Raw genomic sequence first — 288,358 nt, 5'->3', positions numbered from 1 at the left:
GACATTACGAGAAACGTGTATAATAAGTGTTTTATCGTTTCACAAGAACCAAATGGCAAAAAACGCAAAAACTCTTATATATGGATAAGTTTCTTAGATACCAAAATGCTGAAACTCATGAAAACATTCTCTTAATTGAGAAACAGAACAACCTTACTAAATGCGTGTATTTTGAGAGCTTTTCACATTCTTAGTTTCCAAAACCCCAAATTGCACGGGAAACCAGATTTACGTGGGAAAGAATGACATTACCAGATAATTGTCTTTTGAGTGTTTTTGAGCGTGATAGGATATAAAGCACTATAAGTCAGGGGAATCACATTAAATTCGAATAAAACCAATTTTTACCAAGAACTTGCCTTTAAGTGTTTTTCTTCTCCTTATATACAAAAAAGCTAAAACGCCTGCAAAACACACTTTATGGAGAAACAGAATAATATTACCAAAAAACATGTATTTTAAGTGTTTTTGATCATGTTATCTATAAAAACGCTTAAATACAAAAAAGAACCTTACATTACGAGAAACGTGTATTATGAGTGTTTTTAAGTTCCTTAAGTACCAAAAAGCTAAAACCCCACAAATAAAACTTTTTATTTAGAAAAAAAATAAATAAATAAAATAAATAAAAAATGGAATTTTTTTTTTTTCCATTCTTTATAGGTACCGAGATGACAATATTCTGGGAAAAATCAGGGCAATTATATGATAAAATAATATTATCGTAAAAGTTGATTTTAGCTTTTTTTCAGACTGTTATGTACCAAACTCTAAATAGCATGCAAAGCCTCCTATATAAGGAAATTGAATGACTTTACCAGAAATCTGTCTTTTGAGTGCTTTTCATCATGTTAGGCACCAAAACGATAAATAATGATAAACTCAATATGGGAATCCAAAACAAAGTTACTTAAAACGAGTCTTCTCAGTATTTTACATAGAAAAACGCTAAAACGGATGCAAACCAACCAATATCAAGAAACAGAAAAAATATTACCAAAAAGGTACATTTTGAGTGTTTTTTAGCTTGTTACCTACAAAAAAAAAAAAAAACGCGAAAATTCATGCAAAGCACTCAATATTGGGAAAGAAAGGGACATTGCGAGAAAAGTGTATAGTAAGTGTTTTATAGTTCAAAAGAACCACAAGGCAAAAATTGCAAAAACTCGTGTATATGGAGAAGTTTCCTAGATACCAAAAATGCTGAAACTCATGAATAACACTCTTAATTGAGAAACAGAACAATCTTACTAAATGTGTGTATTTTGAGTGCTTTTCATATTCTTGTTTACCGAAAAACCAAATTGATTGTAAAACCAGCTTTATGTGGTAAAAAAAAAAAAATGACATTTACGGAAAAGTGTCTTTTGAGTGTTTTTCAGCGTGACAGGCAGTAAAGCACTAAAAAGAAGGGCAATCACATGACATGAGAATAAAACCAATGTTTATCAAGAACTTGCCTTTAAGTGTTTTTGAGCTCCTTATATACCAAAACGCTAAAACGCATACAAAACACACTTTATGGAGAAACAGAATAACATTACCAAAAACATGTATTTTGAATGTTTTTTTATCGTTACCAATAAAACGCTTAAATACATGTTAAGAACCCTATTTGTGGGAAACCAAAGGACATTACGAGAAACGTGTATTATGTATGTTTTTAAATTCATTAAGTACCAAAAAGCTAAAAGCCATAAATAACTCTCTATTGAGAAAAAAATAAATGAATAAATACGATTTTTTTTTTCTTTCTTATTCATCTTCACAGGTACCGATATGCCAAAATTCGGGCAAAATTAATGAAATTTTGTGAAATAAGAACATTATCAAAAAAGTTAATTTTACCTTCTTTTTTTTCGACTGTAACAAACCCTAAAGTGCATGCAAAACCACATATATGGGGAAATCAAACGTCTTTGCCAGAAAACTGTCTTATGAGTGTTTTTCAGCATGTTAGTCACAAAAACGATATATAACATGGAAGTCACTCTATATGAGAATCCAAAACAAAATTACTGAAAACGTGTCTTTTCGGTGTTTTACGTAGAAAAACGCTAAAACGGATGCAAACCAACCAATATGAAAAAAAAATAGAATAACTTTACCAAAAAGCTATATTTTGAGTGTTTTTGAGCTTGTTATCTATCAAAAAGTTGAAAATGAATGCAAAGCACTCCCTTTTGGGAAACAAAAGGACATTACGAGAAACGTGTATAATGAGTGCCTTATTATTTTCGAGCAAAAGAACTTGTGGTTCTCAAGAACCACAAGGCAAAAAACGCAAAAACTCGTGTATATAAAGAAGTTTCTTAGATACCAAAATGCTGAAACTCATGAGTAACAATCTTAATTGAGAAACAGAACAACCTTACCAAAAGCGTGTATTTTCAGTGTTTTTCACATTCTTAGCAAAATCCCACATAGCATGCGAAACTAACTTTATGTGGGAAAAAAATGACATTTCCAGAAGTGTCTTTTGAGTGTTTTTGAGCGTGTTAGGCAATAAAGCACTAAAATGCAGGGCAATCACATTACATGGGAATAAAACAAACTTTGACCAAGAACTTGCCATTATGTGTTTTTGGGCTGCTTACATACCAAAAACGCTAAAACGCATGCAAAACACTCCTTTATGGAGAAGCAGAAAAACATTATAAAAAACATGTGTTTTAAGTGTTTTTGATCATGTTACCTATAAAAACGCTTAAATACATGCAAAGTACCCTATCTTAGGGAAACGAAAGGACATTATGACTGATTTAAAGTTCCTTAAGTACCAAAACGTTAAAACCCACAAATAACACTTTTTAAAGAGAAAAAAAAATAAATAAAAAATAGCATTTTTTTTTTTATTGATTTTCATAATCACCGAGATGCTAAAATTCTGCCAAAATTCAGGGAAATTATTTGGAAAAAAGAACATTATGAAAAAAGTTAATTATAGCTTTCTTTCGGATTGTTATTTACCAAACTCTAAATTGCAAGCAAAGCCACCTATATGAGGAAATTAAACAACTTTACCAGAAACCTGTTTTTTCAGTGTTTTTCAGCATGTTAGGCACCAAACCGATAAATAATATGGAAGTCAGTCAATATGTGAATCCAAAACAAAGTTACTGAAAACGTGTCTTTTCAGTGTTTTACGTAGAAAAAACGCTAAAACGGATGCAAAGCAACGAATATGAAGAAATAGAATAACATTACCAAAAGTGTTTTTCAGCTTTTTACCTACAAAAAACGCGAAAATGGATGTAAAAGCACTCTATATTGGGAAGCAAATGGACATTTAGAGAAACGTGTATAATGATTGTTTTATAGTTTCACAAGAAACAAAAAACGCAAAAACTCGTGAATATAGAGAAGTTTCTTACATACCAAAATGCGAAAACTCAGGATTAACACTTTTAATTGAGAAACAGAACTACCTTTCCAAATGTGTGTATTTTGAGTCTTTTTCACATTCTTAGTTACGAAAATCCCAAATTACATGCGAAACTAGCTTTATGTGGGAAAAAAAATCACATTATCAGAAGTGTCTTTTGATTATTTTTGAGCGTGATATGCAACAAAGCACTAAAAAGCAGAATAATCACATTACATAGGAATAAAACCAACTTTTACGAACTTGCCTTTAAGTGTTTTTAACTCCTTACATACCAAAACGCTCAAACGCATGCAAAACACCCTTTATGGAGAAACAGAATAACATTACAAAAAACATGTATTTTGACTGTTTTTGATCAAGTTCCTTATAAAAACGCTTAATAAAAACGCAAAAATGGATGCAAAGCACTGTATATTAGTAAAAAAAAAAAAAGGTTATAATGAGAAACGTGTATAATGAGTGTTTTATAGTTTCACTAGAATCACAAGGCAAAAAACGCAAAAACTTGTCTGTGTGAAGAAATTTGTAAAATACCAAAATGCTAAAACTCATAAATAACACTCTTAATCAAGAAATAGAGAAACCTTACTAAATGCGTGTATTTTGACTGTTTTTTTTTTTACATTCTTAGTTATCAAAAGCCCAAATTCTATGCGAAACTAGCTTTATGTGGGAAAAAAATGACATTACGAGAAAAGTGTCTTTCAGTGTTCTTGAGCGTGTTAGGCAATAAAGCACTAAAAATCAGGGCCATCACATTACATGGGAATAAAACCAAATTTTACGAAGAACTTGCCTTTTAGAGTTTTTGACACGCATTTAGTATGGCTGTTTTGTTTCTCAATTAAGAGTGTTATTCATGAGTTTCAGCATTTTGGTATTTAGGAAACTTCTCCATATACACGAGTTTTTGCGTTTTTTGCCTTGTGTTTTTTTTCAACAATAAAACATTTATTACACACTTTTCTCGCAATGTCGCTTTGTTTCCCAATATAGAGTGCTTTGTATCAATTTTTGCGTTTTTTTGTAGGTATCAAGCTCAAAAATACTCAAAATATACGTTTTTGATAATCCAAAAGAAAATTATTGAAAAGGTGCCTTCTCAGTGTTTTACGTAGAAAAACTCTAAAACTCATGCAAACCAACCTATGTTGGTTTGCATCAGTTTTAGAATTTTTCTACGTAAAACACTGAGAAGGCACCTTTTCAGTAATTTTCTTTTGGATTACCAAAAACGTATATTTTGAGTGTTTTTGAGCTTGATACCTACAAAAAAACGCAAAAATTGATACAAAGCACTCTATATTGGGAAACAAAGCGACATTGCGAGAAAAGTGTATAATGAAACGCTAAAACTGATGCAAACCAACCTATGTTGGTTTGCATCAGTTTTAGCGTTTTTCTACGTAAAACACTGAGAAGGCACCTTTACAGTAATTTTCTTTTGGATCCCCACATAGAGAGAGTTCCTTATTATTTATCGTTTTGGTGCCTAACATGCTGAAAAACACTCAAAAGACAGATTTCTGGTAAGGTCTTTAATTCCCTCATATGCAAGGCCTTGCATGTCTTTTGTCTTTTGAGTGTTTTTGTGCGTGTTACGCAATAAAGCACTAAAAGGAAGGGCAATCACATTACATGTGAAAAAAACTAAATTTTACCAAGAACTTGCCTTTAAGTGTTTTTGAGCTCTTCACATACCAAAACGCTAAAACGCATGCAAAATACATTTTATGGAAAAACAGAATAATATTACCAAATACATGTATTTTGAGTATTTTTGATCATGTTATTTATAAAAACGCTTAAATACATGCAAAGAACCTTATGTTTGGGAAACGAAAGCACATTACGAGAAACGTGTATTATGAGTGTTTTTTAAGTTCCTTTAGTACCTAAAATCTAAAACCCACAAATAACACTCTTTATTTAGAAAAAAAAAATAAAATAAAAAAAAAATAAAAAAATGGGAATTTTTTTTTTTTGTTATTCATCCTTATAGGTACCGAGATGCCAAAATTCTGCCAAAATTCAGGGACATTATGTAGAAAAAAGAACATTACCAAAAAAGTTAATTATAGCTTTTTTTCGGATTATTATGTACCAAACCTTAAAGTGCATGCAAAGCCACCTATATAGGGAAGTTAAACGACTTTACCAGAAACCTGTCTTTTCAGTGTTTTTCAGGATATTAAGCACCAAAACGATAAATAATATGGACGTCAGTCAATATGTGAATCCAAAACAAAATTACTGAAAACGTGTCTTTTCAGTGTTTTACGTAGAAAAACGCTAAAGCGGATGTAAACCAACCTATGTGAAGAAATAGAATATTATTACCAAAAATATATATTTTAAGTGTTTTTGAGCTTGTTACCTACAAAAAAATGCAAAAATGCATGTAAAGCACTCTATATTAGGAAACAAAAGGACATTACGAGAAACGTGTATAATGAGTGTTTTATTGTTTTAAAAGAACCACAAGGTAATAAACGCAAAAACTCGTGTAAATAGAGAAATTTCCTACATACCAAAATGATAAAATGCATGAATAACATTTTTAATCGGTAAACAGAACTACCTTACCAAATTGTGTATTTTGAGTGTTTTTCACATTCTTAGTTACGAAAATGCCAAATTACATGCGAAACTACCTTCATGTGGGAAAAAAAATGACATTAGCAAAAAATTGTCTTTTTAGTGTTTTTGAGCGTGAAATGCAACAAAGCACTAAAAAGCAGAAAAATCACACTACATGTGAATAAAACCAACTTCTACGAAGAACTTGCCTTTAAATGTTTTTTAACTCCTTACATACCAAATTGCTAAAACGCATGGAAAACACCCTTTATGGAGAAACAGAATAACATTACCAAAAAGATGTATTTTCAGTGTTTCTGATCATATAACCTATAAAATCGCTTAAATACATGAAAAGAACTCTATATTTGTATAACAAAAGGACATTTCGAAAAATCCGGTATTATGAGTGTTTTTAAGTTCCTTAAGTACCAAAAAGCTAAAACCCACAAATAACACTCTTTATAGAGAGAAATTTTTCTTTTTTTATTATTCATCTTCATAGGTACCAAAATGCCAAAATTCTGGCAAAATTCATGGAAATTTTGTAAAAAAAATTATAAAAAATAATTTTAGCATTTTCCGGAGTTATGTACAAACCCTGAAGTGCATGCAAATCCACATAAATGGGGAAATTACAAGACTTTACCAGAAACCTGTCTTTTGAGTGTTTTTCAGCAATTTCAGCAATATTACTGAAAACGTGTCTCTTCAGTGATTTACGTAGAAAAACGCTAAAAAGGATGTAAACCAACCAATATTAAGAAATAGAATAACATTAACAAAAAGATATATTTTGATGTGTTCTTGAGCTTGTTACCTACAAAAAATGCAAAAATGGATGGAAAGCGCTTGATATTGGCAAAGAAAAGGACATTACGAGAAACGTGTATGAGTGTTTTATAGTTTGACAAGAACCACAAGGTAAAAAACTCAAAAACTCGTGTACATAAAGAAGTTTCTTACATACCAAAAAGCTGATACTCATGAATAACACTTTTAATTTTGAAACAGAAATACCTTACCAAATGTGTGTATTAGAAAAGTTTCTTACATACCAAAATGCTGAAACTCATGAATAACACTTTTAATTATGAAATAGAACAATCTTACTAAATGCCTGTGTTTTGAGTTTTTCACAGTCTTAGTTATCAAAACCCGAAATTCCATGAAAAACTAGTTTTATGTGGGGAAAAAAAAATGATATTACCAGAAAAGTGTCTTCTGAGTATCTTTGAGCGTGTTAGGCAATAAAGCACTAAAAAGAAAGGCAATCACATTACATGGGAATAAAAGCAACTTTTACGAAGAACTTGCCTTTAAGTGCTTTTAAGGTCATTACATACCAAAACGCTAAAAAGCTTGGAAAACACCTTTTAGGGAGAAACAAACCAAAAACATATTTTGGGTGTTTTTCATAATGTTATCTAAAAAAAACGCTTAAATACATGAAAAGAACCTTGTGTTTGTGAAACGAAAGAACATTACGAGAAATGTGTATTATAAGTGTTTTTTAAGTTCCTTAAATACCAAAAAGCTGAAACCCACAAATAACACTCTTTATTTAGAAAAAAAAATTAGATAACAAAAAAATAGGATTTTTTTTTGTTATTCAATATTTCTTTTTTTTGTTATTCATCTTCATAGGTACCGAGATTCCAAAATTCTGGGAAAATTCAGGGCTATTATATGATAAAAGAAAATTATCAAAAGAGTTAATTTTAGCTTTTTTTTCGGACTGTTATGTACCAAACCCTAAAGTGCATGCAAAGCCACCTATATTAAGAAATTAAACGACCTTACCAGAAATCTGCTTTTTGAGTGTTTTTCAGCATGTTAGGCACCAAAAACGATAAATAATAAGGAACTCACTCTATATGAGAATCCAAAACAAAATTGCTGAAAACGTGTTTTTTTTTCTGTTTTACGTAGGAAAACGCTAAAACGGATGCAAACCAACCAATATCAAGAAATGGATAAATATTACAAAAAAAGGAATATTTTGAGTGTTTTTGAGCTTGTTACCTACAAAAAGCGCAAAAATTGATGCAAAGCACTCTATATTAGAAAACAAAAGGACTTTGCAAGAAGAGTGTATAATGAGTTTTTTATAGTTCAAAAGAACCAAAAGGCAAAAAACACAAAAACTCGTGTATATGGAGAATGTTCCTAGATACCAAAATGCTGAAACTCATGAATAACACTCTTAATTGAGAAACAGAACAACCTTACTAAAAGCGTGTATTTTGAGTGCTTCTTAGTTACCAAAACCCTAAATTGCATGCAAAACTAGCTTCATGTTTGTAAGAAATTACATTTCCGGAAAAGTGACTTTAAGTGTTTTTGAGCGGGTTTGGCAATAAAGCACTAAAAAGCAGGGAAATAACATTACATGGGAATGAAACCAACTTTTACCAAGAACTTGTCTTCAAGTTTTTTGAGCTCCTTACATACCAAAACGCTAAAACGAATAAAAAAAAAAACCCTTTATGGAGAATTAGAATAACATTACCAAAAACATGTATTTTTAATCTTTTTGATCATGCTACCTATAAAAACGTGAAAATTCATGCAAAGAACCCTATGTTTGGGAAACGAAAGGACATTACGAGAAACGTGTATTATAAGTGTTTTTAAGATCCTTAAGAACCAAAAAACTAAAACCCACAAATAATTCTCTTTATTTAGAAATAAATAAATAAATATATAAAAAAAATTTTTTTTGTTATTCATCTTCTTAGGTACAGAGATAACAAAATTCTGGGAAAATTCTGGGCAATTATGTGATAAAAGAATATTATCAAAAAAGTTAATTTTAGCTTTTTTTTCGGAATGTTATGTACTAAACTCTAAAGTAAATGCAAAGCCACCTACATGAGGAAATTAAAGGACTTCACGAGAAACCTTACTTTTGAGTGTTTTCAGTATGTTAGGCACCAAAACGATAATAACATGGAATTCACTCAATATGGAAATCCAAAACAAAATTACTTAAAACGTGTCTTTTCAGTTTTTTACGTAGAAAAACGCTAAAAATGATGCAAACCAACCAATATGAAGAAATAGAATAACCACCAAAAATGTATATTTCGAATGTTTTTGAGCTTGTTACCTAAAAAAAAATACAAAAAATAGATGCAAAGTATTTCAAAACAAAAGGACATTCTGAGAAATGAGTATAATGACTTTTTTTTTATAGTTCCACAAGAACCATAAGGCAAAAAACGCAAAAACTCGTGTACCTAGAGAAGTTTCTTAGATACAAAAATGATGAAACTCATGAATAACACTTTTAATTGAGAAACAAAATTACCTTACAAAATATGTGTATTTTGAGTGTTGTTCACATTCTTAGTTACGAAAATCCCAAATTACATGTGAAACTAGCTTTATGTGGGAAATAAATGACATTACCAGAAAAGTGTCTTTTGAGTGTTTTTGAGCGTTATATGCAACAAAGCACTAAAAAGCAGAACAATCACATTACATTGGAATAAAACCAAATTTTACGAAGAATAAAAAAAAAAGAATAAGCTTACCAAATGAGTGTATTTTGGGTGTTTTTCACATTCTTAGTTACCAAAACCCCAAATTGCATGCGAAATATTGTGGGATAAAAATGTGGGAAAAAAATGACATTAACATAAAAAAGTTTTTTTGAGTGTTTTTGAATATGTTAAGAAATAAATCACTAAAAGGCAGGGCAATCACATTACATAGGGATAAAACCAATTTCTTACCAAGAACTTCCCTTTAAGATTTTTTGAGCTCCTTACATACAAAAAACGTTAAAACGCATGGAAAACACCCTTTATGGAGAAACAGAATAACATTACCAAAAACACGTATTTTGAGTGTTTTTGATCATGTTACTTATAAAAACACTTAAATTCATGTTTGGGAAAAGAGAAAAAAACATTACGAGAAACGTGTATTATGATTGTTTTTAAGTTTCTTAAGTACCAAATAACACTCTTTAAAGAGAAAAAAAAATAAAAATAAATAAATAAATAAAAAAATAATTTTTTTTTTTTTTTTGTCATTCATATTCATAGGTACTGAGATGTCGAAAGTCTGGCAAAATTCAGGGAACTTATGTGGAGAAAAGAATATTATCAAAAAAGTTAATTTTAGCTTTTTTTTTTTGGACTATTATGTACCAAACACTAAAGTGCATCCAAAGCCACCTATGTGAGGAAATTACACGACTTTACCAGAAACCTCTCTTTTGAGTGTTTTCTTTTTTAGCATGTTAGGCATCAAAAGGATAAATAATATGGAAGTCACTCAATATGAGAATGGAAAACAAAATTACTGAAAACGTGTCTTTTCCGTGTTTTACGTAGAAAAACGCTCAAACGGATGCAAACCAACCAATATGAAGAAATAGAATAACATTACCAAAAAGATATATTTTGAGTGTTTTTGAGCCTGTTAACCACAAAAAACGCGAAAATGGAAGCAAGGACTCTATATTGGGAAACAAAAGCACATTACGAGAAACGTGTATAATGAGTGTTTTATAGTTTCACAAAAACCACAAGGGAAAAAAACGCAAAAACTCGTGTATATAGAGAAGTTTCTTACATACCAAAACGCTAAAACTCATGAATAACACTTTTAATTGAAAAACAGAACTACCTTACCAAATGTATGTATTTTGAATATTTTCCACATTCTTAGTTAGGAAAATCCCAAATTACATGGGAAACTAGCTTTATGTGGGAAAAAAAAATGACATTACCAGAAAAGTGTCTTTTCAGTGTTTTTGAGCGTTATATGCAACAAAAGACTAAAAAGCAGAACAATCACATTACATTGGAATAAAACCAAATTTTACGAAGAACTTGCCTTTAAGGGTTTTTTAACTCCTTACATACCAAAACGCTAAACGCATGCAAAACAACCTTTATGGAGAAACAGAATAACATTACCAAAAACATGTATTTTGAGTGTTTTTGATCATGTTACCTATAAAATCACTTAAATACATGCAAAGAACCCTATGTTTGTGAAACGAAAGGACATTACGAAAATCGTGTATTATGAGTATTTTTAAGTTCCTTAAGTACCAAAAATCTAAAACCCACAAATAACACTCTTTATAGAGAAAAAATAATAAAAAAATAGATTTTTTTGTTATTCATCTTCATAGGTACCGAGATGCGAAAATTCTGAGAAAATTCAGGGAAATTATGTGAAAAAAACATAAAAAAATATTTTAGCTTTTTCTGGAGTTATGTACGAAACCCGGAAGTGCATGCAAAGCCACCTATATGGGGAAATTACACGACTTTACAAGACAAGTGTCTTTGGGTGTTTTTAGCAATTTCAACAATATTACTGAAAACGTGTCTTTTCAGTATTAGCGTAGAACGCTAAAACGGATGCAAACCAACCAATATGAAGAAATAGGATAACATTACAAAAATGTTGAGTGTTTTTGAGCTTGTTACCTAAAAAAAAACGTAAAAATGAAAGCAAAGCAGTCTATATTGGGAAACAAAAGGATATTACAAGAAAATTGTATAATGAATGTTTTAATAGTTTTGAAGAAGGCAAAAAACGCAAAAACTTGTATATATGGAGAAGTTTCTTACATACCAAAATGCTTAAACTCATGAATAACACTCTTAATTGAGAAACAGAACAATCTTAGGAACTGAGAGTATTTTGAGTGTTTTTTTCACATTCTTAGTGATCCAACACCAAATTACATGCGAAACTGTGGAAAAAAATGTATTTATAAGAAAAGTGTCTTTTTAGTGTTTTTAAGCGTGTTAGGCAATAAAGCACTAAAAAGCAGGGCAATCACATTACATGGGAATATAACCAACTTTTACCAAGAACATGCCTTTAAGTTTTTTTGAGCTCCTTACATACCAAAACGCTAAAACCCATGAAAAACACCCTTTATGGAAAAACAGAATAACATTATCAAACACATGTATTTTGAGTGTTTTTGAGCTTGTTACCAATAAAAACGCTTAAATATATGCAAAGAACCCTATCTTTGGGAATGAAAGGACATTACGAGGAATGTATATTATGAGTATTTATAAGTTCCTTATGTACCAAAAAAAAAAAAAAAACACCCATTATATAGAGAAAAAATAAATAAATGAATAAAAAAATTGCACTTTTTTTTATTGATCTTCATAGGTACCAAGATGCCAAAAATCTGGCAAAATTCAGGAAAATTACGTGAAAAAAGAATATTATGAAAAAGGTTAATTTTAGCTTTTTTCGGACTGTTATGTACCAAACTCTAAAGTGTATGCAAAGACACCTATATGGAGAAATTAAACGACTTGACAAGAAACTTGTGTTTTGAGTGTTTTTCAGCATCTTAGGCATCAAAAGGATAAATAATATGGAAGTCACTCAATATGGGAATGCAAAACAAAAATACTGAAAACGTGTCTTTTCCGTGTTTTACGTAGAAAAACGCTAAAACGGATGCAAACCAACCAATATGAACAAATAGAATAACATTACCAAAAAGGTATATTTTGAGTGTTTTTGAGCTTGTTAACCACAAAAAATGCGAAAATGGATGCAAAGCACTCTATATTGGGAAACAAAAGGACATTACGAGAAACGTGTATAATAAGTGTTTTATGGTTTCACAAGAACCAAATGGCAAAAAACGGAAAAATTCGTATATATGGATAAGTTTCTTAGATACCAAAATGCTGAAACTCATAACACTCTTAATTGAGAAACAGAACAACCTTACTAAATGCGTGTATTTTGAGAGCTTTTCACATTCTTAGTTTCCAAAACCCCAAATTGCACGGGAAACAAGATTTACGTGGGAAAGAATGACATTACCAGATAAGTGTCTTTTGAGTGTTTTTGAGCGTGATAGGATATAAAGCACTAAAATGCAGGGGAATCACATTAAATTCGAATAAATCCAATTTTTACCAAGAACTTGCCTTTAAGTGTTTTTCTTCTCCTTATATATAAAAACGCTAAAACGCCTGCAAAACATACTTTATGGAGAAACAGAATAATATTACCAAAAAACATGTGTTTTAAGTGATTTTGATCATGTTATCTATAAAAACGCTTAAATACAAAAAAAGAACCTTACATTACGAGAAACGTGTATTATGAGTGTTTTTTAAGTTCCTTAAGTACCAAAAAGCTAAAACCCCATAAATAACACTTTTTATTTAGAAAAAAATAAAATAAATAAAATAAATAAAAAATAGAATTTTTTTTCCATTCTTTATAGGTACCGAGATGACAATATTCTGGGAAAAATCAGGGCAATTATATGATAAAATAATATTATCGTAAAAGTTGATTTTAGCTTTTTTTTTTTCAGACTGTTATGTACCAAACTCTAAATAGCATGCAAAGCCTCCTATATGAGGAAATTGAATGACTTTACCAGAAATCTGTCTTTTGAGTGCTTTTCATCATGTTAGGCACCAAAACGATAAATAATAATAAACTCACTCAATATGGGAATCCAAAACAAAATTACTTAAAACGAGTCTTATCAGTATTTTACGTACAAAAACGCTAAAACGGATGCAAACCAACCAATATCAAGAAACAGAAAAAATATTACCAAAAAGGTACATTTTGAGTGTTTTTTAGCTTGTTACCTACAAAAAAAAAAACGCGAAAATTGATGCAAAGCACTCAATATTGGGAAAGAAAGGGACATTGCGAGAAAAGTGTATAATAACTGTTTTATAGTTCAAAAGAACCACAAGGCAAAAATTGCAAAAACTCGTGTATATGGAGAAGTTTCCTAGATACCAAAAATGCTGAAACTCATGAATGACACTCTTAATTGAGAAACAGAACAATCTTACTAAATGCGTGTATTTTGAGTGTTTTTCACATTCTTGTTTACCGAAAAACCAAATTGATTGCAAAACCAGCTTTATGTGGTAAAAAAAAAAAAAGACATTTTCGGAAAAGTGTCTTTTGAGTGTTTTTGAGCGTGACAGGCAGTAAAGCACTAAAAAGAAGGGCAATCACATTACATGGGAATAAAACCAATGTTTATCAAGAACTTGCCTTTAAGTGTTTTTGAGCTCCTTATATACCAAAACGCTAAAACGCATACAAAACACACTTTATGGAGAAACAGAATAACATTACCAAAAACATGTATTTTGAGTGTTTTTTATCGTTACCAATAAAACGCTTAAATACATGTTAAGAACCCTATTTGTGGGAAACGAAAGGACATTACGAGAAACCTGTATTATGTATGTTTTTAAATTCATTAAGTACCAAAAAGCTAAAAGCCATAAATAACTCTCTATTGAGAAAAAAAAAAAAATAAATACGATATTTTTTTTTCTTTCTTATTCATCTTCACAGGTACCAATATCCCAAAATTCGGGCAAAATTAATGAAATTTTGTGAAATAAGAACAATATCAAAAAAGTTAATTTTACCTTCTTTTTTTCGACTGTTATGTAACAAACCCTAAAGTGCATGCAAAACCACATATATGAGGAAATCAAACGTTTTTGCCAGAAAACTCTCTTATGAGTGTTTTTCAGCATGTTAGTCACAAAAACGATATGGAAGTCACTCTATATGAGAATCCAAAACAAAATTACTGAAAACGTGTCTTTTTGGTGTTTTACGTAGAAAAACGCTAAAACGGATGCAAACCAACCAATATGAAAAAAAAAAATAGAATAACATTACAAAAAAGCTATATTTTGAGTGTTTTTGAGCTTGTTATCTATCAATAAGTTGAAAATGGATGCAAACCACTCCCTTTTGGGAAACAAAAGGACATTACGAGAAACGTGTATAATGAGTGCCTTATTATTTTCGAGAAAAAGAACTTGTGGTTCTCAAGAACCACAAGGTAAAAAACGAAAACACTCGTGTATATAAAGAAGTTTAGAAGTTTAGAAGTTTAGATAGATGTATATAAAGAAGCTTAGATACCAAAATGATGAAACTCATGAGTAACAATCTTAATTGAGAAACAGAACAACCTTTCCAAAAGCGTGTATTTTCAGTGTTTTTCAAATTCTTAGCAAAATCCCAAATAGCATGCGAAACTAGCTTTATGTGGGAAAAAAATGACATTTCCAGAAGTGTCTTTTGAGTGTTTTTGAGCGTGTTAGGCAATAAAGCACTAAAAAGCAGGGCAATCACATTACATGGGAATAAAACCAACTTTGACCAAGAACTTGCCATTATGTGTTTTTGGGCTCCTTACATACCAAAAACGCTAAAACGCATGCAAAACACTCCTTTATGGAGAAGCAGAAAAATATTATAAAAAACATGTGTTTTAAGTGTTTTTGATCATGTTATCTATAAAAACGCTTAAATACATGCAAAGAACCCTATCTTAGGGAAACGAAAGGACATTATGACTGATTTAAAGTTCCTTAAGTACCAAAACGTTAAAACCCACAAATAACACTCTTTAAAGAGAAAAAAATAAAAATAAAAAATAAATTTTTTTTTTCATTATCACCGATTAGATTTTCATAATCACCGAGATGCTAAAATTCTGCCAAAATTCAGGGAAATTATTTGGAAAAAAGAACATTATGAAAAAAAGTTAATTATAGCTTTCTTTCGGATTGTTATTTACCAAACCCTAAATTGCAAGCAAAGCCACCTATATGAGGAAATTAAACAACTTTACCAGAAACCTGTTTTTTCAGTGTTTTTTCAGCATGTTAGGAACCAAACCGATAAATAATATGGAAGTCAGTCAATATGTGAATCCAAAACAAAATTACTGAAAACGTGTCTTTTCAGTGTTTTACGTAGAAAAAACGCTAAAACGGATGCAAAGCAACGAATATGAAGAAATAGAATAACATTACCAAAAAGTGTTTTTCAGCTTTTTACCTACAAAAAACGCGAAAATGGATGTAAAAGCATTCTATATTGGGAAGCAAATGGACATTTAGAGAAACGTGTATAATGATTGTTTTATAGTTTCACAAGAACCAGAAGACAAAAAACGCAAAAACTCGTGGATATAGAGAAGTTTCTTACATACCAAAATGCGAAAACTCATGAATAACACTTTTAATTGAGAAACAGAACTACCTTTCCAAATGTGTGTATTTTGAGTGATTTTCACATTCTTAGTTACGAAAATCCCAAATTACATGCGAAACTAGCTTTATGTGGGAAAAAAAATGACGTTATCAGAAGTGTCTTTTGATTATTTTTGAGCGTGATATGCAACAAAGCATTATAAAGCAGAATAATCACATTATATAGGAATAAAACCAACTTTTACGAAGAACTTGCCTTTAAGTGATTTTAACTCCTTACATACCAAAACGCTCAAACGCATGCAAAACACCCTTTATGGAGAAACAGAATAACATTACAAAAAACATGTATTTTGACTGTTTTTGATCAAGTTACCTATAAAAACGCTTAATAAAAACGCAAAAATGGATGCAAAGCACTGTATATTAGGAAAAAAAAAAGATTATAACGAGAAACGTGTAAAATGAGTGTTTTATAGTTTCACTAGAATCACAAGGCAAAAAACGCAAAAACTTGTCTGTGTGGAGAAATTTGTAATATACCAAAATGCTAAAACTCATAAATAACACTCTTAATCAAGAAACAGAGGAACCTTACTAAATGCGTGTATTTTGACTGTTTTTTTTTTTACATTCTTAGTTATCAAAAGCCCAAATTCTTATGTGGGAAAAAAATGACATTACGAGAAAAGTGTCTTTCAGTGTTTTTGAGCGTGTTAGACAATAAAGCACTAAAAATCAGGGCAATCACATTACATGGGAATAAAACCAAATTTTACGAAGAACTTGCCTTTTAGAGTTTTTGACACGCATTTAGTAACGCTGTTTTGTTTCTCAATTAAGAGTGTTATTCATGAGTTTCAGCATTTTGGTATCTAGGAAACTTCTCCATATACACGAGTTTTTGCGTTTTTTGCCTTGTGTTTTTTTTCAACTATAAAACATTCATTATACACTTTTCTCGCAATGTCGCTTTGTTTCCCAATATAGAGTGCTTTGTATCAATTTTTGCGTTTTTTTTTTGTAGGTATCAAGCTCAAAAACACTCAATATATACGTTTTTGGTAATGTTTTTCTGCTTCTTGATATTGGTTGGTTTGCATCAGTTTTAGCGTTTTTCTACGTAAAACACTGAGAAGGCACCTTTTCAGTAATTTTCTTTTGGATCCCCACATAGAGAGAGTTCCTTATTATTTATCGTTTTGGTGCCTAACATGCTGAAAAACACTCAAAAGACAGATTTCTGGTAAGGTCTTTAATTTCCTCATATGCAAGGCCTTGCATGTCTTTTGTCTTTTGAGTGTTTTTGAGCATGTTACGCAATAAAGCACTAAAAGGAAGGGCAATCACATTACATGGGAATAAAACTAAATTTTACCAAGAACTTGCCTTTAAGTGTTTTTGAGCTCCTCACATACCAAAACGCTAAAACGCATGCAAAATACATTTTATGGAGAAACAGAATAATATTACCAAATACATGTATTTTGAGTGTTTTTGATCATGTTATTTATAAAAACGCTTAAATACATGCAAAAAACCTTATGTTTGGGAAACGAAAGCACATTACCAGAAACGTGTATTATGAGTGTTTTTTAAGTTCCTTCAGTACCTAAAATCTAAAACCCACAAATAACACTCTTTACGAGTATTTAGGAAAAAAAAAATAATAAACAAAAAAATAAAGAAATGGGAATTTTTTTTTTTTTGTTATTCATCCTTATAGGTACCGAGATGCCAAAATTCTGCCAAAATTCAGGGACATTATGTAGAAAAAAGAACATTACCAAAAAAGTTAATTATAGCTTTTTTTCGGATTGTTATGTACCAAACCTTACTTAAAGTGCATACAAAGCCACCTATATAAGGAAGTTAAACGACTTTACCAGAAACCTGTCTTTTCAGTGTTTTTCAGAATGTTAGGCACCAAAACGATAAATAATATGGAAGTCAGTCAATATGTGAATCCAAAACAAAATTACTGAAAACGTGTCTTTTCAGTGTTTAATGTAGAAAAACGCTAAAGCGGATGCAAACCAACCTATATCAAGAAATAGAATAATATTACCAAAAAGATATATTTTGAGTGTTTTTGAGCTTGTTACCTACAAAAAAATGCAAAAATGCATGTAAAGCACTCTATATTAGGAAACAAAAGGACATTACTAGAAACGTGTATAGTGAGTGTTTTATAGTTTTAAAAGAACCACAAGGCAATAAACGCAAAAACTCGTGTATATAGAGAAATTTCCTACATACCAAAATGATAAAATGCATGAATAACATTTTTAATCGGTAAACAGAACTACCTTACCAAATTGTGTATTTTGAGTGTTTTTCACATTCTTAGTTACGAAAATGCCAAATTATATGCGAAACTGCCTTCATGTGGGAAAAAAAATGACATTAGCAAAAAATTGTCTTTTTAGTGTTTTTGAGCGTGAAATGCAACAAAGCACTAAAAAGCAGAAAAATCACATTACATGGAAATAAAACCAACTTTTACGAAGAACTTGCCTTTAAGTGTTTTTTAACTCCTTACATACCAAATCGCTAAAACGCATGGAAAACACCCTTTATGGAGAAACAGAATAACATTACCAAAAAGATGTATTTTCAGTGTTTCTGATCATATAACCTATAAAATCGCTTAAATACATGTAAAGAACTCTATGTTTGTATAACAAAAGGACATTTCGATAAATCTTGTATTATGAGTGTTTTTAAGTTCCTTAAGTACCAAAAAGCTAAAAGCCACAAATAACACTCTTTATAGAGAGAAATTTTTTTTTTTTGTTATTCATCTTCATAGGTACCAAGATACCAAAATTCTGGCAAAATTCATGGAAATTTTGTAAAAAAAAAATTATAAAAAATAATTTTAGCATTTTCCGGAGTTATGTACAAACCCTGAAGTGCATGCAAATCCACATATATGGGGAAATTACAAGACTTTACCAGAAACCTGTCTTTTGAGTGTTTTTCAGCAAATTCAGCAATATTACTGAAAACGTGTCTCTTCAGTGATTTACGTAGAAAAACGCTAAAAAGGATGTAAACCAACCAATATTAAGAAATAGAATAACATTAACAAAAAGATATATTTTGATGTGTTCTTGAGCTTGTTACCTACAAAAAAATGCAAAAATGGATGGAAAGCGCTTGATATTGGCAAAGAAAAGGACATTACGAGAAACGTGTATGAGTGTTTTATAGTTTGACAAGAACCACAAGGTAAAAAACTCAAAAACTCGTGTACATAAAGAAGTTTCTTACATACCAAAAAGCTGAAACTCATGAATAACACTTTTAATTTTGAAACAGAAATACCTTACCACAAGTGTGTGTTAGAAAAGTTTCTTAGAACACCTTTAATTTTGAAACAGAAATACCTTAACAAATGTGTGTATTAGAAAAGTTTCATACCAAAATGCTGAAACTCATGAATAACACTTTTAATTATGAAATAGAACAATCTTACTAAATGCCTGTTTTGAGTTTTTCACAGTCTTAGTTACCAAAACACCAAATTCCATGAAAAACTAGCTTTATGTGGGAAAAAAAAAATGAAATTACCAGAAAAGTGTCTTCTGAGTATCTTTGAGCGTGTTAGGCAATAAAGCACTAAAAAGAAAGGCAATCACATTACTTGGGAATAAAATTAACTTTTACGAAGAACTTGCGTTTAAGTGCTTTTAAGCTCTTTACATACCAAAACGCTAAAAAGCATGGAAAACATCTTTTAGGGAGAAACAATAAAATTACTAAAAACATATTTTGGGTGTTTTTGATAATGTTATCTTAAAAAAAACGCTTAAATACATGAAAAGAACCTTGTGTTTGCGAAACGAAAGGATATTACGAGAAATGTGTATTATAAGTGTTTTTAAGTTCCTTAAATACCAAAAAGCTGAAACCCACAAATAACACTCTTTATTTAGAAAAAAAAATTAGGAAAACAAAAAAAATTGGATTTTTTTTTTGTTATTCAATATTTCTTTTTTTTTGTTATTCATCTTCATAGGTACCAAGATGCCAAAATTCTGGGAAAATTCAGGGCTATTATATGATAAAAGAAAATTATCAAAAGAGTTAATTTTAGCTTTTTTTTCAGACTGTTATGTACCAAACCCTAAAGTGCATGCAAAGCCACCTATATTAGGAAATAGAACGACCTTAACAGAAATCTGCTTTTTGAGTGTTTTTCACCATGTTAGGCACCAAAAACGATAAATAATAAGGAACTCACTCTATATGAGAATCCAAAACAAAATTGCTGAAAACGTGTTTTTTTTTTCTGTTTTACGTAGGAAAACGCTAAAACGGATGCAAACCAATCAATATCAAGAAATAGATAAATATTACCAAAAAGGAATATTTTGAGTGTTTTTGAGCTTGTTATCTACAAAAAGCGCAAAAATTGATGCAAAGCACTCTATATTAGAAAACAAAAGTACTTTGCAAGAAGAGTGTATAATGAGTTTTTTATAGTTCAAAAGAACCAAAAGGCAAAAAACACAAAAACTCGTGTATATGGAGAAGGTTCCTAGATACCAAAATGTTCCTGAAACTCATGAATAACACTCTTAATTGAGAAACAGAACAACCTTACTAAAAGCGTGTATTTTGAGTGCTTTTCACATTCTTAGTTACCAAAACCCTAAATTGCATGCAAAACTAGCTTCATGTTGGTAAGAAATTACATTTCTGGAAAAGTGACTTTGGGTGTTTTTGAGCGGGTTACGCAATAAAGCACTAAAAAGCAGGGAAACAACATTACATGGGAATGAAACCAACTTTTACCAAGAACTTGTCTTCAAGTTTTTTAAGCTCCTTACATACCAAAATGCTAAAACGAATGCAAAACACCCTTTATGGAGAATTAGAATAACATTGCCAAAAACATGTATTTTGAGTGTTTTTGATCATGCTACCTATAAAAACGCGAAAATTCATGCAAAGAACCCTATGTTTGGGAAACGAAAGGACATTACGAGAAACGTGTATTATGAGTGTTTTTAAGATCCTTAAGAACCAAAAAACTAAAACCCACAAATAATACTCTTTATATACAAATAAATAAATAAATATATAAAAAAAAAAAAATTCTTATTCAAAATTCTGGGAAAATTCTGGGCAATTATGTGATAAAAGAATATTATCAAAAAAGTTAATTTTAGCTTTTTTTTCGGAATGTTATGTACCAAACTCTAAAGTAAATGCAAAGCCACCTACATGAGGAAATTAAACGACTTTACGAGAAACCTTACTTTTGAGTGTTTTTCAGTATGTTAGGCACCAAAACGATAATAACATGGAATTCACTCAATATGGAAATCCAAAACAAAATTACTTAAAACGTGTCTTTTCAATTTTTTACGTAGAAAACGCTAAAAAGGATGCAAACCAACCAATATGAAGAAATTGAATAACTACCAAAAATGTATATTTTGAATGTTTTTGAGCTTGTTACCTAAAAAAAAATGCAAAAATAGATGCAAAGTATTTCAAAAGAAAAGGACATTCTGAGAAACGAGTATAATTACTTTTTTTTTATAGCTCCACAAGAACCATAAGGCAAAAAACGCAAAAACTCGTGTACCTAGAGAAGTTTCTTAGATACCAAAATGATGAAACTCATGAATAACACTTTTAATTCAGAAACAAAATTACCTTACAAAATATGTGTATTTTGAGTGTTTTTCACATTCTTAGTTACGAAAATCCCAAATTACATGTGAAACTAGCTTTATGTGGGAAATAAATGACATTACCAGAAAAGTGTCTTTTGAGTGTTTTTGAGCGTTATATGCAACAAAGCACTAAAAAGCAGAACAATCACATTACATTGGAATAAAACCAAATTTTACGAAGAATAAAAAAAAGAATAAGCTTACCAAATGAGTGTATTTTGGGTGTTTTTCACATTCTTAGTTACCAAAACCCCAAATTGCATGCGAAATATTGTGGGATAAAAATGTGGGAAAAAAACGACATTAACATAAAAAAAATTTTTGTGTTTTTGAGTGTGTTAAGAAATAAATCACTAAAAGGCAGGGCAATCACATTACATAGGGATAAAACCAATTTTTTACCAAGAACTTCCCTTTAAGATTTTTGAACTCCTAACATACAAAAAACGTTAAAACGCATGGAAAACACCTTTTATGGAGAAACAGAATAACATTACCAAAAACACGTATTTTGAGTGTTTTTGATCATGTTACTTATAAAAACACTTAAATTCATGTTTGGGAAATGAAAAAAAAAAAAAAACATTACGAGAAACGTGTATTATGAGTGTTTTTAAGTTTCTTAAGTACCAAAAAGCTAAAAGTCACAAAAAACACTCTTTAAAGAGAAAAAATTAAAGATAAATAAATAAATAAAAAAAAAAAATTTTTCGTCATTCATATTCATAGGTACTGAGATGTCGAAACTCTGGCAAAATTCAGGGAACTTATGTGGAAAAAAGAACATTATCAAAAAAGTTAATTTTAGCTTTTTTTTTTTGACTGTTATGTACCAAACACTAAAGTGCATCCAAAGCCACCTATGTGAGGAAATTACACGACTTTACCAGAAACCTCTCTTTTGAGTGTTTTCTTTTTTAGCATGTTAGGCATCAAAAGGATAAATAATATGGAAGTCACTCAATATGAGAATGGAAAACAAAATTACTGAAAACGTGTCTTTTCCGTGTTTTACGTAGAAAAACGCTCAAACGGATGCAAACCAACCAATATGAAGAAATAAAATAACATTACCAAAAAGATATATTTTGAGTGTTTTTGAGCCTGTTAACCACAAAAAACGCGAAAATGGAAGCAAGGAAACAAAAGGACATTACGAGAAACGTGTATAATGACTTTTTTATGGTTTCACAAGAACCACAAGGCAAAAAACGCAAAAGCTCCTATATATGGATAAGTTTCTTAGATACCAAAATGCTGAAACTCATGAATAACACTCTTAATTGAGAAACAGAACAACCTTACTAAATGCGTGTATTTTGACAGCTTTTCACATTCTTAGTTACCAAAACCCCAAATTACATCCGAAACCTGATTTATATGGGAAAAAATGACATTACTAGAAAAGTATCTTTTGAGTGTTTTTGAGTGTGATAGGATATAAAGCACTAAAAAACAAGGGAATCACATTAAATTCGAATAAAAGCAGTTTTTACTAAGAACTTGTCTTCAAGTGTTTTTCACATCCTTATATACCAAAACGCTAAAACGCATGCAAAACACACTTTATGGAGAAACAGAATAACATTACCAAAAACATATATTTTGAGTTTTGATCATGTTGTCTATAAAACCGTTAAATACATAGAAAGAACCTTATGTTTGGGAAACGAAAGGACATTACGAGAAAAATGTATTATGAGTGTTTTTAAGTTCCTTAAGAACCAAAAAGCTAAAACCCACAAATAACACTCTTTATTTAGAAAAAAATTAAAAAATAAATAAAAAATAGAATTTTTTTTTTTGTCATTCATCTTCATAGGTACCGAGATGACAAAATTCTGGGAAAATTCAGGGCAATTATAAGATAAAAGAATATTATCAAAAAAAAGTTGATTTAAGCTTTTTTTTCGGAAGTTATGTACGAAACCCTAAGGAGTATGCAAAGCCTCCTATATGAGGAAATTGAATGAATTTACCAGAAATCTGTCTTTTGAGTGTTTTTCAGCATGTTAGGCACCAAAACGATAAATAATAATGAACTCACTGAATATAGGAATCCAAAACATAATTACTTAAAACGTGTCTTCTCAGTATTTTACGTAGAAAAACGTTAAAACGGATGCAAACCAACCAATATCAAGAAATAGAAAAATATTACCAAAAAGGTACATTTTGAGTGTTTTTGAGCTTGTTACCTACAAAAAAAAAACGCGAAAATTGATGCAAATCACTCTATTTTGGGAAACAAAGAAACATTAAGAGAATAGTGTATAATGAGTGTTTTATAGTTCAAAAGAACCACAAGGCAAAAAATGCAAAAACTCGTGTATACTCGTATGGAGAAGTTTCCTAGATACCAAAATGCTGAAACTCATGAATAACAATTTTAATTGAGAAACAGAAATGCCTTACTAAATGCGTTTATTTTGAGTGCTTTTCATATTCTTAGTTACCCAAAACCCAAATTGATTGCGAAACCAGCTTGATGTGGTAAAAAAAAAAAAAAGATTTTTTTCAGAGAAGTGTCTATTGAGTGTTTTTGAGCATGATAGGCAGTAAAGCACTAAAAAGAAGGGCAATCACATTACATGGGAATAAAACCAATATTTACCAAGAATTTGCCTTAAAATATTTTTGAGCTCCTTATATACCAAAACGCTAAAACGCATGCAAAACATACTTTATGGAGAAACAGAGTAACATTACCAAAAAACATGTATTTTGAGTGTTTTTGATCATGTTACCAATAAAAAGATTAAATACATACTAAGAACCCTCTTTGTGTGAAACGAAAGGACATTACGAGAAACGTGTATTAGGAGTGTTTTTAACTTCCTTAAGTACCAAAACGTTAAAACCCACAAATAACACTCTTTAAAGAGAAAAAAAAAATAAATAAAAAAGCATATTCTTTTTGTATTGATTGAAGTACCCAAAAGCTAAAAGCCACAAATAACTCTTTATTGAGAAAAAAAATAAAAAAATACAATATATTTTTTCTTTCTTATTCATCTTCACAGGTACCAAGATGCCCAAATTCGGGCAAAATTCATGAAATTTTGTGAAATAAGAACATTATCAAAAAAGATAATTTTAGCTTTTTTTTACGACTGTTATGTAGCAAACACTAAAGTGCATGCAAAACCACCTATATAGGGAAATCAAACGTCTTTGCCAGCAAACTATCTTATTAGTGTTTTTCAGCATGTTAGGTACCAAAACGATAAATAACATGTAAGTCACTCTATATGTGAATCCAAAACAAAATTACTGAAAACGTGTATTTTCGGTGTTTTAATTAGAAAAACGCTAAAAAAAAAAACTAGAATAACATTACCAAAAAGCTATATTTTGAGTATTTTTGAGCTTGTTACCTACAAAAAAGTTGAAAATGGATGCAAAGCACTCCCTATTGGGAAACAAAAGGACATTACGAGAAACGTGTATAATGAGTGTCTTATTATTTTCGAGCAAAAGAACTTGTGGTTCACAAGAACCACAAGGCAAAAAACGGAAAAACTCGTGTATATAAAGAAATTTCTTAGATACCAAAATGCAGAAACTCATGAATAACAATCTTAATTGAGAAACAGAACAACCTTACCAAAAACGTGTATTTTCAGTGTTTTTCACATTCTTAGCAAAATCCTAAATAGCATGCGAAAAGGGCTTTATGTGGGAAAAAAAAATGACATTACCAAAAGTGTCTTTGAGTGTTTTTGAGCGTCTTAGGCAATAAAGCACTAAAAAGCAAGGCAATCACATTACATGGGAATAAAACCAACTTTGACCATGAACTTGCCATTATGTGTTTTTGAGCTCCTTACATACCAAAACGCTAAAACGTATGCAAAACACTCCTTTATGGAGAAGCAGAAAAACATTACAAAAAACATGTGTTTTAAGTGTTTTTGATCATGTTACCTATAAAAACGCTTAAATACATGCAAAGAACCCTATCTTTGGGAAACGAAAGGACATAACGAGAAACGTGTATTATGACTGTTTTTAAGTACCAAAACGCTAAAACCCACAAATAACACACTTTAAAAAAAAAAATAAATAAATAAAAGAATAGCATTTTTTTTGTATTAATTTTTATAAGTACGGAGATGCCAAAATTCTGCCAAAATTCAGGGAAATTATGTGGAAAAAATAACATTATCAAAAAAGATAAGAATAGGTTTTTTTTTGGATTGTTATTTACCAAACCCTAAAGTGCATGCAAAGTCACCTATATGAGGAAATTAAACGACTTTACCAGAAACCTGTCTTTTCAGTGTTTTTCAGCATGTTAGGCACCAAACCGATAAATAATATGGAGGTCAGTGAAAATGTGAATCCAAAACAAAATTACTGAAAACGTGTCTTTTCAGTGTTTTAAGTAGAAAAAACGCTAAAACGGATGCAAAGCAACGAATATGAAGAAATAGAATAACATTACCAAAAAGTGTTTTTGAGCTTTTTACCCACAAAAAACGCAAAAAAGGATGTAAAAGCAATATATATTAGGAAGCAAATGGACATTTAGAGAGACATGTATAATGATTGTTTTATAGTTTCAGAAGAACCAGAAGACAAAAAACGCAAAAACTCGTGAATATAGAGAAGTTTCTTACATACCAAAATGCTGAAATGCATGAAAAACACTTTTAATTGAGAAACAGATCTACCTTACCAAATGTGTATATTTTAAGTGTTTTTCACATTCTTAGTTACGAAAATCATAAATTACATGCGAAACTAGCGTTAAGTGTGAAAAAAAATGACATTATTAGAAAAGTGTCTTTTGAGTGTTTTTGAGCTTGATATGCAACAAAGCACTAAAAAGTAGAATAATCACATTATATAGGAATAAAACCAACTTTTACAAAGAACTTGCCTTTAAGTGTTTTTAACTCCTTACATAATAAAAACGCTAAAACGCATGCAAACACCCTTTATGGAGAAAAGAATAACATTACCAAAAACATGTATTTTGAGTGTTTTTGATCATGTTACGTATAAAAACGCTTAAAAACATGTAAAGAACCCTACGTCTGTGAAACAAAAGGACATTACGAAAATCGTGTATTATGATTGTTTTTAAGTTCCTTAAGTACCAAAAAAATAAAACCCACAAATAGAGAAAAAATAAATAACTAAAAAAATTGATTTTTTTTTTGTTATTCATCTACATAGGTATGAAGATGCCAAAATTCAGGCAAAATTTTGGGAAATTATATAAAAAAAAACATTATAAAAAATTTTTTTAGCTTTTTTCCGGAATTATGTACCAAACACAGAAGTGTATGCAAAGCCACCTATAAGTGGAAATTACACGACTTTACCAGAAATCTATTTTTTGAGTGTTTTTCAGCAATTTCAACAATATTACAGAAAACGTGTCTTTTCTGTGATTTACGAAGAAAAACACTAAATCGGATGCAAACCAACCAATATGAAGAAATAGAATAACATTACCAAAAAGACATATTTTGAGTGTTTTTCAGCTTGTTACCTTCAAAAAAAATGCGAAAATGGATGGAAAGCAATTTATATTGGGAAACAAAGAACATTACGAGAAACGTGTATAATGAGTGTTTTATAGTTTCACACGAACCACAAGGCAAAAAACGCAAAAACTCATGTATATAGAGAAGTTTCTTACATACCAAAATGCTGAAATGCATGAATAACACTTTTAATTGAGAAACAGAACTACCTTACGAAATGTGTGTATTTTGAGTGTTTTTCACATTCTTAGTTACGAAAACGCCAAATTACATGCGAAACTACCTTCATGTGGGAAAAAAAATGACATTTCCAAAAAAGTGTCTTTTTAGTGTTTTTGAGTGTGATATGCAACAAAGCTCTAAAAAGCAGAACAATCATATTACATGGGAATAAAACCAACTTTTACGAAGAACTTGCATTTAAGTGTTTTTTAACTCCTTACATACCAAATCGCTAAAATGCATGCAAAACACCCTTTAAGGAGAGGAGAATAACATTACCAAAAACATGTATTTTGAGTGTTTTTGATCATATAACGCTTAAATACATGTAAAGAACAGTATGTTTGTATCACAAATGGACATTACGAAAATCGTGTATTATGAGTGTATTATGAGTTCCTTAAGCATCAAAAAGCAAAAACACACATAACACTCTTTATAGAGAGAAAAAAAATGTTTTGTTATTCATCTTCATAGGTACCGAGATGCCAAAATTCTGGCAAAATTCATGGAAATTTTGTAAAAAAAAAATTATTATAAAAAAATTTTTTAGTTATGTACAAACCCTGAAGTGCATGCAAATCCACCTATATAGGGAAATTACACGACTTTTGAGTGTTTTTCAGCAATTTCAACAATATTACTGAAAACGTGTCTCTTCAGTTATTTATGTCGAAAAACGCTAAAGCGGATGTAAACCAACCATTAGGAAAAAATAGAATAACATTACCAAAAAGATATATTTTGATGTGTTCTTGAGCTTTTTACCTACAGAAAATGCAAAAATGGATGGAAAGCACTTTATATTGGCAAAGAAAAGGACATTACGAGAAACGTGTATGAGTGTTTTATAGTTTGACAAGAACCACAAGGTAAAAAACTCAAAAACTCGTGTACATAAAGAAGTTTCTTACATACCAAAAAGCTAAAACTCATGAATAACACTTTTAATTTTAAAACAGAAATACCTTACCAAATGTGTGTATTAGAAAAGTTTCTTATGTACCAAAATGCTGAAACTCATGAATAACACTTTTAATTAAGTAACAGAACAATGTTACTAAATGCCTGTGTTTTGAGTTTTTTCACATTCTTAGTTTACAAAACACCAAATTCCATGCAAAACTAGCTTTATGTGGAAAAAAAATGATATTACCAGAAAAGTGTCTTTTGAGTGTTTTTGAGCGTGTTAGGCAATAAAGCACTAAAAAAAAGGGCAATCACATTGCATGGGAATAAAAACAACTTTTACCAAGAACTTGCCTTTAAGTGCTTTTGAGCTCATTACATACCAAAACGCTAAAAAGCATGCAAAACACCTTTTATGGAAAAACATAATAAAATTACCAAAAACATATATTTTGGGTGTTTTTGACCATGTTATCTATAAAAACTCTTAAATGCATGCAAAGAACCTTATTTTTGCGAAACGAAAGGATATTACGAGAAATGTGTATTATAAGTGTTTTTAAGTTCCAAAAAGCTTAAACCCACAAATAATTAATTAGAAAAAATGTAAGAAAATAAAAAAATAGGAACTTTTTTTGTTATTCATTTTTTCAATTGAGAAACAGAACAACATTACTAAATGCGTGTATGAGTGCTTTTCACATTCTTAGTTACCAAAACCCCAAATTGCGCATGCAAAACTAGCTTTATGTTCGTAAGAAATACATTTCCAGAAAAGTGTGTTTTTGAGCGTGTTAGGTAATAAAGCACTAAAAATCAGGGCAATAACATTACATGGGAATGAAACCAACTTTTACCAAGAACTTGCCTTCAATTTTTTTGAGCTCCTCACATACCAAAACGCTAAAACGAATGCAAGACACCCTTTATGGAGAATTAGAAAAACACTTCCAAAAACATGTATTTTGAGTGTTTTTGATCATGTTACCTATAAAAACGCGAAAATACATGCAAAGAACCCTATGTTTGGGAAACGAAAGGACATTACGAGAAACGTGTATTATGAGTGTTTTTAAGTTCCTTAAGAACTAAAAAACTAAAACCCACAAATAACACTCTTTATATAGAAAAAATAAATAAATATATAAAAAAACGGCATTTTTTTTTTGTTATTCATCTTCATAAGTACAGAGATGCCAAAATTCTGGGAAAATTCTGGGCAATTATGTGATAAAAGAATATTATGAAAAAAGTTAATTTTAGCTTTTTTTTCGGAATGTTATGTACCAAACTCTAAAATGAATGCAAAGCCACCTACATGAGGAAATTAAAAGACTTTACGAGAAACCTTACTTCTGAGTGTTTTTCAGTATGTTAGGCACCAAAACGATAATAACATGGAATTCACTCAATATGGGAATCCAAAACAAAATTACTGAAAACGTGTCTTTTCAGTCTTTTACGTAGAAAAACACTAAAAAGGATGCAAACCAACCAATATGAAGAAATAGAATAACATTACCAAAAATGTATAATTTGAATGTTTTTGAGCTTGTTACCTAAAAAAATGCAAAAATGGATGCAAATATTGCAAAACAAAAGGACATTATGAGAAACGTGTATAATGAGTGTTTTATAGTTCCACAAGAACCAAAAGGCAAAAAACGCAAAAACTCGTGTACCTAGAGAAGTTTCTTAGATACCAAAATGATGAAACTCATGAATAACACTTTTAATTGAGAAACAGAATTACCATACAAAATGTGTGTATTTTGAGTGTTTTTTACTTTCTTAGTTACGAAAATCCCAAATTACATGCGAAAGTAGCTTTATGTAGGAAATAAATGACATTACCAGAAAAGTGTCTTTTGAGTGTTTTTCAGCGTTATATGCAACAAAGCACTAAAAAGCAAAACAATCACATTACATTGGAATAAAAACAAATTTTACGAAGAATAAAAAAAAAAAAGAATAAGCTTACCAAATGAATGTATTTTGGGTGTTTTTTTTTATATTCTTAGTCACCAAAACTCCAAATTGCATGCGAAATATTGTCGGATAAAAATGTGGGAAAAAAATGACTAATATAAAAAATGTTTTTTTTTTATTGTTTTTGAGCGTGTTAGAAAATAAATCACTAAAAAGCATAGGGATAAAACCAATTTTTACCAAGAACTTCCCTTTAAGATTTTTGGAGCTCCTTACATACAAAAACGCTAAAACGTATGCAAAACACCCTTTATAGAGAAACAGAATAACATTAGCAAAAACACGTATTTTGAGTGTTTTTGATCATGTTACCTATAAAAACACTTAAATACATGTTTGGGAAACGAAAAAAAAACATTACGAGAAACGTATATTATGAGTGTTTTTAAGTTTCTTAAGTAGCAAAGAGCTAAAAGCCACAAATAACAATCTTTATAGAGAAAAAAAAATAAATAAATAATTTTTTTTTTGTTATTCATATTCATAGGTACTGAGATACCGAAAGTCTGGCAAAATTCAGGGAAATTATGTGGAGAAAAGAACATTATGAAAAAAGTTAATTTTAGCTTTTTTTTCGGACTGTTATGTACCAAACCCTAAAAAGCATCCAAATCCACCTATAAAAGGAAATTACACGACATTACAAGAAACCTCTCTTTTGAGTGTTTTCCTTTTTAGCATGTTAGACATCAAAAGGATAAATAATATGGAAGTCACTCAATACAGGAACGAAAAACAAAATTACTGAAAACGTGTCTTTTCCGTGTTTTACGTAGAAAAACGCTAAAACGGATGCAAACCAACCAATATGAAGAAATAGAATAACATTACAAAAAAGATATATTTTGAGTGTTTTTCAGCCTGTTAACCGCAAAAAAACGCGAAAATGGAAGCAAAGCACTCTATATTGGGAAACAAAAGTACATTACGAGAAACGTGTTTTATGATTTCACAAGAACCACAAGGCAAGAAAACGCAAAAACTCTTATATATGGATAAGTTTCTTAGATACCAAAATGCTGAAACCCATGAATAACACTCTAAATTGAGAAACAGAACAACCTTACTAAATGCGTATATTTTTTGAGCTTTTCACATTCTTAGTTACCAAAACCCCAAATTGCATGCAAAAGCAAATTTATGTGGGAAAAATATGACATTACCAGAAAAAGTGTCTTTTGAGTGTTTTTGAGCGTGATAGGATATAAAGCACTAAAAAGTAAGGGAATCACATTAAATTCAAATAAAACCAATTTTTACCAAGAACTTGCCTTTAAGTGTTTTTGAGCTCCTTATTATACCAAAACGCTAAAACGCCTGCAAAACACACTTTATGGAGAAACAGAATAACATTACCAAAAACATGTATTTTGAGGGTTTTTGATCATGTTATTTATAAAAACGCTAAATACATAGAAAGAACCTTATGTTTGGGAAACGAAAGGACATTACGAGAAAAATGTATTATGAGTGTTTTTAAGTTCCTTAAAAACCAAAATGATAAAACCCACAAATAACACTCTTTATTTAGAAAAAAAATAAATAAAAAAAAAAATAATAAATTTTTTTTTTTTTTTGTCATTCATCTTCATAGGTACCGAGATGACAAAATTCTGGGGAAAATTTAGGGCAATTATATAATAAAAGAATATTATCAAAAAAATTGATTATAGATTTTTTTTTTCGGACTGTTATATACGAAACCCTAAAGAGCATGCAAAGCCACCTATATAAGGAAATTAAATTACTTCACCAGAAATCTGTCTTTGAGGGTTTTGTTCTGCATATTAGGCACCAAAACGATAAATAATAATGGACTCACTCAATATGGGAATCCAAGACAAAATTACTTAAAACGTGTCTTCTCAGTATTTTACGTAGAAAAACGCTAAAACGGATGCAAAACCAACCAATATCAAGAAATAGAAAAAATATTACCAAAAAGGTACATTTTGAGTGTTTTTGAGCTTGTTACCTACAAAAAAACGCGAAAAATGATGCAAAGCACTCTATATTGGGAAAGAAAGGGACATTGCGAGAAAAGTGTATAATGAGTGTTTTATAGTTCAAAAGAACTACAATGCAAAAAAACGCAAAAACTCGTGTATATGGAGAAGTTTCCTAGATACCAAAATGCTGAAACTCATGAATAACACTCTTAATTGAGAAACAGAACAACCTTACTAAATGCGTCTATTTTGAGTGCTTTTCACATTCTTAGTTACACAAAACCCAAATTCATTGCAAAACCAGCTTTATGTGGTAAAAAAAAAAAATGACATTTTCAGAAAAGTGTATATTTAGTGTTTTTGAGCGTCATAGGCAGTAAAGCACTAAAAAGAAGGGCAGTTACATTACATGGGAATAAAACCAATGTTTACCAAGAACTTGCCTTTAAGTGTTTTTTAGCTCCTTATATACCAAAACGATAAAACGCATGAAAAACACTCTTTATGGAGAAACAGAATAACATTACCAAAAACATGTATTTTGAATTTTTTGATCATGTTACCAATGAAACGCTTAAATACATGCTAAGAACACTATTTGTCGGAAACGAAAAGACATTACGAGAAACGTGTATTATGAGTGTTTTTAAATTCATTAAGTACCAAAAAGCTAAAAGCCACAAATAACTTTCTATTGAGAAAAAAAATAAAAATAAATAAATAAAAAAAATACAATATTTTTTTTTTTCTTATTCATCTTTACAGGTACCGAGATGCCAAAGTTCGGGCAAAATTCATGAAATTTTTTTAAACAATTAATTTTATTTATTTTTTTCATTTTTTTCGACTGTTATGTAGCAAACTCTAAAGTGCATGCAAAACCATCTATATGGGGAAATCAAACGCCTTTGCCAGAAAACTGTCTTATTTTCTGAAAAACTGTCTGTTTTTCAGCATGTTAGGCAGGAAAACGATAAATAACATGGACGTTACTCTATATGAGAATCCAAAACAAAATTATGGAAAACGTGTCTTTTCGGTGTTTTACGTAGAAAAACGCTAAAACGGATGCAAACCAACCAATATGAAAAAGAATAGAATAACATTATCAAAAAGCTCTATTTCGAATGTTTTTGAGCTTGTTACCTACAAAAAAGGTGAGAATGGATGCAAAGCTCTACCCATTGGGAAACAAAAGGACATTACGAGAAACGTGTGTAATGAGTGTCTTATTATTTTCGAGCAAAAGAACTTTTGGTTCACAAGAACCACAAGGCAAAAAACGCAAAAACTCGTGTATATAAAAAAGTTTCTTAGATACCAAAATGCTGAAACTCATGAATAACAATCTCAATTGAGAAACAGAACAACCTTACCAAAAGCGTGTATTTTCAGTGTTTTTCACATTCTTAGCAAAATCCCAAATAGCTTGCGAAACTAGCTTTATGTGGGAAATGAATGACATTACCAGAAGTGTCTTTTGAGTGCTTTTGAGCGTGTTAGGCAATAAAGCACTAAAAAGCAGGGCAATCACTTTACATGGGAATAAAACCAACTTTCACCAAGAACTTGCCATTATGTGTTTTTGAGCCCCTTACATACCAAAACGCTACAACGCATGCAAAACACTCCTTTTTGGAGAAGCAGAAAAACATTACAAAAAACGTGTTTTAAGTGTTTTTGATCATATTACCCATAAAAACGCTTAAATACATGCAAAGAACCCTCTCTTTGGGAAACGAAAGGACATTACGAGTAACGTGTATTATGACTGTTTTTAAGTTCCTTAAGTACCAAAACGTTAAAAAAAACACAAATAACACTCTTTAAAGAGAAAAAAAATAAAAATAAATAAATGAAAAATAGCATATTTTTTTGTATTGATTTTCATAAGTACCGAGATGCCAAAATTCTACCAAAAATTCAGGGAATTTATGTGGAAAAAATAACATTATCAAAAAAGTTAATTATAGCTTTTTTTTCGGATTGTTATTTACCAAACCCTAACGTGCATGGAAAGTCACCTATATGAGGAAATTAAACGACTTTACTAGAAACCTCTGTTTTCAGTGTTTTTTAGCATGTCAGGCACCAAACCGATAAATAATATGGAAGTCAGTCAATATGTTAATCCAAAACAAAATTTCTGAAAACGTGCCTTTTCAGTGTTTTACGAAGAAAAAAACGCTAAAACGTATGCAAAGCAACGAATATGAAGAAATAGAAAAACATTACCAAAAAGTGGTTTTGAGCTTTTTACGTACAAAAAACGCGTAAATAGATTTAAAAGCACTCTATATTGGGAAGCAAAAGGACATTTAGAGAAACGTTTATAAGGATTGTTTTATAGTTTCACAAGAACCACAAGACAAAAAAAGAAAAAACTCGTGTATATTGAGAAATTTCTGACATACCAAAAGGCTAAAACTCATGAATAACACTTTCAATTCAGAAACAGAAATACCTTACTAAATGTGTGTGTATTTTGATTGTTTTTCGCATTCTTAGTTACGAAAATCCCAAATTACATGCGAAACTAGCTTTATGTGAGAAAAAACGACATTATAAGAAAAGTGTCTTTTAAGTGTTTTTGAGCGTGATATGCAACAAAGCACTAAAAAGCAGAATAATCACATTATAAAGGAATAAAACCAACTTTTACGAAGAACTTGACGTTAATTGTTTTTAACTCCTTACATACCAAAACGCTAAAACGCATGCAAAACACCCTTTATGGAGAAACAGAATAACATTACCAAAAACATGTATTTTGAGTGTTTTTGATCATGTTACCTATAAAAACGCTTAAATACATGCAAAGAACCCTATGTCTGTGAAACGAAAGAACATTACGAAAATCGTGTATTATGATTATTTTTAAGATCCTTAAGTACTGAAAAACTAAAACCCACAAATAGTGAAAAAAATAAATAAATAAAAAATAGATTTTTTTTTATTCATCTACATAGGTATGAAGATGCCAAAATTCACGCAAAATTCAGGGAAATTTTGTAAAAAAAAAAATTATAAAAAAAAATTTAGTTTTTTTTTCGGATTTATGTACCAAACTCAGAAGTGCATGCAAAGACACCTATAAGTGGAAATTACACGACTTTACCAGAACTCTGTCTTTTGAGTGTTTTTTTTTAGCAATTTTAACAATATTACTGAAAACGTGTCTTTTCAGTGATTTACGAAGAAAAACGCTAAAACAAATGCAAACCAACCATTATGAAGAAATAGAATAACATTACCAAAAATATATATTTTGAGTTTTTTTCAGCTTGTTACAAAAAAATGCTAAAATGGATGGAAAGCAATCTATATTGGGAAACAAAAGAACATTACGAAAAACGTGCATAAAGAGTGTTTTATAGTTTCACACGAACCACAAGGCAAAAAACGCAAAAACTCGTGTATATAGAAAAGTTTCTTACATACAAAAATGCTGAAATGCATGAATAACACTTTTAATTCAGAAACAGAACTACCTTAGCAAATGTGTGTATTTTGAGTGTTTTTCACATTCTTAGTTAGGAAAATCCCAAGTTACATGCGAAAATAGCTTTATGTGGGAAAAAAAAAAAGATATTACCAGAAAAGTGACTTTTGAGTGTTTTTGAGCGTGATATGCAACAAAGCACTAAAAAGCAGAACAATCACATTACATGGGAATAAAACCACCTTTTACGAAGAACTTGTCTTTGTGTTTTTTTTTTTTAACTCCTTACCTACCAAAACACTAAAACGCATGCAAAACACCCTTTATATAGAAACAGAGTAACATTACCAAAAACATGTATTTTGAGTGTTTTGGATCATATTTATAAAAACGCTTAAGCTTAAATACATGCAAAGAACCTTATATTTGGGAAACGAAAGGACATTACGAGAAACGTGCATTATGAGTGTTTTTAAGTTCCTTAAGTACGAAAAAAGCTAAAACCCACAAATAACACTCTTTATAGAGAAAAAAAAAAATAAATAAAATATATATATATTTTTTTTTTGTTATTCATCTTCATAGGTACTAAGATGCCAAAATTCTGGCAATATTCTTTGGGAATCGAAAGTAAAATTACTGTAAACGTGTCTTTTCGGAGTTTTACGTAGAAGAACGCTAAAACGGACGCAAACCAAATAATATAAAGAAATACAACAACATTACCAAAAAGGTTGAGTGTTTTTGAGCTTGTTACCTAAAAAAACACGAAAATGGATGCAAAGCACTCCCTACTAGAAAAGAAAAGGACATTACGAAAAACGTGTATAATGAGTGTCTTATTATTTTAGGGAAAAAGAACTTGTGGTTCACAAGAACCACAAGGCAAAAAACGCAAAAACTCGTGTATATAAAGAAGTTTCTCAGATACCAAAATCCTGAAACTCATGAATAACAATCTTAATTCAGAACAAGAACAACATTAAAAAATGCGTGTATTTTGAGTTTTTTTTTCACATTCTTAGTTAGCAAAAACCCTAAATAACATGCGAAAATAGCTTTATGTGGGAAAAAAATGACATTACCAGATGTGTCTTTTGAGTGTTTTTGAGCGTGTTAGGCAATAAAGCACTAAAAAGCAGGGCAATTATATTACATTGGAATAAAACCAACTTTTACCAAGAAATTGCCTTGAAGTGTTTTTTCAGCTCCTTACATACCAAATCGCTAAAACGCATGGAAAACACTCCTTTATGGAGAAGCAGAATAACATTTACAAGTACAAGTGTTTTTCAATGTTTTTATCATGTTACCTATAAAAAAGCTGAAATATATACAAAGATCCATATATTTGGGAAACGAAAGGACATTACAAGAAACGTGTATTATGACTGTTTTTAAGTTCCTTAAGTACCAAAACTTTAAAACCTACAAATAACACTCTTTAGAGACAAAAAAAATAAATAAAATAAAAAAATAGCATTTTTATTTTTTTTGTTATTGATGTTCATAGGTACCTAGATGCCAAAATTCTGCCAAAATTCAGGGAAATTATTTGGAAAAAAGAACATCATCGAAAAAGTTAATTTTACTTTTTTCTCGGAGTTATGTACCAAACCATAAAGTGTATGCAGACCCACCTATTTGGAAAAATTTAACGACTTTACAAGAAACCTGTCATTTAAGTGTTTTTTTTCCGCATGTTAGGAACCAAAACGATAGATAATATGAAAATAACTCTATATGGAAATCCAAAACAAATTTACTGAAAAAGTGTCTTTTAAAAGATATACGTAGAAAAACGCTAAAACGGATGCAAACCAACCAATATGACAAAATAGAATAACATTACCAGAAAAGTATATTTTGTGCGTTTTTGAGCTTGTTACATGAAAAAAAGCAAAAATGGATGGAAAGCACTGTATATTAGGAAAATGAAGGACATAACGAGAAAAGTGTATAATGAGTGTTTTATAGTTTCACCAGAATCACATGGCAAAAAACGCAAAAACTCGTCTGTGTGGAGAAGTTTCTAAGATACCAAAATGCTGAAACTCATGAATAACACTTTTAATCAAGAAACAGAGCAACCTTACTAAATGCGTGTATTTAGAGTGTTTTTTTTTACATTCTTAGTTACCAAAACCCCAAATTCTATGCGAAACTAGCTTTATGTGGGAAAAAAATGACATTACCAGAAAAGTGTCTTTAAGTGTTTTTGAGCATGTTAGGCAATAAAGAACTAAAAATCAGGGCAATCACATTACATGGGAATAAAACCAACTTTTACGAAGAACTTGTTTTTGACACGCATATAGTAAGGTTGTTCTGTTTCTCAATTAAGAGTGTTATTCATGAGTTTCAGCATTTTGGTATCTAGGAAACTTCTCCATATACACGAGTTTTTTTAGTTTTTTGCCTTGTGTTTTTTTTTTTTAACTATAAAACATTCATTATACAGTTTTCTCGCAATGTCCCTTTCTTTCCCAATATAGAGTGCTTTGTATCAATTTTCACCTTTTTTTTTGTAGGTAACAAGCACGAAAACACTCAAAATATACATTTTTGGTAATGTTTTTCTGCTTCTTGATAATGCTTGCTTTGCATCAGTTTTAGCGTTTTTCTATGTAAAACACTGAGAAGACACGTTTTCAGGAATTTTCTTTTGGATTCCCACGTAGAGTGAGTTCCTTATTATTTATCGTTTTGGTGCCTAACATGCTGAAAAACACTCAAAAGACAGATCTCTGGTAAGGTCTTTCTTTAATTTCCTCATATGCGAGGCCTTGCATGTCTTTTGAGTGTTTTTGAGCGTGTTACGCAATAAAGCACTAAAAGGAAGGGCAATCACATTACATGGGAATAAAACCAAATTTTACCAAATTTTACCTTTAAGTGTTTTTGATCTCCTTACATACCAAAACGCTAAAACGCATGCAAAATACATTTTATTGAGAAACACAATAATATTACCAAAAAAAAATGTATTTTAAGTGTTTTTGATCATGTTATCTATAAAAACGCTTAAATACATGCAAAGAACCTTATGTTTGGGAAACGAAAGGACATTACGAGAAACGTGTATTATGAGTGTTTTTGAAGTTCATTTAGTACCTAAAAGCTAAAACCCACAAATAACACTCTTTATTTAGAAAAAAAAAATAATAAACATAAAAATAAAGAAATGGGAATTTTTTTTTGTTATTCATCATTATAAGTACCGACATGCCAAAATTCTGCCAAAATTCCAGGAAATTATGTGGAAAAAAGAACATTACCAGAAAAGTTAATTATAGCTTTTTTTTCGGACTGTTAAGTACCAAACCCTAAAGGGCATGCAAAGCTACCTATATAGAGAAGTTAAACGACTTTACCAGAAACCTGTCTTTTCAGTGTTTTTCAGCATGTTAGGCACCAAAACGATAAACAATATGGAAGTCAGTTAATATGTGAATCCAATGCAAAATTAATGAAAACGTGTCTTTTCTGTGTTTTACGTAGAAAAACGCTAAAGCGGATGCAAACCAACCTATATGAAGAAATAGAATAATATTATTACCAAAGAGATATATTTTGAGTGTTTTTGAACTTGTTACCTAGAAAAAAGTGCAAAAATACATGTAAAGCACTCTATATTAGGAAACAAAAGGACATTACGAGAAACGTGTATAATGAGTGTTTTGTAGTTTTAAAATAACCACAAGGCAATAAACGCAAAAACTCATGTATATAGAGAAATTTCTTACATACCAAAATGAGGAAATGCATGAATAACACTTTTAATCGATAAACAGAACTACCTTACCAAATTCTGTATTTTGAGTGTTTTTCACATTCTTAGTTACGAAAATGCCAAATTACATGCAAAACTACCTTCATGTGGGGAAAAAAATGACATTACCAAAAAAGTGTCTTCTTAGTGTTTTTGAGCGTGATATCCAACAAAGCACTAAAAAGGAGAACAATCACTTTACATGGAAATAAAACCAACTTTTACAAAGAACTTGCCTTTAAGTGTTTTTTAACTCCTTACATACCAGATCGCTAAAACGCATGCAAAACACCATTTATGGAGAAACAGAATAACACTACCAAAAACATGTATTTTGAGTGTTTTTGATCATGTAACCTATAAAAACGCTTGAATACATGTAAAGAACCCTATGTTTGTATAACAAAAGGACTTTACGAAAATCGTGTATTACGATTGTTTTTAAGTTCCTTAAGTACCAAAAAGCTAAAACCCACAAAAAACACTTTTTGTAGAGAGAACATTTTTTTTTTTTTTGTTATTCACCTTCATAGGTACCAAGATGCCAAAATTCTGGCAAAATTCATGGAAATTTTGTAAAGAAAAATCATTATGAAAAAAAAAATTAGCTTTTTCCGGAGTTATGTACAAACCCTGAAGTGAATGCAAATTCACCTATATGGGAAAATTACACGACTTTACCAGAAATCTGTCTTTTGAGTGTTTTTCAGCAATTTCAACAATATTATTGAAAACGTGTCTTTTCAGTGATTTACGTAGAAAAACGCTAAAACGGATGTAAACCAACCAATATGAAGAAATAGAATAACATTACCAAAAAGATATATTTTGATGTGTTCTTGAGCTTGTTACCTACAAAAAATGCAAAAATGAATGGAAAGCACTTAATATTAGCAGAGAAAAGAACATTAAGAGAAACATGTATGAGTGTTTTATAGTTTCACAAAAACCACAAGGTAAAAAACTAAAAAAAACTCGTGTACATAAAGAAGTTTCTTACATATCAAAAAGCTGAAACTCATGAATAACACTTTTAATTTTGAAACCTTACCAAATGTGTGTATTAGAAAAGTTTCTTACATACCAAAATGCTGAAACTCATGAATAACACTTTTAATTAAGAAATAGAACAACTTTACTAAATACCTGTGTTTTTTTTTTTTCACATTCTTAGTTACCAAAACCCCAAATTCCATGCAAAACTAGCTTAATGTGGGAAAAAAAAATGATATTACCAGAAAAGTGTCTTTTGAGTGTTTTTGAGCATGTTAGGCAATAAAGCACTAAAAAGCAGGGCAATCACATAACATGGGAATAAAAACAACTTTTACCAAGAACTTTCCTTTAAGTGTTTTTGAGCTCATTATATACCAAAACGCTAAAACGCATCCAAAACACATTTTATGGAGAAACATAATGAAATTACCAAAAACATATATTTTGAGTGTTTTTGATCATGTTATCTATAAAAACGCTTAAATACATGAAAAGAACCTTATGTTTTCGAAACAAAAGGACATTACGAGAAATATGTATTATAAGTGTTTTTAAGTTCCTTAAATACCAAAAAGCTAAAACCTACAAATAACACTCTTTATTTAGAAAAAAAAGTAAGAAAATAAAAAAATTGGGTTTTTTTTTTTTGTTATATCATCTTCATAGGTACCGAGATGCCAAAATTCTGGGAAAATTCAGGAATATTATAAGATAAAAGAAAATTATCAAAAAACTTAATTTTAGCTTTTTTTTCGGACTGTTATGTACCGAACCCTAAAGTGCATCCAAAGCCACCTATATGAGGAAATTAAACGACCTTACCAGAAATATGTTTTTTGAGTGTTTTTCAGCATGTTAGGCACCAAAACGATAAATAATAAGGAACTCACTCTATATGAGAATCCAAAACAAAATTGCTGAAAACGTGTATTTTCTGTTTTACGTATAAAAACGCTAAAACGGATGCAAACCAACCAATATCAAGAAATAGAAAAACATTACCAAAAAGGTATATTTTGAGTGTTTTTCATTTTGTTTCCTAAAAAAAAAAAACGCGAAAATTGAGGCAAACCACTCTATATTAGAAAACAAAAGGACTTCGCTAGAAAACTGCAAAATAAGTTTTTTATAGTTCAAAAGAACCAAAAGGTAAAAAACACAAAAACTCGTGTATACTGAGAAGTTTCCTAGATACCAAAATGCTGAAACTCATGAATAATACTCTTAATTGAGAAGCAGAACAACCTTACTAAATGCGTGTATTTTGAGTGCTTTTCACATTCTTAGTTACGAAAACCCCAAATTGCATGCGAAACCACCTTTATGTGAGAAAAAAATGACATTACCAGAAAAGTGTATTTTAAGTGTTTTTGAGCGTGATAGGCAATAAAGCACTAAAAAGCAGGGCAATCATATTACATTGGAATAACACCAATTTATACAAAAAACTTTTTACCGAGAACTTGCCTTTAGGTGCTTTTGAGCTCCTTATATACCAAACCGCTAAAACATATGCAAAACAAACTTTATGGAGAAAGAGAATAACATTACCAAAAAACATTTATTTTGAGTGTTTTTGATCATGTTATCTATAAAAACGCTTAAATACATGCAAAGAACATTATGTTTGGGAAACAAAAGGACATTACGAGAAACGTGTATTATGCGTGTTTTTAAGTTCCTTAAGTACCAAAAAGGTAAATCCCACAAATAACACTTTATTGAGAAAAAAATAAATAAATAAATAAAAAATTAAAAAATAGTTTTTTATATTCATCTTCATAGGGACAGAGATGCCAAAATTTTGGGAAAATTCAGGGCAATTATATAATAAAAAATTATTATCAAAAAAGTTAATTTTAGCTTTTTTTTCGGACTATGTACCAAACCCTAAAGTGCATGCAAAGCCTCCTATATGAGGAAATTAAACGAACTTATCAGAAATCTCTCTTTTGAGTGTTGTTCAGCATTTTAAGCACCAAAACAATAAATAATAAGGAACTCACTCTATATGGGAATTCAAAACAAAATTACTGAAAACGTGTCTTCTTAGTGTTTTACGCAGAAAAACGCTAAAACAGATACAAACAAACCAATATAAAGAAATAGAAAAACATTACCAAAAAGGTATTTTTTGAGTGTTTTTGAGCTTGTTACCTATAAAAAACACGAAAATTAATGCAAAGCACTCTATAATGTTAAAGAAAAGGACATTGCAAGAAAATGTATAATGAGTATTTTATAGTTCAAAAGAACAAGGCAAAAAACACAAAAACTAGAGTATAAGAAGAAGTTTTGTAGATACCAGAATGCTGAAACTCATAGACAACACTCTTAATTTAGAAACACAACAATCTTAGTAAATGTGTGTATTTTGAGTGCTTTTCACATTCATAGTTACCAAAACCTCAAATTGCATGCGAAACCAGCTTTATGTGGGAAAAAATGACATTACCAAAAAAAATGTCTTTTGAGTATTTTTGAAAGTGATATGCAGCAAAGCACTAAAAAGCAGAACAATCACATTACTTGGGAATAAAACCAACTTTTACGAAGAACTTGCCTTTAAGTGTTTTTTAACTCCTTACTTACCAAAACGGTAAAACGCATGTAAAACACCCTTTATGGAGAAACAGAATAATATTACCAAAAATATGTATTTTGAGTGTTTTTGATCATGTTATCTATAAAAACGCTTAAATACTCGTACATGTGAAGAACTCTATGTTTGTATAAGAAAAGGACATTACGAAAATCGTTTATTATGAGTGTTTTTAAGTTCCTTTAGTACCAAAAAGCTAAAACTCACAAATAAAACTTTATAAAGAAAAAAAAAATTTTTTCTTCATTTTCATAAGTACCGAGATACCAAAATTCTGGAAAATTTCAGGGAAATTTTGTAAAAAAAAAATCATAAAAAAAAATAATTTTAGCTTTTTTCCGGAGTTATGTACCAAACCCTGAAGTGCATGCAAAGCCACCTACATGGAGAAATTACTCGACTTTACCAAAAACCTGTCTTTTTAGTATTTTTTCAACAATTTCAACAATATTACTGAAAACGTGTCTTTTCAGTAATTTACGTAGAAAAACGCTAAATCGGACGCAAACCAACCAATATCAAGAAATAGAATAACATTACCAAAAAGATATATTTTAATGTTTTTGAGCTTGTTACCTACAAAAAAATGCGAAAATGGATGAAACGCATTCTATATTAGGAAAGAAAAGGACATTACGAGAAACGTGTATAATGAGTGTTTTATAGTTTCACAAGAACCACAAGGCAAAAAACTGAAAAACTCGTGTACATAAAGACATACCAAAATGCAGAAACTCATGAATAACAGAACTACCTTACCAAATGTGTGTGTTAGAGAAGTTTCTTACATACCAAAATGCTGAAATTCATGAATGACACTTTTAATTAAGAAACAGAAAAACCTTACTAAATGCCTGTATTTTGAGTGTTTTTCACATTCTTAGTTACCAAAACCCCAAATTCCATGCGAAACTAGCTTTACGTGGGAAAAAAATAATAGTACCAGAAAATGTCTTTCGAGTGTTTTTGACCGTGTTTGGCAATAAACCACTAAAAAGCAGGACAATCACATTATATGGGGAAAAAAAAAACGCATGCAAAACACCTTTTATGGACAAACAGAATAACATTACCAAAAACATGTATTTTGAGTGTTTTTGATCATGTTATATATAAAATCGCTTAAATACATAGAAAGAACCTTATGTTTGGGAAAGGAAAGGACATTACGAGAAATATGTATTATGAGTGTTTTTTAGTTTCTTAAGTACCAAAGAGCTAAAACCCACAAATAACACTCTTTATTCAGAAAAATAAATAAATAAAAAATAAAAAAATAGGATTTATTTTTTTGTTATTCAATTTCATAGGTACCGACATGCCAAAATTCTGGGAAAATTCAGGTCTATTATATGATAAAAGGAAATTATCAAAAAAGTTAATTTTAGCTTTTTTTTTTGGACTGTTATATACCAAACCCTAAAGAGCATGTAAAGCCTTCTATATGAGGAAATTAAATGACCTTAAAAGAAATCTGTCTTTTGAGTGTTTTTCAGAATGTTAGGCACCAAAACGATAAATTAATAAGGAACTCACTCTATATGGGAATCCAAAACAAAACTACGGAAAAAGTGTCTTCTCATTGTTTTATATAGAAAAACGCTAAAACTGATACATACCAACCAATATAAAAAAAATTGAAAAAACATTACCAAAAAGGTATATTTTAAAGTGTTTTTGAGCTTGTTACCTACAAAAAACGCGAAAATTGATGTAAAGCACTCTATATTAGGAAATAAAAGGACATTGCAAGAAAAGTGTATAATGAGTGTTTTATAGCTCAAAGGAACCAAAAGGCAAAAACTGCAAAAACTTGTGGATATGGAGAAGTTTCCTACATACCAAAATACTGAAATTCATGAATAACATTCCTAATTGAGAAACAGAACAACCTTACTAAATGCGTGTATTTTGAGTGCTTTTCACATTCTTAGTTACCAAAATTCCAAATTGCATGCGAAACCAACTTTATGTAAGAAAAAAAATTACATTACCAGAAAAACGTCTTCTGAGTGTTTTTGAGCCTGATAGGCAATAAAGCACTAAAAAGCAGGGCAATCACATTACATTTGAATAAAACCAATTTTTATCAAGAACTTGTCTTCAAGTGTTTTTGAGTTCCTTATATACTAAACCGCTAAAACGCATGCAAAACAAACTTTATGGAGAAACAGAATAAAATTACCAAAAACATGTATTTTGAGTGTTTTTGATAATGTTATGTATAAAAACGCTTAAATACATGAAAAGAACCTTATGTTTGGGAAATAAAAGTACATTACGACAAACGTATAATATGGGTGATTTTAAGTGTGTTAAGTACTAAAAACCTAAAACCCATTCTTTATTTAGAAAAAAAAATAAATAAATAAAAAAAAAATATTGTTAACTGTTATATACTATAACTGTTATATACTAAACCTTTATGTGCATGCAAAGCCTCTTATATGAGGAAATTAAACGACCTTACCAGAAATCTGTCTTTTGAGTGTTTTTCAGCATGTTAGGCACAAAAACGATAAATAATAAGGAACTCACTCTATATAGGAATCCAAAACAAAATTACTGAAAATGTATCTTCTCAGTGTTTTACGTAGAAAAACGCTAAAACTCGTGTATATAAAGAAGTTTCTTAGATACAAAAATGCTGAAACTCATGAATAACAATCTTAATTGAGAAACAGAACAACCTTAGCAAATGCCTGTATTTTGAGTGTTTTTCATATTCCTAGTTAGCAATACCCAAAAAAGCATGCGAAACTAGCTTTATGAGGGAAAAAAATGACATTACCAGATAATTCTTTTAATTGTTTTTGAGCGTGTTAGGCAATGTAATACTAAAAAGCAGGCCAATCATAAAACCAACCAACCAATCATAAAACCAACTTTTACCAAGAACTTGCCAATATGTGTTTTTAAGCTCCTGTCATACCAAACCGCTAAAACGCATGGAAAACAAACTTCATGGAGAAAATGAATAACATTACCAAAAACATGTATTTTGAGTGTTTTTGATAATGTTATCTATAAAAACGCTTAAATACATGCAAAGAACCTTATGTTTAGGAAACGTAAGGACATTACGAGAAACGTGTATTATGCGTGTTTTGAAGTTCCTTAACTACCAAAAAGCTAAAACCCACAAATAACACAAGTTATTTAGAAAAAAAATAAATAAAATAAAATAAATAAATAAAAGGATTTTTTTTTTTTTTTTTTGTTATTCACCTTCATAGGTACCGAGATGCCAAAATTCTGGGAAAAATTGGGGTAATTATATGATGAGAGAATATTATAAAAAAAGTTTATATTAGCTTTTTTTCAGACTGTTATGTACCAAACACTAAAGTGCATGCAAAGCCTCCCATATGAGGAAATTACCTTGAAATTACCTTACCAGAAATCTGTGTTTTGAGTGTTTTTCAGCATGTTAGGCACCAAAACGATAAAGAATAAGGAACTCACTCTATATGGCAAACCAAAACAAAATTACTGAAAACGTGTCTTCTCAGTGTTTTACGTAGAAAAACGCTAAAACGGATGCAAACCAACCAATATCAAGAAGTAGAGAAACATTACCAAAAAGGTATATTTTGAGTGTTTTTGAGATTGTTACCTACAAAAAAAAAAAAAACGCGAAAATTGATAGAAAGCACTCTATATTGGGAAACAAAGGGACATTGCGAGAAAAGTGAATGTTTTATAGTCCAAAAGAACCAAAAGGCCAAAAACGCAAAAACTCGTGCATATAGAGAAGTTTCCTAGATACCAAAATGCTAAAACTCATGAATAACACTCTTAATTGAGAATCAGATCAACTTTACTAAATGCGTGTATTTTGAGTGCTTTTCACATTCTTAGTTACCAAAATTCCAAATTGCATGCGAAACCAGCATTATGTGGGAAAAAAAATGACATTACCAGAAAAGTCTCTTTTCAGTGTTTTTGAGCTTGATAGGCAATAAAGCACTAAAAAGCAAAGGAATCACTTTACATGGCAATAAAATCAATTTTTACTAAGAACTTGCCTTTAAGTGTTTTTAGCTCTTTATATACCAAACCGCTAAAACGCATGGAAAACACACTTAATGGAGAAAGAGAATAACATTACCAAAAACATATATTTTGAGTGTTTTTGATAATGTTACCAATAAAAAAGCTTAAATACATGCAAAGAACCGTATTTTTGGTAAACGAAAGGACATTACGAGAAACGTGTATTATGAGTGTTTTTAAGTTCATTATTTACCAAAAAGCTAAAAGCCATAAATAACACTCTTTATTGAGAAAAAATAAATAAATAAATAAAAAAAACGATAATTTTTTCTTTCTTTTCATCTTCACAGGTCCCGAGATGCCAATATTTAGGCAAAATTCAGGAAATTATGAGTCAATTATCAAAAAAGTTAATTTTAGCTTTTTTTTTTTTTCGTACTGTTATGTACTAAACCAATATCATGCAAAGCCACGTATATGGGGAAATTAAACGTCTTTGCCAGAAAACTGTCTTTTGAATTTTTTTTCAGCTTGTTAGGCACCATAACGGTAAATAACATTAAAATCACTCTATATGGGAATCTAAAACAAAATTACTGAAAACGTGTCTTTTCGGTGTTTTACGTAGAAAAACGTTGAAACGGATGCAAACCAACCAATAAGAAGAAATAAAATAACATTACCAAAAAAGTACATTTTGAGTGTTTTTGAGCTTATTACCTACAAAAAACGCGAAAATGGACGCAAAGCACTCCCTATTGGGAAACAAAAGGACGTTACGAGAAACATGTATAATGATTGTCTTATTATTTTTGAGCAAAAGAATTTGTGGTTCACAAGAACCACAAGGCAAAAAACGCAAAAACTCGTGTATATAAAGAAGTTTTTTAGATACCAAAATGCTGAAACTCATGAATAACAATATTAATTGAGAAAAAAAAAACAACCTTACCAAATGCGTGTATTTTGGGTGTTTTTCACATTCTTAGTTAGCAAAACCCCAAATAGCACGCGAAACTATGTTGGAAAAAAAATTGACATTACCAAAAGTGTCTTTTGGGTGTTTTTGAGCGTGTTAGGCAACAAATCACAAAAAAAAACAGTGATATCACATTACATTGGAATAAAACCAACTTTTACCAAGAACTTGCCTTGAAGTGTTTTTGACCTCCTTACAAACCAAAACGCTAAAACGCATGCAAAAAACTCCTTTATGGAGAAGCAGAATAACATTACTAAAAACATGTGTTTTAAGTGTTTTTTATCATGTTACCTATAAAAACGATTAAATACATGCAAGGAAAGCTATGTTTGGGAAACGAAAGGACATTACGAGAAACGTGTATTAGGACCGTTTTTAAATTCCTTAAGTACCAAAACGTTAAAACCCAAAAATAACACTATAAAGAAAAAAATTAATAAATAAAAAAAATGGCTTTTTTTTATATCGATTTTCTTAGGTACCAAGATGCCAAAATTCTGCCAAAATTCAGGGAATTTATGTGGAAAAAAAGAACATTATCAAAAAAGTTAATTATAGGTCTTTTTCGGATTTTTACGTACCAAAATCTAAAGTGCATGCCACTTTAGATTTTACCATGCGACTTTACCAGAAACCTGTCTTTTCAGCGTTTTTCAGTATGTTAGGCACCAAAACGATAAATAATATGGAAGTCAGTCATGTGAATCCAAAACAAAATTACTGAAAATGTGTCTTTTCAGTGTTTTACGTAGAAAAACGCTAAAATGGATTCAAACCAACAAATATGAAGAAATAGAATAACATTACCAAAAAGTGTTTTTGAGCTTTTAGCTACAAAAAACGCGCAAATGGATAAAAAGCCCTCTATATTGGGAAGCAAAAGGACATTATGAGAGACGTGTATAATGAGTGTTTTATAGTTTCACAAAAAAACACAAGGGAAAAAACGCAAAAACTCGTGTATATAGAGAAGTTTCTTACATACCAAAACGCTAAAATTCATGAATAACACTTTTAATTGAAAAACAGAACTACCTTACCAAATGTGTTTATTTTGAGTGTTTTTCACATTCTTAGTTACGAAAATCCCAAATTACATGCAAAACTAGCTTTATGTGGGAAAAAAATGACATTACCAGAAGAGTGTCTTTTGAGTGTTTTTGAGCGTTATATGCAACAAAAGAATAAAAAGCAGAACAATCACATTACATTGGAATAAAACCAAATTTTACGAAGAACTTGCCTTTAAGAGTTTTTTTAACTCCTTACATACCAAAACGCTAAGCGCATGCAAAACAACCTTTATGAAGAAACAGAATGACATTACCAAAAACGTGTATTTTGAGTGTTTTGATCATGTTACCTCTAAAATCGTTTAAATACATGCAAAGAACCCTATGTTTGTGAAACTAAAGGACATTACGAAAATCGTGTATTATGAGTATTTTTAAGTTCCTTAAGTACCAAAAATCTAAAACCCACAAATGTGTTAACACTCTTTATAGAGAAAAAAAAAAATATTTTTCTTATTCATCTTCATAGGTACCGAGATGCGAAAATTCTGAGAAAATTCAGGGAAATTATGTGAAAAAAAACATAAAATTTTTTTTTTAGCTTTTTCTGGAGTTATGTACGAAACCCGGAAGTGCATGCAAACCCACCTATATGGGGAAATTATACGACTTTACAAGAAACGTGTCTTTGGGTGTTTTTAGCAATTTCAACAATATTACTGAAAATGTGTCTTTTCAGTTTTAGCGTAGAACGCTAAAACGGATGCAAACCAACCAATATGAAGAAATAAAATAACATTACAAAAATGTTGAGTGTTTTTGAGCTTGTTACCTACAAAAAACGCAAAAAATGAATGCAAAGCAGTCTATATTGGGATATAATAAAAATTGGGATATTACAAGAAAATTGTATAATGAATGTTTTAATAGTTTTCAAGAAGGCAAAAAAACACAAAAACTCATATATATAGAGAAGTTTCTTAGATACCAAAATGCTTAAACTCATGAATTGAGAAACAGACCAATCTTAGGAAATGAGTGTATTTTGATAGTTTTTTCACATTCTTAATGGTCCAACGCCAAATTACATGCGAAACTGTGGAAAAAAAGAAGAAATTACTAGAAAAGTCTATTTTTAGTGTTTTTCAGCGTGTTAGGCAATAAAGCACTAAAAAGCAGGGCAATCAAATTACATGGGAATATATCCAACTTTTACCAAGAACTTGCCTTTAAGTTTTTTTGAGCTCCTTACATACCAAAACGCTAAAACCCATGCAAAACACATTTTATGGAAAAACAGAATAACATTATCAAACATATGTATTTTGAGTGTTTTTGAGCTTGTTACGAATAAAAACGCTTAAATACATGCAAAGAACCCTAAGTTTGGGAGTGAAAGGACATTACGAGTAATGTGTATTATGAGTGTTTATAAGTTCCTTATGTACCAAAAAGCTAAAACCCACAAATAACACTCTTTATAGAAAAAAAATAAATAAATAAATAGTATTTTTTTTTATTGATCTTCATATGTACCGAGATGCCAAAAATCTGGCAAAATTCATGAAAATTACGTGAAAAAAGAATATTATGAAAAAGATTAATTTTAGTTTTTTTTTTTCGGACTGTTATGTACCAAACCCTAAAGTGTATGCAAAGGCACCTACAGGGGGAAATTAAACGACTTGACAAGAAACTTGTGTTTTGAGTGTTTTTCAGCATGTTAGGCATCAAAACGATAAATAACATGGAAGTCACTCTATATGGGAATCCAAAACCAAATTACTGAAAACGTGTCTTTTCTGTGTTTTACGTAGAAAAACGCTAAAACGGATGGAAACCAACCAATATGAAGAAATAGAATAACATTAACAAAAAGGAATATTTTGAGTGTTTTTGATCATGTTACCTATAAAAACGCTTAAAAATATGCAAAGAACCTTATCTTTAGGAAAGAAAAGTACGAGTATTATGAGTGTTTTTACGTTCCTTAAGTACCAAAAAGCTTAAACCCTCAAATAACACTCTTTATAGAGAAAAAAATAAATAAATAAATGAAAAATAGCATTTTATTTTTGTCATTGATCTTCATAGGTACCGAGATGCCAAAATTCTAGCAAAAAAAAGGGAAATTATGTGAAAAAAGAATATCAAAAAAGTTAATTTTAGCCCTAAATTTTAAACCCTAAAGTGAATTTCGCCACCTATATGGCGAAATTAAACGACTTTACCTGAAACCTGCCTTTTGCCTGTTTTTCAGTATGTTAGGCACCAAAACAATAAATAATATGGAAGTCATTCTGTAAGGGAATCCAAAACAAAATTACTAAAAACGTGTCTTTTCGGTGTTTTACGTAGAAAAACGCTAAAACGAATGCAAATCAACCAATATCATGAAATAGAATAATATTACCAAAAAGGTATTTTTTGTGTTTTTTGAGCGAAAAAGGATGGAAATCTCTCTATATTGGAAAACAAAAGGACATTACGAGAAACATTTATAATGCGTGTTTTATAGTTTCACAAGAACCACAAGGCAAAACAAGCAAAAACTCGTGTATATGGAGATGTTTCTTAGATACCAAAATGCTGAAATTCATGAATAACACTTTTAATTGAGAAACAGAACAACCTTACCAAATGCGTGTATTTTGAGTGTTTTTCACATTTTTAGTTACCAAAACCCGAAATTACATGCAAAACTAGCTTTATGTGGGAAATAAATAACATTATCAGAAAAAAAAGTGTCTTTTGAGTGTTTTTGAGCGTGTTAGGCAATAAAGCACAAAAAAGCAGGGCAATGACATTACATGGGAATAAGACCAACATTTACCAAGAACTTGTCTTTAAGTGTTTTTCAGCTCCTTACATACCAAAACGCTAAAATGCATGCAAAACACCCTTTATGGAGAAACAAAAAAACATTACGAAAAACATGAATTTTCAGTGTTTTTGATCTGTTACGTATAAAAACGCTCAAATACATGCAAAGAACCCTATGTTTGGGAAACGAAAGGACATTACAAGAAACGTGTATTATGAGTGTTTTTAAGTTCCATAAGTACGAAAAGAGTTAAAACCCACAAATAACACTCTCTATAGAGAAAATAAATAAATAAATAAAAACAAGGATTTTTTTTTTTTTATCTTTATAGGTACCGAGATGTCAAAATTCTGGCAAAATTCAGGGAAATTATGTGAAAAAATAATATTATGAAAAAAGTTAATTTCAGCTTTTTTTTCGGACTGTTATGTATCAAACCCTAAAGCCACCTACATGAGGAAATCAAACGACTTTGCCAGATACATGTCTTTTGAGTGTTTTTCAGCAAGTTAGGCACCAAAACGATTAATAATATGGAAGTCACTCTATACGGGAATCCAAAACAAAATTATTGAAAACGTGTCTTTTTAGTGTTTTACTTAGAAAAACATTAAAACGGATGCAAACCAGCCAATATGAAGAAATAGAATAATATTACTAAAAAGTTATATTTTGAGTGTTTTTGAGCTTGTTACCTACAGAAAACGCGAAAATAGTTGCAACTCACTCTATATTGGGAAAGAAAAGGACATTACGAGAAACGTGTATAATGAGTGTTTTATAGTTTCAAAAGAACCACAAGGCAAAACACGCAAAAACTCGTGTATATGGAGAAGTTTCTTAGATACCAAAATGCTGAAATTCATGAATAACACTCTTAATTGAGAAACAGAACAACCTTACAAAATGGGTGTATTTTGAATCTTTTTAACATTCTTACTTACCAAAACCCCAAATTGCATGCGAAACTAGCTTTATGTGTGAAAAAAAAATATTACCAGAAAAGTGTCTTTTGAGATTTTTTGAGCGTGTTAGGCAATGAAGCACTAAAAAGCAGGGCAATCACATTACATGGGAATAAAACCAACTTTTACCAATAACTTGCCTTTAAGTGTTTTTAAGCTCCTTACATACGAAAACGCTAAAACGCATACAAAACAAGTATTTTGAGTTCTTTTGTAACATTGTTACGTAAAAAAACGCCTAAATGAATCAGAAATAACCTATATGGGAAAAATTAAAAGACAGTACGAGAAACGTGTATTATGAGTGTTTTTGATTTTCTTAGTATCAAAAGGGTAAAACGCGTGAAAAACACTCTATATGGAGAAACAGAAGAATACTGCCAAAAAAAAAAAAACGTGCATTTTGAGTGTTATGACATTGTTAGTTACCAAAAAGCCAAAATTCTCGCAAACACCCATATATAAATATATGAAACTTTAAAAACGTATGAAAATACCATATTTAGAGAAACAAAATACATTAACCAAAAACGTGTATTTTTTTTTTTTTTTGAGCTTATGTACAAAATCGCCTGTCATCAAGCAAATCACCCTGCATATGGAAATAAAAAGGACATTACGAAAAATGTGTTTTTTTTTATTACTTTCTTAAGTACCAAATCAGTACTTCAATAGTGCTCTGAAGAAAAAGAACAAACTTACCAAAAACGGTATTTTTTTACATTAATAATTACCAAAACGCCAACATGCATGTAAAGCAACCTATGTGAAGAAACGAAACGGAATCACTAGAAACTTGTCTTTTGTTATTTTTTGAGCGTGTTGGGCACCAAATCAGTAAGAACCCCTTAGGGGAATATAATACAACTTTACTAAAACGTGTCTTTAGAGTGTTTTTTTAGGTTCTTACGAACTAAAATGTCAAAATACATGCAAACACCCTGTTAGGTACCAAAGCACCAAAAACAGCCTATATGAGGAAACGAAAGGACATGACAAAAAACGTATATTATGATTTTTTTTTTTTAGCTTCTCAGGTACCAAAAGGCAAAAATGGAGAAAGAAAAAACATTACCAAAATCGTTCAATTTGAATGCTTTCACATTATCAGGTAGCAAAACACCATAATGCTTGCTCGCTATACGAGAAAATTAAACAACAATGTAAGAAATGTGTTTTTATGTGTTTTTTCAGCGTGTTAGGCACGAAAACGCTAAATAGCATGGAAAGCACATTATATAGAAATACAAAATAATAAGCATGTCTTTTAAGTGTTTTCAACTTTTTACGTTCCAAAACGCTAAAACACGTGCAACAAACACGAATAATCTTACCAAATAGAAAGAAAAAAAAACTTACCAAAAACGTGTATTTTTTTTTAAATGCATGTAAAGCACCCTGTATGAGGAAACGATAGGACATTACGAGAAACGTGCATTATCAGAGTTTTGAGTCTCTTAGGTACCAAACACTAAACCGCCTGAATGAAAATTATATATATTTTATATCTCTTAAAACAGAACATCACCAAAAACGTGTTTTTGAGTGTTTTTTTTTCCTTTTTATAAACCAAAACGTCAAAATACATACGAAGTATCCTATATGGGGAAATGGAAAGTCATTTGGAGAAACAAGTTTTATTTGTGTTTTTGAGCTTCCTGAGTAAGCTTCCTAAGTACCAACACGCTAAAAAGGATGAATAGCACCCTATATATATATATAAAAAATAAAAAAAAAACATTGCCTAAAATCTTTATTTTGAGCGTTTTTCACATTATGTAGCAAAACATCATAATGCATGCAGATCCCTATATAAAGAAGCAAAACGATATTACAGGAAACGTGTCTTTTGAGTGTTTACTTGAGTGTTAGGAATCAAAATCCTAAAAAGCATTGAAAGCACCCTATTTGGCAATATAAAATAACATTACCAAGAAAGTATCTCTAGAGTGTTTTTCACCTTCTTACATCCGAAATCGCTGAAAATCATGCAAAACAACCTTTACGGAGAAACAAATTAACATTACCAAAAACTTGTATTTTGATTGTTTTTCTGCTTGTTAAGTATAAAAGCGCCAAATTACACGCAAAGTATCCTGCATGGAGAAAAGAAAGGACATTACGAGAAAAGTGTATTATGAGAGATTTTGAGCTTTTTACGTACCCCGACTGAAAAATACATGATTAGAACTTTATATGGGAAAATAGCTCTACCGAACTTTTACTTAAACTTTTTTTCATATTGTTAAGTACCAAAAGACAAAATACATTGGAAGCCCCCTTTATCGGGAAGCGAAACGACATTATCATCAACGTGTCTTTTGAGTGTTTTTCAACGTGTTAGACACCAAAACGCTGAAAAGCATGGAAAGGGCTACATAAAGGAATACAAAATAACATTACTAAAAATGTGTTTTAAAGGTTATGTATAGAAACGCTAAAACTCAGGCAAAACACCATTTATAGAGAAGCGAAATAAATATTTCGTTGATAAATTACATTCATAACAGTTAGGGAATATCCCTTACAGAAGAATAAGATAGCAGAAGAATGATGCTAAATGGATGACTGAGGTTAAAACATTACATAGGGCGAAAGAGAAGTATATATGAGATTAAAGACAGGGGAAGTGGTTTTAAGGCCATAATATAATGAATTAGAAAAGTCAGGAGTTTAACAAGGAAAGCTAAAAATAGTTATGAATTAAAGGTAGCCAAGGACCCCAAGGGATTTTATCAGGCATATAAGACGAAGAATAGAGAACCAATAGTTCCTTAAAGACAGCAGAATGGGACCTGCTTAGTTGTTGGGAGGAGATTAGTAAAATTGTGAACGAGTATTTTTTAACTGTCTTTGCCCAGGAAAACATGCAGGATTTGCCGAATAGTGACAAGATATTTAGAGTAGAAGAAAATTAGAAGCTGACAAATATTACCATAACTAAAGTGATAGTGGAACAGGAGATAGATAAGCTGAAAAGTTCAAGTCACCAGGACCAGATGAAATATATTCCAGATTATTTAAGGAATGAAAAAAGGTTATAAATAAATTGTTAGTTTCTGTCCTTAAGAAATCACTTTAGTCATGTGAGATATCGGTAATATGGAGGCAGACAAATATAGTACCTACCTTTAAGAAAGGAGAAAAAAAAAAATTAACGTCTAATTATAGACCTATCAGCTTAACTTCTGTTGAATGTAAAATAATGGAGTCAATAATAGCGAAGAACATTTAAGAGCATTTAGACAAACATAACTTGATAAATCAGTTACAGCATGGCTTTACGAAGGGGGAGTCTTACCAGACAAACCTGGTAAGTTTATACAGTAAGGTTTACCAGGCGGAAGATAATGGTGATAGTTATGGCATCCTATATCAGGACTTTAGTAAAGCGTTTGACAAGGTACCCCATCAGAGGCTACTGAGAAAGGTTAGGGCGCACGAGAGAGATGAGGTGTTTAGATTGGATAAGGTCATGGCTAAGCGGCAGACGACAGAGTGTTGTAATAAACGGCTCGAAATCTAAATCTAAATCTAATCTAAATAAACGGCTCTAAATGACTTAGATAGTGGAATTAGTAGTGTTGTTAGTAAATTTGCGTATGACACGAGAATATGTAGATTAATTAGGTCAAAATCGCATACCATCGCCTTGCAGGCAGATTTGGATAGGATGAACGAATGGACAGACAGATGGCAAATGCAGTTTAATATCAACAAATGCAAAGCACTCAGCGTAAGTAGAAGAAACCCACACATTAGCTACACAATGAACAACCAAGTTCTGGTAGGTTCAGGGTAAGAAAAAGATTTGAGATTCAAAGTTAGCTCTGAACTCCGTCTAAGAAAGCCATGCAAAGTGGCCAGAAACAAAGCAAATAGTGTATTATGATTCATTTTCAGGAATGCTAAAAGTAGAACATCCGAAGTAATATTAAAGTTACATTTGGCGCTAGTCAGACTTCATCTAGACTACGCTGTCCAATTCTGGTCACCAAATCACAGGAAGGATAAAGGTCTATTAGAATCAGTACAAAGGAGAATGACTAAAAGGATACAGGGGATGAGGAGTATTCCTTACAAAGCGAGATTCAAGCTGTTAAATTTACATTCTTTAGAGAGACGTAGGTTAAGAGTTGGAGCTGATAGAAGTCTTTAAGTGGTTCATGGGTTATAACAAGGGGATCATAAGGAAAATTCTTAGAATCTGTAACCATGATAAAACAAGAAAAACGGGTTCAAGCCTGAAAACTTGATGTTCAAAAAGGAGACAGGAAGGAATTGGTTCTCAAATAGAGTAGTAGATGATTGGAACTGACGTATTAATCAAGTTGTTAGTGCTGAGGCATTTGGGAACTGTAAAAAAAAATTACACATTTATGGATGGGGATGATAGGTGGAAATAGGAAGGCATATTTCATTCAAGTACTGCCACATGTAGGCCTGATGCCTTCTTGTAGATTTACTTATTTCTTATGTTCTTATTACCAAAAGCGTGTATTTTCAGTGTTTTTTTTCAGCTATTACGTGAAGAAAATGCCAAAATGCATGCAAAGCACCCCATATGAGGAAAAAAAGGGACATTACGAGAAACGTGCATTATGAGTTTTTTGAGATTCTTAGATACCAAAAACGCTAAAACTAATGAATAACACTCTTCATTGAGAAACAGAAAAACTTTACCAAATGCGTGTATTTCGATTTTTTTTTCACATTCTTGGTTATAAAAAACCCAAATTTCATGCGAAATTAGCTCTATATGGGAAAAAAAATGACATTACCATAAAAGTGTCTTTTGAGTGTTTTTGAGCGTGTTAGACAATAAAGCACTAAAAAGAAGGGCAATCACATTACATGTGAATAAAACCAACTTTTACCAAGAACTTGCCTTTAAATGTTTTCGAGCTCCTTACATACCAAAACGCTAAAACGCATGTAAAACATCCTTTATGGAGAAACAGAAAAACATTACCAAAAACATGTATTTTGAGTGTTTTTGATTATGTTACCTATAAAAACGCTTAAATACATGCAAATAACCCTATGTTTGGGAAATGAAAAGACATTGCGAGAAACGTGTATTATGAGTGTTTTTAAGTTCCTTAAGTACCAAAAAGCTAAAACCCACAAATAACACTCTTTATAAAGAAACCCCCCCCAAAAAAAAGTAAAATAAAGAAAAAATAGCAATATTTTTTTTTTTATCTTCATAGGTACCGAGATGTCAAAATTCTGTTAAAATTTAGTGAAATTATGTGGAAGAAAGAACATTATCGAAAAAAGTTAATTTTAGCTTTTTTTTCGGACTGTTATATACCAAACCCTAAAGTGCATGTAAAGCCATCTATATGAGGAAATTAAACGACTTTCCAAGAAAACTGTCTTTTAAGTGTTTTTCAGCATGTTAGGCACCAAAACGATAAATAATATGGAAGTCTCTCTATATGGGAATGTAAACGAAAATTACTGAAAACGTGTCTTTTCAGTGTTTTACGTAGAAAAACGCTAAAACGGATGCAAACCAAACAATATCAAGAAATAGAAAAACATTACCAAAAAGGTATATTTTGAGTGTTTTTTAGCTTGTTACCTACAAAAAACACGAAAATGGATGCTAAGCACTCTATATTAGGCAACAAAAGGATATTACAAGAAACGTGTATAATGAGTGTTTTATAGTTTCACAAGAACCATAAGGCAAAAAACGCAAAAAACTCGTGTGTATGGAGAAGTTTCTTAGATACCAAAGTGCTGAAACTCATGAATACCACTCTTAATTGAGAAACAGAACAACCTTACTATATGCGTGTATTTTGAGTGTTTTTCACATTCTTAGTTACCAAAACCCAAAATTGCATGCGAAACTAGCTTTATTTGAAAAAAAAAAATGACATTACCAGAAAAGTGTCTTTTGAGTGTTTTTGAGCGTGTTAGGCAATAAAGCACTAAAAAGCAGGGCAATTACATTACATGGAAATAAAACCAACTTTTACCAAGAACTTGACTTTAGGTGTTTTTGATCTCCTTACATACCAAAACACTAAAACGCATGCAAAACACCCTGTATGGAAAAACAGGATAACATTACAAAAGCATATATTTTGAGTGTTTTTGATCATGTTATTCATAAAAACGCTTAAATACCTGCAAAGAGCCTTATGTTTGGGAAAGGAAAGGACATTACGAGAAACGTGTATTATGAGTGTTTTTTAAGTTCCTTAAGTACCAAAAAGCTAAAACCCACAAATAACACTTTTTATTTTGAAATAAATAAATAAATAAATAAAAAATATAGGATTTTCTTTTTTTTTTGTTATTTATCTTCATAGGTACCGAGATGCCAAAATTCTGGCAAAATTCATGGAAATTATGTGATAAAAGAACATTATCCAAAAAGTTAATTTTAGCTTTTTTTTCGGACTGTTATGTACCAAACCCTAAAGTGCATACAAAGCCACCTACATGGGAAAATTAAACGACTTTATCAGAAACCTGTGTTTTGAGTGTTTTTCAGCATGTTAAGAAACAAAACGATAAATAATATGGAAATAAATCTATATGGGAATAAAAAACAAAATTACTGAGAACGTGTCTTTTCAGTGTTTTACGTAGAAAAATGCTAAAACGGATGGATGGAAACCAACCAATATGATGAAATAGAATAATATTACCAAAAATATGTATTTTGAGTGTTTTTGATCATGTTACTTATAAAAACGCTTAAATACATGCAAAGAACCCTATGTTTAGAAAAGGAAAGGACATTACGAGAAACGTGTATTATGAGTGATTTTAAGTTCCTTAAGTACCAAAAAGTTAAAACCCAAAAATAACACTCTTTATAGAAGAAAAATAAATAAATAAAAAATATAATTTTTTTTATTAATTTTCATAGGTACGAAGGTGCCAAAATTCTGGCAAAATTCAGGGAAATTATGTGAAAAAAGAACATCATGAAAAAAGTTAATTTTAGCATTGAAAGCCACCTATATGGGGAAATTAAATGACTATCAGAAACCTGTCTTTTGAGTGTTTTTCAGCATGTTAGGCACCAAAACGATAAATAATATGGAAGTATCTCTATATGGGAATCCAAAACAAAATTACTGAAAACGTTTTTTTTTTCAGTGTTTTACGTAGAAAAACGCTAAAACGTATGGAAACCAACCAATATGAAGAAATAGAATAACATTACCAAAAAGGTATATTTTGAGTGTTTTTGAGCTTGTTACCTACAAAAAACGCGAAAATGGATGGAAAGCACTCTATATTGAGAAACAAAAGGACATTACGAGAAAAGTGTATAATGAGTGTTTTATAGTTACACAAGAACCACAAGGCAAAACACGCAAAAACTCGTGTATATGGAGAAGTTTCTTAGATACCAAAATGCTGAAACTCATGAATAACACTCTTGATTGAGAAACAGAACAACCTTACCAAATGCGTGTATTTTGAGTGCTTTTCATATTCTTAGTTACAAAAACCCCAAATTGCATGCGAAACTAGCTTCATGTGGGAAAAAAATGACATTACCAGAAAAGTGTCTTTTGAGTGTTTTTGATCGTGATAGGTAATAAAGCACTAAAAAGCTGGGCAATCACATTACATGGGAATAAAACCAACTGTTACCGAGAACTTGCCTTTAAGTGTTTTAAAGGTCCTCACATACCAAAACGCTAAAACGCATACAAAACGCCCTTTATTGAGAAACAGAAAAAAACATTACCAAAAACGTGTGCTTTGAGTGTTTTCCAGCTTGTTATATTTAAAATTTTCAAAATATATGTAAAGGACCCTATTTCGGGTAACGAAACGACATTCCCGGAAATATGTAGTTTTATTAATTTTAAGCTTAGTAGGCACCTAACGCTAGAAAAAAAAAAAAATATGGAAAATACTCTATATAGGAAAACAAAACAACTTCATGAAAAAAAAACTTTTTTGTGTGTTTTGAGCTTATTATTTACCGAAACTCTAAAATGCGTCGAAACCACCCATTATTACAGAAACAGAAGAACGTTAGCAAAAAGGTGTGTTTTGATTTTTTTCTTGAGCTTATTAGGTAATAAAACGCCAAAATTCATGCAAAATACCATATATAGGGAAACGAAATGATATTAACAATATTCCGAATATCAGGTACCAAAACGAGAAAATGCATGCAAAGAACCCTAAATGAAGAAACAGAACAACATTACCAATATCTTGTGTTATGAAAATTTTGGAGCTTGTTAGGTACTAAAACGAGAAAGTGCAAGCAAAGCACCCTGTATGGGAAAATAGAATACATTTTTTTTATTCTATTTCTTATGTACAAACACGTTAAAACACATACAAAATAACGTGTAATGGAGAAACAGGACAACATTGCCAAAAACGTGTATTTTGAGTGTTTTTGAGCTTCATAAGTACCAAAATGCCAAAATACATGCAAAGAACCCTCGTTACAGTAACGAAACTATATTACCAGAAAATTGTCATATGGGTTGTTTTGGGGGTATGTTAAGCACCATATCGCTGAAAAAAAAAAAAAAAAAAAAAAAAAAAATATATATATATATATATATATATATATATATATATATATATATATATATATATATATATATATATATATATATATATATATATATATATATATATATATATATATATATATATATATATATATATATATATATATATATATATTTTTTTTTTTTGTTTCTTGCGTACCAAAACACTCAAACGCGTGGAAAAATAAATTTTTATGGAGAAACAACATTTGTATTGAATGTTTCTCAGCTTTTTTAGATCGGAAAACACCAAAATGCATGCATATTACCCGATATTAGGAAACGAAACGATATTAACAGAGAAGTGCATTATGAGATTTTGTGCAAAACTCAAAAATATATGAATAACACTCTATATAAAGAAACAGAACAATGTTACGAAAAACGTGTATTACAAGTTTTTTTTTTCGCAATGTTAGATAATAAAACTCCAAAATGCATACAAATCACCCTATCGAAGAAACAGAACATTACCAAACACGTGTATTATGAGTGTTTTTCCCTGTGTTAGGTACTAAAACGCCAAAATGCATACAAAGTAGCCAATATGAAGAAACAGAACAAATTTATTAGAAAAAAAATATAATGAGTGTTTTTGTGCTTGTTAGGTACCAAAACGCTTAAGTGCATGCAAAGCACACTGTATGGGAAAAATAAAGAACATTCTTTTAATTGTTTTTTTTTTTTTCTGCTTACGTACTAAAACGTTAAAATGCATGCAAAACGCCATTCAGGGGCAAGTAGAACAACATTACGAACTTGTGTGTTTTAAGCGTTTTCCATCTTGTTAGGTACAAAGACGACAAAATGCATGCAAAATATCCAATTTGTGGTAATAAAACGATTTTATCAGAAAAGTGTCATTTTGGTGTTTTTTTTTTTTTTACATCAAAACGCTGATAAGAATGGAAGACACTATACATGGGAAAATAAAACATTATCAAAAACGTGTCTTTTGCGTGTTTTTGAGCTTATTACGTACCAAATCGCTAAAACGCTCCAAAACAATCTTTATGGAGGAACAGAACATTACCAAAAACGGGTGTTTTCAGTGTTTTTGAGCTTGAAAGGTACCAAAACGCCAAAATGCATGCAAATTACCCGATATTTTAAAATAAAACGATATTAACAGAAAAAATCTATTAAGAGTGGTTTTTTTTTTTGAACTTGTTATTTACCAAAACTATAATGTGCATGCAAAGAACTCTATTTGAGAAAAGCAAACAACATTGCAAAAAAAAAAAACTTTTCTTTTAACAACGCGTGCAAAACACCTCTTATTGAGAAACCTAACAACATTACTGAAAACGTGTGTGTTGAATATTTTCCAGCTGGTTAGATACTAGAACGACATTAACAGAAAACGTGCCATTTGGATGTTTTTGAGCATATTAAGCACCAAAACTCTAAAACACATGAAAAAATACTTTACATGGGAAAATAAAATAACATTATCATCGTGTGTATTTTGAGGGTTTATCTTCTTATGTACCAAAACGCTAAAACGTGCGAATATTTGTATATATGGAGAAACAGAATAACATTACCAAAAACCTACTGTGAGTGTTTTTCTTTGTGTTTAGGTACCAAAACTCCAAAATGCATACAAAGCACTCATATAGATTGCTTTATATGCATTTTGGATACAAAAACGTGCGTTATGTCTTTTTTTTTTTTTTTAAGCTCGTAACATACCAAAATGTTCAAACATGCGAAACGCTCCTTATGGAGAAACAGAGCAACGTTGCCAAAAACGTGTTTTGGGTTTTTTTTTTTTCCAGCATGCTGGGTACCAAAATAACAAAACACATGCAAAGCATCCTATTTGAGTTAACGAAACGGCATTCACAGATGTGTGTCATTTCTGTGTTTTTTTTAGCATATTAGCCACAATAAAACCTATAAAAACATTGAAAACACTCTATATGGAAAATAAAACATTGTCAAAACACGTCTTTTGAGTGTTTTTGAGCTTCTTCCGTACCAAAAGTCTAAAACAGTGTAACACTGTTTATAGAGAAATAGAACAACATTACCAAAAAATGTGTTTCTTCATTGTTTTTGAGCTTGTAAGGTAACAAAACACCAAAGTCCATGATAATCACCCGATATGGGGAAACGAAACGATATTAACAGAAACGTGTGTTAGAATTGTTTTTAACTTCTGTACCAAAACGCTAAAAACACGTGAATATCACTATATTTTGAGAAACAGAACAGCATCATCAAAAACTTGTATTATGAGTGCTTTTCTCAATGTTAGGCACCAAAATGCTAAAATGCATATAAAGCACCCTATAAGAAGAAACAGAATGATATTACAAAAACATGTATTATAAGTATTTTTATCAAAACGCTAAAGTGCATGCAAACTCCCAATAAGGCTAAAACAAATAACAATAACAAAAACGTGTCTTTTGAACGTTTTTCAGCTTCTTAGTACCAAAACGCGGAAACGCATACAAAACTTTGTTCATGGAGAAACAAGTACATAACCGAGAATTTGTCTTTTCATTGTTTTCCAACTTGTTGGGTACCGAAACGTGAAAATGCATGTAAAGCACCCTATTTGGGTAGCGAATCGGCATCACCAGAAACGTGTAATTTGTGTGATTTGAGCATATTAGGCACGAAAACGCTAGAAAGCAAAGGGAAACAAAGCAACATTATCAACAACGTGTCTTTTAAGAAATCTTAAGCTTCTTACGTACCAAAACGCTGAAATATATGTAAAACACCCTTTAAGGTGAAACAAAACTATATTAAGAAAAACGTGTGTTTTGAGTGTTTTTGAGCTATTTAGGTAACAAACGCCAAAATGCATCCAAAGTATCCGTTACTGGGAAACGAAACGATATTAACAGAAACGTGTGTTATAAGTGTTTTTCAACATTATTGATACCAAAACACTAAATTACGTGAATCGCTCTCTATATGGAAAAATAGAACAACATTACCAAAAACGTGTATTATGAGTGTTTTCGCCATGTTACCTACTAAAACATCAAATGCAGACAAGCACCCTATATGACAAAAAAAAAAAAAAAAGATTACTAAAATGGTGTATTATGAGTGTTATTAAGATTGTTAGGTACCAAAACGCCAAAATGCACACAAATTACCCTATATGTGAATAGCAAACAACAATACCAAAAGCATCTTTTCAGTAGTTCCAGCTTATTATGTAACAACCTTCCAAAATATATACAAATCACCCTATCCGGGGTTAGAAGACGACATTCTTAGAAAGGATGTTTTTTTTTTTTAGGATATTAGGCACCAAACGTTAAAAAGGAAGAAAAACATTCACTACAAAATATCAAAACTGTGTATTTTGTGTGTTTTTTTTTTAAGTTTGTTACGTACCAAAACGCTAAAACACGTGTTAAATACGCTTTAGATAGAAAATGAACAACATTACCAAAAACGTATGATTTGTGTGTTTTCCAGATTGTTAGGTTTAGGTATTAAAACGCCAAAATGAATGATTTGATATGTCTAAAGGAAACGATATTAACAGAAACGTGTATTATGAACGTTTTTTTTTTTTTTTTTTAGCTTCTTATGTACCAAAACGCTAAACACATTAATAGGAATCTATACAGTAGATAATGGTGATAGTTATGATATCTTATATCTGGACTTTAGTAAAGCATTCGACAAGGTGCCCCATCAAAGGCTCCTGAGAAAGGTTAGGGCGCACGGGATAGATGGGAAGGTGTTAGGTTGGATAGGATCATGGCTTGGTAACAGGCGACAGAGAGTGCTAATAAACGGCTCGAAATCCGAGTGGGGTCATGTCATTAGTGGGGTGCCACAGGGATCAGTATTAGGGCCATTATTATTTCTAATATATATCAATGACTTGGATAGTGGAATTAGTAGCGATGTTAGTAAATTTGCGGATGACACAAAGATAGGTAGATTAATTAGGTCAGAAGCGGATGCCATCGCCTTGCAGACAGACTTAGATAGAATGAATGAATGGACGGATAGATGGCAAATGCAATTTAATATCAATAAATGCAAAGTGCTTAGCGTAGGTAGAGGAAACCCACACAATAGGTACACATTAAACACCCAAACTCTGGTAGGTACAGGGTACGAGAAAGATTTAGGAGTTATAGTTAGCTCTGAACTCCGTCTAGGGAAACAATGCATAGAAGCCAGAAACAAGGCAAATAGGGTACTAGGATTCATTTTTAGGAGTGTTAAAAGTAGAAGGCCGGAAGTAATATTAAAGTTATACTTGGCGCTGGTCAGACCTCATCTAGACTACGCTGTGCAGTTCTGGTCCCCACATTACAGGAAAGATATAGGTCTATTAGAATCAGTACAGAGGAGAATGACTAAAAGGATTCAGGGGATGAGGAGTATTCCTTACGAAGCGAGGTTGAAGCGGTTAAATTTACATTCTCTAGAGAGACGTAGGTTAAGAGGGGACCTGATATAAGTCTTTAAGTGGTATAGGGGTTATAACAAGGGAGATGTAAGCAAAATTCTTAGGATCAGCAACCAAGGTAGAACAAGAAATAACGGGTTCAAGCTTGAAAAATTTAGGTTTAGGAAGGAGATAGGAAAAAATTGGTTCTCAAATAGAGTGGTAGATGAGTGGAACGGACTCAGTAATCATGTAGTTAGTGCCAGGACACTAGAGAGCTTTAAGAGAAGATTAGACAAGTTTATGGATGGGGATAACAGATGGAAATAGGTAGGAGTGTTTCATACAGGGACTGCCACGTGTAAGCCTGGTCGCTTCTTGCAGCTTCCCTTATTTCTTATGTTCTTATGTTCTTATGTTCTTATATGGAGAAACAAAACAACATTATAACTATGTTAAGTGCCAAAACGCCAAAATGCATACAAAACACCCTACATAGAGAAATCAGAACATTATCTAAAACGTGTATTATAAGTGTTTTGAGCTTGTTATTTACCATAACGCTAAAAGTGCATACAAAAAATCCTTCATGGAGAAAGAAAAAAAATGCAAAAAAAAAAGACCATATTGAGTGTTGTTGAGCTTCTTAGCTATCAAAACTGCAAAATGAATGAAATCACAATTTTAGTAGCCGAACGAGATTACCAAAAACAACTCTTTTTGAGTGTTTTTGAAAATCTTATGTATAAAAACGCTCTATATTGGAAAAGCAAACAATATAACAAAAAACATGTATTTTTAGTGTTTTTCAGCTTCTTCCTTTATAGAGAAACAAAAAAACATTCTATAAAACGTGTTTATTGAGTGTTTTTGAGCTTCTTATCTACCAAAACTGCAAAATGCATGCAAAGCACGGAGTGACATTACCAGAGAGATATTTTTTGAGTGTTTTTGATCTTCTTATGTACCAAACGCTAAACCGCGTGGAAAACACGTTTTATGGGGATACATTACAAAAAAAAAGTGTGATTTGAGCGTTTTCCAGCTTGTTAGAAACCAAAACGTGAGATTCAATGGAAATATCACGGTATTGGATAATAAAGGATATTTAAAGAGTATTATGAGTATTTTCAGCTTCTTAGGTTAAAAAAAAAAACGCTAAAAAAACGTCACTATATCTATGAACAGAACAACATTACCAAAAACGTCTTTTATATGTTTTTGAGCTTCTTAGGTGCTAAATCACCAAAGTGCATGCAAAGCACCCTGTATGTAAAAAAAAAAAAAAAATATATATATATATATATATATATATATATATATATATATATATATATATATATATATATATATATATATATATATATATATATATATATATATATATATATATATATATATATATATATATATATATATATATATATATATATATATATATATATATATATATATATATATATATATATATATATATATATATATATATATATATATATATATTAAAAAAAATGTGTCGAGTGTTTTTCATCTTACGTACTAAAACGGTAAAACACTGCTTGTGGAGAAAAAAAAAGAAACAATAATGTGTATTTTGGGTTATCAGCGTAATAAGTAGTAAAACGCCAAAATGCATGCAGAGCGCCTATATGAAGTAACGAAACGACATTTCCAAAAACGTGTCATTTAGGGTTTTTTTTTTTTTTAGGGTATTAGGCACCAAAACGCAAAAAAAAAAAAAAAAAACGGAAAATACCCTATATAGGGAAATGAAACAACTTCAACAAAATCGTGTCCTTTGTGTGCTTTTGAGCTTCTTACGTAACAAAACGATAACTAAACTAAACAAAAACTTGTGTTTGAGTGTTTTTGAGCTTGTTAGATAACTAATCGCCAAAATGCATGCGAAGTTTCAGATATGGGGAAAAGAAAAGATATTAACGCTGTTTTTCAGCTTCTTATGTAACGAAACGCTAAAACACGTAAATACCATTCTATATGAAGAAACAGAACATCATTACGAAAAACGTGTATTATGGGTGCTTTTCCCCATGTTAGGGACCAAAACGCCAAAATACTCGTACATATAAAGCACCCTATATGAAGAAACAGAACGACATGATCACAAACATGTATTATGAATATTTTTGAGTTTGTTTGTTATCAAAACGCCAAAGTACATGCAAAGCACCCTATAGAAGAAGAAAAAAAAAATATTACCAAAAACATATCTTTTGAGTGTTTTTCAGCTTCGTACGTACCGTAACTCTAAAAGGGATTGAAAACGCACTTTACTGAGAAATAGAACATTAAAAAAAACGTGTGTTTTAAGTGTTTTTAAGTAAGGTATCAAAACGACAGAATGCCTGTAGAATATCTAGTCTGGAGTAACTAAAAGATAGTACCTGCAACGTGCCATTTGGAAATTTTCGAGCAAATTAGGCAACAAAAAGCTAAAAAGCATGGAAATAGCTCTATATGAGAAAAGAAAACAACATTGTCAAAAACGTTTCTTTTTAGTGTTTTTTGAGAGTACAAAACACTAAAATGTGAGCAAAGAAACATTTATGGGAAACTTTAGCAAAAAATTCTTATCTCAGTCTTTTAACTTGTTGGGTACCCATATTGCCCCATAAACCCCATATTGCATGGAAAGGTTCCTATTTGAGGAAACGAAACGATATTAACAGAAACGTGTATTATGAGTGTTTTTATTTTTTTTATGTAACAAAACACTAAAACACGTGAATATTACTCTATATGAGGGAAAAAAAAAAAAACATTAACAAAACCAGTAGCAAAACATCACTAGAAACTTGTCATTTAGGTGTTTTGAGCATATTAGGCAGCAAAACGCTTAAAAAGCAAGGAAAACACCCTATATGGGAAAACGAGATAACCTTAACAAAATCGAGTGTTTTTGAACTTCTTACGTACCAAAACGATAAAAGATGTCCGAAACAATATTAGCAAAAACATATGTTCTGAGATTTTTTAGCTTGTTAGGTAACAAAACGCCAAAATGTATGCAAATTACCCTATATAGATAAATGAAACTATATTAACATAAAGGTGTATTATGTCTTTTTCAGCTTCATAGATACCAAAAGTCTAAAACACGTAAATAATACTATATTTGCATAAACAAAACAACATTACCAAAAGCGTACTTTATGAGTTTTTCCCCATGATAGGTACCAAAACGCGTAAAAGCATAGTGAACACCATACATAAAGAAACAGACCAACATTACGAAAAACTTGTATGCTGAGTGTTTTTGAGCTTGTTAGATACAAAAACACCAAAGTGCATGCAAGACAACTTGTATAGGAAAAGCAATCAATATTAACAAAAACTTGTCTTTTGAATGTTTTTCAGTTTTTTATGTACTAAAACTCTAAAACGCATGAAAAACACCCTTTATGGAGAAAGAGGACATTACTATAAATGCATTTTTTGAGAGTTTTCCCGATCATTAGCTACCAAAACGCCAAAATGCAGACAGCACACTATTTGATGTAAAGAAATTATATTACCGGAAACGTGTCATTTCAGTGTTTTCAGCATATTAAAAACCAACCCCCTCCAAAAAAAAAAAAAAAAAAAAAAAAAAAAAAAATATATATATATATATATATATATATATATATATATATATATATATATATATATATATATATATATATATATATATATATATATATATATATATATATATATATATATATATATATATATATATATAACATCGAAAACGTGTCTTTTGAATGTTTTTGAGCTTCTTACGTACCAAATTTCTAAAATGCGTGCAAAACATCCTTTATGGTGAACTAGAACATTACCAAAAATGTGTGTTTTGAGAGTTTTTGAGCTTGTTGGGTACGAAAACGCCAAAATACACACAAATTAACGGACATTGACAAACTAAAAGTTATTAAGAAAAAAATATTATTATGAGTGTTTTTTTAACAACTTATGTACGAAAACACTAAAACACGTGAATATCACTCTATATGGAGAAAAAAGCATTAACCAAAAAAATGGGTGTTTTCCTCATGTTACTTACGACAATCTATACAGAATACCATATATGAAAAACAGAAAAACATTACCAAAAACGTATATTATAAGTGTTTTTGAGCTTCTTAAATAATAAAATACTGAAACACGTGATTAGTACATATATTTAGGCGTTTTGGTTCCTAAAAAGCTGGAAAACGCTTAAATCGTACGTTTTTGGTAATGTCTCCTGAGAAAGGCTATTTATCGTTTTAGCATTTTGGAACGTAAGAAGCTCAAAAACACTCAAAAGACACCATTTTGATAATGTTGTTTTGATTTCTATATAGAGTGTCTTCCATGCTCTTTAGAGTTTTGGTGCTAACGTTGAAAAGCACCGAAATAAAATGAAATGGATGAATTTTTGCGTATTGGTACGTAATAAGCTTAAAAACATACAAAATACACGTTTTTGGCAATAATATTTTGTTCCTCCATGAAGTTTCTTTTCCATGCATTTTAGTGTTTTGGTACGTAAACAGCTGAAAACATTTAAAAGACACGTTTTTGTTTGTTTCTCCCGTATAGCTTACTTTGCATGCACTTTGGCATTTTCGAAAACACTACTAATACATGTTTTTGTACCCTATTTGAGGAAAGGAAACGCGATTTCCAGAAAAGTGCCTTTTGAATGTTTATTGGCGTGCTAGGCACCAAAACGCTAAAAAGCATGGAAAGCACCCTATAAAGGAAAACGTGTGTTTTCATTATTTTTTTACTTTCTTACGTACCGAAACACTAAATCGCATGAAAAAAAAAACATAGAGAAATAATATCAAAAACAAATATTTCGAGTGTTTCTGAGTTAGTTAAGTAGAAAAACGCCAAAATGCATATATAATATCTTAAATGGGAAAATGAAAAGACGTTACTAAAATGTGTACTATTGGTGTTTTTTTTTTTTTTAACTTATTAGGTACGAAGTCGCTAAAATGCATGAATAACACTCTATATGAAATAACATTACCAAAAACATATATTTTCAGTGTTTTCACATTGTTATGAATGAAAACGCCATAATGCATGTAAAGCCCCCTGTTTGGGGAAAGGAAACGAGATTTCAGAAACGTGACTAAAATGTGTTCTTCAGCGTGTTAGGCACAAAAATGCTAAAAAGCATACAAATCACCTGATATAGGAATACAAAACAACATTAAGAAAACGTTTCTTTTGAGTGTCCTACGTACCAAAACGATAAAAAAAAAAAAACAGAAAACATCCTTTATGGAGAAACAGAATAACATTACCAAAAACAAGTATTTTTACTCTTTTATAAGATTGTTACGTAAAAAAACGCCTAAATGAATCGAAAATACCCTATATGGGAAAAATCAAAAGACATTACGAGAAACGTGTATTATGAGAGTTTTTGACCTTGTTAGTATCAAAAGGGTAAAACGCATGAATAACGCTCTATATGGAGAAAAAGAACAATATTGCCAAAAAAAAAACGTGCATTTTGAGTGTTATGACATTGTTAGTTACCAAAAAGCCAAAATGCATGCAAAGACCCATATATAGATATATGAAACGACATTAAAAACGCATGAAAATACCCTATATGGAGAAACAGAATACATTTACCAAAAACGTGTATTTTGAGTGTCTTTGAACTTATTATGTACCAAATCGCCTATCATCAAACAAAACACCCTGCATATGGAAATGAAAGGACATTACGAGAAACGTTTGTTATGTTTTTTTTATTACTTTCTTAAGTACCAAATCAGTAAAAAGCTTCAATAGTGCTCTGAAGAAAAAGAACAAACTTACCAAAAACGTGTTTTTTTTACATTGATAATTACAAAAATGCCAACATGCATGTAAAGCAACCTATATGAAGAAATGAAACGAAATCACTAGAAACTTGTCTTTTGTTATTTTTTTGAGCGTGTTAGGCACCAAATCAGTAAGAAGCAACGAAATCACCCTATAGGGGAATACAAAACTACTAAAACGTCTCTTTAGAGTGTTTTTTTAGGTTCTTACGAACTAAAATGTCAAAATACATGCAAACACCCTGTTAGGTACCAAAGCACCAAAAAGAGCCTATATGAGGAAATGAAAGGACATGACAAAAAATGTGTATTATGAGTTTTTTTCAGCTTCTTAGGTACCAAAACGCTAAAATAAATGAGAAGAACACTGTATGGAGAAAGAGAAAAACATTACCAAAATCGTGTAATTTGAATGTTTTTTTTTTTTTTTTCACATTGTCAGGTAGCAAAACACCGTAATACTTGCTCGCTATACGAGAAAATTAAACAACAATGTAAGAAAAGTGTTTTTATGTGTTTTTCAGCGTGTTAGGCACGAAAACGCTAAATAGCATGGAAAGCGTTTTGGTACCTAAGAAGATGAAAAAAAATCATAATACACATTTTTTGTCATATAGAAATGCAAAATAACATTACTAAAAGCATGTCTTTTAAGTGTTTTAAATTTTTTACGTTCCAAAACGCTAAAACACGTGCAACAAACACGAATAACCTTATCAAATAGAAAAACCTTACCAAAAACGTGTATTTTGAGTCTTTTTCAGTCTGTTACGTACATCAACTTAAAAATGCATGTAAAGCACCCTGTATGTGGAAACGATAGGACATTACGAGAAACGTGCATTATCAGTGTTTTGAGTGTCTTAGGTACCAAACACTAAACCGCCTGAATGAAAATTAAATATATCCTTTATCTCTAAATGGAGAAACAGAACATCACCAAAAATGTGTTTTTTTAGTGTTTTTTTTTTTTTTACCTTGTTATGTACCAAAACGTCAAAAAACATACGAAGCATCCTATATGGGGAAATAGAAAGACATTAGGAGAAACAAGTTTTGTTAGTGTTTTTGAGCTTCCTAAATACCAAAACGCTAAAATGGATGAATAGCACCCTATATAGAGAAAAGGAACATTAGCTAAAACCTTTATTTTGAGCGTTTTTCACATTATGTAGCAAAACATCATAATGCATGCAGATCCCTATATGAAGAAGCAAAACTATATTACAGGAAACGTGTCTTTTGAGTGTTTACTTGAGTGTTAGGAATCAAAATGCTAAAAAGCATTGAAAGCACCCTATTTGGCAATATAAAATAACATTACCAAGAAAGTATCTTTAGAGTGTTTTTGACCTTCTTACGTCCAAAATCGCTGAAACGCATGCAAAACAACCTTTATGGAGAAACAGAATAACATTACCAAAAACTTGTATTTTGATTGTTTTTCTGCTTGTTAAGTATAAAAATGCCAAATTACACGCAAAGCATCCTACATGGAGAAAACAAAGGACATTACGAGAAAAGTGTATTATGAGAGATTTTGAGCTTTTTAGGTACCAAGACTCAAAAACACATGATTAGCACTTTATATGGAAAAACAACTCTACCGAAAACTTTTACTTAAACTCTTTTTCATATTGTTAAATACCAAAAGACAAAATGCATTGGAAGCCCCCTTTATCGGGAAACGAAACGACATTATCATCAACGTGCATTTTGAGTGTTTTTCAACGTGTTAGACACCAGAACGCTAAAAGGCATGGAAAGCACTCTATAAAGGAATACAAAACAACATTACTAAAAACGTGTTTTATAGGTTCTTATGTACAAAAAACGCTAAAACCCATGCAAAACACCCTTTATGGAGAAGCGAAATAAATATATCGTTGATAAATTACATTCAGGACAGTTAGGGAACATCCCTTACAGAAGAAAAAGATCGCAGGAGAATGATCCTAAATGGATGACTGAGGTTAAAACACTACATAGGGCGAAGGAGAAGTATATATGAGATTAAAGACAGGGGAAGTGGTTTTAAGGCCATAATATAATGAATTAGAAAAGTCAGGAGTTTAACAAGGAAAGCTAAAAATAGTTATGAATTAAAGGTAGCCTGCCAAGCGAAGATGGACCTCAAGGGATTTTATCAGGCATATAAGACGAAGAATAGAGAAATAATAGTTCCTTAAAGAAAGCAGAATGGAACCTGATTAGTTGTTGAGAGGAGATTAGTAAAATTGTGAGCGAGTATTTTTTGTCTTTGCCCAGGAAAACATGCAGGATTTGCCGAATAGTGAGAAGATATTTAGAGTAGAAGAGGATGAGAAGCTGACAGATATTACCATAACTAAAAGAGATAGTGGAACAGGAGATAGATAAGTTGAAAAGTTCAAGTCACCAGGACCAAATGAAATATATTCCACAGTATTTAAGGAAAGGAAAAAGGTTATAAGTAATCTGTTAGTTTCTGTCCTTAGGAAATCACTTTAGTCATGTGAGGTATCTGTAATTTGGAGGCAGGCGAATATAGTACCTACCTTTAAGAAAGGAGATAAAACTTTAACGTCTAACCTGTCAGCTTAACTTCTGTTGAATGTAAAATAATGGAGTCAATAATAGCGAAGAACATTTAAGAGCATTTAGACAAACATAACATGATAACTCAGTTACAGCACGGCTTCTGGAATGGGGAGTCTTACCTGAGAAACTTGGTAAGTTTATACAGTAAGGTTTACAAGGCGGCAGATAATGGTGATAGTTATGGCATCCTATATCAGGACTTTAGTAAAGCGTTTGACAAGGTACCCCATCAGAGGCTACTGAGAAATGTTAGGGCGCACGAGAGAGATGAGGTGTTTAGATTGGATAAGGTCATGGCTAACCGTCAGGCGAGAGTGTTGTAATAAACGGCTCTAAATCCGAGTGGGGTCAAGTATTTAGTGGGGTGACAAAGGGATTATTATTATTAGGGCCGATGTTGTTTGTAATATATGTCAATGGCTTGGATAGTGGAATTAGTAGAGTTGTTAGTAAATTTGCGGATAGCGTAAGTAGAAGAAATCTACACAGTAGTTACACAATAAACAACCAAGTTCTGGTAGGTTCAGGGTAAGTAAAAGATTTGAGATTTAAGGTTATATCTAAACTCCGTCTAAGAAAGGAATGGAAAAAGGCCAGAAACAAAGCAAATAGTGTATTATGATTCATTTTCAGGAGTGCTAAAAGTAGAACTCCCGAAGTAATATCAAAGTTACATTTGGCGCTGGTCAGACTTCATCTAGACTACGCTGTCCAATTCTGGTCACCACATCACAGGAAAGATAAAGGTCTATTAGAATCAGTACAAAGGAAAATGACTAAAAGGATACAGGGGATGAAGAGTATTTCTTACGAAGCGATATTCAAGCTGTTAAATTTACATTCTTTAAAGAGACGTAGGTTAAGAGTGGACCTAATAGAAGTCTTTTAGTGGTATATGGGTTATAATAAAGGGAACATAAGGAAAATTCTTAGAATCTGTAAATATAATAGAACAGGAAAAACGGGTTCAAGCCTGAAAACTTCATGATCAAAAAGGAGACAGGAAGGAATTGGTTCTCAAATAGAGTAGTAGATGATTGGAACGGACGTAGTAATCAAGCTGTTAGTGCTGAGGCATTTGGGAACAGTAAGAGAAAATTACACATTTATGGATGGGGATGATAGGTGGAAACGCCTAAATGAATCGAAAATACCCTATATGGGAAAAATGAAGTCATTACGAGTGTTTTTGACCTTCTTAGTATCAAAAGGGTAAAACGTATGAATAACACCCTATATGGAGAAATAGATATATAAAACGACATTAAAAACGCATGAAAATACCATATATAGAAAAACAGAATACACTTACCAAAAACATGTATTTTAAGTGTCTTTGAGCGTATTTTGTACAAATTCGCCTATCATCAAACAAAACACCCTGCTTATGAAAATGAAAGGACATTACGAGAAACGTTTGTCATATTAATTTTTTTTATTACTTTCTTAAGTACCAAATCAGTAAAAAGCTTCAATAGTCCTCTGAAGAAAAAAAAAACAACCTTACCAAAAACGTGTATTTTTTTTACATTGATAATTACCAAAACGCCAACATGCATGTAAAGCAACCTATATGAAGAAACGAAATTAAATCACTAGAAACTTGTCTTTTGTTATTTTTTGAGCGTGTTAGGCACCAAATCAGTAAGAAGCAACGAAATCACCCCATAGGGGAATACAAAACAACTTTACTAAAACGTGTCTTTAGAGTGTTTTCTTTAAGGTTCTTACGAACTAAAATGTCAAAATACATGCAAACACCCTGTTAGGTACCAAAGCACCAAAAAGACCCTATATGAGGAAATGAAAGGACATAACAAAAAACGTGTATTTTGAGTTTTTTTTTTCTAGCTTCGTAGATACCAAAACGCTAAAATAAATGAGTACCACACTGTATGAAGAAAGAGAAACAAATTACCAAAATCGTGTAATTTGAATGTTTTTCACATTGTCAGGTAGCAAAACTCCATAATGCTTGCTCGCTATACGAGAAAATTTAACAATAATGTAAGAAATGTGTTTTTGTGTTTTTCACATAAATGCTAAATAGCATGGAAAGCACCTTATATAGAAATGCAAAATAATAACCATGTCTTTTAAGTGTTTTAAACTTTTTACGTACCAAAACGCTAAAACACGTGCAACAAACACGAATAACCTTACCAAATAGAAAAACCTTACCAAAAACGTGTATTTTGAGTCTTTTTGAGGCTGTTACGTACATCATATTAAAAATGCATGTAAAGCACCCTGTATGGGGAAACGATAGAACATTACGAGAAATGTGCATTGTCAGTGTTTTGAGTCTCTTAGGTACCAAACACTAAACCGCTTGAATGAAAATTAAATATATCCTATATTTCTTAATAGAGAAACAGAACATCACCAAAAACGTGTTTTTATTTATTTATTTATTTTTTTACCTTGTTATGTACCAAAACGTCAAAATACATACCAAGCATCCTATATGGGGGAAACAAAGACATTAGGAGAAAAAGTTTTATTAGTGTTTTTGAGCTTCCTAAGTACCAAAACGCTAAAACGCATGAATAGCACCCTATATAGAGAAAAAGAACAACATTACCTGAAACCTTTATTTTGAGCGTTTCTCATATTATGTAGCAAAACATCATAATGCATGCAGATCCCTATATGAAGAAGCAAAACTATATTACAGGAAACTTGTCTTTTGAGTGTTTACTTGAGTGTTAGGAATCAAAATGCTAAAAAGCATTGAAAGCACCCTATTTTGCAATATAAAATAAAATTACCAAGAAAGTATCTTTAGAGTGTTTTTGACCTTCTTACGTCCGAAATCGCTGAAACGCATGCAAAACAACCTTTACGGAGAATCAGAATAACATTACCAAAAACTTGTATTTTGATTGTTTTTGTGCTTGTTAAGAATAAAAATGCCAAATTACACGCAAAGCATCCTACATGGAGAAAAGAAAGGACATTACGAGAAAAGTGTATTATGAGAGATTTTGAGCTTTTTAGGTACCGAAAATAAAAAAAAAAAAACACGTGATTAGCACTTTATATGGAAAAACAACTCTACCAAAAACTTTTACTTAAACTATTTTTCATATTGTTAAGTACCAAAAGACAAAATGCATTGGAAGCCCCCTTTATCGAGAAACGAAACGACATTATCATCAACGTGTCTTTTCAGTGTTTTTTTTTAACGTGTTAGACACCAAAATGCAAAAAAAAAAAAAAAAAACATGGAAAGTGCTCTATAAAGTAATAAAAAACAACATTACTAAAAACGTGTTTTATACGTTAAGTACAGAAACGCTAAAACCCAAGCAAAACACCCTTTTTGGAGAAGCGAAATATATATTTCGTTGATAAATTACATTCAGGACAGTTAGGGAACATCCCTTACAGAAGAATAAGATCACAGAAAAATGGTCCTAAATGGTGACTGAGGTTAAAACACTACATAGGGAGAAAGAGAAGTATATATGAGATTAAAGACAGGGGAAGTGGTTTTAAGGCCATAATATAATGAATTAGAAAAGTCAGGAGTTTAACAAGGAAAGCTAAAAATAGTTATGAATTAAAGGTAGCCAAGGACCCCAAGGGATTTTATCAGGCATATAAGACGAAGAATAGAGAACCAATAGTTCCTTAAAGACAGCAGAATGGGACCTGCTTAGTTGTTGGGAGGAGATTAGTAAAATTGTGAACGAGTATTTTTTAACTGTCTTTGCCCAGGAAAACATGCAGGATTTGCCGAATAGTGACAAGATATTTAGAGTAGAAGAAAATTAGAAGCTGACAAATATTACCATAACTAAAGAGATAGTGGAACAGGAGATAGATAAGCTGAAAAGTTCAAGTCACCAGGACCAGATGAAATATATTCCAGATTATTTAAGGAATGAAAAAAGGTTATAAATAAATTGTTAGTTTCTGTCCTTAAGAAATCACTTTAGTCATGTGAGATATCGGTAATATGGAGGCAGACAAATATAGTACCTACCTTTAAGAAAGGAGAAAAAAAAAAAAATTAACGTCTAATTATAGACCTATCAGCTTAACTTCTGTTGAATGTAAAATAATGGAGTCAATAATAGCGAAGAACATTTAAGAGCATTTAGACAAACATAACTTGATAAATCAGTTACAGCATGGCTTTACGAAGGGGGAGTCTTACCAGACAAACTTGGTAAGTTTATACAGTAAGGTTTACCAGGCGGAAGATAATGGTGATAGTTATGGCATCCTATATCAGGACTTTAGTAAAGCGTTTGACAAGGTACCCCATCAGAGGCTACTGAGAAAGGTTAGGGCGCACGAGAGAGATGAGGTGTTTAGATTGGATAAGGTCATGGCTAAGCGGCAGACGACAGAGTGTTGTAATAAACGGCTCGAAATCTAAATCTAAATCTAATCTAAATAAACGGCTCTAAATGACTTAGATAGTGGAATTAGTAGTGTTGTTAGTAAATTTGCGTATGACACGAGAATATGTAGATTAATTAGGTCAAAATCGCATACCATCGCCTTGCAGGCAGATTTGGATAGGATGAACGAATGGACAGACAGATGGCAAATGCAGTTTAATATCAACAAATGCAAAGCACTCAGCGTAAGTAGAAGAAACCCACACATTAGCTACACAATGAACAACCAAGTTCTGGTAGGTTCAGGGTAAGAAAAAGATTTGAGATTCAAAGTTAGCTCTGAACTCCGTCTAAGAAAGCCATGCAAAGTGGCCAGAAACAAAGCAAATAGTGTATTATGATTCATTTTCAGGAATGCTAAAAGTAGAACATCCGAAGTAATATTAAAGTTACATTTGGCGCTAGTCAGACTTCATCTAGACTACGCTGTCCAATTCTGGTCACCAAATCACAGGAAGGATAAAGGTCTATTAGAATCAGTACAAAGGAGAATGACTAAAAGGATACAGGGGATGAGGAGTATTCCTTACAAAGCGAGATTCAAGCTGTTAAATTTACATTCTTTAGAGAGACGTAGGTTAAGAGTTGGAGCTGACAGAAGTCTTTAAGTGGTTCATGGGTTATAACAAGGGGATCATAAGGAAAATTCTTAGAATCTGTAACCATGATAAAACAAGAAAAACGGGTTCAAGCCTGAAAACTTGATGTTCAAAAAGGAGACAGGAAGGAATTGGTTCTCAAATAGAGTAGTAGATGATTGGAACTGACGTATTAATCAAGTTGTTAGTGCTGAGGCATTTGGGAACTGTAAAAAAAAATTACACATTTATGGATGGGGATGATAGGTGGAAATAGGAAGGCATATTTCATTCAAGTACTGCCACATGTAGGCCTGATGCCTTCTTGTAGATTTACTTATTTCTTATGTTCTTATTACCAAAAGCGTGTATTTTCAGTGTTTTTTTTCAGCTATTACGTGAAGAAAATGCCAAAATGCATGCAAAGCACCCCATATGAGGAAAAAAAGGGACATTACGAGAAACGTGCATTATGAGTTTTTTGAGATTCTTAGATACCAAAAACGCTAAAACTAATGAATAACACTCTTCATTGAGAAACAGAAAAACTTTACCAAATGCGTGTATTTCGATTTTTTTTCACATTCTTGGTTATAAAAACCCCAAATTTCATGCGAAATTAGCTCTACTCGTATATGGGAAAAAAAATGACATTACCATAAAAGTGTCTTTTGAGTGTTTTTGAGCGTGTTAGACAATAAAGCACTAAAAAGAAGGGCAATCACATTACATGTGAATAAAACCAACTTTTACCAAGAACTTGCCTTTAAATGTTTTCGAGCTCCTTACATACCAAAACGCTAAAACGCATGTAAAACATCCTTTATGGAGAAACAGAAAAACATTACCAAAAACATGTATTTTGAGGGTTTTTGATTATGTTACCTATAAAAACGCTTAAATACATGCAAATAACCCTATGTTTGGGAAATGAAAAGACATTGCGAGAAACGTGTAAAGCTAAAAATAGTTATGAATTAAAGGTAGCCAGCCAAGCGAAGATGGACCCCAAAAATTTTAGCGTTTTGGTATCTAATGAGCTCAAAAACACCTAAAGGCAAGTTCTTGGTAAAAGTTAGTTTTATTCCCATGTAATGTGATTGCCCTGCTTTTTAGTGGTTTATTGCCTAACACTCTCAAAAACACTCGAAAGACATTTTCTGGTAATATTATTTTTTTCCCACATAAAGCTAGTTTCGCATGGAATTTGGGGTTTGGTAACTAAGAATGTGAAAAACACTCAAAATACAGGAATTTAGTAAGTTTGTTCTGTTTCTTAATTAAAAGTGTTATTCATGAGCTTCAGCATTTTGGTATGTAATAAACTTCTCTAATACACACATTTGGTAAGGTAGTTCTGTTTCTGAATTAAAAGTGTTATTCATGAGTTTCAGCATTTTGGTATGCAAGAAACTTCTTTATGTACACGAGTTTTTTAGTTTTTTGCCTTGTGGTTCTTGTGAAACTATAAAACACTCATTATACACGTTTATTGTAATGTCCTTTTCTTTCCTAATATAGAGTGCGTTTCATCTATTTTCGCTTTTTTTTGTAGGTAACAAGCTCAAAAACACATCAAAATATATCTTTTTGGTAATGTTATTCTATTTCTTCATATTGGTTGGTTTGCATCCCTTTTAGCGTTTATCTACGTAAATCACTGAAAAGACACGTTTTCAGTAATATTGTTGAAACTGCTGAAAAAAAAAACACTCAAAAGACAGGTTTCTGGTAAAGTCGAGTAATTTCTCCATATAGGTGGCTTTGCATGCACTTCAGGGTTTGGTACATAACTCCGGAAAAAAGCCATTATTTTTTTCATAATGATTTTTTTTACAAAATTTCCCTGCATTTTTCCAGAATTTAGGTATCTCGGTACCTATAAAGGTGAATAACAATTTTTTTTTCTTTTATAAAGTGTTATTTGTGAGTTTTAGCTTTTTGGTACTTAAGGAACTTAAAAACACTCATAATACACGATTTTCGTAATGTCCTTTTCTTATACAAACATAGGGTTCTTTACATGTATTTAAGCGTTTTTATAGGTAACATGATCAAAAACACTCAAAATACATATTTTTTGGTAATGTTACTCTGTTTCTCCATAAAGGGTGTTTTACCTGCGTTTTAGCGTTTTGGTATATAAGGAGTTAAAAAAACACTTAAAAGCAAGTTCTTAGTAAAAGTTGGTTTTATTCCCAAGTAATGTGATTGTTCTGCTTTTTAGTGCTTTGTTGCATATCACGCTCAAAAACACTTAAAAGACATTTTTCTGGTAATGTAATTTTTTTTTCCCACATAAAGCTAGTTTCGCATGTAATTTGGCAATTTCGTAACTATGAATGTGAAAAACACTCAAAATACACAATTTGGTAGGGTAGTTCTCTTTCTCGATTAAAAGTGTTATTCATGCATTTCATCATTTTTGTATGTAAGAAACTTCTCTATATACACGAGCTTTTCCGTTTATTGCCTTGTGGTTCTTGTGAAACTATAAAACACTCATTATACACGGTTCTCGTAATGTTCTTTTGTTTCCTAATATAGTGTGTTTTCCATGCATTTTTTTCTTTTTTTGTAGGTAACAAGCTTAAAAACACTCAAAATATATATTTTTGGTAATGATATTCTATTTCTACACATTGGTTGGTTTGCATCCGTTTTAGCTTATTTCTTCGTAAACCTCTGAAAAGACTCGTTTTCAGTAATATTGTTAAAATTAATTCTGGTACAGGTTTCTGGTAAAGTCGTGTAATTTTCCCATATAGGTGGCTTTGTATGCACTTTAGGGTTTGGTACATAACTCCGAAAAAAACCTAAAATTATTTTTTTTTTTTTTTTTTCTTTACCTAATTTCCCTGAATTTTGCCTGAATTTTGGCATCTCGGTACCTATGAAGATGAATAACAAAAAAAAAAAAAAATCTGTATTCATTTATTTTTATTTATTTATTTTTTTCTCTATAAAGACTGTTATTTGTGTGTTTTAGCTTTTTGGTACTTAAGGAGCCTAAAAAATCTCATAATACACAATTTTCGAAATATCCTTTCGTTTCACAAACATAGGGTTCTTTGCATGTATTTAAGCGTTTTTATAGGTAACATGATCAAAAACACTTAAAATTCATGCTTTTGGTAATGTTATTTTGTTTCCCTATAAAGGGTGTTTTGCACTTAAACACTTAAAGGCATGATTTTGCTAAAAGTTGGTTGCTAAAAGTTGATTTTGCTAAAAGTTGGTTCCACTTAAACACTTAAAGGCATGATTTTGCTAAAAGTTGGTTTTATTCCCACGTAATGTGATTGTTCTGCTTTTTAGTGCTTTGTTGCATATCACGCTCTAAAACACTCACAAGACACTTTTCTGGTAATGTCATTTTTTCCCACATAAAACTAATTTCACTTGTAATTTCGGATTTTCGTAACTAAGAATGTGAAAAACACTCAAAATACTCACATTTGGTAAGATAGTTCTGTTTCTCAATTAAAAATCTTATTCATGAGTTTCAGCATTTTGGAATGTAAGAAACTTCTTTATATACACGAGTTTTTGCGTTTTTTGCCTTGTGGTTCTTGTGAAACTATAAAACACTCATTATACACGTTTTTCGTAATGTCCTTTTGTTTACCAATATAGAGTGCTTTCCATCCATTTTCGCCTTTAGTGTAGGTAACAATTTCAAAAACTCTCAAAATATACCTTTTTTGGTAATGTTTCTATTTCTTCATTTTGGTTGGTTTGCATCCGATTTAGAGTTATTGTACGTAAAACACCGAAAAGACACGTTTTCAGTAATTGTGTATTGGATTCCCATATAGATTGACTTCCTTGGGTTTTATCGTGTTGGTTCCTAACATGCTGAAAAACACTTATAAGACAGTTTTCTGGGAAAGATTTTTAATTTCCCCATATAGGTGGCTTTGCATGCACTTTAGGGGTTTGGTACATAACAGTCCGAAAAAAAAGCTAAATTTAACTTTTTTGATAATGTTCTTATTTCATATAATTTCCTGAACTTTGACCGAATTTTGGCACCTCGTTACCTAAGAATATGAATAAGAATGAAAAAAAATGTCGTATTTTTTATTTTTATTTATTTTTTCTCAGTAAAGAGTGTAATTTGTGGGTTTTAGCTTTTTCATACTTAATGAACTTAAAAACACTCATAATACACGTTTCTCGTAATGTCCTTTCGTTTCCCAAAAATAGGGGTCTTTGCATGTATTTAAGCGTTTTTATTGGTAACATGATCAAAAACACTCAAAATACATGTTTTTGGTAATGTTATTCTGTTTCACCATAAGGTGTATTTTGCATGCGTTTTAGTGTTTTGGTATATAAGGAGCTCAAAAACACTTAAAGGCAAGTTCTTATTAGAAATTGGTTTTATTCCAATGTAATGTTATTGCCCTGCTTTTTAGTGCTTTATTGCCTAACACGCTCAAAAAAACTCAAAAAACATTTTTCTGGTAATGTTATTTTTTTCCCACATAAAGCTGGTTTCGCATGGAATTTGGGGTTTTGGTAACTAAGAATGTGAAAAGCACTCAAAATACACACATATAGTAAGATTGTTCTCTTTCTCAATTAAGAGTGTTGTTCATGAGTTTCAGCATTTTGGTATCTACGAAACTTCTTCATATACACTAGTTTTTGCATTTTTTGCCTTGTGGTTCTTTTGAACTATAAAACACTCATTATACACTTTTCTTGCAATTTTCTTTTCTTTCCCATTATAGAGTGCTTTGCATCAATTTTCGTGTTTTTTATAGGTAACAAGCTCAAAAACACTCAAAATATACCTTTTTGGTAATGTTTTTCTATTTCTTTATATTGGTTTGTTTGCATCCGTTTTAGCGTTTTTCTACCTAAAACACTGAGAAGACACGTTTTTTAGTAATTTTGTTTTGAATTCCCATACAGAGTGAGTTCCTTATTATTTATTGTTTTGGTGCCTAACATGCTGAACAACACTCAAAAGAAACATTTCTGATAAGGTCGTTTAATTTCCTCATATAGGAGGCTTTGCATGCACTTTAGGGTCTGGTACGTAACAGTCCGAAAAAAAGCTAAAATTAACTTTTTTGATAATATTCTTTCATCATATAATTGCCCTGAATTTTTACCAGAATTTTGGCATCTCGGTATCTATGAAGATAATTTTTTTTTTTTATTTAATTTTTTTTTTCTGAATGAAGAGTGTTATTTGTGGGATTTACCTTTTTGATACTTAAGAACCTTAAAAACACTCATAATACACGTTTCTCGTAATGTCCTTTCGTTTCCCAAACAAAAGGTTCTCTTCATATATTTAAGCGTTTGTATAGACAACATTATCAAAAACACTCAAAATACAAGGTTTTGGTAATGTTATTCTGTTCCTCCATAAAGTGTGTTTTGCATGCGTTTTAGGAGTTTTGAAACTCAAAAACACTTATGGCAAGTTCTTGGTAAAAAATGGTTTTATTCCAATGTAATGTGATTGCCGTGGTTTTGAGTGGTTTATTACCTATCATGATGAAAAACACTCAAAAGACACTTTTCTGGGAAATTCTTTTTTTTTTTCCCACAAAGCTATTTTCGCATGTAATTTGGGGTTTTTGGTAACTAAGAATGTGAAAAGCACTCAAAATCCACGCATTTAGTAAGGTTGTTCTGTTTGTCAATTAAGAGTGTTATTCATGAGTTTCAGCATTTTGGTATCTAGGGAATCTCTCCATATACACGAATTTTTGCGTTGTTTGCTTTGTGGTTCTTTTGAACTATAAAACACTCATTATACACTTTTCTTGCAATGTCGTTTTGTTTCCCAATATAGAGTGTTTTCCATCAATTTTCGCGTTTTTTCTTTTGGTAAAAAGCTCAAAAACACTCAAAATATACTTTTTTGGTAACGATTTTCTATTTCTTGATATTGGTTGGTTTGCATCCGTTTTAACGTTTTTTTTACGTAAAACACTGAGAAGACACGTTTTCAGTAACTTTGTTTTGGATTCCCATATAGAGTGAGTTCATTATTATTTATCGTTTCGGTGCCTAATATGCTAAAAAACACACAATAAGCAGATTTCTGGTAAGGTCGTTTAATTTCCTTATATTCGAGGCTTTGCGTTCACTTTAGGGTTTGGTACATGTCCGAATAAAAAAAGCTGAAATTAACTTTTTTGATAATATTCTTTTATAACATAATTACCCTAAATTTTCCCAGAATTTTTGCATCTTGGTACCTATAAAAATGAATAACCAAAAAAAAAAAAATCCTATTTATTTTATTTTTTTTATTTTTTGTTTTCTAAATAAAGAGTGTTATTTGTGGGTTTTAGCTTTTTGGTACTTAAGGAACTTATAAAAACACTCATAATACACGTTTCTCGTAATGTCCTTTTGTTTCCCAAACATAATGTTCTTTGCATGTACTTAATCATTTTTATAGATAACATGATCAAAAACACTCAAAATACATGCTATTGGTAATGTTATTCTGTTTTTCCATAAAGTTTATTTTGCATGCGTTTTAGCGGTTTGGTATATAAGGGGTTAAAAAACACTTAAAGGCAAATTCTTCGTAAAAGTTGGTTTTATTCCCATGTAATGTGATTGCCCTGCTTTTTAATGCTTTATTGCCTAACACGCTCAAAAACACTCAAAGACACTTTTCTGGTAATGTCATTTTTTTCCCATGTAAAGCTAGTTTCGCATGGAATTTGGGATTCCGGTAACTAAGAATGTAAAAAAATCACTCAAAATACACGCATTTAGTAAGCTTGCTCTGTTTCTTGATTAAGAAAGTTATTCATGAGTTTCAGCAGTTTGGTATTTTGGAAACTTCCCCACACATACGAGTTTTTACGTTTTTTGCCTTGTGATTCTGGTGAAACTATAAAACACTCATTATACACGTTTCTCGTTATGTCCTTTTTTTCCCTAATATACAGTGCTTTGCATCCATTTTAGCGCTTTTTTTTATGTAATAAGCTCAATAACACACAAAATATACTTTTTTGGTAATATTATTCTATTTTTTCATATTAGTTGGTTTCCATCCGTTTTAGCGTTTTTGTACGTAAATCTTTTAAAAGACACATTTTCAGTAATTTTGTTTTGGATTTCCATATAGAGTGACTTTTATATTATCTATCGTTTTGGTGCCAAACATGCGAAAAAACAATCAAAAGACAGGTTTCTTGGAAAGTCGTTAAATTTTCCCAAATAGGTGGCTTTGCATACACTTTATGGTTTGGTACATAACTCCGAAAAAAGGTAAAATTAACTTTTTCGATAATGTTCTTTTTTCCACATAATTTCCCTGAATTTTGGCAAAATTTTGGCATCTTGGTACCTATGAACATCAATAACAAAAAAATAAAAACACTATTTTTTTATTTATTTATTTTTTCTCTATAAAGAGTGTTATTTGTAGGTTTTAACGTTTTGGTACTTAAGGAACTTAAAAACATTCATAGTACACATTTCTCGTAATGTCCTTTCGTTTCCGAAATATAGGGATCTTTGCATGTATTTAAGTGTTTTTATAGGTAACATGATAAAAAACAGTCAAAAAATACTTGTTTTTGGTAATATTATTCTGCTTCTCCATAAAGGAAAGTTTTGCATGCGTTTTAGCGATTTCTTATGTAAGGAGCTGAAAAACACTTCAAGGCAAGTTCTTGGTAAAAGTTGGTTTTATTCCAATGTAATATGATTGCCCTGCTTTTTAGTGCTTTATTGCCTAACACGTTCAAAAACACTCATAAGATACTTTTGGTGATGTCATTTTTTCCCCACATAAAGCTAGTTTCGCATGCTATTTGGGGTTTTGCTAACTAAGAATGTGAAAAAACACTGAAAATACACGCATTTGGTAATGTTCTGTTTCTCAATTAAGAGTTTCAGTATTTTGGTATCTAAGAAACTTCTTTATATACATGAGTTTTTGCGTTTTTTGCCTTGTGGTTCTTGTTAACCACATGTTCTTTTGCCGGAAAATAATAAGACACTCATTATACACGTTTTTCGTAATGTCCTTTTCTTTCCCAATAGGGATTGCTTTGCATCCAGTTCCCGTTTTTTGTAGGTAACAAGCTCAAAAACACTCAAAATATAACTTTTTGGTAATGTTATTCTATTTCATTATATTGGTTGGTTTCCTTCCGTTTTAGCGTTTTTCTACGTAAAACACCGAAAAGACACGTTTTCAGTAATTTTGTTTTCGATTCCCAAAGAATATTGCCAGAATTTTGGCATCTTAGTACCTATGAAGATGAATAACAAAAAAAAAAAAAAAAAATTATTATTTTTTTTCTCTATAAAGAGTGTTATTTGTGGGTTTTAGCTTTTTTGGTACTTAAGGAACTTAAAAACACTCATAATACACGTTTCTCGTAATGTCCTTTCGTTTCCTAAACAAAAGGTTCTTTGCATGTATTTAAGCGTTTTTATAGATAACATGATCAAAAACTCTCAAAATACATGTTTTTGGTAATGTTTCTCCATAAAGGGTGTTTTGCATGCGTTTTAACGTTTTGGTATGTAAGGAGTTAAAAAAACACTTAAAGGCAAATTCTTCGTAAAAGTTGGATTTATTCCCATGTCATGTGATTGTTTTGCTTTTTAGTGCTTTGTTGCACATCACACTCAAAAACGCTCAAAAGACACTTTTCTGGTAATATCATTTTTTTTTCCCACATAAAGCTAGTTTCGCATGTAATTTGGGATTTTCGTAAGTAAGAATGTGAAAAACACTCAAAATACACACATTTGGTAAGATAGTCCTGTTTCTCAATTAAAAGTGTTATTCATGCATTTTAGCATTTTGGTATGTAAGAAACTTCTCTATATACACGAGTTTTTGCGTTTTTTTCCTTGTGGTTCCTGTGAAACTATAAAACACTCATTATACACGTTTCTCGTAATGTTCTTTTGTTTCCCAATATAGAGTGCTTTCCATCCATTTTCGCATTTTTTGTAGGTAACAAGCTGAAAAACACTCAAAATATATCTTTTTGGTAATATTCTATTTCTTCATATTGGTTGGTTTGCATCCGTTTTAGCGTTTTTCTTCGTAAATCACTGAAAAGACACGTTTTTAGTAATATTTTTGAAATTGCTGAAAAACACTCTTAAGGAACACTACTTAAACACTACTTAAGGAACTTAAAAACAATCATAATACACGAATTTTGTAATGTCCTTTCGTTTCACAGACATACGGTTCTTTGCATGTATTTAAGCGTTTTTATAGGTATCATGATCAAAAACACTCAACATACATGTTTTTGGTAATGTTATTCTGTTTCTCCATAAAGGGTGTTTTGCATGCGTTTTAGCGTTTTGGTATGTAAGGAGTTAAAAACACTTAAAGGCAAGTTCTTCGTAAAAGTTGGTTTTATGTAATGTGATTATTCTGCTTTTTAGTGCTTTGTTGCATATCACGCTCAAAAACACTCAAAAGACACTTTACAGATAATGTCATTTTTTTTCCCACATAAAGCTAGTTTCGCATGTAATTTGGGATTTTCGTAAGTAAGAATGTGAAAAACACTCAAAATACACACATTTGGTAAGATAGTCCTGTTTCTCAATTAAAAGTGTTATTCATGCATTTTAGCATTTTGGTATGTAAGAAACTTCTCTATATACACGAGTTTTTGCGTTTTTTTCCTTGTGGTTCCTGTGAAACTATAAAACACTCATTATACACGTTTCTCGTAATGTTCTTTTGTTTCCCAATATAGAGTGCTTTCCATCCATTTTCGCATTTTTTGTAGGTAACAAGCTGAAAAACACTCAAAATATATCTTTTTGGTAATATTCTATTTCTTCATATTGGTTGGTTTGCATCCGTTTTAGCGTTTTTCTTCGTAAATCACTGAAAAGACACGTTTTTAGTAATATTTTTGAAATTGCTGAAAAACACTCTTAAGGAACACTACTTAAACACTACTTAAGGAACTTAAAAACAATCATAATACACGAATTTTGTAATGTCCTTTCGTTTCACAGACATACGGTTCTTTGCATGTATTTAAGCGTTTTTATAGGTATCATGATCAAAAACACTCAACATACATGTTTTTGGTAATGTTATTCTGTTTCTCCATAAAGGGTGTTTTGCATGCGTTTTAGCGTTTTGGTATGTAAGGAGTTAAAAACACTTAAAGGCAAGTTCTTCGTAAAAGTTGGTTTTATATAATGTGATTATTCTGCTTTTTAGTGCTTTGTTGCATATCACGCTCAAAAACACTCAAAAGACACTTTACAGATAATGTCATTTTTTTTTTCCCACATAAAGCTAGTTTCGCATGTGATTTTGGATTTTCATAACTAAGAATGTGAAAAACACTCAAAATACACACATTTGGTAAGGTAGTTCTGTTTCTCAATTAAAAGTGTTATTCATGAGTTTTAGCATTTTGGTATGTAAGAAACTTCTCTATATACACGAGTTTTTGCGTTTTTTGTCTTGTGGTTCTTGTGAAACTATAAAACAATCATTATACACATTTTTCTAAATGTCCTTTTGCTTCCCAATATAGAGTGCTTTCCATCCATTTGCGCATTTTTTGTAGGGAAAAAGCTCAAGAACACCTTTTTGGTAATGATATTCTATTTCTTCATATTTGTTGGATTGCATTCGTTTTATTGTTTTTCTACGTAAAACACTGAAAAGACACGTTTTCAGTAATTTTGTTTTGGATTCACATATTGACTGACTTCCATATTATTTATCGTTTTGGTGCCTAACATGCTGAAAAACACTGAAAAGACAGGCTTCTGGTAAAGTCGTTTAACTTCCTTATATAGGTGGCATGCACGTTAGAGTTTGGTACATAAAAATCCGAAAAAGAGTTATAATTAACTTTTTTGATAATGTTCTTTTTTCCACATAAATTCCCTGAATTTTGGCAGAATTTTGGCGCCTTGGTACCTATGAAAATCAATATAAAAAAAAACTATTTTTATTTATTTATTTTTTTTCTCTATAAAGACTTATTTGTGGGTTTTAACCTTTTGGTACTTTAGGAACTTAAAAACAGTCCGAATACACGTTTCTTGTAATATCCTTTCGTTTCCCAAACATAGGGTTCTTTGCATGTATTTAAGCGTTTTTGTAGGTAACATTATCAAAAACACTTAAAACACATGTTTTTAGTAATGTTATTCTGCATCTCCATAAAAGATTTTTTGTATGCGTTTTAGCGTTTTGGTTTGTAAGGTCAAAAACACTTCAAGGCAAGTTCTTGGTAAAAACTTGGTTTTATTCTCATGTAATGTGATTGCCCTGTTTTTTTGTGATTTATTGTCTAACACGCTGAAAAACACTCAAAAGACATTCTGGTAATGTCATTTTTTTTCCAACATAGTTTCTCGTGATATTTGGGGTTTTGCTAACTATGAATGTGAAAAACACTCGAAATACACGCATTTCGTAAGTTTGTTCTGTTTCTCAATTAATATTGTTATTCAAGAGTTTCAGCATTTTGGTATCTAAGAAACTTCTTTATATACATTAGTTTATGCGTTTTTTACCTTGTGAACCACAAGTTCTTTTGCTCAAAAATAATAAGACACTCATTATATACGTTTCTCGTAATATCCTTTTGTTTCCCAATAGGGAGTGCTTTGCATCCATTTTCGAGTTTTTTGTAGGTAACAAGCTCAAAAACACTCAAAATGTACCTTTTTGGTAATGTTATTTTATTTCTTCTTATTGGTTGGTTTGCATCCGTTTTAGCGGTTTTCTACGTAAAACACCGAAAAGACACGTTTTCAGTAATTTTGTTTTAGATTTCCATTTAGAGTGACTTGCATATTATTTACCGTTATGGTGCCTAACAAGGTGAAAAACACTCATAAGACAGTTTTCTGGCAAAGACGTTTAATTTCCCCATATAGGTGGCTTTGCATGCACTTTAGGGTTTGGTACATAACAGTATGAAAAAAAAAGCTTAAATTAACTTTTTTGATAATTGACTCATAATTCCCTGAATTTTGCCCAAATTTTGCCATCTCGGTACCTGTGAAGATGAAAAAGAAAAAAAATATCGTATTTTTTTATTTATTTATTAATTTTTCTCAATAAAGAGTGTTATTTGTGGCTTTTAGCAATTTTGTAAATAATGATCTTAAAAACACTCGTTATACACGTTTCTCGCAATGTCCTTTCATTTCTCAAAAATAGGGTTCTTTGCATGTATTTAAGCGTTTTTATTGGTAACATGATGAAAAACACTCAAAATATATGTTTTTGGTAATGCTATTCTCTTTCTCCAAAAAGTGTGTTTTGCATTCGTTTTAGCGTTTTGGTATATAAGGAGCTCAAAACACTTAAAGGCAAGTTCTTCGTAAAAATTTATTTTATTGCTATGTAAAGTGTTTCCTCTGCTTTTTAGTGCTTTATTGCCTATCACGCTCAAAAACACTCAAAAGACACTTTTCTGGTAATGTCATATTTTTCCCACATAAAGCTGGTTTCGCATGCAATTTGGGATTTTGGTAACTAAGAATGTGAAAAGCAGTCAAAATGCACGCATTTAGTAAAGTTGTTCTGTTTCTCAATTAAGAGTGTTATTCATGAGTTTCAGCATTTTGGTATCTAGGAAACTTCTCCATATACACGAGTTTTTGCGTTTTTTGCCTTGTGGTTCTTTTGAACTATAAAACATTCAATATACACTTTTCTCGCATTGTCCCTTTGTTTCTTAATATAGAGTGCTTTGTATCAATTTTCGCGTTTTTTTGTAAGTAACAAGCTCAAAAACACTCAAAATATACCTTTTTGGTAATGTTTTTCTACTTCTTGATATTGATTGGTTTGCATCCATTTTAGCGTTTTTCTACGTAAAACACTGAGAAGACACGTTTTCAGTAATTTTGTTTTGGTTTGCCATATTTATTGTTTTGGTGCCTAACATGCTGAAAAACACTCAAAACACAGATTTCTGGTAAGGTCGTTTAATTTCCTCATATGGGAGGCTTTGGTACATAACAGTCCGAAAAAAGCTAATATCAACTTTTTTTGATAATATTCATATAATTGCCCAAATTTTTCCCAGAATTCTGGCATCTCGGTACATATGAAGGTGAATAATAAAAAAAAAAAAAAAAATTTATTTATTTATTTTTATTTTTTTTCTAAATAACGAGTGTTATTTGTGGGTTTTAGCTTTTTGGTAGTCAAGGAACTTACAAACACTCATAATTCACGTTTCTCGTAATGTCCTTGTTTCCCAAACATAAGTGTCTTTGCATGTATTTAAGCGTTTTTATAGATAACATTATCAAAAACACTCAAAATACATGTTTTTGGTAATGTTATTCTGTTTCTCCATAAAGTTTGTTTTCCATGCGTTTTAGCGGTTTGATATGTGAGGAGTTCAAAAACACATAATGGCAAGTTCTTGGTAAAAGTTGGTTTTATTCCTATGTAATGTGATTGCCCTGCTTTTTAGTACTTCATTGCCTAACACGCTCAAAAACAATTAAAAGACACTTCTGGTAATGTCATTTTTTTCCCTCATAAAGCTAGTTTTGCAACTATTTTGGGTATTGCTAACTAGGAATATGAAAAACACTCAAAATACAGGTATTTACTAAGGTTGTTCCGTTTCTCAATTAAGATTGTTATTCATGAATTTCAGCATTTTGGTATCTAAGAAACTTCTTTATATACACGAATTTTTGCGTTTTTCTACGTAAAACACTGAGAAGATACATTTTCAGTAATTTTGTTTTGGATTCCCATATAAAGTGAAATCCTTATTATTTATCGTTTTTATGCCTAACATGCTGAAAAACACTCAAAAGACAGATTTCTGGTAAGGTCGTTTATTTTCCTCATATAGGAGGCTTTGCATGCACTTTAAGGTTTGGTACATAACAGTCCGAAAAAATTAACTTTTTTGAAATTAACTTTTTTGATAATATTCTATTCATAAAATTTTCCTGAATTTTCCCAGAATTTTGGCATCTCGGTACCTATGAAGATGAAAATAAAAAAATCGTATTTTTTTTTCTAAATAAAGAGTGTTATTTGTGGGTTTTAGCTTTTTGGTACTTAAGGAACTTATAAAAACAACCATAATACACGTTTCTCGTAATGTCCTTTTGTTTCCCAAACATAATTTTCTTTGCATGTATTTAAGCGTTTTTTTAGATAACATGATAAAAAACACCCAAATGACATGTTTTTGGTAATGTTGTTCTGTTTCTCCATAAAGTTTGTTTTGCATGCGTTTTAGCGGTTTGGTGTATAAGGAGTTCAAAAACATTTAAAGGCAAGTTCTTGGTAAAAATTGGTTTTATTCCAATGAAAAGTGATTGCCCTGCTTTTTAGTGCTTTATTGCCTATCACACTCAAAAACACTCAAAATACATTTTTCTAGAAATGTCATGTTTTCCCATATAAATCTAGTTTCGCATGAAATTTGCGTTTTTGGTAACTAAGAATATGAAAAACACTCAAAATACGAGTACACGAATTTGGTATTTGTTCACGAATTTGTTCTCTTTCTCAATTAAGAGTGTTATTCATGTGTTTCAGCATTTTGGTATCTAGGAAACTTTTCCATATACACGTGTTTTTGCGTTTTTTGCCTTATTGTTCTTTTGAACTATAATACACTCATTATACACTTTTCTTGCAATGTCTCTCTGTTTTCCAATATAGAGTGCTTTGTATCAATTTTAGCATTTTTTTGTAGGTAACAAGCCCAAAAACACTCAAAATATACCTTTTTTGTAATATTTTTTTTCTATATCTTGATATTGGTTGGTTTGCATCCATTTTAGCGTTTTTCTACGTAAAACACTGGGAAGACACATTTTCAGTAATTTTGATTTGGATTTCCATATAAAGTGAGTTCCTTATTTATTTATCTTTTTGATGCCTAACATTCTGAAAAACACTCAAAAGACAGATTTCTTTTAAGGTCGTTTAATTTCCTCATATAGGAGGCTTTGCATGCACTTTAGGGTTTGGTATATAACAGTCCCAAAAAAAAATTAAATTAACTTTTTTGATAATTTTCTTTTATCATATAATAGCCCGGAATTTTCCCAGAATTTTGGCATCTCGGTACCTATGAAGATGAATAACAAAAAAAAAATATAAATAAAATGTATTTTTTTATTTTTTATTTATTTATTTTTCTAAATAGAGTGTTATTTGTGGGTTTTAGCTTTTTGGTACTTAAGGAACTTAAAAACACTCATAATACATATTTCTCGTAATATCCTTTTGTTTCCCAAACATAAGGTTCTTTGCATGTATTTAAGCGTTTTTATAGATAACATGATCAAAAACACTCAAAATACATGTTTTTGGTAATGTTATTCTGTTTGTCCATAAAAGGTGTTTTGCATGCATTTTAGCGTTTTGGTATCTAATGAGCTCAAAAACACCTAAAGGCAAGTTCTTGGTAAAAGTTAGTTTTATTCCCATGTAATGTGATTGCCCTGCTTTTTAGTGGTTTATTGCCTAACACTCTCAAAGACACTCGAAAGACATTTTCTGGTAATATTATTTTTTTCCCACATAAAGCTAGTTTCGCATGGAATTTGGGGTTTGGTAACTAAGAATGTGAAAAACACTCAAAATACAGGAATTTAGTAAGTTTGTTCTGTTTCTTAATTAAAAGTGTTATTCATGAGCTTCAGCATTTTGGTATGTAATAAACTTCCCTAATACACACATTTGGTAAGGTAGTTCTGTTTCTCAATTAAAAGTGTTATTCATGAGTTTCAGCATTTTGGTATGCAAGAAACTTCTTTATGTACACGAGTATTTTAGTTTTTTGCCTTGTGGTTCTTGTGAAACTATAAAACACTCATTATACACGTTTCTTGTAATGTCCTTTTCTTTCCTAATATAGAGTGCGTTTCATCTATTTTCGTTTTTTTTTTGTAGGTAACAAGCTCAAAAACACATCAAAATATATCTTTTTGGTAATGTTATTCTATTTCTTCATATAGGTTGGTTTGCATCCCTTTTAGCGTTTATCTACGTAAATCACTGAAAAGACACGTTTTCAGTAATATTGTTGAAATTGCTGAAAAAAAACACTCAAAAGACAGGTTTCTGGTAAAGTCGAGTAATTTCTCCATATAGGTGGCTTTGCATGCACTTCAGGGTTTGGTACATAACTCCGGAAAAAAGCCATTATTTTTTTCATAATGATTTTTTTTACAAAATTTCCCTGCATTTTTCCAGAATTTAGGTATCTCGGTACCATAAAGGTGAATAACAATTTTTTTTTCTTTATAAAGTGTTATTTGTGAGTTTTAGCTTTTTGGTACTTAAGGAACTTAAAAACACTCATAATACACGATTTTCGTAATGTCCTTTTCTTATACAAACATAGGGTTCTTTACATGTATTTAAGCGTTTTTATAGGTAACATGATCAAAAACACTCAAAATACATATTTTTTGGTAATGTTACTCTGTTTCTCCATAAAGGGTGTTTTACCTGCGTTTTAGCGTTTTTGGTATATAAGGAGTTAAAAAAAACACTTAAAAGCAAGTTCTTAGTAAAAGTTGGTTTTATTCCCAAGTAATGTGATTGTTCTGCTTTGTAGTGCTTTGTTGCATATCACGCTCAAAAACACTTAAAAGACATTTTTCTGGTAATGTCATTTTTTTTCCCACATAAAGCTAGTTTCGCATGTAATTTGGCAATTTCGTAACTATGAATGTGAAAAACACTCAAAATACACAATTTGGTAGGGTAGTTCTCTTTCTCGATTAAAAGTGTTATTCATGCATTTCATCATTTTTGTATGTAAGAAACTTCTCTATATACACGAGCTTTTCCGTTTATTGCCTTGTGGTTCTTGTGAAACTATAAAACACTCATTATACACGTTTCTCGTAATGTTCTTTTGTTTCCTAATATAGTGTGTTTTCCATGCATTTTTTTCTTTTTTTGTAGGTAACAAGCTTAAAAACACTCAAAATATATATTTTTGGTAATGATATTCTATTTCTACACATTGGTTGGTTTGCATACGTTTTAGCTTATTTCTTCGTAAACCTCTGAAAAGACTCGTTTTCAGTAATATTGTTAAAATTAATTCTGGTACAGGTTTCTGGTAAAGTCGTGTAATTTTCCCATATAGGTGGCTTTGTATGCACTTTAGGATTTGGTACATAACTCCGAAAAAAACCTAAAACTATTTTTTTTTCATAATTTTTTTTCTTTACCTAATTTCCCTGAATTTTGCCAGAATTTTGGCATCTCGGTACCTATGAAGATGAATAACAAAAAAAAAAAAAAATCTGTATTCATTTATTTTTATTTATTTTTTTTTCTCTATTAAGACTGTTATTTGTGTGTTTTAGCTTTTTGGTACTTAAGGAGCCTAAAAAATCTCATAATACACAATTTTCGAAATATCCTTTCGTTTCACAAACATAGGGTTCTTTGCATGTATTTAAGCGTTTTTATAGGTAACATGATGAAAAACATTAAAAATTCATGCTTTTGGTAATGTTATTTTGTTTCCCTATAAAGGGTGTTTTGCACTTAAACACTTAAAATCATGATTTTGCTAAAAGTTGGTTGCTAAAAGTTGATTTTGCTAAAAGTTGGTTGCACTTAAACACTTAAAGGCATGATTTTGCTAAAAGTTGGTTTTATTCCCACGTAATGTGATTGTTCTGCTTTTTAGTGCTTTGTTGCATATCACGCTCTAAAACACTCACAAGACACTTTTCTGGTAATGTCATTTTTCCCACATAAAACTAATTTCACTTGTAATTTCGGATTTTCGTAACTAAGAATGTGAAAAACACTCAAAATACTCACATTTGGTAAGATAGTTCTGTTTCTCAATTAAAAATCTTATTCATGAGTTTCAGCATTTTGGAATGTAAGAAACTTCTTTATATACACGAGTTTTTGCGTTTTTTGCCTTGTGGTTCTGGTGAAACTATAAAACACTCATTATACACGTTTTTCGTAATGTCCTTTTGTTTACCAATATAGAGTGCTTTCCATCCATTTTCGCCTTTAGTGTAGGTAACAATTTCAAAAACTCTCAAAATATACCTTTTTTGGTAATGTTTCTATTTCTTCATTTTGGTTGGTTTGCATCCGATTTAGAGTTATTGTACGTAAAACACCGAAAAGACACGTTTTCAGTAATTGTGTATTGGATTCCCATATAGATTGACTTCCTTGGGTTTTATCGTGTTGGTTCCTAACATGCTGAAAAACACTTATAAGACAGTTTTCTGGGAAAGATTTTTAATTTCCCCATATAGGTGGCTTTGCATGCACTTTAGGGGTTTGGTACATAACAGTCCGAAAAAAAAGCTAAATTTAACTTTTTTGATAATGTTCTTATTTCATATAATTTCCTGAACTTTGACCGAATTTTGGCACCTCGTTACCTAAGAATATGAATAAGAATGAAAAAAAATGTCGTATTTTTTATTTTTATTTATTTTTTCTCAGTAAAGAGTGTAATTTGTGGGTTTTAGCTTTTTCATACTTAATGAACTTAAAAACACTCATAATACACGTTTCTCGTAATGTCCTTTCGTTTCCCAAAAATAGGGGTCTTTGCATGTATTTAAGCGTTTTTATTGGTAACATGATCAAAAACACTCAAAATACATGTTTTTGGTAATGTTATTCTGTTTCACCATAAGGTGTATTTTGCATGAGTTTTAGTGTTTTGGTATATAAGGAGCTCAAAAACACTTAAAGGCAAGTTCTTATTAAATTAAAAATTGGTTTTATTCCAATGTAATGTTATTGCCCTGCTTTTTAGTGCTTTATTGCCTAACACGCTCAAAAAAACTCAAAAAACATTTTTCTGGTAATGTTATTTTTTTCCCACATAAAGCTGGTTTCGCATGGAATTTGGGGTTTTGGTAACTAAGAATGTGAAAAGCACTCAAAATACACACATATAGTAAGATTGTTCTGTTTCTCAATTAAGAGTGTTGTTCATGAGTTTCAGCATTTTGGTATCTACGAAACTTCTTCATATACACTAGTTTTTGCATTTTTTGCCTTGTGGTTCTTTTGAACTATAAAACACTCATTATACACTTTTCTTGCAATTTTCTTTTCTTTCCCATTATAGAGTGCTTTGCATCAATTTTCGTGTTTTTTATAGGTAACAAGCTCAAAAACACTCAAAATATACCTTTTTGGTAATGTTTTTCTATTTCTTTATATTGGTTTGTTTGCATCCGTTTTAGCGTTTTTCTACCTAAAACACTGAGAAGACACGTTTTTTAGTAATTTTGTTTTGAATTCCCATACAGAGTGAGTTCCTTATTATTTATTGTTTTGGTGCCTAACATGCTGAACAACACTCAAAAGAAACATTTCTGATAAGGTCGTTTAATTTCCTCATATAGGAGGCTTTGCATGCACTTTAGGGTCTGGTACGTAACAGTCCGAAAAAAAGCTAAAATTAACTTTTTTGATAATATTCTTTCATCATATAATTGCCCTGAATTTTTACCAGAATTTTGGCATCTCGGTATCTATGAAGATAATTTTTTTTTTTTATTTAATTTTTTTTTTTCTGAATGAAGAGTGTTATTTGTGGGATTTACCTTTTTGATACTTAAGAACCTTAAAAACACTCATAATACACGTTTCTCGTAATGTCCTTTCGTTTCCCAAACAAAAGGTTCTCTTCATATATTTAAGCGTTTGTATAGACAACATTATCAAAAACACTCAAAATACAAGGTTTTGGTAATGTTATTCTGTTTCTCCATAAAGTGTGTTTTGCATGCGTTTTAGGAGTTTTGAAACTCAAAAACACTTATGGCAAGTTCTTGGTAAAAAATGGTTTTATTCCAATGTAATGTGATTGCCCTGGTTTTGAGTGGTTTATTACCTATCATGATGAAAAACACTCAAAAGACACTTTTCTGGGAAATTCATTTTATTTTTCCCACAAAGCTATTTTCGCATGTAATTTGGGGTTTTTGGTAACTAAGAATGTGAAAAGCACTCAAAATCCACGCATTTAGTAAGGTTGTTCTGTTTGTCAATTAAGAGTGTTATTCATGAGTTTCAGCATTTTGGTATCTAGGGAATCTCTCCATATACACGAATTTTTGCGTTGTTTGCTTTGTGGTTCTTTTGAACTATAAAACACTCATTATACACTTTTCTTGCAATGTCGTTTTGTTTCCCAATATAGAGTGTTTTCCATCAATTTTCGCGTTTTTTCTTTTGGTAAAAAGCTCAAAAACACTCAAAATATACTTTTTTGGTAACGATTTTCTATTTCTTGATATTGGTTGGTTTGCATCCGTTTTAACGTTTTTTTACGTAAAACACTGAGAAGACACGTTTTCAGTAACTTTGTTTTGGATTCCCATATAGAGTGAGTTCATTATTATTTATTGTTTCGGTGCCTAACATGCTAAAAAACACACAATAAGCAGATTTCTGGTAAGGTCGTTTAATTTCCTTATATTCGAGGCTTTGCGTTCACTTTAGGGTTTGGTACATGTCCGAATAAAAAAAGCTGAAATTAACTTTTTTGATAATATTCTTTTATAACATAATTACCCTAAATTTTCCCAGAATTTTTGCATCTTGGTACCTATAAAAATGAATAACCAAAAAAAAAAAAAAAATCCTATTTATTTTATTTTTTTTATTTTTTGTTTTCTAAATAAAGAGTGTTATTTGTGGGTTTTAGCTTTTTGGTACTTAAGGAACTTATAAAAACACTCATAATACACGTTTCTCGTAATGTCCTTTTGTTTCCCAAACATAATGTTCTTTGCATGTACTTAAGCATTTTTATAGATAACATGATCAAAAACACTCAAAATACATGCTATTGGTAATGTTATTCTGTTTTTCCATAAAGTTTATTTTGCATGCGTTTTAGCGGTTTGGTATATAAGGGGTTAAAAAACACTTAAAGGCAAATTCTTCGTAAAAGTTGGTTTTATTCCCATGTAATGTGATTGCCCTGCTTTTTAGCGCTTTATTGCCTAACACGCTCAAAAACACTCAAAGACACTTTTCTGGTAATGTCATTTTTTTCCCATGTAAAGCTAGTTTCGCATGGAATTTGGGATTCCGGTAACTAAGAATGTAAAAAAATCACTCAAAATACACGCATTTAGTAAGCTTGCTCTGTTTCTTGATTAAGAAAGTTATTCATGAGTTTCAGCATTTTGGTATTTTGGAAACTTCCCCACACATACGAGTTTTTACGTTTTTTGCCTTGTGATTCTGGTGAAACTATAAAACACTCATTATACACGTTTCTCGTTATGTCCTTTTTTTCCCTAATATACAGTGCTTTGCATCCATTTTAGCGTTTTTTTTTATGTAATAAGCTCAATAACACACAAAATATACTTTTTTGGTAATATTATTCTATTTTTTCATATTAGTTGGTTTCCATCCGTTTTAGCGTTTTTGTACGTAAATCTTTTAAAAGACACGTTTTCAGTAATTTTGTTTTGGATTTCCATATAGAGTGACTTTTATATTATCTATCGTTTTGGTGCCAAACATGCGAAAAAACAATCAAAAGACAGGTTTCTTGTAAAGTCGTTAAATTTTCCCAAATATTTGGCTTTGCATACACTTTATGGTTTGGTACATAACTCCGAAAAAAGGTAAAATTAACTTTTTCGATAATGTTCTTTTTTCCACATAATTTCCCTGAATTTTGGCAAAATTTTGGCATCTTGGTACCTATGAACATCAATAACAAAAAAATAAAAATACTATTTTTTTATTTATTTATTTTTTCTCTATAAAGAGTGTTATTTGTAGGTTTTAACGTTTTGGTACTTAAGGAACTTAAAATCATTTATAGTACACATTTCTCGTAATGTCCTTTCGTTTCCGAAATATAGGGATCTTTGCATGTATTTAAGTGTTTTTATAGGTAACATGATAAAAAACAGTCAAAAAATACTTGTTTTTGGTAATATTATTCTGCTTCTCCATAAAGGAAAGTTTTGCATGCGTTTTAGCGATTTCTTATGTAAGGAGCTGAAAAACACTTCAAGGCAAGTTCTTGGTAAAAGTTGGTTTTATTCCAATGTAATATGATTGCCCTGCTTTTTAGTGCTTTATTGCCTAACACGTTCAAAAACACTCAAAAGATACTTTTGGTGATGTCATTTTTTCCCCACATAAAGCTAGTTTCGCATGCTATAGGGGGTTTTGCTAACTAAGAATGTGAAAAAACACTGAAAATACACGCATTTGGTAATGTTCTGTTTCTCAATTAAGAGTTTCAGTATTTTGGTATCTAAGAAACTTCTTTATATACACGAGTTTTTGCGTTTTTTGCCTTGTGATTCTTGTTAACCACATGTTCTTTTGCCGGAAAATAATAAGACACTCATTATACACGTTTTTCGTAATGTCCTTTTCTTTCCCAATAGGGAGTGCTTTGCATCCAATTCCCGTTTTTTGTAGGTAACAAGCTCAAAAACACTCAAAATATAACTTTTTGGTAATATTATTCTATTTCTTCATATTGGTTGGTTTCCATCCGTTTTAGCGTTTTTCTACGTAAAACACCGAAAAGACACGTTTTCAGTAATTTTGTTTTCGATTTCCAAAGAATATTGCCAGAATTTTGGCATCTTAGTACCTATGAAGATGAATAACAAAAAAAAAAAAGTTTTATTATTTTTTTTCTCTATAAAGAGTGTTATTTGTGGGTTTTAGTTTTTTTGGTACTTAAGGAACTTAAAAACACTCATAATACACGTTTCTCGTAATGTCCTTTCGTTTCCTAAACAAAAGGTTCTTTGCATGTATTTAAGCGTTTTTATAGATAACATGATCAAAAACTCTCAAAATACATGTTTTTGGTAATGTTTCTCCATAAAGGGTGTTTTGCATGCGTTTTAGCGTTTTGGTATGTAAGAAGTTAAAAAAAACACTTAAAGGCAAATTCTTCGTAAAAGTTGGATTTATTCCCATGTCATGTGATTGTTTTGCTTTTTAGTGCTTTGTTGCACATCACGCTCAAAAACGATCAAAAGACACTTTTCTGGTAATATCATTTTTTTTTCCCACATAAAGCTAGTTTCGCATGTAATTTGGGATTTTCGTAAGTAAGAATGTGAAAAACACTCAAAATACACACATTTGGTAAGGTAGTCCTGTTTCTCAATTAAAAGTGTTATTCATGCATTTTAGCATTTTGGTATGTAAGAAACTTCTCTATATACACGAGTTTTTGCGTTTTTTGCCTTGTGGTTCCTGTGAAACTATAAAACACTCATTATACACGTTTCTCGTAATGTTCTTTTGTTTCCCAATATAGAGTGCTTTCCATCCATTTTCGCATTTTTTGTAGGTAACAAGCTGAAAAACACTCAAAATATATCTTTTTTTGTAATATTCTATTTCTTCATATTGGTTGGTTTGCATCCGTTTTAGCGTTTTTCTTCGTAAATCACTGAAAAGACACGTTTTTAGTAATATTTTTGAAATTGCTGAAAAACACTCAAAAGTCAGATTTCTGGTAAAGTCGTGTAATTTCCCCATATAGGTGGCTTTGCATGCACTTTTGGGTTTGGTACATAATTCCGGAAAAAAGCTAAATTTTTTTTATATTGTTTTTTTTTTTACATAATTTCGCTGAATTTTGCCTGAATTTTGGCATCTATACATATGTAGATGAAAAAAAAAAAAAAAAAAAAAAAATTTTTTTTTAGTTGTTTATTTTTTCTCTATTTGTGAGTTTTAGTTTTTTGATACTTAAGGAACTTAAAAACAATCATAATACACGATTTTTGTAATGTCCTTTCGTTTCACAGACATACGGTTCTTTGCATTTAAGTGTTTTTATAGGTATCGTGATCAAAAACACTCAACATACATGTTTTTGGTAATGTTATTCTGTTTCTCCATAAAGGGTTTTTTGCATGTGTTTTAGCGTTTTGGTATGTAAGGAGTTAAAAACACTTAAAGACAAGTTCTTCGTAAAAGTTGGTTTTATTCCTATATAATGTGATTATTCTGCTTTTTAGTGCTTTGTTGCATATCACGCTCAAAAACACTCAAAAGACACTTTTCAGATAATGTCATTTTTTTTTGCCCACATAAAGCTAGTTTCGCATGTAATTTTGTATTTTCATAACTAAGAATGTGAAAAACACTCAAAATACACACATTTGGTAAGGTAGTTCTGTTTCTCAATTAAAAGTGTTATTCATGAGTTTTAGCATTTTGGTATGTAAGAAACTTCTCTATATACACGAGTTTTTGCGTTTTTTGTCTTGTGGTTCTTGTGAAACTATAAAACAATCATTATACACATTTTTCTAAATGTCCTTTTGCTTCCCAATATAGAGTGCTTTCCATCCATTTGCGCATTTTTTGTAGGGAAAAAGCTCAAGAACACTTTTTGGTAATGATATTCTATTTCTTCATATTTGTTGGATTGCATCCGTTTTATCGTTTTTCTACGTAAAACACTGAAAAGACACGTTTTCAGTAATTTTGTTTTGGATTCACATATTGACTGACTTCCATATTATTTATCGTTTTGGTGCCTAACATGCTGAAAAACACTGAAAAGACAGGTTTCTGGTAAAGTCGTTTAACTTCCTTATATAGGTGGCATGCACGTTAGAGTTTGGTACATAAAAATCCGAAAAAGAGTTATAATTAACTTTTTTGATAATGTTCTTTTTTCCACATAAATTCCCTGAATTTTGGCAGAATTTTGGCGCCTTGGTACCTATGAAAATCAATATAAAAAAAGCTATTTTTAATTTTTTTTTTTTTTTTTCTCTATAAAGACTGTTATTTGTGGGTTTTAACCTTTTGGTACTTTAGGAACTTAAAAACAGTCCGAATACACGTTTCTTGTAATATCCTTTCGTTTCCCAAACATAGGGTTCTTTGCATGTATTTAAGCGTTTTTGTAGGTAACATTATCAAAAACACATAAAACACATGTTTTTAGTAATGTTATTCTGCATCTCCATAAAAGATTTTTTGTATGCGTTTTAGCGTTTTGGTTTGTAAGGAGGTCGAAAACACTTCAAGGCAAGTTCTTGGTAAAAAGTTGGTTTTATTCTCATGTAATGTGATTGCCCTGTTTTTTTGTGATTTATTGTCTAACACGCTGAAAAACACTCAAAAGACATTCTGGTAATGTCATTTTTTTTCCAACATAGTTTCTCGTGATATTTGGGGTTTTGCTAACTATGAATGTGAAAAACACTCGAAATACACGCATTTCGTAAGTTTGTTCTGTTTCTCAATTAATATTGTTATTCAAGAGTTTCAGCATTTTGGTATCTAAGAAACTTCTTTATATACATTAGTTTATGCGTTTTTTACCTTGTGGTTCTTGTGAACCACAAGTTCTTTTGCTCAAAAATAATAAGACACTCATTATATACGTTTCTCGTAATATCCTTTTGTTTCCCAATAGGGAGTGCTTTGCATCCATTTTCGAGTTTTTTGTAGGTAACAAGCTCAAAAACACTCAAAATGTACCTTTTTGGTAATGTTATTTTATTTCTTCTTATTGGTTGGTTTGCATCCGTTTTAGCGGTTTTCTACGTAAAACACCGAAAAGACACGTTTTCAGTAATTTTGTTTTAGATTTCCATTTAGAGTGACTTGCATGTTATTTACCGTTATGGTGCCTAACAAGCTGAAAAACACTCATAAGACAGTTTTCTGACAAAGACGTTTAATTTCCCCATATAGGTGGCTTTGCATGCACTTTAGGGTTTGGTACATAACAGTATGAAAAAAAAAAGCTTAAATTAACTTTTTTGATAATTGACTCATAATTCCCTGAATTTTGCCCAAATTTTGCCATCTCGGTACCTGTGAAGATGAAAAAGAAAAAAAAAAATCTTATTTTTTTATTTATTTATTTATTTTTTTCTCAATAAAGAGTGTTATTTGTGGCTTTTAGCATTTTTGTAAATAATAATCTTAAAAACACTCGTAATACACGTTTCTCGCAATGTCCTTTCATTTCTCAAAAATAGGGTTCTTTGCATGTATTTAAGCGTTTTTATTGGTAACATGATGAAAAACACTCAAAATATATGTTTTTGGTAATGCTATTCTCTTTCTCGAAAAAGTGTGATTTGCATTCGTTTTAGCGTTTTGGTATATAAGGAGCTCAAAACACTTAAAGGCAAGTTCTTGGTAAAAATTGATTTTATTGCCATGTAAAGTGTTTCCTCTGCTTTTTAGTGCTTTATTGCCTATCACGCTCAAAAACACTCAAAAGACACTTTTCTGGTAATGTCATATTTTTCCCACATAAAGCTGGTTTCGCATGCAATTTGGGATTTTGGTAACTAAGAATGTGAAAAGCAGTCAAAATACACGCATTTAATAAAGTTGTTCTGTTTCTCAATTAAGAGTGTTATTCATGAGTTTCAGCATTTTGGTATCTAGGAAACTTCTCCATATACACGAGTTTTTGCGTTTTTTGCCTTGTGGTTCTTTTGAACTATAAAACATTCATTATACACTTTTCTCGCAATGTCCCTTTGTTTCCTAATATAGAGTGCTTTGTATCAATTTTCGCGTTTTTTTGTAAGTAACAAGCTCAAAAACACTCAAAATATACCTTTTTGGTAATGTTTTTCTACTTCTTGATATTGATTGGTTTGCATCCATTTTAGCGTTTTTCTACGTAAAACACTGAGAAGACACGTTTTCAGTAATTTTGTTTTGGTTTGCCATATTTATTGTTTTGGTGCCTAACATGCTGAAAAACACTCAAAAGACAGATTTCTGGTAAGGTCGTTTATTTTCCTCATATAGGAGTTTTTGCATGCACTTTAAGGTTTGGTACATAACAGTCCCCCCAAAAAATTAAATTAACTTTTTTGATAATATTCATATAATTGCCCTAATTTTTCCCAGAATTTTGGCATCTCGGTACATATGAAGGTGAATAACAAAAAAAAATATTTATTTATTTATTTTTATTTTTTTTCTAAATAAAGAGTGTTATTTGTGGGTTTTAGCTTTTTGGTACTTAAGGAACTTAAAAACACTCATAATTCACGTTTCTCGTAATATCCTTTTGTTTCCCAAACATAAGGGTCTTTGCATGTATTTAAGCGTTTTTATAGATAACATGATCAAAAACACTCAAAATACATGTTTTTGGTAATGTTATTCTGTTTCTCCATAAAGTTTGTTTTCCATGCGTTTTAGCGTTTTGGTATCTAATGAGCTCAAAAACACCTAAAGGCAAGTTCTTGGTAAAAGTTAGTTTTATTCCCATGTAATGTGATTGCCCTGCTTTTTAGTGGTTTATTGCCTAACACTCTCAAAAACACTCGAAAGACATTTTCTGGTAATATTATTTTTTCCCACATAAAGCTAGTTTCGCATGGAATTTGGGGTTTGGTAACTAAGAATGTGAAAAACACTCAAAATACAGGGATTTAGTAAGTTTGTTCTGTTTCTTAATTAAAAGTGTTATTCATGAGCTTCAGCATTTTGGTATGTAATAAACTTCTCTAATACACACATTTGGTAAGGTAGTTCTGTTTCTCAATTAAAAGTGTTATTCATGAGTTTCAGCATTTTGGTATGCAAGAAACTTCTTTATGTACACGAGTTTTTTAGTTTTTTGCCTTGTGGTTCTTGTGAAACTATAAAACACTCATTATACACGTTTCTTGTAATGTCCTTTTCTTTCCTAATATAGAGTGCGTTTCATCCATTTTCGCTTTTTTTTTGTAGGTAACAAGCTCAAAAACACATCAAAATATATCTTTTTGGTAATGTTATTCTATTTCTTCATATTGGTTGGTTTGCATCCCTTTGAGCGTTTATCTACGTAAATCACTGAAAAGACACGTTTTCAGTAATATTGTTGAAATTGCTGAAAAAAAACACTCAAAAGACAGGTTTCTGGTAAAGTCGAGTAATTTCTCCATATAGGTGGCTTTGCATGCACTTCAGGGTTTGGTACATAACTCCGGAAAAAAGCCATTATTTTTTTCATAATGATTTTTTTTACAAAATTTCCCTGCATTTTTCCAGAATTTAGGTATCTCGGTACCTATAAAGGTGAATAGCAATTTTTTTTTCTTTATAAAGTGTTATTTGTGAGTTTTAGCTTTTTGGTACTTAAGGAACTTAAAAACACTCATAATACACGATTTTCGTAATGTCCTTTTCTTATACAAACATAGGGTTCTTTACATGTATTTAAGCGTTTTTATAGGTAACATGATCAAAAACACTCAAAATACATATTTTTTGGTAATGTTACTCTGTTTCTCCATAAAGGGTGTTTTACCTGCGTTTTAGCGTTTTGGTATGTAAGGAGTTAAAAAAAAACACTTAAAAGCAAGTTCTTAGTAAAAGTTGGTTTTATTCCCAAGTAATGTGATTGTTCTGCTTTTTAGTGCTTTGTTGCATATCACGCTCAAAAACACTTAAAAGACATTTTTCTGGTAATGTCATTTTTTTTCCCACATAAAGCTAGTTTCGCATGTAATTTGGCAATTTCGTAACTATGAATGTGAAAAACACTCAAAATACACAATTTGGTAGGGTAGTTCTCTTTCTCGATTAAAAGTGTTATTCATGCATTTCATCATTTTTGTATGTAAGAAACTTCTCTATATACACGAGCTTTTCCGTTTATTGCCTTGTGGTTCTTGTGAAACTATAAAACACTCATTATACACGTTTCTCGTAATGTTCTTTTGTTTCCTAATATAGTGTGTTTTCCATGCATTTTTTTCATTTTTTGTAGGTAACAAGCTTAAAAACACTCAAAATATATATTTTTGGTAATGATATTCTATTTCTACACATTGGTTGGTTTGCATCCGTTTTAGCTTATTTCTTCGTAAACCTCTGAAAAGACTCGTTTTCAGTAATATTGTTAAAATTAATTCTGGTACAGGTTTCTGGTAAAGTCGTGTAATTTTCCCATATAGGTGGCTTTGCATGCACTTTAGGGTTTGGTACATAACTCCGAAAAAAACCTAAAATTATTTTTTTTTATAATTTTTTTTCTTTACCTAATTTCCCTGAATTTTGCCAGAATTTTGGCATCTCGGTACCTATGAAGATGAATAACAAAAAAAAAAAAAATCTGTATTCATTTATTTTTATTTATATTTTTTTCTCTATAAAGACTGTTATTTGTGTGTTTTAGCTTTTTGGTACTTAAGGAGCCTAAAAAATCTCATAATACACAATTTTCGAAATATCCTTTCGTTTCACAAACATAGGGATTTACCTTTTTGATACTTAAGAACCTTAAAAACACTCATAATACACGTTTCTCGTAATGTCCTTTCGTTTCCCAAACAAAAGGTTCTCTTCATGTATTTAAGCGTTTTTATAGACAACATTATCAAAAACACTCAAAATACAAGGTTTTGGTAATGTTATTCTGTTTCTCCATAAAGTGTGTTTTGCATGCGTTTTAGGAGTTTTGAAACTCAAAAACACTTATGGCAAGTTCTTGGTAAAAAATGGTTTTATTCCAATGTAATGTGATTGCCCTGGTTTTGAGTGGTTTATTACCTATCATGATGAAAAACACTCAAAAGACACTTTTCTGGGAAATTCATTTTTTTTTCCCACAAAGCTATTTTCGCATGTAATTTGGGGTTTTTGGTAACTAAGAATGTGAAAAGCATTCAAAATCCACGCATTTAGTAAGGTTGTTCTGTTTGTCAATTAAGAGTGTTATTCATGAGTTTCAGCATTTTGGTATCTAGGGAATCTCTCCATATACACGAATTTTTGCGTTGTTTGCTTTGTGGTTCTTTTGAACTATAAAACACTCATTATACACTTTTCTTGCAATGTCGTTTTGTTTCCCAATATAGAGTGTTTTCCATCAATTTTCGCGTTTTTTCTTTTGGTAAAAAGCTCAAAAACACTCAAAATATACTTTTTTGGTAACGATTTTCTATTTCTTGATATTGGTTGGTTTGCATCCGTTTTAACGTTTTTTTACGTAAAACACTGAGAAGACACGTTTTCAGTAACTTTGTTTTGGATTCCCATATAGAGTGAGTTCATTATTATTTATCGTTTCGGTGCCTAACATGCTAAAAAACACACAATAAGCAGATTTCTGGTAAGGTCGTTTAATTTCCTTATATTCGAGGCTTTGCGTTCACTTTAGGGTTTGGTACATGTCCGAATAAAAAAAGCTGAAATTAACTTTTTTGATAATATTCTTTTATAACATAATTACCCTAAATTTTCCCAGAATTTTTGCATCTTGGTACCTATAAAAATGAATAACCAAAAAAAAAAAAATCCTATTTATTTTATTTTTTTTATTTTTTGTTTTCTAAATAAAGAGTGTTATTTGTGGGTTTTAGCTTTTTGGTACTTAAGGAACTTATAAAAACACTCATAATACACGTTTCTCGTAATGTCCTTTTGTTTCCCAAACATAATGTTCTTTGCATGTACTTAAGCATTTTTATAGATAACATGATCAAAAACACTCAAAATACATGCTATTGGTAATGTTATTCTGTTTTTCCATAAAGTTTATTTTGCATGCGTTTTAGCGGTTTGGTATATAAGGGGTTAAAAAACACTTAAAGGCAAATTCTTCGTAAAAGTTGGTTTTATTCCCATGTAATGTGATTGCCCTGCTTTTTAGTGCTTTATTGCCTAACACGCTCAAAAACACTCAAAGACACTTTTCTGGTAATGTCATTTTTTTCCCATGTAAAGCTAGTTTCGCATGGAATTTGGGATTCCGGTAACTAAGAATGTAAAAAAATCACTCAAAATACACGCATTTAGTAAGCTTGCTCTGTTTCTTGATTAAGAAAGTTATTCATGAGTTTCAGCATTTTGGTATTTTGGAAACTTCTCCACACATACGAGTTTTTACGTTTTTTGCCTTGTGATTCTGGTGAAACTATAAAACACTCATTATACACGTTTCTCGTTATGTCCTTTTTTTCCCTAATATACAGTGCTTTGCATCCATTTTAGCGTTTTTTTTTTATGTAATAAGCTCAATAACACACAAAATATACTTTTTTGGTAATATTATTCTATTTTTTCATATTAGTTGGTTTCCATCCGTTTTAGCGTTTTTGTACGTAAATCTTTTAAAAGACACGTTTTCAGTAATTTTGTTTTGGATTTCCATATAGAGTGACTTTCATATTATCTATCGTTTTGGTGCCAAACATGCGAAAAAACAATCAAAAGACAGGTTTCTTGTAAAGTCGTTAAATTTTCCCAAATAGGTGGCTTTGCATACACTTTATGGTTTGGTACATAACTCCGAAAAAAGGTAAAATTAACTTTTTCGATAATGTTCTTTTTTCCACATAATTTCCCTGAATTTTGGCAAAATTTTGGCATCTTGGTACCTATGAACATCAATAACAAAAAAATAAAAATACTATTTTTTTATTTATTTATTTTTTCTCTATAAAGAGTGTTATTTGTAGGTTTTAACGTTTTGGTACTTAAGGAACTTAAAAACATTCATAGTACACATTTCTCGTAATGTCCTTTCGTTTCCGAAATATAGGGATCTTTGCATGTATTTAAGTGTTTTTATAGGTAACATGATAAAAAACAGTCAAAAAATACTTGTTTTTGGTAATATTATTCTGCTTCTCCATAAAGGAAAGTTTTGCATGCGTTTTAGCGATTTCTTATGTAAGGAGCTGAAAAACACTTCAAGGCAAGTTCTTGGTAAAAGTTGGTTTTATTCCAATGTAATATGATTGCCCTGCTTTTTAGTGCTTTATTGCCTAACACGTTCAAAAACACTCAAAAGATACTTTTGGTGATGTCATTTTTTCCCCACATAAAGCTAGTTTCGCATGCTATTTGGGGTTTTGCTAACTAAGAATGTGAAAAAACACTGAAAATACACGCATTTGGTAATGTTCTGTTTCTCAATTAAGAGTTTCAGTATTTTGGTATCTAAGAAACTTCTTTATATACACGAGTTTTTGCGTTTTTTGCCTTGTGGTTCTTGTTAACCACATGTTCTTTTGCCGGAAAATAATAAGACACTCATTATACACGTTTCTCGTAATGTCCTTTTCTTTCCCAATAGGGAGTGCTTTGCATCCAATTCCCGTTTTTTGTAGGTAACAAGCTCAAAAACACTCAAAATATAACTTTTTGGTAATGTTATTCTATTTCTTCATATTGGTTGGTTTCCATCCGTTTTAGCGTTTTTCTACGTAAAACACCGAAAAGACACGTTTTCAGTAATTTTGTTTTCGATTCCCAAAGAATATTGCCAGAATTTTGGCATCTTAGTACCTATGAAGATGAATAACAAAAAAAAAAAAAATTTATTATTTTTTTTCTCTATAAAGAGTGTTATTTGTGGGTTTTAGCTTTTTTGGTACTTAAGGAACTTAAAAACACTCATAATACACGTTTCTCGTAATGTCCTTTCGTTTCCTAAACAAAAGGTTCTTTGCATGTATTTAAGCGTTTTTATAGATAACATGATCAAAAACTCTCAAAATACATGTTTTTGGTAATGTTTCTCCATAAAGGGTGTTTTGCATGCGTTTTAGCGTTTTGGTATGTAAGGAGTTAAAAAAAACACTTAAAGGCAAATTCTTCGTAAAAGTTGGTTTTATTCCCATGTCATGTGATTGTTTTGCTTTTTAGTGCTTTGTTGCACATCACGCTCAAAAACGCTCAAAAGACACTTTTCTGGTAATATCATTTTTTTTCCCACATAAAGCTAGTTTCGCATGTAATTTGGGATTTTCGTAAGTAAGAATGTGAAAAACACTCAAAATACACACATTTGGTAAGGTAGTCCTGTTTCTCAATTAAAAGTGTTATTCATGCATTTTAGCATTTTGGTATGTAAGAAACTTCTCTATATACACGAGTTTTTGCGTTTTTTGCCTTGTGGTTCCTGTGAAACTATAAAACACTCATTATACACGTTTCTCGTAATGTTCTTTTGTTTCCCAATATAGAGTGCTTTCCATCCATTTTCGCATTTTTTGTAGGTAACAAGCTGAAAAACACTCAAAATATATCTTTTTTGGTAATATTCTATTTCTTCATATTGGTTGGTTTGCATCCGTTTTAGCGTTTTTCTTCGTAAATCACTGAAAAGACACGTTTTTAGTAATATTTTTGAAATTGCTGAAAAACACTCAAAAGACAGATTTCTGGTAAAGTCGTGTAATTTCCCCATATAGGTGGCTTTGCATGCACTTTTGGGTTTGGTACATAATTCCGGAAAAAAGCTAAATTTTTTTTATATTGTTTTTTTTTTTACATAATTTCGCTGAATTTTGCCTGAATTTTGGCATCTATACCTATGTAGATGAATAACAAAAAAAAAAAAAAAAAAAAATTTTTTTTAGTTGTTTATTTTTTCTCTATTTGTGAGTTTTAGTTTTTTGGTACTTAAGGAACTTAAAAACAATCATAATACACGATTTTTGTAATGTCCTTTCGTTTCACAGACATACGGTTCTTTGCATGTATTTAAGCGTTTTTATAGGTATCATGATCAAAAACACTCAACATACATGTTTTTGGTAATGTTATTCTGTTTCTCCATAAAGGGTGTTTTGCATGCGTTTTAGCGTTTTGGTATGTAAGGAGTTAAAAACACTTAAAGGCAAGTTCTTCGTAAAAGTTGGTTTTATTCCTATATAATGTGATTATTCTGCTTTTTAGTGCTTTGTTGCATATCACGCTCAAAAACACTCAAAAGACACTTTTCAGATAATGTCATTTTTTTTTCCCACATAAAGCTAGTTTCGCATGTAATTTTGGATTTTCATAACTAAGAATGTGAAAAACACTCAAAATACACACATTTGGTAAGGTAGTTCTGTTTCTCAATTAAAAGTGTTATTCATGAGTTTTAGCATTTTGGTATGTAAGAAACTTCTCTATATACACGAGTTTTTGCGTTTTTTGTCTTGTGGTTCTTGTGAAACTATAAAACAATCATTATACACATTTTTCTAAATGTCCTTTTGCTTCCCAATATAGAGTGCTTTCCATCCATTTGCGCATTTTTTGTAGGGAAAAAGCTCAAGAACACTTTTTTGGTAATGATATTCTATTTCTTCATATTTGTTGGATTGCATCCGTTTTATCGTTTTTCTACGTAAAACACTGAAAAGACACGTTTTCAGTAATTTTGTTTTGGATTCACATATTGACTGACTTCCATATTATTTATCGTTTTGGTGCCTAACATGCTGAAAAACACTGAAAAGACAGGTTTCTGGTAAAGTCGTTTAATTTCCTTATATAGGTGGCATGCACGTTAGAGTTTGGTACATAAAAATCCGAAAAAGAGTTATAATTAACTTTTTTGATAATGTTCTTTTTTCCACATAAATTCCCTGAATTTTGGCAGAATTTTGGCGCCTTGGTACCTATGAAAATCAATATAAAAAAAAGCTATTTTTATTTATTTATTTTTTTTCTCTATAAAGACTGTTATTTGTGGGTTTTAACCTTTTGGTACTTTAGGAACTTAAAAACAGTCCGAATACACGTTTCTTGTAATATCCTTTCGTTTCCCAAACATAGGGTTCTTTGCATGTATTTAAGCGTTTTTGTAGGTAACATTATCAAAAACACTTAAAACACATGTTTTTAGTAATGTTATTCTGCATCTCCATAAAAGATTTTTTGTATGCGTTTTAGCGTTTTGGTTTGTAAGGAGGTCAAAAACACTTCAAGGCAAGTTCTTGGTAAAAAGTTGGTTTTATTCTCATGTAATGTGATTGCCCTGTTTTTTTGTGATTTATTGTCTAACACGCTGAAAAACACTCAAAAGACATTCTGGTAATGTCATTTTTTTTCCAACATAGTTTCTCGTGCTATTTGGGGTTTTGCTAACTATGAATGTGAAAAACACTCGAAATACACGCATTTCGTAAGTTTGTTCTGTTTCTCAATTAATATTGTTATTCAAGAGTTTCAGCATTTTGGTATCTAAGAAACTTCTTTATATACATTAGTTTATGCGTTTTTTACCTTGTGGTTCTTGTGAACCACAAGTTCTTTTGCTCAAAAATAATAAGACACTCATTATATACGTTTCTCGTAATATCCTTTTGTTTCCCAATAGGGAGTGCTTTGCATCCATTTTCGAGTTTTTTGTAGGTAACAAGCTCAAAAACACTCAAAATGTACCTTTTTGGTAATGTTATTTTATTTCTTCTTATTGGTTGGTTTGCATCCGTTTTAGCGGTTTTCTACGTAAAACACCGAAAAGACACGTTTTCAGTAATTTTGTTTTAGATTTCCATTTAGAGTGACTTGCATGTTATTTACCGTTATGGTGCCTAACAAGCTGAAAAACACTCATAAGACAGTTTTCTGGCAAAGACGTTTAATTTCCCCATATAGGTGGCTTTGCATGCACTTTAGGGTTTGGTACATAACAGTATGAAAAAAAAAGCTTAAATTAACTTTTTTGATAATTGACTCATAATTCCCTGAATTTTGCCCAAATTTTGCCATCTCGGTACCTGTGAAGATGAAAAAGAAAAAAAAATATCGTATTTTTTTATTTATTTATTTATTTTTTCTCAATAAAGAGTGTTATTTGTGGCTTTTAGCATTTTTGTAAATAATGATCTTAAAAACACTCGTAATACACGTTTCTCGCAATGTCCTTTCATTTCTCAAAAATAGGGTTCTTTGCATGTATTTAAGCGTTTTTATTGGTAACATGATGAAAAACACTCAAAATATATGTTTTTGGTAATGCTATTCTCTTTCTCCAAAAAGTGTGTTTTGCATTCGTTTTAGCGTTTTGGTATATAAGGAGCTCAAAACACTTAAAGGCAAGTTCTTGGTAAAAATTGATTTTATTGCCATGTAAAGTGTTTCCTCTGCTTTTTAGTGCTTTATTGCCTATCACGCTCAAAAACACTCAAAAGACACTTTTCTGGTAATGTCATATTTTTCCCACATAAAGCTGGTTTCGCATGCAATTTGGGATTTTGGTAACTAAGAATGTGAAAAGCAGTCAAAATACACGCATTTAGTAAAGTTGTTCTGTTTCTCAATTAAGAGTGTTATTCATGAGTTTCAGCATTTTGGTATCTAGGAAACTTCTCCATATACACGAGTTTTTGCGTTTTTTGCCTTGTGGTTCTTTTGAACTATAAAACATTCATTATACACTTTTCTCGCAATGTCCCTTTGTTTCCTAATATAGAGTGCTTTGTATCAATTTTCGCGTTTTTTTGTAACAAGCTCAAAAACACTCAAAATATACCTTTTTGGTAATGTTTTTCTACTTCTTGATATTGATTGGTTTGCATCCATTTTAGCGTTTTTCTACGTAAAACACTGAGAAGACACGTTTTCAGTAATTTTGTTTTGGTTTGCCATATTTATTGTTTTGGTGCCTAACATGCTGAAAAACACTCAAAACACAGATTTCTGGTAAGGTCGTTTAATTTCCTCATATGGGAGGCTTTGGTACATAACAGTCCGAAAAAAGCTAATATCAACTTTTTTTGATAATATTCATATAATTGCCCTAATTTTTCCCAGAATTCTGGCATCTCGGTACATATGAAGGTGAATAACAAAAAAAAAATTATTTATTTATTTATTTTTATTTTTTTTCTAAATAACGAGTGTTATTTGTGGGTTTTAGCTTTTTGGTAGTCAAGGAACTTACAAACACTCATAATTCACGTTTCTCGTAATGTCCTTGTTTCCCAAACATAAGGGTCTTTGCATGTATTTAAGCGTTTTTATAGATAACATTATCAAAAACACTCAAAATACATGTTTTTGGTAATGTTATTCTGTTTCTCCATAAAGTTTGTTTTCCATGCGATTTAGCGGTTTGGTATGTAAGGAGCTCAAAAACACATATTGGCAAAATTTTGGTAAAAGTTGGTTTTATTCCCATGTAATGTGATTGCCCTGCTTTTTAGTACTTCATTGCCTAACACGCTCAAAAACAATTAAAAGACACTTCTGGTAATGTCATTTTTTTCCTTCATAAAGCTAGTTTCGCATGCTATTTTGGGTATTGCTAATTAGGAATATGAAAAACACTCAAAATACAGGCATTTGCTTATATTGTTCTGTTTCTCAATTAAGATTGTTATTCATAAGTTTCAGCATTTTGGTAACTAAGAAACTTCTCTATATACACGAGTTTTTGCGTTTTTCTACGTAAAACACTGAGAAGATACATTTTCAGTAATTTTGTTTTGGATTCCCATATAGAGTGAGTTCCTTATTATTTATCGTTTTGGTGCCTAACATGCTAAAAAACACTCAATAGACAGATATCTGGTAAGGTCGTTTAATTTCCTCATATAGGATGTTTTGCATGCACTGTAGGGTTTGGTACATAACAGTCCGAAAAAAAAAGCTAAAATTAACTTTTTTGATAATATTCTTTTTTTCATATAATTTTCCTGAATTTTCCCATAATTTTGGCATATCGGTACCTATGAAAATGGAAAAAAAAAATTCCTATGTTTTTTTTCTATATAAAGAGTGTTATTTGTGGGTTTTAGCTTTTTGGCACTTAAGGAACTTAAAAAAACACTCATAATACACGTTTCTCGTAATGTCCTTTTGTTTCCCAAACATAATGTTCTTTCCATGTATTTAAGCATTTTTATAGATAACATGATAAAAAACACCCAAATTACATGTTTTTGGTAATGTTATTCTGTTTCTCCATAAAGTTTGTTTTGCATGCGTTTTAGCGGTTTGGTATATAAGGAGCTCAAAAACATTTAAAGGCAAGTTCTTGGTAAAAATTGGTTTTATTCCAATGAAAAGTGATTGTCCTGCTTTTTTAGTGCTTTATTGCCTATCACGCTCAAAAACACTCAAAAGACATTTTTCTGGAAATGTCATGTTTTCCCACATAAATCTGGTTTCGCATGAAATTTGGGTTTTTGGTTACTAAGAATATGAAAAACATTTAAAATACACGAATTTGGTAAGGTTGTTCTGTTTCTCAATTAAGAGTGTTATTCATGAGTTTCAGCATTTTGGTATCTAGGAAACTTCTTCATTTACACGAGTTTTTGCGTTTTTTTCTCGCAATGTCCTTTTTTTTCCCAATATAGAGTGCTTTGTATCAATTTTAGCGTTTTTTTTATAGGTAACAAGCTCAAAAACACTCAAAATATACCTTTTTGGTAATGTTTTTTTTTCTATTTCTTGATATTGGTTGGTTTGCACCCATTTTAGCGTTTTTCTACGTAAAACACTGAGAAGACACGTTTTCAATAATTTTGTTTTGGATTCCCATATAAAGTGAGTTCCTTATTATTTATCATTTTGGTGCCTAACATGCTGAAAAACACTCAAAAGACAGATTTCTGTTAATGTCGTTTAATTTCCTTATATAAAAGGCTTTGCATGCAGTTTAGGGTTTGGTACATAAGTCTAAGCTAAAATGAACTTTTTTGATAATATTCTCTTATCATATAATTGTCTTGAATTTTTCCAGAATTTTGGCATTTCGGTACCTATGAAGATGAATAACAAAAAAAAAAAAAATTCCTATTTTTTTTTTTTTCTAAGTAAAGAGTAGGTTTTAGGTTTTTGGTACTTAACAAACTTAAAAACACTCATAATATACGTTTCTTGTAATGTCCTTTTGTTTCCCAAACATAAGGTTCTTTTCATGTATTTAAGCGTTTTTATAGATAACATGATCAAAAACACTCAAAATATATGTTTTTGGTAATTTCATTCTGTTTCTCCATAAAGTTTCTTTTGCCTGCGTTTTAGCGGTTTAGTATATAAGGAGCTCAAAAACACTTAAAGGCAAGTTCTTGATAAAAATTGATTTTATTCAAATGTAATGTGATTGCCCTGCTTTTTAGTGCTTTATTGCCTATCAGGCTCAAAAACACTCAAAAGACAATTTTCTGGTAATGTAATTTTTTTCTTACATAAAGCTGGTTTCGCATGCAATTTGGGGTTTTGGTAACTAAAAATGTAAAAAGCTCTCAAAATACACGCATTTAGTAAGGTTGTTCTGTTTCTCAATTAGGAATGTTATTCATGAGTTTCAGCATTTTGGTATATAGGAAACTTCTCCATATCCACAAGTTTTTGCGTTTTTTGCCTTTTGGTTCTTTTGAACTATAAAACACTCATTATACACTTTTATTGCAATGTCCTTTTAATTTCCTAATATAGAGTGCTTTGCATCAATTTTCGCGTTTTTTGTAGGTAACAAGCTCAAAAACACTCAAAATATACCTTTATGGTAATGTTTTTCTATTTTTTTTATATTGGTTGGTTTGCATCCGTTTTAGCGTTTTTCTACGTAAAACACTGATAAGACACGTTTTCAGTAGTTTTGTTTTGGATTCCCATATAAAGTGAGTTACTTACTTATTTATCGTTTTGGTGCCTAACATTCTGAAAAACACTCAAAAGACAGATTTCTTTTAAGGTCGTTTAACTTCCTCATATAGGAGGCTTTGCATGCACTTTAGGGTTTGGTACATAACAGTTTGAAAAAAAAAATGCTGAAATAAACTTTTTTGATAATATTCTTTTATCATATAATTGCCCTGAATTTTCCCAGAATTTTGGCATCTCGGTACCTATGAATATGAATTACAAAAAAAAAAACCCTATTTATTTTATTTTTTTATTTTTTTTATTTTTTAAATAAAGAGTGTTATTTGTGGGTTTTAGCTTTTTGTTACTTAAGGAACTTAAAAAAACACTCATAATACACGTTTCTCGTAACGTTCTATTGCTTCCCAAACATAATGTTCTTTGCATGTACTTTAGCGTTTTTATAGATAACATTATCAAAAACACTCAAAATACATGTTTTTGGTAATATTATTCTGTTTCTCCATAAAGTTAGTTTTGCATGCGTTTTAGCGGTTTGGTATATAAAGGGTTAAAAAACACTTAAAGGCAAATTCTTCGTAAAAGTTGGTTTTATTCCCATGTAATGTGATCGTTCTGCTTTTTAGTGCTTTGTTGCATATCACGCTGAAAAACATTCAAAAGACACTTTTCTGGTAATGTCATTTTTATTCCCAAATGATGGTAGTTTCGCATGTAATTTGGCATTTTCGTAACTAAGAATGTGAAAAACACTCAAAATACACAATTTGGTAAGATTGTTCTGTTTATCGATTGAAAGTGTTATTCATGCATTTATTCATTTTGATATGTAAGAAATTTCTCTATATACACGAGTTTTTGCGTTTATTGCCTTGTGGTTCTTTTAAAACTATAAAACACTCATTATAAACGTTTCTAGTAATGTCCTTTTGTTTCCTAATATAGAGTGCTTTACATCCATTTTTTGCATTTTTTGTAGGTATCTAGCTCAAAAACATTGAAAATATATCTTTTTGGTAATGTTATTCTATTTCTTCATATAGGAGGGTTTGTATCCGCTTTAGCGTTTTTGTACGTAAAACACTGAAAAGACAAGTTTTCAGTAATTTGCTTTTGGATTCACATATTGACTGACTTCCATATTATTTATCGTTTTGGTGCCTAACATGCTGAAAAACACTGAAAAGACAGGTTTCTGGTAAAGTCCTTTAACTTCCTTATATAGGTGGCTTTGCATGCATTTTAGGGTTTGGTACATAACAATCCGAAAAAAAAGCTATAATTAACTTCTATGATAATATTCTTTTTTGCACATAAATTCCGTGAATTTTGGCAGAACTTTAGCATCTCGGTACCTATGAAGATGAACAACCATAAAAAAAAAAGAAAATCCCATTTTTTTTTATTTATTTATTTTTCTAAAGAGTGTTATTTGTGGGTTTTAGCTTTTTGGTACTGAAGGAACTTAAAAATCACTCATAATACACGTTTTTCGTAATGTTCTTTCGTTTCCCAAACATAAGGTTCTTTGCATGTATTTAAGCGTTTTTATAGATAACATGATCAAAAACACTCAAAGTACATGTATTTGGTAATGATATTCTGTTTTTCCATAAAATGTATTTTGCATGCGTTTTAGCGTTTTGGTATGTAACGAGCTCAAAAACACTTAAAGGTAAGTTCTTGGTAAAATTTGGCTTTATTCCCATGTAATGTGATTGCCCTGGATCTTAGGGCTTTATTGCGTAACACGCTCACAAACACTGAAAAGACATGCAAAGCCTCCCATATGAAGAAATTAAAGACCTTACCAGAAATCTGTCTTTTGAGTGTTTTTCAGCATGTTAGGCACCAAAACGATAAATAATAAGGAACTCACTCTATGTGGGAATCCAAAAGAAAATTACTGAAAACGTGTCTTTTTAGTGTTTTACGTAAAAAACGCTAAAACTGATACAAACCAACCAGTATCAAGAAACAGAAAAACATTACCAAAAATGTATATTTTGAGTGTTTTTGAGCTTGTTACCTACAAAAAAAAAAACGCGAAAATTGATTCAAAGCACTCTATATTGGAAAAGAAAGGGACATTGCGAGAAAAGTGTATAATGAATGTTTTATAATAAAAAAAAAACACAAGGCAAAAAACAAAAACTCGTGTATATGGAGAAGTTTCCTATATACCAAAATGCTGAAACTCATGAATAACACTCTTAATTGAGAAACAGAGCAACCTTACTAAATGCGTGTCAAAACCATGTAATGTATTCCCATGTAATGTGATTGCTCTGCTTTTTAGTGCTTTATTGCCTAACACGCTCAAAAACACTCAAAGACACTTCTCTGGTAATGTCATTTTTTTCCCACATAATCCTAGTTTCACATGGAATTTGGGATTTTGGTAACTAAGAATGTAAAAAAAACACTCAAAATACACGCATTTAGTAAGGTTGTTCTGTTTCTTGAACCACAAGTTCTTTTGCCGGAAAATAATAAGACACTCATTATACACGTTTCTCGTAATGTACTTTTCTTTCCCAATAGGGAGTGCTTTGCATCCATTTTCGCGTTTTTTGTAGGTAACAAGCTCAAAAACACTTCAAATATACCTTTTTGCTAATGTTATTTTATTTCTTCATATTGGTTGGTTTGCATCCGTTTTAGCGTTTTTCTACGTAAAACAACGAAAAGACACGTTTTCAGTAATTTAGTTTTCGATTTCCAAAGAATATTCCCAGAATTTTGGCATCTTAGTACCTATGAAGATGAATAAAAAAAAATATTTTATTTATTTTTTTTCTATAAAAAGTATTATTTTAGTGTTTTAGCTTTTTTGGTACTTAAGGAACTTAAAAACACTCATAATACACGTTTCTCGTAATGTCCTTTTGTTTCCCAAACATAAGGTTCTTTGCATGTATTTAAGCGTTTTTATAAATAACATGATCAAAAACACTCAAAATACATGTTTTTGGTAATGTTTCTCCATAAAGGGTGTTTTGCATGCGTTTTAGCGTTTTGGTATGTAAGGAGGTAAGAAAACACTTAAAGGCATGTTCTTCGTAAAAGTTGGTTTTATTCACATGTAATGTGATTATTCTGCTTTTTAGTGCTTTCTTACATATCACGCTCAAAAACACTCAAAAGACACTTTTCAGATAATGTCATTTTTTTTCCCACATAAAGCTAGTTTCACATGTAATTTGGGATTTTCGTAACTAAGAATGTGAAAAACACTCAAAATACACACATTTGGTAAGGTAGTTCTGTTTCTCAATTAAAAGTGTTATTCATGAGTTTTAGCATTTTGGTATGTAAGAAACTTCTCTATATACACGAGTTTTTGCGTTTTTTGTCTTGTGGTTCTTGTGAAACTATAAAACAGTCATTATACACGTTTTTCTAAATGTCATTTTGCTTCGCAATATAGAGTGCTTTCCATCCATTTGCGCGTTTTTTTAGGTAAAAAGCTCAAAAAAACTTTTTGATAATGTTATTCTATTTTTTCATATTTGTTGGTTTGCATCCGTTTTATCGTTTTTCTACGTAAAACACTGAAAAGACACGTTTTCAGTAATTTTGTTTTGGATTCACATATTGACTGACTTCCATATTATTTATCGTTTTGGTGCCTAACATGCTGAAAAACACTGAAAAGACAAGTTTCTGGTAAAGTCGTTTAACTTCCTTATATAGGTGGCATACACTTTAGAGTTTGGTACATAAAAATCCGAAAAAAGCTATAATTAACTTTTTTTGATAGTGTTTTTTTTCCAGATAAATTCCCTGAATTTTGGCAGAATATTGGCATCTTGGTACCTATGAAAATCAATATAAAAAAAAGCTATTTTTATTTATTTATTTATTTTTCTCTATAAAGAGTGTTATTTGTGGGTTTTAACGTTTTGGTACTTAAGGAACTTAAAAACGGTCCTAATAAACGTTTCTCGTAATGTCCTTTCGTTTCCCAAACATAGGGTTCTTTGCATGTATTTAAGCGTTTTTGTAGGTAACATGATCAAAAACACTTAAAACACATGTTTTTAGTAATGTTATTCTGCATCTCCATAAAGGAGTTTTTTGCATGCGTTTTAGCGTTTTGGTTTGTAAGGAGGTCAAAAACACTTCAAGGCAAGTTCTTGGTAAAAGTTGGTTTTATTCCCATGTAAGGTGATTGCCCTGTTTTTTTTTGTGATTTATTGTCTAACACGCTCAAAAACACTCAAAAGACACTTCTGGTAATGTCATTTTTCTTCCAACATAGTTTCGCGTGCTCTTTGGGGTTTTGCTAACTATGAATGTGAAAAACACTCAAAATACACGCATTTGGTAAGGTTGTTCTGTTTCTCAATTAATATTGTTATTCAAGAGTTTCACCATTTTGGTATCTAAGAAACTTCTTTATATACACGAGTTTTTGCGTTTTTTGCCTTGTGGTTCTTGTGAACCACAAGTTCTTTTGCTCAAAAATAATAAGACACTCATTATACACGTTTCTCGTAATGTCCTTTTCTTTTGCAATAGGGAGTGCTTTCCATCCATTTTCGCGTTTTTTTTAGGTAACAAGCTCAAAAACACTCAAAATGTACCTTTTTGGTAATGTTATTTTATTTCTTCTTATTGGTTGGTTTGCATCCGTTTTAGCGTTTTTCTACGTAAAACATCGAAAAGACACGTTTTCAGTATTTTTGTTTTAGATTCCCATATAGAGTGTGAAAAGCTATCAAAATACACGCATTTAGTAAGGTTGTTTTGTTTCTGAATTAGGAATGTTATTTCATGAGTTTTAGCATTTTGGTATGTAAGAAACTTCTATATATACACGAGTTTTTGCGTTTTTTGTCTTGTGGTTCTTGTGAAACTATAAAACAATCATTATGCACGTTTCTCTAAATGTCCTTTTGCTTCCCAATATAGAGTGCTTTTACATCCATTTTCGCGTTTTTTGTAGGTAAAAAGTTGAAAAACACTTTTTGGTAATGTTATTCTATTTTTTTTCATATTCGTTGCTTTGCATCCGTTTTAGCGTTTTTCTACGTAAAACACTGAGAAGACACGTTTTTAGTAATTTTGTTTTAGATTCACATATTGACTGACTTCCATATTATTTATCGGTTTGGTGCCTAACATGATGAAAAACACTGAAAAGACAGGTTTCTGGTAAAGTCGCTTAATTTCCTCATATAGGTGGCTTTGCATGCACTTTAAAGTTTGGTAAATAACAATCCGAAAAAAGCTATAATTAACTTTTTTTATAATGTTCTTTTTTCCACATAAATTCCCTGAATTTTGGCAGAATTTTGGCGTCTCGGTATTTATGAAAATCAATAAAAAAAATGCTATTTTTATATTTATTTATTTTTTTTCTCTTTAAAGAGTGTTATTTGTGGGTTTTAATGTTTTAATACTTAAGGAACTTAAAAACAGTCATAATACACGTTTCTCGTAATGTCCTTTCGTTTCCCAAAGATAGGGTTCTTTGCATGTATTTAAGCGTTTTTATACGTAACAGATCAAAAACACAGAAAATTCTTTTTTTTTTGTAATGTTATTTTGTTTCTCCATAAAGGGTGTTTTGCATGCATTTTAGCGTTTTGGTATGTAAGGAGCTGAAAAACACAAAAAAGACAAGTTCTTGGTAAATGTTGGTTTTATTCTCATGTAATGTAATTGCCCTGCTTTTTTGTGCTTTATTGCCTAACACGCTCAAAAAACACTCAAAAGACACTTTTTTTCTGGTAATGTCATTTATTTCCCATATAAAGCTAGTTTCGCCTGTAATTTCGGGTTTTGGTAACTAAGAATGTGAAAAACACTCAAAATACACGCATTTGGTAAGGTTGTTCTGTTTCTCAATTAAGAGTGTTATACATGAATTTCAGCATTTTGGTATCTAAGAAACATCTCCATATTCACGAGTTTTTGCTTGTTTTGCCTTGTGGTTCTTTTGAAACTATAAAACACGCATTATAAACGTTTCTCGTAATGTCCTTTTGTTTCCCAATATGGAGAGATTTGCATCCATTTTCGCTCAAAAACACAAAAAATACCTTTTTGGTAATATTATTCTATTTCATGATATTGCTTAGTTTGCATTCGTTTTAGCGTTTTTCTACGTAAAACACTGAAAAGACACGTTTTTAGTAATTTTGTTTTGGATTCCCATACAGAGTGTCTTCCATATTATTTATTGTTTTGTTGCCTAACATACTGAAAAACAGGCAAAAGACACGTTTCAGGTAAAGTCGTTTAATTTCCCCCTATAGGTGGCTCTACATGCACTTTAGGGTTAGGTATATAACGGTCTGAAAAACAGCTAAAATGAACTTTTTTGATATTCTTTTTTCACATAATTTCCCTGAATTTTGCCAGTATTTTGGCATCTCGGTTGCTATGAAGATCAATAACAAAAAAAAAATGCTATTTTTTCATTTATTTTTTTTTTCTCTATAAAGAGTGTTATTTGTGGGTTTAAGCTTTTTGGTACTTAAGGAACGTAAAAACACTCATAATGCTCCTTTCTCGTAATGTCCTTTGCATGTATTTAAGCGTTTTTATAGGTAACATGATCAAAAACACTCATAATATACCTTTTTGGTAATGTTATTCTATTTCTTCATATTGGTTGGTTTCCATCTGCTTTAGCGTTTTTCTACGTAAAACACAGAAAAGACACGTTTTCTGTAATTTTGTTTTGGATTCCCATATAGAGTGACTTCCATGTTATTTATCGTTTTGATGCCTAACATGCTGAAAAACACTCAAAAGACAGGTTTCTTGTAAAGTCGATTAATTTCCCCATATAGGTAGCTTTGCATACACTTTAGGGTTTGGTACATAACAGTCCGAAAAAAAGCTAAAATTAACCTTTTTCATAATATTCTTTTTTCACGTATTTTTTTCTGAATTTTGCCAGAATTTTGGCATCTCGGTACCTATGAAGATCAATAAAAAAAATGTTATTTTTTTATTTTTTATTTTTTTTATTTTTCTTTTCTTTTTCTTTTTGTTATTTCTGTGTTTTAGCTTTTTGGTACTTAAGGAACTTATAAACACTCATAATACACATTCCTCGTAATGTCCTTTGATTCCCAAACATAGGGTTCTTTGCATGTATTTAAGCGTTTTTATTGGTAATAAGCTCAAAAACACTCAAAATACATGTTTTTGATAATGTTATTCTGTTTTTCCATAAAGGGTGTTTTGCATGGGTTTTAGCGTTTTAGTAAGTAAGGAGCTCAAAAAAAACTTAAAGGCAAGTTCTTGGTAAAAGTTGGTAATATTTCCATGTAATGTGATTGCCATGCTTTTTAGTGCTCTATTGCCTAACACGCTGAAAAACACTAAAAAGACACTTTTCTAATAATTTCATTTTTTTTCCACAGTTTCGCATGTAATTTGGGGTTGGACCACTAAGAATGTGAAAAAAAAACACTCAAAATACACTCATCTCCTAAGATTATTCTGTTTCTCAATTAAGAGTGTTATTCATGAGTTTCAGCATTTTGGTATCTAAGAAACTTCTCCATATATACGAGTTTTTGCGTTTTTTGCCTTATGGTTCTTGATAACTATTAAAACATTCACTATACAATTTTCTTATAATATCCTTTTGTTTCCCAATATAGACTGCTTTGCATTCATTTTTGCTTTTTTTGTAGGTAACAAGCTGAAAAACACTCAACTTTTTTGTAATGTTATTCTATTTCTTCATATTGGTTGGTTTGCATCCGTTTTAGCGTTCTACGCTAAAACTGAAAAGACACGTTTTCAGTAATATTATTGAAATTGCTGAAAACACCCAAAGACACGGTTCTTGTAAAGTCGTGTAATTTCCCCATTTAGGTGGCTTTGCATGCACTTCCGGGTTTCGTACATAACTCCGGAAAAAGCTAAAATTATTATTTTTTTTTTCACATAATTTCCCTGAATTTTCTCAGAATTTTGGCATCTCGGTACCTATGAAGATGAATAACAAAAAAAATTTCTTTTTAAATTTTTTTTCTCTATAAAGAGTGTTATTTGTGGGTTTTAGATTTTTGGTACTTAAGGAACTTAAAAATACTCATAATACACGATTTTAGGAATGTCCTTTCGTTTCACAAACATAGGGTTCTTTGCATGTATTTAAGCGATTTTATAGGAAACATGGTCAAAAACACTCAAAATACATGTTTTTGGTAATGTTATTCTGTTTCTGCATAAAGGTTGTTTTGCATGCGTTTAGCGTTTTGGTATGTAAGGAGTTAAAAAAAAAACACTTAAAGGCAAGTTCTTCGTAAAATTTGGTTTTATTCCAATGTAATGTGATTGTTCTGCTTTTTAGTGTTTTGTTGCATATAACGCTCAAAAACACTCAAAATATACATCTTTGGTAATGTTATTGTATTTCTTCATATTGGTTGGTTTTCATCTGTTTTAGCGTTTTTCTACGTAAAACACCGAAAAGACACGTTTTCAGTAATTTTGTTTTCGATTCCCAAGGAATATTGCCAGAATTTTAGGATCTTAGTACCTATGAAGATGAATAACAAAAAAAAATTTTTTTTTTCTTTTTTTTTCTCTATAAAGAGTGTTATTTATGGGTTTTAGCTTTTTTGGTACTTAAGGAACTTAAAAACACTTATAATACACGTTTCTCGTAATGTCCTTTCGTTTCCCAAAAACAGTGTTCTTTGCATGTATTTAAGCGTTTTTATTTGTAACATGATCAAAAACACTCAAAATACATGTTTTTGGTAATGTTCTTCTGTTTCACCATAAAGTGTATTTTGCATGCGTTTTAGTGTTTTGGTATATAAGGAGCTCAAAAACACTTAAAGGCAAGTTCTTGTTAACAATTTATTTTATTCCAATGTAATGTGTTTGTCCTGCTTTTTAGTGCTTTATTGCCTAACACGCTCAAAAATACTCAAAAGACATTTTTCTGGTAATGTCATTTTTTTCCCACATAAAGCTGGTTTCGCATGCAATTTGGGGTTTTGGTAACTAAGAATGTGAAAAACACTCAAAATTAACGCATTTAGTAAGATTGTTCTGTTTCTGAATTAAGAGTGTTGTTCCAGAGTTTCAGCATTTTAGAATGTAAGAAACTTCTCTATATACACGAGTTTTTGCGTTTTTTGCCTTGTAGTTCTTATGAAACTATAAAACAGTCATTATACACGTTTTTCGTAATGTCCTTTTCCTTCCCAATATAGTGTGCTTTCCATCCATTTTCGCGTTTTTTGTAGGTAACAATTTCAAAAACACTCAAAATATACCTTTTTGGTAATGTTATTTTACTTCTTCATATTGGTTGGTTTGCATCCGTTTTAGCGTTTTTTCTACGTAAAACCCCGAAAAGACACGTTTTCAGTAATTTTGTTTTGGATTCCCATATAGATTGACTTCCTTGGGTTTTATCGTGTTGGTTCCTAACATGCTGAAAAACACTCACAAGACAGTTTTCTGGCAGAGACGTTTAATTTCCCCTTATAGGCGGTTTTGCATGCACTTTAAGGGTTTTGTACATAACAGTCCGAAAAAAAAGCTAAATTTAACTTTTTTGATAATGTTCTTATTTCACATAATTTCCTGAATTTTGCCCGAATTTTAGCATATCGGTACCTGTGAAGAAAGAAAAAAAAAATGTCGTATCTTTTTTTATTTATTTATTGTTTCTTAATAAAGAGTGTTATTTGTGGCTTTTAGCTTTTTGGTAATTAATGAACTTAAACACACTCATAATACACGTTTCTCGTAATGTCCCTTCGTTTCCCAAAAATAGGGTTCTTTACATGTATTTAAGCGTTTTTATTGGTAACATGATCAAAAAACACTCAAAATACATGTGTTTGGTAATGTTATTCTGTTTCACCATTTAGTGTATTTTTCATGCATTTTATTGTTTTGGTATATAAGGAGCTCAAATACACTTAAAGGCAAGTTCTGTTTCAAAATTGGTTTTATTCCAATGTAATGTGATTGCCCTGCTTTTTGGTGATTTATTGCCTAACACGCTCAAAAACACTCAAAAGACATTTTTCTGGTAATGTCAATTTTTTTCCCACATAAAGCTGGTTTCGCATGCAATTTGGGGTTTTGGTAACTAAGGATGTGAAAAGCACTCAAAATACACGCATTTAGTAAGATTATTCTGTTTCTCAATTAAGAGTGTTGTTGCAGAGTTTCAGCATTTTGGAATGTAAGAAACTTCTCTATATACACGAGTTTTTGCGTTTTTTGCCTTGTAGTTCTTGTGAAAATATAAAACACTCATTATACACGTTTCTCGTAATGTCCTTTTGCTTCCCAATATAGAGTGCTTTCCATCGATTTTCGCAATTTTTGTAGGTAACAATTTCAAAAACACTCAAAATATACCTTTTTGGTAATGTTATTTTATTTCTTCATATTGGTTGGTTTGCATCCGTTTTAGCGTTTTTTCTACGTAAAACACCGGAAAGACACGTTTTTAGTAATTTTGTCTTGGATTCCCATATAGATTGACTTCCATGTTATTTATCGTGTTGGTTCCTAAGATGCTGAAAAACACTCATAAGACCGTTTTCTGGAAAAGAAGTTTAATTTCCTTATATAGGTGGCTTTGCATGCACTTTAGGAGTTTGGTACATAACAGTCCGAAAAAAAAATAAATTTAACTTTTTTGATAATGTTCTTATTTCACATAATTTCCTGAATTTTGCCCGAATTTTGGCATCTTGGTACCTGTGAAGATGAATAAGAAAGAAAAAAAATATTTGTTTTATTTATTTATTGTTTTTCAAAAAAGTGTTATTTGTGGCATTTAGCTTTTTGGTAATTAATAAGCTTAAAAACTCTCATAATACACGTTTTTCGTAATCTCTTTTCGTTTCCCTAAAATAGTGTTCTTTGCATGTGTTTATGCGTTTTTATTGGTAACATGATCAAAAACACTCAAAATACATGTTTTCTGGTAATATTATTCTGTTTCACCATAAAGAGTGTTTTGCATGCGTTTTAGTGTTTTGGTATATAGGGAGCTCTAAAACACTTAAAAGCAAGTTCTTGGTAAAAATTCGTTTTCCTCCAATGTAATGTGATTGCCCTCCTTTTTAGTGCTTTATTGCCTATCACGCTCAAAAACACTCAAAAGACACTTTTCTGGTAAAGTCTTTTTTTTCCCACAAATCTATTTTCACATGCAATTTGGGGTTTTGGTAACTAAGAATGTGAAAAGCTCTCAAAATACACGAATTTATTAAGGTTGTTCTGTTTCTCAATTAGGAGTGTTATACATGAGTTTTAGCATTTTTGTATCTAGGAAACCTCTCCATATACACGAGATTTTGCGTTTTTTGCCTTGTGGTTCTTTTAAACTATAAAACGCTCATTATACAATTTTCTTGCAATGTCCTTTTGTTTCCCAATATAGAGTGCTTTGCATCAATTTTCGCGTTTTTTGTAGGTAATAAGCTCAAAAACACTCAAAATATACCTTTTTAGTAACGTTTTTCTATTTCTTGATATTGGTTGCTTTGCATCCGTTTTAGCGTTTTTCTACGTAAAACACTGAGAAGACACGTTTTCAGTAACTTTGTTTTCGATTCCCATATAGAGGTGAGTTCCTTATTGTTTATCGTTTTGGTGCCTAACATGCTAAAAAACACTCAAAACACAGATTTCTGGTAAGGTCGTTTAATTTCTTCATATAGGAGGCTTTGTATGCACTTTAGGGTTTGGTACATAACAGTCCGAAAAAAAGCGGAAATTAACTTTTTTGATAATATTCTTTTATCATACGATTGCCCTGAATTTTCCCAGAATTTTGGCATCTCGGTACTATGAAGATGAATAACAAAAAAAAAAAAAAATCCTATTCTTTATATTTCTTTTTTTATTTTCTAAATAAAGAGTGTTATTTGTGGGTTTTAGCTTTTTGGTACTTAAGGAACTTAAAAAACACTCATAATACACGTTTCTCGTAATGTCCTTTTGTTTCCCAAACATAATGTTCTTTGCATGTATTATGGCGTTTTTATAGATAACATAATCAAAAAACGCTCAAAATATATGTTTTTGGTAATGTTATTTTGTTTCTCCATAAAGTTTGTTTTTCATGCATTTTAGCGGTTTGTTATATAAGGAGCTCAAAAACATATAAAGGCAAGTTTTTCGTATAAATTGGTGTTATTCCAATGTAATATGATTGCCTTGCTTTTTATTGCTTTATTGCCTATCACGCTCAAAAACACTTAAAAGACACTTTTCTGGTAATGTCATTTTTTTTCTCACATAAAGGTGGTTTTGCATGCAATTTGGGGTTTTGGTAAATAAGAATGTGAAAACCACGCAAAATACACGCATTTAGTAAGGTTCTTCTGTTTCTCAATTAAGAGTGTTGTTCCAGAGTTTCAGCATTTTGGTATCTAGGAACCTTCTCCATATACACGAGTTTTTGTGTTTTTTTCTTTTGGTTCGTTTGAACTATAAAAAAAAACTCATTATACACTTTTCTTGCAAAGTCCTTTTGTTTTCTTATATAGAGTGTTTTGCATCAATTTTTCCGTTTTTTTTGTAGGTAACAAGCTCAAATCACTCAAAATATACCTTTTTGGTAATGTTTTTTCTATTTCTTGATATTGGTTGGTTTGCATCCGTTTTAGCGTTTTTCTACGTAAAACACTGAAAAGACACGTTTTGTGCAATTTTGTTTTGGATTCTCATATAGAGTGAGTTCCTTATTATTTATCGTTTTGATGCCTAACATGCTGAAAAAAACACTCAAAAAACAGATTTCTGGTAAGGTCGTTTAATTTCCTTATATAGGAATCTTTGGATGCACTTTAGGGTTTCGTATATAACAGTCCGAAAAAAAAGCTAAAATTAATTTTTTTGATAATTTTCTTTTATCATATAATAGGCCAGAATTTTGGAATCTCGGTACCTATGAAGATGAATAACAAAAAATAAAAATCCTATTTTTTTTTCTTACATTTTTTTCTAAATAAAGAGTGTTATTTGTGGGTTTTAACTTTTTGGTACTTAAGGAACTTAAAAACACTTATAATACACATTTCTCGTAAAGTCCTTTCGTTTCGCAAAAATAAGGTTCTTTGTATGTATTTAAGCGTTTTTATACATAACATGATCAAAACCCTCAAAATATATGTTTTTGGCAATTTTATTCTGTTTCTCCATAAAAGGTGTTTTGCATGCGTTTTAGCGTTTTGGTATGTAATGAGCTCAAAAAACACTTAAAGGCAAGTTCTTAGTTATTTTTTTTTATTCCCATGTAATGTTATTACCCTGCTTTTTAGTGCTTTATTGCCTAACACGCTCAAAAACACTCAAAACACACTTTTCTTGTAATATCTTTTTTTTCCCACATAAAGCTAGTTTTGCATGGAATTTGGGGTTTTGGTAACTAAGAATGTGAAAAAAACTCAAAACACAGGCATTTAGTAAGGTTGTTCTATTTCTTAATTAAAAATATTATTCATGAGTTCCAGCATTTTGTTATGTAAGAAACTTTTCTAATACACACATTTGGTAAGGTATTTCTGTTTCAAAATTAAAAGTGTTATTCATTAGTTTCAGCTTTTTCGTATGTAAGAAAATTCTTTATTTTACACGAGTTTTTGAGTTTTTTACCTTGTGGTTCTTGTTAAACAATAAAACACTCATACACGTTTCTCGTAATGTTCTTTTCTTTGCCAATATCAAGTGCTTTTAATCCATTTTTGCATTTTTTGTAGGTATAAAGCTCAAAAACACATCAAAATATATCTTTTTGGTAATGTTATTCTATTTCTTCATATTGGTTGGTTTACATCCGTTTTAGCGTTTTTCGACGTAAATCACTGAAAAGACACGTTTTCAGTAATATTGTAGATATTGTTGAAAAACACTGAAAAGACAGGTTTCTGGTAAAGTCGTGTAATTTCCCCATATAAGTGGATTTGCATACACTTCAGGGTTTGTACATAACTCCTGAAAAAAAGCTAAAATTATTTTTTTATAATGTTTTTTTTTTTTTTATTTCCATGAATTTTCCCAGAATTTTGGCATCTCGGTACCTATGAAAATGAATAACAAAAAAAAAAAAATCTCTCTTTAAAGAGTGTTATTTATGGGTTTTAGCTTTTTGGTACTTGAGTAACTTAAAAACACTCGTAATACACGATTTTCGTAATGTCCTTTTGTTATACAAACATAGGGTTCTTTACATGTATTTAAACATTTTTATAGGTTACATGATCAAAAACATTCAAAATACATGTTTTTGGTAATGTTATACTGTTTCTCCATAAATGGTGTTTTGCATGAGTTTTAGAGATTTTGTATATAAGGAGTTAAAAAACACTTAAAGGCAAGTTCTTCGTAAAAGTTGGTTTTATTCCCATGTAATGTGATTGTTCTGTTTTTAGTGCTTTGTTGCATATCACGCTCAAAAACACTAAAAAGACAATTTTTTTGGTAATGTCATTTTTTTTTTCCCACATGAAGGTAGTTTCGCATGTAATTTGGCATTTTCGTAACTAAGAATGTGAAAAACACTCAAAATACACAATTTGGTAAGGTAGTTCTGTTTATCTATTAAAAGTGTTATTCATGCATTTCATCATTTCGGTATGGTAGAAATTTCTCTATATACACGAGTTTTTGCGTTTATTGCCTTGTGGTTCTTTTAAAACTATAAAACACTCATTATACTCCTTTCTCGTAATGTCCTTTTGTTTCCTAATATAGAGTGCTTTACATCCATTTTTGCATTTTTTGTAGGTAACAAGCGCAAAAACACTCAACATATATCTTTTTGGTAATGTTATTCTATTTCTTCATATAGGATGGTTTGCATCCGCTTTAGCGTTTTTCTACGTAAAACACTGAAAAGACACGTTTTCAGTAATTTTGTTTTGGATTCACATATTGACTGATTTTCATATTATTTATCGTATTGCTGCCTAACATGCTGAAAACACTGAAAAGACAGGTTTCTGGTAAAGTCGCTTAAATTCCCTATATTGGTGGCTTTGCATGCACTTTAGGTTTTGGTACATAACAATTAGAAAAAAAAAAACTATAATTAACTTTTATGATAATGTTCTTTTTTCCACATAAATTCCCTGAATTTTGGCAGAATTTTGGCATCTCGGTACCTATGAAGATGAAAAACAAAAAAAAAATAATAATTCCCATTTTTTTTTTTATTTATTATTTTTTTTTTCTAAAAAGTGTTATTTGTGTGTTTTAGCTTTTTGGTACTAAAGGAACTTATAAAAAACACTCATAATACACGTTTCTCGTAATGTCCTTTTGTTTCCCAAACAAAAGGTTCTTTGCATGTATTTAAGCGTTTTTATATATAACATGATCAAAAACACTCAAAATACATGTATTTGGTAATGTTATTCTGTTTCTCCATAAAATGTATTTTGCATGCGTTTTAGCGTTTTGGTATGTAAGGACCTCAAAAACACTTAAAGGCAAGTTCTTGGTAAAATTTGATTTTATTCCCATGTAATGTGACGGCCCTGGCTTTTAGTGCTTTATTGCGTAACACGCTCAAAAACACTGAAAAGACATGCAAAGCCTCCCATATGAGGAAATTAAAGACCTTACCAGAAATCTGTCTTTTGAGTGTTTTTCAGCATGTTAGGCACCAAAACGATAAATAATAAGGAACTCACTCTATGTGGGAATCCAAAACAAAATTACTGAAAACGTGTCTTCTCATTGTTTTATGTAGAAAAACGCTAAAACTGATATAAACCAACCAATATCAAGAAGCAGAAAAACACTACCAAAAATGTATATTTTGAGTGTTTTTGAGCTCGTTACCTACAAAAAAAAAACGCGAAAATGGATACAAAGCACTGTATATTGGGAAACAAAGGGACATTGCGAGAAAAGTGTATGATGAATGTTTTATAGTTCAAAAAAACCACAAGGCAGAAAACGCACAAACTCGTATATATGCTGAAACTCATGAATAACACTCTTAATTGAGAAACAGAGCAACCTTACTAAATGCGTGTCAAAAACACTAAAAGGCAAGTTTTTCGTAAAAGTTGGTTTTATTCCTATGTAAGTTGATTGCCCTGCTTTTTAGTGCTTTATTGCCTAACACGCTCAAAAACACTCAAAGACACTTTTCTGGTAATGTCATTTTTTTCCCACATAAAGCTAGTTTCGCATGGAATTTATTGTTTTGGTAACTAAGAATGTAAAAAAACACTCAAAATACACGCATTTTGTTCTGGTTGTTCTATTTCTTGTTTAAGAGTGTTATTCATGAGTTTCAGTATTTTGGGTATCTTAGAAACTTCTCCATACATTCGAGTTTTTGCGTTTTTTGCCTTGTGATTCTGGTAAAACTATAAAACACTCATTTTACACGTTTCTCGTTATGTCCTTTTTTCCTTATATAGAGTGCTTTGGATCCATTTTCGCGTTTTTTTTTTCATGTAACAAGATAAAAAACACACAAAATATACTTTTTTGGCAATGTTATTCTTTTTCTTCATATTGGTTGGTTTGCATCCATTTTAACGTTTTTCTACGTAAATCTTTTAAAAGACACGTTTCCAGTAATTTTGTTTTGGATTTCCATATAGAGTGACTTTCATATTATTTATCGTTTTGGTGCCTAACATGCTTTTTGGTGCCTTTTGCTTCGCAATATAGAGTGCTTTCCATCCATTTTCGCGTTTTTTTAGGTAACAATTTCAAACTCAAAATATACTTTTTTGGTAATGTTACTCTATTTCTTCATTTTGGTTGGTTTGCATCTGTTTTAGCGTTTTCTACGTAAAACACCGAAATGACACGTTTTCAGTAATTTTGTTTTGGATTCCCATATAGATTGACTTCCTTGGGTTTTATCGTGTTGGTTCCTAACATGCCGAAAAACACCCAGAAAACAGTTTTCTGGCAAAGACGTTTAATTTCCCCATATAGGTGCCTTTGCATGCAATTTAGGGGTTTGGTACATAACAGTCCGAAAAAAAAGCTAAATTTAACTTTTTTGATAATATTGTTATTTCATATAATTTCCTGAACTTTGCCTGAATTTTGGCACCTCGTTACCTGTGAAGATAAATATGAATGAAAAAAAAAATATCGTATTTTTTTTTTTCTCAATAAAGAGTGTAATTTGTGGCTTTTATCTTTTTCGTACTTAATGAACTTAAAAACACTCATAATACACGTTTCTCGTAATGTTCTTTCGTTTCCCAAAAATAGGGTTCTTTGCATGTATTTAAGCGTTTTTATTGGTAACATGATCAAAAACACTCAAAATATATGTTTTTGGTAATGTTATTCTGTTTCACCATGAAGAGTATTTTGCATGCATTTTAGTGTTTTGGTATATAAGGAGCTCAAATACACTTAAAGGCAAGTTCTTGTTACAAATTGGTTTTATTTCAATGTAATATGATTGCCCTGCTTTTTAGTGCTTTATTGCCTAACACGCTTTGGAAGTTTTTAAATTTATAATGTATCAAAACGATAAAACATGCAAAACTCCTTTCTTGCAGAAATATAAAAACATTACCAAAAACGAGCATTTTGGGCGGTTTTTCAGCTTGTTATGTACAAAAGCGTCAAAATGCATATAAAATACTCTATATAAGAAAGCGAAAAGACATTAAGAGAAACCAGTATTATGAGTTTTTTTTTTTTTTAGCTTATTAGGTACCGAAACGATGAAACGCACGATTTGCCTTCTGTTTGGAGAAAACGTGCATTTTAAGTGTATTTAGCTTTGTTAGGTATCAAAACGCCAAAATGCATGCAAAGCACCCGATATTGGGAGAGTAAACGACATTTCCAGAAACATGTCTTTTGAGAGTTTATGAGTGTGTTAGGCACAAAAAGCTCTTAAAAAGCATGGAAAGTGTCGTAAAAGGGAAAACATTAAGTGTTTTGAGGTACTTACATACCAAACCGCTAAAACGGTTGCAAAACACTCTTTATGGAGAAACTCAACAGCTTTACCAAAAACATGCAATTTGAGAGATTTTGCGCCTGTTACGTACAAAAACGATAAAATACATGCAAATAACCCTAAAAGGGGAAAAGAAAACATTAAAAGAAACGTATATTTTCAGTGGTATTGAGCTTCATAGGTACCAGAACACTAAAACGTATGAATAATACTCTATACGGAAAAACGGAACAAGATTAATCAACCCTTGTGTTTTAAGGCTTTTTTTCACGTTATTAGGTACCGCAACGCGAAAATGCATGCAAAGCATACTATATGGGGAGAGTAAACATTTCCAAAAACATGTCCTTTCATTGTTTATGAGCATGTTAGGTGCCAAGAAGCTAAAAACCAAGGAAAGCACCATATAGGAGAAAACAAAAGATTACAAAAACTTTAAATTTCAGTGCTTATGAGCTACTTACATACAAAAACACTTAAACGCATCCAAAACGCCTTGAAAAAAATTAATAACATTACCAAAAAAGCGTGTATTTTCAATGTTTTGAGCTTGTTACGCAAAAAAAAATGTATTCAACGACATTATGAGAAACTTATATAAAGAGCGTTTTTGAGCTTCTCAGGTACCAAAACGCGAAAATGCATAAATAATACTCTCTTTAGAGAAACACAACAATATTAGATACCAAAACGCTAAAAACCAACGAAAGCTCCCTATTTGGAAAAGCGAAACATTACCAAAAGCGTGTCTTTTTAAAGTTTTTACAGCTACTTACGTACCAAAACGCTAAAATGCATGCAAAGCACATTTTATGGAGAAACAGAATAACATTACCAGAAATGTGCATTTTGAGTTTTTTTTATCTTACGTATAAAAAAAAAAAAATGCATGCAAAGTATCCTAAATGGCGATACGAAAAGAAATAAAGACACTTCATTTATCAGTGTTTTTGAGATTCTTAGGTAGCAAAATGCACAAACGCATGTATAACATTTTATATGAAGAAACAGAAGAACATTACCGAAAACGTATATTTTGAGTGTTTTTTTCACATTGTTACGTAACAAAAACGCCAAAATGCATGGAAATCACCCAATATGGATAAAATAAAGGACATTACGAGAAAGATGCCATTAGTGTTTTTGAGCGTCTTAGGTACCAAACGTGAAAACTATTTAGTACCACTGTATATGAAGAAACAGAACATTACCAAAAACGTTTATTTTGTGTTTTTCACAATTTTATGTACCAAAACGTCAAAATGACTCCAGAGCACCATCTATGAAGAGATGAAACGATATTTCCAGAAACATGTCTTTTGAGTGTCGACTGTTGTTGTTAGGTACCAAAGTTATAAAAAGCATGGAAAGGTACCTATATGAAAGAACAAGTCAACCAAAAATTTATCTTTTGTGTATTTTCAGCTACTTACGTACCATAACGCTGAGCTGTATGCAAAACACCCTTTATTACCATAAACAATTTTTTTTTCTTTTTACATATAAAAAGAAACATAAATGCATGCAAAATACTTTGCATGAAGAAACGAAAAGACTTTAGAAGAAACTTTTATAATAAGTGTTTTTTTTTTTATTTCTTAGGTACCAAGACCTATTTGACGCATTGAAGAACAGTCTATATGGATAAAAGAACAAGATTACCAAAAATGTGCTTTTTGAGTGTTTTTCACATTGTTAGGTACGAAAACACTCTATAAAGAGTGTTATTTGTAGGTTTTAGCTTTCTCATACTTAACGAACTTAAAAACAAAACTCATAATACACGTTTCTCGTAACGTCCTTTCATTTTCGAAACATAGGGTTCTTTCCATGTATTTTAGCTTTTTTTTATAGGTAACATGATGAAAAACACTCAAAATACATGTTTTTTGGTGATATTATTCTGTTTCTCCATAAAGGGTATTTTGCATGCGTTTTAGCGTTTTGGTATGTAAGGAGCTCAAAAACACTTAAAGGCAAATTCTTGGTAAAAGTTCATTTTATTCCCATATAATGTGATTCCCGTGCTTTTTACTGCTTTATTGCCTATCACGCTCAAAAACTTTTTGGTAATGTCATTTTTTTCCCACATAAAGCTAGTTTCGCATGCAATTTGGGGTTTTGGTGACTAAGAATGTGAAAAGCACTCAAAATACACGCATTTGGTAAAGTTGTTCTGTATTCTCATTTAAGAGTGTTATTCATGAGTTTCAGCATTTTAGTATCTAAGAAAATTCTTTATATACACGAGTTTTTGCGTGTTTTGCCTTGTGGTTCTTGTGAAACTATAAAACACTCATTATACACATTTCTCGTAATGTCCTTTTGTATCTAAATATAGAGTGCTTTCCATCCATTTTAGCATATTTTTTAAGGTAAGAAGCTCAAAAACATTAAAAATATACCTTTTTGGTAATATTATTCTATTTCTTCATATTCGTTGGTTTGCATCCTGTTTAGCGTTTTTCTACGTAAAACACTTACAAGACACTTTTTTTCAGCAATTTTGTGATGGATTCCCATTTTGAGTGACTTCCATGTTATTTATCGTTTTGGTGCTTAACATACTAAAAAACACTCAAAACACTGGTAAAATCGTTTAATTTCCCAATATAGGAGGCTTTGGATGCACTTTAGGGTTTGGTACATAACAATCCGAAAAAAATATAAAATTAACTTTTTTTTCATAATGTTCTTTTTTCACATAATTTTCCTGAATTTTTAGAGAATTCTGGTATCTCGGTACCTATAAAGATGAATAACAAAAAAAAAATTCCTATTTTTTTTATTTATTTATTTTTTACTCTATAAAGAGTGTTATTTTAGGGTTTTAGCTTTTTGGTACTTAAGGAACTTAAAAACACTCATTATACACGTCTCTCGAAATGTTCTTTCGTTTCTCAAACATAAGGTTCTTTGCATGTACTTAAGCGCTTTTATAGGTAACATGATCAAAAACACTCAAAATACATGTTTTTGGTAATTTCTCCATATAGAGTGTTTTGCATGCTTTTTTTTAGCGTTTTGGTATATAAGGAGCTCAAAAACACTTAAAAGCAAGTTCTTGCTAAAAGTTGGTTTTATTCTTATGTAATGTCATTACCCTGCTTTTTATTGCTTTATTGCCTATCATGCTAAAAAAAAAAAACACTTAAAAGACACTTTTCTGGTAATGTCATTTTTTTTCCCACATAAAGCTACTTTCACATGCAATTTGGGGTTTTGGTAACTAAGAATGTGAAAAACATTCAAAATACACGTATTTGGTAAGGTTGTTCTGTTTCTCAATTAAGAGTGTTATTCAGGAGTTTCAGCATTTTGGTATCTAAGAAACTTCTTCAAATATACGAGTTTTTTGCGTTTTTTGCCTTGTGGTTCTTCAGAATATATAAAACACTCATTATACACATTTCTCGTAATGTCCTTTTGTTAACCATTATAGAGAGCTTTGCATCCATTTTCGCGTTTTTTGTAAGTAAAGAGCTCAAAAACACTCAAAATGTACCTTTTTGGTAATGTTATTCTATATCTTCATATTGGTTGGTTTGCATCCGTTTTAGCGTTTTTCTACGTAAAACACAGAAAGACAAGTTTTCAGTAATTTTGTTTTGGATTCCCACTTAGAATGACTTCCATATTATTTATTGTTTTCGTGACTAACATGCTGAAAAACACTCACAACACAGGTATCTCGTAAAGTCGTTTAATTTCCTCATATAGTTAGCTTTGCATGTACTTTAGGGTTTGGTACATAACAGTCCGAAAAAAAAAGCTGAAATTAACTTTTTTCATAATGTTCTTTTTTCACATAATTTCCCTGAATTTTGCCAGAATTTTAGCATCTCGGTACCTATGAAGAAGAATAACAAAAAAAAAATCCTATTTTTTTATTCATTTATTTATTTTTTTTTCTCTCTCTATAAAGAGGTTTTAGCACGAGTTTTTTTTGCGTTTTTTGCCTTGTGGTTCTTTTGAACTATAAAATATTCATTATACAATTTTCTCGCAATGTCCCTTTCTTTCCCAATATAGAGTGTTTTGCATCAATTTTCGCGTTTTTTTTGTAGGTAACAAGCTCAAAAACACTCAAAATATACCTTTTTGTTAATGTTTTTCTACTTCTTGATATTGGTTGGTTTGCATTCGTTTTAGCGTTTTTCTACGTAAAACACTGAGAAGACACGTTTTCAGTAATTTTGTTTTGGTTTGCCATATAGAGTGAGTTCCTTATTATTTATCAGCCTAACATGCTGAAAACACTCAAAACAAAGATTTCTGGTAAGGTCGTTTAATTTCCCCATATGGTAGGCTTTGCATGCACTTTAGTGTTTGGTATATAACAGTCCGAAATAAAAGCTAATATCAACCTTTTTGATAATATTCTCTTATCATATAATTGCCCTAATATTTCCCAGAATTTTGGCATTTCGGTACCTATGAAGGAGAATAAAAAAAAAAACTTTTATTTATTTTTTTTTTCTCCGTAACGAGTGTTATTTGTGGGTTTTAGCTTTTTGGTAGTTAAGGAACTTAAAAACACTCATAATACACGTTTCTCGTAATGTCCTTATGTTTCCTTAACATAAGGTTCTTTGCATGTATTTAAGCATATTTATAGATAACATGATCAAAAACACTCAAAATACATGTTTTTGGTAATTTTATTCTGTTTTTCCATAAAGTTTGTTTTACATGCGTTTTAGCGGTTTAGTATATAAGGAGCTCAAAAACACTTAAAGGCAAGTTCTTGATAAAAATTGGGTTTATTCAAATGTAATGTGATTGCCTTGCTTTTTAGTGCTTTATTCCCTATCAGGCTCAAAAACACTCAAAAGACATTTTTCTGGTAATGTCATTTTTTCTCACATAAAGCTGCTTTCGCATGCAATTTGGGGTTTTGGTAACCAAGAATGTGAAAAGCTCTAAAAATAAACGCATTTAGTAAGGTTGTTATGTTTCTAAATTATTAATGTTATTCATGAGTTTCAGCATTTTGGTATCTAGAAAACTTCTCCATATCCACAAGTTTTTGCGTTTTTTGCCTTTTGGTTCTTTTGAACTATAAAACACTCATTATACACTTTTCTTGTAATGTCCTTTTATTTCCTAATATAGAGTGCTTTGCATCAATTTTCGCGTTTTTTGTAGGTAACAAGCTCAAAAACACTCAAAATATACCTTTTTGGTAATGTTTTTCTATTTTTTTATATTGGTTGGTTTGCATCCGTTTTTACGTTTTTCTACGTAAAACACTGAGAAAACACGTTTTCAGTAGCTTTGTTTTGGATTCCCATATAGAGTGAGTTCCTTATTTATTTATCGTTTTGGTGTCTAACATTCTGAAAAACACTGTGTAAAAACTCTGTGTGAAAAACGTGTAATTTCCTCATATAGGAGGCTTTGCATGCACTTTAGGGTTTGGTATATAACAGTCCGAAAAAAAAGCTAAAATTAACTTTTTTGATAATTTTCTTTTATCATATAATAGCCCGGAATTTTCCCAGAATTTTGGCATCTCGGTACCTGTGAAGATGAATAACAAAAAAATAAATAAATAAAATAAAATAAATCGTATTTTTTATTTTTTAATTATTTATTTTTCTAAATAAAGAGTGTTATTTGTGGGTTTTAGCTTTTTGGTACTTAAGGAACTAAAAAAACACTTATAATATATATTTCTCGTAATGTCCTTTCGTTTCCCAAACATAAGGTTCTTTGCATGTATTTAAGCGTTTTTATAGATAACATGATCAAAAACACTTAATATACATGTTTTTGGTAATGTTATTCTGTTTGTCCATAAAAGGTGTTTTGCATGCATTTTAGCGTTTTGGTATGTAATGAGCTCAAAAACACCTAAAGGCAAGTTTTTGGTAAAAGTTGGTTTTATTCCTATGTAATGTGATTGCCCTGCTTTTTAGTGGTTTATTGCCTAACACGCTCAAAAACACTCGAAACACATTTTCTGGTAATATTATTTTTTTCCCATATAAAGCTAGTTTCGGATAGAATTTGGGGTTTTGGTAACTAAAAATGTGAAAATTACTCAAAATACAGGCATTTAGTAAGGTTGTTCTGTTTCTTAATTAAAAGTGTTATTCATGAATTTCAGCATTTTGGTATGTAAGAAAATTCTTTATGTACATGACCTTTGAGTTTTTTGCCTTGTGGTTCTTGTGAAACTATAAAACACTCATTATACACTTTTCTCGTAATGTCCATTTTCGCATTTTTTTTTTGTAGGTAACAAGCTCAAAAACACATCAAAATATATCTTTTTGGTAATGTTATTCTATTTTTTCATATTGGTTAATTTGCATTCGTTTTAGCGTTTTTCTACATAAATCACTGAAAAGACACGTTTTCAGTAAAATTATTGAATTTCCTGAAAACACACTCAAAAGACAGGTTTCTGGTAAAGTCGAGTAATTTCTCCATATAGGTGGCTTTGCATGCACTTCAGGGTTTGGTACATAACTCCGGAAAAAAGCTAAAATTATTTTTTTATAATAATTTTTTTTTTACAAAATTTCCCTGAATTTTTTCCAGAATTTTGGTATTTCTGGTACCTATAAAGATGAATAACAATTTTTTTTTCTCTCTATAAAGTGTTATTTGTGAGTTTTAGCTTTTTGGTACTTAAGGAACTTAAAAATACTCATAATACACGATTTTCGTAATGTCCTTTTCTTATTGAAACATAGGGTTCTTTACACGTTTTTATAGGTAACATGGTCAAAAACACTCAAAATACATATTTTTGGTAATGTTATTCTGTTTCTCCATAAAGGGTGTTTTACATGCGTTTTAGCGTTTTGGTATGTAAGGAGTTAAAAAACACTTAAAGGCAAGTTCTTCGTAAAAGTTGGTTTTATTTCCAAGTAATGTGATTGTTCTGCTTTTTAGTGCTTTGTTGTATATCACGCTCAAAAAAACTCAAAAGACATTTTTCTGGTAATGTCATTTTTTTTTCCAACATAAAGCTAGTTTCGCATGTAATTTGGCAATTTCGTAACTATGAATGTGAAAAACACTCAAAATACACAATTTGGAAGGGTAGTTCTGTTTCTCGATTAAAAGTGTTATTCATGCATTTCTTCAATCTGGTATGTAAGAAACTTTTCTATATACACGAGTTTTTGCGTTTATTGTCTTGTGTTTTTTGTGAAACTATAAAACACTCATTATACATGTTTCTCGTAATATTCTTTTGTTTCCTAATATAGAGTGTTTTCCATCCATTTTTGCATTTTTTGTAGATAACAAGCTTAAAAACACTCAAAATATGTCTTTTTGGTAATGTTATTCTATTTCTTCATATTGGTTGGTTTGCATCCGTTTTAGCGTTTTTCTTCGTAAATCTCTGAAAAGACTCGTTTTCAGTAATATTGTTGAAATTGCATCTGGTACAGGTTTCTGGTAAACTCATGTAATTTTCCCATATAGGTGGCTTTGCATGCACTTCAGGGTTTGGTACATAACTCCGGAAAAAAGATAAAATTATTTTTTTTTATATAATTTTTTTTCTCTACCTAACTTCCCTGAATTTTGCTGGAATTTTAGCATCTCGGTACCTATAAAGATGAGTAACAAAAAAAGAAAAAAAATTTGTTGTATTTATTTATTTATTTTTTTTTATCTATAAAGAATGTTGTGTGTTTTAGCTTTTTGGTACTAAAGGAACCTAAAAACTCTCATAATACACAATTTTCGTAATATCTTTTCGTTTTACAAACATAGGGTTCTTTGCATGTATTTAAGTGTTTTTATAGGTAACATGACCAAAAACACTTAAAATTCATGTTTTTGGTAATGTTATTTTGTTTCTCCATAAAGGATGTTTTGTATGCGTTTTAGCGTTTTGTTATGTATGGAGTTAAAAACACATAAAGGCATGTTTTTGGTAAAAGTTGGTTTTATTCCCATGTGATGTGATTGTTCTGCTTTTTAGTGCTTTGTTGCATATCACGCTCTAAAACACTCAAAAGACACTTTTCTGGTAATGTCATTTTTTCCCACATAAAACTAGTTTTGCTTGTAATTTCGGATTTTCGTAACTAAGAATGTGAAAAACACTCAAAATACTCACATTTAGTAAGATAGTTCTGTTTCTCAATTAAAAGTCTTATTCATGAGTTTCAGCATTTTGGAATATAAGAAACTTCTTTATATACACGAATTTTCGCGTTTTTTGCCTTATGGTTCTTGGGAAACTATAAAACACTCATTATACAAGTTTCTCGTAATATCATTTTGCTTCCCAATATAGAGTGCTTTCCATCCATTTTCGCGTTTTTTTAAAGGTAACAATTTCAAAAACACTCAAAATATACCTTTTTGGTAATGTTATTCTATTTCTTCATTTTGGTTGGTTTGCATTCGTTTTAGCGTTTTTGTAAGTAAAACACCGAAAAGACAAGTTTTCAGTAACTGTGTTTTGGATTCCCATATAGATTGACTTCCTTGGGTTTTATCGTATTGGTTCCTAACATGCTGAAAAACACTCATAAGCCAGTTTTCTAGCAAAGAGGTTTAATTTCCCCATATAGGTGGCTTTGCATGCACTTTAGGGGTTTGGTACATAACAGTCCGAAAAAAAAGCTAAATTTAACTTTTTTGATAATGTTCTTATTTCATATAATTTCCTGAACTTTGCAGAAATTTTGGCATCTCGTTACCTGTGAATATGAATAAGAATGAAAAAAAAAATATCGTATTTTTTTATTTATTTATTTATTTTTTCTCAATAAAGAGTGTAATATGTGGCTTTTAGCTTTTCGTACTTAATGAACTTAAAAACACTCATAATACACGTTTCTCGTAATGTCCTTTCGTTTCCCAAAAATCGGGTTCTTTGCATGTATTTAAGCGGTTTTATTGGTAACATGATCAAAAACACTCAAAATACATGTTTTTGGTAATGTTCTTCTGTTTCACCATAAAGTGTATTTTGCATGCGTTTCAGTGTTTTGGTATATAAGGAGCTCAAAAACACTTAAAGGCAAGTTCTTGTTAAAAATTGGTTTTATTCCAATGTAAAGTGTTTGCCCTGCCTTTTAGTGCTTTACTGCCTAACACGCTCAAAAACACTCAAAAGACATTTTTCAGGTAATGTAATTTTTTTCCCACATAAAGCTGGTTTTGCATGCAATTTGGGGTTTTGGTAACTAAGAGTGTGAAAAGCACTCAGAATACACGCATTTAGTAGGATTGTTCTGTTTCTCAATTAAGAGTGTCGTTCCAGAGTTTCAGCATTTTAGAAGGTAAGAAACTTCTCTATATACACGTAGTTTTAGTTCTTGTGAAACTATAAAACACTCATTATACACGTTTCTCGTAATGTCCTTTTCCTTCCCAATATAGATTGCTTTCCATCCATTTTCGCGTTTTTTGTAGGTAACAATTTCAAAAACACTCAAAATATACCTTATTGGTAATGTTATTTTATTTCTTCATATTGGTTGGTTTACATCCGTTTTAACGTTTTTCTACGTAAAACACCTAATAGACACGTTTGGTACATAAAAATCCGAAAAAGAGCTATAATTAACTTTTTCGATAATGTTTTTTCCACATAATTTGCTTGAATTTTGGCAGAATTTTGGCATCTTGGTACCTATGAACATCAATAACAAAAAAATAAAAATGCTATTTTTTTATTTTTTTTATTTTTTCTCTATAAAGAGTGTTATTTGTAGGTTTTAACGTTTTGGTACTTGAGGAACTTAAAAATATTCATAATACACATTTTTCGTAATGTCCTTTCGTTTCCCAAATATGGGGATCTTTGCATGTATTTAAGAGTTTTTATAGGTAACATGATAATAACACCCAAAACACTTGTTTTTGGTAATGTTATTCTGCTTCTCCAAAAAGGAGTTTTTTTGCATGCGTTTTAGCGATTTGGTATGTAAGGAGCAGAAAAACACTTCAAGGCAAGTTCTTGGTAAAAGTTGTTTTTTTTCCAATGTAATGTGAATGCCCTGCTTTTTAGTGCTTTATTGCCTAACACGCTCAAAAACACTGAAAAGATCATTCTGGTAATGTCATTTTTGTCCCACATAAAGCTAGTTTCGCATGCTATTTAGGGTTTTGCGAAGAATGTGAAAAAAACACTCAAAATACACGCATTTGGTAATGTTGTTCTTTTTCTAAAATTAAGATTGTTATTCATGATTTTCAGCATTTTGGTATCTAAGAAACTTCTTTATATACACGAGTTTTTCCATTTTTTGCCTTGTAGTTCTTGTGAACCACACGTTCTTTTGCCCGAAAATAATAAGACACTCATTATACATGTTTCTCGTAATGTCCTTTTATTTCCCAATAAGAAGTGCTTTGCATCCATTTTCACGTTTTTTGTAGGTAACAAGCTCAAAAACACTAAAAATATACCTCTTTGGTAATATTATTCTATTTCTTCATATTGGTTGGTTTTCATCTGTTTTATCGTTTTTCTACGTAAAACACCGAAAAGACACGTTTTCAGTAATTTTGTTTTCGATTCCCAAAGAATATTGCCAGAATTTTGGCATCTTAGTACCTATGAAGATGAATAACAAAAATAAAAATAAAAATATATACTTTATTTTCTTTTTTTTTTTCTCTCTATAAAGAGTGGGTTTGTGGGTTTAAATTTTTTGGTACTTAAGGAACTTAAAAACACTCATAATACACGTTTCTCGTAATGTCCTTTCGTTTCCCAAAAATAGGGTTCTTTGCATGTATTTAAGCGTTTTTATTGGTAACATGATCAAAAACACTCAAAATACATGTTTTTTGGTAATGTTATTCTGTTTCACCATAAAGTGTTTTTTTGCATGCATTTTAGTGTTTAGATATATAAGGAGCTCAAATACACTTAAAGGCAAGTTCTTGTTAAAAATTGGTTTTATTCCAATGTAATGTGATTCTCCTACTTTTTAGACCTTTATTGCCTAACACGATCAAAAACACTCAAAAGACATTTTTCTGGTAATGTCATTTTTTTTCCCACATAAAGCTGGTTTCGCATGCAATTTGGGTTTTGGTAACTAAGGATGTGAAAAGCACTCAAAATACACGCATTTAGTAAGATTGTTCTGTTTCTCAATTAAGAGTGTTGTTCCAGAGTTTCAGCATTTTGGAATGTAAAAAAATTTCTCTCTATACACGAGTTTTCCGTTTTTTGCCTTGTAGTTCTTGTGAAACTATAAAACACTCATTATACACGTTTCTCGTAATGTCCTTTTTCTTCCCAATATAGAGTGCTTTCCATTCATTTTCGCGTTTTTTGTAGGTAACAATTTCAATAACACTTAAAATAATCCTTTTTGGTAATGTTATTTTATTTCTTCATATTGGTTGGTTTGCATCCGTTTTAGCGTTTTTCTACTTAAAACACCGAAAAGACACGTTTTTAGTAATTTTTGTTTTGAATTCGCATATAGATTGACTTTCATGTTATTTATCGTGTTGGTTCCTAACATGCTGAAAAACACTTATAAGACCGTTTTCTGGCAAAGACGTTAAATTTCCCCATATAGGTCGCTTTGCATGCACTTTAGGAGTTTGGTAAATAACAGTTCGAAAAATAGCTAAATTTAACTTTTTTGATAATGTCCTTATTTCACATAATTTCCTGAATTTTGGCCGAATTTTGGCATCTCGGTATTTCTGAAGATGAATAAGAAAGAAAAAATAAATATTGTATTTTTTTTTTTTTATTTATTGTTTCTCAATAAAGAGTGTTATTTGTGGCTTTTAGCTTTTTGGTAATTAATGAACTTAAAAACACTGATAATACACGTTTCTCGTAATCTCCTTTTGTTTCCAAAAAATACTGTTCTTTGCATGTATATAAGCGTTTTCATTGGTAACATGATCAGAAACACTCAAAATACATGTTTTTAGTAAAATTATTCTGTTTCACCATAAAGAGTGTTTTGCATACGTTTTAGTGTTTTGGTATATAAGGAGCTCAAAATCACTTAAAGGCAAGTTCTTGGTAAAAATTCGTTTCCCTCCAATGTAATGTGATTGCCCTCCTTTTTAGTGCTTTATGGCCTATCACGCTCAAAAACACTCAAAAGACACTTTTCTGATAAAGTCTTTTTTTTTTCCCACAAATCTATTTTCGCATGCAATGTGGGGTTTTGGTAACTAAGAATGTGAAAAGCACTCAAAATACACGCATTTATTAAGGTTGTTTTGTTTCTCAATTAGGAGTGTTATACATGAGTTTTAGCATTTTTGTATCTAGGAAACCTCTCCATATACACGAGATTTTGCGTTTTTTGCCTTGTGGTTCTTTTGAACAATAAAACACTCATTATAAACTTTTTTTGCAATGTCCTTTTGTTTCCAAATATAGAGTGCTTTGCATCAACTTCCGCGTTTTTTGTAGGTAAAAAGCTCAAAAAACTCAAAATATATCTTTTTAGTAACGTTTTTCTTTTTCTTGATATTGGTTGCTTTGCATCCGTTTTAGCGTTTTTCTACGTAAAACACTGAGAAGACACGTTTTCAGTAACTTTGTTTTGGATTCCCATATAGATTGAGTTCCTTATTATTTATCGTTTTGGTGCCTAACATGCTAAATAAACACTCAAAATACAGATTTCTGGTAAGGTCGTTTAATTTCCTCATATAAGAGGCTTTGCATGCACTTTAGGGTTTGGTACATAACAGTCAAAAAAAAAAAAAAGCTGAAATTAACTTTTTTGATAATATTCTTTTATCATATGATTGCCCTGAATTTTCCCAGAATTTTTGCATCTCGGTACCTATGAAGATGAATAACAAAAAAAAAAAAAAAATCCTAAATTTTTATTTTTTTTCTATTTTCTAAATAGTGTTATTTTTGGGTTTTAGGTTTTTGGTACCTAAGGACCTTAAAAAAAACACTCATAATAAACGTTTCTCATAATGTCCTTTTGTTTCCCAAACATAATGTTCTTTGCATGTATTTAAGCGTTTTTATAGATAACATGATCAAAAACACTCAAAATACATGTTTTTCGTAATGTTATTCTGTTTCTCCATAAAGTTTGTTTTGCATGCGTTTTAGCGGTTTGGTATATAAGGAGCTCAAAAACACTTAAAGGCAAGGTTTTGGTATAAATTGGTGTTATTTCAATGTAATATGATTGCCCTGCTTTTTAGTGCTTTATTGCCTATCACGCTCAAAAACACTCAAAAGACACTTTTCTGGTAAAGTCTTTTTTTTTCCCACAAATCTATTTTCTCATGCAATTTGTGGTTTTGCTATTTAACAATGTGAAAAGCACTCAAAATACACGCATTTAGTAAGGCTGTTCTGTTTGTCAATTAAGAGTGTTATTCATGAGTTTCAGCATTTTTGTATCTAGGAACCTTTTCCATATACACGAGTTTTTGTGTTTTTTGCCTTTTGGTTCTTTTGAACTATAAAAAAAAACTCATTATACACTTTTCTTACAAAGTCCTTTTGTTTTTTAATATAGAGTGCTTTGCATCAATTTTCGGGTTTTTTTGTAGGTAACAAGCTCAAAAACACTCAAAATATACCTTTTTGGTAATGTTTTTCTATTTCTTGATATTGGTTGGTTTGCATCCGTTTTAGCGTTTTTCTACGTAAAATACATAAAAAACACGTTTTCAGCAACTTTGTTTTGGATTCTCATATAGAGTGAGTTCCTTATTATTTATCATTTTGGTGCCTAACATGCTGAAAAACACTCAAAAAACAGATTTCTGGTAAGGTCGTTTAATTTCCTCATATAGGAGTCTTTGGATGCACTTTAGGGTTTGGTACATAAGAGTCCGAAAAAAAAGCTAAAATTAACTTTTTTGATAATTTTCTTTGATCATATAATAGCCCTGAATTTTCCCACAATTTTGGCATCTCGGTACCTATGAAGATGAATAACAAAAAAAAAAACCCTATTTTTTTATTTTCTTACTTTTTTTTTCTAAATAAAGAGTGTTATTTGTGGGTTTTAACTTTTTGGTATTTAAGGAACTTGAAAACACTTATAATAAACATTTCTCGTATTGTCCTTTCGTTTCGCGAACATGAGGTTTTTGTGTGTATTTAAGCGTTTTTTATAGATAACATGATCAAAAACACTCAAAATATATGTTTTTTCGTAATTTTATTCAGTTTCTCCATAAAAGGTGTTTTGTATGCGTTTTAGCGTTTTGGTATGTAATGAGCTCAAAAACACTTAAAGGCAAGTTCTTGGTAAAAGTTGTTTTTATTCCCATGTAATGTGATTGCCCTGCTTTTTATTGCTTTATTGCCTAACACGCTCAAAACACTCAAAAGACACTTTTCTTGTAATATTTTTTTTTTCCCCACATAAAGCTAGTTTTGCATGGAATTTGGGGTTTTGCTACCTAAGAATGTGAAAAACACTCAAAATACAGGCATTTAGTAAGGTTGTTCTGTTTCTTAATTAAAAGTGTTATTCATGAGTTTCAGCATTTTGGTATGTAAGAAACTTTCTAATACACACATTTGGTAAGGTATTTCTGTTTCAAAATTAAAAGTGTTATTCATGAGTTTCATCTTTTTGGTATGTAAGAAACTTCTTTATGTACACGAGTTTTTGAGTTTTTTACCTTGTGGTTCTTGTCAAACTATAAAACACTCATACACGTTTTTCGTAATGTCCTTTTCTTTGCCAATATAAAGTGCTTTCCATCCATTTTTGCATTTTTTTGTAGGTAACAAGCTCAAAAGCACATCAAAATATATCTGTTTGGTAATGTTATTCTATTTCTTCATATTGGTTGGTTTACATCCGTTTTAGCGTTTTTTTTTAAGTAAATCACTGAAAAGACACGTTTTCAGTAATATTGTTGAAATTGATGAAAAGCACTCAAAAGACAGGTTTCTGGTAAAGTCGTGTAATTTCCCCATATAGGTGGATTTGCATGCACTTCAAAGTTTGTACATAACTCCAGAAAAAAGCTAAAATTATTTTTGTTTATACTGATTTTTTTTTACAATATTTCCATGAATTTTGCCAGAATTTTGGCATCTCGGTACCTATGAAGATAAATAAGAAGAAAAAATGTTTTTTTTTTCTCTCTATAAAGTGTTATTTGTGGGTTTTAGCTTTTTGGTACATAAGGAACTTAAAAACACTCATAATACACGATTTTCGTAATGTCCTTTTGTTATACAAACATAGGGTCCTTTAAATGTATTTAAGCGTTTTTATAGGCTTCATGATCAAAAACACTCAAAATACATGTTTTTGGTAATGTTATTCTGTTTCTCTATAAAGGATGTTTTGCATGCGTTTTACCGATTTGGTATGTAAGGAGTTAAAAAACACTTAAATGCAAGTTCTTCGTAAAAGTTGGTTTTATTCCCATGTAATGTGATTGTTCTGCTTTTAAGTGCTTTGTTGCATATCACGCTCAAAAACACTAAAAAGAGACTTTTTTTGTAATGTCATTTTTTTTCCCACATGAAGGTAGTTTCGCATGTAATTTGGCATTTTCGTAATTATGAATGTGAAAAACACTCAAAATACACAATGTGGTAAATTAGTTCTGTTTATCGATTAAAAGTGTTATTCATGCATTTCATCATTTTGGTATGTAAGAAATTTCTCTATATACACGAGTTTTTGCGTTTATTGCCTTGTGATTCTTTTAAAACTATAAAACACTCATTATACACGTTTCTCGTAGTGTTCTTTTGTTTCCTAATATAGAGTGCTTTACATGCATTTTTGCATTTTTTGTAGGTAACAAGCTCAAAAACACTCAAAATATATCTTTTTGGTAATGTTTTTCTATTTCTTCATATAGGTTGGTTTGCATCTGCTTTAGCGTTTTTCTACGTAAAACACTGAAAAGACACGTTTTCAGTAATTTTGTTTTGGATTCACATATTGACTGACTTCCATATTATTTATCGTTTTGGTGCCTAGCATGCTAAAAAACACTGAAAAGACAGGTTTCTGGTAAAGTCGTTTAACTTCCCTATATAGGTGGCTTTGCATGTACTTAAGGGTTTGGTACATAACAATCCGAAAAAAAAAGCTATAATTAACTTTTTTGGTAATGTTTTTTTTTTCCACATAAATTCCCTGAATTTTGGCAGAATTTTGGCATATCGGTACCTATAAGGATGAATAACAAAAAAAAAAATCCCATTTTTTAATTTTTTTTGTTTATTATTTTTTTTCTAAATAAAAAGTGTTATTTGTGGTTTTTAGCTTTTAGGTACTGAAGGAACTCAAAAAACACTCATAATACACGTTTTTCGTAATGTTCTTTCGTTTCCCAAACATAAAGTTCTTTGCATGTATTTAAGCTTTTTTATAGATAACATGATCAAAAACACTCAAAATACATATATTTCGTAATAATAATCTGTTTCTCCATAAAATATATTTTGCATGCGTTTTAGCGTTTTGGTATGTAAGGAGCTCAAAAATACTTAAAGGCAAGTTCTTTGTAAAATTTGGTTTTATTCCCATGTAATGTGATTGCCCTTCCTTTTTAGTGCTTTATTGCGTAACACGCTCAAAAACACTCAAAAGACATGCAAGGCCTCGCATATGAGGAAATTAAAGACCTTACCAGAAATCTGTCTTTTGAGTGTTTTTCAGCATGTTAGGCACCAAAACGATAAATAATAAGGAACTCACTCTATGTGGGAATCCAAAAGAAAATTACTGAAAACGTGTATTCTCAGTGTTGTACGTAGAAAAACGCTAAAACTGATGCAAACCAACCAATATCAAGAAGCAGAAAAACATTACCAAAAATGTATATTTTGAGTGTTTTTGAGCTTGTTACCTACAAAAAAAACGCAAAAATTGATACAAAGCACTCTATATTGGGAAACAAAGGGACATTGCGAGAAAAGTGTATAATGAATGTTTTATAATTCAAAAAAAATCACAAGGCAAAAAACGCAAAAACTCATGTATATAGAGAAGTTTCCTAGATACCAAAATTCTGAAACTCATGAATAACACTCTTAATTGAGAAACAGATCAACCTTACTAAATGCGTGTCAAAAACACTAAAAGGTAAGTTCTTCGTAAAAGATGGTTTTATTCCCATGTAATGTGATTGCTCTGCTTTTTAGTGCCTTATTGCCTAACATGCTCAAAAACACTCAAAGACACTTTTCTGGTAATGTCATTTTTTTCCTACATAAAGCTAGTTTCGCAAGGAATTTGGGATTTTGGTAACTAAGAATGTAAGAAAACACTCAAAATACACGCATTTAGTAAGGTTGCTCTGTTTCTTGATTAAGAGTGTTATTCATGAGTTTCAGCATTTTGGTATCTTAGAAACTTCTCCACACAGACGAGTTTTTGCGTTTTTTGCCTTGTGATTCTGGTGAAACTATAAAACACTCATTATACACGTTTCTCGTTATGTCCTTTTTTGTCCTAATGTATAGTGCATTGCATCCATTTTTGCGTTTTTTTTTATGTAACAAGCTCAAAAACACACAAAATATACTTTTCTGGTAATGTTATTCTATTTTTTTCATATTCGTTGGTTTGCATCCGTTTTAGCGTTTTTCTACGTAAATCGTTTAAAATACACGTTTTCAGTAATTTTGTTTTGGATCTCTATATAGAGTGACTTTCATATTATCTATCGTTTTGGTGCCTAACATGAGGAAAACCACTCAAACGACAGGTTTCTTGTAAAGTCGTTAAATTTTCCCAAATAAGTGGCTTTGCATACACTTTATGGTTTGGTACATAACTCCGAAAAAAAAGGTAAACTTTACTTTTTCGATAATATTCTTTTTTTCACATAATTTCCCTGAATTTTGGCAGAATTTTGGCATCTTGGTACCTTTGAACATCAATAATAAAAAAATAAAAATATTATTTTTTTTTCTCTCTATAAAGAGTGTTATTTGTAGGTTTTAACGTTTTGGTACTTAAGGAATTTAAAAACAGTCATAATAAACGTTTCTCGTTATGTCCTTTCGTTTCCCAAATATATGGATCTTTGCATATATTTAAGCGCTTTAATAGGTAACATGATAAAAAAACACTCAAAACACTTGTTTTTGGTAATGTTATTCTTCTTCTCCATAGAGGAGTGTTTTGCATGCGTTTTAGCAATTTCGTATGTAAGGAGCTGAAAAACACTTCAAGGCAAGTTCTTGGTAAAAGATGGTTTTATTTCAATGTAATGTGATTGCCCTGCTTTTTAATGGTATATTTCCTAACACGCTCATAAACACTGAAAAGACACTTCTGGTAATGTCATTTTTTTCCCACATAAAGCTAGTTTCGCATGCTATTTGGGGGTTTTGCTAAGAATGTGAAAAAACTCTCAAAATACACGCATTTAGTAATATTGTTCTGTCTCTCAATTAAGATTGTTATTCATGAGTTTCAGCATTTTGGTATATAAGAAACGTCTTTATATTTACGAGTTTTTGCGTTTTTTGCCTTGTGGTTCTTGTGAACCACAAGTTCTTTTGCCCGAAAATAATAAGACACTCATTATACACGTTTCTTGTAATGTCCTTTTCTTTTCCAATAGGGAGTGCTTTGCATCCATTTTAGCCTTTTTTTGTAGGTAACAAGCTCAAAAACACTCAAAATATACCTTTTTTTAATGTTATTCTATTTCTTCATATTGGTTGGTTTGCATCCGTTTTAGCGTTTTTCTACGTAAAACACCGAAAAGACACGTTTTCAGTAATTTTGTTTTTAGATTCCCAAAGAATATTGCCAGAATTTTGGCATCTTAATACCTATGAAGATCAATAACAAAAAAAAATGTATTTTATTTTATTTATTTATTTTTTTCTCTACAAAGAGTGTTATTTGTGGGTTTTAGCTTTATTGGTACTTAAGGAACTTAAAAACACTCATAATACACGTTTCTCGTAATATCCTTTCGTTTCCCAAACATATGGTTCTTTGCATGTATTTAAGCGTTTTTATAAATAACATGATCAAAAACACTCAAAATACATGTTTTTGGAAATGTTACTCTGTTTCTACATAAAGGGTGTTTTGCATGCGTTTTAGCGTTTTGGTATGTAAGGAGTAAAAAAAAACACTTAAAGGCAAGTTCTTCGTAAAAGTTGGTTTTATTCCCATGTAATGTGATTGTTCTGCTTTTTAGTGCTTTATTGCATATCACGCTCAAAAACACTCAAAACACACTTTTCTGGTAATTTATATTTTTTTCCCACATAAAGCTAGTTTCGCATGTAATTTGGGATATTCGTAAGTAAGAATGTGAAAAACACTCAAAATACACACATTTGGTAAGGTAGTTCTGTTTCTCAATTAAAAGTGTTATTCATGAGTTTTGGCATTTTGGTATGTAAAAAACTTCTCTATATACACGAGTTTTTGCGTTTTTTGTCTTGTGGTGCTTGTGAAAGTATATGTCCTTTTTTTCTTCCCAATATAGAGTGCTTTTACATCCATTTTCGCGTTTTTTGTAGGTAAAAAGCTCAAAAAGACTTTTTGGTAATGTTATTCTATTTCTTCATATTCGTTGCTTTGGAACCGTTTTAGCGTTTTTTCTACGTAAAACACTGAAAAGACACGTTTTCAGTAATTTTGTTTTGGATTCACATATTGACTGACTTCCATATTATTTATCGGTTTGGTGCCTAAAATGCTGAAAAACACTGAAAAGACAGGTTTCTGGTAAAGTCGTTTAATTTCCCTCATATAGGTGGCTTTGCATGCACTTTAGGGTTTGGTAAATAACAATCCGAAAAAAGCTATAATTAACTTTTTTGTTAATTTTCTTTTCTCCACATAAATTCCCTGAATTTTATCAGAATTTTTTTTTCTCTTTAAAGAGTGTTATTTGTGGGTTTTAACGTTTTGGTACTTAAGGAACTTAAAAAAACAGTCATAATACACGTTTCTCGTAATGTCCTTTCGTTTCCCAAAGATAGGGTTCTTTGCATGTATTTAAGCGTTTTTATAGATAACATGATCAAAAACACTTAAAAAACATGTTTTTTGTAATGTTTTTCTGCTTCTCCATAAAGGAGTGTTTTGCATGCGTTTTAGCGCTTTGGTATGTAAGGAGGTCAAAAAAACATAATGGCAAGTTCTTGGTCAAAGTTGATTTTATTCCCATTTAATGCGATTGCCCTGATTTCTAGTGCTTTATTGCCTAACACGCTCAAAAACACTCAAAAGACACTTCTGGTAATGTCATTTTTTTCCCACATAAAGCTAGTTTCGCATGCTATTTGGGATTTTGCTAAGAATGTGATAAAACACTGAAAATACACGCTTTTGGTAAGATTGTTATGTTTCTCAATTAAGATTGTTATTCATGAGTTTCAGCATTTTGGTATCTAAGAAACTTCTTTATATACACGAGTTTTTGCGCTTTTTGCCTTGTGGTTCTTGTGAACCACAAGTTCTTTTGCTCGAAAATAATAAGACACTCATTATACACTCTTCTCGTAATGTCCTTTTGTTTCCCAATAGGGAGTGCTTTGCATCCATTTTCACCTTTTTTGTAGGTAACAAGCTCAAAAACACTCAAAATGTAGCTTTTTTGTAATGTTATTCTTTTTTTTCATATTGGTTGGTTTGCATCCTTTTTAGCGTTTTTCTACGTAAAACACCGAAAAGACACGTTTTCACTAATTTTGTTTTGGATTCCCATATAGAGTGACTTCCATGTTATTTATCGTTTTGGTGCCTAACATGATGAAAAAACACTCATAAGACAGTTTTCTGGCAAAAACGTTTGATTTCCCCATATAGGTGGTTTGGATGCACTTTAGGGTTTGCTACATAACAGTCGAGAAAAAAAAAAGCTAAAATTAACTTTTTTGATAATGTTCTTATTTCACAAAATTTCATGAATTTTGCTCGAATTTTGGCATCTCGGTACCTGTGAAGATGAATAAGAAAGAAAAAAAAAATATCGTATTTTTTTTATTTATTTATTTATTTTTTTCTCAATAGAGGGTTATTTGTGGCTTTTAGCTTTTTGGTACTTAATGAATTTAAAAACACTCATAATACACGTTTCTCGTAAAGTCCTTTCGTTTCCCACAAATAGGGTTCTTAGCATGTATTTAAGCGTTTTATTGGTAACATGATCAAAAACATTCAAAATACATGTTTTTGGTAATGTTATTCTGTTTCTCCATAAAGTGTGTTTTGCATGCGTTTTAGTGTTTTGGTATATAAGGAGCTCAAAAACACTTATAGGCAAGTTCTTGGTAAACATTGGTTTTATTCCCATGTAATGTGATTGCCCTTCTTTTTAGTGCTTTACTGTCTATCACTTTCAAAAACACTCAATAGACACTTTTCTGAAAATGTCGTTTATTTTTTAACACATAAAGCTGGTTTCGCAATCATTTTGGGTTTTGGGTAACTAAAAACGTGAAAAGCACTCAAAATACACGCATTTAGTAAGGTTGTTCTGTTTCTCAATTAAGAGTGTTATTCATGAGTTTCAGCATTTTGGTATCTAGGAAACTAGCTAGTTTCGCATGTAATTTGGGATTTTCGTAACTGAGAATGTGAAAAACACTCAGAATACACACATTTTGTAAGGTAATTCTGTTTCTTAATTAAAAGTGTTATTCGTGAATTTCATCATTTTGGTATCTAAGAAACTTCTCTAGGTACACGAGTTTTTGCGTTTTTTGCCTTTTGATTCTTGTGGAACTATAAAACACTCATTATACACGTTTCTCAGAATGTCCTTTTGTTTTGCAATACTTTGCATCGATTTTTGCATTTTTTTCAGGTAACAAGCTCAAAAACATTCAAAACTAAAGGAAACAAAAAGACTTCATGAGAAACTTCTATTATGAGTATTTTGAGGTTCTTAGGTACCAAAATGTTAAAGTGCATGAATAACACTCTATATGGAGAAACACAAAAAGCATTATCGAAAACATGTATCTCGACTGCATTTCATATTGTTAGGCAATATGTCTTTTTTAGTGTTTATGAGCGTGCTAAGCACCAAAACCCTAAAATGTATGTAAGCATCCTGTATGAGTAAACAAAATAATATAACTACATACATCTCTTTTCAGTGTATTTTGAGGTATGTACCAAAACGCTAAAATGCATGCTAAAAAAAAAAAAAACGTATAGAGGAATAGTAAAAAATTACAAAAGAAACGTGTTTTTAGTGCTTTTCAACTCAATACGTAGAAAACGCCAAAATGCATGTAAATTACCCTATATCTGGTAACGAAAAGATATTACAAGAAACTTGTATTTTTAGTGTTTTTGAGCTTCTTTGGTACCAAAACGAGAAAAAGTATGCATAGCACCCTATATAGAGAAACATAATAAGATAACCATATAAATAAGATAATAAGATAACTATATAAAAGAAACATGAATTATTATAAAAAAAACTTGTATTTTGAATGTTTTTAATATTGTTAGGTATCAAAACGGTGAAGTGCATGGAAATATCCCTATAAGGGGAAACAGAACTACGTTTCCAGAATCGTATATTTTCAGTGTTTTTAACGTATTAGCAAGGAAAATGGTAAAAAAAAAACGGTAAAAAATAAATCCTTATGGAAAATAAGTATCGAGTGTTTTTGAGTTATTTTTAACGTCAAAAACACCAAAATGCATACAAACTAACCTATATGGGGAACCAAAACGACATTACAAGAAACGTTTATTATCATTATTTTTTTTTTTTAGCGTCTTAGGTACCAAAACGTTAAAACGCATGAATAGCGCTTTATTTGGAGAAAAAGATTAATACCAAAAAAGTGTTTTTTAAGTGTATTTCACATTATTAGGAGATATAACAGCGAAATGCATGCAAAGCACTCGATATGGAGAAACGAAAAGTCTTTACGAGAAATCTGTTTTTTGAACTTCTTAAGTACCAAACTCTAAAACGCATGAATAACATTCTATATGAAAAAAAAAAAAAAAAAAAAACAGAACAATAGTACCAAGAACCGTGTCTTTTGAGTGTTTTTTTCAGTATCTTACGTACCAAAAATGCAGAAAACGCATGCAAAACACACTTTATGGAGTAAAAGACTAATATTACCAAAAACAAGTTTTTTTTTGGGTGTTTTGTGAGCTTAGGTGGAAAAACGCCAAAATACATCCTTCTTAGGTACGAAAATCTTATATGGGGAAACGAAAAGGCATTACAAGAAACGTGTTATGAATGTTTTTGAGCTTCTTAGGTACCAAAACGCAATAAACCACGAATAACATTCTATATGAAGATACAAAACAACATTACCGAATACGTGTTTTGAGTGCTTTTTTTTTCACATTCATAGATACCAAAACACCAAAATGCATCCAACGATCCCTATATAGGGAAAAGAAATTAAATTTCTAGTAACGTGTCTTTTATGAGTTTATTAGCGTGTTAAGTACCAAAACGACAAAAATAAAAAGTAAATAAAAAATAAAAAAACACCCTATATGGAAAACAAACCGTCACCGAAACCGTCTTTTTTCAGTGTTTTCAGGTAATTACGTATCATAATGCTAAAACGCATGCAAAAAAAAAAAAAAAAACATTTATGGCGAAACATTATATATTTGCGAAAAAAAAAATGTTTTTGAGTTTGTTACAAAAACGACAAAATGCACACAAAGTACACTATGGGAAACGAAAGGGCATTACCTGAAACGTGTATTATTAGTGCTTTTGAGCTTCTTAGGTACCAAAATGTTAAAAGGTATTAATAGTACTCAATGGAAAAAAAAAAACTACCAAAAACTTGTGTTTTATGTGTATTACACATTATTAGGTGCCAAAAAGCCAAAAAAAAAAAAAAACAGGAAAAATAGGCTATAGTTGGGAAAGAAAATGATATTTCGTGAAACGTGTCTGTTGAGTGTTTATGATCGTGTTAGGCACCAAAATGTTTTTGAGCTACTTATGTACCAAAAAGCTAAAACACACGTGCAACATGATTTATGGAGAAACACAATAAAATTACGAAAAAACAAGTATTTTAAGGGTTTTCAGTTTGTTAACTACGAAAACGCCAAAATGTATGCAAAGTACCTAATATTAAGAAACGAAAAGACATTACAAGAAAAGTGTATCATCAGTGTTTTTAATCTTTTTAGGTACCAAAACGCTAAAAGACATAAATAGTATTACTCTATATGGAAAAAAAATAAATAAATAAAAACACTTACCAAAAAACGTGATTTTTGAGTTTTATTTCACATTGTAAGATAGCAAAAATGCCAAAATGCATGCAAAGTGCCCTCTCTAGGGAAACGAAACGATATTTTCAGAAACATGTATTTTTTTCTTTTATTTTTAAGTGTTTATGAGCGTGTTAGGCACAAAAACGCTAAAAGGCATGGAAAAGTTCCCCTATGGGGAAAGCAAAACAACATTTCTAAAAACGTGTGTTTGGTGTGTTTTTGAGCTATTTATGTACAAAAACCATAAAACGAATGGAAAACACCCTTTTAAATAGAAAGAGAATAACCTTAACAAAAACAAGGATTTAAATGCTTTTGAGCTTGTTACGTACAAAATCGCCAAAATGCATGCAAAGAATGAGGAAATGAAAAGACATTGCGAGAAATGTGTGTTATGAGTGTTTTTGAGATTCCTGTCTACGAAAACGCGAAAACCCTGTAATAACACTCTAAATGGAGAAATAGAACAACATCAAAAGAAAAAAACAAACGTGTTTTGTGTATTCTTTTACACTGTTAAGTAATGAAATGCATAAATACATGTAAGGTACCCTATATGAGGAAAAAAAAAAAAGACATTTCCAGGAACATGTTTTTTGAGTGATTATGATCTTGTTAAGTACCAAAACGCAAAAATGCATGCAAACACTCTTCATGTAGAAAACATGATAATATTACTGAAACCAAGTATTTCGAGAGTTTTTGAGCTTATTACCTAGAAAAACGCCAAAATCCTTGATTACACGATCTGAAGAAACAAAAACGCATTACGAGAAACTTGTGTTATGAGTGTTTTTTTCAGTTTCTTAGGTACTGAAACGCTAAAACGCCTAAATATATGGAGAAAATTAACATTATAAAAACTTGCATTTTGAGTGTATTTCACATGGTTAGGTACCAAAATGCCAAAATGTACGCAAAGCACACTTTATAGGAAAAGGAAACGATATATCCAGAAATGTGTTTTTTGAGTGTTTATGAGCGTGTTAGGCACCAAAACGGTTAAAAAGCATGAAAAGTACCCTATATGGAAAAAAAAAAAAAGATAATTACCAAAAACGTTTCTCTTCGGTCTTTTTGAGCGAAATAGACTCAAAATATATGTTATTAATAATGTTATGTGTCTTCATATAAAGTGTTATTCATGCGTTTTAGCGTTTTTGTACCTAAGAACCAAAAACTTTCATAATACACGTTTCTCGTAAAGTCTTTTCGTTTCGAAACATGCTTTCTTGTAACAATTTCATTTCCCCATATCAAGGGCTTTCCATGCATTTTGGCGTTTCGGTACCTAATAATGTGAAATATGCTCAAAACACACGTTTTTGTTAATGCTGTTCTGTTTCTTCATAGAGTGCTGTTTATAGGTTTAGCGTTTCAATACCTAAAATGTAAAAAACATAATTATAATACATGTTTTTCGTAATGTCATTACGTCTACCTATTAAAAGTATTTTGCATCCATTTTAATGTTTTTGTATGCAACAAACTCAAAAAAACTCTCAAAATACTTGTTTTTTGGTAATGATATTCTTCTACATAAAAGGTGTTTTGCATGCTTTTTTAGGGTTTCGGTACGTAAAAGGCTGAAAAACACTCAAAAGACACGTTTTTTGGTAAAGTTGTTTTCTATTCCCATTTAGGGTGTTTACCATTGCATTTTAAATACTAAAAAAAAAAACATTTCTTGAAATGTAGTATCGTTTCCAAATATATTGGTACTTAACAATGTGAAAAAAAAAAACTCAAATTACGCGGTTTTTGGTAATGTTGTTCTGTTTCTTTGTATAAGGTGGTTGTAACGTGGTTTCGCATTTCGGAACCTGGGAAGCTCAAAAACACTTATAATACACTTTTCTTCTAATGTCTTTTTTGTTTCCCCACATAGTATACTTTTCATATATTTTGGTTTTATTCTGTAACAAGCTCAAAAACACTCAAAATACTTGTTTTGGGTAATGTTATTCTGTTTCTGCATAAAGGGTGTTTTGCATGCATTTTACCTTTTTGGTACATAAGAAGTTAAAAAACACTCAAAAAGTCATGTTTTTCGTTAAGTCGTTTTGTATTCCCAAATGAGGTGATTTCCATGCTTTTTAGCGTATTGGTGCTTAACACGCTCAAAAACATTTAAAAGATACGTTTCTGGAAATCTTGTTTTTACCCATATAGAGGATTTTCAATGCATTTTGGTGATTTGCTATTTATTAATGTGAAAACACTCAAAATACACGTTTTTTGTTCTCGATATCGAGTACTATTCCTGAGTTTCAGCATTTTGTTGCCTACGATGTTCAAAAACACTTATAATAGATTTTCTTCGTAATGTCCTTTCGTTTCCCCATATAACGTTATTTTCATGCATTTTTGCATTTTTGTACGTAACACGCTAAAAACACTCGAAATAGTTATTTTTTGTAATATTATTCTTTTTCTCCATAAAGTGTTTTGTATTCGTTATAGCGTTTTGTACGTAGGAAGCTCTATAACATTCAAAAGACACGTTTTTTCGTAATGATGTTTTATATTGCCATATACGTTGCTTTGCATGCATTTTGGCGTTTTGTTAAATACACTCAAAATATAAGTTTTAGGTAATGTTTTTTTTTTTTTTTATTAAGTGCTGTCAATGCGTTTTAGCGTCTTTGTCCCTAAAAAGGTAAAAAAAAAAAAACGATTATAATAGATCTTTCATAATGTCTTTCGTTTCCCAAAATAGAGGACTTTGCATATATTTTGGCGTTTCTTTACGTAACAAGCTCAAAAAAACTCAAAATACTTGTTTTTCGTAAGGTTATTCTCTTTCTCTCTTTTTTTTTATATAAAGTGTGTTTTGCATGTTTTTGAGTTTTAGTGCTAAAGAAATTCAAAAACCCTAAAAAGACACTTGTTCGTAATGTTGTTTTACATGTATATTCCCATATAGGGTGATTTCTATGTTTTTTTTTAGCGTTATGATGCCTAATACGAAAAAAATAATAAAATAAATAAAATAAATAAATAAAATAAACCCTCAAAAAACATTTTTCTAGTAATGTAGTTTTGTTTCCATATATAGGTGACTGTGAATAGATTATGGCATTTTGGTACCTAATGATAAAAAAAAAAAAAAACACCCAAATACAAATTAGTGTTAATGTTGTTCTGATTTGTCAATATAAAGTGCACTGTAAAATTCATGCGTTTTAGTATTTTGCTACCTAAGAAGCTCTAAAACTCTCATAATACACCTTTTTCCTAATGTCTTTTCGTTTAATATTACAGAGTCTTTTGCTTGCATTTTGGCATTTTTCCACGTACTAAGCTCAAAAACAAACTAAAACACGTTTTTGATACTTATACTTTTTCATCATGTTTTTTTTTTTTTGCAAGCGTTTCAGCGTTTTTGGTACGTAAGTAGCTCAAAAACACTATAAAGAGACGTTTTGGTAATGTCTTGTTCTCCCATATAGGGTACTTTCCCTCTTTTTTTATCGTTTGGGTGTCTGCACGCACATAAATATTAAAAAAAAAAAAAACACGTTTCTGGAAATCTCGTTTCCTTTCTCCATGTAGGGTACTTTCCACGGATTTAAAAACCTAACAATATGATATACACTCAAAATAACACGTAATGTAATTCTGTTTCTCTCTATAGAGTGTTATTCATACTCATTCAGAGCGTTTTGATACTTATGAAACTAATAAAATACTCATAATACACGTTTTTCGTAATGTTTATCCATTTCCACATTTAGGGTACTGTGCTTACTTTTTGGCGTTTTTTCTACGAAACAACTTGATAAAACACTCAAAATACTTATTTTCTTAATGTTATTAATAATATTTTACATGCGTTTCAAAGTTTTGGTACATAAGTTGCTCAAAAGCAGTGGAAAAAAAAAACGTTTCTGGTAATGTGTTGTTTTCCCATATAGGGTGTTTTTTTGTTTCTTTCTTTTTTTTCGTTTTGGTGTCTAACACGCTCATTAACAATCAAAAGACACTTTTCTTGAAATCTCGTTTTCTTTCAAAATATAGGGTGTTTTGTTTGCATTTTGGAGTTTTGGTACCTGACTGTGAAATACACTCAAAATACATGTTTTTGGAAATATTGTTCTGTTTTTTTTTTTTCTATAGAGTGCTAATTATTGCCTTTTAGCGGTTTGTTACCAAAAAGGTAAAAAAAAAAAAAAACACCTTTCTCGTAATATTTTTTTTTTCCATTTAACGAAATAAGGTACTTGGAATGTATTTTGACGTTTTTCACGTAACAGCCTCAAAAACAATCAAAAAACTTGTTTTTGGTAATGTTATTCTGTTTCTCCATCAAGGGTGTTTTGCATGCGTTTTAGCGTTCTGATACCTAAGTTGCTCAAAAATACTGAAAAGAGACATTTTTGTTAATGTTTTGTTTTCCATTACAGTGTGATTTCCATGCTTTTCATCGTTTTGGAGGTAGAACATTCATAAACACTCAAAAGACACCTTTCTGAAAAACTCGTTTCCTTTCGCATGCTTTACATGTGTACCTAACAATGAGAAATACAATACAATTACAAGTTTTTGGTAATGTTATTATGTTTCTCCATGAAGATTTTTTTTTTTTTTTTTGCATACGGCTTAGGTTTTTGGTATGTAATAAGCTCAAAAACACTTAAAAGACACGTTTTCCTTAGTGTTCTTTTGTTGTTCAAATCAAGTGATTTCCAAGCTTTATATCGGTTTAGTGTTTAAACACTCAAAAAACACGTTTCTGGAAACATCGTTTCATTTCTTCATAAAAGATACTTTGCATGCATTTTTGCGTTTTCTACGTAACAAGCTCATAAACACATAAAATACTTGTTTTTGGCAATTTTATTCTGTTTCTCCATAAAGTGTTTTGCAAACGTATTAGCGTTTTGTTACGTAAGAAGCTCAAAAAGATTGAAAAGACATGTTTTTGATAATGTTTTTTATTCCCATATGGTGATCTTTCCATGCTTTTTAGCATTCTGGTACCTAGCAGATTCATAAACATTCTAAAGACACGTTTCATTAAATTTAGTTTTGTTTGTTAGTTAGTGGGCTTCCATACATTTTGGCGTTTTGGCACCTAACAATATGAAAAAAACACTCAAAATACACGTTTTTGGTAATGTTGTTATGTTTATCCATACAGAGTGCTATTCATGCGTTTTCACATTTTGCTACCTAAGAAGCTCAAATTTACTCATAATACACGTTTCTCGTAATGTCTTTTTCTTTCTTCATATAGAATACTTTGCATACATTATGGCGTTTTTCTTCCTAACAAGCTCAAAAACTCTCAAAAGATTTCTTTTTGGTGATATTATTCTGTTTTTCCATAAAGTGTGCTTTTCATGCATTTTACCTTCTTGGTACGTAAGAAGCTGAAAAAAAAAACTCAAGACACGTTTTTGGCAAAGTAGTTTTTTTATTTTTTTTATTTCCATGTATATGTGTATATAAACTTCTTAACTACAACACAGTAAAAAGCATGAAAACTTCCCTATACTGGAAAAGCAAAAACAACATTCCCCCCAAAAAACGTATTTTTGGGGGTATTTTCAGCTACTAACGTACAAAAACGCTAAAATGCTTGCAAAAATCCCTTCATGGAAAAAACAAATAACCTTACCAGAAACTAGTATTTCATTTTATTTCTTAAGCTTCTCACGTACAAAAGCGCCAAAATGCATGCAAAGTACACTATATATGCATACGAAAGTGCATTACGAGAAACGTGCAGTATGAGTGTTTTCAAATTATTAGGTACCAAAACGATAAAGCGAATGAATAGCACTCTATATGGAGAAACAAAAACGCTAAAATACATGCAAAGCATCATATATGAGGGAAAATACGACACTTCTAGAAACGTGTTTTTTCAGTGTTTGTAAGCGTATTAGGTACCAAAATGCTAAAAAGCAAGGAAAGAACCATACATGGGAAAACAAAATATTACAAAAAAGTCTTTTCATTGTTTTGAGCTACTTACATACTAAAACGCAAAGGCATCTCGGTACCTATGAAGATGAAAATAAAAAATTCGTATTTTTTTTTTCTAAATAAAGAGTGTTATTTGTGGGTTTTAGCTTTTTGGTACTTAAGGAACTTATAAAAACAACCATAATACACGTTTCTCGTAATGTCCTTTTGTTTCCCAAACATAATTTTCTTTGCATGTATTTAAGCGTTTTTTTAGATAACATGATAAAAAACACCCAAATTACATGTTTTTGGTAATGTTGTTCTGTTTCTCCATAAAGTTTGTTTTGCATGCGTTTTAGCGGTTTGGTATATAAGGAGTTCAAAAACATTTAAAGGCAAGTTCTTGGTAAAAATTGGTTTTATTCCAATGAAAAGTGATTGCCCTGCTTTTTAGTGCTTTATTGCCTATCACACTCAAAAACACTCAAAATACATTTTTCTAGAAATGTCATGTTTTCCCATATAAATCTAGTTTCGCATGAAATTTGCGTTTTTGGTAACTAAGAATATGAAAAACACTCAAAATACACGAATTTGGTATTTGTTCACGAATTTGTTCTGTTTCTCAATTAAGAGTGTTATTCATGTGTTTCAGCATTTTGGTATCTAGGAAACTTTTCCATATACACGTGTTTTTGCGTTTTTTGCCTTATTGTTCTTTTGAACTATAATACACTCATTATACACTTTTCTCGCAATGTCTCTCTGTTTCCCAATATAGAGTGCTTTGTATCAATTTTAGCATTTTTTTGTAGGTAACAAGCCCAAAAACACTCAAAATATACCTTTTTTGTAATGTTTTTTTTCTATATCTTGATATTGGTTGGTTTGCATCCATTTTAGCGTTTTTCTACGTAAAACACTGGGAAGACACATTTTCAGTAATTTTGATTTGGATTTCCATATAAAGTGAGTTCCTTATTTATTTATCTTTTTGATGCCTAACATTCTGAAAAACACTCAAAAGACAGATTTCTTTTAAGGTCGTTTAATTTCCTCATATAGGAGGCTTTGCATGCACTTTAGGGTTTGGTATATAACAGTCCCCAAAAAAAAATTAAATTAACTTTTTTGATAATTTTCTTTTATCATATAATAGCCCGGAATTTTCCCAGAATTTTGGCATCTCGGTACCTATGAAGATGAATAACAAAAAAAAAATACAAATAAATCCTATTTTTTTATTTTTTATTTATTTATTTTTCTAAATAAAGAGTGTTATTTGTGGGTTTTAGCTTTTTGGTACTTAAGGAACTTAAAAACACTCATAATACATATTTCTCGTAATATCCTTTTGTTTCCCAAACATAAGGTTCTTTGCATGTATTTAAGCGTTTTTATAGATAACATGATCAAAAACACTCAAAATACATGTTTTTGGTAATGTTATTCTGTTTGTCCATAAAAGGTGTTTTGCATGCATTTTAGCGTTTTGGTATCTAATGAGCTCAAAAACACCTAAAGGCAAGTTCTTGGTAAAAGTTAGTTTTATTCCCATGTAATGTGATTGCCCTGCTTTTTAGTGGTTTATTGCCTAACACTCTCAAAAACACTCGAAAGACATTTTCTGGTAATATTATTTTTTTCCCACATAAAGCTAGTTTCGCATGGAATTTGGGGTTTGGTAACTAAGAATGTGAAAAACACTCAAAATACAGGAATTTAGTAAGTTTGTTCTGTTTCTTAATTAAAAGTGTTATTCATGAGCTTCAGCATTTTGGTATGTAATAAACTTCTCTAATACACACATTTGGTAAGGTAGTTCTGTTTCTCAATTAAAAGTGTTATTCATGAGTTTCAGCATTTTGGTATGCAAGAAACTTCTTTATGTACACGAGTTTTTTAGTTTTTTGCCTTGTGGTTCTTGTGAAACTATAAAACACTCATTATACACGTTTCTTGTAATGTCCTTTTCTTTCCTAATATAGAGTGCGTTTCATCCATTTTCGCTTTTTTTTTTGTAGGTAACAAGCTCAAAAACACATCAAAATATATCTTTTTGGTAATATTATTCTATTTCTTCATATTGGTTGGTTTGCATCCCTTTTAGCGTTTATCTACGTAAATCACTGAAAAGACACGTTTTCAGTAATATTGTTGAAATTGCTGAAAAAAAACACTCAAAAGACAGGTTTCTGGTAAAGTCGAGTAATTTCTCCATATAGGTGGCTTTGCATGCACTTCAGGGTTTGGTACATAACTCCGGAAAAAAGCCATTATTTTTTTCATAATGATTTTTTTTACAAAATTTCCCTGCATTTTTCCAGAATTTAGGTATCTCGGTACCTATAAAGGTGAATAACAATTCTTTTTTCTTTATAAAGTGTTATTTGTGAGTTTTAGCTTTTTGGTACTTAAGGAACTTAAAAACACTCATAATACACGATTTTCGTAATGTCCTTTTCTTATACAAACATAGGGTTCTTTATATGTATTTAAGCGTTTTTATAGGTAACATGATCAAAAACACTTAAAATTCATGCTTTTGGTAATGTTACTCTGTTTCTCCATAAAGGGTGTTTTGCATGCGTTTTAGCGTTTTGTTATATAAGGAGTTAAAAACACTTAAAGGCATGATTTTGCTAAAAGTTGGTTTTATTCCCACGTAATGTGATTGTTCTGCTTTTTAGTGCTTTGTTGCATATCACGCTCTAAAACACTCACAAGACACTTTTCTGGTAATGTCATTTTTTCCCACATAAAACTAATTTCACTTGTAATTTCGGATTTTCGTAACTAAGAATGTGAAAAACACTCAAAATACTCACATTTGGTAAGATAGTTCTGTTTCTCAATTAAAAATCTTATTCATGAGTTTCAGCATTTTTGTATGTAAGAAACTTCTTTATATACACGAGTTTTTGCGTTTTTTGCCTTGTGGTTCTTGTGAAACTATAAAACACTCATTATACACGTTTTTCGTAATGTCCTTTTGTTTACCAATATAGAGTGCTTTCCATCCATTTTCGCCTTTTTTGTAGGTAACAATTTCAAAAACTCTCAAAATATACCTTTTTGGTAATGTTTCTATTTCTTCATTTTGGTTGGTTTGCATCCGATTTAGAGTTATTGTACGTAAAACACCGAAAAGACACGTTTTCAGTAATTGTGTATTGGATTCCCATATAGATTGACTTCCTTGGGTTTTATCGTGTTGGTTCCTAACATGCTGAAAAACACTTATAAGACAGTTTTCTGGGAAAGATTTTTAATTTCCCCATATAGGTGGCTTTGCATGCACTTTAGGGGTTTGGTACATAACAGTCCGAAAAAAAAGCTAAATTTAACTTTTTTGATAATGTTCTTATTTCATATAATTTCCTGAACTTTGACCGAATTTTGGCACCTCGTTACCTAAGAATATGAATAAGAATGAAAAAAAATGTCGTATTTTTTATTTTTATTTATTTTTTCTCAGTAAAGAGTGTAATTTGTGGGTTTTAGCTTTTTCATACTTAATGAACTTAAAAACACTCATAATACACGTTTCTCGTAATGTCCTTTCGTTTCCCAAAAATAGGGGTCTTTGCATGTATTTAAGCGTTTTTATTGGTAACATGATCAAAAACACTCAAAATACATGTTTTTGGTAATGTTATTCTGTTTCACCATAAGGTGTATTTTGCATGCGTTTTAGTGTTTTGGTATATAAGGAGCTCAAAAACACTTAAAGGCAAGTTCTTATTAAAAATTGGTTTTATTCCAATGTAATGTTATTGCCCTGCTTTTTAGTGCTTTATTGCCTAACACGCTCAAAAAAACTCAAAAGACATTTTTCTGGTAATGTTATTTTTTTCCCACATAAAGCTGGTTTCGCATGGAATTTGGGGTTTTGGTAACTAAGAATGTGAAAAGCACTCAAAATACACACATATAGTAAGATTGTTCTGTTTCTCAATTAAGAGTGTTGTTCATGAGTTTCAGCATTTTGGTATCTACGAAACTTCTTCATATACACTAGTTTTTGCATTTTTTGCCTTGTGGTTCTTTTGAACTATAAAACACTCATTATACACTTTTCTTGCAATTTCCTTTTCTTTCCCATTATAGAGTGCTTTGCATCAATTTTCGTGTTTTTTATAGGTAACAAGCTCAAAAACACTCAAAATATACCTTTTTGGTAATGTTTTTCTATTTCTTTATATTGGTTTGTTTGCATCCGTTTTAGCGTTTTTCTACCTAAAACACTGAGAAGACACGTTTTTTAGTAATTTTGTTTTGAATTCCCATATAGAGTGAGTTCCTTATTATTTATTGTTTTGGTGCCTAACATGCTGAACAACACTCAAAAGAAACATTTCTGATAAGGTCGTTTAATTTCCTCATATAGGAGGCTTTGCATGCACTTTAGGGTCTGGTACGTAACAGTCCGAAAAAAAGCTAAAATTAACTTTTTTGATAATATTCTTTCATCATATAATTGCCCTGAATTTTTACCAGAATTTTGGCATCTCGGTATCTATGAAGATGAATTTTTTTATTTATTTATTTTTTTTTTCTGAATGAAGAGTGTTATTTGTGGGATTTACCTTTTTGATACTTAAGAACCTTAAAAACACTCATAATACACGTTTCTCGTAATGTCCTTTCGTTTCCCAAACAAAAGGTTCTCTTCATGTATTTAAGCGTTTTTATAGACAACATTATCAAAAACACTCAAAATACAAGGTTTTGGTAATGTTATTCTGTTTCTCCATAAAGTGTGTTTTGCATGCGTTTTAGGAGTTTTGAAACTCAAAAACACTTATGGCAAGTTCTTGGTAAAAAATGGTTTTATTCCAATGTAATGTGATTGCCCTGGTTTTGAGTGGTTTATTACCTATCATGATGAAAAACACTCAAAAGACACTTTTCTGGGAAATTCTTTTTTTTTTCCCACAAAGCTATTTTCGCATGTAATTTGGGGTTTTTGGTAACTAAGAATGTGAAAAGCATTCAAAATCCACGCATTTAGTAAGGTTGTTCTGTTTGTCAATTAAGAGTGTTATTCATGAGTTTCAGCATTTTGGTATCTAGGGAATCTCTCCATATACACGAATTTTTGCGTTGTTTGCTTTGTGGTTCTTTTGAACTATAAAACACTCATTATACACTTTTCTTGCAATGTCGTTTTGTTTCCCAATATAGAGTGTTTTCCATCAATTTTCGCGTTTTTTCTTTTGGTAAAAAGCTCAAAAACACTCAAAATATACTTTTTTGGTAACGATTTTCTATTTCTTGATATTGGTTGGTTTGCATCCGTTTTAACGTTTTTTTACGTAAAACACTGAGAAGACACGTTTTCAGTAACTTTGTTTTGGATTCCCATATAGAGTGAGTTCATTATTATTTATCGTTTCGGTGCCTAACATGCTAAAAAACACACAATAAGCAGATTTCTGGTAAGGTCGTTTAATTTCCTTATATTCGAGGCTTTGCGTTCACTTTAGGGTTTGGTACATGTCCGAATAAAAAAAGCTGAAATTAACTTTTTTGATAATATTCTTTTATAACATAATTACCCTAAATTTTCCCAGAATTTTTGCATCTTGGTACCTATAAAAATGAATAAAAGGATGAAAAAAAAAAATCCTATTTATTTTATTTTTTTTATTTTTTGTTTTCTAAATAAAGAGTGTTATTTGTGGGTTTTAGCTTTTTGGTACTTAAGGAACTTATAAAAACACTCATAATACACGTTTCTCGTAATGTCCTTTTGTTTCCCAAACATAATGTTCTTTGCATGTACTTAAGCATTTTTATAGATAACATGATCAAAAACACTCAAAATACATGCTATTGGTAATGTTATTCTGTTTTTCCATAAAGTTTATTTTGCATGCGTTTTAGCGGTTTGGTATATAAGGGGTTAAAAAACACTTAAAGGCAAATTCTTCGTAAAAGTTGGTTTTATTCCCATGTAATGTGATTGCCCTGCTTTTTAGTGCTTTATTGCCTAACACGCTCAAAAACACTCAAAGACACTTTTCTGGTAATGTCATTTTTTTCCCATGTAAAGCTAGTTTCGCATGGAATTTGGGATTCCGGTAACTAAGAATGTAAAAAAATCACTCAAAATACACGCATTTAGTAAGCTTGCTCTGTTTCTTGATTAAGAAAGTTATTCATGAGTTTCAGCATTTTGGTATTTTGGAAACTTCTCCACACATACGAGTTTTTACGTTTTTTGCCTTGTGATTCTGGTGAAACTATAAAACACTCATTATACACGTTTCTCGTTATGTCCTTTTTTTCCCTAATATACAGTGCTTTGCATCCATTTTAGCGTTTTTTTTTTTATGTAATAAGCTCAATAACACACAAAATATACTTTTTTGGTAATATTATTCTATTTTTTCATATTAGTTGGTTTCCATCCGTTTTAGCGTTTTTGTACGTAAATCTTTTAAAAGACACGTTTTCAGTAATTTTGTTTTGGATTTCCATATAGAGTGACTTTCATATTATCTATCGTTTTGGTGCCAAACATGCGAAAAAACAATCAAAAGACAGGTTTCTTGTAAAGTCGTTAAATTTTCCCAAATAGGTGGCTTTGCATACACTTTATGGTTTGGTACATAACTCCGAAAAAAGGTAAAATTAACTTTTTCGATAATGTTCTTTTTTCCACATAATTTCCCTGAATTTTGGCAAAATTTTGGCATCTTGGTACCTATGAACATCAATAACAAAAAAATAAAAATACTATTTTTTTATTTATTTATTTTTTCTCTATAAAGAGTGTTATTTGTAGGTTTTAACGTTTTGGTACTTAAGGAACTTAAAAACATTCATAGTACACATTTCTCGTAATGTCCTTTCGTTTCCGAAATATAGGGATCTTTGCATGTATTTAAGTGTTTTTATAGGTAACATGATAAAAAACAGTCAAAAAATACTTGTTTTTGGTAATATTATTCTGCTTCTCCATAAAGGAAAGTTTTGCATGCGTTTTAGCGATTTCTTATGTAAGGAGCTGAAAAACACTTCAAGGCAAGTTCTTGGTAAAAGTTGGTTTTATTCCAATGTAATATGATTGCCCTGCTTTTTAGTGCTTTATTGCCTAACACGTTCAAAAACACTCAAAAGATACTTTTGGTGATGTCATTTTTTCCCCACATAAAGCTAGTTTCGCATGCTATTTGGGGTTTTGCTAACTAAGAATGTGAAAAAACACTGAAAATACACGCATTTGGTAATGTTCTGTTTCTCAATTAAGAGTTTCAGTATTTTGGTATCTAAGAAACTTCTTTATATACACGAGTTTTTGCGTTTTTTGCCTTGTGGTTCTTGTTAACCACATGTTCTTTTGCCGGAAAATAATAAGACACTCATTATACACGTTTCTCGTAATGTCCTTTTCTTTCCCAATAGGGAGTGCTTTGCATCCAATTCCCGTTTTTTGTAGGTAACAAGCTCAAAAACACTCAAAATATAACTTTTTGGTAATGTTATTCTATTTCTTCATATTGGTTGGTTTCCATCCGTTTTAGCGTTTTTCTACGTAAAACACCGAAAAGACACGTTTTCAGTAATTTTGTTTTCGATTCCCAAAGAATATTGCCAGAATTTTGGCATCTTAGTACCTATGAAGATGAATAACAAAAAAAAAAATATTTTATTATTTTTTTTCTCTATAAAGAGTGTTATTTGTGGGTTTTAGCTTTTTTGGTACTTAAGGAACTTAAAAACACTCATAATACACGTTTCTCGTAATGTCCTTTCGTTTCCTAAACAAAAGGTTCTTTGCATGTATTTAAGCGTTTTTATAGATAACATGATCAAAAACTCTCAAAATACATGTTTTTGGTAATGTTTCTCCATAAAGGGTGTTTTGCATGCGTTTTAGCGTTTTGGTATGTAAGTAGTTAAAAAAAACACTTAAAGGCAAATTCTTCGTAAAAGTTGGTTTTATTCCCATGTCATGTGATTGTTTTGCTTTTTAGTGCTTTGTTGCACATCACGCTCAAAAACGCTCAAAAGACACTTTTCTGGTAATATCATTTTTTTTCCCACATAAAGCTAGTTTCGCATGTAATTTGGGATTTTCGTAAGTAAGAATGTGAAAAACACTCAAAATACACACATTTGGTAAGGTAGTCCTGTTTCTCAATTAAAAGTGTTATTCATGCATTTTAGCATTTTGGTATGTAAGAAACTTCTCTATATACACGAGTTTTTGCGTTTTTTGCCTTGTGGTTCCTGTGAAACTATAAAACACTCATTATACACGTTTCTCGTAATGTTCTTTTGTTTCCCAATATAGAGTGCTTTCCATCCATTTTCGCATTTTTTGTAGGTAACAAGCTGAAAAACACTCAAAATATATCTTTTTGGTAATATTCTATTTCTTCATATTGGTTGGTTTGCATCCGTTTTAGCGTTTTTCTTCGTAAATCACTGAAAAGACACGTTTTTAGTAATATTTTTGAAATTGCTGAAAAACACTCAAAAGACAGATTTCTGGTAAAGTCGTGTAATTTCCCCATATAGGTGGCTTTGCATGCACTTTTGGGTTTGGTACATAATTCCGGAAAAAAGCTAAATTTTTTTTATATTGTTTTTTTTACATAATTTCGCTGAATTTTGCCTGAATTTTGGCATCTATACCTATGTAGATGAATAACAAAAAAAAAAAAAAAAATTTTTTTTTAGTTGTTTATTTTTTCTCTATTTGTGAGTTTTAGTTTTTTGGTACTTAAGGAACTTAAAAACAATCATAATACACGATTTTTGTAATGTCCTTTCGTTTCACAGACATACGGTTCTTTGCATGTATTTAAGCGTTTTTATAGGTATCATGATCAAAAACACTCAACATACATGTTTTTGGTAATGTTATTCTGTTTTTCCATAAAGGGTGTTTTGCATGCGTTTTAGCGTTTTGGTATGTAAGGAGTTAAAAACACTTAAAGGCAAGTTCTTCGTAAAAGTTGGTTTTATTCCTATATAATGTGATTATTCTGCTTTTTAGTGCTTTGTTGCATATCACGCTCAAAAACACTCAAAAGACACTTTTCAGATAATGTCATTTTTTTTTCCCACATAAAGCTAGTTTCGCATGTAATTTTGGATTTTCATAACTAAGAATGTGAAAAACACTCAAAATACACACATTTGGTAAGGTAGTTCTGTTTCTCAATTAAAAGTGTTATTCATGAGTTTTAGCATTTTGGTATGTAAGAAACTTCTCTATATACACGAGTTTTTGCGTTTTTTGTCTTGTGGTTCTTGTGAAACTATAAAACAATCATTATACACATTTTTCTAAATGTCCTTTTGCTTCCCAATATAGAGTGCTTTCCATCCATTTGCGCATTTTTTGTAGGGAAAAAGCTCAAGAACACTTTTTTGGTAATGATATTCTATTTCTTCATATTTGTTGGATTGCATCCGTTTTATCGTTTTTCTACGTAAAACACTGAAAAGACACGTTTTCAGTAATTTTGTTTTGGATTCACATATTGACTGACTTCCATATTATTTATCGTTTTGGTGCCTAACATGCTGAAAAACACTGAAAAGACAGGTTTCTGGTAAAGTCGTTTAATTTCCTTATATAGGTGGCATGCACGTTAGAGTTTGGTACATAAAAATCCGAAAAAGAGTTATAATTAACTTTTTTGATAATGTTCTTTTTTCCACATAAATTCCCTGAATTTTGGCAGAATTTTGGCGCCTTGGTACCTATGAAAATCAATATAAAAAAAGCTATTTTTATTTATTTATTTTTTTTCTCTATAAAGACTGTTATTTGTGGGTTTTAACCTTTTGGTACTTTAGGAACTTAAAAACAGTCCGAATACACGTTTCTTGTAATATCCTTTCGTTTCCCAAACATAGGGTTCTTTGCATGTATTTAAGCGTTTTTGTAGGTAACATTATCAAAAACACTTAAAACACATGTTTTTAGTAATGTTATTCTGCATCTCCATAAAAGATTTTTTGTATGCATTTTAGCGTTTTGGTTTGTAAGGAGGTCAAAAACACTTCAAGGCAAGTTCTTGGTAAAAAGTTGGTTTTATTCTCATGTAATGTGATTGCCCTGTTTTTTTGTGATTTATTGTCTAACACGCTGAAAAACACTCAAAAGACATTCTGGTAATGTCATTTTTTTTCCAACATAGTTTCTCGTGCTATTTGGGGTTTTGCTAACTATGAATGTGAAAAACACTCGAAATACACGCATTTCGTAAGTTTGTTCTTTTTCTCAATTAATATTGTTATTCAAGAGTTTCAGCATTTTGGTATCTAAGAAACTTCTTTATATACATTAGTTTATGCGTTTTTTACCTTGTGGTTCTTGTGAACCACAAGTTCTTTTGCTCAAAAATAATAAGACACTCATTATATACGTTTCTCGTAATATCCTTTTGTTTCCCAATAGGGAGTGCTTTGCATCCATTTTCGAGTTTTTTGTAGGTAACAAGCTCAAAAACACTCAAAATGTACCTTTTTGGTAATGTTATTTTATTTCTTCTTATTGGTTGGTTTGCATCCGTTTTAGCGGTTTTCTACGTAAAACACCGAAAAGACACGTTTTCAGTAATTTTGTTTTAGATTTCCATTTAGAGTGACTTGCATGTTATTTACCGTTATGGTGCCTAACAAGCTGAAAAACACTCATAAGACAGTTTTCTGGCAAAGACGTTTAATTTCCCCATATAGGTGGCTTTGCATGCACTTTAGGGTTTGGTACATAACAGTATGAAAAAAAAAGCTTAAATTAACTTTTTTGATAATTGACTCATAATTCCCTGAATTTTGCCCAAATTTTTCCATCTCGGTACCTGTGAAGATGAAAAAGAAAAAAAAATATCGTATTTTTTTATTTATTTATTTATTTTTTCTCAATAAAGAGTGTTATTTGTGGCTTTTAGCATTTTTGTAAATAATGATCTTAAAAACACTCGTAATACACGTTTCTCGCAATGTCCTTTCATTTCTCAAAAATAGGGTTCTTTGCATGTATTTAAGCGTTTTTATTGGTAACATGATGAAAAACACTCAAAATATATGTTCTTGGTAATGCTATTCTCTTTCTCCAAAAAGTGTGTTTTGCATTCGTTTTAGCGTTTTGGTATATAAGGAGCTCAAAACACTTAAAGGCAAGTTCTTGGTAAAAATTGATTTTATTGCCATGTAAAGTGTTTCCTCTGCTTTTTAGTGCTTTATTGCCTATCACGCTCAAAAACACTCAAAAGACACTTTTCTGGTAATGTCATATTTTTCCCACATAAAGCTGGTTTCGCATGCAATTTGGGATTTTGGTAACTAAGAATGTGAAAAGCAGTCAAAATACACGCATTTAGTAAAGTTGTTCTGTTTCTCAATTAAGAGTGTTATTCATGAGTTTCAGCATTTTGGTATCTAGGAAACTTCTCCATATACACGAGTTTTTGCGTTTTTTGCCTTGTGGTTCTTTTGAACTATAAAACATTCATTATACACTTTTCTCGCAGTGTCACTTTGTTTCCTAATATAGAGTGCTTTGTATCAATTTTCGCGTTTTTTTGTAACAAGCTCAAAAACACTCAAAATATACCTTTTTGGTAATGTTTTTCTACTTCTTGATATTGATTGGTTTGCATCCATTTTAGCGTTTTTCTACGTAAAACACTGAGAAGACACGTTTTCAGTAATTTTGTTTTGGTTTGCCATATTTATTGTTTTGGTGCCTAACATGCTGAAAAACACTCAAAACACAGATTTCTGGTAAGGTCGTTTAATTTCCTCATATGGGAGGCTTTGGTACATAACAGTCCGAAAAAAGCTAATATCAACTTTTTTTTATAATATTCATATAATTGCCCTAATTTTTCCCAGAATTCTGGCATCTCGGTACATATGAAGGTGAATAACAAAAAAAAATTATTTATTTATTTATTTTTATTTTTTTTCTAAATAACGAGTGTTATTTGTGGGTTTTAGCTTTTTGGTAGTCAAGGAACTTACAAACACTCATAATTCACGTTTCTCGTAATGTCCTTGTTTCCCAAACATAAGGGTCTTTGCATGTATTTAAGCGTTTTTATAGATAACATTATCAAAAACACTCAAAATACATGTTTTTGGTAATGTTATTCTGTTTCTCCATAAAGTTTGTTTTCCATGCGATTTAGCGGTTTGGTATGTAAGGAGCTCAAAAACACATATTGGCAAAATTTTGGTAAAAGTTGGTTTTATTCCCATGTAATGTGATTGCCCTGCTTTTTAGTACTTCATTGCCTAACACGCTCAAAAACAATTAAAAGACACTTCTGGTAATGTCATTTTTTTCCTTCATAAAGCTAGTTTCGCATGCTATTTTGGGTATTGCTAATTAGGAATATGAAAAACACTCAAAATACAGGCATTTGCTTATATTGTTCTGTTTCTCAATTAAGATTGTTATTTATAAGTTTCAGCATTTTGGTAACTAAGAAACTTCTCTATATACACGAGTTTTTGCGTTTTTCTACGTAAAACATTGAGAAGATACATTTTCAGTAATTTTGTTTTGGATTCCCATATAGAGTGAGTTCCTTATTATTTATCGTTTTGGTGCCTAACATGCTAAAAAACACTCAATAGACAGATATCTGGTAAGGTCGTTTAATTTCCTCATATAGGATGTTTTGCATGCACTGTAGGGTTTGGTACATAACAGTCCGAAAAAAAAGCTAAAATTAACTTTTTTGATAATATTCTTTTTTTCATATAATTTTCCTGAATTTTCCCATAATTTTGGCATATCGGTACCTATGAAGATGGAAAAAAAAAATTCCTATGTTTTTTTTCTATATAAAGAGTGTTATTTGTGGGTTTTAGCTTTTTGGCACTTAAGGAACTTAAAAAAACACTCATAATACACGTTTCTCGTAATGTCCTTTTGTTTCCCAAACATAATGTTCTTTCCATGTATTTAAGCATTTTTATAGATAACATGATAAAAAACACCCAAATTACATGTTTTTGGTAATGTTATTCTGTTTCTCCATAAAGTTTGTTTTGCATGCGTTTTAGCGGTTTGGTATATAAGGAGCTCAAAAACATTTAAAGGCAAGTTCTTGGTAAAAATTGGTTTTATTCCAATGAAAAGTGATTGTCCTGCTTTTTAGTGCTTTATTGCCTATCACGCTCAAAAACACTCAAAAGACATTTTTCTGGAAATGTCATGTTTTCCCACATAAATCTGGTTTCGCATGAAATTTTGTTTTTTGGTTACTAAGAATATGAAAAACATTTAAAATACACGAATTTGGTAAGGTTGTTCTGTTTCTCAATTAAGAGTGTTATTCATGAGTTTCAGCATTTTGGTATCTAGGAAACTTCTTCATTTACACGAGTTTTTGCGTTTTTTTCTCGCAATGTCCTTTTTTTTTCCCAATATAGAGTGCTTTGTATCAATTTTAGCGTTTTTTTTATAGGTAACAAGCTCAAAAACACTCAAAATATACCTTTTTGGTAATGTTTTTTTCTATTTCTTGATATTGGTTGGTTTGCACCCATTTTAGCGTTTTTCTACGTAAAACACTGAGAAGACACGTTTTCAATAATTTTGTTTTGGATTCCCATATAAAGTGAGTTCCTTATTATTTATCATTTTGGTGGCTAACATGCTGAAAAACACTCAAAAGACAGATTTCTGTTAATGTCGTTTAATTTCCTTATATAAAAGGCTTTGCATGCAGTTTAGGGTTTGGTACATAAGTCTAAGCTAAAATGAACTTTTTTGATAATATTCTCTTATCATATAATTGTCTTGAATATTTCCAGAATTTTGGCATTTCGGTACCTATGAAGATGAATAAGAAAAAAAAAATTCCTATTTTTTTTTTTTTTTCTAAGTAAAGAGTAGGTTTTAGATTTTTGGTACTTAACAAACTTAAAAACACTCATAATATACGTTTCTTGTAATGTCCTTTTGTTTCCCAAACATAAGGTTCTTTTCATGTATTTAAGCGTTTTTATAGATAACATGATCAAAAACACTCAAAATATATGTTTTTGGTAATTTCATTCTGTTTCTCCATAAAGCCTGCGTTTTAGCGGTTTAGTATATAAGGAGCTCAAAAACACTTAAAACCAAGTTCTTGATAAAAATTGATTTTATTCAAATGTAATGTGATTGCCCTGCTTTTTAGTGCTTTATTGCCTATCAGGCTCAAAAACACTCAAAAGACAATTTTCTGGTAATGTAATTTTTTTCTTACATAAAGCTGGTTTCGCATGCAATTTGGGGTTTTGGTAACTAAAAATGTAAAAAGCTCTCAAAATACACGCATTTTGTAAGGTTGTTCTGTTTCTCAATTAGGAATGTTATTCATGAGTTTCAGCATTTTGGTATATAGGAAACTTCTCCATATCCACAAGTTTTTGCGTTTTTTGCCTTTTGGTTCTTTTGAACTATAAAACACTCATTATACACTTTTATTGCAATGTCCTTTTAATTTCCTAATATAGAGTGCTTTGCATCAATTTTCGCGTTTTTTGTAGGTAACAAGCTCAAAAACACTCAAAATATACCTTTATGGTAATGTTTTTCTATTTTTTTTATATTGGTTGGTTTGCATCCGTTTTAGCGTTTTTCTACGTAAAACACTGATAAGACACGTTTTCAGTAGTTTTGTTTTGGATTCCCATATAAAGTGAGTTACTTACTTATTTATCGTTTTGGTGCCTAACATTCTGAAAAACACTCAAAAGACAGATTTCTTTTAAGGTCGTTTAACTTCCTCATATAGGAGGCTTTGCATGCACTTTAGGGTTTGGTACATAATAGTTTGAAAAAAAAAAAATGCTGAAATAAACTTTTTTGATAATATTCTTTTATCATATAATTGCCCTGAATTTTCCCAGAATTTTGGCATCTCGGTACCTATGAATATGAATTACAAAAAAAAACCCTATTTATTTTATTTTTTATTTTTTTTATTTTTTTAAATAAAGAGTGTTATTTGTGGGTTTTAGCTTTTTGTTACTTTAGGAACTTAAAAAAACACTCATAGTACACGTTTCTCGTAACGTTCTATTCCTTCCCAAACATAATGTTCTTTGCATGTACTTTAGCGTTTTTATAGATAACATTATCAAAAACACTCAAAATACATGTTTTTGGTAATATTATTCTGTTTCTCCATAAAGTTAGTTTTGCATGCGTTTTAGCGGTTTGGTATATAAAGGGTTAAAAATACTTAAAGGCAAATTCTTCGTAAAAGTTGGTTTTATTCCCATGTAATGTGATCGTTCTGCTTTTTAGTGCTTTGTTGCATATCACGCTGAAAAAACATTCAAAAGACACTTTTCTGGTAATGTCATTTTTATTCCCAAATGATGGTAGTTTCGCATGTAATTTGGCATTTTCGTAACTAAGAATGTGAAAAACACTCAAAATACACAATTTGGTAAGATTTTTCTGTTTATCGATTGAAAGTGTTATTCATGCATTTATTCATTTTGATATGTAAGAAATTTCTCTATATACACGAGTTTTTGCGTTTATTGCCTTGTGGTTCTTTTAAAACTATAAAACACTCATTATAAACGTTTCTAGTAATGTCCTTTTGTTTCCTAATATATAGTGCTTTACATCCATTTTTTGCATTTTTTGTAGGTATCTAGCTCAAAAACATTGAAAATATATCTTTTTGGTAATGTTATTCTATTTCTTCATATAGGAGGGTTTGTATCCGCTTTAGCGTTTTTGTACGTAAAACACTGAAAAGACAAGTTTTCAGTAATTTGCTTTTGGATTCACATATTGACTGACTTCCATATTATTTATCGTTTTGGTGCCTAACATGCTGAAAAACACTGAAAAGACAGGTTTCTGGTAAAGTCCTTTAACTTCCTTATATAGGTGGCTTTGCATGCATTTTAGGGTTTGGTACAAAACAATCCGAAAAAAAAAGCTATAATTAACTTCTATGATAATATTCTTTTTTGCACATAAATTCCGTGAATTTTGGCAGAACTTTAGCATCTCGGTACCTATGAAGATGAACAACCATATAAAAAAAGAAAATCCCATTTTTTTTTATTTATTTATTTTTCTAAAGAGTGTTATTTGTGGGTTTTAGCTTTTTGGTACTGAAGGAACTTAAAAATCACTCATAATACACGTTTTTCGTAATGTTCTTTCGTTTCCCAAACATAAGGTTCTTTCCATGTATTTAAGCGTTTTTATAGATAACATGATAAAAAACACTCAAAGTACATGTATTTGGTAATGATATTCTGTTTTTCCATAAAATGTATTTTGCATGCGTTTTAGCGTTTTGGTATGTAACGAGCTCAAAAACACTTAAAGGTAAGTTCTTGGTAAAATTTGGCTTTATTCCCATGTAATGTGATTGCCCTGGATCTTAGGGATTTATTGCGTAACACGCTCACAAACACTGAAAAGACATACAAAGCCTCCCATATGAAGAAATTAAAGACCTTACCAGAAATCTGTCTTTTGAGTGTTTTTCAGCATGTTAGGCACCAAAACGATAAATAATAAGGAACTCACTCTATGTGGGAATCCAAAAGAAAATTACTGAAAACGTGTCTTTTTAGTGTTTTACGTAAAAAACGCTAAAACTGATACAAACCAACCAGTATCAAGAAACAGAAAAACATTACCAAAAATGTATATTTTGAGTGTTTTTGAGCTTGTTACCTACAAAAAAAAAACGCGAAAATTGATTCAAAGCATTCTATATTGGAAAAGAAAGGGACATTGCGAGAAAAGTGTATAATGAATGTTTTATAATAAAAAAAAACACAAGGCAAAAAACAAAAACTCGTGTATATGGAGAAGTTTCCTATATACCAAAATGCTGAAACTCATGAATAACACTCTTAATTGAAAAACAGAGTAACCTTACTAAATGCGTGTCAAAACCATGTAATGTATTCCAATGCAATGTGATTGCTCTGCTTTTTAGTGCTTTATTGCCTAACACGCTCAAAAACACTCAAAGACACTTCTCTGGTAATGTCATTTTTTTCCCACATAATCCTAGTTTCACATGGAATTTGGGATTTCGGTAACTAAGAATGTAAAAAAAACACTCAAAATACACGCATTTAGTAAGGTTGTTCTGTTTCTTGATTAAGAGTATTATTCATGAGTTTCAGCATTTTGGTATCTTAGAAATTTCTCGATACAGTCGAGTGTTTGCGTTTTTTTGAATTGTGATTCTGTTGAAACTATAAAACACTCATTATACACGTTTCTCGTAATGTCCTTTTTTTTCCTAATATACAGTGCTTTGCATCCATTTTTGCGTTTTTTTTTATGTAACAAGTTCAAAAACACAAAATATACTTTTCTGGTAATATTATTCTTTTTTTTCATATTGGTTGTTTTGCTTCCGTTTTAGCGTTTTTGTACATAAATCTTTTAAAAGACACGTTTTCAGTAATTTTGTTTTGGATTTCCATATAGAGTGACTTTCATATTATCTATCGTTTTGGTGCCTAACATGCGAAAAAACACTCAAAAGACAGGTTTCTTGTAAAGTCGTTAAATTTTCCCAAATAGGTGGCTTTGCATACACTTTATGGTTTGGTACATAACTTCGAAAAAAGGTAAAAATTTTTTTTCGATAATGTTCTTTTTTCCACATAATTTCTCTGAATTTTGGCAGAATTTTGGCAACTTGGTACCTATGAACATCAATAACAAAAAATTAAAATGCTATTTTTTTTAATTATTATTTTTTCTCTATAAAGAGTGTTATTTTTAGGTTTTAACGTTTTGGTACTTAAAGAACTTAGAAAAACATTCATAATACACATTTCTCGTAATGTCCTTTCGTTTCCCAAATATAGGGATCTTTGCATATATTTAAGCGTTTTTATAGGTAACATGATAAAAAAATACTCAAAACACTTGTTTTTGGTAATGTTATTCTGCTTCTCCATAAAGGAGTGTTTTGCATTCGTTTTAGCCATTTGGTATGTAAGGAGCTGAAAAACACTTCAAGCAAGTTTTTGGTAAAAGTTGGTTTTATTCCAATGTAATATGATTGCCCTGCTTTTTAGTGCTTTATTGCCTAACACGGTCAAAAACACTCAAAAGACACTTCTGGTAATGTCAGTTTTTTTTTTCACACAGAAAGCTAGTTTCGCATACTATTTCGCATACTATTTCGCATACTATCCTAAGAATGTGAAAAACACTCAAAATACACGCATTTTGTAATGTTGTTCTGTTTCTCAATTAAGATTGTTATTCATGAGTTTCAGCATTTTGGTATCTAAGAAACTTCTTTATATACACGAGTTTTTGCGTTTTTTGCCTTGTGGTTCTTGTGAACCACAAGTTCTTTTGCCGGAAAATAATAAGACACTCATTATACACGTTTCTCGTAATGTACTTTTCTTTCCCAATAGGGAGTGCTTTGCATCCATTTTCGCGTTTTTTATAGGTAACAAGCTCAAAAACACTTCAAATATACCTTTTTGCTAATGTTATTTTATTTCTTCATATTGGTTGGTTTGCATCCGTTTTAGCGTTTTTCTACGTAAAACAACGAAAAGACACGTTTTCAGTAATTTAGTTTTCGATTTCCAAAGAATATTCCCAGAATTTTGGCATCTTAGTACCTATGAAGATGAATAAAAAAAAATATTTTATTTATTTTTTTCTATAAAAAGTATTATTTTAGTGTTTTAGCTTTTTTGGTACTTAAGGAACTTAAAAACACTCGTAATACACGTTTCTCGTAATGTCCTTTTGTTTCCCAAACATAAGGTTCTTTGCATGTATTTAAGCGTTTTTATAAATAACATGATCAAAAACACTCAAAATACATATTTTTGGTAATGTTTCTCCATAAAGGGTGTTTTGCATGCGTTTTAGTGTTTTGGTATGTAAGGAGGTAAGAAAACACTTAAAGGCATGTTCTTCGTAAAAGTTGGTTTTATTCACATGTAATGTCATTATTCTGCTTTTTAGTGCTTTCTTACATATCACGCTCAAAAACACTCAAAAGACACTTTTCAGATAATGTCATTTTTTTTCCCACATAAAGCTAGTTTCACATGTAATTTGGGATTTTCGTAACTAAGAATGTGAAAAAACACTCAAAATACACACATTTGGTAAGGTAGTTCTGTTTCTCAATTAAAAGTGTTATTCATGAGTTTTAGCATTTTGGTATGTAAGAAACTTCTCTATATACACGAGTTTTTGCGTTTTTTGTCTTGTGGTTCTTGTGAAACTATAAAACAGTCATTATACACGTTTTTCTAAATGTCATTTTGCTTCGCAATATAGAGTGCTTTCCATCCATTTGCGCGTTTTTTTAGGTAAAAAGCTCAAAAAAACTTTTTGATAATGTTATTCTATTTTTTCATATTTGTTGGTTTGCATCCGTTTTATCGTTTTTCTACGTAAAACACTGAAATGACACGTTTTCAGTAATTTTGTTTTGGATTCACATATTGACTGACTTCCATATTATTTATCGTTTTGGTGCCTAACATGCTGAAAAACACTGAAAAGACAAGTTTCTGGTAAAGTCGTTTAACTTCCTTATATAGGTGGCATACACTTTAGAGTTTGGTACATAAAAATCCGAAAAAAGCTATAATTAACTTTTTATGATAGTGTTTTTTTTCCGGATAGCGTTTTGGTTTGTAAGGAGGTCAAAAACACTTCAAGGCAAGTTCTTGGTAAAAGTCGGTTTTATTCCCATGTAAGGTGATTGCCCTGTTTTTTTGTGATTTATTGTCTAACACGCTCAAAAACACTCAAAAGACACTTCTGGTAATGTCATTTTTCTTCCAACATAGTTTCGCGTGCTCTTTGGGGTTTTGCTAACTATGAATGTGAAAAACACTCAAAATACACGCATTTGGTAAGGTTGTTCTGTTTCTCAATTAATATTGTTATTCAAGAGTTTCACCATTTTGGTATCTAAGAAACTTCTTTATATACACGAGTTTTTGCGTTTTTTGCCTTGTGGTTCTTGTGAACCACAAGTTCTTTTGCTCAAAAATAATAAGACACTCATTATACACGTTTCTCGTAATGTCCTTTTCTTTTGCAATAGGGAGTGCTTTCCATCCATTTTCGCGTTTTTTTTAGGTAACAAGCTCAATAACACTCAAAATGTACCTTTTTGGTAATGTTATTTTATTTCTTCTTATTGGTTGGTTTGCATCCGTTTTAGCGTTTTTCTACGTAAAACATCGAAAAGACACGTTTTCAGTATTTTTGTTTTAGATTCCCATATAGAGTGTGAAAAGCTATCAAAATACACGCATTTAGTAAGGTTGTTTTGTTTCTGAATTAAGAATGTTATTTCATGAGTTTTAGCATTTTGGTATGTAAGAAACTTCTATATATACACGAGTTTTTGCGTTTTTTGTCTTGTGGTTCTTGTGAAACTATAAAACAATCATTATGCACGTTTCTCTAAATGTCCTTTTGCTTCCCAATATAGAGTGCTTTTACATCTATTTTCGCGTTTTTTGTAGGTAAAAAGTTGAAAAACACTTTTTGGTAATGTTATTCTATTTTTTTTTATATTCGTTGCTTTGCATCCGTTTTAGCGTTTTTCTACGTAAAACACTGAGAAGACACGTTTTTAGTAATTTTGTTTTCGATTCACATATTGACTGACTTCCATATTATTTATCGGTTTGGTGCCTAACATGATGAAAAACACTGAAAAGACTGGTTTCTGGTAAAGTCGCTTAATTTCCTCATATAGGTGGCTTTGCATGCACTTTAAAGTTTGGTAAATAACAATCCGAAAAAAGCTATAATTAACTTTTTTTATAATGTTCTTTTTTCCACATAAATTCCCTGAATTTTGGCAGAATTTTGGCGTCTCGGTATTTATGAAAATCAATAAAAAAAATGCTATTTTTATATTTATTTTTTTTTTTTTTTCTCTTTAAAGAGTGTTATTTGTGGGTTTTAATGTTTTAATACTTAAGGAACTTAAAAACAGTCATAATACACGTTTCTCGTAATGTCCTTTCGTTTCCCAAAGATAGGGTTCTTTGCATGTATTTAAGCGTTTTTATACGTAACAGATCAAAAACACAGAAAATTCTTTTTTTTTTTGTAATGTTATTTTGTTTCTCCATAAAGGGTGTTTTGCATGCATTTTAGCGTTTTGGTATGTAAGGAGCTGAAAAACACAAAAAAGACAAGTTCTTGGTAAATCTTGGTTTTATTCTCATGTAATGTAATTGCCCTGCTTTTTTTGTGCTTTATTGCCTAACACGCTCAAAAAACACTCAAAAGACACTTTTTTTCTGGTAATATCATTTATTTCCCATATAAAGCTAGTTTCGCCTGTAATTTCGGGTTTTGGTAACTAAGAATGTGAAAAACACTCAAAATACACGCATTTGGTATGGTTGTTCTGTTTCTCAATTAAGAGAATACATGAATATGGAACATGAATACATGGATTAATACATGAATTTCAGCATTTTGGTATCTAAGAAACTTCTCCATATTCACGAGTTTTTGCTTGTTTTGTCTTGTGGTTCTTTTGAAACTATAAAACACGCATTATAAACGTTTCTCGTAATGTCCTATTGTTTCCCAATATGGAGAGATTTGCATCCATTTTCGCTCAAAAACACAAAAAATACCTTTTTGGTAATATTATTCGATTTCATGATATTGCTTAGTTTGCATTCGTTTTGCGTTTTTCTACGTAAAACACTGAAAAGACACGTTTTTAGTAATTTTGTTTTGGATTCCCATACAGAGTGTCTTCCATATTATTTATTGTTTTGTTGCCTAACATACTGAAAAACAAGCAAAAGACACGTTTCAGGTAAAGTCGTTTAATTTCCCCCTATAGGTGGCTCTACATGCACTTTAGGGTTAGGTATATAACGGTCTGAAAAACAGTTAAAATGAACTTTTTTGATATTCTTTTTTCACATAATTTCCCTGAATTTTGCCAGTATTTTGGCATCTCGGTTGCTATGAAGATCAATAACAAAAAAAAAAAATGCTATTTTTTCATTTTTTTTTTTTTTCTCTATAAAGAGTGTTATTTGTGGGTTTAAGCTTTTTGGTACTTAAGGAACGTAAAAACACTCATAATGCTCCTTTCTCGTAATGTCCTTTGCATGTATTTAGGCGTTTTTATAGGTAACATGATCAAAAACACTCATAATATACCTTTTTGGTAATGTTATTCTATTTCTTCATATTGGTTGGTTTCCATCTGCTTTAGCGTTTTTCTACGTAAAACACAGAAAAGACACGTTTTCTGTAATTTTGTTTTGGATTCCCATATAGAGTGACTTCCATGTTATTTATCATTTTGATGCCTAACATGCTGAAAAACACTCAAAAGACAGGTTTCTTGTAAAGTCGATTAATTTCCCCATATAGGTAGCTTTGCATACACTTTAGGGTTTGGTACATAACAGTCCGAAAAAAAGCTAAAATTAACCTTTTTCATAATATTCTTTTTTCACGTAATTTTTCTGAATTTTGCCAGAATTTTGGCATCTCGGTACCTATGAAGATCAATAAAAAAAATGTTATTTTTTTATTTTTTATTTTTTTTATTTTTCTTTTCTTTTTCTTTTTGTTATTTTGTGTGTTTTAGCTTTTTGGTACTTAAGGAACTTATAAACACTCATAATACACATTCCTCGTAATGTCCTTTGATTCCCAAACATAGGGTTCTTTGCATGTATTTAAGCGTTTTTATTGGTAACAAGCTCAAAAACACTCAAAATACATGTTTTTGATAATGTTATTCTGTTTTTTTATAAAGGGTGTTTTGCATGGGTTTTAGCGTTTTAGTAAGTAAGGAGCTCAAAAAAAACTTAAAGGCAAGTTCTTGGTAAAAGTTGGTAATATTTCCATGTAATGTGATTGCCATGCTTTTTAGTGCTCTATTGCCTAACACGCTGAAAAACACTAAAAAGACACTTTTCTAATAATTTCATTTTTTTTCCACAGTTTCGCATGTAATTTGGGGTTGGACCACTAAGAATGTGAAAAAAAAACACTCAAAATACACTCATCTCCTAAGATTATTCTGTTTCTCAATTAAGAGTGTTATTCATGAGTTTCAGCATTTTGGTATCTAAAAAACTTCTCCATATATACGAGTTTTTGCGTTTTTTTGCCTTATGGTTCTTGATAACTATTAAAACATTCACTATACAATTTTCTTATAATATCCTTTTGTTTCCCAATATAGACTGCTTTGCATTCATTTTTGCTTTTTTTGTAGGTAACAAGCTGAAAAACACTCAACTTTTTTGTAATGTTATTCTATTTCTTCATATTGGTTGGTTTGCATCCGTTTTAGCGTTCTACGCTAAAACTGAAAAGACACGTTTTCAGTAATATTATTGAAATTGCTGAAAACACCCAAAGACACGGTTCTTGTAAAGTCCTGTAATTTCCCCATTTAGGTGGCTTTGCATGCACTTCCGGGTTTCGTACATAACTCCGGAAAAAGCTAAAAAAAATTTTTTTTTCACATAATTTCCCTGAATTTTCTCAGAATTTTGGCATCTCGGTACCTATGAAGATGAATAACAAAAAAAAATTTTTTTTTTATTTTTTTTTCTCTATAAAGAGTGTTATTTGTGGGTTTTAGATTTTTGGTACTTAAGGAACTTAAAAATACTCATAATACACGATTTTAGGAATGTCCTTTCGTTTCACAAACATAGGGTTCTTTGCATGTATTTAAGCGATTTTATAGGAACAATGATCAAAAACACTCAAAATACTCGTACATGTTTTTGGTAATGTTATTCTGTTTCTGCATAAAGGTTGTTTTACATGCGTTTAGCGTTTTGGTATGTAAGGAGTTAAAAAAAACACTTAAAGGCAAGTTCTTCGTAAAATTTGGTTTTATTCCAATGTAATGTGATTGTTCTGCTTTTTAGTGTTTTGTTGCATATAACGCTCAAAAACACTCAAAAGACACTTTTCTGGTAATGTCATTTATTTCCCACATAAAGCTAGTTTCGCATGTAATTTGGGATTTTCGTAACTAAGAATGTGAAAAACACTCAAAATGTTAGTGTGTGTTATTGTGTGTTAGTGTTATTCATGAGTTTAAGCTTTTTGGTATATAAGAAACTTCGAGTGTTTGCGTTTTTTGCCTTGTGGTTCTTGTGAAACTATAAAACATTCATTATACACGTTTCTCGTAATGTCCTTTTTCTTCCCAATATAGAGTGCTTTCCATCCATTTGCGCGTTTTTTTTGTAGGTAAAAAGCTCAAAAACACTTTTTGGTAATGTTAATCTAGTTCTTCATATTTGTTGGTTTGCATTCGTTTTAGCGTTTTTCTACGTAAAACACTGAAAAGACACGTTTTCAGTAATTTTCTTTTGGATTTACATATTGACTGACTTCCATATTATTTATCGTTTTGGTGCCTAACATGCTGAAAAACACTGAAAAGATTGGTTTCTGGTAAAGTCGTTTAACTTCCTTATATAGGTGGCACGCACTTTAGAGTTTGGTACATAAAAATCCGAAAAAGAGCTATAATTATTTTTTTTTATAAAGTTCTTTTTTTCCACATAAATTCCCTGAATTTTGGCAGAATTTTGGCATCTTGGTACCTATGAAAATCATTATATAAAAAAAGCTATTTTCATTTATTTATTTATTTTTTCTCTATAAAGAGTGTTATTTGTGGGTTTTAACGTTCTGGTACTTAAGGAACTTAAAAACGGTCCTAATACACCTTTCTCGTAATGTCCTTTCGTTTCCCAAACATAGGGTTCTTTGCATGTATTTAAGCGTTTTTATAGGTAACATGATCAAAAACACTTAAAACGCATGTTTTTAGTAATGTTATTCTGCATCTCCATAAAGGAGTTTTTTGCATGCGTTTTAGCGTTTTGGTTTGTAAAGAGGTCAAAAACACTTCAAGGCAAGTTCTTGGTAAAAGTTGGTTTTATGGTTTGCCTTGTGATTCTGGTGAAACTATAAAACACTCATTATACACGTTTCTCGTTATGTCCTTTTTTTCTCATATAGAGTGTTTTGCATCCATTTTCGCGTTTTTTTATGTAACAAGCTAAGAAACACACAAAATATACTTTTTTGGTAATGTTATTCTATTTCTTCATATTGGTTGGTTTGCATCCGTTTTAGCGTTTTTCCACGTAAATCTTTTAAAAGACACGTTTTCAGTAATTTTGTTTTGAATTTCCATATAGAGTGACTTTCATATTATTTATCGTTTTGGTGCCTAACATGCAGAAAAATACTCAAAAGACAGGTTTCCTTAAAGTCGTTAAATTTTATCAGATAGGTGGCTTTGCATACACTTTATGGTTTGGAACATAACTCGAAAAAAAAGAAAAATTAACTTTTTCGATGTTTTTTCCACATAATATCCCTGAATTTTGGCATAATTTTGGCATCTTGGTACCTATAAACATCAATAACAAAAAAAAAATATATATTTTTTTTTAATTATTATTTTTTTCTCTATAAAGAGTGTTATTTGTAGGTATTAACGTTTTGGTACTTAAGGAAATTAAAAAAAACATTCATAATACACATTTCTCGTAATGTCCTTTCGTTTCCCAAATATAGGGATCTTTGCATGTATTTAAGCGTTTTTATAGGTAACATGATAAAAAAACACTCAAAACACTTGTTTTTGGTAATGTTATTCTGCTTCTCCATAAAGGAGTGTTTTACATGCGTTTTAGCGATTTGGTATGTAAGGAGCTGAAAAACACTTCAAAGCAAGTTCTTGGTAAAAGTTGGTTTTATTCCAATGTAATATGATTGCCCTGCTTTTCAGAGCTTTTTTGCCTAACACGCTCAAAAACACTGAAAAGATACTTCTGGTAATGTCATTTTTTCCCACATAAAACTAGTTTCGCATGCTATTTAGGGTTTTGTGAAGAATGTGAAAAACACTCAAAATACCTGCATTTGCTAATGTTGTTCTGTTTCTGAATTAAGATTGTTATTCATAAGATTCAGCATTTTGGTATCTAAGAATCTTCTTTATATACACGAGTTTTTGCGTCTTTTCCTTGTGGTTCTTGTGAACCAAAAGTTCTTTTGCCTGAAATAATGAAAATAAATAATAATGAAATAAATAATAAGACACTCATTATACATGTTTCTCGTAATGTCCTTTTCTTTTGCAATAGGGAATGCTTTGCATTAATTTTCGCGTTTTTTGTTGGTAACAAGCTCAAAAACACTCAAAATATACATCTTTGGTAATGTTATTGTATTTCTTCATATTGGTTGGTTTTCATCTGTTTTAGCGTTTTTCTACGTAAAACACCGAAAAGACACGTTTTCAGTAATTTTGTTTTCGATTCCCAAGGAATATTGCCAGAATTTTGGGATCTTAGTACCTATGAAGATGAATAACAAAAAAAAATATTTTTTTTCTTTTTTTTTCTCTATAAAGAGTGTTATTTATGGGTTTTAGCTTTTTTGGTACTTAAGGAACTTAAAAACACTCATAATACACGTTTCTCGTAATGTCCTTTCGTTTCCCAAAAATAGTGTTCTTTGCATGTATTTAAGCGTTTTTATTTGTAACATGATCAAAAACACTCAAAATACATGTTTTTGTTAATGTTCTTCTGTTTCACCATAAAGTGTATTTTGCATGCGTTTTAGTGTTTTGGTATATAAGGAGCTCAAAAACACTTAAAGGCAAGTTCTTGTTAACAATTTATTTTATTCCAATGTAATGTGTTTGTCCTGCTTTTTAGTGCTTTATTGCCTAACACGCTCAAAAATACTCAAAAGACATTTTTCTGGTAATGTCATTTTTTTCCCACATAAAGCTGGTTTCGCATGCAATTTGGGGTTTTGGTAACTAAGAATGTGAAAAGCACTCAAAATTAACGCATTTAGTAAGATTGTTCTGTTTCTGAATTAAGAGTGTTGTTCCAGAGTTTCAGCATTTTAGAATGTAAGAAACTTCTCTATATACACGAGTTTTTGCGTTTTTTGCCTTGTAGTTCTTATGAAATTATAAAACAGTCATTATACACGTTTTTCGTAATGTCCTTTTCCTTCCCAATATAGTGTGCTTTCCATCCATTTTCGCGTTTTTTGTAGATAACAATTTCAAAAACACTCAAAATACACCTTTTTGGTAATGTTATTTTATTTCTTCATATTGGTTGGTTTGCATCCGTTTTAGCGTTTTTCTACGTAAAACACCGGAAAGACACGTTTTTAGTAATTTTGTCTTGGATTCCCATATAGATTGGCTTCCATATTATTTATCGTGTTGGTTCCTAAGATGCTGAAAAACACTCATAAGACCGTTTTCTGGAAAAGAAGTTTAATTTCCTCATATAGGTGGCTTTGCATGCACTTTAGGGGTTTGGTACATAACAGTCCGAAAAAAAGCTAAATTTAACTTTTTTGATAATGTTCTTATTTCACATAATTTCCTGAATTTTGCCCGAATTTTGGCATCTTGGTACCTGTGAAGATGAATAAGAAAGAAAAAAAAATATTTGTTTTATTTATTTATTGTTTTTCAAAAGTGTTATTTGTGGCATTTAGCTTTTTGGTAATTAATAAGCTTAAAAACTCTCATAATACACGTTTTTCGTAATCTCTTTTCGTTTCCCAAAAATAGTGTTCTTTGCATGTATTTATGCGTTTTTATTGGTAACATGATCAAAAACACTCAAAATACATGTTTTCTGGTAATATTATTCTGTTTCACCATAAAGAGTGTTTTGCATGCGTTTTAGTGTTTTGGTATATAAGGAGCTCTAAAACACTTAAAGGCAAGTTCTTGGTAAAAATTCATTTTCCTCCAATGTAATGTGATTGCCCTCCTTTTTAGTGCTTTATTGCCTATCACGCTCAAAAATACTCAAAAGACACTTTTCTGGTAATGTCTTTTTTTTCCCACAAATCTATTTTCACATGCAATTTGGGGTTTTGGTAACTAAGAATGTGAAAAGCTCTCAAAATACACGAATTTATGAAGGTTGTTCTGTTTCTCAATTAGGAGTGTTATACATGAGTTTTAGCATTTTTGTATCTAGGAAACCTCTCCATATACACGAGATTTTGCGTTTTTTGCCTTGTGGTTCTTTTAAACTATAAAACACTCATTATACAATTTTCTTGCAATGTCCTTTTGTTTCCCAATATAGAGTGCTTTGCATTAATTTTCGCGTTTTTTGTAGGTAATAAGCTCAAAAACACTCAAAATATACCTTTTTAGTAACGTTTTTCTATTTCTCGATATTGGTTGCTTTGCATCCGTTTTAGCGTTTTTCTACGTAAAACACTGAGAAGACACCTTTTCAGTAACTTTGTTTTCGATTCCCATATAGAGTTCCTTATTGTTTATCGTTTTGGTGCCTAACATGCTAAAAAAAACACTCAAAACACAGATTTCTGGTAAGGTCGTTTAATTTCTTCATATAGGAGGCTTTGCATGCACTTTAGGGTTTGGTACATAACAGTCCGAAAAAAAGCGGAAATTAACTTTTTTGATAATATTCTTTTATCATACGATTGCCCTGAATTTTCCCAGAATTTTGGCATCTCGGTACTATGAAGATGAATAAAAAAAAAAAAAAAATCCTATTTTTTATATTTCTTTTTTTATTTTCTAAATAAAGAGTGTTATTTGTGGGTTTTAGCTTTTTGGTACTTAAGGAACTTAAAAAACACTCATAATACACGTTTCTCGTAATGTCCTTTTGTTTCCCAAACATAATGTTCTTTGCATGTATTATGGCGTTTTTATAGATAACGCTCAAAATATATGTTTTTGGTAATGTTATTCTGTTTCTCCATAAAGTTTGTTTTTCATGCATTTTAGCGGTTTGTTATATAAGGAGCTCAAAAACATATAAATTCAAGTTTTTCGTATAAATTGGTGTTATTCCAATGTAATATGATTGCCTTGCTTTTTATTGCTTTATTGCCTATCACACTCAAAAACACTTAAAAGACACTTTTCTGCTAATGTCATTTTTTTTCTCACATAAAGGTGGTTTTGCATGCAATTTGGGGTTTTGGTAAATAAGAATGTGAAAACCACGCAAAATACACGCATTTAGTAAGGTTCTTCTGTTTCTCAATTAAGTTCCTTAAGTACCAAAAAGTTAAAACCCACAAATAACACTCTTTATTTAGAAAAAAATGTAAGAAAAAAAAATAGGATTTTTATTTTTTGTTATTCATCTTCATAGGTACCGAGATTCCAAAATTCTGGCCTATTATATGATAAAAGAAAATTATCAAAATAATTAATTTTAGCTTTTTTTTCGGACTGTTATATACGAAACCCTAAAGTGCATCCAAAGATTCCTATATAAGGAAATTAAACGACCTTACCAGAAATCTGTTTTTTGAGTGTTTTTTTTCAGCATGTTAGGCACCAAAACGATAAATAATAAGGAACTCACTCTATATGAGAATCCAAAACAAAATTGCACAAAACGTGTCTTTTCAGTGTTTTACGTAGAAAAACGCTAAAACGGATGCAAACCAACCAATATCAAGAAATAGAAAAAACATTACCAAAAAGGTATATTTTGAGTGATTTGAGCTTGTTACCAACAAAAAAACGAAAAAATTGATGCAAAACACTCTATATAAGAAAACAAAAGGACTTTGCAAGAAAAGTGTATAATGAGTTTTTTTTTATAGTTCAAACGAACCAAAAGAAAAAAAACACAAAAACTCGTGTATATGGAGAAGGTTCCTAGATACCAAAATGCTAAAACTCTGGAACAACACTCTTAAAAACACTTATAATACACATTTCTCGTAAAGTCCTTTCGTTTCGCAAAAATAAGGTTCTTTGTATGTATTTAAGCGTTTTTATACATAACATGATCAAAACCCTCAAAATATATGTTTTTTGGCAATTTTATTCTGTTTCTCCATAAAAGGTGTTTTGCATGCGTTTTAGCGTTTTGGTATGTAATGAGCTCAAAAAAAATTAAAGGCAAGTTCTTTGTTATTTTTTTTTTATTCCCATGTAATGTTATTACCCTGCTTTTTAGTGCTTTATTGCCTAACACGCTCAAAAACACTCAAAACACACTTTTCTTGTAATATCTTTTTTTTTTTCCCACATAAAGCTAGTTTTGCATGGAATTTGGGGTTTTGGTAACTAAGAATGTGAAAAAAAACTCAAAACACAGGCATTTAGTAAGCTTGTTCTATTTCTTAATTAAAAATATTATTCATGAGTTCCAGCATTTTGTTATGTAAGAAACTTTTCTAATACACACATTTGGTAAGGTATTTCTGTTTCAAAATTAAAAGTGTTATTCATTAGTTTCAGCTTTTTGGTATGTAAGAAAATTCTTTATTTTACACGAGTTTTTGAGTTTTTTACCTTGTGGTTCTTGTTAAACAATAAAACACTCATACACGTTTCTCGTAATGTTCTTTTCTTTGCCAATATCAAGTGCTTTTAATCCATTTTTGCATTTTTTGTAGGTATAAAGCTCAAAAACACATCAAAATATATCTTTTTGGTAATGTTATTCTATTTCTTCATATTGGTTGGTTTACATCCGTTTTAGCGTTTTTCGACGTAAATCACTGAAAAGACACGTTTTCAGTAATATTGTAGATATTGCTGAAAAACATTGAAAAGACAGGTTTCTGGTAAAGTCGTGTAATTTCCCCATATACGTGGATTTGCATACACTTCAGGATTTGTGCATAACTCCGGAAAAAAAAGCTAAAATTATTTTTTTATAATGTTTTTTTTTTTTTATTTCCATGAATTTTCCCAGAATTTTGGCATCTCGGTACCTATGAAAATGAATAACAAAAAAAAAAAATCTCTCTTTAAAGAGTGTTATTTATGGGTTTTAGCTTTTTGGTACTTGAGTAACTTAAAAACACTCGTAATACACGATTTTCGTAATGTCCTTTTGTTATACAAACATAAGGTTCTTTACATGTATTTAAACATTTTTATAGGTTACATGATCAAAAATATTCAAAATACATGTTTTTGGTAATGTTATACTGTTTCTCCATAAATGGTGTTTTGCATGAGTTTTAGAGATTTTGTATATAAGGAGTTAAAAAACACTTAAAGGCAAGTTCTTCGTAAAAGTTGGTTTTATTCCCATGTAATGTGATTGTTCTGTTTTTAGTGCTTTGTTGCATATCACGCTCAAAAACACTAAAACGACAATTTTTTTGGTAATGTCATTTTTTTTCCCACATGAAGGTAGTTTCGCATGTAATTTGGCATTTTCGTAACTAAGAATGTGAAAAACACTCAAAATACACAATTTGGTAAGGTAGTTCTGTTTATCTATTAAAAGTGTTATTCATGCATTTCATCATTTCGGTATGGTAGAAATTTCTCTATATACACGAGTTTTTGCGTTTATTGCCTTGTGGTTCTTTTAAAACTATAAAACACTCATTATACACGTTTCTCGTAATGTCCTTTTGTTTCCTAATATAGAGTACTTTACATCCATTTTTGCACTTTTTTGTTGGTAACAAGCTCAAAAACACTCAAAATATATCTTTTTTGTAATGTTATTCTATTTCATCATATAGGTTGGTTTGCATCCGCTTTAGCGTTTTTCTACGTAAAACATTGAAAAGACACGTTTTCAGTAATTTTGTTTTGGATTCACATATTGACTGACTTCCATATTATTTTTCGTTTTGGTGCATAACATGCTGAAAAACACTGAAAAGACAGGTTTCTGTTAAAATCGTTTAACTTCCCTATATAGGTGTCTTTGCATGCACTTTATGGTTTGGTACATAACAATCCGAAAAAAAGAGCTATAATTAACTTTTTTGGTAATGTTCTTTTTTCCATATAAATTCCCTGAATTTTTGCAGAATTTTGGCATCTCGGTACCTATAAGGATGAATAACAAAAAAAAAAATCCCATTTTTTTGTTTATCATTTTTATTTTTTTTTTTAATAAAGTGTTACTTGTTGGTTTTAGCTTTATGGTACTGAAGGAACTTAAAAAACATCCATAATACACGTTTCTCGTAATGTCCTTTCGTTTCCCAAATATAGGGATCTTTGCATGTATTTAAGCGTTTTTATAGGTAACATGACAAAAAACACTCAAAAACACTTGTTTTTGGTAATGTTATTCTGCTTCTCCATAAAGGAGTGTTTTGCATGCGTTTTTTGCTGATTTGGTATATAAGGAGCTGGAAAACACTTCAAGGCAAGTTCTTGGTAAAAGTTGCTTTTATTCCAATGTAATATGATTGCCCTGCTTTTTAGTGCTTTATTGCCTAACACGCTCAAAAACACTCAAAAAACACTTCTGGTAGTGTCATTTTTTTCCCACATAAAGCTAGTTTCGCATGCTATTTGAGGTTTTGCTAAGAATGTGAAAAAAAAACTCTCAAAATACACGCATTTGGTAAAGTTGTTCTGTTTCTCAATTAAGATTGTCATTCCTAAGTTTCAGCATTTTGGTATCTAAGAAACTTTATATACACGACTTTTTGCGTTTTTTGCCTTGTGGTTCTTGTGAACCACAAGTTTTTTTGCCCGAAAATATTAAGACACTCATTATAGATGTTTCTCGTAATGTTTTTTTCTTTCCCAATAGGGAGTGCTTTGCATTCATTTTCGCGTTTTTTCTAGGTAACAAGTTCAAAAACACACAAAATATACCTTTTTGGTAATGTTATTCTTTTTATTCATATTGGTTGGTTTCCGTCCGATTTAGCGTTTTTCTACGTAAACCACCGAAAAAACACGTTTTCAGTAATTTTGTTTTCGATTCTGAAAGAATATATCCAGAATTTTGGCATCTTAGTACCTATTAAGATGAATAACAAAAAAAAATAAATTTTATTTATTTTTTCTCTATAAAGAGTTTTATTTGTGAATTTTAGCTTTTTTTGGTACTTAAGGAACTTAAAAACACTCATAATACACGTTTCTCGTAATGTCCTTTCGATTCCCAAACATAAGGTTCTTTACATGAATTTAAGCGTTTTTATAAATAACATAATCAAAAAGTCAAAATACATGTTTTTGGTAATGTTACTCTGTTTCTCCATAAAAGGGTGTTTTTGCATGCGTTTTAGCGTTTTGGTATGTAAGTAGTTAAAAAAAAAACACTTAAAGGCAAGTTCTTGGTAAAAGTTGGTTTTCATCCCATGTACGAGTAATGTGATTGTTCTGCTTTTTAGTGCTTTGTTGCATATCACGCTCAAAAACACTCAAAAGACACTTCTGGTAATGTCATTTTTTCCCAACATAAAGCTAGTTTCGCATACTATTTGGGATTTTGCTAAGAATGTGAAAAACACTGAAAATACACGCTTTTGGTAAGGTTTTTCTTTTTCTCAATAAAGATTGTTATTCATGAGTTTCAGCATTTTGGTATCTAAGAAACTTCTTTATATAGACACGTTTTCAGTAATTTTGTTTTGGATTCACATATTGACTGATTTTCATATTATTTATCGTATTGCTGCCTAACATGCTGAAAACACTGAAAAGACAGGTTTCTGGTAAAGTCGCTTAAATTCCCTATATTGGTGGCTTTGCATGCACTTTAGGTTTTGATACATAACAATTAGAAAAAAAAAAAAAACTATAATTAACTTTTATGATAATGTTCTTTTTTCCACATAAATTCCCTGAATTTTTGCAGAATTTTGGCATCTCGGTACCTATGAAGATAAAAAAAACAAAAAAAAAATAATTCCCATTTTTTTTTTTAATTTTTTTTCTAAAAAGTGTTATTTGTGTGTTTTAGCTTTTTGGTACTAAAGGAACTTATAAAAAACACTCATAATACACGTTTCTCGTAATGTCCTTTTGTTTCCCAAACAAAAGGTTCTTTGCATGTATTTAAGCGTTTTTATATATAACATGATCAAAAACACTCAAAATACATGTATTTGGTAATGTTATTCTGTTTCTCCATAAAATGTATTTTGCATGCGTTTTAGCGTTTTGGTATGTAAGGACCTCAAAAACACTTAAAGGCAAGTTCTTGGTAAAATTTGATTTTATTCCCATGTAATGTGACGACCCTGGCTTTTTTGTGCTTTATTGCGTAACACGCTTAAAAACACTGAAAAGACATGCAAAGCCTCCCATATGAGGAAATTAAAGACCTTACCAGAAATCTGTCTTTTGAGTGTTTTTCAGCATGTTAGGCACCAAAACGATAAATAATAAGGAACTCACTCTATGTGGGAATCCAAAACAAAATTACTGAAAACGTGTCTTCTCATTGTTTTATGTAGAAAAACGCTAAAACTGATATAAACCAACCAATATCAAGAAGCAGAAAAACATTACCAAAAATGTATATTTTGAGTGTTTTTGAGCTCGTTACCTACAAAAAAAAAAAAAACGCGAAAATGGATACAAAGCACTGTATATTGGGAAACAAAGGGACATTGCGAGAAAAGTGTATAATGAATGTTTTATAGTTCAAAAAAACCACAAGGCAGAAAACGCACAAACTCGTATATATGCTGAAACTCATGAAAAACACTCTTAATTGAGAAAAAGAGCAACCTTACTAAATGCGTGTCAAAAACACTAAAAGGCAAGTTTTTCGTAAAAGTTGGTTTTATTCCTATGTAAGTTGATTGCCCTGCTTTTTAGTGCTTTATTGCCTAACACGCTCAAAAACACTCAAAGACACTTTTCTGGTAATGTCATTTTTTTCCCACATAAAGCTAGTTTCGCATGGAATTTATTGTTTTGGTAACTAAGAATGTAAAAAAAACACTCAAAATACACGCATTTTGTTCTGGTTGTTCTATTTCTTGTTTAAGAGTGTTATTCATGAGTTTCAGTATTTTGGGTATCTTAGAAACTTCTCCATACATTTTTGCCTTGTTTTTTGCCTTGTGATTCTGGTAAAACTATAAAACACTCATTTTACACGTTTCTCGTTATGTCCTTTTTTCCTTATATAGAGTGCTTTGGATCCATTTTCGCGTTTTTTTTTTCATGTAACAAGATAAAAAACACACAAAATATACTTTTTTGGCAATGTTATTCTTTTTCTTCATATTGGTTGGTTTGCATCCATTTTAACGTTTTTCTACGTAAATCTTTTAAAAGACACGTTTCCAGTAATTTTGTTTTGGATTTCCATATAGAGTGACTTTCATATTATTTATCGTTTTGGTGCCTAACATGCTTTTTGGTGCCTTTTGCTTCGCAATATAGAGTGCTTTCCATCCATTTTCGCGTTTTTTTAGGTAACAATTTCAAACTCAAAATATACTTTTTTGGTAATGTTACTCTATTTCTTCATTTTGGTTGGTTTGCATCTGTTTTAGCGTTTTCTACGTAAAACACCGAAATGACACGTTTTCAGTAATTTTGTTTTGGATTCCCATATAGATTGACTTCCTTGGGTTTTATCGTGTTGGTTCCTAACATGCCGAAAAACACCCAGAAAACAGTTTTCTGGCAAAGACGTTTAGTTTCCCCATATACGTGCCTTTGCATGCAATTTAGGGGTTTGGTACATAACAGTCCGAAAAAAAAGCTAAATTTAACTTTTTTGATAATATTGTTATTTCATATAATTTCCTGAACTTTGCCTGAATTTTGGCACCTCGTTACCTGTGAAGATAAATATGAATGAAAAAAAAATATCGTATTTTTTTATTTTTTTTTTTCAATAAAGAGTGTAATTTGTGGCTTTTATCTTTTTCGTACTTAATGAACTTAAAAACACTCATAATACACGTTTCTCGTAATGTTCTTTCGTTTCCCAAAAATAGGGTTCTTTGCATGTATTTAAGCGTTTTTATTGGTAACATGATCAAAAACACTCAAAATATATGTTTTTGGTAATGTTATTCTGTTTCACCATGAAGAGTATTTTGCATGCATTTTAGTGTTTTGGTATATAAGGAGCTCAAATACACTTAAAGGCAAGTTCTTGTTAAAAATTGGTTTTATTTCAATGTAATATGATTGCCCTGCTTTTTAGTGCTTTATTGCCTAACACGCTTTGGAAGTTTTTAAATTTATAATGTATCAAAACGATAAAACATACAAAACTCCTTTCTTGCAGAAATATAAAAACATTACCAAAAATGAGCATTTTGGGCGGTTTTTCAGCTTGTTATGTACAAAAGCGTCAAAATGCATATAAAATACTCTATATAAGAAAGGGAAAAGACATTAAGAGAAACCAATATTATGAGGTTTTTTTTTTTTTTAGCTTATTAGGTACCGAAACGATGAAACGCACGATTTGCCTTCTGTTTGGAGAAAACGTGCATTTTAAGTGTATTTAGCTTTGTTAGGTATCAAAACGCCAAAATGCATGCAAAGCACCCGATATTGGGAGAGTAAACGACATTTCCAGAAACATGTCTTTTCAGAGTTTATGAGTGTGTTAGGCACAAAAAGCTCTTAAAATGCATGGAAAGTGTCGTAAAAGGGAAAACATTAAGTGTTTTGAGGTACTTACATACCAAACCGCTAAAACGGTTGCAAAACACTCTTTATGGAGAAACTCAACAGCTTTACCAAAAACATGCATTTTGAGAGATTTTGCGCCTGTTACGTACAAAAACGATAAAATATATGCAAATAACCCTAAAAGGGGAAAAGAAAACATTAAAAGAAACGTATATTTTCAGTGGTATTGAGCTTCATAGGTACCAGAACACTAAAACTATACGGAAAAACGGAACAAGATTAATCAACCCTTGTGTTTTAAGGCTTTTTTTCACGTTATTAGGTACCGCAACGCGAAAATGCATGCAAAGCATACTATATGGGGAGAGTAAACATTTCCAAAAACATGTCCTTTCATTGTTTATGAGCATGTTAGGTGCCAAGAAGCTAAAAACCAAGGAAAGCACCATATAGGAGAAAACAAAAGATTACAAAAACTTTAAATTTCAGTGCTTATGAGCTACTTACATACAAAAACACTTAAACGCATCCAAAACGCCTTGAAAAAACTTAGTAACATTACCAAAAAAGCGTGTATTTTCAATGTTTTGAGCTTGTTACGTAAAAAAAAATGTATTCAACGACATTATGAGAAACTTATATAAAGAGCGTTTTTGAGCTTCTCAGGTACCAAAACGCGAAAATGCATAAATAATACTCTCTTTAGAGAAACACAACAATATTAGATACCAAAACGCTAAGAACCAACGAAAGCTCCCTATTTGGAAAAGCGAAACATTACCAAAAACGTGTCTTTTTAAAGTTTTTACAGCTACTTACGTACCAAAACGGTAAAATGTAAGCAAAGGACATTTTATTAAGAAACAGAATAACATTACCATAAATGTGCATTTTGAGTTTTTTTTATCTTACGTATAAAAAAAAAAAAAATGCATGCAAAGTATCCTAAATGGCGATACGAAAAGAAATAAAGACACTTCATTTATCAGTGTTTTTGAGATTCTTAGGTAGCAAAATGCACAAACGCATGTATAACATTTTATATGAAGAAACAGAAGAACATTACCGAAAACGTATATTTTGAGTGTTTTTTTTCACATTGTTACGTAACAAAAACGCCAAAATGCATGGAAATCACCCAATATGGATAAAATAAAGGACATTACGAGAAAGATGCCATTAGTGTTTTTGAGCGTCTTAGGTACCAAACGTGAAAACTATTTAGTACCACTGTATATGAAGAAACAGAACATTACCAAAAACGTTTATTTTGTATTTTTCACAATTTTATGTACCAAAACGTCAAAATGACTCCAGAGCACCATCTATGAAGAGATGAAACGATATTTCCAGAAACATGTCTTTTGAGTGTCGACTGTTGTTGTTAGGTACCAAAGTTATAAAAAGCATGGAAAGGTACCTATATGAAAGAACAAGTCAACCAAAAATTTATCTTTTGTGTATTTTCAGCTACTTACGTACCATAACGCTGAGCTGTATGCAAAACACCCTTTATTACCATAAACAATTTTTTTTTTCTTTTTACATATAAAAAGAAACATAAATGCATGCAAAATACTTTGCATGAAGAAACGAAAAGACTTTAGAAGAAACTTTTATAATAAGTGTTTTTTTTTTATTTCTTAGGTACCAAGACCTATTTCACGCACTGAAGAACAGTCTATATGAATAAAAGAATAAGATTACCAAAATTGTGCTTTTTGAGTTTTTTTCACATTGTTAGGTACGAAAACACTCTATAAAGAGTGTTATTTGTGGGTTTTAGCTTTCTCATACTTAACGAACTTAAAAACAAAACTCATAATACACGTTTCTCGTAACATCCTTTCATTTTCGAAACATAGGGTTCTTTCCATGTATTTTAGCTTTTTTTTATAGGTAACATGATGAAAAACACTCAAAATACATGTTTTTTGGTGATATTATTCTGTTTCTCCATAAAGGGTATTTTGCATGCGTTTTAGCGTTTTGGTATGTAAGGAGCTCAAAAACACTTAAAGGCAAATTCTTGGTAAAAGTTCGTTTTATTCCTATATAATGTGATTCCCGTGCTTTTTACTGCTCTATTGCCTATCACGCTCAAAAACTTTTTGGTAATGTCATTTTTTTCCCACATAAAGCTAGTTTCGCATGCAGTTTGGGGTTTTGGTGACTAAGAATGTGAAAAGCACTCAAAATACACGCATTTGGTAAAGTTGTTCTGTATTATCATTTAAGAGTGTTATTCCTGAGTTTCAGCATTTTGGTATCTAAGAAAATTCTTTATATACACGAGTTTTTGCGTTTTTTGCCTTGTGTTTCTTGTGAAACTATAAAACACTCATTATACACATTTCTCGTAATGTCATTTGTATCTAAATATAGAGTGCTTTCCATCCATTTTAGCATTTTTTTTTAAGGTAAGAAGCTCAAAAACATTAAAAATATACCTTTTTGGTAATATTATTCTATTTCTTCATATTCGTTGGTTTGCATCCTGTTTAGCGTTTTTCTACGTAAAACACTTACAAGACACTTTTTTTCAGCAATTTTGTGATCAAAAACACTCAAAAAACATGTTTTTGGTAATGTTATGATGTTTCTCCATATAGAGTGTTTTGCATGCTTTTTTTTAGCGTTTTGGTATATAAGGAGCTCAAAAACACTTAAAGGCAAGTTCTTGCTAAAAGTTGGTTTTATTCTTATGTAATGTCATTACCCTGCTTTTTATTGCTTTATTGCAAAAACACTTAAAAGACACTTTTCTGGTAATGTCATTTTTTTTCCCACATAAAGCTACTTTCACATGCAATTTGGGGTTTTGGTAACTAAGAATGTGAAAAACATTCAAAATACACGTATTTGGTAAGGTTGTTCTGTTTCTCAATTAAGAGTGTTATTCAGGAGTTTCAGCATTTTGGTATCTAAGAAACTTCTTCAAATATACGAGTTTTTTGCGTTTTTTGCCTTGTGGTTCTTCAGAATATATAAAACACTCATTATACACATTTCTCGTAATGTCCTTTTGTTAACCATTATAGAGAGCTTTGCATCCATTTTCGCGTTTTTTGTAAGTAAAGAACTCAAAAACACTCAAAATGTACCTTTTTGGTAATGTTATTCTATATCTTCATATTGGTTGGTTTGCATCCGTTTTAGCGTTTTTCTACGTAAAACACAGAAAAGACAAGTTTTCAGTAATTTTGTTTTGGATTCCCAATTAGAATGACTTCCATATTATTTATTGTTTTCGTGACTAACATGCTGAAAAACACTCACAACACAGGTATCTCGTAAAGTCGTTTAATTTCCTCATATAGTTAGCTTTGCATGTACTTTAGGGTTTGGTACATAACAGTCCGAAAAAAAAGCTGAAATTAACTTTTTTCATAATGTTCTTTTTTTCACATAATTTCCCTGAATTTTGCCAGAATTTTAGCATCTCGGTACCTATGAAGAAGAATAACAAAAAAAAAATCCTATTTTTTTATTCATTTATTTATTTATTTTTTCTCTCTCTATAAAGAGGTTTTAGCACGAGTTTTTTTTTTGCGTTTTTTGCCTTGTGGTTCTTTTGAACTATAAAACATTCATTATACAATTTTCTCGCAATGTCCCTTTCTTTCCCAATATAGAGTGTTTTGCATCAATTTTCGCGTTTTTTTGTAGGTAACAAGCTCAAAAACACTCAAAATATACCTTTTTGTTAATGTTTTTCTACTTCTTGATATTGGTTGGTTTGCATTCGTTTTAGCGTTTTTCTACGTAAAACACTGAGAAGACACGTTTTCAGTAATTTTGTTTTGGTTTGCCATATAGAGTGAGTTCCTTATTATTTATCAGCCTAACATGCTGAAAACACTCAAAACAAAGATTTCTGGTAAGGTCGTTTAATTTCCCCATATGGTAGGCTTTGCATGCACTTTAGTGTTTGGTATATAACAGTCTGAAATAAAAACTAATATCAACCTTTTTGATAATATTCTCTTATCATATAATTGCCCTAATATTTCCCAGAATTTTGGCATTTCGGTACCTATGAAGGAGAATAAAAAAAAAAAAACTTATTTATTTATTTTTTTTCTCCGTAACGAGTGTTATTTGTGGGTTTTAGCTTTTTGGTAGTTAAGGAACTTAAAAACACTCATAATACACGTTTCTCGTAATGTCCTTATGTTTCCTTAACATAAGGTTCTTTGCATGTATTTAAGCATATTTATAGATAACATGATCAAAAAAAAATCAAAATACATGTTTTTGGTAATGTTATTCTGTTTCTCCATGAAGTTTGTTTTCCATGCGTTTTAGCGGTTTGGTATGTAAGGAGCTCAAAAACACATATTGGCAAGTTCTTGGTAAAAGTTGGTTTTATTCCCATGTAATGTGATTGCCCTACTTTTTAGTACTTCATTGCCTAATACGGTCAAAAACAATTAAAAGACACTTCTGGTAATGTCATTTTTTTTCCCTCATAAAGCTAGTTTCGCATGCTATTTTGGGTATTGCTAACTAGGAATATGAAAAACACTCAAAATACAGGCATTTGCTAAGGTTGTTCTGTTTCTCAATTAAGATTGTTATTCATGAGTTTCAGCATTTTGGTATCTAAGAAACTTCTTTATATACACGAGTTTTTGTGTTTTTCTACGTAAAACACTGAGCAGATACATTTTCAGTAATTTTGTTTTGCATTCCCATATGGAGTGAGTTCCTTATTATTTACCGTTTCGGTGCCTAACTTGCTGAAAAACACTCAAAAGACAGATTTCTGGTAATATCGTTTAATTTCCTCATATAGGAGGCTTTGCATCCACTTTAGGGTTTGGTACATAACAGTCCGAAAAAAAAGCTAAAATCAACTTTTTTCATAATATTCTTTTATCATATAATTGCCTTGAATTTTCCCAGAATTTTGGCATTTCTGTACCTATGAAGATGAATAAAAAAATATAAAAAATTCCTATTTTTTTATTTATTTTTATTTTTTTTCTAAATAAAGAGTGGGTTTTAGGTTTTTGGTACTTAACAAACTTAATAATAACTCATAATATAAGTTTCTCGTAATGTCCTTTTCTTTCCCAAACATAAGGTTCTTTTTATGTATTTAAGCGTTTTTATAGATAACATGATCAAAAACACTCAAAATACATGTTTTTGGTAATTTTATTCTGTTTTTCCATAAAGTTTGTTTTACATGCGTTTTAGCGGTTTAGTATATAAGGAGCTCAAAAACACTTAAAGGCAAGTTCTTGATAAAAATTGGGTTTATTCAAATGTAATGTCATTGCCTTGCTTTTTAGTACTTTATTCCCTATCAGGCTCAAAAACACTCAAAAGACATTTTTCTGGTAATGTCATTTTTTCTCACATAAAGCTGCTTTCGCATGCAATTTGGGGTTTTGGTAACCAAGAATGTGAAAAGCTCTAAAAATACACGCATTTAGTAAGGTTGTTATGTTTCTAAATTATTAATGTTATTCATGAGTTTCAGCATTTTGGTATCTAGAAAACTTCTCCATATCCACAAGTTTTTGCGTTTTTTGCCTTTTGGTTCTTTTGAACTATAAAACACTCATTATACACTTTTCTTGTAATGTCCTTTTATTTCCTAATATAGAGTGCTTTGCATCAATTTTCGCGTTTTTTGTAGGTAACAAGCTCAAAAACACTCAAAATATACCTTTTTGGTAATGTTTTTCTATTTTTTTATATTGGTTGGTTTGCATCCGTTTTTACGTTTTTCTACGTAAAACACTGAGAAAACACGTTTTCAGTAGCTTTGTTTTGGATTCCCATATAGAGTGAGTTCCTTATTTATTTATCGTTTTGGTGTCTAACATTCTGAAAAACACTGTGTAAAAACACTGTGTGAAAAACGTGTAATTTCCTCATATAGGAGGCTTTGCATGCACTTTAGGGTTTGGTATATAACAGTCCGAAAAAAAAGCTAAAATTAACTTTTTTGATAATTTTCTTTTATCATATAATAGCCCGGAATTTTCCCAGAATTTTGGCATCTCGGTACCTGTGAAGATGAATAACAACAAAAAAAAAAATAAATAAAATAAAATAAATCGTATTTTTTATTTTTTAATTATTTATTTTTCTAAATAAAGAGTGTTATTTGTGGGTTTTAGCTTTTTGGTACTTAAGGAACTAAAAAAACACTTATAATACATATTTCTCGTAATGTCCTTTCGTTTCCCAAACATAAGGTTCTTTGCATGTATTTAAGCGTTTTTATAGATAACATGATCAAAAACACTTAATATACATGTTTTTGGTAATGTTATTTTGTTTGTCCATAAAACGTGTTTTGCATGCATTTTAGCGTTTTGGTATGTAATGAGCTCAAAAACACCTAAAGGCAAGTTTTTGGTAAAAGTTGGTTTTATTCCTATGTAATGTGATTGCCCTGCTTTTTAGTGGTTTATTGTCTAACACGCTCAAAAACACTCGAAACACATTTTCTGGTAATATTATTTTTTTTCCATATAAAGCTAGTTTCGGATAGAATTTGGGGTTTTGGTAACTAAAAATGTGAAAATTACTCAAAATACAGGCATTTAGTAAGGTTGTTCTGTTTCTCAATTAAGAGTGTTGTTCCAGAGTTTCAGCATTTTACAAGGTAAGAAACTTCTCTATATACACGTAGTTTTAGTTCTTGTGAAACTATAAAACACTCATTATACACGTTTCTCGTAATGTCCTTTTCCTTCCCAATATAGATTGCTTTTCATCCATTTTCGCGTTTTTTGTAGGTAACAATTTCAAAAACACTCAAAATATACCTTATTGGTAATGTTATTTTATTTCTTCATATTGGTTGGTTTACATCCGTTTTAACGTTTTTCTACGTAAAACACCTAATAGACACGTTTGGTACATAAAAATCCGAAAAAGACCTATAATTAACTTTTTCGATAATGTTTTTTCCACATAATTTGCTTGAATTTTGGCAGAATTTTGGCATCTTGGTACCTATGAACATCAATAACAAAAAAATAAAAATGCTTTTTTTTTATTTTTTCTATTTTTTCTCTATAAAGAGTGTTATTTGTAGGTTTTAACGTTTTGGTACTTGAGGAACTTAAAAACATTCATAATACACATTTTTCGTAATGTCCTTTCGTTTCCCAAATATGGGGATCTTTGCATGTATTTAAGCGTTTTTATAGGTAACATGATAAAAACACCCAAAACACTTGTTTTTGGTAATGTTATTCTGCTTCTCCAAAAAGATTGTTATTCATGATTTTCAGCATTTTGGTATCTAAGAAACTTCTTTATATACACGAGTTTTTCCGTTTTTTGCCTTGTAGTTCTTGTGAACCGCACGTTCTTTTGCCCGAAAATAATAAGACACTCATTATACATATTTCTCGTAATGTCCTTTTATTTCCCAATAAGAAGTGCTTTGCATCCATTTTCACGTTTTTTGTAGGTAACAAGCTCAAAAACACTAAAAATATACCTCTTTGGTAATATTATTCTATTTCTTCATATTGGTTGGTTTTCATCTGTTTTATCGTTTTTCTACGTAAAACACCGAAAAGATACGTTTTCAGTAATTTTGTTTTCGATTCCTAAAGAATATTGCCAGAATTTTGGCATCTTAGTACCTATGAAGATGAATAACAAAAATAAAAATAAAAATATATACTTTATGTTCTTTTTTTTTTTTCTCTCTATAAAGAGTGGGTTTGTGGGTTTAAATTTTTTGGTACTTAAGGAACTTAAAAACACTCATAATACACGTTTCTCGTAATGTCCTTTTGTTTCCCAAAAATAGGGTTCTTTGCATGTATTTAAGCGTTTTTATTGGTAACATGATCAAAAACACTCAAAATACATGTTTTTTGGTAATGTTATTCTGTTTCACCATAAAGTGTTTTTTTTGCATGCATTTTAGTGTTTAGGTATATAAGGAGCTCAAATACACTTAAAGGCAAGTTCTTGTTAAAAATTGGTTTTATTCCAATGTAATGTGATTGCCCTACTTTTTAGACCTTTATTGCCTAACACGATCAAAAACACTCAAAAGACATTTTTCTGGTAATGTCATTTTTTTCCCACATAAAGCTGGTTTCGCATGCAATTTGGGTTTTGGTAACTAAGGATGTGAAAAGCACTCAAAATACACGCATTTAGTAAGATTTTTCTGTTTCTCAATTAAGAGTGTTGTTCCAGAGTTTCAGCATTTTGGAATGTAAAAAAATTTCTCTCTATACACGAGTTTTCCGTTTTTTGCCTTGTAGTTCTTGTGAAACTATAAAACACTCATTATACACGTTTCTCGTAATGTCCTTTTTCTTCCCAATATAGAGTGCTTTCCATCCATTTTCGCGTTTTTTGTAGGTAACAATTTCAATAACACTTAAAATAATCCTTTTTGGTAATGTTATTTTATTTCTTCATATTGGTTGGTTTGCATCCGTTTTAGCGTTTTTCTACTTAAAACACCGAAAAGACACGTTTTTAGTAATTTTTGTTTTGAATTCGCATATAGATTGACTTTCATGTTATTTATCGTGTTGGTTCCTAACATGCTGAAAAACACTTATAAGACCGTTTTCTGGCAAAGACGTTTAATTTCCCCATATAGGTCGCTTTGCATGCACTTTAGGAGTTTGGTAAATAACAGTTCGAAAAATAGCTAAATTTAACTTTTTTGATAATGTCCTTATTTCACATAATTTCCTGAATTTTGGCCGAATTTTGGCATCTCGGTATTTCTGAAGATGAATAAGAAAGAAAAAATAAATATTGTATTTTTTTTTATTTATTTATTGTTTCTCAATAAAGAGTGTTATTTGTGGTTTTTAGCTTTTTGGTAATTAATGAACTTAAAAACACTGCATGTATATAAGCGTTTTTATTGGTAATATGATCAGAAACACTCAAAATACATGTTTTTAGTAAAATTATTCTGTTTCACCATAAAGAGTGTTTTGCATACGTTTTAGTGTTTTGGTATATAAGGAGCTCAAAATTACTTAAAGGCAAGTTCTTGGTAAAAATTCGTTTCCCTCCAATGTAATGTGATTGCCCTCCTTTTTAGTGCTTTATGGCCTATCACACTCAAAAACACTCAAAAGACACTTTTCTGATAGTCATTTTTTTTTCCCACAAATCTATTTTCGCATGCAATGTGGGGTTTTGGTAACTAAGAATGTGAAAAGCACTCAAAATACACGCATTTATTAAGGTTGTTTTGTTTCTCAATTAGGAGTGTTATACATGAGTTTTAGCATTTTTGTATCTAGGAAACCTCTCCATATACACGAGATTTTGCGTTTTTTGCCTTGTGGTTCTTTTGAACAATAAAACACTCATTATAAACTTTTTTTGCAATGTCCTTTTGTTTCCAAATATAGAGTGCTTTGCATCAACTTCCGCGTTTTTTGTAGGTAAAAAGCTAAAAAAACTCAAAATATATCTTTTTAGTAACGTTTTTCTTTTTCTTAATATTGGTTGCTTTGCATCCGTTTTAGCGTTTTTCTACGTAAAACACTGAGAAGACACGTTTTCAGTAACTTTGTTTTGGATTCCCATATAGATTGAGTTCCTTATTATTTATCGTTTTGGTGCCTAACATGTGGTTCTTGTCAAACTATAAAACACTCATTCATGGAAATATTGTAAAAAAAAATCAGTATAAACAAAAATAATTTCAGCTTTTTTCTGGAGTTATGTACAAACTTTGAAGTGTATGCAAATCCACCTATATGGGGAAATTACACGACTTTACTAGAAACCTGTCTTTTGAGTGCTTTTCATCAATTTCAACAATATTACTGAAAACGTGTCTTTTCAGTGATTTACTTAAAAAAAACGCTAAAACAGATGTAAACCAACCAATATGAAGAAATAGAATAACATTACCAAACAGATATATTTTGATGTGCTTTTCAGCTTGTTACCTACAAAAAAATGCAAAAATGGATGGAAAGCACTTTATATTGGCAAACAAAAAGGACATTACGAAAAACGTGTATGAGTGTTTTATAGTTTGACAAGAACCACAAGGTAAAAAACTCAAAAACTCGTGTACATAAAGAAGTTTCTTACATACCAAAAAGATGAAACTCATGAATAACACTTTTAATTTTGAAACAGAAATACCTTACCAAATGTGTGTATTAGAAAGTTTCTTACATACCAAAATGCTGAAACTCATGAATAACACTTTTAATTAAGAAACAGAACAACCTTACTAAATGCCTGTATTTTGAGTGTTTTTCACATTCTTAGGTAGCAAAACCCCAAATTCCATGCAAAACTAGCTTTATGTGGGGAAAAAAAAAAATATTACAAGAAAAGTGTCTTTTGAGTGTTTTGAGCGTGTTAGGCAATAAAGCAATAAAAAGCAGGGCAATCACATTACATGGGAATAAAAACAACTTTTACCAAGAACTTGCCTTTAAGTGTTTTTGAGCTCATTACATACCAAAACGCTAAAACGCATACAAAACACCTTTTATGGAGAAACTGAATAAAATTACGAAAAAACATATATTTTGAGTGTTTTTGATTATGTTATCTATAAAAAACGCTTAAATACACACAAAAACCTCATGTTCGCGAAACGAAAGGACATTACGAGAAATGTTTATTATAAGTGTTTTTAAGTTCCTTAAATACCAAAAAGTTAAAACCCACAAATAACACTCTTTATTTAGAAAAAAAAAGTAAGAAAATAAAAAAATAGGGTTTTTTTTTTGTTATTCATCTTCATAGGTACCGAGATGCCAAAATTGTGGGAAAATTCAGGGCTATTATATGATCAAAGAAAATTATCAAAAAAGTTAATTTTAGCTTTTTTTTCGGACTCTTATGTACCAAACCCTAAAGTGCATCCAAAGACTCCTATATGAGGAAATTAAACGACCTTACCAGAAATCTGTTTTTTGAGTGTTTTTCAGCATGTTAGGCACCAAAATGATAAATAATAAGGAACTCACTCTATATGAGAATCCAAAACAAAGTTGCTGAAAACGTGTTTTTTATGTATTTTACGTAGGAAAACGCTAAAACGGATGCAAACCAACCAATATCAAGAAATAGAAAAACATTACCAAAAAGGTATATTTTGAGTGTTTTTGAGCTTGTTACCTACAAAAAAAACCCGAAAATTGATGCAAAGCACTCTATATTAAAAAACAAAAGGACTTTGTAAGAAAAGTGTATAATGAGTTTTTTTTTATAGTTCAAAAGAACCAAAAGGCAAAAAACACAAAAACTCGTGTATATGGAAAAGGTTCCTAGATACAAAAATGCTGAAACTCATGAATAACACTCTTAATTGACAAACAGAACAGCCTTACTAAATGCGTGTATTTTGAGTGCTTTTCACATTGTTAAATAGCAAAACCACAAATTGCAGGAGAAAATAGATTTGTGGGAAAAAAAAAAGACTTTACCAGAAAAGTGTCTTTTGAGTGTTTTTGAGCGTGATAGGCAATAAAGCACTAAAAAGCAGGGCAATCATATTACATTGAAATAACACCAATTTATACCAAAACCTTGCCTTTAAGTGTTTTTGAGCTCCTTATATACCAAACCGCTAAAACGCATGCAAAACAAACTTTATGGAGAAACAGAATAACATTACGAAAAACATGTATTTTGAGTGTTTTTGATCATGTTATCTATAAAAACGCTTAAATACATGCAAAGAACATTATGTTTGGGAAACAAAAGGACATTATGAGAAACGTTTATTATGAGTGTTTTTTTTTAAGGTCCTTAGGTACCAAAAACCTAAAACCCAAAAATAACACTCTATTTAGAAAATAGAAAAAAAAAAAATTTAGGATTTATTTATTTTTTTTTTTTGTTATTCATCTTCATAGGTACCGAGATGCAAAAATTCTGGGAAAATTCAGGGCAATCATATGATAAAAGAATATTATCAAAAAAGTTAATTTCAGCTTTTTTTTTTTTTTTGACTGTTATGTACCAAACCCTAAAGTGCATGCAAAGCCTCTTATATGAGGAAATTAAACGACCTTACCAGAAATCTGTATTTTGAGTGTTTATTTAGCATGTTAGGCACCAAAACGATAAAATAAAATCAATTTTTACCAAGAACTTGCCTTTAAGTGTTTTGAGCTCCTTATATACCAAAACGCTAAAACGAATGCAAAACACACTTTTTGGTGAAAGAGAATAGCATTACCAAAAACATATATTTTGAGTGTTTTTCATCATGTTACCAATAAAAACGCTTAAATACATGCAAAGAACCCTATTTTTGAGAAATGAAAGGACATTGCGAGAAACGTGTATTACGAGTGTTTTTAAGATCATTATTTATAAAAATGCTAAAAGCCACAAATAACACTCTTTATTGAGAAAAAATAAAAAAATAAATAAAAAAACACGATATTTTTTTTTTCTTTTTCATCTTCACAGGTACCGAGATGGCAAAATTTGGGCAAAATTCAGGGAATTATGAGTCAATTATCAAAAAAGTTAATTTAAGCTTTTTTTTTTTCATACTGTTATGTACCAAACCCTCAAGTGCATGCAAAGCCACCTATATGGGGAAATTAAACGTCTTTGCCAGAAAACTGTCTTATGAGTGTTTTTCAGCTTGTTAGGCACCATAACGGTAAATAACATGCAAGTCACTCTAAATGGAAATCTAAAACAAAATTACTGAAAACGTGTCTTTTCGGTGTTTTACGTAGAAAACCGCTAAAACGGATGCAAACCAACCAATAAGAAGAAATAAAATAACATTACCAAAAAGGTACATTTTGAGTGTTTTTGAGCTTGTTACCTACAAAAAACTCGAAAATGGATGCAAAGCACTCCCTATTGGGAAACAAAAGGATATTACGAGAAACGTATATAATGAGTGTCTTATTATTTTTGAGCAAAAGAACTTGTGGTTCACAAGAACCACAAGGTGAAAAACGCATAAACTAATGTATATAAAGAAGTTTCTTAGATACCAAAATGCTGAAACTCTTGAATAACAATATTAATTGAGAAACAGAACAAACTTACGAAATGCGTGTATTTCGAGTGTTTTTCACATTCATAGTTAGCAAAACCCCAAATAGCACGAGAAACTATGTTGGAAAAAAAATGACATTACCAGAATGTCTTTTGAGTGTTTTTCAGCGTGTTAGACAATAAATCACAAAGAAACAGGGCAATCACATTACATGAGAATAAAACCAACTTTTTACCAAGAACTTGCCTTGAAGTGTTTTTGACCTCCTTACAAACCAAAACGCTAAAACGCATACAAAAAATCTTTTATGGAGATGCAGAATAACATTACTAAAAACATGTGTTTTATGTGTTTTTGATAATGTTACCTACAAAAACGCTTAAATACATGCAAAGAACCCTATGTTTGGGAAACGAAAGGATATTACAAGAAACGTGTATTCGGACTGTTTTTAAGTTCCTAAAGTACCAAAAGGTTAAAACCCACATATAGAGAAAAAAAATAAATAAATAAAAATAGCTTTTTTTTATAGTGATTTTCATAGGTACCAAGGCGCCAAAATTCTGCCAAAATTCAGGGAATTTATGTGGAAAAAAGAACATTATCAAAAAAGTTCATTATAACTCTTTTTCGGATTTTTATGTACCAAACTCTATATTGGGAAGCAAAAGGACATTTAGAAAAATGTGTATAATGATTGTTTTATAGTTTCACAAGAACCACAAGACAAAAAACGCAAAAACTCGTGTATATAGAGAAGTTTCTTACATACCAAAATGCTAAAACTCATGAATAACACTTTTAATTGAGAAACAGAACTACCTTACCAAATGTGTGTATTTTGAGTGTTTTTCACATTCTTAGTTATGAAAATCCAAAATTACATGCGAAACTAGCTTTATGTGGGAAAAAAAAATGACATTATCTGAAAAAGTGTCTTTTGTGTGTTTTTGAGCGTGATATGCAACAAAGCACTAAAAAGCAGAATAATCACATTATATAGGAATAAAACCAACTTTTACGAAGAACTTGCCTTTAAGTGTTTTTAACTCCTTACATACCAAAACGCTAAAACGCATGCAAAACACCCTTTATGGAGAAACAGAATAACATTACCAAAAACATGTATGTTGAGTGTTTTTGATCATGATACCTATAAAAACACTTAAATGCAAAGAACTGTATGTCTGTGAAACGAAAGGACATTACAAAAATCGTGTATTATGATTGTTTTTAAGTTCCTTAAGTAACAAAAAACTAAAACTCACAAATAGAGAAAAAATAAACAACAAAAAAAAAAAATTTATTTTTTTTTTTGTTTTTCATCTACATAGGTATAGATGCCAAAATTCAGGCAAAATTCAGCGAAATTATGTAAAAAAAAAAAAAACAATATAAAAAAAATTTTAGCTTTTTTCCGGAATTATGTACCAAACCCAAAAGTGCATGCAAAGCCACCTATATCGGGAAATTACACGACTTTACCAGAAATCTATCTTTTGAGTGTTTTTCAGCAATTTCAAAAATATTACTAAAAACGTGTCTTTTCAGTGATTTACGAAGAAAAAACGCTAAAACGGATGCAAACCAACCAATATGAAGAAATAGAATATTACCAAAAAAGATATATTTTGAGTGCTTTTCAGCTTGTTACCTACAAAAAATGCGAAAATGGATGGAAAGCACTCTATATTGGGAAACAAAAGAACATTACGAGAAACGTGTATAATGAGTGTTTTATAGTTTCACAGGAACCACAAGGCAAAAAACGCAAAATCTCGTGTATATAGAGAAGTTTCTTACATACCAAAATGCTAAAATGCTTGAATAACACTTTTAATTGAGAAACAGGACTACCTTACCAAATGTGTGTATTTTGAGTGTTTTTCACATTCTTACTTACGAAAATCCCAAATTACATGCGAAACTAGCTTTATGTGGGAAAAAAAAAAAAAAGATATTACCAGAAAAGTGTCTTTTGAGCGTTTTTGAGCGTGATGTGCAACAAAGCACTAAAAAACAAAACAATCACATGACATGGGAATAAAACCAACTTTTACGAAGAATTTGCCTTTAAGTGTTTTTTTTAACTCCTTACATACCAAAACGCTAAAACGCATGCAAAACACCCTTTATGGAGAAACATTACCAAAAACATGTATTTTGAGAGTTTTTGATCATGTTATCTATAAAAACGCTTAAATACATGCAAAGAATCTTTTGTTTAGGAAACGAAAGGACATTACGAGAAACGTGTATTATGAGTGTTTTTAAGTTCCTTAAGTACCAAAAAAGCTAAAACCCACAAATAACACTCTTTATAGAGAAAAAAAATAATAAAATATTTTTTTTTTTGTTATTCATCTTCATAGGTACTAAGATGCCAAAATTCTGGCAATATTCTTTGGGAATCGAAAACAAAATTACTGAAAACGTGTCTTTTCGGTGTTTTACGTAGAAAAAAGCTAAAACGGATGGAAACCAACCAATATGAAGAAATAGAATAACATTACCAAAAAAGTTATATTTTGAGTGTTTTTGAGCTTGTTACCTACAAAAAACGGGAATTGGATGCAAAGCACTCTCTATTGGGAAAGAAAAGGACATTACGAGAAACGTGTATAATGAGTGTCTTATTATTTTCCGGCAAAAGAACATGTGGTTAACAAGAACCACAAGGCAAAAAACGCAAAAACTCGTGTATATAAAGAAGTTTCTTAGATACCAAAATACTGAAACTCTTAATTGAGAAACAGAACATTACCAAATGCGTGTATTTTCAGTGTTTTTTCACATTCTTAGTTAGCAAAACCCCAAATAGCATGCGAAACTAGCTTTATGTGGGGAAAAAATGACATCACCAAAAGTATCTTTTGAGTGTTTTTGAACGTGTTAGGCAATAAAGCACTAAAAAGCAGGGCAATCATATTACATTGGAATAAAACCAACTTTTACCAAGAACTTGACTTGAAGTGTTTTTCAGCTCCTTACATAAGAAATCGCTAAAACGCATGCAAAACTTTCCTTTATGGAGAAGCAGAATAATATTACCAAAAAAAAGTATTTTTTGACTGTTTTTTATCATGTTACCTATAAAAACACTTAAATACATGCAAAGATCCCTATATTTCGGAAACGAAAGGACATTACGAGAAATGTGTACTATGAATGTTTTTAAGTTCCTTAAGTACCAAAACGTTAAAACCTACAAATAACACTCTTTATAGAGAAAAAATAAATAAATAAAAAAATAGTATTTTTATTTTTTTGTTATTGATGTTCATAGGTACCAAGATGCCAAAATTTTGCCAAAATTCAGGGAAATTATGTGGAAAAAAGAACATTATCCAAAAAGTTAATTTCACCTTTTTTCGGAGTTATGTACCAAACCATAAAGTGTATGCAAAGCCACCTATTTGGGAAAATTTAACGACCTTACAAGAAACCTGTCTTTTGATTGTTTTTTCGCATGTTTGGCACCAAAACGATAGATAATATGAAAGTCACTCTATATGGAAATCCAAAACAAAATTACTGAAAACGTGTCTTTTAAAAGATTTACGTTCAAAAACGCTAAAACGGATGGAAACCAACTAATATGAAAAAATAGAATAATATTACCAAAAAAGTATATTTTGTGTGTTATTGAGCTTATTATATAAAAAAAAAAAAAACGCTAAAATGGATGCAAAGCACTGTATATTAGGGAAAAAAAAGGACATAACGAGAAACGTGTATAATGAGTGTTTTATAGTTTCACCAGAATCACAAGGCAAAAAACGTAAAAACTCGTATGTGTGGAGAAGTTTCCAAAATACCAAAATGCTGAAACTCATGAATAACTTTCTTAATCAAGAAACAGAGCAAGCTTACTAAATGCGTGTATTTTGAGTGATTTTTTTACATTCTTAGTTACCGGAATCCCAAATTCCATGCGAAACTAGCTTTACATGGGAAAAAAATGACATTACCAGAAAAGTGTCTTTGAGTGTTTTTGAGCGTGTTAGGCAATAAAGCACTAAAAAGCAGGGCAATCACATTACATGGGAATAAAACCAACTTTTACGAAGAATTTGCCTTTAAGTGTTTTTTAACCCCTTATATACCAAACCGCTAAAACGCATGCAAAATAAACTTTATGGAAAAACAGAATAACATTACCAATAGCATGTATTTTGAGTGTTTTTGATCATGTTATCTATAAAAATGCTTAAGTACATGCAAAGAACATTATGTTTGGGAAACAAAAGGACATTACGAGAAACGTGTATTATGAGTGTTTTTATAAGTTCCTTAAGTACCAAAAAGCTAAAACCCACAAATAACACTCTTTATTTAGAAAACAAAAAATAAAAAAAATAAAATAAATAGGATTTTTTTTTTTTTTTTGGTTATTCATTTTTATAGGTACCAAGATGCAAAAATTCTGGGAAAATTTAGGGTAATTATGTTATAAAAGAATATTATCAAAAAAGTTAATTTCAGCTTTTTTTATTCGGACATGTACCAAACCCTAAAGTGAACGCAAAGCCTCGAATATAAGGAAATTAAACGACCTTACCAGATATCTGCTTATTGTGTGTTTTTTAGCATGTTAGGCACCGAAACGATAAATAATAATGAACTCACTCTATATGGGAATCCAAAACAAAGTTACTGAAAACGTGTCTTCTCAGTGTTTTACGTAAAAAAACGTTAAAACGGATGCAAACCAACCAATATCAAGAAATAGAAAATCGTTACCAAAAAAGTATATTTTGAGTGTTTTTGAGCTTTTTACCAAAAGAAAAAACGCGAAAATTGATGGAAAACACTCTATATTGGGAAACAAAACGACATTGCAAGAAAAGTGTATAATGAGTGTTTTATAGTTCAAAAGAACCACAAAGCAAACAACGCAATAATTCGTGTATATGGAGAGATTCCCTAGATACCAAAATGCTGAAACTCATGAATAACACTCTTAATTGACAAACAGAACAACCTTACTAAATGCGTGGATTTTGAATGCTTTTCACATTCTTAGTTACCAAAAACCCCAAATTACATGCGAAAATAGCTTTGTGGGAAAAAAAAAAGAATTTCCCAGAAAAGTGTCTTTTGAGTGTTTTTCATCATGATAGGTAATAAACCACTCAAAACCAGGGCAATCACATTACATTGGAATAAAACCATTTTTTACCAAGAACTTGCCATAAGTGTTTTTGAGTTTCAAAACTCCTAAAACGCATGCAAAACACACTTTATGGAGAAACAGAATAACATTACCAAAACCTTGTATTTTGAGTGTTTTTGATAATGTTGTCTATAAAAACGCTTAAATACATGAAGAGAACCTTTTGTTTGGGAAACGAAAGGACATTACGAGAAACGTGTATTATGAGTGTTTTTAAGGTTCTTAAGTATCAAAAAGGTAAATCCCACAAATAACACTCTTCATTCAGAAAAAAAAAAAAATAAATAAATAAAAAAAAAAATTTATCTTCATAGATATCGAGATGCCAAAATTCTGGTAAAAATTCAGGGCAATTATATGATGAAAGAATATTATCAAAAAAGTTAATTTTAGCTTTTTTTCGGACTGTTACGTACCAGACCCTAAAGTGCATGCAAAGCCTCCTATATGAGGAAATTAAACGACCTTATCAGAAATGTTTCTTTTGAGTGTTGTTCAGCATGTTAGGCACCAAAACAATAAATAATAAGGAACTGACTCTATATGGGAATTCAAAACAAAATTACTAAAAAACGTGTCTTCTCAGTGTTTTAGGTAGAAAAACGCTAAAACGGATGTAAACAAACCAATATAAAGAAATAGAAAAACATTACCAAAAAGGTATATTTTGAGTGTTTTTGAGCTTGTTACCTATAAAAAACACGAAAATTGATGCAAAGCACTCTATAATGGGAAAGAAAAGGAAATTGCAAGAAAAGTGTATAATGAGTGTTTTATAGTTCAAAAGAACCACAAGGCAAAAAATGCAAAAACTAGTGTATGTGAAGAAGTTTCGTAGATACCAAAATGCTGAAACTCATGAACAACACTCTTAATTAAGAAACAGAACAATATTACTATATGTGGGTATTTTGAGTGCTTTTCACATTCTTAGTTACCAAAACCCCAAATTCCATGAGAAACCAGCTTTATGTGGGAAAAAAATAACATTACCAGAAAAATGTCTTTTGAGTTTTTTTGAGCGTGTTAGGCAATAAAGCACTAAAAAGCAGGGCAATAACATTACATTGGAATAAAACCAATTTTTAATAAGAACTTGCCTTTAAGTGTTTTTGAGCTCCTTATACGAGTATACCAAAACACTAAAACGCATGCAAAATACACCTTATGGTGAAACAGAATAACATTACCAAAAACATGTATTTTGAGTGTTTTTGATCATGTTACCAATAAAAACGCTTAAATACATGCAAAGACCCCTATTTTTGGGAAACGAAAGGACATTACGAGAAACGTGTATTATGAGTGTTTTTAAGTTCATTAAGTATGAAAAAGCTAAAACAAACAAATTACACTCTTTACTGAGAAAAAATAAATAAAAATAAAAAATACGACATTTTTTTTCATTCCTATTCATATTCTTAGGTAACGAGGTGCCAAAATTCGGTCAAAGTTCAGGAAATTATATGAAATAAGAACATTATCAAAAAAGTTGAATTTAGCTTTTTTTTCGGACTGTTATGTACCAAACCCCTAAAGTGCATGCAAATATGGGGAAATTAAAAATCTTTCCCAGAAAACTGTCTTATAAGTGTTTTTCAGCATGTTAGGAACCAACACGATAAAACCCAAGGAAGTCAATCTATATGGGAATCCAATACACAATTACTTAAAACGTGTCTTTTCGGTGTTTTACGTACAATAACTCTAAATCGGATGCAAACCAACCAAAATGAAGAAATAGAAACATTACCAAAAAGGTATATTTTGAGAGTTTTTGAAATTGTTACCTACAAAAAAGGCGAAAATGGATGGAAAGCACTCTATATTGGTAAACAAAAGGACATTACGAAAAACGTGTATAATGAGTGTTTTATAGTTTCACAAGAACCACAAGGCAAAAAACGCAAAAACTCGTGTATATAAAGAAGTTTCTTACATTCCAAAATGCTGAAACTCATGAATAAGATTTTTAATTGAGAAACAGAACTATATTACCAAATGTGAGTATTTTGAGTGTTTTTCACATTCTTAGTTACGAAAATCCGAAATTACAAGTGAAATTAGTTTTATGTGGGAAAAAGTGACATTACCAGAAAAGTGTCTTGTGAGTGTTTTAGAGCGTGATATGCAACAAAGCACTAAAAAGCAGAACAATCACATTACGTGGGAATAAAACCAACTTTTAGCAAAATCATGCCTTTAAGTGTTTTTAACTCCTTATATAAACAAAACGCTTAAACGCATGCAAAACACCCTTTATAGGGAAACAAAATAACATTACCAAAAGCATGAATTTTAAGTGTTTTTGATCATGTTACCTATAAAAACGCTTAAATACATGCAAAGAAAACTATGTTTGTGAAACGAAAGGATATTTCGAAAATTGTGTATTATGAGATTTTTTAGGCTCCTTAAGTACCAAAAAGCTAAAACACACAAATAACAGTCTTTATAGAGAAAAAAAAATAAATAAAAATAAATGAATACAGATTTTTTTTTTGTTATTCATCTTCATAGGTACCGAGATGCCAAAATTCTGGCAAAATTCAGGGAATTAGGTAAAGAAAAAAAAAAAAATAATAATAATTTTAGTTTTTTTTCGGAGTTATGTACCAAACCCTAAAGTGCATGCAAAGCCACCTATATGGGAAAATTACACGACTTTACCAGAAACCTGTACCAGAATTAATTTTAACAATATTACTGAAAACGAGTCTTTTCAGAGGTTTACGAAGAAATAAGCTAAAACGGATGCAAACCAACCAATGTGTAGAAATAGAATATCATTACCAAAAAATATATATTTTAAGTGTTTTTAAGCTTGTTACCTACAAAAAATGAAAAAAATGCATGGAAAACACACTATATTAGGAAACAAAAGAACATTACGAGAAACGTGTATAATGAGTGTTTTATAGTTTCACAAGAACCACAAGGCAATAAACGGAAAAGCTCGTGTATATAGAGAAGTTTCTTACATACAAAAAATGATGAAATGCATGAATAACACTTTCAATCGAGAAAGAGAACTACCCTACCAAATTGTGTATTTTGAGTGTTTTTCACATTCATAGTTACGAAATTGCCAAATTACATGCGAAATTAGCTTTATGTGGGAAAAAAAATGACATTACCAGAAAAATGTCTTTTAAGTGTTTTTGAGCGTGATATGCAACAAAGCACTAAAAACCAGAAAAATCACATTACTTGGGAATAAAACCAACTTTTACTAAGAACTTGCTTTTAAGTGTTTTTTTAACTCCTTACATACCAAAACGCTAAAACGCAGGTAAAACACCCTTTATGGAGAAACAGAGTAACATTACCAAAAAATATGTATTTTGAGTGTTTTTGATCATGTTACCTATAAAAACGCTTAAATACATGTAAAGAACCCTATATTTGTATAAGAAAAGGACATTACGAAAATCGTGTATTATGAGTGTTTTTAAGTTCCTTAAGTACCAAAAAGCTAAAACTCACAAATAACACTTTATAAAGAAAAAAAAATTGTTATTCACCTTTATAGGTACCGAGATACTTAAATTCTGGAAAAATGCAGGGAAATTTTGTAAAAAAAATCATTATGAAAAAAATAATGGCTTTTTTCCGGAGTTATGTACCAAACCCTAAAGTGCATGCAAAGCCACCTATATGGAGAAATTACTCGACTTTACCAGAAACCTGTCTTTTGAGTGTTTTTTTTTCAGCAATTTCAACAATATTACTGAAAACGTGTCTTTTCAGTGATTTACGTAGATAAACGCTCAAAGGGATGCAAAACAACCAATATGAAGAAATAGAAATACATTACCAAAAAGATATATTTTGATGTGTTTTTGAGCTTGTTACCTACAAAAAAAAAGCGAAAATGGATGAAACACACTCTATATTAGGAAAGAAAAGGACATTACAAGAAACGTGTATAATGAGTGTTTTATAGTTTCACAAGAACCACAAGGCAAAAAAATAAAAAACTCGTGTACATAAAGAAGTTTCTTGCATACCAAAATGCTGAAACTCATGAATAACACTTTTAATTGAGAAACAGAACTACCTTACCAAATGTGTGTATTAGAGAAGTTTATTACATACCAAAATGCTGAAGCTTATGAATAACACAACAACAACATAACAGAACAAACTTACTAAATCCCTGTATTTTGAGTGTTTTTCACATTCTTAGTTACCAAACCCCAAATTCCATGCGAAATTAGCTTTATGTTGGAAAAAAATAATATTACCAGAAAATGTCTTTCGAGTGTTTTTGAGAGTGTTAGGCAATAAACCACTAAAAAGCAGGGCAATCACATTACATGGGAATAAAACTAACTTTTACCAAGAACTTGCCTTTAGGTGTTTTTGAGCTCATTAGATACCAAAACGCTAAAACGTATGGAAAACAAACTTTATGGAGAAACAGAATAACATTACCAAAAACATGTATTTTGAGTGTTTTTGATAATGTTATCTATAAAAACGCTTAAATACATGCAAAGACCCTTATGTTTGGAAAACAAGGACATTACGAGAAACGTGAATTATGAGTGTTTGTAAGTTCCTTGACTACCAAAAAGCTAAAACCCACAAATAACACTCGTTATTTAGAAAAAAAATAAAAATAAATAAATAAATAATTTTTTTTTTTGTTATTCACCTTCATATGTACCGATATGCCAGAATTCTGGGAAAAATTAGGGCAATTATATGAATATTATCAAAAAAAAGTTGATATTAGCTTTTTTCGGACTGTTCTGTACCAAAGCCTCCCATATGAGGAAATTAAACGACCTTACCAGAAATCTGTGTTTTGAGTGTTTTTCAGCATGTTAGGCACCAAAACAATAAATATGGCAAACCAAAACAAAATTACTGAAAACGTGTCTTCTCAGTGTTTTACGTAGAAAAACGCTAAAATGGATGCAAACCAATCAATATCAAAAAGTAGAAAAACATTACCAAAAAGGTATATTTTGAGTGTTTTTGAGCTTGTTACTTAAAAAAAACGCGAAAATTGATACAAAGCACTCTATATTAGGAAACAAAGGGACATTGCGAGAAAAGTGTATAATGAATGTTTTATAGTTCAAAAGAACCACAAGGCAAAAAACGCAAAAACTCGTGTATATGGAGAAGTTTCCTAGATACCAAAATGCTGAAACTCATGAATAACACTCTTAATTGAGAAAGAGAACAACTTTACTAAATGCGTGTATTTTGACTGCTTTTCACATTCTTAGTTACCAAAATCCCAAATTGCATGCGAAACCAGCTTTATGTGGGAAAAATATGACATTACCAGAAAAGTGTCTTTTGAGTGTTTTTGAGCGTGATAGGCAATAAAGCACTAAAAAGCAGAGGAAACACTTTACATGGCAATAAAATCAATTTTTACCAAGAACTTGCCTTTAAGTGTTTTGAGCTCCTTATATACCAAAACGCTAAAACGAATGCAAAACACACTTTTTGGAGAAAGAGAATAGCATTACCAAAAACATATATTTTGAGTGTTTTTCATCATGTTACCAATAAAAACGCTTAAATACATGCAAAGAACCCTATTTTTGAGAAATGAAGGGACATTGCGAGAAACGTGTATTACGAGTGTTTTTAAGATCATTATTTACAAAAATGCTAAAAGCCACAAATAACACTCTTTATTGAGAAAAAATAAATAAATAAATAAAAAAATACGATATTTTTTTTTTTTCTTTTTCATCTTCACAGGTACCGAGATGGCAAAATTTGGGCAAAATTCAGGGAATTATGAGTCAATTATCAAAAAAGTTAATTTAAGCTTTTTTTTTTTCATTCTGTTATGTACCAAACCCTCAAGTGCATGCAAAGCCACCTATATGGGGAAATTAAACGTCTTTGCCAGAAAACTGTCTTATGAGTGTTTTTCAGCTTGTTAGGCACCATAACGGTAAATAACATGCAAGTCACTCTAAATGGAAATCTAAAACAAAATTACTGAAAACGTGTCTTTTCGGTGTTTTACGTAGAAAACCGCTAAAACGGATGCAAACCAACCAATAAGAAGAAATAAAATAACATTACCAAAAAGGTACATTTTGAGTGTTTTTGAGCTTGTTACCTACAAAAAACTCGAAAATGGATGCAAAGCACTCCCTATTGGGAAACAAAAGGATATTACGAGAAACGTATATAATGAGTGTCTTATTATTTTTGAGCAAAAGAACTTGTGGTTCACAAGAACCACAAGGTGAAAAACGCATAAACTAATGTATATAAAGAAGTTTCTTAGACACCAAAATGCTGAAACTCTTGAATAACAATATTAATTGAGAAACAGAACAAACTTACGAAATGCGTGTATTTCGAGTGTTTTTCACATTCATAGTTAGCAAAACCCCAAATAGCACGAGAAACTATGTTGGAAAAAAAATGACATTTCCAGAATGTCTTTTGAGTGTTTTTCAGCGTGTTAGACAATAAATCACAAAAAAACTGGGCAATCACATTACATGAGAATAAAACCAACTTTTTACCAAGAACTTGCCTTGAAGTGTTTTTGACCTCCTTACAAACCAAAACGCTAAAACGCATACAAAAAATCTTTTATGGAGATGCAGAGTAACATTACTAAAAACATGTGTTTTATGTGTTTTTGATAATGTTACCTACAAAAACGCTTAAATACATGCAAAGAACCCTATGTTTGGGAAACGAAAGGATATTACAAGAAACGTGTATTCGGACTGTTTTTAAGTTCCTAAAGTACCAAAAGGTTAAAACCCACAAATAGAGAAAACAAATAAATAAATAAAAATAGTTTTTTTTTATATTGATTTTCATAGGTACCAAGGCGCCAAAATTCTGCCAACATTCAGGGAATTTATGTGGAAAAAAGAACATTATCAAAAAAGTTAATTATAACTCTTTTTCGGATTTTTATGTACCAAACTCTAACGTGCATGCCACCTATATAAGGAAGTTAAACGACTTTACCAGAAACCTGTCTTTTCAGTGTTTTTCAGCATGTTAGGCATCAAAACGATAAATAATATGGAAGTCAGTCAATATGTGAATCCAAAACAAAATTACTGAAAACGTGTCTTTTCAGTGTTTTACGTAGAAAAACGATAAAACGGATGCAATCCAACAAATATGAAGAAATAGAATATCATTACCAAAAAGTGTTCTTGAGCTTTTTCCCTACAAAAAATGCGCAAATGGATGGAAAGCACTCTATATTGGGAAGCAAAAGGACATTTAGAAAAATGTGTATAATGATTGTTTTATAGTTTCACAAGAACCACAAGACAAAAAACGCAAAAACTCGTGTATATAGAGAAGTTTCTTACATACCAAAATGCTAAAACTCATGAATAACACTTTTAATTAAGAAAAAGAACTACCTTACCAAATGTGTGTATTTTGAGTGTTTTTCACATTCTTAGTTATGAAAATCCAAAATTACATGCGAAACTAGCTTTATGTGGGAAAAAAAAATGACATTATCTGAAAAGTGTCTTTTGTGTGTTTTTGAGCGTGATATGCAACAAAGCACTAAAAAGCAGAATAATCAACATTATATAGGAATAAAACCAACTTTTACGAAGAACTTGCCTTTAAGTGTTTTTAACTCCTTACATACCAAAACGCTAAAACGCATGCAAAACACCCTTTATGGAGAAACAGAATAACATTACCAAAAACATGTATGTTGAGTATTTTTGATCATGATACCTATAAAAACACTTAAATGCAAAGAACCGTATGTCTGTGAAACGAAAGGACATTACAAAAATCGTGTATTATGATTGTTTTTAAGTTCCTTAAGTACCAAAAAACTAAAATTCACAAATAGAGAAAAAATAAACAACTAAAAAAAAAATTTTTTTTTTTTTTGTTTTTCATCTACATAGGTATAGATGACAAAATTCAGGCAAAATTCAGCGAAATTATGTAAAAAAAAAAACAATATAAAAAAAAATTTAGCTTTTTTCCGGAATTATGTACCAAACCCAAAAGTGCATGCAAAGCCACCTATATGGGGAAATTACAGGACTTTACCAGAAATCTGTCTTTTGAGTGTTTTTCAGCAATTTCAAAAATATTACTAAAAACGTGTCTTTTCAGTGATTTACGAAGAAAAACGCTAAAACGGATGCAAACCAACCAATATGAAGAAATAGAATATTACCAAAAAATATATATTTTGAGTGTTTTCAGCTTGTTACCTACAAAAAATGCGAAAATGGATGGAAAGCACTCTATATTGGGAAACAAAAGAACATTACGAGAAACGTGTATAATGAGTGTTTTATAGTTTCACAGGAACCACAAGGCAAAAAACGCAAAAACTCGTGTATATAGAGAAGTTTCTTACATACCAAAATGCTAAAATGCATGAATAACACTTTTAATTGAGAAACAGGACTACCTTACCAAATGTGTGTATTTTGAGTGTTTTTCACATTCTTACTTACGAAAATCCCAAATTACATGCGAAACTAGCTTTATGTGGGAAAAAAAAATGATATTACCAGAAAAGTGTCTATTGAGCGTTTTTGAGCGTGATGTGCAACAAAGCACTAAAAAGCAAAACAATCACATGACATGGGAATAAAACCAACTTTTACGAAGAATTTGCCTTTAAGTGTTTTTTTTAACTCCTTACATACCAAAACGCTAAAACGCATGCAAAACACCCTTTATGGAGAAACATTACCAAAAACATGTATTTTGAGAGTTTTTGATCATGTTATCTATAAAAACGCTTAAATACATGCAAAGAACCTTTTGATTAGGAAACAAAAGGACATTACGAGAAACGTGTATTTTGAGTGCTTTTAAGTTCCTTAAGTACCAAAAAAGCTAAAACCCACAAATAACACTCTTTATAGAGAAAAACAATAATAACATTTTTTTTTTTTTGTTATTCATCTTCATAGGTACTAAGATGCCAAAATTCTGGCAAAATTCTTTGGGAATCGAAAACAAAATTACTGAAAACGTGTCTTTTCGGTGTTTTACGTAGAAAAACGCTAAAACGGATGGAAACCAACCAATATGAAGAAATAGAATAACATTACCAAAAAGTTATATTTTGAGTGTTTTTGAGCTTGTTACCTACAAAAAACGGGAATTGGATGCAAAGCACTCCCTATTGGGAAAGAAAAGGACATTACGAGAAACGTGTATAATGAGTGTCTTATTATTTTCCGGCAAAAGGACATGTGGTTAACAAGAACCACAAGGCAAAAAACGCAAAAACTCGTGTATATAAAGAAGTTTCTTAGATACCAAAATACTGAAACTCTTAATTGAGAAACAGAACATTACCAAATGCGTGTATTTTCAGTGTTTTTTCACATTCTTAGTTAGCAAAACCCCAAATAGCATCCGAAACTAGCTTTATGTGGGGAAAAAATGACATCACCAAAAGTATCTTTTGAGTGTTTTTGAACGTGTTAGGCAATAAAGCACTAAAAAGCAGGGCAATCATATTACATTGGAATAAAACCAACTTTTACCAAGAACTTGACTTGAAGTGTTTTTCAGCTCCTTACATAAGAAATCGCTAAAACGCATGCAAAACTTTCCTTTATGGAGAAGCAGAATAATATTACCAAAAACAAGTATTTTTTGACTGTTTTTTATCATGTTACCTATAAAAACACTTAAGTACATGCAAAGATCCCTATATTTCGGAAAAGAAAGGACATTACGAGAAATGCGTACTATGAATGTTTTTAAGTTCCTTAAGTACCAAAACGTTAAAACCTACAAATAACACTCTTTATAAAGAAAAAATAAATAAATAAAAAAATAGTATTTTTATTTTATTGTTATTGATGTTCATAGGTACCAAGATGCCAAAATTTTGCCAAAATTCATGGAAATTATGTGGAAAAAAAAAAACATTATCGAAAAAGTTAATTTTACCTTTTTTTCGGAGTTATGTACCAAACTATAAAGTGTATGCAAAGCCACCTATTTGGGAAAATTTAACAACTTTACAAGAAACCTGTCTTTTGATTGTTTTTTCGCATTTTTGGCACCAAAACGATAGATAATATGAAAGTCACTCTATATGGAAATCCAAAACAAAATTACTGAAAACGTGTCTTTTAAAAGATTTACGTACAAAAACGCTAAAACGGATGGAAACCAACTAATATGAAAAAAAAGAATAATATTACCAAAAAAGTATATTTTGTGTGTTATTGAGCTTATTACATAAAAAAAACGCTAAAATGGATGCAAAGCACTGTATATTAGGGAAAAAAACGACATAACGAGAAACGTGTATAATGAGTGTTTTATAGTTTCACTAGAATCACAAGGCAAAAAACGTAAAAACTCGTATGTGTGGAGAAGTTTCCAAAATACCAAAATGCTGAAACTCATGAATAACTTTCTTAATCAAGAAACAGAGCAAGCTTACTAAATGCGTGTATTTTGAGTGATTATTTTACATTCTTAGTTACCGGAATCCCAAATTCCATGCGAAACTAGCTTTACATGGGAAAAAAATGACATTACCAGAAAAGTGTCTTTGAGTGGTTTTGAGCGTGTTAGGCAATAAAGCACTAAAAAGCAGGGCAATCACATTACATGGGAATAAAACCAACTTTTACGAAGAATTTGCCTTTAAGTGTTTTTTAACCCCTTATATACCAAACCGCTAAAACGCATGCAAAATAAACTTTATGGAAAAACAGAATAACATTACCAATAGCATGTATTTTGAGTGTTTTTGATCCTGTTATCTATAAAAATGCTTAAGTACATACAAAGAACATTATGTTTGGGAAACAAAAGGACATTACGAGAAACGTGTATTATGAGTGTTTTTATAAGTTCCTTAAGTACCAAAAAGCTAAAACCCACAAATAACACTCTTTATTTAGAAAACAAAAAATAAAAAAAATAAAATAAATAGGATTTTTTTTTTTTTTTGGTTATTCATTTTTATAGGTACCAAGATGCAAAAATTCTGGGAAAATTTAGGGTGATTATGTTATAAAAGAATATTATCAAAAAAGTTAATTTCAGCTTTTTTTATTCGGACATGTACCAAACCCTAAAGTGAACGCAAAGCCTCGAATATAAGGAAATTAAACGACCTTACCAGATATCTGCTTATTGTGTGTTTTTTAGCATGTTAGGCACCGAAACGATAAATAATAATGAACTCACTCTATATGGGAATCCAAAACAAAGTTACTGAAAACGTGTCTTCTCAGTGTTTTACGTAAAAAAACGTTAAAACGGATGCAAACCAACCAATATCAAGAAATAGAAAATCGTTACCAAAACAGTATATTTTGAGTGTTTTTGAGCTTTTAACCAAAAGAAAAAACGCGAAAACTGATGGAAAACACTCTATATTGGGAAACAAAACGACATTGCAAGAAAAGTGTATAATGAGTGTTTTATAGTTCAAAAGAACCACAAAGCAAACAACGCAAAAATTCGTGTATATGGAGAGATTCCCTAGATACCAAAATGCTGAAACTCATGAATAACACTCTTAATTGACAAACAGAACAACCTTACTAAATGCGTGGATTTTGAATGCTTTTCACATTCTTAGTTACCAAAAACCCCAAATTACATGCGAAAATATCTTTGTGGGAAAAAAAAATAAATAAATTTCCCAGAAAAGTGTCTTTTGAGTGTTTTTCATCATGATAGATAATAAACCACTCAAAACCAGGGCAATCACATTACATTGGAATAAAACCATTTTTTACCAAGAACTTGCCATAAGTGTTTTTGAGTTTCAAAACTCCTAAAACGCATGCAAAACACACTTTATGGAGAAACAGAAAAACATTACCAAAACCTTGTATTTTGAGTGTTTTTGATAATGTTGTCTATAAAAACGCTTAAATACATGAAGAGAACCTTTTGTTTGGGAAACGAAAGGACATTACGAGAAACGTGTATTATGAGTGTTTTTAAGGTTCTTAAGTATCAAAAAGGTAAATCCCACAAATAACACTCTTCATTCAGAAAAAAAAAATAAATAAATAAAAAAAAAATTTATCTTCATAGATATCGAGATGCCAAAATTCTGGTAAAAATTCAGGGCAATTATATGATAAAAGAATATTATCAAAAAAGTTAAGTTTAGCTTTTTTTCGGACTGTTACGTACCAGACCCTAAAGTGCATGCAAAGCCTCCTATATGAGGAAATTAAACGACCTTATCAGAAATGTTTCTTTTGAGTGTTGTTCAGCATGTTAGGCACCAAAACAATAAATAATAAGGAACTGACTCTATATGGGAATTCAAAACAAAATTACTAAAAAACGTGTCTTCTCAGTGTTTTAAGTAGAAAAACGCTAAAACGGATGCAAACAAACCAATATAAAGAAATAGAAAAACATTACCAAAAAGTATATTTTGAGTGTTTTTGAGCTTGTTACCTATAAAAAACACGAAAATTGATGCAAAGCACTCTATAATGGGAAAGAAAAGGAAATTGCAAGAAAAGTGTATAATGAGTGTTTTATAGTTCAAAAGAACCACAAGGCAAAAAATGCAAAAACTAGTGTATATGAAGAAGTTTCGTAGATGCCAAAATGCTGAAACTCATGAACAACGCTCTTAATTGAGAAACAGAACAATCTTACTATATGTGTGTATTTTGAGTGTTTTTCACATTCTTAGTTACCAAAACCCCAAATTCCATGAGAAACCAGCTTTATGTGGGAAAAAAATAACATTACCAGAAAAATGTCTTTTGAGTTTTTTTGAGCGTGTTAGGCAATAAAGCACTAAAAAGCAGGGCAATAACATTACATTGGAATAAAACCAATTTTTAATAAGAACTTGCCTTTAAGTGTTTTTGAGCTCCTTATATACCAAAACACTAAAACGCATGCAAAATACACCTTATGGTGAAACAGAATAACATTACCAAAAACATGTATTTTGAGTGTTTTTGATCATGTTACCAATAAAAACGCTTAAATACATGCAAAGACCCCTATTTTTGGGAAACGAAAGGACATTACGAGAAACGTGTATTATGAGTGTTTTTAAGTTCATTAAGTATGAAAAAGCTAAAACAAACAAATTACACTCTTTACTGAGAAAAAATAAATAAAAATAAAAAATACGACATTTTTTTTCATTCTTATTCATATTCTTAGGTAACGAGGTGCCAAAATTCGGTCAAAGTTCAGGAAATTATATGAAATAAGAACATTACCAAAAAAGTTAAATTTAGCTTTTTTTTCGGACTGTTATGTACCAAACCCCTAAAGTGCATGCAAAGCCACCTATATGGGGAAATTAAAAATCTTTCCCAGAAAACTGTCTTATAAGTGTTTTTCAGCATGTTAGGAACCAACACGACAAAACCCAAGGAAGTCAATCTATATGGGAATCCAATACACAATTACTTAAAACGTGTCTTTTCGGTGTTTTACGTACAATAACTCTAAATCGGATGCAAACCAACCAAAATGAAGAAATAGAAACATTACCAAAAAGGTATATTTTGAGAGTTTTTGAAATTGTTACCTACAAAAAAGGCGAAAATGGATGGAAAGCACTCTATATTGGTAAACAAAAGGACATTACGAAAAACGTGTATAATGAGTGTTTTATAGTTTCACAAGAACCACAAGGCAAAAAACGCAAAAACTCGTGTATATAAAGAAGTTTCTTACATTCCAAAATGCTGAAACTCATGAATAAGATTTTTAATTGAGAAACAGAACTATCTTACCAAATGTGAGTATTTTGATTGTTTTTCACATTCTTAGTTACGAAAATCCGAAATTACAAGTGAAATTAGTTTTATGTGGGAAAAAATGACATTACCAGAAAAGTGTCTTGTGAGTGTTTTATTTTAGAGCGTGATATGCAACAAAGCACTAAAAAGCAGAACAATCACATTACGTGGGAATAAAACCAACTTTTAGCAAAATCATGCCTTTAAGTGATTTTAACTCCTTATATAACAAAACGCTTAAACGCATGCAAAACACCCTTTATAGGGAAACAAAATAACATTACCAAAAGCATGAATTTTAAGTGTTTTTGATCATGTTACCTATAAAAACGCTTAAATACATGCAAAGAACCCTATGTTTGTGAAACGAAAGGATATTTCGAAAATTGTGTATTATGAGATTTTTTAGGCTCCTTAAGTACCAAAAAGCTAAAACACACAAATAACAGTCTTTATAGAGAAAAAAAATAAATAAATAAAAATAAATGAATACAGATTTTTTTTTTTTGTTATTCATCTTCATAGGTACCGAGATGCCAAAATTCTGGCAAAATTCAGGGAAATTAGGTAAAGAAAAAAATTAAAAAAAAAAATAATTTTAGGTTTTTTTCGGAGTTATGTACCAAACCCTAAAGTGCATGCAAAGCCACCTATATGGGAAAATTACACGACTTTACCAGAAACCTGTACCAGAATTAATTTTAACAATATTACTGAAAACGAGTCTTTTCAGAGGTTTACGAAGAAATAAGCTAAAACGGATGCAAACCAACCAATGTGTAGAAATAGAATATCATTACCAAAAATATATATTTTGAGTGTTTTTAAGCTTGTTACCTACAAAAAATGAAAAAAAAATGCATGGAAAACACACTATATTAGGAAACAAAAGAACATTACGAGAAACGTGTATAATGAGTGTTTTATAGTTTCACAAGAACCACAAGGCAATAAACGGAAAAGCTCGTGTATATAGAGAAGTTTCTTACATACAAAAATGATGAAATGCATGAATAACACTTTTAATCGAGAAAGAGAACTACCCTACCAAATTGTGTATTTTGAGTGTTTTTCACATTCATAGTTACGAAATTGCCAAATTACATGCGAAACTAGCTTTATGTGGGAAAAAAAATGACATTACCAGAAAAATGTCTTTTAAGTGTTTTTGAGCGTGATATGCAACAAAGCACTAAAAAGCAGAACAATCACATTACTTGGGAATAAAACCAACTTTTACTAAGAACTTGCTTTTAAGTGTTTTTTTAACTCCTTACATACCAAAACGCTAAAACGCAGGTAAAACACCCTTTATGGAGAAACAGAGTAACATTACCAAAAAATATGTATTTTGAGTGTTTTTGATCATGTTACCTATAAAAACGCTTAAATACATGTAAAGAACCCTATGTTTGTATAAGAAAAGGACATTACGAAAATCGTGTATTATGAGTGTTTTTAAGTTCCTTAAGTACCAAAAAGCTAAAACTCACAAATAACACTTTATAAAGAAAAAAAAATTGTTATTCACCTTTATAGGTACCGAGATACCTAAATTCTGGAAAAATGCAGGGAAATTTTGTAAAAAAAATCATTATGAAAAAAATAATGGCTTTTTTCCGGAGTTATGTACCAAACCCTGAAGTGCATGCAAAGCCACCTATATGGAGAAATTACTCGACTTTACCAGAAACCTGTCTTTTGAGTGTTTTTTTTTCAGCAATTTCAACAATATTACTGAAAACGTGTCTTTTCAGTGATTTACGTAGATAAACGCTCAAAGGGATGCAAACCAACCAATATGAAGAAATAGAAATACATTACCAAAAAGATATATTTTGATGTGTTTTTGAGCTTGTTACCTACAAAAAAAAAGCGAAAATGGATGAAACGCACTCTATATTAGGAAAGAAAAGGACATTACAAGAAACGTGTATAATGAGTGTTTTATAGTTTCACAAGAACCACAAGGCAAAAAACTAAAAAAACTCGTGTACATAAAGAAGTTTCTTGCATACCAAAATGCTGAAACTCATGAATAACACTTTTAATTGAGAAACAGAACTACCTTACCAAATGTGTGTATTAGAGAAGTTTATTACATACCAAAATGCTGAAGCTCATGAATAACACTTTTAATTAAGAAACAGAACAAACTTACTAAATCCCTGTATTTTGAGTGTTTTTCACATTCTTAGTTACCAAACCCCAAATTCCATGCGAAACTAGCTTTATGTGGGAAAAAAATAATATTACCAGAAAATGTCTTTCGAGTGTTTTTGAGAGTGTTAGGCAATAAACCACTAAAAAGCAGGGCAATCACATTACATGGGAATAAAACTAACTTTTACCAAGAACTTGCCTTTAGGTGTTTTTGAGCTCATTAGATACCAAAACGCTAAAACGTATGGAAAACAAACTTTATGGAGAAACAGAATAACATTACCAAAAACATGTATTTTGAGTGTTTTTGATAATGTTATCTATAAAAACGCTTAAATACATGCAAAGACCCTTATGTTTGGGAAACAAGGACATTACGAGAAACGTGAATTATGAGTGTTTGTAAGTTCCTTGACTACCAAAAAGCTAAAACCCACAAATAACACTCGTTATTTAGAAAAAAAATAAAAATAAATAAATAAATAATTTTTTTTTTGTTATTCACCTTCATATGTACCGAGATGCCAGAATTCTGGGAAAAATTAGGGCAATTATATGAATATTATCAAAAAAAGTTGATATTAGCTTTTTTCGGACTGTTATGTACCAAAGCCTCCCATATGAGGAAATTAAACGACCTTACCAGAAATCTGTGTTTTGAGTGTTTTTCAGCATGTTAGGCACCAAAACAATAAATATGGCAAACCAAAACAAAATTACTGAAAACGTGTCTTCTCAGTGTTTTACGTAGAAAAACGCTAAAATGGATGCAAACCAATCAATATCAAGAAGTAGAAAAACATTACCAAAAAGGTATATTTTGAGTGTTTTTGAGCTTGTTACTTACAAAAAAACGCGAAAATTGATACAAAGCACTCTATATTAGGAAACAAAGGGACATTGCGAGAAAAGTGTATAATGAATGTTTTATAGTTCAAAAGAACCACAAGGCAAAAAACGCAAAAACTCGTGTATATGGAGAAGTTTCCTAGATACCAAAATGCTGAAACTCATGAATAACACTCTTAATTGAGAAACAGAACAACTTTACTAAATGCGTGTATTTTGACTGCTTTTCACATTCTTAGTTACCAAAATCCCAAATTGCATGCGAAACCAGCTTTATGTGGGAAAAATATGACATTACCAGAAAAGTGTCTTTTGAGTGTTTTTGAGCGTGATAGGCAATAAAGCACTAAAAAGCAGAGGAAACACTTTACATGGCAATAAAATCAATTTTTACCAAGAACTTGCCTTTAAGTGTTTTGAGCTCCTTATATACCAAAACGCTAAAACGAATGCAAAACACACTTTTTGGAGAAAGAGAATAGCATTACCAAAAACATATATTTTGAGTGTTTTTCATCATGTTACCAATAAAAACGCTTAAATACATGCAAAGAACCCTATTTTTGAGAAATGAAAGGACATTGCGAGAAACGTGTATTACGAGTGTTTTTAAGATCATTATTTACAAAAATGCTAAAAGCCACAAATAACACTCTTTATTGAGAAAAAATAAATAAATAAATAAAAAAATACGATATTTTTTTTTCTTTTTCATCTTCACAGGTACCGAGATGGCAAAATTTGGGCAAAATTCAGGGAATTATGAGTCAATTATCAAAAAAGTTAATTTAAGCTTTTTTTTTCATACTGTTATGTACCAAACCCTCAAGTGCATGCAAAGCCACCTATATGGGGAAATTAAACGTGTCTTTTCGGTGTTTTACGTAGAAAACCGCTAAAACGGATGCAAACCAACCAATAAGAAGAAATAAAATAACATTACCAAAAAGGTACATTTTGAGTGTTTTTGAGCTTGTTACCTACAAAAAACTCGAAAATGGATGCAAAGCACTCCCTATTGGGAAACAAAAGGATATTACGAGAAACGTATATAATGAGTGTCTTATTATTTTTGAGCAAAAGAACTTGTGGTTCACAAGAACCACAAGGTGAAAAACGCATAAACTAATGTATATAAAGAAGTTTCTTAGATACCAAAATGCTGAAACTCTTGAATAACAATATTAATTGAGAAACAGAACAAACTTACGAAATGCGTGTATTTCGAGTGTTTTTCACATTCATAGTTAGCAAAACCCCAAATAGCACGAGAAACTATGTTGGAAAAAAAATGACATTACCAGAATGTCTTTTGAGTGTTTTTCAGCGTGTTAGACAATAAATCACAAAAAAACAGGGCAATCACATTACATGAGAATAAAACCAACTTTTTACCAAGAACTTGCCTTGAAGTGTTTTTGACCTCCTTACAAACCAAAACGCTAAAACGCATACAAAAAATCTTTTATGGAGATGCAGAATAACATTACTAAAAACATGTGTTTTATGTGTTTTTGATAATGTTACCTACAAAAACGCTTAAATACATGCAAAGAACCCTATGTTTGGGAAACGAAAGGATATTACAAGAAACGTGTATTCGGACTGTTTTTAAGTTCCTAAAGTACCAAAAGGTTAAAACCCACAAATAGAGAAAAAAAATAAATAAATAAAAATAGCTTTTTTTTATATTGATTTTCATAGGTACCAAGGCGCCAAAATTCTGCCAAAATTCAGGGAATTTATGTGGAAAAAAGAACATTATCAAAAAAGTTAATTATAACTCTTTTTCGGATTTTTATGTACCAAACTCTAACGTGCATGCCACCTATATAAGGAAGTTAAACGACTTTACCAGAAACCTGTCTTTTCAGTGTTTTTCAGCATGTTAGGCACCAAAACGATAAATAATATGGAAGTCAGTCAATATGTGAATCCAAAACAAAATTACTGAAAACGTGTCTTTTCAGTGTTTTACGTAGAAAAACGATAAAACGGATGCAATCCAACAAATATGAAGAAATAGAATATCATTACCAAAAAGTGTTCTTGAGCTTTTTCCCTACAAAAAATGCGCAAATGGATGGAAAGCACTCTATATTGGGAAGCAAAAGGACATTTAGAAAAATGTGTATAATGATTGTTTTATAGTTTCACAAGAACCACAAGACAAAAAACGCAAAAACTCGTGTATATAGAGAAGTTTCTTACATACCAAAATGCTAAAACTCATGAATAACACTTTTAATTGAGAAACAGAACTACCTTACCAAATGTGTGTATTTTGAGTGTTTTTCACATTGTTAGTTATGAAAATCCAAAATTACATGCGAAACTAGCTTTATGTGGGAAAAAAAAATGACATTATCTGAAAAGTGTCTTTTGTGTGTTTTTGAGCGTGATATGCAACAAAGCACTAAAAAGCAGAATAATCACATTATATAGGAATAAAACCAACTTTTACGAAGAACTTGCCTTTAAGTGTTTTTAACTCCTTACATACCAAAACGCTAAAACGCATGCAAAACACCCTTTATGGAGAAACAGAATAACATTACCAAAAACATGTATGTTGAGTGTTTTTGATCATGATACCTATAAAAACACTTAAATGCAAAGAACCGTATGTCTGTGAAACGAAAGGACATTACAAAAATCGTGTATTATGATTGTTTTTAAGTTCCTTAAGTACCAAAAAACTAAAACTCACAAATAGAGAAAAAATAAACAACTAAAAAAAAAAATTATTTTTTTTTTTTTTGTTTTTCATCTACATAGGTATAGATGCCAAAATTCAGGCAAAATTCAGCGAAATTATGTAAAAAAAAAACAATATAAAAAAAAATTTAGCATTTTTCCGGAATTATGTACCAAACCCAAAAGTGCATGCAAAGCCACCTATATGGGGAAATTACACGACTTTACCAGAAATCTGTCTTTTGAGTGTTTTTCAGCAATTTCAAAAATATTACTAAAAACGTGTCTTTTCAGTGATTTACGAAGAAAAACGCTAAAACGGATGCAAACCAACCAATATGAAGAAATAGAATATTACCAAAAAAGATATATTTTGAGTGTTTTTCAGCTTGTTACCTACAAAAAATGCGAAAATGGATGGAAAGCACTCTATATTGGGAAACAAAAGAACATTACGAGAAACGTGTATAATGAGTGTTTTATAGTTTCACAGGAACCACAAGGCAAAAAACGCAAAAACTCGTGTATATAGAGAAGTTTCTTACATACCAAAATGCTAAAATGCATGAATAACACTTTTAATTGAGAAACAGGACTACCTTACCAAATGTGTGTATTTTGAGTGTTTTTCACATTCTTACTTACGAAAATCCCAAATTACATGCGAAACTAGCTTTATGTGGGAAAAAAAAATGATATTACCAGAAAAGTGTCTTTTGAGCGTTTTTGAGCGTGATGTGCAACAAAGCACTAAAAAGCAAAACAATCACATGACATGGGAATAAAACCAACTTTTACGAAGAATTTGCCTTTAAGTGTTTTTTTTAACTCCTTACATACCAAAACGCTAAAACGCATGCAAAACACCCTTTATGGAGAAACATTACCAAAAACATGTATTTTGAGAGTTTTTGATCATGTTATCTATAAAAACGCTTAAATACATGCAAAGAACCTTTTGTTTAGGAAACAAAAGGACATTACGAGAAACGTGTATTATGAGTGTTTTTAAGTTCCTTAAGTACCAAAAAAGCTAAAACCCACAAATAACACTCTTTATAGAGAAAAAAAATAATAAAATATTTTTTTTTTTTTGTTATTCATCTTCATAGGTACTAAGATGCCAAAATTCTGGCAAAATTCTTTGGGAATCGAAAACAAAATTACTGAAAACGTGTCTTTTCGGTGTTTTACGTAGAAAAACGCTAAAACGGATGGAAACCAACCAATATGAAGAAATAGAATAACATTACCAAAAAGTTATATTTTGAGTGTTTTTGAGCTTGTTACCTACAAAAAACGGGAATTGGATGCAAAGCACTCCCTATTGGGAAAGAAAAGGACATTACGAGAAACGTGTATAATGAGTGTCTTATTATTTTCCGGCAAAAGAACATGTGGTTAACAAGAACCACAAGGCAAAAAACGCAAAAACTCGTGTATATAAAGAAGTTTCTTAGATACCAAAATACTGAAACTCTTAATTGAGAAACAGAACATTACCAAATGCGTGTATTTTCAGTGTTTTTTCACATTCTTAGTTAGCAAAACCCCAAATAGCATGCGAAACTAGCTTTATGTGGGGAAAAAATGACATCACCAAAAGTATCTTTTGAGTGTTTTTGAACGTGTTAGGCAATAAAGCACTAAAAAGCAGGGCAATCATATTACATTGCAATAAAACCAACTTTTACCAAGAACTTGACTTGAAGTGTTTTTCAGCTCCTTACATAAGAAATCGCTAAAACGCATGCAAAACTTTCCTTTATGGAGAAGCAGAATAATATTACCAAAAACAAGTATTTTTTGACTGTTTTTTATCATGTTACCTATAAAAACACTTAAATACATGCAAAGATCCCTATATTTCGGAAAAGAAAGGACATTACGAGAAATGCGTACTATGAATGTTTTTAAGTTCCTTAAGTACCAAAACGTTAAAACCTACAAATAACACTCTTTATAAAGAAAAAATAAATAAATAAAAAAATAGTATTTTTATTTTTTTGTTATTGATGTTCATAGGTACCAAGATGCCAAAATTTTGCCAAAATTCAGGGAAATTATGTGGAAAAAAAAAAAAACATTATCGAAAAAGTTAATTTTACCTTTTTTCGGAGTTATGTACCAAACTATAAAGTGTATGCAAAGCCACCTATTTGGGAAAATTTAACGACTTTACAAGAAACCTGTCTTTTGATTGTTTTTTCGCATGTTTGGCACCAAAACGATAGATAATATGAAAGTCACTCTATATGGAAATCCAAAACAAAATTACTGAAAACGTGTCTTTTAAAAGATTTACGTACAAAAACGCTAAAACGGATGGAAACCAACTAATATGAAAAAAAAGAATAATATTACCAAAAAAGTATATTTTGTGTGTTATTGAGCTTATTACATAAAAAAAACGCTAAAATGGATGCAAAGCACTGTATATTAGGGAAAAAAAAGGACATAACGAGAAACGTGTATAATGAGTGTTTTATAGTTTCACCAGAATCACAAGGCAAAAAACGTAAAAACTCGTATGTGTGGAGAAGTTTCCAAAATACCAAAATGCTGAAACTCATGAATAACTTTCTTAATCAAGAAACAGAGCAAGCTTACTAAATGCGTGTATTTTGAGTGATTATGTTATAAAAGAATATTATCAAAAAAGTTAATTTCAGCTTTTTTTATTCGGACATGTACCAAACCCTAAAGTGAACGCAAAGCCTCGAATATAAGGAAATTAAACGACCTTACCAGATATCTGCTTATTGTGTGTTTTTTAGCATGTTAGGCACCGAAACGATAAATAATAATGAACTCACTCTATATGGGAATCCAAAACAAAGTTACTGAAAACGTGTCTTCTCAGTGTTTTACGTAAAAAAACGTTAAAACGGATGCAAACCAACCAATATCAAGAAATAGAAAATCGTTACCAAAAAAGTATATTTTGAGTGTTTTTGAGCTTTTTACCAAAAGAAAAAACGCGAAAATTGATGGAAAACACTCTATATTGGGAAACAAAACGACATTGCAAGAAAAGTGTATAATGAGTGTTTTATAGTTCAAAAGAACCACAAAGCAAACAACGCAAAAATTCGTGTATATGGAGAGATTCCCTAGATACCAAAATGCTGAAACTCATGAATAACACTCTTAATTGACAAACAGAACAACCTTACTAAATGCGTGGATTTTGAATGCTTTTCACATTCTTAGTTACCAAAAACCCCAAATTACATGCGAAAATAGCTTTGTGGGAAAAAAAAAATGAATTTCCCAGAAAAGTGTCTTTTGAGTGTTTTTCATCATGATAGGTAATAAACCACTCAAAACCAGGGCAATCACATTACATTGGAATAAAACCATTTTTTACCAAGAACTTGCCATAAGTGTTTTTGAGTTTCAAAACTCCTAAAACGCATGCAAAACACACTTTATGGAGAAACAGAATAACATTACCAAAACCTTGTATTTTGAGTGTTTTTGATAATGTTGTCTATAAAAACGCTTAAATACATGAAGAGAACCTTTTGTTTGGGAAACGAAAGGACATTACGAGAAACGTGTATTATGAGTGTTTTTAAGGTTCTTAAGTATCAAAAAGGTAAATCCCACAAATAACACTCTTCATTCAGAAAAAAAATAAATAAATAAATAAAAAAAAAAATTATCTTCATAGATATCGAGATGCCAAAATTCTGGTAAAAATTCAGGGCAATTATATGATGAAAGAATATTATCAAAAAAGTTAATTTTAGCTTTTTTTCGGACTGTTACGTACCAGACCCTAAAGTGCATGCAAAGCCTCCTATATGAGGAAATTAAACGACCTTATCAGAAATGTTTCTTTTGAGTGTTGTTCAGCATGTTAGGCACCAAAACAATAAATAATAAGGAACTGACTCTATATGGGAATTCAAAACAAAATTACTAAAAAACGTGTCTTCTCAGTGTTTTAGGTAGAAAAACGCTAAAACGGATGCAAACAAACCAATATAAAGAAATAGAAAAACATTACCAAAAAGGTATATTTTGAGTGTTTTTGAGCTTGTTACCTATAAAAAACACGAAAATTGATGCAAAGCACTCTATAATGGGAAAGAAAAGGAAATTGCAAGAAAAGTGTATAATGAGTGTTTTATAGTTCAAAAGAACCACAAGGCAAAAAATGCAAAAACTAGTGTATATGAAGAAGTTTCGTAGATACCAAAATGCTGAAACTCATGAACAACACTCTTAATTGAGAAACAGAACAATCTTACTATATGTGTGTATTTTGAGTGCTTTTCACATTCTTAGTTACCAAAACCCCAAATTCCATGAGAAACCAGCTTTATGTGGGAAAAAAATAACATTACCAGAAAAATGTCTTTTGAGTTTTTTTGAGCGTGTTAGGCAATAAAGCACTAAAAAGCAGGGCAATAACATTACATTGGAATAAAACCAATTTTTAATAAGAACTTGCCTTTAAGTGTTTTTGAGCTCCTTATATACCAAAACACTAAAACGCATGCAAAATACACCTTATGGTGAAACAGAATAACATTACCAAAAACATGTATTTTGAGTGTTTTTGATCATGTTACCAATAAAAACGCTTAAATACATGCAAAGACCCCTATTTTTGGGAAACGAAAGGACATTACGAGAAACGTGTATTATGAGTGTTTTTAAGTTCATTAAGTATGAAAAAGCTAAAACAAACAAATTACACTCTTTACTGAGAAAAAATAAATAAAAATAAAAAATACGACATTTTTTTTCATTCTTATTCATATTCTTAGGTAACGAGGTGCCAAAATTCGGTCAAAGTTCAGGAAATTATATGAAATAAGAACATTACCAAAAAAGTTAAATTTAGCTTTTTTTTCGGACTGTTATGTACCAAACCCCTAAAGTGCATGCAAATATGGGGAAATTAAAAATCTTTCCCAGAAAACTGTCTTATAAGTGTTTTTCAGCATGTTAGGAACCAACACGATAAAACCCAAGGAAGTCAATCTATATGGGAATCCAATACACAATTACTTAAAACGTGTCTTTTCGGTGTTTTACGTACAATAACTCTAAATCGGATGCAAACCAACCAAAATGAAGAAATAGAAACATTACCAAAAAGGTATATTTTGAGAGTTTTTGAAATTGTTACCTACAAAAAAGGCGAAAATGGATGGAAAGCACTCTATATTGGTAAACAAAAGGACATTACGAAAAACGTGTATAATGAGTGTTTTATAGTTTCACAAGAACCACAAGGCAAAAAACGCAAAAACTCGTGTATATAAAGAAGTTTCTTACATTCCAAAATGCTGAAAGTCATGAATAAGATTTTTAATTGAGAAACAGAACTATCTTACCAAATGTGAGTATTTTGAGTGTTTTTCACATTCTTAGTTACGAAAATCCGAAATTACAAGTGAAATTAGTTTTATGTGGGAAAAAATGACATTACCAGAAAAGTGTCTTGTGAGTGTTTTAGAGCGTGATATGCAACAAAGCACTAAAAAGCAGAACAATCACATTACGTGGGAATAAAACCAACTTTTAGCAAAATCATGCCTTTAAGTGTTTTTAACTCCTTATATAACAAAACGCTTAAACGCATGCAAAACACCCTTTATAGGGAAACAAAATAACATTACCAAAAGCATGAATTTTAAGTGTTTTTGATCATGTTACCTATAAAAACGCTTAAATACATGCAAAGAACCCTATGTTTGTGAAACGAAAGGATATTTCGAAAATTGTGTATTATGAGATTTTTTAAGCTCCTTAAGTACCAAAAAGCTAAAACACACAAATAACAGTCTTTATAGAGAAAAAATAAAAATAAAAATAAATGAATACAGATTTTTTTTTTTTTTGTTATTCATCTTCATAGGTACCGAGATGCCAAAATTCTGGCAAAATTCAGGTAAAGAAAAAAAATTATAAAAAAAATAATTTTAGTTTTTTTTCGGAGTTATGTACCAAAACCTAAAGTGCATGCAAAGCCACCTATATGGGAAAATTACACGACTTTACCAGAAACCTGTACCAGAATTAATTTTAACAATATTACTGAAAACGAGTCTTTTCAGAGGTTTACGAAGAAATAAGCTAAAACGGATGCAAACCAACCAATGTGTAGAAATAGAATATCATTACCAAAAATATATATTTTGAGTGTTTCTAAGCTTGTTACCTACAAAAAGTGAAAAAAATGCATGGAAAACACACTATATTAGGAAACAAAAGAACATTACGAGAAACGTGTATAATGAGTGTTTTATAGTTTCACAAGAACCACAAGGCAATAAACGGAAAAGCTCGTGTATATAGAGAAGTTTCTTACATACAAAAATGATGAAATGCATGAATAACACTTTTAATCGAGAAAGAGAACTACCCTACCAAATTGTGTATTTTGAGTGTTTTTCACATTCATAGTTACGAAATTGCCAAATTACATGCGAAACTAGCTTTATGTGGGAAAAAAAATGACATTACCAGAAAAATGTCTTTTAAGTGTTTTTGAGCGTGATATGCAACAAAGCACTAAAAAGCAGAACAATCACATTACTTGGGAATAAAACCAACTTTTACTAAGAACTTGCTTTTAAGTGTTTTTTTAACTCCTTACATACCAAAACGCTAAAACGCAGGTAAAACACCCTTTATGGAGAAACAGAGTAACATTACCAAAAAATATGTATTTTGAGTGTTTTTGATCATGTTACCTATAAAAACGCTTAAATACATGTAAAGAACCCTATGTTTGTATAAGAAAAGGACATTACGAAAATCGTGTATTATGAGTGTTTTTAAGTTCCTTAAGTACCAAAAAGCTAAAACTCACAAATAACACTTTATAAAGAAAAAAAAATTGTTATTCACCTTTATAGGTACCGAGATACCTAAATTCTGGAAAAATGCAGGGAAATTTTGTAAAAAAAATCATTATGAAAAAAATAATGGCTTTTTTCCGGAGTTATGTACCAAACCCTGAAGTGCATGCAAAGCCACCTATATGGAGAAATTACTCGACTTTACCAGAAACCTGTCTTTTGAGTGTTTTTTTTCAGCAATTTCAACAATATTACTGAAAACGTGTCTTTTCAGTGATTTACGTAGATAAACGCTCAAAGGGATGCAAAACAACCAATATGAAGAAATAGAAATACATTACCAAAAAGATATATTTTGATGTGTTTTTGAGCTTGTTACCTACAAAAAAAAGCGAAAATGGATGAAACGCACTCTATATTAGGAAAGAAAAGGACATTACAAGAAACGTGTATAATGAGTGTTTTATAGTTTCACAAGAACCACAAGGCAAAAAACTAAAAAACTCGTGTACATAAAGAAGTTTCTTGCATACCAAAATGCTGAAACTCATGAATAACACTTTTAATTGAGAAACAGAACTACCTTACCAAATGTGTGTATTAGAGAAGTTTATTACATACCAAAATGCTGAAGCTCATGAATAACACTTTTAATTAAGAAACAGAACAAACTTACTAAATCCCTGTATTTTGAGTGTTTTTCACATTCTTAGTTACCAAACCCCAAATTCCATGCGAAACTAGCTTTATGTGGGAAAAAAATAATATTACCAGAAAATGTCTTTCGAGTGTTTTTGAGAGTGTTAGGCAATAAACCACTAAAAAGCAGGGCAATCACATTACATGGGAATAAAACTAACTTTTACCAAGAACTTGCCTTTAGGTGTTTTTGAGCTCATTAGATACCAAAACGCTAAAACGTATGGAAAACAAACTTTATGGAGAAACAGAATAACATTACCAAAAACATGTATTTTAAGTGTTTTTGATAATGTTATCTATAAAAACGCTTAAATATATGCAAAGACCCTTATGTTTGGGAAACAAGGACATTACGAGAAACGTGAATTATGAGTGTTTGTAAGTTCCTTGACTACCAAAAAGCTAAAACCCACAAATAACACCCGTTATTTAGAAAAAAAATAAAAATAAATAAATAAATAATTTTTTTTTTCTTATTCACCTTCATATGTACCGAGATGCCAGAATTCTGGGAAAAATTAGGGCAATTATATGAATATTATCAAAAAAAGTTGATATTAGCTTTTTTCGGACTGTTATGTACCAAAGCCTCCCATATGAGGAAATTAAACGACCTTACCAGAAATCTGTGTTTTGAGTGTTTTTCAGCATGTTAGGCACCAAAACAATAAATATGGCAAACCAAAACAAAATTACTGAAAACGTGTCTTCTCAGTGTTTTACGTAGAAAAACGCTAAAATGGATGCAAACCAATCAATATCAAGAAGTAGAAAAACATTACCAAAAAGGTATATTTTGAGTGTTTTTGAGCTTGTTACTTACAAAAAAACGCGAAAATTGATACAAAGCACTCTATATTAGGAAACAAAGGGACATTGCGAGAAAAGTGTATAATGAATGTTTTATAGTTCAAAAGAACCACAAGGCAAAAAACGCAAAAACTCGTGTATATGGAGAAGTTTCCTAGATACCAAAATGCTGAAACTCATGAATAACACTCTTAATTGAGAAACAGAACAACTTTGCTAAATGCGTGTATTTTGACTGCTTTTCACATTCTTAGTTACCAAAATCCCAAATTGCATGCGAAACCAGCTTTATGTGGGAAAAATATGACATTACCAGAAAAGTGTCTTTTGAGTGTTTTTGAGCGTGATAGGCAATAAAGCACTAAAAAGCAGAGGAAACACTTTACATGGCAATAAAATCAATTTTTACCAAGAACTTGCCTTTAAGTGTTTTGAGCTCCTTATATACCAAAACGCTAAAACGAATGCAAAACACACTTTTTGGAGAAAGAGAATAGCATTACCAAAAACATATATTTTGAGTGTTTTTCATCATGTTGCCAATAAAAACGCTTAAATACATTGAAAGAACCCTATTTTTGAGAAATGAAAGGACATTGCGAGAAACGTGTATTACGAGTGTTTTTAAGATCATTATTTACAAAAATGCTAAAAGCCACAAATAACACTCTTTATTGAGAAAAAATAAATAAATAAATAAAAAAATACGATATTTTTTTTTCTTTTTCATCTTCACAGGTACCGAGATGGCAAAATTTGGGCAAAATTCAGGGAATTATGAGTCAATTATCAAAAAAGTTAATTTAAGCTTTTTTTTTTCATACTGTTATGTACCAAACCCTCAAGTGCATGCAAAGCCACCTATATGGGGAAATTAAACGTCTTTGCCAGAAAACTGTCTTATGAGTGTTTTTCTGCTTGTTAGGCACCATAACGGTAAATAACATGCAAATCACTCTAAATGGAAATCTAAAACAAAATTACTGAAAACGTGTCTTTTCGGTGTTTTACGTAGAAAACCGCTAAAACGGATGCAAACCAACCAATAAGAAGAAATAAAATAACATTACCAAAAAGGTACATTTTGAGTGTTTTTGAGCTTGTTACCTACAAAAAACTCGAAAATGGATGCAAAGCACTCCCTATTGGGAAACAAAAGGATATTACGAGAAACGTATATAATGAGTGTCTTATTATTTTTGAGCAAAAGAACTTGTGGTTCACAAGAACCACAAGGTGAAAAACGCATAAACTAATGTATATAAAGAAGTTTCATAGATACCAAAATGCTGAAACTCTTGAATAACAATATTAATTGAGAAACAGAACAAACTTACGAAATACGTGTTTTTCGAGTGTTTTTCACATTCATAGTTAGCAAAACCCCAAATAGCACGAGAAACTATGTTGGAAAAAAATGACATTACCAGAATATCTTTTGAGTGTTTTTCAGCGTGTTAGACAATAAATCACAAAAAAACAGGGCAATCACATTACATGAGAATAAAACCAACTTTTTACCAAGAACTTGCCTTGAAGTGTTTTTGACCTCCTTACAAACCAAAACGCTAAAACGCATACAAAAAATCTTTTATGGAGATGCAGAATAACATTACTAAAAACATGTGTTTTATGTGTTTTTGATAATGTTACCTACAAAAACGCTTAAATACATGCAAAGAACCCTATGTTTGGGAAACGAAGGGATATTACAAGAAACGTGTATTCGGACTGTTTTTAAGTTCCTAAAGTACCAAAAGGTTAAAACCCACAAATAGAGAAAAAAAATAAATAAATAAAAATAGTTTTTTTTATATTGATTTTCATAGGTACCAAGGCGCCAAAATTCTGCCAAAATTCAGGGAATTTATGTGGAAAAAAGAACATTATCAAAAAAGTTAATTATAACTCTTTTTCGGATTTTTATGTACCAAACTCTAACGTGCATGCCACCTATATAAGGTAAACGACTTTACCAGAAACCTGTCTTTTCAGTGTTTTTCAGCATGTTAGGCACCAAAACGATAAATAATATGGAAGTCAGTCAATATGTGAATCCAAAACAAAATTAATGAAAACGTGTCTTTTCAGTGTTTTACGTAGAAAAACGATAAAACGGATGCAATCCAACAAATATGAAGAAATAGAATATCATTACCAAAAAGTGTTCTTTAGCTTTTTTCCTACAAAAAATGCGCAAATGGATGGAAAGCACTCTATATTGGGAAGCAAAAAGACATTTAGAAAAATGTGTATAATGATTGTTTTATAGTTTCACAAGAACCACAAGACAAAAAACGCAAAAACTCGTGTATATAGAGAAGTTTCTTACATACCAAAATGCTAAAACTCATGAATAACACTTTTAATTGAGAAACAGAACTACCTTACCAAATGTGTGTATTTTGAGTGTTTTTCACATTCTTAGTTATGAAAATCCAAAATTACATGCGAAACTAGCTTTATGTGGGAAAAAAAATGACATTATCTAAAAAGTGTCTTTTGTGTGTTTTTGAGCATGATATGCAACAAAGCACTAAAAAGCAGAATAATCACATTATATAGGAATAAAACCAACTTTTACGAAGAACTTGCCTTTAAGTGTTTTTAACTCCTTACATACCAAAACCCTAAAACGCATGCAAAACACCCTTTATGGAGAAACAGAATAACATTACCAAAAACATGTATGTTGAGTGTTTTTGATCATGATACCTATAAAAACACTTAAATGCAAAGAACCGTATGTCTGTGAAACGAAAGGACATTACAAAAATCGTGTATTATAATTGTTTTTAAGTTCCTTAAGTACCAAAAAACTAAAACTCACAAATAGAGAAAAAATAAACAACTAAAAAAAAATTTTTTTTTTTTTTTTGTTTTTCATCTACATAGGTATAGATGCCAAAATTCAGGCAAAATTCAGCGAAATTATGTAAAAAAAAAAAAAAACAATATAAAAAAAAAATTTAGCTTTTTCCGGAATTATGTACCAAACCGAAAAGTGCATGCAAAGCCACCAATATGAGGAAATTACACGACTTTACCAGAAATCTGTCTTTTGAGTGTTTTTCAGCAATTTCAAAAATATTACTAAAATTGTGTCTTTTCAGTGATTTACGAAGAAAAACGCTAAAACGGATGCAAACCAACCAATATGAAGAAATAGAATATTACCAAAAAAGATATATTTTGAGTGTTTTTCAGCTTGTTACCTACAAAAAATGCGAAAATGGATGGAAAGCACTCTATATTGGGAAACAAAAGAACATTACGAGAAACGTGTATAATGAGTGTTTTATAGTTTCACAGGAACCACAAGGCAAAAAACGCAAAAACTCGTGTATATAGAGAAGTTTCTTACATACCAAAATGCTAAAATGCATGAATAACACTTTTAATTGAGAAACAGGACTACCTTACCAAATGTGTGTATTTTGAGTGTTTTTCACATTCTTACTTACGAAAATCCCAAATTACATGCGAAACTAGCTTTATGTGGGAAAAAAAATGATATTACCAGAAAAGTGTCTTTTGAGCGTTTTTGAGCGTGATGTGCAACAAAGCACTAAAAAGCAAAAGAATCACATGACATGGGAATAAAACCTACTTTTACGAAGAATTTGCCTTTAAGTGTTTTTTTTAACTCCTTACATACCAAAACGCTAAAACGCATGCAAAACACCCTTTATGGAGAAACATTACCAAAAACATGTATTTTGAGAGTTTTTGATCATGTTATCTATAAAAACGCTTACATACATGCAAAGAACCTTTTGTTTAGGAAACAAAAGGACATTACGAGAAACGTGTATTATGAGTGTTTTCAAGTTCCTTAAGTACCAAAAAAGCTGAAACCCACAAATAACACTCTTTATAGAGAAAAAAAACAATAAAATATTTTTTTTTTTTGTTATTCATCTTCATAGGTACTAAGATGCCAAAATTCTGGCAAAATTCTTTGGGAATCGAAAACAAAATTACTGAAAACGTGTCTTTTCGGTGTTTTACGTAGAAAAACGCTAAAACGGATGGAAACCAACCAATATGAAGAAATAGAATAACATTACCAAAAAGTTATATTTTGAGTGTTTTTGAGCTTGTTACCTACAAAAAACGGGAATTGGATGCAAAGCACTCCCTATTGGGAAAGAAAAGGACATTACGAGAAACGTGTATAATGAGTGTCTTATTATTTTCCGGCAAAAGAACATGTGGTTAACAAGAACCACAAGGCAAAAAACGCAAAAACTCGTGTATATAAAGAAGTTTCTTAGATACCAAAATACTGAAACTCTTAATTGAGAAACAGAACATTACCAAATGCGTGTATTTTCAGTGTTTTTTCACATTCTTAGTTAGCAAAACCCCAAATAGCATGCGAAACTAGCTTTATGTGGGGAAAAAATGACATCACCAAAAGTATCTTTTGAGTGTTTTTGAACGTGTTAGGCAATAAAGCACTAAAAAGCAGGTCAATCATATTACATTGCAATAAAACCAACTTTTACCAAGAACTTGACTTGAAGTGTTTTTCAGCTCCATACATAAGAAATCGCTAAAACGCATGCAAAACTTTCCTTTATGGAGAAGCAGAATAATATTACCAAAAACAAGTATTTTTTGACTGTTTTTTATCATGTTACCTATAAAAACACTTAAATACATGCAAAGATCCCTATATTTCGGAAAAGAAAGGACATTACGAGAAATGCGTACTATGAATATTTTTAAGTTCCTTAAGTACCAAAACGTTAAAACCTACAAATAACACTCTTTATAAAAAAAATAATAAATAAATAAAAAAATAGTATTTTTATTTTTTTGTTATTGATGTTCATAGGTTCATAGGTTCATGGGTTTTATCGTGTTGGTTCCTAACATGCTGAAAAACACTTATAAGACAGTTTTCTGGGAAAGATTTTTAATTTCCCGATATAGGTGGCTTTGCATGCACTTTAGGGGTTTGGTACATAACAGTCCGAAAAAAAAAAGCTAAATTTAACTTTTTTGGTAATGTTCTTATTTCATATAATTTCCTGAACTTTGACCGAATTTTGGCACCTTGTTACCTAAGAATATGAATAAGAATGAAAAAAATGTCGTATTTTTTATTTTTATTTATTTTTTCTCAGTAAAGAGTGTAATTTGTTTGTTTTAGCTTTTTCATACTTAATGAACTTAAAAACACTCATAATACACGTTTCTCGTAATGTCCTTTCGTTTCCCAAAAATAGGGGTCTTTGCATGTATTTAAGCGTATTTATTGGTAACATGATCAAAAACACTCAAAATACACGTTTTTGGTAATGTTATTCTGTTTCACCATAAGGTGTATTTTGCATGCGTTTTAGTGTTTTGGTATATAAGGAGCTCAAAAACACTTAAAGGCAAGTTCTTATTAAAAATTGGTTTTATTCCAATGCAATGTTATTGCCCTGCTTTTTAGTGCTTTATTGCCTAACACGCTCAAAAAAACTCAAAAGACATTTTTCTGGTAATGTTATTTTTTTCCCACATAAAGCTGGTTTCTCATGGAATTTGGGGTTTTGGTAACTAAGAATGTGAAAAGCACTCAAAATACACACATATAGTAAGATTGTTCTGTTTCTCAATTAAGAGTGTTGTTCATGAGTTTCAGCATTTTGGTATCTACGAAACTTCTTCATATACACTAGTTTTTGCATTTTTTGCCTTGTGGTTCTTTTGAACTATAAAACACTCATCATACACTTTTCTTGCAATTTCCTTTCCTTTCCCATTATAGAGTGCTTTGCATCAATTTTCGTGTTTTTTATAGGTAACAAGCTCAAAAACACTCAAAATATACCTTTTTGGTAATGTTTTTCTATTTCTTTATATTGGTTTGTTTGCATCCGTTTTAGCGTTTTTCTACCTAAAACACTGAGAAGACATGTTTTTTAGTAATTTTGTTTTGAATTCCCATATAGAGTGAGTTCCTTATTATTTATTGTTTTGGTGCCTAACATGCTGAACAACACTCAAAAGAAACATTTCTGATAAGGTCGTTTAATTTCCTCATATAGGAGGCTTTGCATGCACTTTAGGGTCTGGTACGTAACAGTCCGAAAAAAAGCTAAAATTAACTTTTTTGATAATATTCTTTCATCATATAATTACCTTGAATTTTTACCAGAATTTTGGCATCTCGATATCTATGAAGATAAATTATTTTTTTTTATTTATTTATTTATTTTTTTCTGAATGAAGAGTGTTATTTGTGGGATTTACCTTTTTGATACTTAAGAACCTTAAAAACACTCATAATACACGTTTCTCGTAATGTCCTTTCGTTTCCCAAACAAAAGGTTCTCTTCATGTATTTAAGCGTTTTTATAGACAACATTATCAAAAACACTCAAAATACAAGGTTTTGGTAATGTTATTCTGTTTCTCCATAAAGTGTGTTTTGCATGCGTTTTAGGAGTTTTGAAACTCAAAAACACTTATGGGAAGTTCTTGGTAAAAAATGGTTTTATTCCAATGTAATGTGATTGCCCTGGTTTTGAGTGGTTTATTACCTATCATGATGAAAAACACTCAAAAGACACTTTTCTGGGAAATTCTTTTTTTTTTTCCCACAAAGCTATTTTCGCATGTAATTTGGGGTTTTTGTTAACTAAGAATGTGAAAAGCATTCAAAATCCACGCATTTAGTAAGGTTGTTCTGTTTGTCAATTAAGAGTGTTATTCATGAGTTTCAGCATTTTGGTATCTAGGGAATCTCTCCATATACACGAATTTTTGCGTTGTTTGCTTTGTGGTTCTTTTGAACTATAAAACACTCATTATACACTTTTCTTGCAATGTCGTTTTGTTTCCCAATATAGAGTGTTTTCCATCAATTTTCGCGTTTTTTCTTTTGGTTAAAAGCTCAAAAACACTCAAAATATACTTTTTTGGTAACGATTTTCTACTTCTTGATATTGGTTGGTTTGCATCCGTTTTAACGTTTTTTTACGTAAAACACTGAGAAGACACGTTTTCAGTAACTTTGTTTTGGATTCCCATATAGAGTGAGTTCATTATTATTTATCGTTTCGGTGCCTAACATGCTAAAAAACACACAATAAGCAGATATCTGGTAAGGTCGTTTAATTTCCTTATATTCGAGGCTTTGCGTTCACTTTAGGGTTTGGTACATGTCCGAATCAAAAAAGCTGAAATTAACTTTTTTGATAATATTCTTTTATAACATAATCACTCAAAATACACGCATTTAGTAAGCTTGCTCTGTTTCTTGATTAAGAAAGTTATTCATGAGTTTCAGCATTTTGGTATTTTGGAAACTTCTCCACACATACGAGTTTTTACGTTTTTTGCCTTGTGATTCTAGTGAAACTATAAAACACTCATTATACACGTTTCTCGTTATGTCCTTTTTTTCTCTAATATACAGTGCTTTGCATCCATTTTAGCGTTTTTTTTTTATGTAATAAGCTCAATAACACACAAAATATACTTTTTTGGTAATATTATTCTTTTTTTTCATATTAGTTGGTTTCCATCCGTTTTAGCGTTTTTGTACGTAAATCTTTTAAAAGACACGTTTTCAGTAATTTTGTTTTGGATTTCCATATAGAGTGACTTTCATATTATCTATCGTTTTGGTGCCAAAAATGCGAAAAAACAATCAAAAGACAGGTTTCTTGTAAAGTCGTTAAATTTTCCCAAATAGGTGGCTTTGCATACACTTTATGGTTTGGTACATAACTCCGAAAAAAGGTAAAATTAACTTTTTCGATAATGTGTTTTTTTTTTCCACATAATTTCCCTGAATTTTGGCAAAATTTTGGCATCTTGGTACCTATGAACATCAATAACAAAAAAATAAAAATACTATTTATTTATTTATTTTTTTTTTCTTTATAAAGAGTGTTATTTGTAGGTTTTAACGTTTTGGTACTTAAGGAACTTAAAAACATTCATAGTACGCATTTCTCGTAATGTCCTTTCTTTTCCGAAATATAGGGATCTTTGCATGTATTTAAGTGTTTTTATAGGTAACATGATAAAAAACAGTCAAAAAATACTTGTTTTTGGTAATACTATTCTGCTTCTCCATAAAGGAAAGTTTTGCATGCGTTTTAGCGATTTCTTATGTAAGGAGCTGAAAAACACTTCAAGTCAAGTTCTTGGTAAAAGTTGGTTTTATTCCAATGTAATATGATTGCCCTGCTTTTTAGTGCTTTATTGCCTAACACGTTCAAAAACACTCAAAAGATACTTTTGGTGATGTCATTTTTTCCCCACATAAAGCTAGTTTCGCATGCTATTTGGGGTTTTGCTAACTAAGAATGTGAAAAAACACTGAAAATACACGCATTTGGTAATGTTCTGTTTCTCAATTAAGAGTTTCAGTATTTTGGTATCTAAGAAACTTCTTTATATACACGAGTTTTTGCGTTTTTTGCCTTGTGGTTCTTGTTAACCACATGTCCTTTTGCCGGAAAATAATAAGACACTCATTATACACGTTTCTCGTAATGTCCTTTTCTTTCCCAATAGGGACTGCTTTGCATCCAATTCCCGTTTTTTGTAGGTAACAAGCTCAAAAACACTCAAAATATAACTTTTTGGTAATGTTATTCTATTTCTTCATATTGGTAGGTTTCCATCCGTTTTAGCGTTTTTCTACGTTAAACACCGAAAAGACACGTTTTCAGTAATTTTGTTTTCGATTCCTAAAGAATTTTGCCAGAATTTTGGCATCTTAGTACCTATGAAGATGAATAACAAAAAAAAAAAATTATTATTGTTTTTCTCTATAAAGAGTGTTATTTGTGGGTTTTAGCTTTTTTGGTACTTAAGGAACTTAAAAACACTCATAATACACGTTTCTCGTAATGTCCTTTTGTTTCCTAAACAAAAGGTTCTTTGCATGTATTTAAGCGTTTTTATAGATAACATGATCAAAAACTCTCAAAATACATGTTTTTGGTAATGTTTCTCCATAAAGGGTGTTTTGCATGCGTTTTAGCGTTTTGGTATGTAAGGAGTTAAAAAAAACACTTAAAGGCAAATTCTTCGTAAAAGTTGGTTTTATTCCCATGTCATGTGATTCTTTTGCTTTTTAGTGCTTTGTTGCACATCACGCTCAAAAACGCTCAAAAGACACTTTTCTGGTAATATCATTTTTTTTTCCCACATAAAGCTAGTTTCGCATGTAATTTGTGATTTTCGTAAGTAAGAATGTGAAAAACACTCAAAATACACACATTTGGTAAGGTAGTCCTGTTTCTCAATTAAAAGTGTTATTCATGCATTTTAGCATTTTGGTATGTAAGAAACTTCTCTATATACACGATTTTTTGCGTTTTTTGCCTTGTGGTTCCTGTGAAACTATAAAACACTCATTATACACGTTTCTCGTAATGTTCTTTTGTTTCCCAATATAGAGTGCTTTCCATCCATTTTCGCATTTTTTGTAGGTAACAAGCTGAAAAACACTCAAAATATATCTATTTTGGTAATATTCTATTTCTTCATATTGGTTGGTTTGCATCCGTTTTAGCGTTTTTCTTCGTAAATCACTGAAAAGACACGTTTTTAGTAATATTTTTGAAATTGCTGAAAAACACTCAAAAGACAGATTTCTGGTAAAGTCGTGTAATGTCCCCATATAGGTGGCTTTACATGAACTTTTGGGTTTGGTACATAATTCCGGAAAAAAGCTAAATTTTTTTTTATATTGTTTTTTTTTTTTACATAATTTCGCTGAATTTTGCCTGAATTTTGGCATCTATACCTATGTAGATGAAAAACAAAAAAAAAAAAAATTTTTTTTTTTAGTTGTTTATTTTTTCTCTATTTGTGAGTTTTAGTTTTTTGGTACTTAAGGAACTTAAAAACAATCATAATACACGATTTTTGTAATGTCCTTTCGTTTCACAGACATACGGTTCTTTGCATTTAAGTGTTTTTATAGGTATCATGATCAAAAATACTCAACATACATGTTTTTGGTAATGTTATTCTGTTTCTCCATAAAGGGTGTTTTGCATGCGTTTTAGCGTTTTGGTATGTAAGGAGTTAAAAACACTTAAAGGCAAGTTCTTCGTAAAAGTTGGTTTTATTCCTATATAATGTGATTATTCTGCTTTTTAGTGCTTTGTTGCATATCACGCTCAAAAACACACAAAAGACAATTTTCAGATAATGTCATTTTTTTTTCCCACATAAAGCTAGTTTCGCATGTAATTTTGGATTTTCATAACTAAGAATGTGAAAAACACTCAAAATACACACATTTGGTAAGGTAGTTCTGTTTCTCAATTAAAAGTGTTATTCATGAGTTTTAGCATTTTGGTATGTAAGAAACTTCTCTATACACACGAGTTTTTGCGTTTTTTGTCTTGTGGTTCTTGTGAAACTATAAAACAATCATTATACACATTTTTCTAAATGTCCTTTTGCTTCCCAATATAGAGTACTTTCCATCCATTTGCGCATTTTTTGTAGGGAAAAAGCTCAAGAACACTTTTTGGTAATGATATTCTATTTCTTCATATTTGTTGGATTGCATCCGTTTTATCGTTTTTCTACGTAAAACACTGAAAAGACACGTTTTCAGTAATTTTGTTTTGGATTCACATATTGACTGACTTCCATATTATTTATCGTTTTGGTGCCTAACATGCTGAAAAACACTGAAAAGACAGGTTTCTGGTAAAGTCGTTTAACTTCCTTATATAGGTGGCATGCACGTTAGAGTTTGGTACATAAAAATCCGAAAAAGAGTTATAATTAACTTTTTTGATAATGTTCTTTTTTTCCGCATAAATTCCCTGAATTTTGGCAGAATTTTGGCGCCTTGGTACCTATGAAAATCAATATAAAAAAAAACTATTTTTTATTTATTTTTTTTTTTCTCTATTTGTGGGTTTTAACCTTTTGGTACTTTAGGAACTTAAAAGTAGTCCGAATACACGTTTCTTGTAATATCCTTTCGTTTCCCAAACATAGGGTTCTTTGCATGTATTTAAGCGTTTTTGTAGGTAACATTATCAAAAACACATAAAACACATGTTTTTAGTAATGTTACTCTGCATCTCCATAAAAGATTTCGTTTCTCGTAATGTCCTTGTTTCCCAAACATAAGGGTCTTTGCATGTATTTAAGCGTTTTTATAGATAACATTATCAAAAACACTCAAAATACATGTTTTTGGTAATGTTATTCTGTTTCTCCATAAAGTTTGTTTTCCATACGTTTTAGCGTTTTGGTATCTAATGAGCTCAAAAACACCTAAAGGCAAGTTCTTGGTAAAAGTTAGTTTTATTCCCATGTAATGTGATTGCCCTGCTTTTTAGTGGTTTATTGCCTAACACTCTCAAGAACACTCGAAAGACATTTTCTGGTAATATTATTTTTTTCCCACATAAAGCTAGTTTCGCATGGAATTTGGAGTTTGGTAACTAAGAATGTGAAAAACACTCAAAATACAGGGATTTAGTAAGTTTGTTCTGTTTCTTAATTAAAAGTGTTATTCATGAGCTTCAGCATTTTGGTATGTAATAAACTTCTCTAATACACACATTTGGTAAGGTAGTTCTGTTTCTCAATTAAAAGTGTTATTCATGAGTTTCAGCATTTTGGTATGCAAGAAACTTCTTTATGTACACGAGTTTTTTTAGTTTTTTGCCTTGTGGTTCTTGTGAAACTATAAAACACTCATTATACACGTTTCTTGTAATGTCCTTTTCTTTCCTAATATAGAGTGTGTTTCATCCATTTTCGCTTTTTTTTTGTAGGTAACAAGCTCAAAAACACATCAAAATATATCTTTTTGGTAATGTATTTCTATTTCTTCATATTGGTTGTTTTGCATCCCTTTGAGCGTTTATCTACGTAAATCACTGAAAAGACACGTTTTCAGTAATATTGTTGAAATTGCTGAAAAAAAACACTCAAAAGACAGGTTTCTGGTAAAGTCGAGTAATTTCTCCATATAGGTGGCTTTGCATGCACTTCAGGGTTTGGTACATAACTCCGGAAAAAAGCCATTATTTTTTTCATAATGATTCTTTTTACAAAATTTCCCTGCATTTTTCCAGAATTTAGGTATCTCGGTACCTATAAAGGTGAATAACAATTTTTTTTTCTTTATAAAGTGTTATTTGTGAGTTTTAGCTTTTTGGTACTTAAGGAACTTAAAAACACTCATAATACACGATTTTCGTAATGTCCTTTTCTTATACAAACATAGGGTTCTTTACATGTATTTAAGCGTTTTTATAGGTAACATGATCAAAAACACTCAAAATACATATTTTTTGGTAATGTTACTCTGTTTCTCCATAAAGGGTGTTTTACCTGCGTTTTAGCGTTTTGGTATGTAAGGAGTTAAAAAAACACTTAAAAGCAAGTTCTTAGTAAAAGTTGGTTTTATTCCCAAGTAATGTGATTGTTCTGCTTTTTAGTGTTTTGTTGCATATCACGCTCAAAAACACTTAAAAGACATTTTTCTGGTAATGTCATTTTTTTTCCCACATAAAGCTAGTTTCGCATGTAATTTGGCAATTTCGTAACTATGAATGTGAAAAACACTCAAAATACACAATTTGGTAGGGTAGTTCTTTTTCTCGATTAAAAGTGTTATTCATGCATTTCATCATTTTTGTATGTAAGAAACTTCTCTATATACACGAGCTTTTCCGTTTATTGCCTTCTGGTTCTTGTGAAACTATAAAACACTCATTATACACGTTTCTCGTAATGTTCTTTTGTTTCCTAATATAGTGTGTTTTCCATGCATTTTTTTTCATTTTTTGTAGGTAACAAGCTTAGAAACACTCAAAATATATATATTTTTGGTAATGATATTCTATTTCTACACATTGGTTGGTTTGCATCCGTTTTAGCTTATTTCTTCGTAAACCTCTGAAAAGACTCGTTTTCAGTAATATTGTTAAAATTAATTCTGGTACAGGTTTCTGGTAAAGTCGTGTAATTTTCCCATATAGGTGGCTTTGCATGCACTTTAGGGTTTGGTACATAACTCCGAAAAAAACCTAAAATTTTTTTTTTTTATAATTTTTTTTCTTTACCTAATTTCCCTGAATTTTGCCAGAATTTTTGGCATCTCGGTACCTATGAAGATGAATAACAAAAAAAAAAAATCTGTATTCATTTATTTTTATTTATTTTTTTCTCTCTATAAAGACTGTTATTTGTGTGTTTTAGCTTTTTGGTACTTAAGGAGCCTAAAAAATCTCATAATACACAATTTTGGATATATCCTTTCGTTTCACAAACATAGGGTTCTTTGCATGTATTTAAGCGTTTTTATAGGTAACATGATCAAAAACACTTAAAATTCATGCTTTTGGTAATGTTATTTTGTTTCCCTATAAAGGGTGTTTTGCATGCGTTTAAGCGTTTTGTTATATAAGGAGTTAAAAACACTTAAAGGCATGATTTTGCTAAAAGTTGGTTTTATTCCCACGTAATGTGATTGTTCTGCTTTTTAGTGCTTTGTTGCATATCACGCTCTAAAACACTCACAAGACACTTTTCTGGTAATGTCATTTTTTCCCACATAAAACTAATTTCACTTGTAATTTCGGATTTTCGTAACTAAGAATGTAAAAACCCCCAAAATACTCACATTTGGTAAGATAGTTCTGTTTCTCAATTAAAAATCTTATTCATGAGTTTCAGCATTTTGAAATGTAAGAAACTTCTTTATATACACGAGTTTTTGCGTTTTTTGCCTTGTGGTTCTTGTGAAACTATAAAACACTCATTATACACGTTTTTCGTAATGTCCTTTTGTTTACCAATATAGAGTGCTTTCCATCCATTTTCGCCTTTTTTGTAGGTAACAATTTCAAAAACTCTCAAAATATACCTTTTTGGTAATGTTTCTATTTCTTCATTTTGGTTGGTTTGCATCCGATTTAGAGTTATTGTACGTAAAACACCGAAAAGACACGTTTTAAGTAATTGTGTATTGGATTCCCATATAGATTGACTTCCTTGGGTTTTATCGTGTTGGTTCCTAACATGCTGAAAAACACTTATAAGACAGTTTTCTGGGAAAGATTTTTAATTTTCCCATATTTGCATGCACTTTAGGGGTTTGGTACATAACAGTCCGAAAAAAAAGCTAAATTTAACTTTTTTGGTAATGTTCTTATTTCATATAATTTCCTGAACTTTGACCGAATTTTGGCACCTCGTTACCTAAGAATATGAATAAGAATGAAAAAAAATGTCGTATTTTTTATTTTTATTTATTTTTTCTCAGTAAAGAGTGTAATTTGTTTGTTTTAGCTTTTTCATACTTAATGAACTTAAAAACACTCATAATACACGTTTCTCGTAATGTCCTTTCGTTTCCCAAAAATAGGGGTCTTTGCATGTATTTAAGCGTTTTTATTGGTAACATGATCAAAAACACTCAAAATACATGTTTTTGGTAATGTTATTCTGTTTCACCATAAGGTGTATTTTGCATGCGTTTTAGTGTTTTGGTATATAAGGAGCTCAAAAACACTTAAAGGCAAGTTCTTATTAAAAATTGGTTTTATTCCAATGTAATGTTATTGCCCTGCTTTTTAGTGCTTTATTGCCTAACACGCTCAAAAAAACTCAAAAGACATTTTTCTGGTAATGTTATTTTTTTCCCACATAAAGCTGGTTTCTCATGGAATTTGGGGTTTTGGTAACTAAGAATGTGAAAAGCACTCAAAATACACACATATATAGTAAGATTGTTCTGTTTCTTAATTAAGAGTGTTGTTCATGAGTTTCAGCATTTTGGTATCTACGAAACTTCTTCATATACACTAGTTTTTGCATTTTTTGCCTTGTGGTTCTTTTTAACTATAAAACACTCATTATACACTTTTCTTGCAATTTCCTTTTCTTTCCCATTATAGAGTGCTTTGCATCAATTTTCGTGTTTTTTATAGGTAACAAGCTCAAAAACACTCAAAATATACCTTTTTGGTAATGTTTTTCTATTTCTTTATATTGGTTTGTTTGCATCCGTTTTAGCGTTTTTCTACCTAAAACACTGAGAAGACATGTTTTTTAGTAATTTTGTTTTGAATTCCCATATAGAGTCAGTTCCTTATTATTTATTGTTTTGGTGCCTAACATGCTGAACAACACTCAAAAGAAACATTTCTGATGAGGTCGTTTAATTTCCTCATATAAGAGGCTTTGCATGCACTTTAGGGTCTGGTACGTAACAGTCCGAAAAAAAGCTAAAATTAACTTTTTTGATAATATTCTTTCATCATATAATTGCCCTGAATTTTTACCAGAATTTTGGCATCTCGATATCTATGAAGATAAATTATTTTTATTTATTTATTTATTTATTTTTTTCTGAATGAAGAGTGTTATTTGTGGGATTTACCTTTTTGATACTTAAGAACCTTAAAAACACTCATAATACACGTTTCTTGTAATGTCCTTTCGTTTCCCAAACAAAAGGTTCTCTTCATGTATTTAAGCGTTTTTATAGACAACATTATCAAAAACACTCAAAATACAAGGTTTTGGTAATGTTATTCTGTTTCTCCATAAAGTGTGTTTTGCATGCGTTTTAGGAGTTTTGAAACTCAAAAACACTTATGGCAAGTTCTTGGTAAAAAATGGTTTTATTCCAATGTAATGTGATTGCCCTGGTTTTGAGTGGTTTATTACCTATCATGATGAAAAACACTCAAAAGACACTTTTCTATGAAATTCATTTTTTTTTTCCCACAAAGCTATTTTCGCATGTAATTTGGGGTTTTTGGTAACTAAGAATGTGAAAAGCATTCAAAATCCACGCATTTAGTAAGGTTGTTCTGTTTGTCAATTAAGAGTGTTATTCATGAGTTTCAGCATTTTGGTATCTAGGGAATCTCTCCATATACACGAATTTTTGCGTTGTTTGCTTTGTGGTTCTTTTGAACTATAAAACACTCATTATACACTTTTCTTGCAATGTCGTTTTGTTTCCCAATATAGAGTGTTTTCCATCAATTTTTGCGTTTTTTCTTTTGGTAAAAAGCTCAAAAACACTCAAAATATACTTTTTTGGTAACGATTTTCTATTTCTTGATATTGGTTGGTTTGCATCCGTTTTAACGTTTTTTTACGTAAAACACTGAGAAGACACGTTTTCAGTAACTTTGTTTTGGATTCCCATATAGAGTGAGTTCATTATTATTTATCGTTTCGGTGCCTAACATGCTAAAAAACACACAATAAGCAGATATCTGGTAAGGTCGTTTAATTTCCTTATATTCGAGGCTTTGCGTTCACTTTAGGGTTTGGTATATGTCCGAATAAAAAAAGCTGAAATTAACTTTTTTGATAATATTCTTTTATAACATAATCACTCAAAATACACGCATTTAGTAAGCTTGCTCTGTTTCTTGATTAAGAAAGTTATTCATGAGTTTCAGCATTTTGGTATTTTGGAAACTTCTCCACACATACGAGTTTTTACGTTTTTGCCTTGTGATTCTGGTGAAACTATAAAACACTCATTATACACGTTTCTCGTTATGTCCTTTTTTTTCCCTAATATACAGTGCTTTGCATCCATTTTAGCGTTTTTTTTATGTAATAAGCTCAATAACACACAAAATATACTTTTTTGGTAATATTATTCTTTTTTTTCATATTAGTTGGTTTCCATCCGTTTTAGCGTTTTTGTACGTAAATCTTTTAAAAGACACGTTTTCAGTAATTTTGTTTTGGATTTCCATATAGAGTGACTTTCATATTATCTATCGTTTTGGTGCCAAACATGCGAAAAAACAATCAAAAGACAGGTTTCTTGTAAAGTCGTTAAATTTTCCCAAATAGGTGGCTTTGCATACACTTTATAGTTTGGTACATAACTCCGAAAAAAGGTAAAATTAACTTTTTCGATAATGTTTTTTTTTTTTTCCATATAATTTCCCTGAATTTTGGCAAAATTTTGGCATCTTGGTACCTATGAACATCAATAACAAAAAAATAAAAATACTATTTTTTTATTTATTTATTTATTCTTTATAAAGAGTGTTATTTGTAGGTTTTAACGTTTTGGTACTTAAGGAACTTAAAAACATTCATAGTACGCATTTCTCGTAATGTCCTTTCTTTTCCGAAATATAGGGATCTTTGCATGTATTTAAGTGTTTTTATAGGTAACATGATAAAAAACAGTCAAAAAATACTTGTTTTTGGTAATATTATTCTGCTTCTCCATAAAGGAAAGTTTTGCATGCGTTTTAGCGATTTCTTATGTAAGGAGCTGAAAAACACTTCAAGTCAAGTTCTTGGTAAAAGTTGGTTTTATTGCAATGTAATATGATTGCCCTGCTTTTTAGTGCTTTATTGCCTAACACGTTCAAAAACACTCAAAAGATACTTTTGGTGATGTCATTTTCTCCCCACATAAAGCTAGTTTCGCATGCTATTTGGGGTTTTGCTAACTAAGAATGTGAAAAAACACTGAAAATACACGCATTTGGTAATGTTCTGTTTCTCAATTAAGAGTTTCAGTATTTTGGTATCTAAGAAACTTCTTTATATACACGAGTTTTTGCGTTTTTTGCCTTGTGGTTCTTGTTAACCACATGTTCTTTTGCCGGAAAATAATAAGACACTCATTATACACGTTTCTCGTAATGTCCTTTTCTTTCCCAATAGGGAGTGCTTTGCATCCAATTCCCGTTTTTTGTAGGTAACAAGCTCAAAAACACTCAAAATATAACTTTTTGGTAATGTTATTCTATTTCTTCATATTGGTTGGTTTCCATCCGTTTTAGCGTTTTTCTACGTAAAACACCGAAAAGACACGTTTTCAGTAATTTTGTTTTCGATTCCCAAAGAATTTTGCCAGAATTTTGGCATCTTAGTACCTATGAAGATGAATAACAAAAAAAAAAAATATTTTATTATTTTTTTTTCTCTATAAAGAGTGTTATTTGTGGGTTTTAGCTTTTTTGGTACTTAAGGAACTTAAAAACACTCATAATACACGTTTCTCGTAATGTCCTTTTGTTTCCTAAACAAAAGGTTCTTTGCATGTATTTAAGCGTTTTTATAGATAACATGATCAAAAACTCTCAAAATACATGTTTTTGGTAATGTTTCTCCATAAAGGGTGTTTTGCATGCGTTTTAGCGTTTTGGTATGTAAGGAAATAAAAAAAACACTTAAAGGCAAATTCTTCGTAAAAGTTGGTTTTATTCCCATGTCATGTGATTGTTTTGCTTTTTAGTGCTTTGTTGCACATCACGCTCAAAAACGCTCAAAAGACACTTTTCTGGTAATATCATTTTTTTTTCCCACATAAAGCTAGTTTCGCATGTAATTTGGGATTTTCGTAAGTAAGAATGTGAAAAACACTCAAAATACACACATTTGGTAAGGTAGTCCTGTTTCTCAATTAAAAGTGTTATTCATGCATTTCAGCATTTTGGTATGTAAGAAACTTCTCTATATACACGAGTTTTTGTGTTTTTTGCCTTGTGGTTCCTGTGAAACTATAAAACACTCATTATACACGTTTCTCGTAATGTTCTTTTGTTTCCCAATATAGAGTGCTTTCCATCCATTTTCGCATTTTTTGTAGGTAACAAGCTGAAAAACACTCAATATATATCTTTTTTGGTAATATTCTATTTCTTCATATTGGTTGGTTTGCATCCGTTTTAGCGTTTTTCTTCGTAAATCACTGAACAGACACGTTTTTAGTAATATTTTTGAAATTGCTGAAAAACACTCAAAAGACAGATTTCTGGTAAAGTCGTGTAATTTCCCCATATAGGTGGCTTTGCATGCACTTTTGGGTTTGGTACATAATTCCGGAAAAAAACTAAATTTTTTTTTATATTGTTTATTTTTTACATAATTTCGCTGAATTTTGCCTGAATTTTGGCATCTATACCTATGTAGATGAAAAACAAAAAAACAAAAATTTTTTTTTTTATTTGTTTATTTTTTCTCTATTTGTGAGTTTTAGTTTTTTGGTACTTAAGGAACTTAAAAACAATCATAATACACGATTTTTGTAATGTCCTTTCGTTTCACAGACATACGGTTCTTTGCATTTAAGTGTTTTTATAGGTATCATGATCAAAAACACTCAACATACATGTTTTTGGTAATGTTATTCTGTTTCTCCATAAAGGGTGTTTTGCATGCGTTTTAGCGTTTTGGTATGTAAGGAGTTAAAAACACTTAAAGGCAAGTTCTTCGTAAAAGTTGGTTTTATTCCTATATAATGTGATTATTCTGCTTTTTAGTGCTTTGTTGCATATCACGCTCAAAAACACACAAAAGACACTTTTCAGATAATGTCATTTTTTTTTCCCACATAAAGCTAGTTTCGCATGTAATTTTGGATTTTCATAACTAACAATGTGAAAAACACTCAAAATACACACATTTGGTAAGGTAGTTCTGTTTCTCAATTAAAAGTGTTATTCATGAGTTTTAGCATTTTGGTATGTAAGAAAATTCTCTATATACATGAGTTTTTGCGTTTTTTGTCTTGTGGTTCTTGTGAAACTATAAAAGAATCATTATACACATTTTTCTAAATGTCCTTTTGCTTCCCAATATAGAGTGCTTTCCATCCATTTGCGCATTTTTTGTAGGAAAAAAGCTAAAGAACACTTTTTGGTAATGATATTCTATTTCTTCATATTTGTTGGATTGCATCCGTTTTATCGTTTTTCTACGTAAAACACTGAAAAGACACGTTTTCAGTAATTTTGTTTTGGATTCACATATTGACTGACTTCCATATTATTTATCGTTTTGGTGCCTAACATGCTGAAAAACATTGAAAAGACAGGTTTCTGGTAAAGTCGTTTAACTTCCTTATATAGGTGGCATGCACGTTAGAGTTTGGTACATAAAAATCCGAAAAAGAGTTATAATTAACTTTTTTGATAATGTTCTTTTTTCCACATAAAATCCCTGAATTTTGGCAGAATTTTGGCGCCTTGGTACCTATGAAAATCAATATAAAAAAAAAAACTATTTTTATTTATTTATTTTTTTTCTCTATTTGTGGGTTTTAACCTTTTGGTACTTTAGGAACTTAAAAACAGTCCGAATACACGTTTCTTGTAATATCCTTTCGTTTCCCAAACATAGGGTTCTTTGCATGTATTTAAGCGTTTTTGTAGGTAACATTATCAAAAACACATAAAACACATGTTTTTAGTAATGTTATTCTGCATCTCCATAAAAGATTTTTTGTATGCGTTTTAGCGTTTTGGTTTGTAAGGAGGTCAAAAACACTTCAAGGCAAGTTCTTGGTAAAAAGTTGGTTTTATTCTCATGTAATGTGATTGCCCTGTTTTTTTGTGATTTATTGTCTAACACGCTGAAAAACACTCAAAAGACATTCTGGTAATGTCATTTTTTTTCCAACATAGTTTCTCGTGCTATTTGGGGTTTTGCTAACAATGAATGTGAAAAACACTCGAAATACACGCATTTCGTAAGTTTGTTCTGTTTCTCAATTAATATTGTTATTCAAGAGTTTCAGCATTTTGGTATCTAAGAAACTTCTTTATATACATTAGTTTATGCGTTTTTCACCTTGTGGTTCTTGTGAACCACAAGTTCTTTTGCTCAAAAATAATAAGACACTCATTATATACGTTTCTCGTAATATCCTTTTGTTTCCCAATAGGGAGTGCTTTGCATCCATTTTCGAGTTTTTTGTAGGTAACAAGCTCAAAAACACTCAAAATGTACCTTTTTGGTAATGTTATTTTATTTCTTCTTATTGGTTGGTTTGCATCCGTTTTAGCGGTTTTCTACGTAAAACACCGAAAAGACACGTTTTCAGTAATTTTGTTTTAGATTTCCATTTAGAGTGACTTGCATGTTATTTACCGTTATGGTGCCTAACAAGCTGAAAAACACTCATAAGACAGTTTTCTGGCAAAGACGTTTAATTTCCCCATATAGGTGGCTTTGCATGCACTTGAGGGTTTGGTACATAACAGTATGAAAAAAAAAGCTTAAATTAACTTTTTTGATAATTGACTCATAATTCCCTGAATTTTGCCCAAATTTTGCCATCTCGGTACCTGTGAAGATGAAAAAGAAAAAAAAAATATCGTATTTTTTAATTTATTTATTTATTTTTTCTTAATAAAGAGTGTTATTTGTGGCTTTTAGCATTTTTGTAAATAATGATCTTAAAAACACTCGTAATACACGTTTCTCGCAATGTCCTTTCATTTCTCAAAAATAGGGTTCTTTGCATGTATTTAAGCGTTTTTATTGGTAACATGATGAAAAACACTCAAAATATATGTTTTTGGTAATGCTATTCTCTTTCTCCAAAAAGTGTGTTTTGCATTCGTTTTAGCGTTTTGGTATATAAGGAGCTCAAAACACTTAAAGGCAAGTTCTTGGTAAAAATTGATTTTATTGCCATGTAAAGTGTTTCCTCTGCTTTTTAGTGCTTTATTGCCTATCACGCTCAAAAACACTCAAAAGACACTTTTCTGGTAATGTCATATTTTTTCCACATAAAGCTGGTTTCGCATGCAATTTGGGATTTTGGTAACTAAGAATGTGAAAAGCAGTCAAAATACACGCATTTAGTAAAGTTGTTCTGTTTCTCAATTAAGAGTGTTATTCATGATTTTCAGCATTTTGGTATCTAGGAAACTTCTCCATATACACGAGTTTTTGCGTTTTTTGCCTTGTGGTTCTTTTGAACTATAAAACATCCATTATACACTTTTCTCGCAATGTCTCTTTGTTTCCTAATATAGAGTGCTTTGTATCAATTTTCGCGTTTTTTTGTAAGTAACAAGCTCAAAAACACTCAAAATATACCTTTTTGGTAATGTTTTTCTACTTCTTGATATTGATTGGTTTGCATCCATTTTAGCGTTTTTCTACGTAAAATACTGAGAAGACACGTTTTCAGTAATTTTGTTTTGGTTTGCCATATTTATTGTTTTGGTGCCTTACATGCTGAAAAACACTCAAAACACAGATTTCTGGTAAGGTCGTTTAATTTCCTCATATGGGAGGCTTTGGTACATAACAGTCCGAAAAAAGCTAATATCAACTTTTTTTGATAATATTCATATAATTGCCCTAATTTTTCCCAGAATTCTGGCATCTCGGTACATATGAAGGTGAATAACAAAAAAAAAATTATTTATTTATTTATTTATATATTTTTTTCTAAATAACGAGTGTTATTTGTGGGTTTTAGCTTTTTGGTAGTCAAGGAACTTACAAACACTCATAATTCACGTTTCTCGTAATGTCCTTGTTTCCCAAACATAAGGGTCTTTGCATGTATTTAAGCGTTTTTATAGATAACTATCAAAAACACTCAAAATACATGTTTTTGGTAATGTTATTCTGTTTCTCCATAAAGTTTGTTTTCCATACGTTTTAGCGTTTTGGTATCTAATGAGCTCAAAAACACCTAAAGGCAAGTTCTTGGTAAAAGTTAGTTTTATTCCCATGTAATGTGATTGCCCTGCTTTTTAGTGGTTTATTGCCTAACGAAAGACATTTTCAGGTAATATTATTTTTTTCCCACATAAAGCTAGTTTCGCATGGAATTTAGGGTTTGGTAACTAAGAATGTGAAAAACACTCAAAATACAGGGATTTAGTAAGTTTGTTCTGTTTCTTAATTAAAAGTGTTATTCATAAGCTTCAGCATTTTGGTATGTAATAAACTTCTCTAATACACACATTTGCTAAGAAAGTTCTGTTTCTCAATTAAAAGTGTTATTCATGAGTTTCAGCATTTTGGTATGCAAGAAACTTCTTTATGTACACGAGTTTTTTTAGTTTTTTGCCTTGTGGTTCTTGTGAAACTATAAAACACTCATTATACACGTTTCTTGTAATGTCCTTTTCTTTCCTAATATAAAGTGCGTTTCATCCATTTTCGCTTTTTTTTGTAGGTAACAAGCTCAAAAACACATCAAAATATATCTTTTTGGTAATGTATTTCTATTTCTTCATATTGGTTGGTTTGCATCCCTTTGAGCGTTTATCTACGTAAATCACTGAAAAGACACGTTTTCAGTAATATTGTTGAAATTGCTTAAAAAAAAACAATCAAAAGACAGGTTTCTAGTAAAGTCGAGTAATTTCTCCATATAGGTGGCTTTGCATGCACTTCAGGGTTTCGTACATAACTCCGGAAAAAAGCCATTATTTTTTTCATAATGATTTTTTTTATAAAATTTCCCTGCATTTTTCCAGAATTTAGGTATCTCGGTACCTATAAAGGTGAATAACAATTTTTTTTTCTCTATAAAGTGTTATTTGTGAGTTTTAGCTTTTTGGTAGTTAAGGAACTTAAAAACACTCATAATACACGATTTTCGTAATGTCGTTTTCTTATACAAACATAGGGTTCTTTACATGTATTTAAGCGTTTTTATAGGTAACATGATCAAAAACACTCAAAATACATATTTTTTGGTAATGTTACTCTGTTTCTCCATAAAGGGTGTTTTACCTGCGTTTTAGCGTTTTGGTATGTAAGGAGTTAAAAAAAAACACTTAAAAGCAAGTTCTTAGTAAAAGTTGGTTTTATTCCCAAGTAATGTGATTGTTCTGCTTTTTAGTGCTTTGTTGCATATCACGCTCAAAAACACTTAAAAGACATTTTTCTGGTAATGTCATTTTTTTTCCCACATAAAGCTAGTTTCGCATGTAATTTGGCAATTTCGTAACTATGAATGTGAAAAACACTCAAAATACACAATTTGGTAGGGTAGTTCTCTTTCTCAATTAAAAGTGTTATTCATGCATTTCATCATTTTTGTATGTAAGAAACTTCTCTATATACACGAGCTTTTCCGTTTATTGCCTTGTGGTTCTTGTGAAACTATAAAACACTCATTATACACGTTTCTCGTAATGTTCTTTTGTTTCCTAATATAGTGTGTTTTCCATGCATTTTTTTCATTTTTTGTAGGTAACAAGCTTAAAAACACTCAAAATATATATATTTTTGGTAATAATATTCTATTTCTACACATTGGTTGGTTTGCATCCGTTTTAGCTTATTTCTTCGTAAACCTCTGAAAAGACTCGTTTTCAGTAATATTGTTAAAATTAATTCTGGTACAGGTTTCTGGTAAAGTCGTGTAATTTTCCCATATAGGTGGCTTTGCATGCTCTTTAGGGTTTGGTACATAACTCCAGAAAAACCTAAAATTATTTTTTTTATAATTTTTTTTCTTTACCAAATTTCCCTGAATTTTGGCAGAATTTTGGCATCTCGGTACCTATGAAGATGAATAACAAAAAAAAAATCTATATTCATTTATTTTTATTTATTTTATTTTTTTTTTCTCTATAAAGACTGTTATTTGTGTGTTTTAGCTTTTTGGTACTTAAGGAACCTAAAAAATCTCATTATACACAATTTTGGAAATATCCTTTCGTTTCACAAACATAGGGTTCTTTGCATGTATTTAAGCGTTTTTATAGGTAACATGATCAAAAACACTTAAAATTCATGCTTTTGGTAATGTTATTTTGTTTCCCTATAAAGGGTGTTTTGCATGCGTTTAAGCGTTTTGTTATATAAGGAGTTAAAAACACTTAAAGGCATGATTTTGCTAAAAGTTGGTTTTATTCCCACGTAATGTGATTGTTCTGCTTTTTAGTGCTTTGTTGCATATCACGCTCTAAAACACTCACAAGACACTTTTCTGGTAATGTCATTTTTTCCCACATAAAACTAATTTCCCTTGTAATTTCGGATTTTCGTAACTAAGAATGTGAAAAACACTCAAAATACTCACATTTGGTAAGATAGTTCTGTTTCTCAATTAAAAACCTTATTCATGAGTTTCAGCATTTTGGAATGTAAGAAACTTCTTTATATACACGAGTTTTTGCGTTTTTTGCCTTGTGGTTCTTGTGAAACTATAAAACACTCATTATACACGTTTTTCGTAATGTCCTTTTGTTTACCAATATAGAGTGCTTTCCATCCATTTTCGCCTTTTTTTGTAGGTAACAATTTCAAAAACTCTCAAAGTATACCTTTTTGGTAATGTTTCTATTTTTTCATTTTGGTTGGTTTGCATCCGATTTAGAGTTATTGTACGTAAAACACCGAAAAGACACGTTTTAAGTAATTCTGTATTGGATTCCCATATAGATTGACTTCCTTGGGTTTTGTCGTGTTGGTTCCTAACATGCTGAAAAACACTTATAAGACAGTTTTCTGGGAAAGATTTTTAATTTCCCCATATAGGTGGCTCTGCATGCACTTTAGGGGTTTGGTACATAACAGTCCGAAAAAAAAGCTAAATTTAACTTTTTTTATAATGTTCTTATTTCATATAATTTCCTGAACTTTGACCGAATTTTGGCACCTCGTTACCTAAGAATATGAATAAGAATGAAAAAAAATGTCGTATTTTTTATTTTTATTTATTTTTTCTCAGTAAAGAGTGTAATTTGTGGGTTTTAGCTTTTTCATACTTAATGAACTTAAAAAAACACTCATAATACACGTTTCTCGTAATGTCCTTTCGTTTCCCAAAAATAGGGGTCTTTGCATGTATTTAAGCGTTTTTATTGGTAACATGATCAAAAACACTCAAAATACATGTTTTTGGTAATGTTATTCTGTTTCACCATAAGGTGTATTTTGCATGCGTTTTAGTGTTTTGGTATTTAAGGAGCTCAAAAACACTTAAAGGCAAGTTCTTATTAAAAATTGGTTTTATTCCAATGTAATGTTATTGCCCTGCTTTTTAGTGCTTTATTGCCTAATACGCTCAAAAAAACTCAAAAGACATTTTTCTGGTAATGTTATTTTTTTCCCACATAAAGCTGGTTTCGCATGGAATTTGGGGTTTTGGTAACTAAGAATTTGAAAAGCACTCAAAATACACACATATAGTAAGATTGTTCTGTTTCTCAATTAAGAGTGTTGTTCATGAGTTTCAGCATTTTGGTATCTACGAAACTTCTTCATATACACTAGTTTTTGCATTTTTTGCCTTGTGGTTCTTTTGAACTATAAAACACTCATTATAGAGTGCTTTGCATCAATTTTCGTGTTTTTTATAGGTAACAATTTCAAAAACACTCAAAATATACCTTTTTGGTAATGTTTTTCTATTTCTTTATATTGGTTTGTTTGCATCCGTTTTAGCGTTTTTCTACCTAAAACACTGAGAAGACACGTTTTTTAGTAATTTTGTTTTGAATTCCCATATAGAGTGAGTTCCTTATTATTTATTGTTTTGGTGCCTAATATGCTGAACAACACTCAAAAGAAACATTTCTGATAAGGTCATTTAATTTCCTCATATAGGAGGCTTTGCATGCACTTTAGGGTCTGGTACGTAACAGTCCGAAAAAAAGCTAAAATTAACTTTTTTGATAATATTCTTTCATCATATAATTGCCCTGAATTTTTACCAGAATTTTGGCATCTCGGTATCTATGAAGATAATTTTTTTTTTTTTATTTATTTATTTATTTTTTTTTCTGAATGAAGAGTGTTATTTGTGGGATTTACCTTTTTGATACTTAAGAACCTTAAAAACACTCATAATACACGTTTCTCGTAATGTCCTTTCGTTTCCCAAACAAAAGGTTCTCTTCATGTATTTAAGTGTTTTTATAGACAACATTATCAAAAACACTCAAAATACAAGGTTTTGGTAATGTTATTCTGTTTCTCCATAAAGTGTGTTTTGCATGCGTTTTAGGAGTTTTGAAACTCAAAAACACTTATGGCAAGTTCTTGGTAAAAAATGGTTTTATTCCATTGTAATGTGATTGCCCTGGTTTTGAGTGGTTTATTACCTTTCATGATGAAAAACACTCAAAAGACACTTTTCTGGGAAATTCATTTTTTTTTCCCACAAAGCTATTTTCGCATGTAATTTGGGGTTTTTGGTAACTAAGAATGTGAAAAGCATTCAAAATCCACGCATTTAGTAAGGTTGTTCTGTTTGTCAATTAAGAGTGTTATTCATGAGTTTCAGCATTTTGGTATCTAGGGAATCTCTCCATATACACGAATTTTTGCGTTGTTTCCTTTGTGGTTCTTTTGAACCATAAAACACTCATTATACACTTTTCTTGCAATGTCGTTTTGTTTCCCAATATAGAGTGTTTTCCATCAATTTTCGCGTTTTATCTTTTGGTAAAAAGCTCAAAAACACTCAAAATATACTTTTTTGGTAACGATTTTCTATTTCTTGATATTGGTTGGTTTGCATCCGTTTTAAAGTTTTTATTACGTAAAACACTGAGAAGACACGTTTTCAGTAACTTTGTTTTGGATTCCCATATAGAGTGAGTTCATTATTATTTATCGTTTCGGTGCCTAACATGCTAAAAAAACACACAATAAGCAGATTTCTGGTAAGGTCGTTTAATTTCCTTATATTCGAGGCTTTGCGTTCACTTTAGGGTTTGGTACATGTCCGAATAAAAAAAGCTGAAATTAACTTTTTTGATAATATTCTTTTATAACATAATTACCCTAAATTTTCCCAGAATTTTTGCATCTTGGTACCTATAAAAATGAATAACCCAAAAAAAAAAAAATCCTATTTATTTTATTTTTTTTATTTTTTGTTTTCTAAATAAAGAGTGTTATTTGTGGGTTTTAGCTTTTTCGTACTTCAGGAACTTATAAAAACACTCATAATACACGTTTCTCGTAATGTCCTTTTGTTTCCCAAACATAATGTTCTTTGCATGTACTTAAGCATTTTTATAGGTAACATGATCAAAAACACTCAAAATACATGCTATTGGTAATGTTATTCTGTTTTTCCATAAAGTTTATTTTGCATGCGTTTTAGCGGTTTGGTATATAAGGAGTTAAAAAACACTTAAAGGCAAATTCTTCGTAAAAGTTGGTTTTATTCCCATGTCATGTGATTGCCCTGCTTTTTAGTGTTTTATTGCCTAACACGCTCAAAAACACTCAAAGACACTTTTCTGGTAATGTCATTTTTTTCCCATGTAAAGCTAGTTTCGCATGGAATTTGGGATTCCGGTAACTAAGAATGTAAAAAAAATCACTCAAAATACACGCATTTAGTAAGCTTGCTCTGTTTCTTGATTAAGAAAGTTATTCATGAGTTTCAGCATTTTGGTATTTTGGAAACTTCTCCACACATACGAGTTTTTACGTTTTTTGCCTTGTGATTCTGGTGAAACTATAAAACACTCATTATACACGTTTCTCGTTATGTCCTTTTTTTCCCTTATATACAGTGTTTTGCATCCATTTTAGCGTTTTTTTTTATGTAATAAGCTCAATAACACACAAAATATACTTTTTTGGTAATATTATTCTATTTTTTCATATTAGTTGGTTTCCATCCGTTTTAGCGTTTTTGTACGTAAATCTTTTAAAAGACACGTTTTCAGTAATTTTGTTTTGGATTTCCATATAGAGTGACTTTCATATTATCTATCGTTTTGGTGCCAAACATGCGAAAAAACAATCAAAAGACAGGTTTCTTGTAAAGTCGTTAAATTTTCCCAAATAGGTGGCTTTGCATACATTTTATGGTTTGGTACATAACTCCGAAAAAAGGTAAAATTAACTTTTTGAATAATGTTCTTTTTTCCACATAATTTCCCTGAATTTTGGCAAAATTTTGGCATCTTGGTACCTATGAACATCAATAACAAAAAAATAAAAATACTATTTTTTTATTTATTTATTTTTTCTCTATAAAGAGTGTTATTTGTAGGTTTTAACGTTTTGGTACTTAAGGAACTTAAAAACATTCATAGTACACATTTCTCGTAATGTCCTTTCGTTTCCGAAATATAGGGATCTTTGCATGTATTTAAGTGTTTTTATAGATAACATGATAAAAAACAGTCAAAAAATACTTGTTTTTGGTAATATTATTCTGCTTCTCCATAAAGGAAAGTTTTGCATGTGTTTTAGCGATTTCTTATGTAAGGAGCTGAAAAACACTTCAAGGTAAGTTCTTGGTAAAAGTTGGTTTTATTCCAATGTAATATGATTGCCCTGCTTTTTAGTGCTTTATTGCCTAACACGTTCAAAAACACTCAAAAGATACTTTTGGTGATGTCATTTTTTCCCCACATAAAGCTAGTTTCGCATGCTATTTAGGGTTTTGCTAACTAAGAATGTGAAAAAACACTGAAAATACACGCATTTGGTAATGTTCTGTTTCTCAATTAAGAGTTTCAATATTTTGGTATCTAAGAAACTTCTTTATATACACGAGTTTTTGCGTTTTTTGCCTTGTGGTTCTTGTTAACCACATGTTCTTTTGCCGATAAAATAATAAGACACTCATTATACACGTTTCTCGTAATGTCCTTTTCTTTCCCAATAGGGAGTGCTTTGCATCCAATTCCCGTTTTTTGTAGGTAACAAGCTCAAAAACACTCAAAATGTACCTTTTTGGTAATGTTATTCTATTTCTTCTTATTGGTTGGTTTGCATCCGTTTTAGCGGTTTTCTACGTAAAACACCGAAAAGACACGTTTTCAGTAATTTTGTTTTAGATTTCCATTTAGAGTGACTTGCATGTTATTTACCGTTATGGTGCCTAACAAGCTGAAAAACACTCATAAGACAGTTTTCTGGCAAAGACGTTTAATTTCCCCATATAGGTGGCTTTGCATGCACTTGAGGGTTTGGTACATAACAGTATGAAAAAAAAAAGCTTAAATTAACTTTTTTGATAATTGACTCATAATTCCCTGAATTTTGCCCAAATTTTGCCATCTCGGTACCTGTGAAGATGAAAAAGAAAAAAAAAATATCGTATTTTTTAATTTATTTATTTATTTTTTCTTAATAAAGAGTGTTATTTGTGGCTTTTAGCATTTTTGTAAATAATGATCTTAAAAACACTCGTAATACACGTTTCTCGCAATGTCCTTTCATTTCTCAAAAATAGGGTTCTTTGCATGTATTTAAGCGTTTTTATTGGTAACATGATGAAAAACACTCAAAATATATGTTTTTGGTAATGCTATTCTCTTTCTCCAAAAAGTGTGTTTTGCATTCGTTTTAGCGTTTTGGTATATAAGGAGCTCAAAACACTTAAAGGCAAGTTCTTGGTAAAAATTGATTTTATTGCCATGTAAAGTGTTTCCTCTGCTTTTTAGTGCTTTATTGCCTATCACGCTCAAAAACACTCAAAAGACACTTTTCTGGTAATGTCATATTTTTTCCACATAAAGCTGGTTTCGCATGCAATTTGGGATTTTGGTAACTAAGAATGTGAAAAGCAGTCGAAATACACGCATTTAGTAAAGTTGTTCTGTTTCTCAATTAAGAGTGTTATTCATGATTTTCAGCATTTTGGTATCTAGGAAACTTCTCCATATACACGAGTTTTTGCGTTTTTTGCCTTGTGGTTCTTTTGAACTATAAAACATCCATTATACACTTTTCTCGCAATGTCTCTTTGTTTCCTAATATAGAGTGCTTTGTATCAATTTTCGCGTTTTTTTGTAAGTAACAAGCTCAAAAACACTCAAAATATACCTTTTTGGTAATGTTTTTCTACTTCTTGATATTGATTGGTTTGCATCCATTTTAGCGTTTTTCTACGTAAAATACTGAGAAGACACGTTTTCAGTAATTTTGTTTTGGTTTGCCATATTTATTGTTTTGGTGCCTTACATGCTGAAAAACACTCAAAACACAGATTTCTGGTAAGGTCGTTTAATTTCCTCATATGGGAGGCTTTGGTACATAACAGTCCGAAAAAAGCTAATATCAACTTTTTTTGATAATATTCATATAATTGCCCTAATTTTTCCCAGAATTCTGGCATCTCGGTACATATGAAGGTGAATAACAAAAAAAAAATTATTTATTTATTTATTTATATATTTTTTTCTAAATAACGAGTGTTATTTGTGGGTTTTAGCTTTTTGGTAGTCAAGGAACTTACAAACACTCATAATTCACGTTTCTCGTAATGTCCTTGTTTCCCAAACATAAGGGTCTTTGCATGTATTTAAGCGTTTTTATAGATAACTATCAAAAACACTCAAAATACATGTTTTTGGTAATGTTATTCTGTTTCTCCATAAAGTTTGTTTTCCATACGTTTTAGCGTTTTGGTATCTAATGAGCTCAAAAACACCTAAAGGCAAGTTCTTGGTAAAAGTTAGTTTTATTCCCATGTAATGTGATTGCCCTGCTTTTTAGTGGTTTATTGCCTAACGAAAGACATTTTCAGGTAATATTATTTTTTTCCCACATAAAGCTAGTTTCGCATGGAATTTAGGGTTTGGTAACTAAGAATGTGAAAAACACTCAAAATAGAGGGATTTAGTAAGTTTGTTCTGTTTCTTAATTAAAAGTGTTATTCATAAGCTTCAGCATTTTGGTATGTAATAAACTTCTCTAATACACACATTTTCTAAGAAAGTTCTGTTTCTCAATTAAAAGTGTTATTCATGAGTTTCAGCATTTTGGTATGCAAGAAACTTCTTTATGTACACGAGTTTTTTAGTTTTTTGCCTTGTGGTTCTTGTGAAACTATAAAACACTCATTATACACGTTTCTTGTAATGTCCTTTTCTTTCCTAATATAAAGTGCGTTTCATCCATTTTCGCTTTTTTTTGTAGGTAACAAGCTCAAAAACACATCAAAATATATCTTTTTGGTAATGTATTTCTATTTCTTCATATTGGTTGGTTTGCATCCCTTTGAGCGTTTATCTACGTAAATCACTGAAAAGACACGTTTTCAGTAATATTGTTGAAATTGCTTAAAAAAAAACAATCAAAAGACAGGTTTCTAGTAAAGTCGAGTAATTTCTCCATATAGGTGGCTTTGCATGCACTTCAGGGTTTCGTACATAAATCCGGAAAAAAGCCATTATTTTTTTCATAATGATTTTTTTTATAAAATTTCCCTGCATTTTTCCAGAATTTAGGTATCTCGGTACCTATAAAGGTGAATAACAATTTTTTTTTCTCTATAAAGTGTTATTTGTGAGTTTTAGCTTTTTGGTAGTTAAGGAACTTAAAAACACTCATAATACACGATTTTCGTAATGTCGTTTTCTTATACAAACATAGGGTTCTTTACATGTATTTAAGCGTTTTTATAGGTAACATGATCAAAAACACTCAAAATACATATTTTTTGGTAATGTTACTCTGTTTCTCCATAAAGGGTGTTTTACCTGCGTTTTAGCGTTTTGGTATGTAAGGAGTTAAAAAAAAACACTTAAAAGCAAGTTCTTAGTAAAAGTTGGTTTTATTCCCAAGTAATGTGATTGTTCTGCTTTTTAGTGCTTTGTTGCATATCACGCTCAAAAACACTTAAAAGACATTTTTCTGGTAATGTCATTTTTTTTCCCACATAAAGCTAGTTTCGCATGTAATTTGGCAATTTCGTAACTATGAATGTGAAAAACACTCAAAATACACAATTTGGTAGGGTAGTTCTCTTTCTCAATTAAAAGTGTTATTCATGCATTTCATCATTTTTGTATGTAAGAAACTTCTCTATATACACGAGCTTTTCCGTTTATTGCCTTGTGGTTCTTGTGAAACTATAAAACACTCATTATACACGTTTCTCGTAATGTTCTTTTGTTTCCTAATATAGTGTGTTTTCCATGCATTTTTTTCATTTTTTGTAGGTAACAAGCTTAAAAACACTCAAAATATATATATTTTTGGTAATAATATTCTATTTCTACACATTGGTTAGTTTGCATCCGTTTTAGCTTATTTCTTCGTAAACCTCTGAAAAGACTCGTTTTCAGTAATATTGTTAAAATTAATTCTGGTACAGGTTTCTGGTAAAGTCGTGTAATTTTCCCATATAGGTGGCTTTGCATGCTCTTTAGGGTTTGGTACATAACTCCAGAAAAACCTAAAATTATTTTTTTTATAATTTTTTTTCTTTACCAAATTTCCCTGAATTTTGGCAGAATTTTGGCATCTCGGTACCTATGAAGATGAATAACAAAAAAAAAATCTATATTCATTTATTTTTATTTATTTTATTTTTTTTTTCTCTATAAAGACTGTTATTTGTGTGTTTTAGCTTTTTGGTACTTAAGGAACCTAAAAAATCTCATTATACACAATTTTGGAAATATCCTTTCGTTTCACAAACATAGGGTTCTTTGCATGTATTTAAGCGTTTTTATAGGTAACATGATCAAAAACACTTAAAATTCATGCTTTTGGTAATGTTATTTTGTTTCCCTATAAAGGGTGTTTTGCATGCGTTTAAGCGTTTTGTTATATAAGGAGTTAAAAACACTTAAAGGCATGATTTTGCTAAAAGTTGGTTTTATTCCCACGTAATGTGATTGTTCTGCTTTTTAGTGCTTTGTTGCATATCACGCTCTAAAACACTCACAAGACACTTTTCTGGTAATGTCATTTTTTCCCACATAAAACTAATTTCACTTGTAATTTCGGATTTTCGTAACTAAGAATGTGAAAAACACTCAAAATACTCACATTTGGTAAGATAGTTCTGTTTCTCAATTAAAAACCTTATTCATGAGTTTCAGCATTTTGGAATGTAAGAAACTTCTTTATATACACGAGTTTTTGCGTTTTTTGCCTTGTGGTTCTTGTGAAACTATAAAACACTCATTACACACGTTTTTCGTAATGTCCTTTTGTTTACCAATATAGAGTGCTTTCCATCCATTTTCGCCTTTTTTTGTAGGTAACAATTTCAAAAACTCTCAAAGTATACCTTTTTGGTAATGTTTCTATTTTTTCATTTTGGTTGGTTTGCATCCGATTTAGAGTTATTGTACGTAAAACACCGAAAAGACACGTTTTAAGTAATTCTGTATTGGATTTCCATATAGATTGACTTCCTTGGGTTTTGTCGTGTTGGTTCCTAACATGCTGAAAAACACTTATAAGACAGTTTTCTGGGAAAGATTTTTAATTTCCCCATATAGGTGGCTCTGCATGCACTTTAGGGGTTTGGTACATAACAGTCCGAAAAAAAAGCTAAATTTAACTTTTTTTATAATGTTCTTATTTCATATAATTTCCTGAACTTTGACCGAATTTTGGCACCTCGTTACCTAAGAATATGAATAAGAATGAAAAAAAATGTCGTATTTTTTATTTTTATTTATTTTTTCTCAGTAAAGAGTGTAATTTGTGGGTTTTAGCTTTTTCATACTTAATGAACTTAAAAAAACACTCATAATACACGTTTCTCGTAATGTCCTTTCGTTTCCCAAAAATAGGGGTCTTTGCATGTATTTAAGCGTTTTTATTGGTAACATGATCAAAAACACTCAAAATACATGTTTTTGGTAATGTTATTCTGTTTCACCATAAGGTGTATTTTGCATGCGTTTTAGTGTTTTGGTATTTAAGGAGCTCAAAAACACTTAAAGGCAAGTTCTTATTAAAAATTGGTTTTATTCCAATGTAATGTTATTGCCCTGCTTTTTAGTGCTTTATTGCCTAATACGCTCAAAAAAACTCAAAAGACATTTTTCTGGTAATGTTATTTTTTTCCCACATAAAGCTGGTTTCGCATGGAATTTGGGGTTTTGGTAACTAAGAATTTGAAAAGCACTCAAAATACACACATATAGTAAGATTGTTCTGTTTCTCAATTAAGAGTGTTGTTCATGAGTTTCAGCATTTTGGTATCTACGAAACTTCTTCATATACACTAGTTTTTGCATTTTTTGCCTTGTGGTTCTTTTGAACTATAAAACACTCATTATAGAGTGCTTTGCATCAATTTTCGTGTTTTTTATAGGTAACAATTTCAAAAACACTCAAAATATACCTTTTTGGTAATGTTTTTCTATTTCTTTATATTGGTTTGTTTGCATCCGTTTTAGCGTTTTTCTACCTAAAACACTGAGAAGACACGTTTTTTAGTAATTTTGTTTTGAATTCCCATATAGAGTGAGTTCCTTATTATTTATTGTTTTGGTGCCTAATATGCTGAACAACACTCAAAAGAAACATTTCTGATAAGGTCATTTAATTTCCTCATATAGGAGGCTTTGCATGCACTTTAGGGTCTGGTACGTAACAGTCCGAAAAAAAGCTAAAATTAACTTTTTTGATAATATTCTTTCATCATATAATTGCCCTGAATTTTTACCAGAATTTTGGCATCTCGGTATCTATGAAGATAATTTTTTTTTTTTTTATTTATTTATTTATTTTTTTTTTCTGAATGAAGAGTGTTATTTGTGGGATTTACCTTTTTGATACTTAAGAACCTTAAAAACACTCATAATACACGTTTCTCGTAATGTCCTTTCGTTTCCCAAACAAAAGGTTCTCTTCATGTATTTAAGTGTTTTTATAGACAACATTATCAAAAACACTCAAAATACAAGGTTTTGGTAATGTTATTCTGTTTCTCCATAAAGTGTGTTTTGCATGCGTTTTAGGAGTTTTGAAACTCAAAAACACTTATGGCAAGTTCTTGGTAAAAAATGGTTTTATTCCATTGTAATGTGATTGCCCTGGTTTTGAGTGGTTTATTACCTTTCATGATGAAAAACACTCAAAAGACACTTTTCTGGGAAATTCATTTTTTTTTCCCACAAAGCTATTTTCGCATGTAATTTGGGGTTTTTGGTAACTAAGAATGTGAAAAGCATTCAAAATCCACGCATTTAGTAAGGTTGTTCTGTTTGTCAATTAAGAGTGTTATTCATGAGTTTCAGCATTTTGGTATCTAGGGAATCTCTCCATATACACGAATTTTTGCGTTGTTTCCTTTGTGGTTCTTTTGAACCATAAAACACTCATTATACACTTTTCTTGCAATGTCGTTTTGTTTCCCAATATAGAGTGTTTTCCATCAATTTTCGCGTTTTATCTTTTGGTAAAAAGCTCAAAAACACTCAAAATATACTTTTTTGGTAACGATTTTCTATTTCTTGATATTGGTTGGTTTGCATCCGTTTTAAAGTTTTTATTACGTAAAACACTGAGAAGACACGTTTTCAGTAACTTTGTTTTGGATTCCCATATAGAGTGAATTCATTATTATTTATCGTTTCGGTGCCTAACATGCTAAAAAAACACACAATAAGCAGATTTCTGGTAAGGTCGTTTAATTTCCTTATATTCGAGGCTTTGCGTTCACTTTAGGGTTTGGTACATGTCCGAATAAAAAAAGCTGAAATTAACTTTTTTGATAATATTCTTTTATAACATAATTACCCTAAATTTTCCCAGAATTTTTGCATCTTGGTACCTATAAAAATGAATAACCCAAAAAAAAAAAAATCCTATTTATTTTATTTTTTTTATTTTTTGTTTTCTAAATAAAGAGTGTTATTTGTGGGTTTTAGCTTTTTCGTACTTCAGGAACTTATAAAAACACTCATAATACACGTTTCTCGTAATGTCCTTTTGTTTCCCAAACATAATGTTCTTTGCATGTACTTAAGCATTTTTATAGGTAACATGATCAAAAACACTCAAAATACATGCTATTGGTAATGTTATTCTGTTTTTCCATAAAGTTTATTTTGCATGCGTTTTAGCGGTTTGGTATATAAGGAGTTAAAAAACACTTAAAGGCAAATTCTTCGTAAAAGTTGGTTTTATTCCCATGTCATGTGATTGCCCTGCTTTTTAGTGTTTTATTGCCTAACACGCTCAAAAACACTCAAAGACACTTTTCTGGTAATGTCATTTTTTTCCCATGTAAAGCTAGTTTCGCATGGAATTTGGGATTCCGGTAACTAAGAATGTAAAAAAAATCACTCAAAATACACGCATTTAGTAAGCTTGCTCTGTTTCTTGATTAAGAAAGTTATTCATGAATTTCAGCATTTTGGTATTTTGGAAACTTCTCCACACATACGAGTTTTTACGTTTTTTGCCTTGTGATTCTGGTGAAACTATAAAACACTCATTATACACGTTTCTCGTTATGTCCTTTTTTTCCCTTATATACAGTGTTTTGCATCCATTTTAGCGTTTTTTTTTATGTAATAAGCTCAATAACACACAAAATATACTTTTTTGGTAATATTATTCTATTTTTTCATATTAGTTGGTTTCCATCCGTTTTAGCGTTTTTGTACGTAAATCTTTTAAAAGACACGTTTTCAGTAATTTTGTTTTGGATTTCCATATAGAGTGACTTTCATATTATCTATCGTTTTGGTGCCAAACATGCGAAAAAACAATCAAAAGACAGGTTTCTTGTAAAGTCGTTAAATTTTCCCAAATAGGTGGCTTTGCATACATTTTATGGTTTGGTACATAACTCCGAAAAAAGGTAAAATTAACTTTTTGAATAATGTTCTTTTTTCCACATAATTTCCCTGAATTTTGGCAAAATTTTGGCATCTTGGTACCTATGAACATCAATAACAAAAAAATAAAAATACTATTTTTTTATTTATTTATTTTTTCTCTATAAAGAGTGTTATTTGTAGGTTTTAACGTTTTGGTACTTAAGGAACTTAAAAACATTCATAGTACACATTTCTCGTAATGTCCTTTCGTTTCCGAAATATAGGGATCTTTGCATGTATTTAAGTGTTTTTATAGATAACATGATAAAAAACAGTCAAAAAATACTTGTTTTTGGTAATATTATTCTGCTTCTCCATAAAGGAAAGTTTTGCATGTGTTTTAGCGATTTCTTATGTAAGGAGCTGAAAAACACTTCAAGGTAAGTTCTTGGTAAAAGTTGGTTTTATTCCAATGTAATATGATTGCCCTGCTTTTTAGTGCTTTATTGCCTAACACGTTCAAAAACACTCAAAAGATACTTTTGGTGATGTCATTTTTTCCCCACATAAAGCTAGTTTCGCATGCTATTTAGGGTTTTGCTAACTAAGAATGTGAAAAAACACTGAAAATACACGCATTTGGTAATGTTCTGTTTCTCAATTAAGAGTTTCAATATTTTGGTATCTAAGAAACTTCTTTATATACACGAGTTTTTGCGTTTTTTGCCTTGTGGTTCTTGTTAACCACATGTTCTTTTGCCGATAAAATAATAAGACACTCATTATACACGTTTCTCGTAATGTCCTTTTCTTTCCCAATAGGGAGTGCTTTGCATCCATTTTCGAGTTTTTTGTAGGTAACAAGCTCAAAAACACTCAAAATGTACCTTTTTGGTAATGTTATTTTATTTCTTCTTATTGGTTGGTTTGCATCCGTTTTAGCGGTTTTCTACGTAAAACACCGAAAAGACACGTTTTCAGTAATTTTGTTTTAGATTTCCATTTAGAGTGACTTGCATGTTATTTACCGTTATGGTGCCTAACAAGCTGAAAAACACTCATAAGACAGTTTTCTGGCAAAGACGTTTAATTTCCCCATATAGGTGGCTTTGCATGCACTTGAGGGTTTGGTACATAACAGTATGAAAAAAAAAAGCTTAAATTAACTTTTTTGATAATTGACTCATAATTCCCTGAATTTTGCCCAAATTTTGCCATCTCGGTACCTGTGAAGATGAAAAAGAAAAAAAAAATATCGTATTTTTTAATTTATTTATTTATTTTTTCTTAATAAAGAGTGTTATTTGTGGCTTTTAGCATTTTTGTAAATAATGATCTTAAAAACACTCGTAATACACGTTTCTCGCAATGTCCTTTCATTTCTCAAAAATAGGGTTCTTTGCATGTATTTAAGCGTTTTTATTGGTAACATGATGAAAAACACTCAAAATATATGTTTTTGGTAATGCTATTCTCTTTCTCCAAAAAGTGTGTTTTGCATTCGTTTTAGCGTTTTGGTATATAAGGAGCTCAAAACACTTAAAGGCAAGTTCTTGGTAAAAATTGATTTTATTGCCATGTAAAGTGTTTCCTCTGCTTTTTAGTGCTTTATTGCCTATCACGCTCAAAAACACTCAAAAGACACTTTTCTGGTAATGTCATATTTTTTCCACATAAAGCTGGTTTCGCATGCAATTTGGGATTTTGGTAACTAAGAATGTGAAAAGCAGTCGAAATACACGCATTTAGTAAAGTTGTTCTGTTTCTCAATTAAGAGTGTTATTCATGATTTTCAGCATTTTGGTATCTAGGAAACTTCTCCATATACACGAGTTTTTGCGTTTTTTGCCTTGTGGTTCTTTTGAACTATAAAACATCCATTATACACTTTTCTCGCAATGTCTCTTTGTTTCCTAATATAGAGTGCTTTGTATCAATTTTCGCGTTTTTTTGTAAGTAACAAGCTCAAAAACACTCAAAATATACCTTTTTGGTAATGTTTTTCTACTTCTTGATATTGATTGGTTTGCATCCATTTTAGCGTTTTTCTACGTAAAATACTGAGAAGACACGTTTTCAGTAATTTTGTTTTGGTTTGCCATATTTATTGTTTTGGTGCCTTACATGCTGAAAAACACTCAAAACACAGATTTCTGGTAAGGTCGTTTAATTTCCTCATATGGGAGGCTTTGGTACATAACAGTCCGAAAAAAGCTAATATCAACTTTTTTTGATAATATTCATATAATTGCCCTAATTTTTCCCAGAATTCTGGCATCTCGGTACATATGAAGGTGAATAACAAAAAAAAAAATTATTTATTTATTTATTTATATATTTTTTTCTAAATAACGAGTGTTATTTGTGGGTTTTAGCTTTTT

Source organism: Scylla paramamosain, chromosome 29 (genome assembly GCF_035594125.1).
Source record: "Scylla paramamosain isolate STU-SP2022 chromosome 29, ASM3559412v1, whole genome shotgun sequence".
In the NCBI taxonomy this organism is placed as follows: Eukaryota; Metazoa; Arthropoda; class Malacostraca; order Decapoda; family Portunidae; genus Scylla; species Scylla paramamosain.
Note: the sequence above shows the minus strand (reverse complement) of the source record.